This window comes from Scleropages formosus, chromosome 5 (assembly GCF_900964775.1).
Source record: "Scleropages formosus chromosome 5, fSclFor1.1, whole genome shotgun sequence".
Taxonomy (NCBI): Eukaryota; Metazoa; Chordata; class Actinopteri; order Osteoglossiformes; family Osteoglossidae; genus Scleropages; species Scleropages formosus.
This window is the reverse complement of record NC_041810.1, coordinates 27,894,598-28,138,390: the sequence shown is the minus strand read 5'-3', so window position 1 is coordinate 28,138,390 and position 243,793 is coordinate 27,894,598. Positions and strand designations below refer to the sequence as shown.

The window sequence follows — 243,793 nt, the reverse complement described above, 5'->3', positions numbered from 1 at the left end:
CTCCTATTCTGTCTGGGTGCTTTACTGCCACCTATTGGCTGGGTGGGTACATACAGGTTTCGTTCCCTCAGCCACACAAATTTAAAAAAAAAAAAAAAGCAATTGAAATTGAGAAAACGAGTAAATATGGGAATTTTTGAAGATCCGCATTGATCATTTGTAACTTAAGGTGCTACTGTATGCACCTTTGTATACAGCTGTCTCAATATGTATGCACTTCCAGCATTTCCATGCACCGGTCCTCCCCCAGACTCAGAACGGTGCTCTGACTCGTCAACAGGCTGGAAGTCCAGATGAAACCGGCGCATGGTGGTTTAATTCACAGCCACGTTCCTTTGGTGCCAAAAAAAGAGCAGAATGGCAGAAGCAAGGTCAAAATACCACATTAAATGGACAGCAGTGCCAAACTACCCTTGACCTTAATCTTTCTGCCTGCCTTACGTAACAGCAGCCTGTGGGGTCGCGGCCAGATGGAAATCCTTGCGTTTCTCAGAAGTGGCGCTATTCCTGTGCCTGGTGACCGGAGTCATGGAACTCAGCAAGAAGTCAGCGGGAACAAGTGTTTGATCTCTTTAAACCTGACACAAAAGAAACACAAGAACTCTTACTGGATTTTCTTCTATAAAATTCTATACAGAACAAAAAAAATCTTACTGGATTTTACTAGATGGGTCCTCCCTTGGACAAGTCTTCCAGCAGAAATGATTTGAGAGAGCAGATCTATTCAAAATGTTCTGGTTTACTTGGAGCAAAGGGGTGTGAAGGGAATGTTCTGGAACAGAGATGCCTAGTTGGCAGGTACTCCTCGGCATTGGCTTCCTTCACCTCAGGTTTCTTGATTTACTCCTGCTGCTCTACCACCTGGAAGACGGGAACTAGAGGGTCAGGCATCATCACGTGGACACGGGAGACTTATGAGTGACGCAAGTGCAGTGACATTCTGGCTATCGTGGAGATAAAGTGACAATCATATGAATGACACACACACACAAAATCAGTCCTGTGGAAAGGACAAACGACTGTCAATCATCCCGAAGCAACTCAAGGTAACTGTCAATCATGGTGACGGAATTTGCTTACACACCCATAACCGCGCAGCACACAGTGATGGCGAATCGAAGGAGAGCAACTTCTGCACGTACCGCGTTGCTGCCAATTTGCGTGACCCGTCTTGTGGTCTTCAGGGGCATAGACCCCAATCCCCCCCCCCCCCCCACCTTAGCATTATAGTGTCATTTAAAAACAATATGGAACAACAATAAGCAATTAGCCAAGTTAATGCTACTTTATACACTCATCTCTTAAGTAAAGGAGGAGTTCATCTTTCTGTGGAATCACACTTAAACTGCCATTGTAAACAGCCTGAATTAAGTCTTGGGGAAAAAAAAAAAAAGCAGTTGAAAATTTTTCTTAAAATTAGTGCAAAAATAAAAGGTTTTTGTGCACGATCTTAATGCCGACATATTTTGTTATAATAGTCAATTATTTATAGCCTTTCCTTCCTTACATTTTCATTTGTTCGCCATCTATGGTTACTTGTCCAGCATGAGGTGGTGGTCCACATTTTTCTACTTTAAACAGTTTCAACACCAAGGGCACCTTTTCTGTAATAGGTGTGGGGCACAGTGTGCGTTTCGTCTGGCTTTTAAACACTCCCTTTTGTTCACTTTCAACAGATTTTTGAATTTTTTTGTTACAGCTGCCATCTGTGGTCAGTGCCGTTTGTGAATGAAACAATCTACTGACTTTCTTTTATATTTATTATTTCTTGCATTTTCTACCAGTTACCCTCACCGCACTGTTTTGTACCAGTGTATAAAGCTCAAAAAACTGTTCAGAAAATATTTGCACTGGGACCGAATTACTGGCGTTCTTCACTTTTTCTACAGAGTGCAATAAAAGTTAACCTTGCACTGGGCAACAATGCCGTTATGCTGAATAATACCTTTTAAAAGAGGTATACATTTTCATGTCATTTTTTGAGGCTGAGTGTACTTTTTAATCATATGGTCAATGGTCTCATAACCTTGATCAATGAATTTCAATTTGTAATAAGCGGCCAATCTGGCTGCCGAGAAAACTGGGCAACTGCTTTGTGACTTTGTGAATATCACCCATGAAAACAGCTGTTCCTGTAAACACAGACTTGAGTGTCATTTCCCCTACACAAGACCAAAACATCCATAAAGAAAGACAGCTCATTCAGTGAATCAAATTATTGTACGAAGTTAATATTTACTCAGTTTTTGTTAAGACCACGATGTCACCAGGGGGGTTGAAAGGGTTTAGCTGTTCTTTAAGGTGAAGACTTTGGATATGGCAGAAGTTCAATGTGTCACAAACCGCTTCACCGAAAGCCTCCAGCAAACGAGGATTTATCACATTTTTCGCATGCGTTTTTTTTTTTTTTTTTTTTTTTAAATACTTAATATCTTGTAACATTGCTTGACATCTTTTCTCCACTAGTTAAAGCAGAGAGTCACAGAAACCTGTTGCAGTGAGACGCGTTGGGCACAGAGGGAATCAAATGCCTTTCGAGGAGAAACTGGACTTAAAGAGGGAAATAAAAACAGCATCATTCTCGTGGCACGGAAAATGTAAACATTTAAAGGTTGCACACTGTCCCACAAGAATGCAACTTATTCCAAAGGCTCAAATTTTATTGAACTCTTTACTAAAAAGTATTTACAGTATCAGCAATAGTTCATTGCTTGAAGAGTTTGATACATTTGTACATTACAATTCCACTTGTCAGGTTGGCTTACGGTGATGCGCCCTTGAGTTGCATACTGTGGAAATGTCTCAAAATGCAAAAAAGTGGAAAAACTACGGTGAGCGTGTTCAAATAGCCCAAGCGGTAATCGCCAAGGAATGATCTGTTAAAACACGGCACGCACGAGCACCAGACGCTTACCAGGCTAACGGTGTTACCGTGCGCTCGCGTGTGCGTGCATAGTTGGGGGGGGGCGTGCAGCAAGTGTGCCGCTCTGATGATGGCCTAAGGACTGCAGTGAACACCCAGCACACCCAAAGTCAGCTGCAAAGGACACACAGATGAAAAGCTTTTAGGTTAAATGCCCGTGTACTGAGCACGTGGTGAAAGAGGGCCACCTACGAGCTGTGTGCACGCTGACGTTACACCTCAACCGTACGTGCACAAACTCCAGATATGAACAAAACAGCAGCAAGAACTACCACATTCGGAGCGTTCAAGGCGATCCCTGGATGATGAAAATCTCAAACTTTCCATTTAAAAAATAAAGAAATTAAAAAAAAAGTAACCTGTATGTGGCGGTGTGACTAATGTAACTGCTAACGTAGCTGTACCAGCGAGGTTTGCTTTTCACCTGCTCTCCAAATCATGCTGTTTCATTTAAGTCAGTTGTAAAGTCAGACAGAAGACCCATGCAGAACTTTAAAGTAGCGGCTTTATTCTTTAAAAATTAAAATACTAAATATAACTATAATCTCTTCACTGCCACTACAGAGCAGTTTTACGGGGCTGTGGAACGTAGTTGAGATGAGCTGTGATTCAATCAGAGTGAAATGCAAATATCATGCTGTTCTTCTAGCAGTCACTGCCAAAACCTGGGAAAGCATCCCTTAAAGAGTAATATAAAAACATGAATAATTTATCTCACTGTACATTAGCGAGAGCTGCAGAAAAGAGAGTCATGGCAGAAACGTGGCATCATGCACCGGGGGTGTTGCTCTTGGCTCTTTGACACAAGGGAGGCTTTGCGAACAGCCCGGAGAAGCACCGCGAAGGAGAGAGGATCGCACGCCGCCTGAGATCAGGAGCAGCGGCGGCGGCGAGACCAGAAGAGACGGCAAGTCTAACATGCAAAATTCACCAACAGTCAACGAGTACAACACAGACACAGTGAGAAGAAGGGGGGGAAAAAAAAAAAAAAAAAAAACCTACATTTCTTTCACATTTACTAGCGTCCTGTGAAAGTTTACTGGATATTTTTTTAAGTGCAAAAAAAAAAAATAAAAAACAAAGGCATCGGGACCCACTGGGACAGAAACCAGAGGGACGGCGTTTCTGCTGAACCTGGTCTGTGAATGGGAGCCTGCAGGCTGTGCCTCTGCTCTGCCCCTTACTGGTCAGTCTTTGTACTGCAGCCAAGCGACACAACCGTCTCGGTGACACCTTTACTGCCGAGGGGAGGGAAAAAAAAAACTGCAGGGATGTCTCGGGCCGAATCCTCCGAATGTTCCAGCAGGCTGAACACACGTGTATCGGCTGCAGCAGATGAAGAAGGCTTTGCTCAGATTGGGCCACATCAGGGTAGTGCGTTCCGGGCCACGAACTTGAGGATGCCACCATGTTTGTAAAACACCATGTCCACTGCGTTCTCAAACGAGGCAATCACCTGGAAAGTCTTCCCAGTGCTTGTCTGAAATGGACACACGCAGACACGTGAAATGATGGCAACGCTGCTCTGTAAAGGTTTGAAAAACTTGGCGGATCAGGGAAAGCAAATGCTACCTTAACAGTGATCTCTTGTCCCGGTGACAGGTCCTTGGGAATGCACAGGGAGAACTTCTCTTTGCCACTGAGCTCCAGCGAGTCAGCACTCTGTCCAGGGAGGAACTGCAGGGGGGCAATCCCCATGGCAACCAGGTGGTTTTTATGCAACTTCTCAAAGCTCTCGGCGATGACGGCCCTCACACCCTGCAGTGTGGAGAAGAGCAGCAGAGGGTTTAAAGTCGGAAGACCGGGGCGGTCCGAGGAGGGTTCCAGAAAGCCTTGGGGAAGCAGGAAATGCCTGCACTCAACTACTGGACTCGGCATTGCGCGTGGTGGTCTCTCGGAAACACACTGCGGTGAGGGTAATGGCTGTCGTGGTCAGATGGCCCATTCCCTGCCAGCTGGAGCTCCTTTCGGCAAAGAGCCTACAGTCTCCCGTCGGACAATTCATCGCATGCGGACCTTCAGATGTCCCCATCAGCCTGTGACAGACATGCAGTTGCACAACCGACTGCATCGCAGCAGTGACAACACAGCGAGCCATGCTCTGGGAACTCACCAGCAGGTAGGGTCCCTTGGCTGCCCAGTCACGCGAGTTCCCAGATCCGTACTTCTTCCCTGCCAGGATGATGAGGGGGATTCCGTCTCTCTGGTAGCGCTCAGCGGCGTCAAAAACGTCCATCTGTATTGCGGATATCAGACAGCTCATATTTTACATCGTCACCGAAATAAAGCGCAGCTGGTCTGTCACACAGCCCACTTACAAACACTCAAAGACATACACATTCTGTAGCTTCTTTTTAACTGCATTTTCTTTACCTCTTCTCTAAAATATCTGTATCTCGAACCCTACAAAAAAGAACCCAAGGAGAGCAGGGCTACAAGACTGCCAACTCAACTCACTTCCACAGCCTTTACAGCTCACGCCTGCTTTCCCAGTAACAAGATTAGAAAGATCATACGTTTATGGCACGAATAGGTCCGCAATCGACACGGAGCTTGTGCAGAATGTATTTTTTTATCATCAGTCATTTTAAACTAGTTTTTATTTTAATGTATCCGGAATTTTTACAAAAGCAGCTCTTTCTGATTCTTAATTAGGAGTAAAACTGACTTTGGAGTTAGGAACAAAGTGAGATTAGACAACGTTGTGTGTCTAGTTGCGCGTGCTGCTGAACCCTTTGAAAAGGCGCTCACAATCTGTCCGGACGGAACGTGCAGGGTTTTGGGCCCAGCTTTGCCAACAAATCGGTTCTGGAGCTTGATGCTGGCAAAGGTCCCCCGGGTCATCACTGCATCGTTGCCCCTCCGGGCCCCGTAAGAGTTGAACTCCCGAGGAGTGAGGCTAAAACGGAACAGGAAAACACAGCAAAATCACCACAGATCTGTGTGTGTGGTGAAAAGACAGTGGCTGTGAGCTAAAAGCTCACACCACTCATGCCATCCACACATGGGCAACTGCAGAATTATTGGCACCCTTCATGGATAAACATTGTTAAAAGTGTATGGCTTATCAAATATGTTTAAGCCCAAAATACCACCCATTGAATGTGTTAATTTTATTTATTAATTTTTGCTCATTTTCATGAAAGGTGCCAACAGTTCCAGACTTAACTGCAATATACAATAAATATACATGTTAGTGGAAGCGAGGAGCTCCTTACCGCTTGCTCTGCAGGTACTTGGCAGCAGCGCTAACCCGGGCGATGCTCCCCGCTGGAGAGATGTGATCGGTGGTCACCATGTCCCCCAGGAAGAGCAAGGCGTGGGCGTTCTCCATGGGTTGTGGCTCACATAGCTCCTTGGTCTGTCAAGCAGAGCCGTAGCGTCGGCACACGCAGTGCACACACCGTGCTCCTCCTTCTACACACACGTACATGTCTTCATTTCATCCCTAAACATGCCTAGTCTAGGTACCACCTGGTGCGAGACAGCAGAGCTCAACTCACAAGCTTATTGAAGAACGGGGGACATCTGATGTAGGTCGACTTAGGATCCCAGGGAAACAGCTCAGCCTCTGATGCTTCCAGGTCTTTCCACAGCTTGTTCCCCCTCTGATAAAAGGACAACAGAGACATGTCGAAAGGAGAACTGCCACCCCCCCCTCCAAAGTGACACAGACAAGAACTGTAGGAGCTCTCTCCAAAGGGACTCACCTTCATCTTCTCTCGGAGCTCGCGGAAGATGGATGAGATGACCATGTTCTCCTCCGTGTGCTGGACTTCCTCTCTGCTGGGCCACACGTCTCGCAGGTACACCTCCTTGCCCTCTGGCGTCAAGCCTGGCAGTTCCAAACACAGAGGTGCTCACCAACATGGTACAGCAGGTGTCAGCAGCCATCCAACTGCACCACACTCCTCCTCCGAGCTCCAGATACCCCACTGATCCACCCCCACCCGATTGTAGAGAGATCACAACGACAGGCTTCGTACCCAGGGGCTCTGTCTCGAAGTCGATGCTCACGGTGCCAGCGATGGCGTAGGCCACCACCAAAGGTGGGGAGGCCAGGTAGTTGGCACGAACGCAGTCGCACAAGCGCCCCTCAAAGTGTCGGCTCCCTGAGAGCACTCCACACGCCACCAGGTCACCCTGCACACCCAGAGAGCAGATCAGCATCACCGGCACACGATCAATAAGGCTCCAATAATGCTAAGCTAATTTCGGTCAAGTGAGTCAATTCAGCGTAACAGACAGGAATCAGAAACCTGTTTAATAGCATTGACGACAGCTTCCGGTAGGGGGGAGGTGTTCCCCACACATGTGGCGCATCCGTAGCCGACGACCTCGAACCTGCAGAGCCCGTCAAGAACGTTAGCAACCAAATCTGCCCATGGAAACGCGTGTGGTTGTTTAAACACACGTTGTGACCGTGAGCCTCACCCGAGCTGGCTGAAGTACGGCAGCACTCCGCTTGCACTGAGATAGTGTGTCACCATTCCACTGCCGGGTGCCAGGCTGGTCTGGATGTAAGGCCTGACAGAGAGCCCTGCCCCCACTGCCTTCTTGGCCAGCAACCCTGTCGGAGGACATCCAGTAAGCGAGAGAGGCCACCACCGCGGCTTCGTCCACTTCGCTGCATGAGTAGATGACCCGTCGTCACCCCGAACCTGTGTGCTCACCTGCAGCCAGCATGACGGACGGGTTGCAATTGTTGGTGCAGCTGATGAGGGCGGCGAGCACGACGGAGCCATGCGTCAGCTGGTACTCCCTGCTCCCGTGCAAGAAGGGCATCAGCGTGGTCTGCTTCTCCACAGGGATGTGGAAGCCCTTGAAACCCACCTGCAAGGACAAGGCGGTGAGGCTTTAGAAAAGGTCCTGGCCCTGTCTGGCAGCACCAGCATGCAGGCAACTGAACCAGAAACCTTATGGTCGCAAGTCCATGTCTCATAACCTTGAGCAAATGACTTAACAGCTTAGTAAAAATATGAATGTGTGTCATTATAAGGTCAGTCAGTCACTTTGTGTGCAGCTTTATGACTGAAAATCATGCAAATAATTTTTGCAGCTGGCCAAGTAAATGCTGCCCCTCAGATTACCACAGTCTCCTTGTACTGAACATGAGGTGTTGAGTATTAAGAGGTTCGAACCTTCTCATTCAGGCAGTTCAGGAAGTCTTTCTTCATATTGCTGACCTCCACCCGGTCCTGGGACCTCTTGGGTCCACTCACATGGGGGACGATGGAGCTGAGGTCAATCTCTATCACCTAAAGGGAAAAGAAGAAAGGCATGGAACAGGTCTTTTGCACGTGTGTGTTACTCAGGCACAGTTCAGAAGGCATCACATCCCACACTGATGGACCACCGTGGGAGTGGAAATAAAACAGTGCCTCCATTTGTCCTTCAGCCACTGTGAAAACACATCCTCACCTCAGAGTAGTGAGGGTCTTCACCCAGGTCCTGATAGCTTCTGAACAACTTCACAGCTTTGAGGTAAGCTTCCACCAATTCAAGTTTCTCCTCACTAAAGTCTGGGAATAAAAACACACACCATGTGCCTCCTGTCATCTGTTAAATATACATGACCATATTAGCATATCCAACATAAGACAACGAGAGCTTCAGACATAGAACACAGGATCACTGTCAAAGCACAACTTGTTTCTCACACACCACCATGTTACTGGCTCACGTCCCTCAAGTAGCTGCCTATAGCAGTGTCATTCAAATAGAAAATACATAGACAATCATAGCAGATGGTGTTGGACTCATTTATGGAGCTGTCAGGAGATCAGGAGAGAAGTAGGTCTGAATCCATTTAAAGCTGAGAGGGATTCAGCTGCTCTGAGGGACAGAGGCTGTCTGTTTTGTCAGATTAGGGAGAAAAATCAAGATTGTTTTTTTTATTTTTTTAAATAGGGGCACAACATTAGAATACAAAAATCTCCTACCAAAGTAGTATAAGTCATTGAATGGTTCATTTACTGGTCCCCCTGTAATAAAAAATCCTTACTGGCTTGTTTAAAGTGCTTCAGCGTGACGTCATCAACAGGGAAGAAGCTGACTGTGGCGTTGTACTCGGGGCACATGTTGGCAATAGTGGTCCTGTCCGGAGCAGAGAGCTGCGAGACCCCCGGCCCGAAGAACTCCACAAATTTACCAGATATCCCGGCCTGGCGAAGGTGCTAGAAGAGGGGGAAAACGCGTCACCGAGATGGTTCTGCTTGCCGCGGCTTGGGGTGAGAAGATGTGAGTGGTGGTGCTCATCTACCTTTGTGATCCCAAGGACGATGTCTATGGATGTGGCAAGGACATTGACAGAGCCGAGCAGCTTGCAGCCCACCACCTTGGGTAGCGTCAGGGTCACAGGCTGGCCCAGCATGACGGCTTCCGACTCGATGCCTCCGACACCTGAAACGGGGAGAGCAGTGCGGCGTTTGACCTAATGTCACATAACACAGCTTGGAGGATATAGGTCAGCTCAATGGAGCCATTGAGAAAATGGCTTTTTGCTTCATGTTTAAGTTAAAAGAAGAGAATGTTCTGGAAGACATGATAAGAACAGTCTGTAAGAGGTCCCTGAAAAAGACATGACTGCTAGTAGGGCCTTTATCAAGGAGAAGGGTGACCTGCTGCACTTATCTGACTTCCTCCATGGTGATTCCACTGAGAAACAAATTTTTTGAACCTTGTGCCAGGCAGACTAGCTACTCTGTTACCAGACATCTGTTTGTGCTCATTTTGGTCTTTGGGCTTCAGGTAAGAAAAAAAGAGTCAACAATACAGATGCTCCACCATTTATTCACTTATTTGCTTCTTTTTTAAAAAAAAAAAAAAAACCACTCAGCTGTAAATTTAAAAATAAGATTTGATATCTTTTTCCCCTCAAACTAAAATTACTAAAAATATGTTTTACATATTTATTATGTCACTATCAATAAGACGTCTACAATGCAGACGTTCCTCAATTTATTCTACGGATTGATCCTGTAGAAATCTTTCATACAATAAAAATATTTTGCAAGACTGATATTTGTTAAATTTGAATGATCTAAACCAAATTCAACGACACATTCTCTCTGAACTCTTGAAGGGGCGACGCACTCCTCTTCGGTTTGGGTGCTCTTTACTGCCATCTATCAGCTGGAAACGTAAATCCAGATGGTGCTTGCTAAAGTACAGACAGAAATCTTATAAAACACACATTGTCTGAACCGCTTGTCCCATTCGGGGTCGCGGGGAGCCGGAGCCTAACCCAGCAACACAGGGCATAAGGCTGGAGGGGGAGAGGACACACCCAGGACAGGACGCCAGTCAGTCGCAAGGCACCCCAAGCGGGACTCAAACCCCAGACCCACTGGAGAGCAGGACCCGGTCCAACCCACTGCGCCACCGCACCCCCCACATTTTATAAAACACAAGTGTGGAAAATGCAAGCATTCTGGTGTTTATTTTGAGAGCATCTTTGAAGATTTGCACCTTAACTGTGCTTAATGGGAGGAGCTAATATCTTGTCATTCAAAGTAAAAACCAGACAGGACGCCACACACCATTTGGACGTGAGTCTTCCTAAAGGTATCGTGCAGAGGACGGAACTCACCCCAGCCCAGGATGCCCAGGCCATTGACCATGGTAGTGTGGGAGTCGGTACCCACCACGCTGTCAGGGTACACAAAGTCCTCGTGCTCCTGCACCGCCTGGCACAAGTACTCAAGGTTCACCTGGTGCACAGCGCTGATGTCTGGCGGCACCACGTTCACATTCTTGAAAGCTTGGGAACACCACTGCAAAATCGATAAATGAGTAACACCGTGAGGTCCGGTTCACAGACTCCTTTACAAACTTCCACGCAGCTTTGAAGCCAGCGTCACCACACGCTGCAAAACACACACCAATGCATCTTCTCCATGTACCTTGAAGAACTGAAGCCTCTCTCTATTTCTAATCAGCTCCTTCTCCTGATTCTTGAGGGCAATCTCAGGCCTATGGACGAAGAGAGAGAAACATATTAACCTGGACTGCCAGTGCCTGTGATGAGGGAGACGGGGCCATGGTGGACTGCTGGGTGGGGGGAATAAGGGGACACGTACTCAAACACAGGCTGGAGGTGGAAGGGACACAGGAGCGGGGTGTTCTCTATCTGGACAGCGGCAGCTGGTGCTGAGGTAGAGGGTGGGTCGTTACAGGCCCCTTTACTACAACTTCTCTGGGGGCCGCAGCCACGAGGTTTGGCTGGAGTTGACTTCACGGGGGTGGCCTGGCTGTCCCCTCCACCAGGGTTCGGGGCATTTTGAATGGCACTGCAGAGGTACAAAGACACGGAAAAAGGGGTTTAATGTCAATGAACAGTTCATTTGGACAATATTTTACCACCAGCAGACTGCAAAGCCACTAGGACATGGGAACGCCTGGGGAAGTAGCCAGGCTGTAATAATAATCCCAGTAACAGAAAAATGAAAAAGTAGCATGAAACATACTTAAACTTGCCTGACTAAGCAGAAATAATGCTGACCTTACACACAGGGCTGTTAAGGTATTGTGAAGAAAGGTTCTAAAACAAATGTTCGCCAACGAACGTTCCAGAATGCACAAATCACCATTTCCCGAAGTCGATCTGCAGCGCGTGGTCCACGATAAGGTCCGTAGGGCATTTGGGGTTCACTTGGCTGGGGTCACCTCCTTGCCTGGCCACGGCATCTCTCATGGCTGCCAGGTCCACCATAGCCGGGATGCCGCTGTGGAGAACACAAGGAACACAGCCTATAAAGCCAGGACAAACAGCGCAGGGAAGCCTTTGAGAACACACTAACGTCCACGTGATAAAAGCGTGTCTCGCTGCTGGGACACTCACGTAAAGTCCTGCAGCAGGAGCCGGGCAGGGGAGAAGGGCACCTCCGCTGAGCCCTGCTGCCGTCGCCAGTCCAGAATGGTTTCCACATCCTCCTTGCGCACGTAGAAATCATCACACTTCCGGATGGCAGCCTCCAGCAGGACACGGATGGACAGGGGCAGCTCATCTATACAGGTACGAATGGACAGGAAAGAAAGGTTGCAGTGAAACATCCAGCTACACAACCACAGGCACTAACTGAATGTAAAAAATTAGCCCCTTTGGGGTGAAAACTGAAACTGAGCACCGCATGGGTTCCACCTCCACTCACCGTATCTCGGGTCCTGAAGCTTCGCTGGACTGAAATACTTCCGGTCCTCGTGTTTCTCACTTTTCAGTGTGTCTATTAAGTTGCTGAAAGAATGTTCTGTGTAGAAAGACAAGTGGACAGATGACATTTCATACCTGTTGCCCCTCTGCAAATCCAAGACAGACACAACCAAACATTTTGATGAACAGATATTAAAACTTAGGCAACAGGACAGAGCAGCGCGTAAGAGAACACACATCACTCACGCAACCAAACACCACTACAGTACAGAACACAAAAAACAAGCGATATAAACTCTGGACCAGTTCAAAACAAGTTAATTTTTTTTACTTTAGATTTATGCAATGTTTCAGTCAGACTAAACATGCTGACCGTGAAACTGGTCACCGTGAAACTAGCTACTCCTCACTTTGTTAGACCGAGAATGATCAAATAATTGAGGAATCGATCAGAACTGATTGTTCTGCGCTTATTAGTTTCACAGTAAGAACAAAGGCAACATATTTATTAAAGCTTTCCCTTTCAAAGTGGGGCAGCAGCTCTTTTCCTCCACAGAAACAACCCAAGTTTGAAGGAAGCTGAGATGTGTATCCAGGGAGGAATTCCATCGATGCTTGAATACAGATAAGCTTTTCTGGAACTGCGGGCAAACGATAAAAAACACAAGTCTTCTGTTCTGGAATAAACCAGATCTGCAGGTTCTGCTCCTCGGAAGTGCAGGTATTCTCAAGGTGTCATGAAATGTGTGCACTGCTCCTAAGGCTACAGTATATATATGTGTGTGTGCGTGTGTAGACCACATTCTTCAAAGTGGCTGGTGGGGGGTCGAGCCGCCAAGCTTCATGTACAGCACACACCCAGCAGCCCATTGTCCCTCTGCTCAGGGGACTGCTTTGAAGGCTTGGTGGAAAGTGCTGTGCTACAGAGGCAAGCACGTGGCCTCTGATGTTTCCCACAGCTCGTTCCCACGGCGATGCCTTTCCAAGTCACGCCCCCACCGCACGGCTGCCTCCACCTTCAGCTGAAAAGGGAGCTCCTGGGGGGCTCGGAGGGATGAAGAGATGGAGAATACCGCTGTACCACAGGATGCCGAGCACCGGTCCGGTACGATGGTTGGCAATAAGAGAGACCTGAATGACCCCTTCCTGCAGTGCAGCCACTGCTGCACTGAACATGTCTATCTTTTACCGGGGTTTCTGTTTGCAGTGGCTCATGTCAACAACACGGAGGAATGGCAACGTTTAAAATCAACAGTAACCTAGCAACCACCCATCGCCAGTCCACGTGGAGATCAATGCAACTTTTTCATAGAACGATGCCAGAACTACCGGCTTTTTACTCCCAGAGCACCTTGACAGGTGGAAACTATGCAGCATTTGTAAGCAGTAAGTGGCGTACTCCTTTAGCACCTTTGACGAAAGGACCCTGAACTCTGTAAATGGGTATAAAGTTTGTAAACTGTAGATGTTGCCTAGAACAATAAATAATAAAAATGCTTTTTTCTTAAACAAAAAAAAAGCTCTTCCACTTCTCATTTTCCACCTCCTTGTCCTGCTGTTCAAGCGACAAGAAGCGATGGAACTATGCTATGGAACCCTGAACACACAATGTTGAATTCAATGTCCAGGAAAGTGTAGAGCTTGGAAAGACGGACAGCAAGGAGGATCAAATCAAAGGGTCACTGCTCCCATTAGATCCACTCCCTACTGGTGGGTCTCCAAGGAACCACGAACAAGGGCAGGCAGGTAAAGCAAACACACAGCAGGTACCATCAGCCAGGAGCAGAACCCATGGAGATGGAACTGGACTGGGTTTGGATTTGAAAGACTCAAAGCTGTTTGATCTACATACATTGCAGTTCTCCAGCACAGCATGGTCATGAATGCCAGATGTATGGAACCCAACAATCCAGTACCTCTACAACATCTCCTGCAAGCTCAAAAAGAAAGAACTTCACCGGGAAGCCACAACATCCTGAAAGCAGGAGAAGAAGGTATTCGGGAGCAGGACTTAGGAGGAGAAAAAAGACGAAGAGGACGTGGAGGGGACTGTCCTCAAAGTGGCAACAAGGAGACAAGAGGGACTAGCAGGAAGTAAGATGTTATCTGAAGAAAGAATGCAGGAGACGACGAGGCAGACGGGTCTACGGAGAAAACACAAGAACTTCCTATGTGACCTGGTCATTCAAGAACAAGTTTGTTCATCATCAAAAAAAAAAAAAAAGTAATGAAAATATATCAACGCGAGCTGGTCCGTGGTCATTCCTGCAGGACGGAGCAGCAGCAGATGGGTGGGACTCCACCCCAAAGTGAAGACCTTCGCAAGGCACAATTGTGTTTTCGTAGTAAAAAAAGCTCACCACGGTGGGGTTAGAACAAATGAAGTGGAAATCTGTGGTCAGAAGAGGAACATCGCTGTTCGCATGCGTTTGCAGTGTTCACCCCCAGCAGGTCATGTCTCGTCAGTGCTGCGCGGAGGGAGGGAACCATGAGGCTTATCTCCCAGATGGCTCTTCGTACGCCCAGCTGCAACTTGTTGATATCCATGAGCTAGGATCTGTGGGCGAGACCACTCGCACTGCGGGGAACTTTGGCGGTCAGTAAACCGCACCGACTGGACAGACGATACAAACTCCTGTAAAATATTTCTGAATCCCAACGGATATGATTTCGGCTCCTACCAAGGCTTGTTTACACTCTGTGGTCCCCAGAGAGAGGACAGTTACCGTTATAACTGTTTACACCACACATGGAGATTCCGTGTAACTAGCGTAACACCACACCCCCTTACCATGAATCAACACAGTAACACCAGTGCTACACTACATTATTACTGTAAAAGCTGTTACCCAGTGTGTTAGATTCACTTAACCGATTCTTTCGATCAAAGTGACAGAGCGTTAAGCTACTTACAGTGCTTAACCCATACAGCAGGGTCATTTTTACCGTGTCAATTTCGGGTAAGTGCTTTGATCAAGTGTACAACAGCAGGAGGTGAGATTCGAATCTGTGTCCTTGGAGGGCAAGACTGCTTCAAAATTAGCTCCACCACTAATACCTACACACCACACTGCTAGAGTGTCATAACAGCAACACCTGCAGTGCACTGCTGCAGTTAACCTTTGTAATTAAATCAGTGTATCATCATCATCATCATCATCACATAAAAAAGGATTACAGTGTTATTACCACTGCACACGTACATGATGGGTCATTTCTGTAACATCACACAGTCACTGTGACAGTGCGTTGCTGCATGATCATTTACTCTAAGTCTAACACCACTGACTGGTGTCACCAGCAGCATTACCCCAACAACATGATACACACACGGTGTCACTGCTGTGTAACAATACATGATCACACACCATACTACTCAATAATGATTACTGTAGGAGTAGTAATCAGAATAAAAGCAGTTAGCCCGTGTTTTTCGTGTACCGGCGTCACACACGATTACTCACAGTACAGTGAGTAACGCCTCAGTTTTCCGTGTCATGATGATGAGTGAGTGAAAGCAACTGTCGCCTCAACACAACGCAACACACGACGATGTCTGAAACCCTCAATCTCTGTTCTGCTGGGAGCAGCGCAGCTGTTCGTGTCGTCTGTGCTGCTTACAGCGAGCCAGACACAACAGCACGTATCCTTTCTGACGCGTTATCGAGGTGACTGGAAAGCGGAGAGAACAAGAAGAGCGAACCGAGCGCTGCGGCTAGCCAGTTTAGCTAGCACTGAGGCACGGAAAAGAGGGTTAAAATCACTAGTACAGCGGCACTGAATTGCGGATTTACATTCACGGATAGAAGCAAAACAAGCGGAACCATACATAGTGTTGGCAGAAGAGCGAAACAATGCTCCTTACTGGTGTCTTTGACATCAGTCAACACGACGTGCCTTACCTTTGGGATAAGAACCGAGCGCCATGATGGCTTCTGAAATTGACACGATCTCCACTGTGGACCATGGAAACTCCTCCCCGTGTGAGAACCAATCAGCGCTGAAAAGCCTCCCCGCGACTGGACCAATCATCTGTGAAGCCTCGCGCAGTGGGGACCAATCACGTCGCAGGACTTCATCAACTGAGCCGGCCCACCGACTATTGACCCCGTGCAGACCAGGACAGAAGCTTCGAGTTTCATGCGTAACTGATAATCATGAAATAAAAAATGGAATACAGTATCGATTTGATAACCTTCACTTTCTTCGAGCCGTTCCTCTTTTTGTCTTGCTATTTTGGTGTTGATTAAGGGAGCGCTTCCAGTGAACTGAAGCAGGAAAATCTTATCAGACATGTAAAAAAAATAAACATTTTGCGCTTGTTTACGTAAACAAGTCGCATTAAAGGTGTGTCTGACTACATAGTTGCTTAATGCAGTTTGTGTAAAATGAGCTTTTATGATTATGTTCTCTGAATGAGTTTAGCATCGTTAACCACTATGTGACTATACGTTGAGGGAAATATTACACACACACACACATTTTCAGAACCGCTTGTCCCATACAGGGTCACGGGGAACCGGAGCCTACCCGGCAACATAGGGCGTAAGGCTGGAGGGGGAGGGGACACACCCAGGACGGGACGCCAGTCCATCGCAAGGCACCCCATGCGGGACTCGAACCCCAGACCCACCGGAGAGCAGGACTGTGGTCCAACCCACTGCGCCACGGCACCCCCTCTGAGGGAAATATTAATAATTACAAATACAAAACTATACTTACATACATTACTATGTATACAGCATATACAGTATATAAAGTATACACAGATTAATATGTTAATATTATTTCAATTACGAAGTACTTAAGGACAAGAGTCATACATAAGTCAGTAATAAGATAATTACATATTCAGTACGAATTTAAGCACTGCATGTGCAACTATTAATCATGTTTTAAATAAAGTTTATCTGCTAGGAATATCTAGTGTTTGTGAGGATGTTAAGAGTGACACGAGAAAGGCCTCCTTCGCGCACGAGCTGCTCCAGCGTCATCTCGTGACGTCCCGCTGAGGTTACATAACCTTATTGTACAAAGAGAATAATTTATTCTTTGACCATCCGTTGAGCCTATTCGATGTTAATGGTTTCTGTGAACACGTGGTGCGATTAAAAAAAAATAAAAAAATACAGTTTCTTCATGGGTTGACCTTTGAACTCTGACCCCGGAAGTACAGATGGGCGTTCAATAGCCGGTGGTGTTGCGATATGACCCCGCGCGCACGGAGCACATCGGGCCGTTTCCGCTCGCAGCTTGTTCGTGTCCGGCTTCCAGTGAGACGTGCGTCCGAGGAGTGAGGCGGCGGCTCCGGCACGGATACGCGGGAATATGACTTTGCCGAAGGGGGCGAGTCGCTGGGTGTCCGGGTAGCAGGCGGAGGAACACGGTGAGTGACTCAGAGTGAAGGCGGACGTGGGGAAAACATTTGAAGAGCGTTAAACAACGTTACTACTAGACTCATACTGTGTGGGGAAAGCAACCCAGGAGTGTGGGAGACTGGAACAGCACTAGTCGTCTGGAACAATTTAATTGAATGGAAAAATAACTCTGGGGCGCTGAAAGGACACCGAAGCAGTGTAACTGACTGGATACTAGTACACTCCCACCCACAGTACTGTTACTGTAACTCCAGCCTCCGACTGCTCTTACTCCGGACACAGTCAGTCCCCCCCCCCCACAGTCGACACACACGTGGTCAACACACACACGGATGTGTGGTATCACCCTAAACACCAGGCAGTCAAATGGTTGATTAGATTGCAATGTTCTTATTTATTATTCATGTGACACTTAAAGTGACTTAGTGTTATCTAGCGAGAATTATTTACCCATTTGTACAACTGGGTAATTTTTACTGGAGTAATTTAGGGTGAGTACCTTGCTAAAGATAAAGGTACTGTAGACCTAGGTGAATTTCGAACCTGTGACCTTTGGGTCCAAACTAAAGGCAGCAGCTCTAACTGATACACTACCAGCTGTCCCATATACTGAGTGAATGATGATCAGCAGGACCAACAAGCTGCTGGATGAACCCTTTGTTCAGAAAACCACAGATTGGGGGGAAACTCATTTACACTTGCTTACATTTATTTATTTATTTAGCAGATGCTTTTCTCCAAAGTGACTTCCAATGAACTCTGTGTAGTGTTACTATCAGCCCACACACCTTATTCACCAAGGTAACTTACACTGCTAGATGCTCTACTTACACTGGGTCACTCATCCATACATCAGTGGAACACACACACACACTCTGTCACTCACACACTCTGGGTGAACCTGAACAGCATGCCTTTGGACTGTGGGAGGAAACCAGAGCACCTGGAGGAAACACACAGACACAGGGAGAACATGCGAACTCTGCACAGACTGAGCAGGGATCGAACCCACATCCTCTCGCACCACCAGGCGCTGTGAGACAGCAACGCTACTCACTGTGCCGCCCAATTAGCGGTAAAACAAACGGGTTTGACTGCATTCTGTTTAAGGGACGTTCATGACACGTTGAGTCGTGATCCTTGCTGGTTGCAAGAACAGAAGCAGTTTACCTTACACATGTGATGAGGACCTTTGAGCTCAGTAAATAGAGAAAACAGCTAAGGAGACACTGGAAGGTGTAGAAGAAGCGTGTGACCGAGATACTTTGAGGGTTAGAAAACCTGGGAGTTTCAAGGCATCCCTCACAGGTGTAAATGTGGTGAAAATATGACAGGAAGGACAGAATGTCATACACCATAGTGTTTGGGCAGGAGAGGTGACCAAAGAGGCTCAACGGGACATGAACGCGGTTTGCTGACGACGACACAAAAATGCCTTCAGATATTACAGAACAGCGAGTAAAACACAGCTCATTAAAACATCTCTGTTGTTGTCGTTATAGTTTCTTATTTCTGCATGTAGGGAATCCTGCTGTGCGCTGCAGCTGCTCCTCTACTCTGATGCCGGGTGCTTTGGGAAGAAAAGATGCAGCAGAAGCGGAACATACAGATCATCGAATGGGAGGACTTGGACAAGAGGAAGTTCTACTCCTTCGGAGTGTTCATGACCATGACCATCCGGGCCACGGTCTACCCGGCAACGCTCATTCGCACACGACTCCAGGTGCAGAAGGGCAAGTCGCTCTACAACGGCACGTTTGACGCTTTCTTTAAGATCCTGCGGGCCGAGGGCGTGCGTGGTCTCTACCGCGGCTTCATGGTCAACACGTTCACGCTCATCTCGGGCCAGGCCTACATCACCACCTACGAACTGGTGAGGAAGTACGTGTCCAGCTACTCGACCGACAACACGCTCAAGTCACTGGTGGCTGGTGGCTCTGCCTCCCTGGTGGCGCAGAGCATCACGGTCCCCATCGACGTCGTCTCCCAGCAGCTCATGATGCAGGGCCAGGGGGCGCACCTCACACGCTTCAAGGTCAAGCCCAAGATGGCCGTAGCAGCCGGCAAGCACAGGGTGACTTTCGGGCAAACAAGGGACATCATCGCCCAGATCTTTGCCGCTGACGGCTTCCGTGGCTTTTACAGAGGATACGTGGCGTCACTTCTCACCTACATCCCCAACAGCGCCGTCTGGTGGCCTTTCTATCACTTCTACGCAGGTAAAGCGGGGCGGGACGTCTGCCGTGCTGGATGCAGTAACCTGTCCGAGGACTGCGGGTGCGCTGTTTGCTCGGTACAGCGTTGCGAAACGTACGGTTGTTACGTTTCCCAACCCGAACGGAGCCCAGCGTGTCTCAACTTCTCCAGCTGCTTCGGAACCAACCTGCTGAAGTGCGAAAAGTTTACATTTATTCATTTAGCGGACGCTTTTCTCCAAAGCGACGTACATCTGAGAAAATAAAATTTGTGTATTAGGAGAAAGAAAGACATGGTTGCAGACATGTGATAAAGTAAACCTAGTTTGTTTCTTTCCACTTCATGCACCGATGTTCATTGCACGGGTCCGTGCATAAAGCTCAGTATAGACAAATCCTGATAAAACGCACAGCTACACAACAAGAATGCGCGTCGGGAAAAAGTGGTAGCAACAAAAAACTTAGCAGAAACATGACAAACTGCAGTGATGGACCTCCAACGCAAAATATAATACACATGCTAAAAGTTGCGAAGTTTTGAGACAACTGGCTTTGTCACGGTTACATTTCACTAGCTGCCCAGGTGTCATTTTTTTACTTTTCGTATTTATTACGCAGGCAGTTTTGTCTCGATCCTCATTGACTCTCGGCAGAGTGACGGCTGTGTCACTGGTGTCACTTTGGTGTTTCCAGCATCCTTTCGCTTTGTTTCTAATCTAAGCATCGGTGGTTGTGCTCCTACAGAGCAGCTCTCCAAACTGGCTCCCAGCGAGTGCCCCCACCTGCTCCTGCAGGCCGTGGCGGGCCCTCTGGCAGCTGCCACCGCTTCAACGGTGACCAATCCCATGGATGTGGTCAGGGCCAGAGTGCAGGTATGTACACACGTGGTGTTTCTAATTCCGTGATGTCCCAAAAACTGTGCCTTAACTACAACTCCACCAGTCAGCAGCCTTCTTCTGGGGTCAGGAATGAACTGTCTCTGCCAGGCGGAGAGAAATGTTTGGTAGCACAGTGGGCCACTCTGCTACCTTTGGATCCAACGGTTACAGCTTTGAATCCTGCCTCCTTCCCTAGTACCCTTGAGCAAGGTACTTAGTCTAAATTGCTCCAGTAGAATTACCCCACTGTCTCACTGGGTAAGTAATTGTATGTTGCTTTGGAGGAAAGTGTCAGATAAGTGAATAAATACAAATATTTGTGTGTCCACCAGGTGGAGGGGAGGAGCTCTGTCATCCAGACCTTCAAGCAGCTGCTAGCAGAAGAGGGCTTCCTGGGAATGACCAAAGGTCTGTCAGCCCGCATAATTTCCTCCACTCCCACGGCTATCGTCATCGTGGTGGGCTACGAGACGCTGAAGAAACTGAGCCTACGGCCGGAGCTTGTGGACTCCAGGCACTGGTAGAACGGGAACAGCACCTGCTGCCGTCGCCTGCCTGTCTGCTTCTGTTGCCCTTTCAAAACTGCGTTGCCTTGTGACATTTCAGAGTGACAGTGAAATGAGGTCTTTTATTTTTGTTGACCAGCTCTTTATCTGTTTTAAGATGTCTGTGGGGGTTTTTTTAATATAGTAAAGTCATACAGATGTATGACATTTTAAAGTAAGCAGTTGTGTGCATATGAAAAGGGGTAGATTAACATGTAAGATAGTGTGTAAAATTTATAAATTTAAAGGTTAATCTGCTAACAGTGTGTTTACGAGAAAAGGAGCTGTTATGTCTGGTGGAGTTGAACCACCGTTCTGTGCAGGGAGGCCAGAGGACTGAAGTTATTGGCTGAAAGTCCAGTCGCTGGCATCGGTGGTCCAGCCGTAAGATTTTGCGAGAAGTGGGCAGGGCCAAAGCAAAGATGAGCACTGTTTGAAATTTGAATGTGCAGAAGCACAGCAGTGTCAGCTAGGAGAGCACATGCCACACTTCCCAGCCTTCACGCCGAACCCTGGGGTACCGGGTACGACATTCATTTAATGGACCACCTCTCTGTAGAACTTTTTGACACATTCCTCCTGCTGATGCTCATGACTTTTAGATTTTTGTCCAATCCCGAAGAGACAATCATGGATGCCGAGTCAGTAGTTGGAAAGGCCGATGTTTTCGGATAGAAAAACGGCGCAAGTGTAAAATGTTGTAAATATTAAATGTTAAATATTATGTGTGGTGGATAAAGTCATGTTTGAGCAACTGCAGCTCACAGCAGTACAGGCTGTTGATCAGGTTCTTGGTGATTTATGCCAGTCTGTGCTAACAGAGTGGGAATGAAGCATACGGTGTGTGACAGGCGGGGAGCGCAAATAACATGTAAACTTGAGCAAAGTTCAACATCGCTGCTTTCTGGAAACGTAAGTCTTATGTTGCAGGAGATCTATGAAGATAATTTTGCAAGGATGGTTAATATAAAGAGCAAAAACTAAATGCGAGGAGATGCGTCTAATTGTCATTTGGCTAAAATTTGACTGGTTCTGTTATCTCTAATGTATAATTAATCTGAGCTGTTGGTATGAGGGACTCTACAACTTGAAAAGACCACCCCCCCCTTCCCTTCCTAGAACCCTGCTTGCCCCCCCAGGTGTTTGACACAGCCTTGGAAAACAACCGTCAACGTAAACCCATATCTTACCTCTCTGTGGACAGGTCTCACTGTTTTGTGATTCCAGAGCTTTCACTGGAGTGGAGTCTCACCGCTTCCCGTCTTCAGCTGGGGCAGATTGTGTTTTTCACTGTAGTAACACCCTTTACCCTGTAGGGGGTGCAATTACATTACATAGAGGTTTTTTTTTTTTTTTTTAAATAAAACACTCCTAGTGTCTTTGCCCTTGTCTCTCTGCTCAAGTGCTTTTACTTCACAGTAATGAAAGACTAACAGGCTCCTGTAGGTGTTCGGCTCACGTGTCCATGAAGTCTCTGAAATTGTGCTCATTCTTTCCTGACAGACTGAGCTTTTTTCCCCCATTTTAATAAAACTGCTTTTAAAAAAAAAAAAAAAAGAGCCTTGCATGTTGCTGTCCAAGTCTCCTATGCGCCTGCTCTGTTCAAAAAGTTGGAGTAAGGTCAGAACTTACGTTACCAGAGACTAGGTACTTTACCACAGCTATTATTGAGTTTCTCAGTTTTCCAATAAAAAGGAAGGGAGTTGAAGACATTTTCAAAGTTATAGTGGCCAGAGACCCCACCATTAACTTTTGTCCCCCCCAGAGAACAAAAAGCCATATGTTGAAGGTTTTTCATCTTCCCAGAAATACAACTAAAAATATCAAATGATTTATTTGATTTAATGTGATTATACAGAGTTTGAAGTCCTGATTTGGCACCAGTTTTCAGACAAGGTATGAAAAAGATCAGTTCGCTGGTGGCGTTCCAAGAGCAGTCCGGCAGATGATGTGCAGTTCAGACGATGGTGATGGTCTGGCGGTCCATGGACACGCTTTACTGCTGAGCTGTTGGCGAGAGCATGGGGCCCTGGGTGCGAGGTCACATAGGACAGTCGTAGATATGGATGGCGCGGTCGTCCCCTGCCGAGATGATCTTGGAGCCATTCCCATTGTACTTCACACTCCATACCTGGGGGAGGGCAGCATCGGGGGGTCAGGGCACTTAACTAGTAACCCACAGGCCAGCCAGGCGTGTCACGTTTGTTTCCGGTAACTGATGACGTGTTTGACGAGAACTATACACAGCAGCAGCAGCATTTCAATGCACTTTCATCAGTGCTTCTGTCACGCACCTCGCGAACTTGGCTGACAGCCAGGTTGTATGAAATGCCACACTTTCACCACGTTTCACAAATATTACATCATATTTTGAGCACTGAGCAACAAGCTCTCCACATACTCTAATGTTCAGTGTAGCCAGATTTCATTTTTCTGGTGGAGCTGTGAAGCCACTGTAACACTGGATATACACTGAAATTTCCCACATCTCTGGGGAATGCAAAGCAGAAATGGGGGAGTAAACACAAAAAAAACAACGCGTCTGGGTACGTGTGTGTTCCCCTCCTCCCTCACCTGGTCTTGATGGTCGAAGAACGTGTTCACGCAGGTCCTAGAGCTGACGTCCCACACCTTCACGCTCTTGTCTGAGGAACTGCAGGGAAAACAACTCCCGTCACCCTTCGTCACACGTCAACCAAGTCGCCACGCCTGTGACGGCCGATGGGTTCTGACAACATGCTGAGTGTAACGCTGCGATCTACAATGAACTGACAGGCCCAAATTACTTCTGCAGGGTTTGTTTACCCCAGTACAGACTTGTTGACAGAAACCACTTTTGCCAGGAGAAATTTCACAGGTCACTAAGTGACAGACACAACACTTAAATACCAAAAAGAAACACTTTTATCCAATAGTAATCTAGGAATAAAAAAAACATTTATATATTACACACACACACAGTATATCTTACTATAAAATATTCTAACTGTTCCAGGACAAAGGTGCAAAATATTAAATTTCTGTCAAGTTTTTGTGGATCAGGAATTGTGTAGAAAAACACAGCATTCAAACAGGGAATCAAAGTTAAATTTGTATTCATTGTCAATAACTGTGTGTCCCATGCAGGATCCTGACAGTCCAGAGCCTATCCTGGAAGTATAGGGCAAGAGGCAGGGTGAGATTACAATAGGAGGGAACCGTGTACATATTTACACACATTACAGGAAATACATTCATAATCACTGCACGGGCAGATGTGGAAAAAACTATATTTATGTGCGCACACCCAGCGGGGACTCAACCCAGAGGTCGGCTCAGGTCACACGGTTTTGCCTGGAGGAGACTCAGATGTGACAGGAGAATCAGGGGAATGAATCAGAGGGAGGAGATGCTGATTCACGCTGTGTGCCTCCCCACCCCCATCCTCCTCCAGCCATCTCCCTCTCATTTACAGCAGGCAATAAGCACACACATTGTGCATAAAGGGTTCCTCACCTGGACACAAAGTGCGTGTCGTCTGGAGAGAAAGCGACATTCAGCACCCAAGATCCATGGCCACTCAGCGTTCCGGCTAGGTTGGCGTGCTGCCTGCAATACATCATGCCAGAGGGTGTGTGTCTATGTCCTTCTGCTCCAGTAACCCTGTTAAACACACTGCCTTCCACTGTCTGCAAATGTAACAACTTTGGACTTTGAAAAACACTAAAGGCACAAACCCACTAAGGCTAAAAACAGTTGGATATTTATACAGGCAGATTAAAATCACCCTCCTGCTGCTGTACCCTTGATCAATGTACTTATCCTGCATGTATACAGTACAAAATACCAGGCTGTACACATGGGTAAATCATTTTAAGCAGTTTAACAGCCTTTAAGGGCTGCTGCTTCTGGACCCAAAGGTCACAGGTTTGAGTCTCATCTCCGGCTGTAGTACCCTTGAGCAAGGTACTTACCCTAAATTGCCCCAATAAAATTACCCAGCTGTATAGATGGGTAAATAATTGTAAGTAACGCTAAGTCGCTTTGGAGAAAAGCATCAGATAAATGTAAATATAGTTTAGTGTTTAAACCAACACTGTAAGTGACCTCAAAGAAAAGCAGATAATTAAGTAACGAAATATTAAGGAAAAACAAAGACTTTAATAAACTATCTATGGTACAGTAGAGATGCACTAAATCTCCGCATTCAAAGCCATGGTGTCAACCCTTCGGAATGAAATTCACAGGTCCGAGGACAGGGCCAGGGTCTGAGCAGTCTGATCCCACCAGGAAAACAATGTACTCACACATCATAGATCTTGATGTAGCCATCATCTGAGGCTGTCACCAGCAGCTGGGAGTCGGGTGAGAACGTCAAGGACCTGATGGGCATGGCGTGGCCTGCAGAGAATGGGGGGAGCACAAGGTGATCTGGGGTGAGGGGGAGGGTTATTTCAACATGCTGCGGGTCCCACACCATGCCGAGCGAGCGCTAAGCCGTGATGCCGAGACTTGTCTTTCCATCACTCAGACAGCGGAGGTAAAAATGATTGCTGAAACTCCAAACAACGAAAACGAGAGAGCGGTACAGTGGAGGGGGAAAAGGCTCTGCTGGGAGACGTTCACTTCCCTGGCCCAAATGAGTTAAGCAGAGGAAATGTCAACCAGACTCGCCCTTTGCTCTTCTCCCCAGGTCAGCCTGCTACAAGAGGCTCAGGTTGGCGGGTTACCAGGTTACCCTGCTGATGCTCTACTCACCTTCCAACGTGTGGAGAAGCTTTCCTGTCGCAATGTCGAAGATATTAATGATTCCATCAATGGCCCCACTGGCCAAGTACTTTCCATCGGGACTCTGGGAAAGAAGAGTTGCTGAAGAGCATGAGGGACCCAAAAAGGCCTAAGAACAGCATACTTTTACTACCATGGTACAAACCACACTCCTAACTGGAGCGCTTTTGAAAAGGAGCTCATGGAGTTTGTGGGAAATGGTGCAGTTCATGCCGATGGGAGCAATTATCAAAACAGGCTTTAAAAACCAGCATGTGCGCACAGTTGCTGTGAAACAGAGTTGCTGTTTTTCACGTCTGTTGCTTTTTACTTTCTTTAAACTTACAGATCACATTTGCTGCACCAGACAAATAAGTGACGAAAATGGTTTTAAGATAAACTTAAATGTTTGTATCTTTGAAAATCCAGAACTCGGCCATTTGTAAGATGAGGAACTTTTGTACTTCGGTCTACACCCTTCCCCTGTGCCACACTTCAGGCGTTTGAGTAGGGCAGGTAAGAGATATGCACATGTTTTGGAGATGCTTATGCTCTTTGCAAAACATCGCACGGCGGACAAAGATTCTTACATAGGCGATGCTCAGGATGAATTTTCCTCGTGTGTCCAGCGAGTATTCCTTCTTCCCACTCTCCACTCCAAAGATGTTGACCTTCCCCAGGTGACTTCCTGTCGCAATGTATCTGGAGTCTGGAGAAAAGGCTACGGTCCATGCGTCGACTGCCATGACAAGACAGTCTTGTTACCTCACAAACGTCCAGCGATTCATGAAAACACAGAGCAGCGAGCAGTGTGCCCAGCACATGAACAGTGTCGGGTGTCTCCCTGTTATGAACATCAGCTATCTGAGCTTGTTTCACAAGACTGAAAAGGGGTAAAGGAAACAAAAGGGGAAATGTTAGGTGGGTATACCTATTTCCTGTTAATCTGCAGACTCTCCGTTATTTACATTTACGTTTATTCATTTAGCAGATCATTTTCTCCAAAGCAACGTACATGACAGACACATGGAACCACTCAGGGTTGTCATCTACAGCCGATAGATTATCCACAATGCTTTCACGCAATACAAGTGGAAAACCAAGGTGAGGTAATCCTAAAAAACGCCAAAATGAGATACTATTATTAACACTTGGACAAGAAACTCCTCATACCAGGGCCAGCGTCCATAGACTTGACCTGCTTTCCGGTCTCCAGGTCCCACAGGCGAATGTGGGCATCCAGGGAGCTGGAGGCAGCGAGGGCACCGGTGTGGCTGATGTCCACTGACACCACCCCAAGCTGGTGACCTTCCAGGGTCCACTGCAGCTCCAGCTTCTCATCGGACCTGCAGGATGCGATATGAACCACATATTGCTCTGATCAGCTGCATCTAGGAGGGACAGGTGAGAAGAGGCGATTTACCTGTAGACCAACCTGTTATAGACACTAAACTCCAACATAAAGGAACAAACCAAAATTTCACATGAAGATGATGTTGGTGTGGCTGATTCAGAAGACAGGCCAGGGTGCATTGCGGACATACACCCAGTGCAGAGCCGATTACCATTTCCAGATTTTGACCATATCATCCAGGGAACCGGTGACAATAGTTTCAGAGTTGTCCTTCTCACTTTTGCCCCAGGCTGCAGTCCAGATGGCGTCATCATGAGCTGTGGGTCAGAGGAAATGAGCTTTCACAAACAGGGTCAAAGAAAAGACTCCGAGATGAACAGCTGCTGCTGCTGCTTTATATTTAGCAACTCGGGAGTTTCCGATTATCAATCTGCTCTGCTGCCAAAAGTAGCTGTCTGAATATTTGGATCTATATCCCAATGAGTTGTATTGTTATACTTCAGATCATATAGGAAAGGTGACAAAATATACAACATAAATGAGGACTGTACATTTTGGGAGGGGGGGGTCCACTTACCATGTTCTTGCTTGAAAAGTATACTGTACTGAAACATGAGACACAAAAAACAATATTATTATTAACCTTTCGCTTGTCCAAAGTGATACAGGGAAAAAAAAACTGCAGTTATTTACCCATTTACAAGATAAGGTAATTTTTACTGTACTAAATCAGGGTAAGTACTTTGATGTAGGATGCTACTGAAATAAAGGGGATTCGACCCTGGAACCTTCAGATTGTAAAACCACAGTCCTAACCACTACACCGCCTACTATCAGTTCCATAAGAAAACATCTACAAAAATCGCAACTTTGTATTTGTACATAAAATAAGCAACACTGTGAATATTCTAGAGGAAGGATGAGATTTTAGACAAAGTATTTTTATTAACACACCAGTTCATTCTCAAGCCTCAACAGATCATTGGTGTTTTAACCGCAATCAATGCAAAAATATACCATCAAAATATGATAATATCAGCAATGGATTATAATGTTACATTGCAGATGTGACCCTTTTCTTCAGATCCAAAATATGCAGAATTTTAATTAATGGGCCTTATGTTATTATGGCCCATTAATTAAAATCCTGCATATGGATCTGAAGGAAACCGCACAGGGAGAGGTAAGACTCAGCATGATGTAACTCTTAGACCACCTTACCTGAGTGCTCATTTTTCCCTACAGAGAACAGCTTCAAGTTAGTGAAAAAGGAGTTTCCTGTAACATTAAAAAAAAGTAATGTATTACATTAATATTTCAAACCATGGCATTACCATTACCGCACTGCACTGTTGTGTTGACGGCGCCAACGTACTCTGAGTATAGTCGCATTTACAGCAATTATACAGACCCAAGATTAAAAAAACTGCTTGTTTCCCAATGAGCGCCACTTTATCTTTACTTGTATTATTTAAGCAGATGAAGGAAAATTAATAAAATTCCTGCCATCATCCAGCTGCTGACTTAACCTGAAGGCTGAAGTGATCATGCAGTTTGTGGAGCACAGCTCATAAAGGAAAGCTCACTTCTAACCATCCCATAATTTCTATCAGACTCCAGTACATTAAACGATACCTGTTATAGGTAATTTACGCCGTTTTCTTCTTCCAAGTATTCCTGTAAAAGAGTTATTTCCTTAACAGTAAGACGCCATGACAACGCGCGAAAAGGACTATGGGAAGTCGATTTTTAATGACGTAAACGCGTTTCGGATTTCAATTGGTTAAGCCAATCGCTCTCTTTCCCGTTCGCCGGACAGGAACACTTATTTCAACACCAAAAAAAAAAAAAAGCATAATTACGTCAATAATTAAATTTCTAAACAAAAAAGCACACAACTTTAATTTTTATTCAAGGTTTACACGCATATTCCACGCAATATACAATTCAGCAGTGCATCTTTAATTGTTTTTATATGTTGTAAAGTCTTAACATTGCTCAGAAAACATTGGGTTTAACATTTTGACAATTTGTTTGTGAATAGGGGGGGTGCGGTGGCGCAGTGGGTTGGACCACAGTCCTGCTGTCCGGTGGGTCTGGGGTTCGAGTCCCGCTTGGGGTACCTTGCGACGGACTGGCGTCCCGTCCTGGGTGTGTCCCCTCCCCCTCCGGCCTTACGCCCTGTGTTGCCGGGTAGGCTCCGGTTCCCCGTGACCCCATATGGGACAAGCGGCTCTGAAGGTGTGTGTGTGTGTGTGTGTGTGTGTGTGTGTGTGTGTGTGTGTGTGTGTGAATACGATATTTGCCGAAAATTAGACAGCCGGCTAGGAACACAGCAAGCGGAAAATCGTCGCTTATAAAATGACGTAAGACATCGTGGATTTTCATTGGTCGGACAGACAGCTCTCAACGTCCCCAGTACTGTTATATTAATTCTTTTTTGCAGTACTGCTTACCAATATTATATATTGATTTAAGTTCTAGTCTTTGTATTTATTCAGATTTTTTTGTACTTTTTTAAAAATATTTTGCAATACTCTATATTCCGTGAATACACAGACTTATAGAAATTGAGTTCCATTACACTTCTATGACGACTGCAAAAGGTGAACCGAAAAGTGAACTGTGATATAATTACTTACAACTAATGGGCTATAACGGTCCTCAAGCACTGCTGAACCCTGTGAAACGACACAGCGAACGGTCAACGGCTCACATACTGTTCGCTCATTACGGCCTGCCAACAATCACACTGCGCCGGCTTACCAGAATCAGTGTTTTTAAAACACCGACGCGTATTCAGCTCATTGCGCATTAACGCACGCGTTCAGTGCATTACGGCCTATTACAGGTGGCTGACAGTTCGTCACGATGACATGGAAGGGAGTGGTTGGTGTCAGATGGACGGTAGTAGTGCGCGTGACACTCTACCCATCGACATGTCTGATGATGTGCGAATCTGTCCACTGGCCATGTTTTTCGTCTCTGTTGTGCACCGAGGAATTAGTTCAAGGGGGGAAAAGGCTCCTGCTGGCGAACAGAAAAAAATGGCAATGCCTAATTGCTCCATTCTCTTGATTCATCTTAAAGAGTCTTGGGAAGACCCTTGCAACACAAAACAATGGCCCTCCGTCTCACAACCTATTCTCTTTAATGGACTTCTGTTCTCATCTAGTGACAGATGGATCCATTGCTGGAGAGATGTGTCTATTACTGTGACCGAGTGCCGTTTTAACAGACCTGCCCTCGGGTCCGGGTTCTTATCTTCAGCGCAGGTTGTAGGCGGTTGATGCTGGCACTTATGAAAAGACAGGCTAATGCTGCACGGTGCTTTTGTACGCTGGCCATAAAAAAGCTCTAAAAGTAATCAAATGCATTTTGGTTTATTGATTTTTCCACAATTATTTTCTCTTCTAATTATAGTACAAAAGCACAGGGAGTTAGCTTCTATCTTCTTCAGATGTTGAAAAGTTTGTGGAGAGAAGACAAGTTAGAGGTGAACAACAGCGGAAACGCTGAACGGAGCCGGCGGCACCGATGACCCAAAATAGATGAGAGCCGAGAGCAGCAGCAGCACCGGCGCGCCTGGCGACGCGCAGAAGAGGCGCCCCGCAGCTCGTCGCCCCACCGTCAAACCCAGACACATCTTTGATGCTTCTCCAAACACTTCGATGCAGTTCCACCCCCCCCAGAGGGCGAAGTGGCTGAACAGTGCGAAAGCCAGTCGAGATGACAAAGCACAGTGGCGATGAGCTTTTTCACACTAAGCTGAAACCAAAAGAGGCGACTGCTGCAGCAGCAAAGAAATCCATGACTAAGGGAGGATGAGCAGTTCAGTCCCGACCATCGTTCCTGCAGAACAGTAGAGGACACACCCAAGGGTCTAGGGTCACATGCTCTCCATCTCTCCTGAGAGCCTGTAGGGTAGAACAGATGATGCCATGAAGCCGCCCTTTATTGTTTATTACTATTATTAATTCATTTATTAGTAACCGCTAGTACTCACTAATCTGGGTCCAAAGGCAGTACAGCTATTGACTTTAGACCCAAAGGTCGCAGGTTCGACTCCCACCTCAAGCTGTAGTACCCTTGAGCAAGGTACTTACCCTAAATTGCTCCCATAAAAATGCTGTATAAATAACTGTAAATACCTTAACATTGTAAGTCGCTTTTGAGAAATATGTCAGATAAATGAATAAATGTAAATTTATTGGACACTTTTCTCCAAATCAATTTACAAAGATTGGTTTCAACACTAAGCTACTCGGTTACTTACCCACTTACACAGAAGGGTAATTTTTACTCCATCAACACAGGGTAATTGCCTTGATCAAGGGTACCATAGCAGGAGGTGGGTGTCAAACCCACGCCCTTTGACTTGCAAAGTGAGAGCTCGATCCGCTACTCCGCCAGCTTCCCTTCCGAGTTTTGGCCAGCAGATCTGAGGCAAACCTGAGAAACTATACCCAGAAGAGGAGGAGATGTTCAAAACCAACAGAGCAAGAACAGAGCAAAAAAGAAAATCGAAGATGCGTGGTGAGGGCTCCGATTGAAACCGAGGGCAGCGGTTAAATAAGGTGGACCAACCGCAGTTCAAAAAACAAACAAAAGGAGTTTCATGTTAAGTTTTCTGCAGTTTACGGAGCGCTTTGCCAAGTCACTGCATGTAGGGAGATGAACAGAACCCACAGGGAGCTCCGTAACGGAGCCGCTCGGGGCGGGAGGAGGAAACCCAATGCCCTCTGCGGACTTGGATCCTTCAGGGATCCCCCTGAGCTTTCTGATCTTCTGTTTGTGTGTGTGTGCGCACACATGTGTGTAACCAGTCTTTTCTAAGGCACAGTTTAAGATGGATGCGCTCCATTACGTGTCATTGATTGGGTCGTAACCCGATCTCAAGGCAACGCACAAGACGGAAATGATTTCAGTTCCAGCAGAATATGCAGAGCAGAGCTCTTACAAAATGTTGGTGCACATTTCTAATAATCTATGATTTATGCATAGGACACATCATACCATGTATTCAGCCAAAACAGCACTTGAATGAATGAATGAATGATGGAATAGTGAAAATAAGGAAATTTATAAATATAAAAATGAAATGCATGGAAAATACTGTACATAAATGTAAATAAGGAATCAGCCCAAAGTCTAAACTCACAGTATAACCTGGGGGGGGGGGGGACATCAACATGTTGTATAAATTGAATTAAAACAGTCACTTTGAATAAAACCATCTGCCAGACAACATAGCAAATAATAAAAATAATAAGAATAACAGCAGCCTAAGGAAATGGTTTCCCTGCTCGGGTCGCGTGAGGACACACACGGTGCTTTCTGGAGCTCTGGACGCGTTTCGGTTCTCTGTGCCAAACTGAAAACTAGGCCAGCGCTTGGGTGCGAGGGACCTCTTCCCCCGCGGCTGGGAGACGCTGCCATTGACCGCGGCCCCACACCAGGCCGACGCACACGTCGAGTCCCTTTAAAGTCACCCGACACTTTTTACATCGTGGCACGGGGCGAATCAACACACGAAATTATTACTCTGCCGCCTGACGGCTGAACGCAGCCGTGATTATGGTCCGGTCCCGCATGCGGGGATCGGACCATAATGACCGCAAGGGTTTCCTCCTCCCCCTCAGCGCGGCCATCCACCCCCACAACCAAGGCATGGAGTGGAGAGAATGTGCAATCAGAGACGTGTCACACCTGGACATCGGTTCTGAGTTACCACACACACACACACACACACACACACACACACACACACACCACAGCAATTCCACTTCTTCACGACCACAATCTTGTTTCCTCATTACATTCTGAGCCTGGACACGCTTCTAAAAACACATGTGTGACAGCTCATCGTGTCCCACGTCAGTACAAGGACCCCGAACACGTCACGATCTGTTCCCCGTGTTGACGACGTGCAGAAAACACTCCTTCCCTCTCCTGTGCGTGACACTTCGTCACGCATTAGCCGACCCCCGCCCCGCACCCTTTCCAGCTACCCTCATTTGTCAAATAGCGAGAGGAAGAAAAAAAAAAAAAAAAAAAAAAAAATCCAAGCCTGTGGCTTAATGGGAGCGGTGGTGGGCAGCGGACATCCACGAGGGAACAGGCGGACCCCGTCGGGAGATTGGGGGGTGGGAAGCCGTGACCCCCGCCCCATCTGTGAGCGCATTCTCCTCCGCTGTCTGGGGGGGGGTGCTTCCTCAGGAGATTGATGAAGAAGCACCAGAAAGGGAACCAATTAGGCCGGAGGGGAAGCGAGCGAGCGGTACGGTGCGGGGGGGGGGGGGGGGGGGGGGGGGCACACAGAGGATGCGCTCAATGCCCCTTTAGATGGGTCCTCAGCTGTTTTTGCGCGGGGACAAATGAGCTTGTCGGGGTGGGCCGGGTGGGAGGAGGATGGCTACGTGCCGCCGTCTGGTTCTCATTCAGAGCCGGGACTGTTCCGCCACTCATGGTCTCTTCCAGCCGCTGCAGATGGGACACACGCTTCATGTGCACCGGGGGGTTCTGGCAAACCATCGCGCGGCAGCGTTCCCGTCAATGACCATTTTCTGGACGGAACGTCAGCCTTCGCCCGTAATGGGGGAACGGGAGTCACCGCGGTGAAGCACCTCTCCCTTTACCCCCTATTACGAGGGGGCCCGATTCCTTGGTGTCGCTCATTCACCGCTTTGTTCGGACCGCGTTTCTCAGTGACCTCGATCAGATGGATTCAACGCGACTTCAATGAGCACGGTTCCAGAAGAAAGGAAGAAAGAAAAAAAAAAAAAAAAAAAAAACAAACACTCAGTCTGTTGGGTTTCCTCCCACGGCACAACCTGGGTGTACCATAGCTGATCCCCCGGTGTGACGGGACAGGTTACATCCAGGGCACCGGGTGGCGTAGTGGTTAGAGCTGTCACCCTGCAATGAATGGACCCGGGTTTCAACCCCCCACTCCTGCTGAAGTACCCTCGATCGAGGTACTTACCCTGAGCAGATATTGCACGAATTACCCTGCTACACAAATGGGTGAAATAAGTAGCTTTGTGTCCAAAAATCTCTTGTTGTAAATTGGTGTGATGAAAAGTGTCAGATATTAATAAGTAAATAAATTAAATTTAAAAAAAAAAAAAAAAAAAACCGAGTCCTACAATAATAATCATAGGATTGCATGTAAAACTCAAGCCTGGTTAACTGAGCAGGACGATAGAGGATTAGGCAGAAAGTACCTGCAATAATCTGTATTCTTTTCAATACGCATTACTATAGATTCTTTTCTTCTTCATATAAATCAGCAATTTTGGGGAAGAATTCCTTGAATTCCACACCGATTCGTTATGTTATTTTGAAAAATGAAGAGCTTGCAGCGAGGTGCCGGGAAGGCCTTATTCATCTGATTAAGGGCAAAGGGCACGCGGGCGTCCCCCCCCGCGGGGAGGGGCGCTGAGCCGGAACCTCCCGCTTCGCCATCGTCCCGAGGGGAGGCGCCGGCTCTGATGAACGGCCCCTCCACCGTCAGAGCGGTTCCAGGATCGCGGGGCCGTCGTGCTTTCGTTCCCAGAGCAATCAGTCAGAAGCTCTGCCATCGCACCATTAATCAATGGATCGTTTTAAAGCAATCGCGGGTGCGAGAGCTGCGCTCCGAACACCAACCTGATCAATGGAGCTCTGAGAGCGATCAATAGGAGCTTGACACCGTTCATCATTACCATCCGCTGTGATTAGTATCGGTCGAAACAATATTACGTTATCGCACTCCAAATATAGTCACTGCTGTACTGCATATTTTTCAAAGCCCCTAAAATTAAAAAGTGATATCTCAGTGCTGTAAGAAACCACCAAATCTTCCGTTTTCTTGGTTTAAAAGGGAGGTTTTCGAAAGGAGCATCTCTCCCAATGACAAGAGCACTTTGCACGCAAATGAGGTCACACCAAGTAGGCAATCGGCCACAAATAGGAACTTGAAAGATGCGCGTCGGGAAAAAGTTGCATTATGATGAGCTCCGCCGCGTTTCAAAGAATCTGATTTTTTTTTGTTTTGTTTTGTTTTAAAAAGCACTATATAATTGGAACAAGCAAAGGCATCTGCCTGTCCATCTGTCCATTGTCAATAATCACTAGTCCAGCGTGGGGTGACAGTGATCAAGAACCAATCCTGGAACAATAGGGTGCGAGGGGGGTACGTACACACCCATACATGCGTGCGCGCACGCACGCACACACGCACACACACACACACACACACACACACACACACACACACACACACACCACTAGCAGTCAGTCTCCAAAACACCCGAAACCCATGCAGACTCTACGGATTTGAAGCCACACGTGAACCCAAAGCCCAGGAGCTGTGAGGCACCAGTGCTACCCGCTGAGCCACCCTCAGGCACGATCCATCTGCATTGTTGAAGACACACACTCAGCTCTCACGCTGCCCACGTCTTTTCCAGCCAGATCCTCATCGTGTTTGCGTGTGTATCTGCGGGTGTTTCGGTGCGTACCGACACACTCCCTGCCCAGCTCACGCACTCCGGTCCACTTGGTGGACAGCTGGCCACGAGTCCACGGACTAAAATGCTACCGCAGCCCAATTTAAAAAAATATTCCAATGACATCTAGTAGGTGGTGACGGAGGGAAGATGTGGTGGCGGGGGGTGGGGGGCAGGGAGGCTGGGAGGGACCGTGTTACTATAACCTGGGATAATGGGATTGACCTCCTGAGGGAGGGAAGTTTGGGATTTAGATGGAAGAGACACTTTCTGTTAGTAGGAGCACAGATAGAGGTGGAGGAATTGGGGGGGGGGGGCGGGGGAGGGTTCGTGATGTGTTGCTGGGGGAGAGCGAGCGAGCGAGCGAGAGAGAGAGGGAGCGAGCGAGAGAGAGAGAGGGAGAGAAAGACACGGAGCGCAGGAGAGCAGAGAGCCACACACCAGAGGCCACTGCACTCCACTCCACTGCACTCCACTCCACTCCACTCCACTCCCCACACACAGACACACACATACACACACACACACAGACACACACAGAGCGCCACACGATGCCCAACTTTGCCGGCACGTGGAAGATGAAGAGCAGCGAGAATTTCGACGAACTCCTCAAAGAGCTCGGTAAGCCCCCGCTTTTCTGCCCTCTCTCCCCCCAGGAGCGGCTGGGTGGCGGGCGTCTCGCTCCGCTCCCCACAACGGACCGCGCTCCCGCCCCGTCACACGCGGGCTGCTGGGGGGACACCGCCAAGATGGGTCCGGTCTAAGAGGAACGGCACGCTCGGGAGGGGCAGGTGGGTGCGGTCAGGTGAAGAGTAAAGCAGGGCACGCAGGAGGAGGGTCCGGACCCGGCTGGCAGGTGGACACACGGTGTCCTGCTCTCCTTTGTCTCGCCGTTGGACGCAGAGTCACCGGAACCCGAGGCTTCGGCGAATCGTTCGTTTGGGCCGCTGCCGTTTGTTGGGGCGATGGGTTCACTTGTTTGGGGCTTCTTGGGCGGTGGGATTCCATGGTTTTGATCATGGATCTGTGCGGTTGGGGGGGGTCTTTCACAGCTTGAAGACTAATGGAAGCCAGGTGTCTTCTGGGGGAAAACAGGGCAAAGCGGAAGTCCTGCAGCAGGAATCCCGGGATCACTGGGTGTCCTCGGTGTTGCAGCTTACGAGCACAACGGGGGTTCGAGGGCCACGTTCGAGGACGCAACACCTGAGCGTCTTCCTCTACCGTGTAGTCTCAGTGAGAAGCCAAGCTCTTTAACTGCTCTGCCACCTGCTGGCCTGGAGCAAAGGCTCCCTCGAGTAAGAGCTGCGGCCTCAGGAGTTCTGGGACTCCCACCGGCTTCCTGATTCGGGGCGGTTCAGGGGTGGTCCAGAATCGACCGCCTAACTGAAGGTGAGCAACTGTTTGCCCCCCCCAGCAGAAACCCCGGCCGCACCCCATCGCTGGACTAACACCGGGGTCTCGTGCACGGACAGGTGACTGCGCTACCTGAGAAATCCGTACAGACCTGGAGATGGACGGCAACGTTCCTCTCAGCCTTGACCACAGATGACCGCAACTGCACTGCTCACAGATTACTCCACCGCCACTTAGATCTCGTGTCTACCAAGGCGGGGGCAGCAGGTGGCGCAGCGGTCAGACACATTGGCTGTCAATCGCCGGACTTGGGCTCGAATCCCTCTCCTGCTGTAGTACCCTAGACCGAGGTTACTCTCCTTTAGTACGTACAGTCACAATTATCCTGCTATTTAAATGGTAAATCAGTGTAAATAGTCCAGTGTGTGTATGCCTTACCTTGGAGAAAAATTATTAAACGTAAATGCAAGGTTGCCACGGTGACTCCAGCACGCTACGCCATCGCGCCCCCCGCCAGCGGGGTGGGAAACGGCTTAAAGCTCCTTGTTCTCGACAGCGGTTCATCAATAACTCGTGAGAAGTGAAGACTGGTGCGTGAAATGATTTCACTGTGCATTTACCCGAAGTTGCTGGCTGGAGGACAAGGGACAGGGCGTGAGAGACAGGGTGACGTGAGAGCGTCAGCCTGGGCTGCTTCGAGCCATTCCATCGTGTCTCAGGAAGGACCCCCTCCCGCTAACCGCGGTGCTCTGCCATGCACTCAGGCGTGAACGCCATGCTGAGGAAGGTGGCCGTGGCGGCGGCCTCCAAGCCCCACGTGGAGATCCGTCAGGACGGCGAGCAGTTCTACATCAAGACGTCCACCACGGTGCGCACCACCGAGATCAACTTCTGCATCGGGGAGGAGTTCGACGAGGAGACCGTGGATGGCAGGAAGTGCAAGGTAAGACCGAAAGACAGCATGGTGCGTTCAGGGATGGGATTTACCTCTTTGCCCCTTTTAGGAGGGAACCGATCTCTTCCCAGGAGGACAGGACGGCCGCTGCCTAGAACTCCTGGAGCTATCGGCTCCTATGAGATAAGGACGTGTGCTACTGACACGCCCCACGCAGACATGAGCGACCGCTGCCATTACTCATGCAAAGCTTGAAATAGGTAGGACACAGATACAAAAAGCATCAATAGGAGCACGATAGCCCCCCCCCCCCCGCGCTCCCAGGGGTCCGGCAGCTTCCGTCCCTGAGAGAGCACGGTCGCAAGGCTCTGTGGTGCGGACAATGACCAGATGCAGGTCATCTGCCGCAGCAGGTGGTATGGAAGCTGGGCAGGGGCATAACTCTTGGCAACAAGAATCACGCAACAACCGTTGAGTCGGTTCCTGGGGGGGGTGCGTTTCCATGTTTGATCGCTGCGATTTAGCACCGTCTCTTGCCGCAGCTTGGAACAAAGCAGAACCACAGAAATAGCAAAAGTAACTTATTTTCCAAAAAAAAAATTAGGACTTTAATGACATTCAAAGTCAAAAATTCACAAGACCTGAACTTGACCAAAACAACATTTTTTTGCTACATAAACTTATGCGAATGAGAGAGACTGCATTTTCGATTTTATTTCGCGTTACAGCTGATGCACGAAAACGTCACGTCTTCTAATGCTCTGGCGTAGAGGACACACCGTGGACGCCGAGCTCGGCGCCAAGCCGACAGACGGCAGGGCTTCTCGAAAAACACCCTTTCGATGGCGTACGCTCGTACAGTAACTAATGCGTTTGGAAATATTTCCGACATCATAATTCGGTTCACCTATGAAGAGTCAGACGCACATTTTTTTTTTTTTTATAAAAAAGGAAAACAGCCACTTGGGGATGCCACCCCCCTTAAAGACCATAAAACAGATCCGAAAAGCTGCGACGGGGACTCGAACCAATAACCTTATGGGAAACACACAATCTATCCTCTGATTACAATTTTCAATGCGCACACATACTCTTCACGCCGCACGCTTGGTTTCTGATTTTTTTTTAAGGACCCACAAATCCATCAGCATAGCTCAAGTTCTCCGAAAGGCTCATATTTCCCAATTCTGGCCTGAATTGAGCACGGTACTGGGGTAAATCACAGGGACCCTACGAAAGGCATCTCTCCTTTCACTCCAGTCAGTCATCACACAATGAGAGCCAGCAGAGCAAACTTGTCACCCAGAAAGTGGAGCATTTTTTGCTCATAAATGAATGTCTATTTTTTTTCTTGACGTCAAAACTAACTCTTCAGCTGGATGGCAGTCGAGTCTGGATTCCCCCTCTCCCCTCCCCTTAATGCTTTAATTTGCAGACCTCCTGACAATAACCACATCTATTGAGAAAAGAAGCCCATTTATGGGCTGGATCTGCACACCTGAGCACTTCTTTCCATACCTGCTTCCAGCACAGTCTGAGCTCACCGCCATAACTCACGTCTCGGTATGTGCCAGAATCCTCTCGGCTGATTTACAGAGCGCTGGTACGAGTCTCGGAGGGATGCATTCCTTTCGCGTGGGTCCGATTCTGATGGAAACGTGAAACTCGGCTGCTTTTGCTCCGGCTCCGCGCTATCCTGGAGGAAAATGAAGGGACAACATCAATCGCACAAGGCAAAGCCTGAAGGTTCTCAGTGCTTTCCCCATTGCGGTTGAATCACCCCCCCCCCCCCCCCCCCCCCCCCGTCCCTCAGAACTGCTGAATCCTTTTCAACTTTCCAGGTCTCAAAACATCTCCTTTGGACTCGCTTCTCGGCTCATATCTGCTCCAAGAACTTTCGATACTTTGACTTTTAAGTAGTAGTCTGTCAGGTGTGTCATTTAGTGACAGCTGGTAGCTTAGTGGTTATAACTACCACCTTTGGACCCAAAGATCACAGATTTGAATCCCACCTCCAGCTGTAGTACCCTTAGAGCAAGGTACTTACTCTAAATTGCTCTAGTAAAATTACCCAGCTGTATGAATGGGTAAATAATTGTAGGTACTGTAGATCAACACTGTATGTCGCTTTGGAGAAAAGTGTCAGCTCAATAAATAAATGTGAACATAGATTATATATAGGGTTACTGACTGGGCTTGTCAGAATTAATAAAACATTTATAGGCGGAAGAAAAAGAAAAGAAAAATAAACAGTATCGGTCACGAGCGCTTAACTGGGCCCAAGTATCCTTGGCGCGTTTCCTCGGCTGAGGGACTCGTGCATCACAGCTCATTTTCTCACAAAGCCTCACCATCCAACCTGGAATATAAATCACAGCAGGGTCTCTTGTCTTCTAATGACATGGCAGCAGAACCTGTGATCCCAGTTCTGCTCCCCTCTGCCTGGAAATACATTTAAAAAAAAAAAAAATCAATGAAATCTGACCTAGTTTGAACACACAATGTATCCAGCAGTGACTGGGTCTGTAGCTGCCATCTACCTCACTAAAATGTGATGTATATGGTTGCTAAGGCTGGTATATAGAGTCTCTAAGGCTTGGAATCCATAGTTTCCAGGGCTGGTATTTGCAATCGCTTATGAGCACAATTAAACGTGTGGATTTTCACTGAAAGTTGAGACCTAAAACCAAAGAGTGAACCAGCCCTAAGGACTGTTCCCCATCCCAGCAGACCATCTCCATCCCCATCCACACACATTACCTCCACCCCTATTGACCATCTCCATGCCAGCACATTACCTCTACTCGTTGACCATCTGCATCCCTGTCCCAGCGCATTAACTTCAACTGTATTGATCATCTCTACCTCCATCCCAGGTTATTACCTCCACCTCTGTTGACCATCTCCACCCCTGTCCCAGAACATTAACTTCAGCCGTATTGACCATCTTTACCCGTGTAGACCATCACCATCCCAGCACATTACCTCCACCCGTCGATAATCTGCATCCCTGTCCCAGAACGTTAACTTCAAGTGTATTGATCATCTCCACCCCATTGACCATCTCCATCCTCATCCCAGCGCACCCAATCCTCCCTAGCCGCCTGCTGCCCAGCCCTACTGGCAGTGTGGCGAAGGGGATTATGTAGGGAGCAGACTGAGGCACAAAGATAGCAGCTTGTTAACACTGGCAAGAGGGTAAAAGCGCTCCTCAATGAGACGGACTGTGGAGAACAGGGTGGGGGAGGGGTGTCTCTCTTGCAAAGACTTTCCTGCAGAAGGAGGTAATAATAATCCGATACCGATTTGACTCGGGAACGCAAATGAGATTCATAGCGCAGTTGAATCCAACTTTTAGCCGGGAACCGATGCGTTCACTAATTGTAGAGACAAAGCAGGAGGCGAAGCGAGGAACACGTGAGCACCCTCGTGCTTTGTGTCTGCAGACGTACTCGGATTGAGATGACGGCCCTTTCATTTCAAGCCCGGTTGCTCCGCCAGCCTGGCGCATCGCGAAGCTTAAGGTTATCAGTGTTTCTCGAACACTCTGCATAGGAGACATTTTTACCTTTTAAAGGCTGTTAAAACCTCCAGCTGTAGTGTTTCAGAATAAGGTGCTTTAAAACGCATTCAAAATGTGAGATTTTCGGGCTGCCAACTTCTGGATGAGGAACGCCGACGTTTCTCTCGAGGAGAAAAACAGTCCCCCTCCTCTGTACCCAGGCTGCTGCTCTGCAGAGAGGAGACACTGACAAATTGGGACTTTTGCCTGGCCCGTTGCTATGGCGACAGACTTTAACATCACTCACCTGCTGCTAGGGGTTTTGGGAGGGGATGGGGCAGAAATACACTACTACAAAACCCTGCTGCCCCAACACCCACATCGAATCCAGAGACAACTGCAAGTTTTACTGTAAAGGCTGAATTAGGTTCCCCACCTTTACACGTGTACCTATCCTAGCATTTTCAATTTTTTTTAAGCCATCAACATTGACTTGTTTGCTGCGTCCAAAAAAGAAAAAAAAAAAAAAAGTGAGCCGACCAACCGCCCATATCACTTGCCTGTTACAAGAGATTGAGAAGTTTGCAGAATACAAAGTACGCACATGAACGAACACAATTGGCACTCTCTTCCTCTGTACGGTAACCACAGCAGCAACGGTAAACCGCACCTTCAGGGGCATATCCCAAAAACAGTCTGTAGGTTCAGAGCGACATCACCGTAAAGGAAACAAGAGAAGAAACGCAGCTACAAAGGCATTTAAACAACCACGTTTCAGACCAAATCATCTCTACCTACCAAACAGCCCATATTCCAGTATCTCCATTTCCAGAAAAAAAAAAAAAAAAAAAAAAGCAGTATTCTGCAATTACCCCATTTTAAGTAAAGTGATGAATGAGACGGTCATGTTTTCAACCAGAGAGAGAGGAGGCAGATGTTTTGGTCAATTGTCTGTTTAATGTATGGAAATTGGCATGACGACATAAAACAAACACCCAATGCTGGGAACGACTCCCACGAGCCCAGCCAGCTACGCAAAGGAAGGAGGGAAAAGCCACCTTTCACGTCAGCTCTGTATCAGGTGGAAGAAAAGCCTGAGAAAAGTCTCCGAACGTTGTTTGTTTGCTCTCGGCCCAAGTCTTTGAAAGACCGAATATTCCTGTAATGGCAAAATCACGATCGTCTCTACCTGGAGCGCTGAGAACTGTCACCTACTGGAGCGTATCCGAAATGTGAGTCATGGATGGGCAATTCTGAGCCACTTGACAGGACTGTAACCCTATAACTAATTCACGAAGAGAACAATCTTTACCGATAAATTAACGCGGCCGAAGACAGTTCAGTTTTTGGCGGTAAAATGTGACTTTTACACCGGCTGCATTAAAGCTGCAGAAGTTTCAATAGAAGATTTCCCAAGTACGGAACTTAACATCGAAGAGAAAAATGAATGTATGAAATAACTTTCAGAAGAGCCTTCGCTGTGTAGACAGACTCATTAAAACCATCATACCGTAGTCACATGAAGTAACATCTCAGGGCAAAGCAGTGACTGTGCGACTTAACGTCACCCTAAAATAAAAAAAAAAAAAAAATTTTCAGAAGAACTCGAGCACGCGAGTATACTCAAAGGTATTTCAGAAGGTCTTCCAAAAGGTCCTTAAGTTTCGAAGTTCTGCTCTTAATTTAGCCATAGACCTTCCCCAACCCCTTCGTACTCATTTTTCCGATTGTGAGAGAAATCGTTCTTGGGACGTTCAGCCCATTAATCCCCTGCACACACTCAAACTCTGTTCAACCAAATGGACTCAGAAAGGTTGACCTTTAAATGTGGAGAGGGTTTGGAGAATGGGTCTTCCTAGAACAAAAAAAAAAAAACAAACAAAACAAAAAAAAAAAAAAAAAAAAAAAGCTTTGAAACGCCAAGTTAATGAAGTGCTCTGGATTTGGAAAGGGGCCCTGAAGCCCTCCTTTAATTTATACAGGATTAAAAGACAGGAGCTTTCTCTCTGTTCAGTCTCTGGGACCCGGGGAAGGATTTGGGGAAGCGAAGGAGCAAAGAGGCCGTCTTTGGAGACCGATTCGTGGAGCGTACCATCAGAAGAGCGGGATAAACGGCTAATGCTCGACTGAGACACATTCATTAGACACGGCACTGGAGGTTCATGAGAAAAAGGGGAGTGGTTTATTTAAACAAAGAATGGCAGGCAAATAAATGTGTGGACACTATATGTGAGTGTATATAAGGCAACAGACTCCACATGCTGTTTAGAAACTGTTGGCAACAACCTTACCTCCATCACCGTTTTGTTCCACAGAGTCTGGCCACCTGGGAGTCTGAGAACAAGATGTACTGTAAGCAGACGTTGGTGGACGGGAATGGCCCCAAAACTTACTGGACGAGAGAACTGAAGGGTGATGAGCTCATCTTGGTAAGCAGTCCCCTCCCCAAAAAACACAAACATTAACATCTAAAAGTTCATGTCTCTCCTGAAGAGCGACGATGTTCCGTCAAGGACCGCCTCTTCCTCCACACCATCATCCCAAAACATCAGTAAAAATTAACCGACGCGGCAAAGGTTTGGTCACCAAGTCTCAGAAAGCGAAGCTACATGTCACGGGGAGGTATCAGAGGTCCAAGTTTGTTAACATGCACCAACATTTACAAGCATAGCCATCAGATATTTTCTCCACCATGGCCATGGAGTGCCTCTGCTACACATGGATTTATAGGCCAGATGGAAGGGCAGTAAAATGTGGACACCAGTTTATTACCGTTGAGGGCATCCTCCTCCATCATATTGGTAAGAGGAACAAAGCACTGGCAAGCCCGATCCTCAGGGTATTGTGAGCTGGAGGAGTCCTCTGAGAAATAGGAGGATATGGTTCCCATTTGACAGTTCAACAGACTGCACTAAAACAGAGTATATAGCAGTAGGGCTACCAAAGAGGCAGCAGAGGGGGGAAAACACAAAACTCCATACATAAATTTCTGGGGCAGCAGGGAGTATAGCGCTTTGAATGTCAACTTGCAATTGAAGGAGTCAGGTTCAAATCCCTTCTCTTGCTATATTGTCAAACCAAAGGCACATACCCTGAATTAACACAGTTTTAAAAAAAAAAATTACCCGGCTATATCAATGGGAAAATCATTGAGGTACTTAACATTGTAAGGTACCTTAAAAATAAATCGCATTTAATAATACAAGGTTGCAGGCAACCCTTGGGCTCTAACATTAATTGATTGATTAATAAATAATATCACAAACAGGTTTACAATAGATGAATTCTATCTACTGGTAATGTCTTCAGGACAAAAACAAAAATATTAGAAGTAACCATATAAACACCACAAAATTGTGCTTTTCTAGGTGTCGGTGATAAAACTTGGATACAACCCCGCCATTTAGCAAAGTCAAAATCATAGGCATAATATGACTGCTTTATTAATAACAGGAGAATTGGAAAACCAATCTGGAAGTGGTGCACTGGTACATCTGTATGAAGCATAGTGCTCACATTTGGATATTTGTTCACTTGCATCCATCATCATCTCAGCCATTTGCCTTTGTTGCTTGAGTTCAACAGCTGAAAGAATTTATTTTACGGACGAAGTAAAATAAACCAGTGCCAATGACATAGTTGCCCAAGAACGACAGAGAACCCCCAAGAAAGAAACACTTCTCCACATCCTCCTCTTGGGGGACCAATTAGATGAGACTTTGTTTGAGCGCAGATTTTACTGCTATGAGAAAATGTAAAATTTTTTTTAAAATACAAAAACCACTTTACTTGAGGGTTTCCACATTTGGTCTCATCACCTAGCCCACATCCGTGCCCCCGGGGACCAATAAAGCAATCAAACAGGATGCCTTTTTCGTCCAGATCTCCATCACTGGTCCTCACAGAATGCATCAAAAGCATTCTTCTTGCATTCATAACAAGCACTAAGAACCACATGGGCATTTTGGTCTCCTCTCCAACTTTGTGATTAAAGCAAAGCGGGGAGAGGACTGGACTGAGGACTTTCCTGATATGCCTTTGTGTTCAGTACCAGATGCTACGGCCTTCTGCTTGTGATGTGGTGCGCGAGATTCCGATCACATGCGACAGGAACAAACAGCAAACCCTTCCCAAGCTCATTTACATGTCTGTAGAAGTAAGAGAAGGCTAACGCTAGATTCCTCACAGACCTCTCTTTGGTCAGTGTTCACCCTTTGCCTCAGTGGACCACCGTGACTTTTGAATCTAGTTGTGACTTGTCTTACATTTTGTATAAACTCAGTACACCTTCTGCTGCCCCTGATGCTTCTCCTTTGCCTGATTCATGTGCCATATCCATCAAGTCCCCCCCTGGTTCCAACTGAAGCATTTGCCATAGTTAGAAATGTAAGTACCAGCAGGGAGTTTGGTTCCCAGACTAGGCTTGGTTCAGAGACCAGGTCTGGAGCCCTCCAGCAGAATGGGTCTGAGCCCAGCCCCAGGGTCCCTTAGGGTGGGTCCTTATTTGGTCAGATGCTCTTTGAGAGCAACTATAGACAATATCTGAGCAACAGTGGAGTTGAGCCCCAAGTAGCAGGAAATCTCTTGGTTGGGGATATGGACATGGGTGCCTTCCACTTCCCAGCCCGAGAGCACCCTCCCTCAGATCTGAATCTGGCAGACGAACCAAGTAGAACAGGGAGAGGAGCCTTAGTTAACCTTATAACATGCCAGGTCTGCTCTGTCATGGGAACAATTGTGTAGAGGCTTTGGTCTACCAAAAATGAACACTTGCACGACCTCTCAAAGAGGACACTACATGATGCTGAAATCACATATTCCAGCATCTATGGACAAGAGTAAAAAAGACTAAAGATCTCGTGAGGGATCCTCCCAGACACAAGGGCATGGAGGCTTTGAAGGACAGCCAGATAAGCTAAGTATGCAGGGACTACGGGGCAGCTGGCCAAAGCAAACAGTCCTCCAGTTCAGGATAGAAGCATAAGATAATTTGGAGGAAATGCAGATGGTCTGGGTCTACAACTGCATCATAGAAGACTAGAATCCAAAATATGCACGCTTTGGGCTTTTCTGGGTCTAATGTCACGTTTAATTTAGTTTCTGTCACCAGCGTTACGTACGTACGTACGTACACGAGATCTTGATAAAAACAGGTTCATGAACATAGTGGTCCAGGATGCAAATGCTGTCCTAACAGGTAAGAGGACAGGGACAGTTACACCACTGAAGTGACCTCTCATGAATTCTGCCCTTCTCCTCCAGACTTTTGGGGCCGACGATGTGGTGTGCACACGGATTTACGTGCGAGAGTGAAGAATCAGAGAGGGGCCTTGCCGAGGGCCCGGGATGAGATGTTCTGCTCACGTGTTGATGTCCCACCCACTTCTCTTCTTCCCACCCCACTATCCTATTCCTGCACCCTCTTTCAATCCAAGATGAGAAGCTTTGAAGGTGTCATGCAACAATCCCAGTTGTCCCCCCCCCAATGACCACACACTCCCACTCAGGCTGCTTCTGTGACTGTGATTCTCTGTGCAAATTTCCATCTAGATACCCTCACCATCCCACCACCTTCATGCACCCTCACAACACTCTCCCCTCTTTTTTGTATGTTAGATAGTTGTGGTGTGTCTGTGTTTCAAATAAACATGAATGAATCCAAAGAGCTGCAATGTCCTTATTCTCACTAAATTTCTGCGCTCCACACAAGTCGATGCCAAAGACACAAAGCCACCATGTTGCTTGTCGAACCGTGGGACCCTCGAGACTCAGCAACGGTCTTCTGGCGACACCCCGCTGCACCGCACGCTCGTCGTAAATCACGGCTGTCTGCTCCGATACAGACATCTGGCTGCGGCACGAAAAGGCGTATGCGTGTGTATGTGCGTGGGGGGACAGTTGACAAATCACCATGACAGTTAGTCAGTGAGGCAACAATGTGCCTGTCCCACCACGCATGATGGATGGGTTATAATGGCCTCCTGCCACCCCCCACGCTCTGCTTACCGCCGAGTTTCTCTAACGAGTCTCGCCATGTGCCGACAGCACCCCAATTCACTGCGGCGGCAACGGATTCCAGACACTCCCATGGGAAGCACTGGCGCACCCTCCCTCCCTTCTTCCCCTCTCCGCCCCTGCGGCATGGTGCTGAGCAGAGCCGGCTGGCGAGATAAGCAGCGTGGAGAAAGCCTTTAGCACATTTCTTAAAACTCACCTTCATTAACCCAGACATTATGTGCTCCCCGCTGCAGAACATGGTAATTCACAGTAATTTTTCTGTTTTCGTTTATAGCTCAGTCTTGATTTGCTGGGATAATGCATCAAAAAATATTTGTCACGTTAGAAATGCCAAACACCCCCTGGGCTTCTGTCATCAACAGCGCTCCTCAACATCAACAGTCAGCTGGACGACGGCAGCTTGCTTGGCTTTTCAGCGTGTAGGTTGGTTGCAGACCCTTCAAAAGGTGGTGAGATGAGAACAGAAGACGTGGCAAACCACAGGAAGAAAACACTTGACCCAACTATGTATGCAAAAGGGAGGTTCTTGCCCAGCTACCACGTGAGTCCCACAGACAGCAGGCTCCTCAGGTGCCCTGTACCGGGCTGGAGGACTATAGGAAAACAGAGGCTACTGGAGGTCTCTCTACCCACTAACTTTTCCATCTGTATGCAAATCTCCTTGCAGAATGTGGTCTCTATTCAAACTGGACCTTCCTCAAAAGTGACAACAGCAGCATAAGCAGTGAAAACGAAGAAGGCAACAGACATACGGGAAGAAGCAGCTCTTTCACTGCAACTGCCCTTCTGAGAGATGTTTGTGGCTGGTAGCAAACTGCTTCCCCCCCACCACCACCACCACCACGGTGGCTACTGGCTCCAGGTCAAAGTATCTCTGCCTTTCGATCCAATGCTGTAGCGAGAGATCCACTTCCCACTACTCCGGAGGGCCCTGCCATGTTTGCCTAGACCCTCAGAGGTTCACTCCCTCTCCTCAGCTGGCTGTCAGAGACCACCCCGAAACAGAGCTCCCGCTCATATTTTGCTCTAGAGAACACAATTCAAGTCTCCATGAAGTGCAAATGCTGCGTTTGGGGGCTTGGAGGGGCAACGGCACTATGATCAGCTGCCCCATTTCAGAGCTGGTGGCATGCCGACTGGCTGAATTGTGGACCTGAGACCCAAATTACAACTCGCTCAAACAAACGGGAAACAGCCTCTGTGTTAGGGACACGTGAACAGTGAAGGATGCAGAACCACAGTTGTAAAATGGCAAAGACCAAGCAAACAGCCAGTATGTTGGCACCTCTTCCAGGCATCTGGAACCGCTTTCCTGACGTTGACAGACTGGGGCCAGAAGAGCAGGGCCATCACCATTCTGCTGACTGACGAGTTGCAGTACACGCTCTCCACAATAGAAAAAGAGCCATATCTCAAATCAGAAGGTTCTGGTCATCTTTAAAAACGATGCAAGCCTAGGCACATCAGGACAAGGAAAACCCAAGATAGCTTTAAGGACAGCGCAGGACGCTGGACTACTCAATGCCCTTAAAAGCCTTAGTACTGTAATTTACGGACGCTTTTCTCACCAGATATTCAACCTTTTAGCGTCACATTATTATTAAGCTCTCAAACAAAGATTTGCTATTTTGACAGCAAAGAAGTGCTCACTGGAGCAGCTGCGTTTATCGGACACTTTCCAAGGACGCAAACTAAATGAAGGGAGCAGATCTGCAGCTCCAAATGTGAGAATCGGACATCTGGCAGCACCAATGAGAGGGGTCCCAAGGGGCGCAGCAACGCCTCCTTTCCTGGAACAAACTGCTTTATTTATTTTTTTCTAAAATCAGGGATGGTCCAGGCTTAAAACAACATCCTCAGAACTAGTGGATCTCAGTTAGCGGATGGTTTGGATGGGTCTTGCGCGGTACATGCAGGAACACCACTCTTCACAAATGAGGAGCTACATATTGATCTCACTTTAACTTCCTGGGGCTGCGATGCGGAAAACAGATGCGTCTGTGGCACCAGGAAGAGTACGAGCATGGCCAACACTCGCATCAGCAGCCAAGTCATGAGTCAGATTAAAAATATCATTGAAGAAACGTTTGGGGTCTCGTAGCCATGGCACCTTTTAGTGGAAATGGAAAGCGAAAGGGAGCGCATCTGAGGGCAAGACGTTCATTCTCCAACCGTTACTGCACGGTAACGAAGCACAAATCAATACCAGTGCTGTCTTTATGACATACAGCCTTAGGACACTCATTACCTGCTTCATTTCTAGGCATCACTGGTACTACTGTAATAACTATACCAGCCACTGACTTCCCCTTCCCTTAACTACTTAACAGCATTACTGGGGCATTTTAACTATAGAAAAATAACAGAAACTAGAAGAGCTACTTTGTGGATCTCAAGAATTTCTTCCCATTATCTGGGGTAGCAGGTGGTGCAGCGATTAGAACCATTACGTTACTTTATAGCTTTACTGCCTAAATTACTACAAGAACTGTATTAATGTGCAACTAACCTTTTTATTTATGTCACTGTTGTCTCCTGAACCCTTTTTCAGTGCTCTGTGAGAGAAGAGTGCTCTATAAATAAACTGAATTGCAATTCAAAGAAGGCACTTGTAACCAAAAATACCTTTTTAAAACCACCCTCCTGTTGTAACATCCTTGATCAAGGTACTTTTAGTGAAATTATACAGGAAAATTTACCCTGCTATTTAAATAGGTAATTATAAACATCTCAGTGTAGAAAGTAACTTGCGCTGGACAAAGGTGTCAGAGGGAAATTTTTTTTTTTTTTTTAAAAAGTTAGTTCTTAATTAGAGGGAAGTCCACAAGTTTTGCAGTGTCTTGGAAACACGGTCACACCATCACTAAACACACATGCCAGACCTCACAAGCCGCACCCAGACCACAACTGCTCCTTCCAGGAACACCCAGGGATGTGGGATAGACAGCGATGGATCCGAGTTATCTGGCATTTCCTCCTTCATGCGGTGAGAGACAGATTCAGAATAAACAAATTATTTAATGTAGACTAAATGCATTAATTAGAACTGCATATCAGTAAATCACGTTGCAGTTAAGCGATGCAAAGGAACGAAGAACACATTTCCCAGAACACGTTTCTTACCACTTTCTGCTATGTCAATGATGACAAGATGACCTTAGAACTTTACCACGTGCACCTCTGAGTTCACTGTTGACCTTTACAATGCGTTTGTGTCTTTGCTCACGTCACTTCTAATAACTGCCACCCAGTGTCGTGTAATACACGGTTAGGTTTGACCCCAATGGGACTGCGCACCCCAAACGTAATCATGCAGAAAGGCTCTGCTTGGCCAAGCTTTGTGAACGGCTTGTTAAGTGTGTCGGTGGCAGACGGTGTTCCGCCTGCCTCCCCCCGCTTGCCGTCAGTCCCGTTCCTCGTCAGATGCCTCCCCCGCCCTCTAAAAATGGGTCAGCACCCCTCACCTGTCTGCCCTTGTTGGAATCAAAGCAGCTTCACACTGGTCCTAGCAGGAACTGTTAGCTGCACAGAACCTTGACCGAGCAGTGAGTAAAGAGGAGGCTGTCGGCTGCTGTGCGTTGTAGGATCCTCTCAAGACTCACGTGGAAACCATTCAGTCCTCTTCGGAAGGCCACCTGATAGCTCCTGAGAATTTCCTACAAAAAACTTGAACGATACATGTCTGGCAACCTCGCTCTTTTCAAAGATTCAAACACTGCAGACTATCCGCACAAACTGCAGTGTTGGCGGCAGGCAGTGAGTCAGAGGACACAGAATTCCTCTCAAAGGAGAAAAGGAACTCGCCTTGGGTCTTCAGATGTGTTTTAGGAGTGTCAAATTAAATGTTTGTCAAAGTCGCCCATGTTTATTTTCATTATACACATCCAAACTTTCCCAACACCCGACCCGAGAAGGACCACGTCATGTGAGGTTTTCAGCCTACGTGTAACTCTGTTGAGCTGTTAAGAATTATGACCCGCAACAAGACCACTGCCTCCAAGTATTAGCACAGCTCTCCACTGCATACCTTACGTTGGTCAATCTTCTCCCACTGCCTTGAATCTTGCTGCAAATAGAACCACCACTCCCTCTGCTGGTAGGAAAGTCATTGCAAGCATGTCAAACAGCACAGCAAAGTATGACATGAGAAACAGTAACACTGTCCTTACCATTGTAATCCACACAGTCTGCCCGAGACAAAATGTTATCACTCTGAAGCAGAACATATCATGGGTTCTGTCCCAACAGGTTGTCCTCAGAGCGAAACATTTACTGCAAAAACCATACAGCGGGGGGCTGGCTCCAAAGAAATTTCAGAGAAGTTCGAAACCCAGGTGTCACTCAACCCTCCGTGCCCTACAGTGTATGGAAAGGACAGCGCCACACACTAGTCTATTCTACAGGAAGCTGCAATAACTTCTTGGCAGGGAACTGTTTCATAGGTCAGAATCACATTTTTCAGCACAGAGCCCTCAATTCCACCAGGATGCTGCTGAAAACAACTCAACATGAAACTTCAGTTTTAAGGCTCTTTTCAAGCCTGGTTCAAAAGTTATGGCACGTTCACCCAAATGTTGGCATTTATTTCATCTGGCACATTCCTTTAGTAGGGTTTTTTGGTATTGCTTTAGTAGTTTTAAAAAAAAATGAGACAAGGGTTATGCAAACTGGTTGTTGATAAAATGCCTGCTGACCACTTCAGCAGTCATACCACTGCGCTTTTAAACTAAGGTAATGGCAAAATGACTGTCACCGGAGAGGCTGCAAATCATCTGGTGCTTCTCCGTTTACAGTGGAAAGTCTTATGACATCAGCAGATGTGCAGTCGCCTGCCTTCTCCAAAATGTCAATGCGAAGTGTTTCGGTATTGTTTGCTTCCTCACCTGCGGCAGACACGGACACACACGAGACAGCACTTTCTGACCAGCCAAACACGTAGTCATCCTCGTAGCTACAAACATTTTTATTATTTTTAAATAAAGTTCAAATAAAGGGGCTATGATGATCCACAGAAAAGACATGCTTTGTGACCGTTTGCTTTAAAAACGCATATGTGTTCCTCCAGCAGAAATCTATCCAGGGTGAGACATGGGAAGGGGGAGAGGAAAAAAAAACACAAAACAAAAAAAAAAAAAAAAAAAAAAAAAAAAAAAACGAGGGTCACGAAGGACCACTGTCCTGGGCCTCGTCATGTTGGGATCTTAAACAGGCAGTGATAATACTGTGAAGAGATAAAAGCCAAATTTGAACTTCTTTAAGTTTTATGAAAACGTCCTATAAAATCTTCAATTTCAAAAAATCCTGGATAAATTTCTACTTCTCAAATCATCATTTTCACTATTAAAAAAAATACACAAAAGAAAGAAACTATCATAATTCCCTTTGGTAAAAACTGTAATAAACCGTCTTGCATTTTCTGTTTTTAATATATGTACTAACTTCTGAGCACCTCTCACTAAAGTCCACAGTAAGCTTGTAAAGAATGCTAGCACATCAACGCAGGTCTCTGCAATAAAAAAGGAAGGGCGCTATATACACAGTTTATTTACAAAGTAGGGGACGGGGGGCCGTTGCTGCCACTCCTGTTGGCTGTGTTGAAGCTGGTATTTCAATGAGTACTGTGCCACTGCACGGGGGCCACTTTGATAATACATATGAGCACATGTCAGAAATTGACATTCATGAGCTATACAACTTTACAGTCAGAGACCAGAAACCAACAAGTGGTCTGACTCAACTATAACTATTTTTAAATGTTTTTTTTTTGTTTTTTAAATTTTTACTGATATTTGTTTTTTGTTTTTTTTTTTTAATAATTGCTGCTACAAATGTGTCTTTCCTCCTTCCCTTGCATCCTGTGACACAGAAATGGACTTTAATTCTGCCCTTTGTTAAAACAGGTTAAAAAAAGGCCATTTTTCAGAGTGGTCACTTATGATCAGGCCGCTAACGCAGAAATCTCCTGGATCACAAAAAGCTCTTTTTCAGAACCTTTGCCAGTTGCAGGTGACTAAATTTAAAAACCTCAACCTTGTCCAAGGGCACCTTTTCCCAAAAAAATGTCAAACATTTCAAAAACAAATGATCTGACTTCAAAGGTGATCCGTCCATGATCTTATCAAGAAAAATGTGTGAACGATGTTGCTCGTTCACACCCTCAGCACCCCTGACCTGCTTCCCACATCTCAGACGCCCTTAGCTAATTGCCTAAAAGCGTGAGAGATCACCTTACACTTAGATTAGGGTGACACGGGGCGTCAGTCATCTGGTGTCTCCAGCGTCACCTGGAGCAGAAATGGGATAAGGGTTTGGGTGCTGGATTTTGTCAGTTCCCTCATTTTGGCACCAAGGCCCTGCAAACGCAGGAACAGCTAAAATGCTGTTAAAAACAGTACCACCAGCTGCAGTGGCACAGTACACAGACCAGCTTCCAACTGCCACATTACTCCTACTCAGTTGTTCATAAGCCCCCTGCCAAATCTAAAAACTTCCCCCAACCACCCAACCAAGGATGGTGGCAGGTCATGGCCCCTTGGATGCCACACCGTACTTGACGTGGTACTTGTTGATGCTCATGAAGTGGAGGATCTCGGACTCGCGGACCGTGGTACAGGGCAGCAGCCCTTCCCGGCCTTCTCCCATCAGCCACTGGTTGCAGTCGGCCGCCATGTCTGGCATCACGTGGGATCTCACCCAGTCGTCCACCCAGGCCTGGAAGCGCCGGTGCAGTCGTGTGCTAACCCTCTGGTGAGACTGTGTGCACAGACAGGGAGACTGTCAATCAGAGGAAAGTGCTCATTCTGAACTGACTGATAAGCGCAGATGGTTAGAGTTGAGTGTACCTGATGGGCTCGTAGCAGCGCGGTACGGCGGTACATGTAATCCTCAGACTTGAAGACGTAAACCATCTTGTAGGAGTTGAGCTTGAACATGCACTCCATCTTCACATTCTCTGCATTTTCTGCAGACTTCCTCCCTCCTTCTTTTGCTTCCTTCTCTTGTTGCTCCCGTCCTCTCTGGCACTTCCGTATCTGACGGAGATTCCTTGACATGGTGGAAAACATTGACATGAAGCAGCTAAGCCTACCTTCCCATCATTTCCATATCTCAAAGTGAAGGTGTTTAATGGCACTGTGAAGGACACCTCACCTTGGCAGGAACACGGGCTTCTCAGCCAAGTGTTCGCGTAGCTCGGGGGAGGTGGAGTCCGAGTTCAGGTACCTGCCCACGTAGTCTGACCAGCGCTGTAAGACAGTCGCCGAATCAGGCAGAGAAGCTCACACACACACCCAGACATGCATGCAGTTATCCCCAGTGTCACTCACCTCGGCCTCCACAGGCTCGTCCAAGTTCTCCTCCTCCGTGTCCAAGAGCTCCACAGTCACCTGCACCTGACCTCGGCTCTTCACGAACGTCAGCTGTATCAAGTACAAATTACAAAACTCCATTGTGACCCTCCACCAATTACAGCAAGACCAGTGTATCACCACTGACCACTGGACTGAAAAGCAAGACCACACACCCAAGGCAAGTTCCTTGGGCAACGCCAAGTTACCTTAAAGCAATTTTCATCGGACATGAGCTGCTCAGCCTTGCGCTGGTAGGCTGCCTCAGGACCAGCCCTAGAGGCTTGAGTGGAAAGAGTCCCTCCTGTAGCACCGTTGGAGCTCTCTGACAGGTACAGGTCGGTCACTTGAACACAGATCTCATCACTCACAATGTGCTGGAGCTGCAGAGACACATATAGGGGGGCAGTGAAGACCACACACAAACAAAAGGCCTGCAAAAGATCTGTGCACGTTCTGCTCAGTTTGTACAGAACAAATCCATAAAAACGGGGAAAGCTGGCTGGCAAACCTTGCTCCATAACCCAAAAAACAGTTTGAAGACAAGAGAAATAAAAGACTGGCGGATAAACGTGTGGCGACAGAACATGTCCAGCATGGTTACCCTTCCCATTGTAGACATCTAAAACTCCTGATTTCACCAGCAGAGGACAGTATTACTCCAACAACTGCTGATCAATAACTGCTCAGCCAGTGCAGGATCACTGGCCTGAAGCTTGTCCCAGAAGCATAAGGCATGAGGGAGAACTGCAATCCATCACCTGGAAATCTCACCCACACATACATGCGTGCACACACAACATGCAATTTAGTAACTGGATCACTAGAAACACATGTCTTTGGATTGCAGGAGGGAATCGATCACCTTGAGAAAACCCACAGGGACAAAGAACACACACCACAAATCAGAATGATATCAGATCTGGATTCAAACCCACAACCCAGGAAATGTGATGCACCATGACTACCTGCTGTGCCACAATAACTACCCATTAATAAAGTCAAAGTGACTCAGTTTTCTTCTTAATATTAGTCTGTTGTTGGGCTGGTGATTTAATGTTATCCTACTATTGCGTAACTGCATTGTTCAAATATTTATTTACAATTATTCATGTAGCTCACACTTCTCCTCAAGGCAGCTTACAGTGCCAGGCCACCTACAACTGTTTACAAAGTTGGGTAATTTTTAGTAGTCTAGGGACTTCTGGGGACAGCTAGTAGCATAGTACTTAGAGCTGCCCTTTGGACTCAAAGGTTGCAGGTTTGAATCCCACCTGCAGATGTAGTACCCTTGAGCAAGGTACTTACTCTAAATTGCTCCAGGAAAATTACCCAGCTGTATAAATGGGTAAATAACTAAGTAACTTACCACTGCAAGTCACTTTGGAGAAAAGCATCAGCTAAATTAATAAATATTGTCATATTATTTAGGTTGCCAGTTCGAATCTTGCCTACCATTGGATCCAAAGGCTACAGCTCTAACCACTGACAGAATCAGCTCCCCCCAGTTCACACAAAAAATAAAGCCTCCAGGAGGACATTAGAGACTTAGAGATTCAAACCCAGAGCCTCTCCATCAGGGGCTTGTACTTTACATCCTGTTTATCACACCACCCCCCACAGTCCACACGTGGCCACTGAAATCACAGACCTGCCGGACGATGCTCTGGATGAGCTTGTCCATGGTGAAGGCAATGTAGGCATGAATTGTGAACATCTCACGCAGGGAGTCCTCATACTGGGTGGCGTCCATGTTGCCGTCCAGCAGGTTTCGCACCATCTCCAAGAAGGCAGAGTAGTAGTCCTCCACCTCAATATCCACTACAGACAGGGACAAGAATGCATAATACAATCATACTTTCCAAAAACCGACAAATTTTGCTACACAGAAAGCAGCATGGAGACATTCTCCCCCTCACACACACACACACACACACACACTCTTCAGAACCACCAGTGTCTCCTCCCCTTAAGTTAGTACTCACAGGGCTCCTTCAGCCGCAGCTGCACGGCTGGGCTGTCGCTCTTGTCCCGCCGCAGGCCGAGCACTTCCTGCTCCCATTCGCGCTCCCGGCAATCTTCCTCAATCTGCCGCTCTGCCTGTGTGTAGATGCGCAGCAGTCGCGCACACAGGATCTGGTGCAGCCGCAGCAAGATGTACCAGTTGTTATTCACATAGAAAAGGTTGTAAACCTCGTCGGAGCCAAGCAGTTTCTGAGCCGCTGTGCCACTGAACAGAAGCTTAGGCTTAGCTGGGCTTGTGCCCCCTGCCCCAGCTTCGCCCCCGGCCAGCCCATTGGGCTTCTTGGCTCCACCCTCATCCATGTCTGCCTCATCGTCCTCGTCTTCTGGCTCCAGATCGGACAGCTCACCGCGCCGAGCAAAAAGCATATCTGGGAGGAAGTGGTGGACCACCTGCTTGATCTTGTACTTGTCCTCCTTTTGAATTCCCGCCTGCCGCTTCACATGGTGGATGATGAGGGCAGCGGCATCCTCCAGGATCTGACTGTCCTCATAGGGCAGGGTCAGGTGTGGCCCACTGGGAGGTGCTGCATTCTCCTCTGAAGCCTGCTCCTGCCGCTGAGCACAGAGGGGTGGAAACAGCTGACATTACCGGAACACGTGTCCACCCTCAGCCAAACACCTCACTACACGAGCAACCAAGTTTAGTGCTGCACAAGCTTGAACCCAAGGTCACCTGACCACAATGAATCAGGTGTGAACATTCTCAGAGTAAGTCAACACCAAATCCAACCTTAAACAAACACTCATGAAATCACACTCAAACTCTCCTGCAAGTCCCACAAGGCCTGTACTGAAGTCACCTCCACCCACCACAACATGACTTCCAGCTAAAGAAGTTTTAAGGGTCTACAGAGATAAACTTGAAACGTGCACTGAAGACGTCAGTCTGTAGGCCAACATTACACCTCCTGTCTATAATTCTAGTTAAATCCATAAGGTAAACACTTCTGACATTAATCAGTATGAAACTGGATTACTTGGCAAATTGCACCAAGTCTTTTCCTCCAGCCTGTTGTCAGGTTTAAATGCTGGAAGAAAGCGGTACTGCGGAATTTAACTTTAAAACTGGCGTGCGGGGGCTGAGCGCTTGGTGGCTCAGATCTTGATTTCAAATCCCCTCACCTCATCATAAATGGTCTCGATTTCGTTGAGCAGGTTCTTGGAGCGGAGCACTTTTGTGTCGTTCTGTTTGAAGTTGATGCCCTGGTGGTCCAGAGACTTTAGGTAGTACTTCTCATTCTGCTCCCGCCAGATCTTGTTGAAACCCCTTTGGGCTTCCCTCCATTCCTCCTCCTTGATCTTCAGCCTAGGCAGATAAAGGGCATCACATCACCACACAGCTCCTCAAGAACCTGTACAACTCCAACACCCTTCACACCCTCAAAAATGCTGATAAGAAGCCTGCAGGATCACCCACCTCTTGAGGACAATAGGAACAGAGACTGCTGGGTTCTTCTTGAGGCCATCAATGATGTCAGGGGCCTTGTCGCCATATATCCTGTGAATGGCCTTGCGGTGGATGACCTCAGAAGAGCCGCCTAGGCTGCTGTCCAGGCGGAACCTGGCCTGCTCCTCAGCTGACATGCGAGACAGCCGCTTCTGCACCGCCTCCAGAACGCGGATGGTGGCCAAATTGGTCTCCAGCACCACATCAAGCTGCAGAGGTGCATACAGTAAATCACTCGGGGGTGGGGGAAGAACCCTAACAGTACACTACTCCAATGTATGCAGAGCAAAAACTTAAGGAAGCACACCACAGGTGAAAGAGGTTCCTTACCTCAAAACGCTCGTCCTCGCATCTGTAGATGTGCTCTTCGTACTGTGTCTTCTTGGAGCTGACGAAGGTGGAGTCCTCCGACCAGGATGGGAATGACACCCAGGTATCATTGAGCACCTGACAGACATTGACACGTCTCTCAACTTTGACCTTACATGGCTGTTCAATATATTCAGTGAAGACCAACCTCACATACTTCCCAAAACAGAAAGTATTACACTCATACAGTTGAGAGAAAATGTCCATGTTTCAAGCAGACATGACAGGTTTCAGGTTACAGAATGTCCCATGTTCCTCAAACAAGTAAAATGAACATTTACAGGGAGCAATGAAAGCGTGTGACTTGGACTTAAAGCCCATACTTGAAGTGGTAGCTCCAACAAGGAATTCAAAACTGATATCAGCAATTATGTTTAAAAGTGACATCTACGAAATAAGATTTACATCAAAACATACACTTCTACATTTCCATGATTTAAATGAAGACACAATGTAGGGTTCCTCTTCAAAACATATTTTAGCCCTGTTCTGGAACAGAGCGCCAGTGCTGTGCAGTTGGTAAGGCTGGTGGAGAGGCAGCAGGAGGAAGCTCACCTCCTTGCACAGCGGTGTCCGGCCCGTGCACTTGGGCTGCTGGTAGCTCTTAGGCAGTGCTCTGTAGCTGGAGCCCAGGCGCTTGCAGGAGGCGTAGTCGATCTCCATGGCGATACCCTCTGTGGCCCGCTCCTTGGGGAAGCTCTCAATATGGGATGACTCTCGATAACCCAAGAAGTTCTTGAACCAGGTGAAGAGCTCAGGGAACTTCCTACAAACAGCATTCAAATGACACTTCTAGTGGAAATGACAATCAAAATCAATTTTTTTATATAACAAACACTGTTCTTCAAAGCACCTGAAATATTCAGACCCAAGGGTCTTGGACCTGCAACTCCCAAGTTACAAACCCAGCTCCATAAACACTACACCACTCCACCAACTCTGAGGAAAAACCACGAAATGTTGATCATACACAACTGCTTACATTACGTTTTATTAAAACTGGCTGCACTAATTCATTTGACTCACCCCAGGAAGGGCAACACGAGCTGCACCAACTCTGCACGGGAGATCACCTCCTCATTGAAGATAACCAGGCAGCGCAGGAAGTTCTCGTAGGCTTCTGAGCTGCGCAGGGCTTTGCGTACCTGTGGGCCACACAAGCAGTGTTTAATGGGCAATTTAGAGCATCTGCCCCCTCCCCATAGTGAGTTCTAACATATCTGCCTGATATAAGACTTAAAGGCACCTGATCATATTTTGTTAGGTGCCGCATGCAACTAATCACATGTTCAACAGATGAATGGACAAGTACAGAAAACCACACTACAGATAACTGCAATACAAGAAATAAACTGCATTAAATCAGACTGGCCAGCAAACTGATCTGTCCTACTTGGTTCTTCGGCCCACAATGTGGGCCAGTGCACATCAAAAACTGTAAACCTGAGGTTCTTTCAGTCACCACACTAGGAAACACCCATGGGAAGAGGTATGATCCAGCACTGCAGCTGCTCCCTCCTCACCTTCTCAAAGAAGAGAGACTCTGTACTGACACTGTGCTTGCTGGCTTCTGTTACGGACTGATCTTTCAGAAGCAGCAATTTGGGCTTCTTCTGTGAAAGAAGGAAGGGGAGAGATGGCAAGATGGACTGGAGTCACAAATTGCACTTGCCCTCACTTAAGAGGGTAAAGTACAAAAGGGGTCCAAGAATGAATAAACCCAGCATACCTCAGGAAGTGACAAGCAGCTTACCTTCACAGGTGGCGTGGACCCAGCTCCAGAGTGTCTGCGGATCTGGCAGCCGTTCTGATTAGGCCTCTGCTTGTTGTTAAGCATGGGCTTCTTGACCGTGCCACCGTGGTCGTTGCGCACGGACTCCACCTTCTCAGCCGTCGTCTTGCTCAGTAGCTGCGCATGTAATGGGGAGAGAGTGGCAAGCTTCAGCATGATACCATCAGCACCTACCCCTTCCCTCAGACTGTTACCAACCGCTAGGAGGAACACTAGTGCACCATGTTCCCCCAAGTCCCTCCATCTCTCAGTACCTCTGATCCAGTGCCGTTAAAAAGTTGAAACCAAGAGGACAGAACCGAGCACAACCATGCAATAAAACGGTTCAACTAAATGGTCTCCACACCTGCTGACATGGGAGCCATTCCTCCTAGTAGCAACCAACCAGGTCCCCTGCACTCACCACAGAGCTGTTGGCATCTGGCAAGAACTGGCCAAACTCTGACAGGAGGTCTTCCTGGTTCTTGAAAAGCCGAGCCACCTGGGCATACACTTCCTGCTCGGTCAGCGCCGGAGTGTAATTCCCACCGGCTTCCTTTGCATTTCGCTGCTCTTTCTACTCCACGGAGCCAATTTCGGCACAAGAGCATGACCACGCCCATATCAGACGCAGTCAGTGTGGACCAGCACAATAACCACCAACAAGAAAAAAACAAGGGTCAACATTTTACACACCAGCACTTACAGTATATTTTAATGCAGAACACCACCTTGAGAATACAGAACCACTGAGAAGCGTAAGTACACTTGCTGGACATGACTTTCCTTTCAGAAAGCGTTTGGTCAATAGACTGGAGCAGGAAGTCAGCCGTCACTCCGTAGCTTTTCTGCAACTCCCAGAGAAGCGGGACACTTTGACTCATCTTGCCAATTCATCCTATAAATATTGCCCAAGTGTACTTAAATTTTTCAATAGTACTGTTTACCACAATGATACTTTGATGTCACTTAGAAACTCTGTAATGGTACCAAGCACCAGTCATTTGCAAAACCAAAAACTAAATTTTCAACATTACGGAAACTAAACTCTGGTCCTAGACAGACTAACTCACACTACTTTCTTTAAACTGCCAACACTTCCCAAAAGTGAGAAGAGTATTTAAAACCTGTTAATTGAAACAGCTGGTCAACCTAAGCAGCTCCATCTCTGAGCCAGGAAAGGAAAACCAGTGAACACAGCCCTCAAAAGAAGAGAAAAAAAAGGACACATAAATGCTACCCAGTAAGTGGTGCTCAACCCAGTTCCCACCTGGTAAGTGTGCAAGATCTCCAAGAAGGCCTTGTAGATGTCAGGCTGGCCTTGGAAGCGGTTTTTGATCTTGTTCACATAGTTGATGGCATGATTGAACTCCACAGGCTGGTTGTTCTGTAGAGCAGGGGTGCTGCTTGCCGGAGTGTGGGGCTGCACTGGTGGGGAGCGTGGAGAGGCGTATGGAGGAATGGACGGGTTTGGCTGACTGCTCGATGTCAGAGACTGAGACTGTAGAGGCTGAGGAACGCAAACAAATGAGAAATATCCAAACATTTTTCCACGTCACTTCCAAGAAAAAGTCATTCTGCATGACAATTAGTAAATTTTCAGTTATATAGGACAATTCAAACTGAGAAACAAACAGGAAGAGCTTAAAACTCCCAGTCAGGACCTAGAACTTGGTCTCAGTGACCACCGAACACACCTTGCTGATTTTTGCAGAAGTGGGTGGGGTCGGCAGGGGCACAGCTGCAGTAGTGGGTGGAGTTGGCAGCTGAGACTGGAGCTGGGGGGGTGGGACCTGCGGGATATTCTGCACAGAGATGCCATGTGGTGTGATGTGGTGGATCTGCCCTGGTGTGGTGACGTTCACCAGGTCATTGGTCTGCACCTCAATCTTGTATCCAGGGGGCAGGAAGGTGTTGAATCCCATTATAAGATCGGGGTGGCCCTTGAAGAGCTGGGACACCCTGCTGATGACCCCAGGTGTGTCAATACTGGGGGAAACAGTGAGTAGAATGATGAAATGCTGCTAAGCCTCTCAGGATATAATTTTATTTCAGCATTCACAGTTCTTGTTAGATGAAGTACAAAACTAAACATCCAGACTAAACCTCACCTTTGAGACTTGAATTCTTTCATAATGTCCAGGAAATCATTATATACTTGAGGCTGACTTCCAAACTGCAGCTTTACCTGGTCCAGGTAAGACAGAGCATCCTCTACCTGCAGAGAAAGTGACATTATCCATGACCAATCTGTAATGTACTTTTGAAAATGCAGATAGCTGATTAATTGGGTGCTGAAAATTAGAACAAAAACCAAATGCTGCAGAAGTAAGAACCTCAGACATTTACTGAAGGAAATACATCCTGAAAATGTGCTGATGCTGAGCAAACTGGTCAAAGTTCAAAGCAATTAGCACTTGAGGAGTCAGTTTTTAGTCTTACTTTATAATAAGCTTTTATTTCACATTAAGTTCTAGGTAAGAGACTTTTGCAAATCTGATGTGTTCACAGATTTAAAAACATGAATACTAAGTTATTAGAAAGGAAGACTTAGAACATGACACCGGATGAACTGGTAGACTAAGACCAGCTGTAAGAAGGTGGTTAATGAGTATCAGGTGTCACTATCAGCAATGTCCTTGTACCATGGTTTCCCCTGGTATTTTAGAGGTCTGGTCAATTTCACTCTGCCAGCATTGCCATATTTTTAAATAACACTCAATCTGCTAACAAAAGAAAGAGGAAAAGAATTTCTTTGCACTTTGAATTTACTATTTAAACATAAATGTGCTGCTCAGAAAACAAGCTCACACCCTACTACCTGCAATGCTAAGCTGAGAAAGTCACTATCATCACAGCTTTAAAGATGAGTCATGACACAAACAATATGCTCCATTGCTCAGAGATGGTCCATGAACTACTTTACTACAGTACACTGATGCCCAGCATACCAATACCCTTAATTTGTGAGGGCCTGTTTGAATTAGATGTTGATCTGTGTCTTTAGCATCACAGTATTGCCAACTGTAACTTCCAGTGTAGCTACTACAACCCTAACCCTCTGTGATCCTGCTGACAGGAGAGATGAACCAGTCTATAACCTGTGTCATGCCCACTTTTTTCCCCACCTACTGGAGGGCTGGGCCAATGGTGCATTCTCAAAAGGTGACACTCACCTTGAGCCTCTGGAAATGCTGCTGGCCAGCCTGACCCTGTGCTGGGGTGGAGCCTGGGGTTGGATGAGGATGTGACTGCACCGCCTGCGCCTGTGCTGCTGGGCTGTGGTGGTGTGGCCCACTATGGGCAGTGGCGCTGGGGGCATGGCTGTGACTGCCTGAGCTCTGGGTTACCGTGGGAACCTGAGGAACAGAAGATGGACATAAGAGCCACTGCAGCCTATACACACAAAGAACACAACAATGTGCTATGTCTCATCATTTTCAGTACTTTTTAATCCAAAGAAGCTTGGAGTTGTATGAATTTGAACAGGTGGTGCTCAAAGGGTAGTACCCTTGCAGCGGCTGAAACCAGCTGCCCTGGAGGGTGGAAGTACCTGGTAGCCCTGGGGGACGGGATACTGGATGCCGGTGGCAGGCTGCATGGTGTCGGCCACAGCCTCGTATCCAGCGGGAGCTAGGACGCGGTGCTGGAAGGCTTCCGAACCGCCCGGGAGCCGACGCTGCTGAGTTGGGAAGACTGCTTCCTGTTCCTCCGCGCGGCGCTTCATTGTGGACTCATACTTGCCTGCGATGCAAGACCTGGACGCGTGGTACACACAGACACGCACATCCGTGAGCTCCGGCTGCTCTCTCTCAGCGATAAAATAAACTGTCGGTATGTGGCTGCAAACTCACAATGCAACGACATGGTTGTTTCACGTGGTCCAATCGACCCTGTCCAGATGAGCATATGGCTACTAGGTTTAGTTTATTATTGACTCATCCTTTTTCTCTCCTAAATTATGACCCATTCCATTTGCCCTCCCCAGGTTAGTTATGACCTGCCTCCTTTGCACCTTTCTGGTCAGTTAGGACCAGTTTCCTTTCCCCTCCCTGGGTTAATTCCAACCAACTCCCTTTGCCCCCCCGCTTAGCTATGATCCTCCCCATTTCACTCTCCCGGTTAATTAGTTGATTCCTTGATAGTGTGTTCCACTGATGTGTGGATGAGTGACCCATTGTAAGTAGTGTATCTAGCAGGGTAAGTCACCTTCGTGAATAAGGTGTGTGGGCTGATAACGCTACATAGAGCTCATTGGAAATCACCTGCCAAATCAATGTAAACGAAAATGTAGTTATGATCCGATCCCTTTCCCCTCCCCGCGTTAGTTACGATCCTCCCCCATTTCATTCCCCTGGTTAGTTACTATCCAGTCCCTTTCCCCTCCCCGGGTTAATTATGACCCATCCCTTTTTCATTCTTTAGGTTACTACCATACTCCTCTGCCTCCCAGATTAATTATGAACCACCCCAATTTCACTCTCCTGGTTAGTTATCATCCAATCCCTTTCCCCTCTCTGGGTAATTATGACCCACCCCCCTTTAATCCTCCAGGTTATGACCACCACCCTCTTCCCCTCCCCAGGTCAGTTATGATCCACCACTATTTCAGTGTTTCACTCATGGTCCATTTCCATTGCCCTGACTCAGTAAATTATGACCCATCCCCTTTCTGCTCCCAAAGTTACTTTATTATGATGAGTCCAATTTCCCTGTTTTGTTTCCCCCCCCCCCATTCCAGTAGTTATGATTTGTCTTCCTTACACCTGCCTTCGGAAAGAGCAAATCAATTTTCACTATCTATCCCCCGTTAATGGTAATGAATTTTTTTTTTTTTTTTAAATCAGTCCCCTTGTTACTGTTAGTTATAACGAATTCCTTTGTTAATAAGAGGCAATGCTGTCGTGAGTAATAACTACTAGTTCTCCAGTCCGAGTCTCGTTTCCCCCTCCCCCTGTTTTGCGGCCTGGTACAAACGGGAAGCCACGGTCTCGAGTAGCGGTCTAGCCGCACATGAGGAGGCTCTTTCCCTGCGCTGACTCAACGGGCAGGAAGAGGCAGTCGCAGAAACTGTGTTCGCGGTACCGTCGCATAAATTAATTGTGCTGAATGGTGCCGATAAGAGCGTACAGAGAAGTGAAGCTGGACCGGGTGTGCAGAAGAGCCAGATTTCGGGTTTCGGAGCAAAGTCGGCAGCGCTCGGACTCGGAGCCGGCGGACAGGCAGTGGCGGCCAACAGGCGGCAAAGCGGCGGCACATGTGCGGGCTTTCACCGCTGCACCGCCCGGAGGAGCCACCGCAAAGAAAGAGCAGCCTGAACAGAGCCGAGCCGCTTAACGGGCTTTATTATAAAACTATTATTACTATTTATTATTTTATTGAAAAACGAACTCACCTCCTGAAGTGTACCCTGAGATTACAACTCACTCACTGCTCCTCACGCTCTCCAACTTAAAACCCCAAGAATTTAAGAGGTCGCCTTAACGCAAAAGTCGACGCACATTAAAATATAACAGTACAGCTACTTAAAGGCTTAAAAATAATAACCACACCGCTGGTTGCTTCCAAAAAGAAATTACACTGAAAACAACCTCCATTCGTTTCTCCCGAGAGGCGTGGCTGACAGAGAGGCGGACTGATTATTCCCGCCCATTTTAAAAAACGATTCGTTGCCGCCAAGGAAAAATACTGCAGGGGGTGGACATACGTGCTTTCTATTGGCTATTCTTAAAGTCAATCAAAAATGCCCGAACCGAAAAAGGAGGTAAAGCGTCCGTCCGACATTCAGCTGTCGCGTAGCTGAACGTACGGCGCGGGGACGGCTTACCAGGTCCCTAGACAGGCAGTTACATATGTCCACAGTTCGCGGAGGAGCGGCTTCCAGCCTGAACAGTTTGTCATTATGACTCTCATTCATTAAACGATGTCGACAAATAAGTACCCCCCCAATCTTCCCCTTTTCCGTCGACAGGTCTCTGGCGTGGGGGAAGAAAAGGGGGACGCCTGGGAGACTTGCATGCGTGTAATGTTTACCGCAGCGCGAGCGACCCATCGGCTGACCTCGCGGGCGGTCTTCCGCACACGCCAGCACGTGCACCTGCAGCGAGGAAGATCTACTCGGTGTCTAACAAAGAAACGCAGTGAGCCACAGGCTACAACGCGAGCTGGTGCCTGTGTAAATGCGTCAAAATAAATAGTGGTAAACAAGGTAATTACTGTATAGTAGGCATATATAATAAGTACCCAGTGAAACTGATGTGTTACTGACGAAAGAGCAGTCAAGATGTGCTAATATATGTTATCTAGGGGTCAGAAGGCGCCGCGTTCAGCTCGAAGTCCCACTAAAGCCTTCGGTTCCGATCTGACGTCTGACATTAAAATTATCTTAAAAAATGACAATCCGATGTATTCCTGGCCAACTTCCTGAACTTAACGTAGTATATAACCCGCCTTCGACGGCGGTGCTTTTCGCCTCATGGGCGGGTCCTGCTCCTGCCTGAGCCAATCGTCGCACTAGATTCGCATTGGATACGCCCACCGGTCGTATCGTCGAGTGAAAATTTCGCCCACGAGAGGCGGAGTCAAGGTCTTGCCCGGGATTCCCTGCCTGATAGTGGGATGTTCGATTGGAGCTGTGAAGAAACCAAACCCTCGGCCGCACTATATCCGTGCGCGACGTTTCGTCCGTACGAGGCGTGGTGAATTGGGATTTGGCACGGGTTTAAAGCCCACCCCCGTTTCCCCTATGTTGTTTAGAAGAGAGAAACAGCGACGGTTTAGCAAAGAAGCGCTCATGCTTGGTGCGACGCGGGCGTGTGGGCCCACTCAGCTCGCGCGACGCTTCACGTCGAACTCTTTCTAAACCCGTCTAGTGCTGAGAGAGCGGGTGGGAGAACGAGTGCGATTCGGCGGTCATCCATTGTTGAACTTTTCCGCGGCGGGCGTCGGTTCAGTTCTCGAGTGTGTCCGCGTGCCGTCGCATCCGCAACCCCCCCCGCCGCCACGGCCCGTTTCCACGACGAAGTGGGAAAACCGTTGCGTCGCACGCGCACGTCCGCGTCATGTCGCACATCTGCCGACTGCCACTCGGGTGTCTCCAAACGCCGAAGTGGAACAAAAGAAGTGACGAAAAACATGCTGACGATCATCCATGTGCTGTCAGTTCGTGGGTCGCACACTGTCCCTTTCTACGGGGTAAAATTTCGCGTCCTTCGCCACGAATCCCCCCCCCCACTCCATTAGCCTAGGCAGCAGCGGTTAGCATGCTGCACAGCACAGATCCCCCAGATCTGCATTGCCTCCGCGGCGCCATACCCACACCGCACCAGAGAAGTGTTTAATTACATTATAAGAAAATACTATGTTGTCTTTTTTTTCCGAGGAGAAGCCCAAAATTGCACAGCACAGGCACGCGCCGTCAACCGACCCCTTCTTCATCCCAATCACCACTGCTGCTAAGACGCACACACACACACACTGGTCAATCTTAAACAAGACGCTTGAGAACGGACGCCCTGAACACATGCCCCACGCACACGCGTGACGATGCCGTCCTGCAGCCTGATGTGATTCAGGGTTCGTCGAGGTCTTACATACCGAGGAAAACGGGGATCCACTCTCAGGCTCCGTGTTTGGAACACAAGAGCCGGGAACGCCCCCCTCGCCTCCGATTGGCTCACCATTACTATGACGTCACTAATTTAAATAAGACCCGCCAAGTCTCCCAAGCCTGAGCAGATGAGGTAGAGAGCAGAAGCAAACAAAAATACTAGCCTGATGTTGTGAAGTGAAACTGAATTCCGAACGATGAACGAAAAGAAAAAGAATATGCTGCAGCGCAGCTTTCAGACTGACAAAATCTCTGTATCTGTGTGTACGAACGAAGGGGTGTTTCTTCCATCAATCCATGGGCTGGGATATATTTCACCAAGTGAAATAATTATAAACTCCCTTGTAAGGCTAATTTTCGTTCATATAACGTCTGGAATTACCTCTTCACTTGTTGTGCCTTCCTCGCTTTTGTCAGCATATACAGTTTATGGAGGTTCGCTTGGCAATGAAGGCATTTGTCTGTGCAACACCGCTGATGGCAAGAAATAAAAAATATGTTTGGTTCCTCCTGGATCAAACGTTTCTGATGAGAGCCAAGTTATTCCGAACTATATTCTCTGAACAAAGGGCAAAAATGCCAGGGTATTTTTCATTTTTGTAAGGCAGGACTTCGCAGAACTGCCACCAAAGAGACACTGGCTTTACATTAAAGCGGAAGCCAGGTCTTCAGGTAAAAAAACCTTACATTGCAAATTTTACATAAGATAAAGATGAAGTTAATAAATCTCAAGTCAAGATAGTTTTCTGTAGTTCCAAGGTTTAATTTCACTTCATTTATCTAAACGGTTGCAATTAAAATACTGCAAATATTTTTCAGACTGCAGGTGGTTTTTTGCTTGCATATAAACAAATGTATAACTCCCGGTGCCTATTAAATATACTATTGTGTTCACAACTGTTCAAAATTGCTAGAGAAATTCATAAAATGGTGTTTGTTGAAATTATCATAGTTATTACATAGTAATTACTGCTGCCTTTAACAGTTTATTCAGTAATATGAAAATAAAGTCAGGTATTTACAAACACTGATTCTCTTTACATTTTACCAGTTTGGATCGCTGAAGTATAACTCTCCAATCAGCTTGTTGGAATTATAAAATGTTTTGCAAATACCTCAGTTGGAACATGTTGGACCAGCAGATGGAGTTGTAGTTAAGTCCACGTCCATAAGTTAGCAGCTTTAAGTCACAGGGACTCCTCCTCATTCTGAACGATCCGCAAAACAAAGTCAATTTACATTTGAATAAGACTCTCAAGGGGGTTTGTCGTGGGAAGCGAAACGAAAAAGATACGCGTGACGATATCCCCGTTTCCTTGTGCTGAATACTGTAAAACACTGCATTGCTAGTGTTGCCATGGTGGGGGTAACTGTGCATCCTGAAGCAGCAAACAAATGGACACCAGAAAAGCAAACACATTAACGTGGTCCTCAACTGCAGCTCCCCACACCCATCCACCCCAACTTCCACTAGTGGAGTAGCACAAATCACTTTGCATCAAGGACCACACCAGCTGAGCTCTCCCCAAGATGGGCAAGGGGGTCCAATAACAGGACTAAACAGAAATCCACATCCTTGATAGATAACTTGTACCTTGAAAATGCTGCTTCCAAAAGCCTAAAAAGTCACAATTGTTCAGTTTATACTTGTGATTTCAATACTAGTCACGTAGATGAGTCGTGCGTAACAGAAAAGACCACTATGATAATATGAACCCAAAAAAGTCATAGAGACTAACCCCAAGCAAACTACTTGGACTAGAGGAAGCTGAAAGGGCCCTTTGACAATTTTCTTGCAGTAGGAAGGTAATTTGAACTATTTACCTCACGTTAATGCAGATGTTTCTCAGTTCTGGGTCCTACTTAAACTGAAACAACGATTTGCATTTTTCTTCCACCAGAATCCAATGAATAATGGTCAAACGAATGCGAAGGAGATAGAGATGACAACATCAGACAGAAAAAACAAGTCTGCGCTTTGAGAATAAATGGTTTATCACTGAAATATACAGACAAATTTGGGCATTTACATCATTGAAAGTGTTTCGTGAAGAACATTTGGCATTTAAAACATCACTTTAATAAAAAAAAAAAAAAAAAAAAAAAGCTTGTTTCACTTCATTTACATGGGAATTTGTTTGGAGATTACAGATTGCAGCTCAAAAAGGACACTGGCAAAATGAACTTGGCAATAAAACGTACAAAAGTAAACACTGAAAGGCAGAACAATACAACCAAACTTTTTTGTAATCATACAGAAACAAGATTATACAAAAATGTTAAAATATAAGTACTGTAGGTTAAAGATAAAGGCTGTGGAATAAATGTGAAAAGTTTTTTTCCCCATGAAATAATACAATTTCGGAGTGCGGGCAAAAAAAAAAAAAAAAAGCTGGACGAGGCATAATTTCTACAAGCAAATTCAATATGAATTTAGTATCACGTTTGTTCAGCGTTACAGATACAAAATGACACGACGTTACACGGCCGCTCAGCTCCAGTCCACAAGCTCCTTGGTCCGCTTTGCTCGGAATGGGACAAACCAACACTGGTTGTCAAGTCCATCTCCCTGAGGAGTCCTTTGAAACCACACATAAGTCCAAACTTCACGCTACATTAATATTGGCCTGGCAAGACAGTGGTTAGATATTTATTATTTCTATTGAGAAATATAATATGAAAATGATTACAACAAAAGAAGCATAAGAGAATGCTGCAGACGTCAGACAACGTGGAGCTGAGGGGGGAAGACCTCAAGACACCACAACCATGCCGAGACCAGAGACGTAGCAGCAGCATGTCAAAAACGGTTTAGGGGATAGGGAGGAGAAGTAACATTTTTCAGAGTCCCATGTAACACACCGTCACCTCCTACCCTTTGAATACAGAAACTGGGCAGAGCTTCTGCACTGTAGGGGATGCTGTTGCCATGGAAATTAACTACCTACATGATAACCCTATAATTCATATGATTTATAAAAATAAAAAAATTAAAAAAAAAAAAATTCATTCTCAATCTGTTTCTCCCAAAGGTATCCTTCATGTGAAGACAGCAAAGATGTACTCTTTACCATCAGTGCAGGACCTCAAACCAGGTGATAGCTGCTCCACGTTGCAGGAATGAAACAATGATTAACGGTGGGTTGCAAAAACACGTGAAAGGGTCCAGTTATAGGTGGCATCGTGATGCTGAACAATCTCCTGCAAAGCTTGCTACCACAGGCAAGAGTCCTACTACACGTGCTGCCTCTGGTCCCACAGGGAACCCACAATCATCTCCTCGTGGATCCCTTGCCGTCAGCATAAAAAAAGATTGTTGGAAGGCAGCTGATTAACAAAACACAGACGACCATCTCATCAATCAGCTGCTGCAAGTACCTCAATCGCTAAATATCCAATAATTTGATGTACGCTACAGCACACCATACAGCTCAGATGACAAATGATTAGAGAACGTTTTAATTTTAAAAAAAAAAAAAAAAAAAAAAAAAAAAAACACACACAATTGCAAACAACTTCCTAGTCCTCTTCCCAGATGTGAATGAAAGTGAAGGTCTGAGCACCTCTTTTCATTCAAGATGATCCCAAGTTACGATTGGGAAGAGGTTCCTCTGGGGGGGTGGGGTGGTAGGACGAGGACTGGGAGCAGAACCATCACTGACTGGCCGAGAGGAGACCCAGCCTCTGCGCCTGCTCCAGGATGGCCATGTAGCAGAAGTAATACTGCTCAGGGGTCTGGATGCTGAAGGCCCTCTGAGTGCGCATGCGGCGAACCGTCTGACATACGTTCAGCGTGCCCATGTCCTGCAGCTGGGACAGGCAGATGTCCAGGGCACACAGCGTTCCTGCAGCAGTCAGGGAAAGAGGACAGTGGGGGCATGTGGGTGATGCTGTCCACCTGGTAGGTGTGGTACAAAATGCTCAGCATGGAAACCAGGTACCGAAAGGCTGCATTTGGGGAGCCTCACCTGTCCTTCCGATTCCAGCACTGCAGTGCACGACCATGGGGGGTCCTCCTTGCTGGGACATCCACTGGGGCTTCATCGCCTTCACGGCTGCCTTTTGCTGCCTCTTCACGGCACCCAGGAAGTCAATAAGGGTGACGGCGGAGGTGGGCACACCGTAGTCCGGCCAGCTCAGGTACTGGAAGTGCGTCACCTGTCTCTGCTCACAGTTCTGGGCAGGGCGCAAATCCAAAAGACAAATCTGTCGACATTAATACATCCAGTAACCTCACGTTTAACACATTACAAAGAACAGCAACTCCTGTTACTTCCACTTCTGTAAACACAATATACAATTAAGCGCTTCTAGTGCAGGGTTCACTGTGGTCTGGAGCCTATCCTGGAGACACAGGGTACGAGGCATGGTCCTCTCTGGATGGGACAGCAGTCCACCACAAACAATCATACAAACTCATTCACTCACAATCACCACTCACTCACTTATACATCACTGTACACCTCCATGGAAAATGAGGGTCAGTATTTAAAAAAAAAAACTCCAAGTTGTACAATCAATGACATTTTATCCAATATAAAAGAAGACAGTTTTCCCCTGTTTAATAACATTTCCTCTCAGTAAGAGAAGGCAGCGATAGAGAAGAGGACAGGTGCCCATTCCAGAGAGGCCAGGGTGTTGGTACCTCCGTGTTGTGCAGCTCTAGTGTGGTTTGGTTGTAGTGGGGGTAGCGCTCCACCCGCTGGTTCACCACGGCAATGTGACCGTACACCTCCTGACCCCCTTGTTCCAGCGGCCAATACTGACCGCACTTGTGCCGGCCGCCCTCATCCGTCCTGTAGACACAGTGGACAAGGACGTCACCCTTACTGATGCATTTCGGGGAGCACAGAAACGCTCATACAGTTTGGGTCAAAAGCAGCACCTGCACTTTGTGGTCAGTAAGGAACCTGATTAAACAACAGAAGATAAAACACCCCAACGATACCTGGTCGTCATGACGATGACCAGCACGTTCTGCTCCCAAACCATCCTCCAGAAATGGTCGTATGTTTTCTCCAAGGGTCCTGCAGAGAGGAATGGTGGATACCACACAGAACGGTTACAACACCATCAGGACACGGTGATGCTCATCACCGAGTATACTGGGTTCCCATGTTCTCAAAGTACATTTTTTCAGCCAGCAACTCGTACCTTGAGTCCCAATGTAGGCCTTCTTTTGCTTGTAGCCATCCATGAAACTAGCGTTTATGTAGTCAGATATCTAGAGGAACACATAACATGCCGTTACAACCCAAAACGTATGCCTGCCTCACCCAAGGGTGGCTTCCTCTAATGCTTCTTGAACCCTCTTTTGTGACAAGCTGAGCCCGACATAGCCATGGGACAAACGGAAAGACGGCTGAGCAAACAAAGATCAAAGGCAGAAGGAAGAAATTTCCAGAAACACTCATTTCTGGGCTCAGTCCTAGTCCCTGAACGCCAAGGGTAAAAAGTGCCTCTCTAGCAACATTTGTGGCATCTGCTAAATCGATTCTGCAGTAGAGTCACGTGACTGGAAAACCGCAGTAAGAATCCAACAGGGTGATGCAGCACGGCCTCTTTAATCCCCATGAGCCCCACGATGCAAAGTTCGTCTTTAATACTATCTGATCTCCCGCAAACTCAAGAAGCGTTGCGTTGAGGAAATGACAGTGGATTGGCTTCACAAGCTGTTTCAGGGAGAAATGGGACGGTGTGCACCTCATTTCTCCTCAGTCGAAGGTGAACACGGGTCTGGTCCAGACACAGTACGTCGCCGTAGCGATTCCTCTCCTGGTTGACTGTAGTCCTGTGGAACAAATGGGCAGGAAACAGAGTGAGCTGGGGAGGAGATCCAGGAGAAGGATATTGATGGAAGTGGGTTTAGGAGGAGGAAGTTCATGGAAAGAAGCTGGTGTAGAAGGACAAAGGTGATTGGAACAAGCAGGTTAAGTAGGAGGAAGTGGTCAAGGAAGGTGTGGGGGGAACTCAGTTGGAGGAAGAAGTTGCCAGGAAGAAGTGGGGTAGCAAAAGGAAGTTTCCTGGAAGAACCTGGTGTAGGAGGAGGAAGTTTTTGTCAAGAAGCAGGAGAAGAAAGTTGATGGGAAGAAGCAGGTTTAAAAGAAGGAAGCTGATGGAAAGAAGTTGGAAGTTTCCAGCAAGAAGCAGGTGTAGGAAAGGGTACAACTTACAGAGCGCAATGAAAGGTTCCAGGAGGCGTCTCCCTGCGGATTTCGTCATACTCTTGGTGGATGCCAACTCGCTGGAGCCTGGCCATGTGGGCTACCAGCTCGGTCAGGGTTATGGCCTCGGGCCCAGGGGTGTGGATAGATCCGTCCCCAAGTGGCAACCCCACCAGCTCATCCACTGGGTCCACGCAGCCATTCTGCCCTGCCAGCAGCTGCCGGTTCAACCCACGGGCATCCAAGGGCAGCAAACCGCCCAGATGCTCAGGAAGACAGTCTCGAGGAAGGTGCTGCTTCAGCTCTGCCATCTTCACCATTTGAACCTGTAATCAGGTATGTCCAAGAGAAACATGCATATTAAAGGCTTTAACTCAAGGGCACAACAGCAAAGCTTCCCATGGGACAACAAGAAACTCGCACAAAAACAGAGCCACAAACCAGAAAACAGCAGTGATCAAGTACATAGGGATAATTTGTACACTGGCTGACATATGAAGTTTGTTCATAACTCATTCTGTTCATATCTCAAGTAATTTTTTTCTTCTAATTCACAACCAACAAAATGCTCATACTAGAGATGTCCCTTATTTACTTGCTGGTTTCATTCCATGAAAACCTTGGACATACCTATAATGAAAAAAATCTGCATGACATTTTACTGTAATATTTTTAACATTAAGCTATATTAAAATGACTTTAAAAAAAAAAGTCTCCAAACTCTTAACCTATGTTGATTGTTGACCAATTTATCCCATAGCATGTACGATATTCCTTGTCTTATTGATCACCAGCACTCAGGAACAGCAGACACGAGCTGTAGACACTGTGGAAGTGAGTTGAACTAAGGGGATTCCACACTCCAACTCTGCCTGGATGCTCTTTACTGTCATCTCTATACTCAAGATGTAAGCACAAGACATGCTTGTACCTCTATAAAGACAAGTTTTAGAAAACATTTAATTGAAAATGCAGTTAGATGATTTCAACTCAAGTGTGTGCAACACAAAGAGGTATGAATCCTGTATACTTACTGTAGCCTTGCAGTGCATGATCTAAGCGTGGTCCGAGCACGGGGTACAATCTTTGTGGAGCGTGAGATCACAAAGTCGCAAACACGCAGCGTGTGAAACAAAGGTGAAGGAGAGCTGGTGTCGGGGGATGTCTGTTTTACTTAGAGGTGTGACTTATTGAACACGGGTCAGGAGGGGAAAAGGCACCACACCCTTAATGAGTGCATCTGGCAGCCCTCTACAAGAAAAGGTCCCCCCCCCACACACACACACACAAAAGCTCTGAGCAGGAAGGATGTGAATGGTCAACAAACAGAGCTTGGGACCGTGTACCAGGCCGGGTTTATTAATGGGCAAATCCAGGAAATAGCCTAGGGGTGCTGAAATTTGGGAGTGCTAAGTTTTGTACTAAAACTGAAAAAACTGTAAACTTGGAAAACATGCATTAAAAAAAGTGCAATAATAAACAGTTACTACAACACTGAAGATCTATTGTATTATGCAATATTGTAAGATATTATTGTATTGCCTTATACATGACATAAACATGGTACGACTCAAGCCTCTGAAATACTGCAGCTTTGGAGGTGACATTTTCTATGAATCGTACTGTCGTCCTACGTACGAAACAGCGTATATCCATTTGTCCCTTTAACCAGCCTCCATTGCTCTGCTGAGGGTGGGCTCAAAAGCTGAGAGGCTCACACAAAGCACCAGAAGCCCCTAGCTACATGGGGGGTGCCTTTACTCATCTCAAGTGCATTGGGATGTGTGTTATCCTAAGGAACTGCAGCAGAAACAACAGGACCTGCTGCTGTACCCTTGAGAAATGTAATTTCTTTACAAGAAAAGCTTTGTAAAAATATTGAGAACATTTTAATCTGATTAAATTGTAGGAAACTGGGGAAGTTGGTAATGTAGTGGTTAGAGCGGTTGGACCCAAACATCACAGGTTTTAAACCCCCAGCAGGTACTGACCCTAAACTCCTCCATTAAAATTACCCAGCTGTACAAATGTGTAAACAGCTGTAAGTACATTAACATCATAAGTTACTTTGGAGAGAAGTCTCAGATAAATTACATTTATGGGGACAGCAAAGCGTAGCATAGCGGTTACAGTTACTGCCTTTGTATCCAAAGGTCGCAGGTTCGATCCGCACCTCCAGCCCTTGAGCAAGGTACTTACCCTAAATTGCTCCAGTAAAATTACCCAGGTATACACATGGGTAAATAATTGTAACCTCAACACTGGAAGTTGAGAAAAGCGTCAGCTAAACTAATAAATGTAATGTAAATATCTGATTATGCCAGTGTGTTTGTAAGCTTTACGTGTAAGAAGGTAACATTACAGGCATCCAAAGATGGGTGAAAATGTGACGTGCAGGCGAGACCCAAAAACACCTACCCTCTCCCGCAACTTCTCCTTCAGCAGCAGGCTCAGAAGGTTGTAGGGAACACGGAACCACACGGGAGCCCCCACGATGAACACCTTCTTCAGCCTGGCTGGGAAGGCCCCCTGGAGGACAGACAGGGTAAAACACCAAGTTAACCAATTGGTGGTTCCAAAGAGATGCAATGCATTGTGGGAATTGTGTACCCACTCTCAGTCTGCAACTCAAGTCTTAGTTGCATGTTACATATTTACATTCTCTTAATGTAACATAAAGCTTTGACTTTTTCAAGCCACACACTATTATGGCAAGTTCAAAATTATTCTCTTTCTACTTTCAACTTTTTTTCAATTTTATCAGGCTTCATTAAGGGTGATTGTGGGGTGACATTAGGATGAGTTTGGGGCAAATTTTAATTTTCTCCCATAAGAAATAATGGAATAATGTGTTATTCAGCCCATATCCAATCCGGACCAGATAATGGGATAAGTGCAGCTGCACTGAAAATTAAAATGGACTGGATGCAGGCTGACCTCAAGAAGTATCAACTTTAATTTTGCTGCTCAGAAATAAACTCTTATTTGTGCAGGTATTTAATAAAGGGCAATTTCTCTGCAGCAAATGCCAACACAGAGGGAGTTGTTCATTATTTCTGATGGGGCGTAAGATGTCTGACCTTGAGCAGATTGAGGATCTTCTTACTGAGGTCCAGCTCAAAGTTGGTGTAACTGGAGCCAGCCATGTCGTAGATGAAGACCAGGCCATTCCTTTGTGTCTCGTAGCTGGAGAAGATAGAAAAGGTGGTCAGGCAGGAGTGTCAATCAGAAAAAGCTTCATCATCACATTACATGTTTCAATCACACTGTGGATCACCTTCTCAAGGGTCTCACCTCTCCACAGCCTGGTCCAGCAAGTAGAAGAGTGCCTGCAGCACCACATGGTTACCCGTCTTGTTCGGGTGGTGCAGCTTGGCTGTGTAAAGAGCGATGGAGGCGCCGGCTGGGTCACGGGCATTCTGAAAGATGGCAAACCGGATGGTGGGTAAGGAAGATGGGTGGAGAGATAGCTCATTTACCCTTCACCATAATAATACTTCTTTCAAAGTAAATAATGAGCTCAGACTGACTACTCAAAACATGAATGGAAAACAACAGACCTCTGAATAATTTGCACAAAGCATAAATTCCTATTCTTGAACACTAAACAAAATCATGAGTCAAGAATCTCATCACCTTCTCCCCGCAGATGGAGAATTTCTGAGCTTTTCAGACTCCGGCTGCTGTATAGTTTTACTAACATTTTGCACAGCGGATGTAGCTCATGCCTCCAAGTTTCCTGCACATCTGCAGTTTCTGCAAAGCCGCTACTCCAGCAAAGTGCACTAGGGGGCAGCGCAGGCTCCACAGTTGACGGCTGAAGCAGCGTGCCATCGGGTGGTTGCCTTCAGTCCCAGGCTGAGCTCTAGGAAGAACTCTGGGAGGGGTCCAGCAGTCAGGTTTCGCAAAGGCCGCTGGCCACGACGGACCAATCGTACCATGGTAAAGCACTAATGGACCAGCCTTCATTTGAGGGCCGAGTCGTTGCCATGTACAGTAGTTACCACCAGATTGCACAAAACTAGCATCCTGTACTTAACAGAACACCTCCACCTGGGGTACGGGAAGTTCCGATCAAAAGCAAGAAAACACGGCAAAACATCAGCGGCCGCGGCTGTTAAACACGAGTGGAACGCAGTAACTTCAGAACATTCGTCATCAGTTTATATGAGTCTGGAACAGTTTACTCGGGTGGGAATACACAGACTGCTCTCCTCTCTTGACCCTTGGCTAAAAATACTGCCGAGCGGATGCAGGGCTGGCGGATGAGGCCATGTGAGACGGCTGTGTGGGGGGTGGGGGAAGGGGCGTGGGAAGTGTGTGTTGGGGGGGGGTGCCACAGTAAAGGATGTCAGCGAGACCAGACAGGAGCCGGACACCAGTGCAACCGATGGATTTATTACCACCCTGAAAGCAGGGCCTCCTCCCATCTGTCCGGTGCTGCGTGGGTTTGAAACAGCTCAGCATGATGGTCGGCGAGAACCACGACGGTCCCTGAAAGAACAGACCGACACCTCCCGAGCACAAGAGCCTAAAGATTCGCTGATTCCCGTTCCTGCCCTCGACAACAGCTGGCCAGGAGCGGAGAGCACCCACACAGATTGAGGCAACGCTCTTTTCCCATTTCACTTCTCAGCATCAAAGCCAATACGGTCATTGCTCTTTGACTGATCACCCATGTCCGCTTCCCTTAAGACAGTCGATCATACAGCCGTTTTGTGGCTCTTCTACAAACAGACCACACCCCTTTATTTGGCTCCACCCAGCTGTGACCCTGTCCACTGCTTAGGGCTCCACCCCATCCCATACTCACCAGCACGGTGAACTTCCCACTGAGCAGCTCCGACCGCAGTGGCTCTTCCTGTGGCTGCAGCTTGACGATGCCCTCTTTGAGACGTGTCTCCTGGAGAAATAAATATCCACACACAGAGTGATCGGCGTGGCTAAATAAAATACTGTCTGCGACTCAGCAGGTGGTGTAACGGTTAAAGGACATGACTTACAGCCTCAAAATTGACAGGCAGTTCAAGTGCCACTACACACTCCTGCTGCAGTACCCCTGAAGAAGGTACTTACCCTGAATTGCTCAAGGGTGAAACACCCAGGAAGAGAAATGGGTCAGAAACTGTAAATTACTTTGGATAAAGCATGAGCTAAGTTAGCGATGAATAATGGTGGTTTGAGTAGACGCAGAAGAAGAGCACAAGTAGCTTCCTTGAGGCCATTCGTTTGTTCACGGATGTGATGCGAAAAAGGCTACAGAAACAGAAGTAGAAGTTGAGGAAAAACAAGTCATTAAGATAAATGAGCTTTTTGCATTCTGGCAGAGCGTTAAGTGCTGCTTGTCAAGATGCCGGACGAGGGCTGTGGACAAAATTTACACCGACATGTTATTTTTCACTAAGGCATCATAATGCAGAGAGTACTCAGGTTAGAACAGAACAGCCTACAATGTATCATCATCATCATTAATAATAATTGTTTATTCACTTATCTTACTTGCAGTATTAAGTGTGTACACTAAACTCTACTTGGTAATTTAGCAACTTTCACACCTAGGTAATTTTTACTGCATCAGTCCAGGGTAAGTACGTTGAACCCCTGAAGGTCACTGCAGCAGGAGCAGGGATTCGAACCCACTTCTTTTGGTAACGAAGTGACAGCCATAACCACTATGCCACCTGCTGTTCAAAGGGTACAATGCGAGTTTGTCTGCGGTGTCACGAGACACATTGAGGCAAGTTATTACTGAAACTAAAAGTGTTGCAAGAGACTCTAGATGAAGGGGTCAGCTAATGAATGATGTAATGTCAGCTGCAGCACGGGGGGGGGGGGCGGCGGCTAAACACCAGGGTGCTCAGCTTTTTTTTTTTTCTTTTTTCTTTAAGCTGACGTCTTCATCTGCGCTATGGTACGTGTTCCCAGGCCAGCTGGAATAATCTGGAACTAGAACCGGATGCCATGCGGTTGACGAGAAAGAGGTCAGAGAGCGTGACCCCCTTTAATGTCCCACTGCCATATTAATGCAGCACATGCCATGGGGGGGTTATAGTTATGCTAATCCTGGCAGAAATATTTACTGAAAATGTCCATTTTATGCCTTTAAATACCCCAGTGGACATTCTATACTTCTCATGCCTTTTCTCATAGAACGAACGAACGCACACAGACACGCACTCCTACCCTGTAGCTGTGGAAGAGCTCAATCGCCCGGAGAACGTCAAACTTGCGAGCCATGAGGAACTTGACGGCCACGTTCCAGGACAGGGGCGACACTCCATGCTGCGTGGTCCACTTGTTGATCTCCTCCAGAAACTGCTTCGTGGCCTGAGGGCGACATGAGCACCACCTTTAAATGCCAACACACACCCTCATGCGGAGTGTCGGGCACACCAGCTGAAACTCACTGAAGGATCCTCCAGCTTTCACCCCTCAGCTGGTTATCAATCTGCCCTCTGGTTACCCTTCCGTCCCTTCTCCTCTCTCAGAGGAACACGTGCGTTTACTTGTAGTTCATTAACTCACACTTAAGTGACCTTTTCCCCCCCAGACCACACCTCCTGAGTCCACACTCTGCGGAAGTGCACCGTGCTTTTGCCACAATGCTGCGGCCAAGCCAGCCAAAACATCCACAGGCGGTTCCCATGGCGACATGTCCACAGGGTTTTGTAGCACTCGTCAACCGCGCCAGCCTTCTTCGCATGGAGGAACAGGGATTTCAGGGACATGCCATCTCATGGACCCCATTACATGTGGGTGCTGATCACGCGACAACTCGTGTGCGGCCTCCCCCCACCCACCCACCCATCCGTGGGGCGGAAACCTAAAACCTTGTGGTGGGATTGAGGACGCTGACCTCTCTTGCAACCCGTCTCTCTTCCGCTATCTTGACATGGCGACCCTGCCCTTGTTTTCAAGTTCCAATTCTGGAGCGATCCGTAAATCCCGAACACCTCTCCACAACAGCGACGGACCACAGACACAGAAACGAACAACTATCCCCTCTGCAGTTTACGAAAATGTCCCCGCAGCGTTCTTGCGACAAGAGGAACATGCAGGAAGCACAGAGAGGCCACAATCGCATCCCCCGCTTACTCCATTGGGAACAAGCTGTTTAGCAAACGCCTGCCCAGTTATTCCAGCTATTCCAACTAATAAAATGACTTGTGTATTTCTGACCACCACTGCATCATCAGTGTGACAAACTGTTTAGATGGGAAGTCAGCGCTTGTTTTTTGAACTGGTGCGTAAACCACTTTGCTATAGCTCTTCATGGCAGAGACTCCGCGCTTGAGTTCACCCGTCTTGAAGTGAATCGTAACCTACGACATCTCCAGATACCTCTTTAACCATGCGTTTATAAAATGTTTAAAAGTTAAAAGAAAAAATTATATATATGAAAGACACACGTGAAATACACAAACCATAGGAACTGAACAAGCTAATATTAAGAAGTGTTCTTAGAAACAGCTTTATCTGGCAGATCAACATGGAGTTACACACTAAGAATGGCAACATATAAATAGATGTTTTGGAATTTACTTATTTTATTAACGTCATTTTGAAATTATTAAAAAATAAAAAGCAGCACTGCTTCCAATCAACACTTGATGTCCATTTTCTAGAACCACAACCTCTGAGGTTTTCACGTTGCCTAGCAACCCTCCATCACGCCACTGCCACGATTCCTCCCACATTGTATAGCTAACCAATACACACAGGGTAATCCCCAATGACCACCACGGGGGGCAGTCCCCTTTTCCCCAAATAGAAAACAAAGGTTCATACCTAAAAACCTTCCTAAGCCACCCCCACATACCCCACCATTGAGCAAACAAACAACATGCGCATGAGGAGGGCTGTGAGGACCAACACAGCTAAGGGTACACGAAAGGCGGGAGGGCTGCGCCTCATTTCTCCTCCACTAGCTCGAACAGGAGGATGAGGAGCAGCACGCGAACAGCAGCCGGTCTAAAAGACGACATCGCGGAGGATGGGTCGCAAAATAGCACCGTCCTTTCAGCTCCTTGTCCGATGTCGATGAAGCTCCTTAAGTGCGGGGCTCGGGTCGGATCTCACTTCCTAGCCACTCTCGATCAGAAGTTAACAAGTAACCCAACATCGCAATTATACACAGCAGAACATGAAGAGAAACCTAAACAGCTCTCGTTGTATAAAGACCAAAAGGAAGGGGGGGGACTTTACATATTTTATCTTTCCAGGAGGAAAATGCACGAGGCTACAGCAACACATATGCAGCAAGCAGTGGCGGAACACCAGAATAACAGTAATAAATAGTTCAACAACAATAAATTTTTTTTAAAAAAAAAAAGTGGTAAAAAAAGTGAAAAGTAGTACCGTCCGCTCAGTAGCGCATTGACAATGAGAGGATTCAATACCAAGGCCACTGGCACATTGCAGGAATGGTTACAGGTGAGTCCTCAGCACAGCTCAAGTGGACCACTTTGTTCCCAAATGAGCTCCTCTGTTGAGCCAGGGAGGCATGGCAGAGCTTTAATATTCATTTATAAATATCTTTCGTTCTGCGCCACCTCCTGAGCCGGGTCACGACACCATTAGTGCTGCAAACAGGAATCGAGGACGGTCATTCTGTCACCTGCAAGTCCGAGGCTACTCCCGCACCAACCTGCGGTCTCCAGAAAAATTCACGGCAAACTAATATTTAGGACAGCCGCACAGGAACCCGACTACACCCCTGGTCCTCTTTAGGAGGTTTAAGGGGTCAAAGCCTGTGAACCTCACTGATCTCTTCCAGCGAACTGAGGAAACCGGAGCAAAATTAAGAGAGGAACCAAGACTTGTTTGCAGAACAAAGACGCCCGATTCTATTAACACGAGAGGAAGTAGAAACTTCTTCAGAAATTTGCGCATGCAGCGCGTTCCAGGCCAAACCGAACAACCTGAATGATTCACTACGAGGCGAAAAGAGAAGGAAGATCATATCTGTTTACTGTCAGTTCTCTTATCTGTTCAGCAATGGAGCCCATGTTGCACATTTAGGCCATAAAAGACACTGACTGCGATAACCACTTTGTTACCGGAACCATAAACTTACCGCCATTCATGCGTGTTCTTCAATGTACATGGGAACCGCTTCTGCAAACGACCAGCTGTAGCAAGCGGTAAAACCTGAAGGTATTTAGAACAGGAGCACCGGTTTGTCAATAAAGAGACGTGTTAAAACAGACCAAGAACTCTGAACTGGACAAGCTTCTCAGCGAATAGAAGTATGGATGGAGGGGTGCCTGGATACAAAGGTGGATTGAAGGATGGACAGATGGGCATAAGGAAGAATCAAAAGGTGGATGGATGGATGGATGGATGGATGGATGAACTGACAAGGAAGGACAGAAAGAAGGACAGAATAACTTCAGCATGTGGAGCAGAGAGATGAATGAAAGCCTCAGCTTCCTTCACATGGACTCAGGTATTTTCTCACACACCTGTCCTCCCAGGAGCTCCTGCTCAGCAGAGCAAATTCTCAGGTCACAGGCTGCCCGTCAAAGTAGCTAATCAAACTCTAGCTGATATAGGGACACAACTGAGGGTCCAGTCCACAAGGTTGTTTTTTTTTTTTTTTTATTAAAAAAAAGCCAATTTAGCATCTATTCCAGGAACTGTATTTCCAGGCAATAAAACAAAAAGCTCAATTCGGTGCCAAAAAAACTCACACTGTGTCAGAGATTGGGGGTGGTGATAGTCAAAATGCGCTACTGTGAATTTAATGCAGATTTCATGGTGGTTTGATTAAATCTGGGCCTCAGTCCAACTCTGGTTCGAGCACACAGGGACGAGACTCTGAAGCTCCACCTCCAACTCCTTCATTGTTTCCTAAAAGGTGAACTCATTCAATTAGTTTCGCATGAAGACACAGGAGTTATTTATCGTTCTGAGAAAAGCCCATTCCCTGAGATGGCCGGCTTCATCCACAAAACAAACAAGGTCTTGTACCTCCACTGAGGCCCTTTTGTGTCTCCTTCCTGGTCTTTCGTGCCTCTGATCTCCTTCTCCACTAAGTCCACTAAACAAGGGTCCTTTCTCAAGGAACAAGAGATCACTGCCTTCCGGCATGAGCTGCTGCCTCAAGTTAGTTTCTTCTTCTTCTTCGCAGGACAAGATACCAACGCTCCCAGACTGGGGCTGTGCCATAGGTCACAAAGGAATAGTGTCCAAACGGTGTCCACACCATCTTTGGTCATGGACAACACCATCTTTGGTCATGTTCCACAAGTATTCACCACCCTTTGACTGGAAGTCAACAAGATTCTAAACAGATGTTCAGCCGAAATGATGTGGAGATCAAGAACCATCTCAAAACTCTCCAAGGTACAGCCTGACTTACCAGATGCTTCTCTCCAAAGTAACACGAAACTCAAAGTTGGTTAAGAAAGCGTATCAACAATAGACAGAGCTTCAGACACAGCATTATTGAAGAACTGCTTGTCTGTCTGACACCGCCATGTTGCTAGTTCACAACCCTCAAGTGGTAGCCTATAGCAGTGACATTCAAATACAAATTATAGAAATGATAGCCGATGGTGCTGGACTCCTTTCTGGAGCCGTCAGGAGATCGGGGAGGAGCGGATCTCAAAGAGGTTGGGTTTGAGACCCTTCTTGGATGCTATTAAGGATTCATCAGCTCTAAACAGGAGTTTGTTCCACCACATCGGTGCTGAACCCAAGGATGTACAGACCTCATGCCTTACTTGACAGAAGCCAGTCACTCCATTCAAAGACATGAAAAGGTTGAGGTAGTTTTCATAGCTCATGGTAACCAAACAAGTAGTGAGTTAAGCAAACGTTTAGAACAATTTCGTACCGGTTCACAGTAATAAAACTACCTATTACCACTTAATTACTACCATTTGACACACAATCCAAACCCAGCCTAATATTTATAAACATTGTGCAGTTTTTTTTTTTTTTTTTTTTTACACTACACATCATACAGAAAATATTTTTTTCCCTCCAGATGTTTTTCATATTTTAATGTTTGTGGGTGACATACCAAAATATATATTGAATATTTTCAAATTTCTAATACAGTTGTCTTCTGCTTCAACCTGAAGGGGTGGAGATGGGACAGGAGAAGGCCTTATTCTGCTAGAAACATTAATTTCATCAGGTGCTGAACCACAGGGGACGTTTTATTTTTTACTTCACGAAGAATAGGCTTCAGATTTTTCTTTACAATTAAATTTCTAATATGTGGCAAAATTATTTTGGGGTCGTTTAAAAATATATTGTTCAGCCAGCGGGTGATGGTTATTTCAAATCTGAACGGAGACGTTCACAAGACAAATCCCGGATTGCGGTGTGCGACCGTGAGGCCGTACGACAGATCCAGCTAAGCTGATCCACAGACCAAGCAGAAAACTGACCCGTGTTGCCAAAAGGCCGTTAATCTCATTTTTTCACAAAACATCTGCTCTTCCAAGAATGAAATTTGTTGCAATCGTGCCATGTGTGTGTGTGTCATTATATCAGCGTGTCATCCGTATTCATCCTTATCAGGCTTTACCACTGAGAGCTCTTCTTGGAAGGCAAATCTTGGGGGGGGGAGAATAAGAAAGAAAAAGAAAAAAAAAACCCTATGTTTTAGAAAACTGCTTCAGACGAAGAGGAAAAACAAAACCTGAAAGCCTGCAAACGTGCGTTTACAGTCATTCAATGTTTTACAGATGAAAAGATTAACGATCAGCACGGAAATCAATGCAAGATAATGTTCTGGTGAGAAGCCCTTTTTTCCAGGTTTTCTCTCTTTTTTTCTTTTTCTTTTTTTCAGAAGAGCGCTGCTCTCAAGTAACCCTACAAAAAAATCGTGAGCCCTGTGGCCGTAGGCGTTTCTTGTAAAGCGAAATCGCCCAAAGGAGGGTGGGGGGAACACAAAAAAAAAAAAAAAAAAAAAAAAAAAACGATGTGGGTGTCAAGCGACTGCGATTAACACTTCATTTAAACGTCTTTTACAACGCTTGAGATGCAAACACAGGTACAACCTAGGAAACTACCTGATCCCGATTTGGAGAGCATGATGCTCCACTGTGTGACAACTTCTGCACCTGGGCCCACATTTACATTTTTCATTTTGATATGTTCTACTCTAAAGTACCGTACTACAATACTAAACTACATACACTGTTTTACTCATTTATAGAACTGATTAATTTTTATTGTATCAATTCACAGCGAGTACCTCAATTGAGGGTACTACAGCAGGAGGTGGGAGTCGAACCTGGGTCCTCTGAGAATAAGGCGACAGTTCTAACTGCTATGCCCTCTGCTGGCCATTTATTTGGTAATTAAAGCAAGGGGGGGGGGGAAGGACCCCTCACTTTAGGGCTTTGTAATGTTTCACGTCCATCTCACCATGTGTGAAATGACAGCTGCCGGCCTCAGTCTGAGCATCTAAATGATATTAAAATTCATATCTTCTTGTTGATAAATATTATATTGGTCTGCCGATTTCCATAAGGGAAGGAAAAAAGACTTTCTTGCCAATATCAGGTTCAACCCACTGAAAATGCATCTAACAGCTGCCTCAGCACAAGTCCCACTGTGTATGTGAGAGAGAGAGAGAGAGAGAGAGAGAGAGAGAGAGAGAGAGAGAGAGAGAGAGAGAGAGAGAGAGAGCGAGCGCTTAGTGATGGGGGGGGTCAGGTCTCCAACCTCCGGAGTCAGCCGAGCCGTGATCCAATTACCAGCAGACGCGCTTCCCTCTCGGGACCCTTAGGGCGGAAGCAAAGTACCCAGAGAGGGCTGCCATCCAGATGGGCCCACAAGAGGCGAGCGAGGCTCTGGGTCCTGATCGTTGACCGAGATTGGGGGTGGGGTGGCACAGTCGCCAGCTGTTGGGTGAACCCCCTCCCCACACACGTGTCACCCCTCTCGTGATGCAAGGTCAGTTTTTTGATGACCGAGGTAACGCAGGGCCACCGCAGGACAAGCACGTGGGGGGGAACAAGGCCTTATTCTGCTGAAGACATTAACCGCATCAGGCGCTCGGTTTTCCTCAACCTCCACTGTTTAATGCCTTCATTATGGCCACTTAACAACGGGCGGCGGATCAATCTGATAACATGCTGGGTTCCCCCCTCGCTCCTTTCCCTCCACATCATTCCCTCTTACAGGAATTTCAGCACAACCGCTTGCCTATTCCTGTCTACCGGTGGGTCACAATGGTGGTGTACCAACAGGAGGTTGCAGTTTCAAATCCTGCAAAGGACCGCATTTGCCTGGCAGTGTCCTGCTACATAAAGAGTAGCATTTTAAGTTGCTCCGAACAAAGAGGACACAAAGTTAAATACCGTAAGGTGTGGTACCTGTACCATGGTCCTCTACCAAAAGCCCAGCGCAAAGCCTAGGACACAACCAGAGGTGGACACAGTCCATAACCTTAGCCACACTGAGGTTTATTTTATTACACACTCGTAGAGAGGTGACAAATGTGGGACACTGGCTTCCAGGCAAGGAACTGGGGAACAACTACCATTTTACTGATTAATGCCATCTTTAAACCTCAGAAAACGGATGCAACACAACAGTGTTCCAGTAAAGTGATCTATGAGCTCAATAAATGATAAAGAGCAACAGTTTGGTGCTGCTGTTCAGTTAGTCCTCACAGATTAAATATGTTTTTGAATAACAGCCCACCAGCAAGCTCATGGTGGAAGATTGTTATTGGCTCCAACTCTGATGCTAGGTGAGTGGTGAGGTGGCGAACACCTCCGGACCTTAAGGCGCTACCACCAGACGCCCCCTCCCCTTGAAACTGAAACCAGTTGACAATATTTCAGAAAATGCACAGAAACATGTAGGTCTGACATGGGTCACGGAGACAGGATTCCCCCCCCGACCCCATCAAGTAAAAACATCTCTAAAAATGTGTGCAAGCAGTTTGTGGAACTCATCTGGTGTGTGTTTGAACAACTTCCCGCCCCTGACCCAATCCCAATGGCGGAATAATGTTGCACAACGTGGCACAGAATAACGATGTCCAGAAAACGAGGAACACGATGCATGACGGGTGTGGAATGGTGTTCAGGAGGTAAAGAGTGATGTCCAGACAGTAGAGAGCACTGTTTGAAGTTAGTGATGCTCAGAAGGGACAGTGACATGAGCAGACAATAGACTCTAGGGATTGGAAGGAAGAGAGTGATGATCAGAAAGTATAGGAATCATCAGAAGGAACAGGGTGATGATCAGAAGGAACAGACTGAATATGAAAAGGAATTGGGTGATGACCAAAATGTAGAGGAATCATCAGAAAGAACAGAGTGATGATCAGAACAGACCAATTGAATATGAAAAGGAAACAGAGTGATGATCAGAAGGAACAGATTGAATATGAAAAGGAACAGGGTCATGATCAAAAGGAACAGGGTCATGATCAGAACAGACAGAAAAACATGAAAAGGAACTGGGTGATGACCAATAGGTAGAGGAATCATCAGAAAGAACAGAGTGATGATCAGAACAGACCAATTGAATATGAAAAGGAAAGAGTGATGATCAGAAGGAACAGAATGAATACGAAAAGGAACAGGGTCACGATCAAAGGAGCCATCAGAAAGAAGAGTGATGATCAGAACAGACAGATGAGATGGAACATGAAAAGGAAACAGAAAGATGATCAGAAGGAACAGAAACTATCCGTGTTTGACGATGTATCAGGAAAGAAGAGCCGAAGCGAGCACACAGGACGGAAAGGACACAATGTATCGTTCTCTGTCGTTGCCCTTTCGACGTATCCGTTTTTTTTCTCCTCCCTACAGCCTCCGTTATTCAGAGCAGTTCCGTCGCAGCAACTGAAACCCAACTTTGGCGCAGACCACAGGCTGAGCTCAGAACGAACACCGAGCACCTCGCTGACACTCGGACTTATGTTTAGAAACAAAAGTATTTACAGGTGCGTTTGACTGATGGCGAAATTGTTGGTTTTTCTCCATTAACACGTCTCACACGCGACATCATGAATGATGAATTTAACGCACGGCTCGCTCGCTTCGGTTCGGTACCTGCTCCTCCTCGGCCGTCAGACAGGCAGCCATTCCCCGCCGGGGCTCCGGGACCGCAGACCCGTTATCCGAACTCCAACCTCCAACCCCCGGTCGGGATTCGAACTCGGTCTTCCGGCCGCTCCGCTCCGCGTCCGTTCGGTTTTCTCTGAGAAGAACAGCGCGTTACGGAACTGCACTGATGACTCAACAAACAAACACACAGAGCTACGGACTATCCGTACCTAACAGATTATCGCAGAATTTCGACACACACGATTGGGTATCGGATGGGGGGGGGGGGAAACACACCAAACACGGTACCTTCACACACTCCGTCGTCGGTGGAGATCGACCGGCATCACATCCACACCACGTCGGACTGTACTCTCTGCCAAAATTAATGGAAATAAAACATGCTGTTGGGCCTTGCGGGAGGTTAGTAAGCGCTACCAAGCGCGCGACTCCTGCGCGAGCCCTGCGCGTCCGTGTGAAAGACGAAGCTCCGCCTCCTCCATCCATTCACAAAAAACTGCTCATCGTCATCGCCGTCATCACGGAGGTCGCCGCCCCGGCCTCAGTGACGCCCCCTCACGGCTCTGCTCGGAAAGGTGACGGGCCCCGTTCCCACCACGCTCTTACCCCGTTTTCACCGTGCTCGTCACGCCCAGGTATTTTCTCCACACAATTTGGCTTCGTTTTTATTTCATTATTTATGTGTTTATTTTACAACCGCACCGTGTAACTGTGGTATAAACACACACCGCCTTGCTTTTCTCACCCACGCTTCGTTCCCCCCCCCCACTGTAAAATTATCACAGTTACATATATTAATAAGCGCTACCTGTCATCCCGTCACTTTATTAAACGGTCCACCTGCTCGTCCCTCAAAAGGTCACGATACCCCCTCATCTCCACTATTGGAGCTGCTCGTTTCCATGGCAACCGCGATCACTATAAGGTTCATTGGCAGGTCACCAGTGGGATCTTGCGGTGACAAAGAGCAGATCTGCTCCGAGTCTGATAATGTACAACATGTCCTCCTGTGAAAACGATACATTTTTTGACTACATGGACTTTTAATAGACTAGTGTTGATATTGCTTAAAGAAATTTTTGTTGTTCAATTATCCTTCATGAGTATAAGCTATGAAAAAATGAACAGGAAAAATGGGAGTAGTGAAAAATTTTAAAAATGAGGCAGTGGAACAGAGGAACTACATTTTGCACCGACTAATATGTACACACATCTGAAAATGTACTGCATTATACACAGTAATACTGAATACATCACAACATGGAAGATCTAATGTTTGCGTTCATGTGACATTTTTATCAGTTTTATTTGTTACTTATGTTCTGTAATTGTTGAAGTATTCTATTTATAGCGGTGGGTATCCTACGGTAGTGATAGTGGTAGCTTTCTAAAGGTTACAACAGTACAGCCCCTTGTTGAGTTCAGTTTCCACATATATTGTGGCCCTACACTTTGAATGAAAATGCCTAAAAGTGCAGTATAAATGCAGTGGTGGCCCGACAGTGCTGAGATCGTTGTTCTCTTCTGTTGGACCAGCTCTGAGACACTCAGTGGTGGAAACCGGCGAGGATCGCCCAGGGTATCAACCTTCACGACAAGACATCCTCTTGGAAAGTGTGAGCGCGAGTCTCCCATCAAGAACGGTGTGTGTGTGTGAGTGTGAGAGAGAACTTTTTTCAGTGTCATTGCCTAGTGAGGGGGCGCAGGAGAGGCAGCACCAAAAGGTTCATCAAGCCAAAAAAAGGAAGATCTGTATCATGGCTCAAGCCGAGGTGGTGGTAAATACAGGAAAAAGGCGGTGATGGCAGGTTTCTGGGAAGCAGCTTTACCTCATTAGGCTGTGTTTCCACGTTCGGCAGACTCCACCTGTGTGCCAGCAGAGCTATGGAATCACGGCCTTTGTTCTAGAACCATCTGAACACGGGTCACAATGGCACCGCTGCGTACCCCAACAGCTCGCAGGTATGCATTTTTCCAATGTGGAGAAATTAGGCCCCTCCTGTCATACAAAGTGATCACATACTGCTGGTACCAGATGATGCAGTGGTTAGCACGATCATCGTGTAGTCAAAGGATCTAAGTTTAAAGCCCGCTATTATACCCTTGATGATCCTACACTGAAGTGTCAAATTAATGAATGTAAATTTCAAGGTGACATGCTTCTTGTCTCTTGTAGGGGGGGGAAAAAAAAAAAAACTGCACATATGGCACTTCCAAAGTTAATCAACTCCTGGCTGCAGATCATAAGATGTTTAACCATCAACTATCTGTTCACCTGCACAAGACTAATTTGCCACAATGCCACAAACTGCCAGGTGCTTCTGTTTAACTGCATGAATTGTGAATTCGGCTGTATGCGAGGACCTGCCCTTCGCCGTCCCCGTTCGCACCAGCTGGGGCTCTGCGTAGACAGGTCGGCTCGGCACGGGGCGCTCCGGGAAGTGTGGTTTTGCACTAGCAGGTTCGCGCCGTTCCTGGAAAGCAGCCGTTGAGTCATCACGAGCCTCCTTCTCAGGCTCCGGCTGGGCCTGCTTCGTGCTGCGCTTCTCGGTCCGACGCCACCGCAAGAGAGAGAGAAAGAGAGAGAGAGCAGGTTGGGGACCAGGGCTTCCTGCCACAATCAGCCTCACATGCTCACCCCCTTTCTACCTTTCTGAAGAGAGCTGGGTTGTGAAAAAAATTATTTACTGGAAAGTGGGGCAAAATATGAACACATCACGTGGCTGCAGGTTCCATAGCTGGATAGGATGAAAGTTTTTCGGCAAGTTCGGGGCCACACACCCTGTGATGGTTCAGTAGTGGGAGCAGGTGCTGAGTCAGGAGACTGCTGTGGACAAGAAATTTTTTGAATGTAACCTTTGAAATAACAGGCGTAGCATTTCTATTGATTGATAAAAACAGCTTTCAAACGTTCCAGTAAAGGTGACTCAAAGCAGTGATATAATGGCGCCAGTTCAAACCAGTACTTACTGGAGTGCCAAATCTCCTTTCTCCGAGATGCAACGTTGTGGGTTCCCAGCCCACGGTGACACCATCCCTTCTGGGATCGCAGGTTCGGGAAGGAAGCCGCCCAGCACGGCTGCCAACCGGACCCAAAATAGGCTGCAGGAACGATACCCAGATGACCTGCAATGTGGTGTCCCAGTTCAGCTCGTCCCCAACAAAACTGGAGTGGGTATGATGATGTCAGGGTGGTGGCATTACTATGATCATGAACTTACGGAACAGAGTAAGGTATTTGTACAGCCATGGTGCCGCTCAGAAAGACACCGCTACCCACGGCAACAGCATGGATGATGGCCAGTGCATTTCCTGTTGAGGACTATCCCATGACACTGCCGTTCCTTCTGACATCGAATACATTAAAATGGCCAAATATAACAGGCATTAACCTCATTGGTCCAAAAATAAACTAAACGGAAACGAGTACACCTCAATTTGTCATCAATACAAACAATTTTGTAGCATGTTTGTCCTATGCCGGAGGCCCCAGTCCTGCTCACCATTTCTGCAGGAGACTGTCTCTGTGCTTGCCAGAACTAATTGTGGTCTAATTTCAGTAATTTACACATCTCCCCCAGTGCCGAGAGCCAGAACACGGCAGAGCTGTGAATCTCTGACTCAGACATCTGGACACCTTCAGGACAGAGCCAGCTGAAATACCAACTACTTATAAATTAACCACAGTGGGGTGGCACAGTGGATAGTGCTGGTGCCTCACAGCTCCGGGGCTGCGCGTTCAGGTGGTCACATGGGTTTCTTCCCACAGTCCAAAGACATGTTTCAGGTGTTGCCCGTTGTGTGTGTTGCTCTGTTGTGTGGATATGCACACACTTCTAAATAGGTAAGAGCAGAGTACCTAATACTGTACGTTACCTTGGACGAAAGTGTCGGCTAAATATAAAATAACCTTTCACACAGTTCAACAGCGCACAACAAAAATAACCAAAAAAAGGAAATTTATTAGCCTGCTGAACACAAACACTCAACTGAATATATTCAGATTATTTGTCTGATTACAAAGGATGGCAAAAAGATTGTGGAAAAACAGGTTTAACATGTTGCAGAGAAAAATTAGCTTCTGACTGGCTTGTAAAGGTCTAATTTGCGGTGCGACTGCTGCCCCCCAAGTTGATGGCAGCTGCATATCGACTCCCAACGGCTCAGCTCTTCCCTTTTCGACCCTCCATGATACTAACCACATCAACAAGAGCCATGAAAGAGTTCCACTCAAAGTTCCAACGTGAGGCACCAGAAGACTGGCTCATTCTCAACCAGCTGTGGTGTCACTGAAGCCAATACTGTAAACAAGGCAAAACAGGAAACTGGCTGCATAGAGTGAAGCGGCTGCCTGTGTACAGTTGCCATGGTGACAGAAGGGTGGGTGCCCCCACTCAGCTTTGCATGTGGGACTCGCTTGGGTCAAGATGAGCCTCTGGGGTGGACAAGTGCTCCAACTCATAGCGGCCATCCTGGCTGGCTGGACGCACCTCCGTGGAGATCTTCTTGTGCTCCAGGATCTGCTGCATCTGGTGGCCTGCGTAGGCAGGCTTGGCTGTCAGGGAGCACTCTGGCACCTCCATACCCAGGATGTCAGACACCATGTAAGGCCGCAACCAGCCCACCAGGGGTGTGGAGCCAGGAGTATAGTGGGTTTGCCGGTGGTAGAATAGGAGTCCGTCCACCTGGGGTTGAAAGAAGCAGATGGAAGACAGCACAACACAGAAGAGCCAAAATGCAGAGTTACAATGGTTCAGAACCTATCCTGGAACCACAGGGTGTGAGACAGGGCACAACCTGGATGAGACGCCAGTCTATCACAGGGGAATCGCATAGTTACAATGCACCTGAAACATGTTTTTGGACTGTGGGGGAAACCCACACCATGCCACACAAATCACAACCGGTAAATATTTAGAAAATATCCAGACAAGACGGGGTCTCCTCTTTCATGGAGGTGCACATCACTAAGGGCTGAATAGATAACGGAGCCCTAATGCTGTCGGTTGCTCACCTTGAAGCTGTACTCCGCGGAGAGGGCCTCTCGAATGGACTGTGGCGTGCAGTTGACACTCTGAAGGCTCATAAAGCGGAACTGTGGTGACAGACAAGCAGAGAACGAACATGATCACATTTACCGTAGCCACGCTGCACCATTCTCGCTACAGGAAGTAACACAATGGCAAATATTAGTAATAATAACTGCCACGTGTTACCGGTTGTGTTATTTCTTTACTGAACTAGTTTTTTTTTTCTTTTTCTTTTAAAAAAAAAAAAAAAAAAAAAAAAACCTAAATGCTGCAGGGCAAAGGGCAATGCAGAGGGAAAGTTTACAGGCAGAGTTCTGGTTCCTACCGGGTTACGCCTGGCGATCTCAGACAAACCGTCTGTCTCCTGGACTTTCGAATGCAGCCAGTAGAAGCGGAATTCTGTCTGCGGATGGGAAGGAAACAAAAGCACTAAACTTTTCACGCAGACAAAGAAATTGTGCCAAATTTCCCCAAGCTCTTTGCTGTAGAATGAGACTTTGTTGTAACTAAATTCAGAGGAATTTCAAACTTCCTTCCCTTGCAGAGTGCAAAAGCATTACTCACAGATGGGGAAAAAGGTGTGAAAATACAGTAGAAATACCAGAAGACAAATAAGAAAAGACATAAAAACAACTGTGCCCATCATCAGGATACAGAATTGCTCTAAACAGACATCATCTATGTCACACACCGTGTTCGTATTTCTACAGTCAATGTGCCTCAAAGCTGCTGGGCTTTGTGTACTGGACAGTGGTTCCAATCTGAATTATTCACTGCCTCATGCCCTGTGCTTCTGGAAGAGGTTTCCACTGTGTACATCCTTTGGACAAGCAGTTATTGGATAGATGGATCTATAAAACGGGTCATAAACCTGCTAATCCAGCAGTGCTCCATTAGCAAACTCCATTACCACTGGTACCTATAAAAAGCTCTCTTCCTCCTGAAGGCCACCAGTGGACAATTTGGAGACACTTAAAGGTCATAGGTGCACATCAGAGGAGAGCCACCAGTAAGAGACATAAAACTTTGGGAGAGGAACTGAAAGTGGACACTGTAAATTTGTTAATGAACACAGCATCCTGGAAAATGTACATGTTTTATGAAATAAGAAATAAAACTCATTTCAAAAGGTACGCAGTTCACAAGGATCAGCTCAATGCATATGTAACATGGATTCAAGGAGCTTCCCACGAATGACAGTGGGGTGGACGCATGACTTTTACAGGACAGTCGTAGACCGGGTGCCCCCTCCAACACATCACGTCCAAGATGTAGTATGTCCTGTCAAGTTCACTGTAGATGCAGTCTAGGATGGTGTAATCTGTGAGAGAGAGAGAACGAGAGACAGAGAGCAGCTTTCTGAGGACCTTCAGCTCATCCATAGTAACATTTACAGCATATGACAACAAGGGTTGTGAACCTGTGTTGAAACTGGCATGTTAACCATCAGCTCCATCATGAATAATTCACCAAAGCATTGTGGAAAGCTGGTGCTGTAACAATCTGAGGAGCAACATTTATAAGGAGGAACAGGATGGTTCAAGATGCAGGAGGTGCCCCAGTGCCCCCCGGGGCAACAGTTCCGCTATAAATATCCGGCAGTTAAAGTGAAAAATTGCAAGTTATGCAAGTCTCTTTAGATAAAAGGGTCTAGTGAGCAAGAGGATTATTAATAATTCAGACCTTTCCCTGTGGCAGAGTTGTGCTTGTTCCCTCCTGGTAGCAATGATGGGAAGCGATTCACGCAGTAACCGCTCTTTGTATATGCTGCCGTGGAGCCCTGCTCCCAGGAAGAGAAAACAAGAAGAGAAACATTGTAAAGAACACACACGCTGCAGTCCGTGCGACAATGCTCAGCTGTCATAACGGCACTAGCGCGTGTAAATTGATATAAACTGGAAATGATATTGCATCACTTGTCCGAGAAAAAGAAAAAAAACGAAAGCATGTGCTTCTCCAGAAAAACTGCTGAACTGCTGCCAGAACCTCTAAAACTTCAAAAACAAGTCAGGGCACAGAGGTAGTAACTGAACCACTTGCCTGGGAACCTGACTTAAAGAGCAAAACTTCACACTTCCACCACTACAAAAGACTAAAGGATCAATTGGCTGTCCTGTACCCCTATATCTGAAAGGCCAAAACCACTGAAGAGCCAGATTCATTCCCCCCAACTCTATATTTACATTTAGCTGACACTTTTTTCCCCAAAGCAACTTACAATTTTAATCTACCTACAATTATTCAGCCATTCATAAATCTGGGTAATTTTAGAGTAAGTACCTTGCTTGAGGGTACTAGAGCAGGAGGTGAGATTTGAACCAGCAACCTTTGGGTGCAAAGGCAGCAGTTCTAATTACTACGCTACAAACTGTCCCTCCAGCAGACATACATTTTTACGTGTACCTCCCAAACTGTAAACGCTACAACGTTGAGTCCTAATGCCTCTTGCACCTGACATTGAGCTTCTGAATGTTACCACATGTTTCAAAGGCCATTCATCGAATTATAAACACCCTCTGCTGTATCTTGTTTCTTTATGTTTTTATTTATGTTTCATCCTGAGCAGGCAGATTTTGTCTCCATGGCCCAGTTTCATTAAATCAAAAAAAAAAAAAAAAAAAAAAAAAAAAAAAATCATTAAATCATATGGCACTACTCACCCTGGAGGCAACAATGAGCGAGCGCTTCCCCACAGGACAGACCACCATAAGCCACGACCCATCCAAGTCAGAAGGAACGTCCACGAGCCACTCTGACAGCATGAGCTGAGGACGATGGCGGGAGATGGGGCACAAGGGATTAAACTCAGCTGGATACGCTAAGCCTGCTAGGTTTGACTGGAACAGTGGGTGGTGTAATGGTTAGCTACGTTCTCACCACATTTGACAGGCTTTTGTTTAAATTCTACTCCTGCTGTAGCACCAAAGATTAAGGTAGCTACTCCAAACTGATACAGTAAAAATTAGTCCATTGTATACAGTAAATGGGTAAACAGCTCACTGTACAAACCTCATACTGTAAACTGTTTCGGAGAAAAGTGTCACAATACAGGTTAATAATAGTAATACAATATTACAAGAAACAACAGATGAAATACACTGACAGTTTTGCTCATCAGTTATGACATCATACTGACAGGTGTGTGCTTTTGTAGATGCACACTTCATATTATAACCAATGCGCCCCCTTCTGGTCAGGGAGAAAAATACAACCACTTGTAGTAGTTAAAACTGACGAAAAGGTTTCAGGCAGCAGGACACTGTTGCACAGTGATGGCAACAAGCAGGCGGTCTCAGACTCTTACCTGGTTAGCATAGTGCTTTGGCAGTTTCCTTCTCTGTTCTATTTCCATCCCTTGGTCCTCTTCATCCTCCTTCCCCTGCTCCTCGTCACTGTCGGCTCCCGTCCAGTCTCCATCGGCTAGACGGCGTGCGTGGTTGACGTAGTTCAGTCTCTTTCTGTGGACCACACATTTGCACAGTAGTAGTTTAGAGGGAAATCGACAGCAGCCAGGCATTACCAGCGATCATGTCGAACAACTACAACAAATTCCTGCATGTCAATAAAATACACGATGATTGAAATGTTACGACATTACAACTTTACATTGCTTAGTATCATTCCAAAGTTTGACTACGCTTGCTATAAGATACTGGTTTTTACCACATTGACAATATTTTACATCCAGGTCATTAATTTGAGCTGTCTTTCACTTTCTTTATTGGCCTAATAGCTCATGCACAATTTTGAGGCACGTTTCACATGGTTATCTTGCTGAAGAAGGAAGGACTGAACCATCTGTAATCCTGATGCCTCTGAAGTATGCTGCAATATTGATGCTGATTGAGATCACTAAGAACTTGGTAAAAATGATCAACTGTGTGACCAACAAAGCAGTCCCATGCCATGACGCTGCCTCTTCCGTGCTGGACAGTGGAAATCTCACATAACTCATGCATTCATCCACTCTGTGTCTTACAAATACTTGGAAGTTAGACCCAAATATTTCACATTTGGACTCAGTGGTACATAAGACTAACCTCCACTCGTCAAAGACCAAGCCCGCATGTCTTTGGGAAAACCAGGCAGGTCTGGTTTCAAGCTGGTGCACGCAAACCTTTCAGTGGTACTGTTCGTGATATACAGCTCCAGCAAACACAACATCAGAACACCAGAGACTCTGCCCCTATGTTGTTGTGATGCAGTTCCATTCTGTACCGGGGTTGTTTTTTTTTTTTTTTTTTAAATATGCGTGTGTACACAGAGAACCGCCACACAGGAAGCTCTTAAAGCTGAGATAGCAGCTGGGGTTTTCTCAGCAATGATGGAGAAATGAAACCACTGTTCCCAAAACAAAACTGAAAACACAACAGGCGCACAAGTGGAGTTGCAGGCTCACGTTTTCTGCAGCTCAAGGAAACGGCGGCGTCTCTCGCCCTGCTCCAGGACGCTGTACTTGCTCTTGTACTGGGCGAGGCGAGGGTGGGGGGCTGACGTGCTGTTGGGCTCCTGCGAGACGGAGAAACTGGCGCCGAGGGCCTCGCTGAGGTCATCCATGGCAAACCTGGGTGCGGCACACAGCACGGACACCATGGGTGAAAGGAGGTATTTCGGATTCAAACCGGAAACTTCTACACAATAGGGGTTCTTAAGCCTTTCTAGGGAAACCCCTTTAGAATCTCATGAAAGCTAAGGACCCCCCCCCCAGAAAATGTCCAGAAACAAAATCAGAGAAAATCTTGTCATCAAAAATGTGATAACCTTCATACAATAATGCCACAGACAATAGTGACACACTAAAGATTTTAAACTTAGGATTATTTTCAAAAGAAACCCATACTTCACAGACCCCCCCCCAAAAAAAAGCTAAACTAAGGACCCACTTCTGTCCATCAGGACTCAGTGGGAACCTGAGAAAAGACTGACAAACACCTGGAAAAAAAAAAAAAAAAAAAAAAAAAAAATCATGCTGCAAATTAAATTTAAAGAAACCGTTAAAACGTTTAAATGATTATGTGCTGCAGTGCAGGAGGCACTTTCTTGACGTTCACTGACTCGTCACATTTGAGGAAGCAAGTTGAAATTCAGTTTCACAAGTGCAGCAAGTGTATCAGAGAAATTTAAGTCAAACAGCACTGTGGACCATATTAGGACGGTGTTGAATATTTTTTTTTTTTTTTTTTTTGTGGAGACACGAGTGACGAGTAAGTGAGTGAGTCGGATCGCCTCAGTTAAGTTTCTGAACACGAGACAAACGAAACTTAAGTTAAGCAAGTGGCCCCAACTAATTTATTAATACCATATAAAAAACCTTCACTGTTGAATGAAGCAGCCATTTATGACATTATATTTATTTAAAATTTACCCTGTATGAAGATGCGCAGCTAATGGGAAGAAACACACTGCAGTTCAGTTCTTAAGGTTCGTGGAGTCCTCCTGCACACTATTTCACTGGACGACCAATTTTTTTTCCTGCGTTCTTACGGCTGCACTACCGCGATAACAGGAGGGCTTGTAAATCGGTGGTTAATAAATGTTCACGGAGTTTTAAAGCAGCGTTATTTCACTGGCCGACTAATGTTTTTCCTGGGTTATTACCGCCTCCCTTCACTACGACAAGGTTTCGTTGATGTAATTGAAATGTTAAGATATGGTTATGCATATTTTTCGTTTATATACAGTTAAGTAAAAAATGTAACGGTTGAAATGTCTACATTGTTATTAAAAAATAATTTTAAAGCTAGATACCATTAGCCGCCATATTTCACTGGACGACAAATGTCTTTTCCTGGGTTATTACGTCTACGGTTCGCCGCGACGTGATAAAATGTATTTCTTGTCAGTAATAAGTACACGAGATGTTAAGGTTTGATATTTCGTGTTTAATGAATGTTAAAACAATTAGATGTTTACCCACTGTATATTTGTATAGATTTTCCTAGGGCCTCCATCTTTTATCTTCCCTTGATTCAATTAATTGAAGTAGTAGTGCGGACGTGGTGTTTTAAATAAACCACTGGGATTTGATCATTTGTGATTTTCCGTAGACGCCAATTAGGCTTATTCACTGTGGTGACACACTGCTGGATACACTACTTACACTGGGTCACTCATCCATACATCAGTGGAACACACACACGCTATGGGGGAACCTGAACAGCATGTCTTTGGATTGTGGGAGGAAACCAGAGCACCCGGAGGAAACCCACACAAACATGGGGAGAATATGTAAACTCCACACAGAGCGGGGATCGAACCCACACATCCTGTCGTACAAACATCTTCATCATCTTCCTCACCGCTTTACCGTCGTTTTCAACCTATCAGTATAAAAACTGTTAATGCGTTCGTTGTGTGGTTTGATTTTTTCTGTCTCGTTTTGCCCCCCCCAGTTTTCAGTCAGCAAGCAGTATGAGTACCTGTGTGGGCTGATAACACTACATAGATAGAGTTCATTGGAAGTTGCTGGAGAAAAGCGTCTGCTAAATAAATAAATGTAAATGTATAGGCTGATGTAAGCGGACTCCTTCCGTCTCAGTCTCACGCGTTGCTCAGATCGGCCTCTTGGGGGCGCTATGGGGGCAGTGCAGAGCTGCTCCATCTCCTCTTCAGAAAGGAGAGAAAGGCTTCAATAAGAAACTTTGCCCGATCGTCCTGCCTCACGTCACGGAAAGAGTTGGATTGTTGCGGAGCGCAGATCGGCTCTTCGGAAGCGCACTCCTGAGTCCTGTCCCGGGATCGATCGACCCGAAACCGGTCCCGCAAAAGTAATGTTTCCTCAAGATCCGGACCGAGCTCCACCTGCGATGGGCTGTTCTCTTTAAAACGGAGCAAGTTTTTTTTTTCGGGAGGGGGGGTCGTACATGAGGCCGTGAAGCATCTCCTCCTCCTTCTCCTCCTTGGAGCTCTTTGTGTTTTTTTGTGTTTGAGGAGATGTCGAGATGTTCCCGTCTTCTTCAGCGCGATGAAGGATCAGCGCTCGCGGGGGGTAAAATCTGGGATTAGAAATCAGATCACACTTTTAATGGGAACATCGTGCTGGGACAACAACAACAACAACGACAACAACAACAAACACCAGGAGCAACAAGACAGACATCATGATCACCACCAAGAGGCTATCCTCTGCTTGCTGAGGTCAAGTCTGGGATTTGATCTGGGATTTACTTCCTAATTCACTTTGGGATTTAATCTGGGATTCACTTTGGGGCATCACGTAGGTCCTTGGTGTTAAAACGGCTTCAGACCTTCTTATTTGAACATCAGAGATGATCTGAGATGATCTGAGGTAAGATCTACTAAAGCTTGAGAAGGACCAGGGGATGGCAGTGACCTGCACAGTAGTTTGCGGGCTATTGCAGACACTGTAACACTGAGACAGAGTAACACTGTAACACTGAAAAACTGAAACATTGTACCATTAACAGTGACACAGTGTAACAAACAGTGTAACAGTGTAGCACACATTGCCGTTTACCACCTGTTTATGATCCCTTCTCCAGAAGAGATATTTATTCTACTTTGTTAGAGTTATTATATTTGTGAAGCAGATTAATTCAATTGAGTAGTGAAGGTGCTCTACTGTCATTGTGTACGTCAGTGCAAACTTCCTCCTTGTCCTCGATGATCATTGTGCAACATTTATTTTTCTTGTCTGTTTTTGCCTCATCTCTTTAGGAGACAGTAAAACTTACAGGGCTATTTAGTAGCCAGTCAGCCGGTATCTAAAAAGCGAGTGCGTGGTCATTTAAATTTCCTGCAGGAAGTAAACAGACTTGTGTAACTGCCTCAGAAAAAACTTATGAAGCACATCAGCGGTGCACTAGAATAATAATTCTCTTATAACAAGGGAGCATTGGAAAAATAGGGTTAAAACTTTATTTTTTTACCATTCAAGAAGTATGGGATGCTCGTGTCGGACTGTTATTCGGAACTGTGACAACTGGAAGAATGAAACTATTGAACTGAAAGAGTGAATCTGCTATCAGCTACTAATCTGCTGTTATTAACGCTGCTAGGCTTTCTCACGTTTTGGGGCAACAGTGCAATGGTCTCCTGCTTGGGGTAAAAGGAAGTTTGAAATAAAAGTGCTTTGTGAGATCGCAAAGTGAGAAAGTCCTTCTTCAAAATGTCACTGCGAGCCAAAGCGCTGTACACATTCCAAAGCGAGAATAAGGAAGAGATCAACATCCAGGAGAATGAGGAACTGGTGATCTTCGACGAGAACTCCGTGGATGGCTGGCTGCAGGGGGAGAACAGTCGGGGGGAGCGGGGGCTCTTCCCGGCATCGTATGTGGAGATCATCCGACCACGGTCCAACTCGAACCTCACGGACTGCTCTCTGAGCCCGGCTGGATCTCCGGGCAACGATTCCCCCTACTTCCCCCCTGGAAGGAACACGTCCTTTCACATGCAGCAGAGCTATGACGACGACGACGACGATGACTGGGATGACTGGGATGACAGCTCAACGGTGGTAGAAGATGAGGACCCCCGGCGGAGCGTTGGCGCCAACGGTCACCCGCACCAGAGCCCCTACACCAATCCCAACGTCCACTACCGACCTAAGCCGCACATGGAGCGGCAGGACAGCATCTCCAGCTCCCGCAAGGGCAGCATGGTTGGCCGTAACCTCAACCGCTTCTCCAGCTTTGTCCGCTCGGGGGTGGAGGCCTTTGTGTTGGGTGATGTGCCCATGATGGCTAAGATAGCAGAGTCGTACACCATCGAGATGGGATCTAGGGGCCCTCAGTGGAAGGAGAACCCAAAGCCTTTCACATGCTCCATTGAGGACCCCACCAAGCAGACTAAGTTCAAGGGTATCAAGACCTACATCTCCTACCGGGTGACGCCAAGTCATATAGGCCGTCCTGTGTACCGCCGCTATAAGCACTTTGACTGGCTCTACAACAGGCTGCTGCACAAGTTTACCATCATCTCCGTGCCCCACTTGCCCGAGAAGCAGGCCACGGGCCGATTCGAGGAGGACTTCATCGAGAAGCGCAAGAGGCGGCTAATACTCTGGATGAACCACATGACGAGCCACCCGGTGCTCTCGCAGTATGAGGGCTTTGAGCACTTTCTCATGTGCGCTGACGACAAGCAGTGGAAGCTGGGCAAGCGGCGGGCGGAGAAGGACGAGATGGTGGGTGCCCACTTCATGCTCACCTTCCAGATCCCCAATGAGCACCAGGACCTGCAGGATGTGGAGGAGCGGGTGGACTCCTTCAAGGCCTTCGTCAAGAAGATGGACGACAGCGTGATGCAGCTCACCCACGTGGCCTCGGAGCTGGTGCGCAAGCACTTGGGCGGCTTCCGCAAGGAGTTCCAGAGGCTGGGGAACGCCTTCCAGTCCATCAGCCAGGCATTCACCCTGGATCCCCCATACAGTTCTGACGCCCTGAACAATGCCATCTCCCACACGGGTCGCACCTATGAGAACATCGGGGAGATGTTTGCAGAGCAGCCCAAATATGACCTGTTCCACATGCTAGACAAGCTCTCACTGTACCAGGGTCTGCTGTCCAACTTCCCAGACATCATCCACCTGCAGAAAGGTAAAGTATTTGTGTGAATTTGAATCTTCCAGGAATGTAAATGTCTACACTTTTGCCTATAAATCATGATAACTTATTCTGACTTGCATTTATGCAGCAGGAAATGTACAGTTGCATGTTTTCGTAGCGAATGCCGTGAGCATTTAAGATAAGGTTCCCTTAGGTTTTGAAAATGTCGGGGTTACGAACGGCAGTCATGCAAACAGAAAGTCCCCGGAGAACGAGCCCTACATGTGGCTTTTATGAAATGAACGTGAAAACATTTGTTTGTGTGTGAGCTGTGGAATCGAGCATGGAAGGAGTGTGTGCCAAAAAGCCACTGCGACCATCTAACGTTACTGTTTCCAGCTTGCAGCAACACAGTGCTGTCATTCAGCGCATTTTTTTTTTCAGCTCTGGAATACATTAAGAAAGGAGAAAATGCCTCTTGCAGGGATGATGATTGGTCTCATGGTAAATGTATTTTGTATTTTCAGCCCTTTGCGCCGAAAAAAAAAAACCCGGCGATTTTTTTCCATGCAAACGCACACATTCTGCGGATGATTCCACTACAGGATTTTTGATTTTCTGGCTGAGACAATTGTGGGGGAGCAGGAGCAAGAACTTTTCCCGCATGTTGCTGATCTATGTGGGCCACAGAAGAGGAAGCGACCCAACTCTCTGCTGACTGTGTAGAGTTTCCGGGTTCCTTTAAAGAGCTTCAGTGAGAGTTGGTCGGGACTGCAGGCAGGAATGAAAATTTCCGCTTATGCCCTTTGTTCCTGAAACATCGAGACGAGGGCGGCTGGCTGAAGGCCAGAGGAGGCATAGCCGCAGTGCTGTGGAGCCACGAGAGTAGAGACAGATTCCAGCTTGTCCTTTATCTTTATCATGGCTTTGTGGTTTTGTGTGTGTGTGTGTTTCCTCACTTGAGCTAAGGAACAGATGTACATGCTATTTTTAAGATCTCTGAGCGAAAAAATGTGGTGTTTTCCAAAGCCCTGTTAGATCTGACAGCTAAATGATTCGCTGACGAGTGAGAATGGTTGATGCATATCGAGGTAGATATCACAGTAAATGCCGCATGTGCCTCATGGTGATGTGATAAAGCAGGGTGCTGCAGCAAAAGGTGAAAGAACAATGCCACTAGTTCCTCTATTCCATATGCTCTCACAGGTGAATACGGTAAGCTGTCGCCATGGAGATGTGTATGCATTAACTAGGTACGCAGGTGCGGGCTCGGGTTCTGTGGGCTGATTGTCTGAAAATGGTCAGAGTACAGTTCCTCTGCGAAGTATAACTGCACCAGTGGACTCTCGGATCTGCAGCGTTTGGCAGATGTTCCTACTATATCATGCGTTTTGCTCAGCAGCTCTGATGGTTTGCAGAGTCGGCTCAAAGTCAGCTGTTGGCGAAACGCCCGAACGCTTTGACTCTGGAGGAGCAGCATCAACGAGACGGTGAAAATCTGCAGGAAACACTTAATGGGATGGGTCAGTGTCCAAGAAGACGTTTGATGCAGCGTCATGGAAATGTAGAAGATGTTTTAGGAGGCCAGATGCGACTCCATTCTACTGCCCCCAGGGTTACTGTCAGATTTAGCAGTGCTGCTCTCCACTCTTTGCATCCTGTTTGCGATAGAAATTTAGCACACCTACATTCAGGTATCTTGGGGAAAGGATCATATCTCCTATTAATGCAACACAGGTGTTAAAATGAAATTCCATTGAGTGGAAGGCAAAGTGTACAAGGAGAAATGACCAGCTGCCAGGTTTTGCTGACGGTTGCTGTGTATGAGATGCATCTTCTGTAGTCATGTTCATGATTCTCTCTGGATTAGCGTTGAGTCATTTCCGTAATCAGTTGGAAAACAAAGAGAGGGAGGGATGGCAACATCCCCACCAGAATCATGTGAGACAAGCCAGATGGCCCAGACATGTTTAGAGCATTCCAGAGACGCGTGGATCAGCTGTCGTAGCCCGTGCTTTGAAGGTTTGCTGAGTCATAAGAGTTCTGCTTGGCAGGTTTGGATGGCCCTGTAAAGTCCCTTGGTTGGGATGTAGCAGGTCGCCACAGTTAGATGACATGCCCACAGAGGAGGGCCTCCTGCCCTTGATCTTGTCAGCCTGCCAAGCCATCCGGCCATCTCTGAGTTTGGACTGAACTGTGTCTGCCTGCCTGTTTGTCCGCCTGCCATATTGTCAAAGTTAGGATTGATAATTGGACTGAGGAAGGAGATCCTTCCTTGTTTTTGTAAGAGTTGTAGGCGATGCCGGAGGCATTCGGCGTTAAGCAAACAGCTGGCTCGCCCAGTGATTACACTGCTGTGCTCTTGTAAAAGGGAGTGCTTTGATGCCCGATTCCTTCTTACTCACCTGAACACACCCAGGGGTAAGTGTACAAGAAGCTGATCTGGTAAACCTGTTAGGCAGGTACCTTTGCAGGATGTAGAAATGGGTCAAGTTGAATCGGTACCATTTTGAATCACGGTGATTCAGATCCCAGGTCATACTGCCTCGCCTTGTGCTGCTGCGGTTCCTTTCAACAGAGTTGTCCTGGTAGGACCTACTCTTTATGCAAACACTTGTATCCATGGATACTGGTGCTGAACACTGTCCAGGCCTTGTTGGGCACCTCTCTGTGTTGTGACACATGTAGAAGTGCTGTGATGTACATGTAGGGCACACAGAGATGGGAAAGGAAAGATGGTCTGTCTTGCTGGAGTTTGGCCAGGACCTCCTCTCTCACTGCTGCTTCCTTCCACATTCCTGATCTGAGCACTTGTAACAGCCAGGTTTGCCAAGAGCATTTTAGAATGAAGAAGGCAGGTCCAGGTGTCTCCTGTGACAAATCCCTGCTTGTGATTTGAGAGGTGTTCATACCTGACATAACCTGATGGTGATATAAAAAATCCAGAAGCTGCCCTGGTTTCATAACCCATATTATTTGTGTCTTATGTGTCTGGTGTAGATTAACTTGTATTCAGGTATATGATGACATTCTTGTCATTGAAGTGGATTGTGCACCTTGTGCCAGATATGGAATGACTTCAAGCATGAATGTGGAACACGTGAAGTGCTTAAAAGCTCATGAGCTGCTCAGTGAGGGAAAGTGAAACATCCTAGATGTTCACCAGGAAAATAATCCACAAGACCCTCTTCAGTTACAGTGACTCGTCAAAGAGTTGTGCAACCCAAGAAGGAATGTTCTGCCGGGTTCCTCTTGAAGCTGTGGAGTCAAATCAGAAGTGGAGGCATAAGCAAATTCTTGATAGTTTTGAGACCTCACAGATATTTAGAAGGGAAGATCTGAAGGTAACCTGTAGTGTTGATAGATATATATTGAATGAATGACCTCCATCCTGCTCTCAGCTGGATGAATGGAGATTGCATTTTGGCCAGTAACTTTGTTTTCGTTTCAAAATGGGGTTTGGAATGATATGTTATTAGTGGAGGGGGTGCGGTGGCGCAGTGGGTTGGGCCGCAGTCCTGCTGTCCGGTGGGTCTGGGGTTCGAGTCCCGCTTGGGGTACCTTGTGACGGACTGGCGTCCCGTCCTGGGTGTGTCCCCTCCCCCTCTGGCCTTACGCCCTGTGTTGCCGGGTAGGCTCCGGTTCCCCGTGACCCCGTCTGGGACAAGCAGTTCTGAAAATGTGTGTGTGTGTGTGTGTTATTAGTGGAAAATGCCATCAGAAGACATTATTTGGACTCAAGCGTTGAAAAGCATTTCCAGTAGAGCTCAGTAAGCCACAGTTGTGGGCGTGTCAACCTCTAGTTGATCTCCACAAAAGTTGAAATGTCAAGCCTGTCCTCATGTGACTCTGGACATGAATTCCCTGACATTTACTCACATTTGCCGTGTCCTCGGATGACCTGGTTGAGAGGCTTAATTGCAGGGATAGCAGAGGGGTAAAGGCAGAAGACTCAGGTACACGGAAAGGTGTGACATGGTTGGCCAGGCTGCCCACACCTTGTACTTCTGGAGAATGACATTCTTCGTACTCTTACTTTAAACCTCGTGTCCTGCAGAGACACTGGAAGATAACAGGCACATTATGGCCCCAATGGTTACTTTCAGTATCACTAATGGGAGATTTAGAGTAAGTTATATTTCAGCATGGACTTCTCCTCAATTGGCTGATCCTATAACCCACTAAATGAATAGATTGATATTAATCATTGATGGCTCGGGATGGTCTAGGAAGTGGTCTGGGGTATTGTCTAGGGGGCGGGTCGGCATTAACTACCTCTGCTTGTGATACCCGACTACTGGCCTGACTTGACTCGCAGGTGTGTTGTGAGCATGGCTGGGAACTCCTGCAAATGGTACATGAGAAAGACAGGTTTGGCCATCTCCATTGACACAATGACATGAATTGCCCAGAAATGTAACGGAAAATCAGGCTCAGGAAGACAGACGGGTATATGAGTGTCACGGTCAGCTCATGAGGCGGGAATTATGGAAACAATCATTCAGGTTTGCGCCAGAGGGGAATTTCATACTTGCGGCCAGTTGGGACATTTCAAGTTAGTATATTAAACTTTTGGGCGTCACAATGGCCCAGTGGAGAGTAGGGGTACCTCACAGCTGGGTTATGGGTTTGAACGTGTGTTCAGATCTTGCCCCATCTGTATGTAGTTCTCTCCCTGCATTTACATGGATGTCTCCGAGGTGCTCTGGTTTTCTCCCACAGTTCAAAGACGTCTTTCAAGCGAAACGCAAGATCTGGTGGCTCTAAATTGCCCATTGTGAGTGTGTGTGTGTGTGTGTGTGTTATGTTGCTGTGCTGTATAAATGGGTCAATGATTTTATGGAGTTCACTGCAGTGTATCTGGCATTGAATATCACCTTGAACAAAGGTGTCAGCTAAACACTAATTGATAGATAGACAGATAGATGGATACTTTATTGATCCCTGGGGAGAATAATAACATTTCAGCCAGTACCGGTCTGACCTCTGCTGTGAATATTCTGATCCAGAAAACAAAAGTTCTTGACTCAATTTGTCTGTCTTCTAAGTGGTGGTTGTTGTTATTAATGATATCAAACTCTATTTGATATTTCTCTTGCGACGTGTGCAGGGTATGCAGGCCGCTGCTGTTTTGAGCCTCATTTGTGGGGTTGTTAATCTTTTCAGTCATTTTTCATTTTCCTCTGACCCAAAGGGACCCATCTTGTCTTGTTAATGTATTTTATGCGGCTGCGCGCTTCTCTTACGGGTTTTCGACTAGCGGGTTCATCGGCCAAAAAATGAGCCGTCTGCGTTTTACGTGTCCTGTCGACACTTGCAAAGGAAATCCTCTTTTCTTGTTAAAAATATCAGTAGTTCAGACAGTTACAACATCTCAAAGACAGATTTCCAAGTAGCTAGTTGTCTTGTCGTAGCAAATCCCTTCTCATAGCAAGTGTTGTGGATAAGTTAGAAATGGTAAACAACTGCTGTGATTGTTAAGGAAGTCTCCAATTTACACGTATTCTGCCCTTTTGGACTGTGCATCATTTCACGTGGTGTTAAGTGAAAATCACCATTTTCTCTGCATGCTCAGGCGTAAAGAATAAAGGCGGCCCTCCCATTGCCCCGCCCACTGACTGTATTTGTGGGTGTGGCTACAGGTGCTGTCCATAGCAGCCATGCTAGTCGATTGGTCTTGCACCAGCCGTCAGGCTGATCTCTGCCGGTGTTGCTGTGTCGATTCACACTCCTCTTTAACTAATGATTTATACCTCATCGTATCTGTCATTCGGGTTGGTCCGACTTCTCTGCGTTCCTTTGAAGTTTGTCGCGCACGGCGGTTTCGTGGCTCTTCTCGCAGCAGGCCGAGGTTCACATCAGATTACGAAGCCTTCAGGAATCCGCTGGAGTGCCGCTAAGAGGGCAGAGTGCTGGGATCCTCGCCGGTTCCTCTCGATTGCCGTCTACCATCACTCTTCGGGTCACACTGGAGTTGAAATCGTGGCGTCACGTCAGGCATTGCGGTCGCCCGTGGGGATGGGTCAGAACCGTAGGCCCCGACCTCACGTTCAAGGAGTGCTAACTGTCAGTGAGATTCCCGGTGTAGATTTGGAGATGGGGGTCGTCTACATGCAGAGGCAATAAGTCGTTACAGACCATCTCTTCCATTCGCGGCGGAAACAAAGGCAAATTGAGAAAAAATGGAACTCGGTCGTTTGAAGTCGCAGACCGACTCATCACACCTCGCATGGTGTGGAGAAGAGCATGATGGAACATCACGATGGGGTTAAAACCCACGTCCAGAGCGAGCCGTGTTTGTTTCCTTAAGGAGAAGGGAAAGCAAGTGTGGCGGTGCGAATCGCTGCTGACAGAAGGCGGGGGACGGGGGGTCTGCGCCCGGCCACACGCTCGCTGCGGCTATTTCCAGTGCTTGGCACGAAGCTCCTGCTTCGCGTCGCTCTCAATCCACGCTTGTCCTCCGTTCGCAGAAAGCCGCATTGTTCCGCACGCCTCCTGTGGCACGGCCCGGATGCCCCTGTGGGAGAACGGGGATCTGGATCCCGTCTCAATTTGGGACGTCGAATCAGCTGGGGTCTGGTGCTAAATAAGCACCGAAATGGTGTTATTAGTGTGTTTCAATCAAGTTGGAGCCCCAACGTGGCCATGTCTAAAAATACACACGTAGGTGCTGAGGGGAGGAGGCGGGGCTTTTGTTAAATTGTCCAGCTTCAGCTATACTCCAGGACAGCAGGTGTCATAGTGGTTAGAGCTGTTACCTTTGGACCCAAAGGTTGCAGGTTTGAATCTCACCTTCAGCTGTATACCCTTGAGCAAGGTGTTTACCCTAAATGGCTCCAATAAAAACTACTCAGCTGTATAAATGGGTAAATAACTGTAAGTAGCTTAACATTGTAAGTCTCTTTGGAGAGAGGTGTCAACTCAATGAATAAATATAAATTGCCAGTCAAAGGCCCTGGTTTCGAATCCCACCTCCTGCTGTGATCAAGGTACTTATCCTGAACTCACACAGTAAAAGTGACCCGCTGAATAAATTGCTGTAAGTTACTTAGTGCTCTACCCCAACATGTTCAGTCACTTTGGAGAAAAGTGTCGGGTATATGAATAAGTATCTCTGTTGTGGTCTTTAGAAAGTATCACACCACTTTCACGCTGTCCCGACCACGGTGCACCCTCCCCCCACCCCGTTACTCTGTCGGTCTGTTGGATGATCACATCGATCCACAGCCTGAACTCAAACCCCTGACTCTATCTATCTATCTATCTATCTATCTATCTATCTATCTATCTATCTATCTATCTATCTATCTATCTATCTATCATTGTATTTGACAGCACAGGGTCACATGACCAATGTCTTACAAGGAATTGCATCGTGAGAGAATTCCTGCCCTCCAGCAGTGACCGTGTCTTCACCCAGCACACCCCCGCAACTCTAACGTGCTGTGCCCGTTGATTCCAGAACCTTCCCAAAACCTCTCCCACACAGGGGCTCACAATGATCACAGAAGAGCTCTAATTCAGACCCTCTCTTTACACCGTCTCATTTTTTTGAGAGCGGAGTTCTGCTTGGCCGGTCCCTAATGGGACCCATGTGCTCCGTGACAAGAACCCAGCCCGTGGCTTCCGGGGCCACAGGACATTTACCGCGGGACGACAGCTTTAGGACCCAGCCCATCACCTCCCTCAGAGATGTGTCTTTTCTATCCCCCAGAACCCGTATGTCTCGCGTGCGCCCACCAAGCCAGATCATTGCGTAAGGCCGACATTCCTGCCGAAATGGGCTTAGGCCCTTGGGACGGGGCGCGCTGGAAGCGCAGTGTGTTTTCTCTCCGCCTCACACTCTGCTCGCCTGTGTGATGTCTGTTGCGGAATTGTCTCTTCATGTGGAAAAGGCATTAAAGTAGGTCAGAGCCAGAGGCGACGGAGCGATGTGCTGCACCCGGTATGGTGCTCCGGAGCCCCGCTCTCTGCCCCGACCGCACGTCCCGGGAAGCAGCGCACAAAGCTTTCCGCATATCTTCCACTTTTTCTGAAATGCCCTGTATTTATTATTCAGTACTTTAACCAAGGTTTGTATTTTTAAAAGCACCTTTCAGGTATGTAATGAAATCCGTGTGCTCGTTTTCGTTTTCTGGGAGGCTGAAAGGGAAAGTGGAGCCGGTATTTTGAGGGACTCGGCCGCCTCCTGTAGTACCCTTGATCGAGGTATTTACACTGAATTAATGCCAACAAAATTTTCAATAAATGGGTATATGTCCCAAAAAAAAAATAGTTTTAGGTAAATATGTGGCTATATACTGTACGTATTAATGGCAATGACTATGTGGCTTAGTGTAAAAACCTAACATTCTGAGCTTGGACAAAAGGGTCAGATGGATGAATAAATAGGTTTTAGACATAAACACGGGTCTTAAAAAAACCACAAGTTGCATTCTTTTTGGATGACGTCTGTGCCCGTGCTTTATTTCACCAATGGTGAAACAAGGTAAATAATAAGTACCGAGTATGTGTCATAGTAATAACAGCACAGAAAAGTGGTGTAGACATAAGGCTCATTGTGCTCGCTGGGTCTTTGGGCCTGCAGGACAGCTGTTCTCACACACACACACACACACACACACACACACACACATATACATGCACAGAGAACTTTCATTCCTCATACTGCTTCTGCTTCATGCCCAGGCAGAAAACACCTCTACTCCAGCTCCAACCCCTTGGATACGGTTATTGCACGGTCAGGAACAGTCTTTCTCAGGCTGTAGATCACCTCCCTCTCCAAACACCTTCACTTAGCGACCCCCACCTCTGGCTGTAGTAGCCTTGAGCAAGATACTTACCCTAAGATTGCTCCAGTAAAATTAACCACCTGTATAAATGGGTAAAAAAATTGTAAGCCTGTGACTGTAATAATTAATGCCTTTAATGCTGTAAGTCAATAAATGTAAGGTATATTATACCATTATGCTCTGGAGGGATCTGCCCCAAGCAAGAGTCCCCTATTGATCCATGTCCTGCAAGCTCCTGACCACAGCAGTGCGGTATCTCCGAGTGTGGTGTCTTGGTGCCCTACCCAGTGTCATTCTTAAGGATGCCTTAAACATGGTTGTTGTTCACTGTGGTCTGTGATCACTTACTCAGTATCTTTCTGGGTGTCGAGGGGTCGTGAGCCTCTCTACTAATGACCATCTTTTTTTCATCCCATAAGGAGAGGGTTTAAAGCGCTCTGGCAAGACCATACGCGGAAGCTTCTGGAACCCAGCAGTCCTGCAGAAATTCAAAGGATACTGAAGTACTTCCAATGGACATAATCCGTTCTGTGTATTTTAAACTCGGTTGGTATCAGACCTTCCTCTGTGCCAGACGCTGCTATGAAGTTTAATTTTTTATGCATAAGGAGAACTTTTTACGCATTTCACACAGCGGGGTTTTTATCGGAGCAACTGAAGTAACGCTCTCAAACATTCACACAGAGTCACATTTGGAAATGGGAATGTAGATGAAAATTATGGCCCTGTGTTTCTTATCCCCGGACCTTCTTCTGAGATGACTGATGGGACTGAAGGGACAAATTCCAAGCATTCTTCATTCTTTACATATATGTATTGATCAGACATGTTTCTCCAAGGGGAACCATAACTCAGTAAATAAAAGTGCATCACTAACAAATTTAGGTGCAGACGCTGCGATCAAAGCTCAGCTTGTTTGCCATCATGGTGCTGGGCAGTGGGTAGTGTGGGGGTTACAGCTGTTACCCTGGAATCCAGAGGTGGTAGGTTCAAATCCCATCTCTACCTGTAGTATCCTTGAGGAAGGTGCTTACCCTAAATTGCTGCAGTAAAATCATGCAGCTGGGTGAATAATTCTCAGTTATTTTTGAGAAAATTGTCAGCTGCATGAATAGATGTAATACTGGTTCACATCCCTCTAGCAGTGTAGCTGCTTATAGAAGTGACGCTGAAATAGGAAATGCATACATAAATATAGCAGATGGTGTTGGGCTCATCTATGTTCCTGGAGATCAGGAGGGAAATGAGTCTGAAAGAGATGGGTTTGAGACCTGGATGCTGGAAGGGATTCAGGAGTTCTGAGGGACAGAGGAAGTTTATTCCACCATGTTGGTGTCAAAACAAGAACTGGTAGCCTTCAGTATTGGACTCCTTATGATTGAGGCCACCAAGCCAGATCTGGAGGAGTACAGTACTCTTGTTGGGCTGTAGTGAGTGATCAGGTTCCGTTGGGATTAGGATGCAGATCCTTTGACCGTCTTGTAGGTCGTTTCTAGAGCCTTGGTATGGGCGGGTAAAGGAAGTCATGGGAATGCTTTGGTGGGTCAAAAACAACCTGGGCTGTGGCATTCTGTAGTCTTACAATCAACCCAGAAATCGGGTACAGAAAAATAAAAACCCTGTGCTTGACAGCAATGTTTGAGATGATTGAAACTGCTCAGATTTGGAAGAAAACTGGGGAAACTCCTTTTTAAGAAACGCTGAATGGCTCGGTACGCTTCAGGAGCGGAGGCAAATCTCTCCGGCATTCCAGAGTGGAGCCAGCAAGCCGACAAAGTGGTGCCCTTCAGCTCGGCAAACAATCTGTTTGCGCAAGGTTGACGTCAGTCCCCGTTGCGTGCGTACGGTGGAGGAAAGTGCCGTGACCTGCGGTGGACCTATGACTGATTCTCAATCTTTCCTCTTTGAAGAAGAATCCCTCTTCCTCATAGCTGCTTGTTCCGACTGTATCTTTCAGGGTTTCTGAAGATGACTCTTTGCCGTAATGAGTTCGAGTGGCGGTGATGCGTCCTTGTACACATCTTCACGACATTGCTTGTTTGTGTGTCACCAGGTGCTTTTGCCAAGGTGAAGGAGAGCCAGCGGATGAGCGACGAGGGCAAGATGGACCAGGACGAGGCGGACGGCATCCGCAAGCGCTGCCGGACAGTGGGCTTCGCCTTGCAGGCTGAGATGAACCACTTCCACCGGCGACGTGAGGTGGACTTCAAGGAGATGATGCAGGCCTATCTGAGGCAGCAGATTGCCTTCTACCAGCGCGTGGGCCAACAGCTGGAGCGCACCCTGCACATGTACGACAACCTCCAGGGCTGAGGTCATTGAGGTCCTGCTCCCCTACTTACTTCCTACTGTGCTGCTAACCCCTCCCACTTTCTTCCTATCCCTGCCCACTTTTCTCTTGTTCCCTCCCAATTTCTCTTGTCTACTCTTACTTTTTCTTGCCGTATCACACGCTCCTGCTGTCCCCTCCCGCCATCCCTTCTCACTCCTCCCTTTCCGCACAAGCCTTGACCTCTGACTACTTCCCTTTCCCTATTTCCTCTTCTGCGCTTCCTCCTGCTTTTTCCCCCCACATTAACACTTTCCCTCAATTCTACCGTCCCTGTCCTCATCCCCCAGTCCAACATGGAGCTTTGACCAAAAACAGAACAAGTAGAACCCTCCTCTTTTTTTAATTTCTCTTTGGATTTCCAGAGTAAACGGGCACAGACTAGCACTGACAGGCCATGAGGGTGGTTTCTGGGGTCGAGAGCCCAATGTGAACTGCGCCGGTGACAGCTTGGCCAGCTGTGGTACCTTTTTGAATATTTCCAGTGCAGCAGAGTGGGAAATATCTACGCACTCTGGCTGCACTACTCTGTTCACTTCACTTCTCTGGATGTTCACCATGAAGACTTGGTTTTCTGCCATGAAGTTTGGTTACCGTGGAAACCCACAACACAGACATTTGCTATTTTATAATTTTTTAAATTGTGACTAAATTCCTCTTTATGTTAAAAAAAACATTTATTTATGTCTTGCTGAGCGTATGGCGTCAAGCTACAAGCATCAGGAGCGTTCGTAGTGGGGCAAGAGGACCACATGTGGTTTCTGTTCTGTTGGACTCAGAGCACCGGTTTGTGCGGAAGGATGGAGGAGGGCGTGGAGGTGGAAGCCACAGTACTGATCAGAGCCACTCCATCTATATCTCCCACAGTCCTACCGCAGTCCTCCTTGGATCCCATAGGGAAGAGATCCCAACACTTCTACCCCAACTTGCGAACCCTAACCTTAACCCGACTTTCTGCACCGGGGAGGAAACGCAACTCTTTGCTTATTTTACACCCCCTGCTGTCAGTTTTCTCTGTCGAGAGTGAGAAAATGAGAAACGCTGGTGAACGAGGCCCGAGAATGACTTGGAAACGTGTCAGCAAAGTCATGGACTTGTTGTTAGTAAGTGCCTGAAGGAACCCTAGTGTTTAACTTAGAGTTTTTGTTAGTTTTCAGTCCTTGTGCTTCTGGATGAGGTTGTGTGTGTGAGTTTTTACTGTTGGCCAGAAATGTTGATTTTTGTTGGTTTCCTGCTGCAGAGGCCTTATTGTTTAATTTGTTTTTCAATATCTTAACAGTGTTCTCTGCTTTACTCTCCACCCCCTGAAGGGACGTCCCGTGGGATGCCCTTTTGTCTCCGGCTGGGTTACGCCCTGCTGGGAATGCATCGATGACCAAAGCTGATACACACAATCTTATTCCATGTCGATTTAACTTGAGCAAATTTGTTCTACGCCATAGTCGGTCCTGGATTCGCAAAGCTGTTAGGGTTAGTGTGGATAGAGCCTGCTTTGCTTTTCAAGCGTAGTTACTGTAAAAAAAAAAAAACAAACAAAAAAAAAAAAACACATGGCCTTATTAATGAGAAATATATAAAAAACCAGGGATTTTACAACCTGAACGGCACAAAGCGGTAGGTGAACATTGTGGGTTCGGTGCTTTTAACAACGAATTAGCCGTTGAATGAATTCTGAAATAATTTATGGTTTCTTAAAAAGTTTTCTTGAAGAAATGCAAATTTGGGGATGTTTACTGTGTGACTAACTGTCTCTGAGCAAAGTTTGTTAATGTTTAGACCAAGAACTGCTGACTTGAGAACACCGAAAAGCTGTGGAATGAATCAAACACGCAATTTATAGTGATGATAATGCCACTGAAAAAGCTGTTATAGTGCTTTTATGCCGACATTATTTCCCTGGAATAGGTCACAGGTGAATTTAGGCCAGGGGCACAAGAATGTGGATCCTTGTCCTACCCAGAGTTTCATTTTGTTAACCACGGGTACGGGTTCGAGCCGGACGCGCTGTCAGTTACACCACGTGACTCTGCGGATGTTTTTTGTTTAATGTCACAGCCGGATGGTGACGTCATACTCTTGAGCTGCAGCGCAGCCGACGGGCGCGGCGGACACGGCGCTGTCAGCGCCACACCAAAGCTTCACCGTTTTGTATGTTTCGCTGTTGTCTTTTGTTTTTAAATTTTTCCAAAAAAAAAAAAAACAAACCAAATCTGTTTTGGCCTTCTACTGTAAATAAGAACGTGTTGTTTCACATTCCTCAGACTGAAATGATTTCTTTTTTCTTCCCCTTTATCCAATTAAATCGGCCACAACAAACCGGAGTTTTCTGTGACAGTGTTGTGGATGGTAGCGGAGGGCGGCGGGATGTTTTTGTTTGCCGACCTTCTCCCGAGGAGCACCACGTAGCCCGATGAGCATTTATTCTTGTCAGCAGAGGAGGGATGTGAATAAAGAGAAGGACAACACTTCTTTGTTTATCAATTTGGCATGGGGAGAAGGCATACAAGCCATATGGTCACTTTTCGCAGGACACCAAAAGCTCCTGGGTATCAATGTACAACAATCAAATGTGAAATTTAAATCCTTCTGTGTTTTTTTTGAGAGGCGGCTGTGTTTTATAATTCATGTCAAAGCTTGGTTCATATTTCCAAAGCCACTGTTCTTCCTTTAGTTGACAGGACTGTCACGTTTGCCGGGAAGAACAATACACAGTCATATTATGGACATATTTGAATGACCTGTCATGTTTTCCAAAGCAAGCGGCGTTGGCAGGGGATGAAATGCTTGGCTTGTTTGACTTCCCAGCCGAGGAGATCTGTCCTCGTATCGAGTGGCGTGTCAAAATACGCAGCCGAGTATTGCTGCTCCAAGATCAACTCCTTCGAATTTTTGAAGGTCGGGGCACGATGCGCTGCGCATACGCAAATGGGCCGCGCGTGTTTCGTTCAGGCCCTTCAGGCGATGGAAGGGTCTCGTCCAAATATTGTTTCAAGAGTTAAGTCTCAGGGTGAGGAAGTTTCAGAGTCAGTTTTGAAAGTATTTCATTCAAAACAACAGTCAGCAGAGCCAAGGGAACATCTTGGACGGCAGGAGCCGAGGCGCCGTCTTTAATGTTGTGGAGGAACGAGTTCCAAGCATTCTTATCCCGCACAAACCATCGAGATGTTTGGCCCAGCTGGACCAGAGCTCTCTGTGTCCAATTGGACTTGCCTTTTTTGTTCTTCCCTCCCACTCCAGCCACTTGTGTTTTCCTGGCCTGCTCATTACTTTTGACCCCACCCACTCCTTGCTCCGCCCCCTTTTTTGCCTTTCTGTGCTCAGCCCAGCAGTTGCATTCACACATAACACATTATCACTATCACTTTATATCAAAGGCATCTGTGAAATAAATAGTGCTAATAATAATATCAATAATAAATTATGTGATGAGGGCTGCAGTTATAGTACTATCCTCACCTTGCAGTCTGAAGGTTCTGGGTTTAAATCCCATTCTCACTATTTTACCCTTAAACATGGTACTTACCTTAAATTCATTGGGTAAAAATGATCGAATAGAGTAAATGAGTAAACCATTGTATCTTAGTACAAAAAACATTGTAAGGTGCTTTCAATGAAAGCGTCAGCTATATAAAGAATTATAACAGATAGAAAATGTATTAACTGGAAAGGAAACAGCACAAAACTACAGCAGGATACAAATACCAAGGTAATGGTAAAAGGCACTGGAATTTTACAGGTGCGACACCTACATGACACTGAAAAGCAGAGGCTGAAATGAGAAGTGGTTTGTACTGGTGCTTTACACCCAACGTTACAAATACAGAGCTTCTAATTTGCTTCTTAAGACATTCATGGCTTTGACCTTATTGACTTCATTCAGAGACGCCAAAGCAAATACCTTCAAGTGCTATTGCAAGGTGTAAACGATGGCCTGATAAAGCATCAGAGCCAGAAAATAAACACTATGAGAACGATGCCAGAACCACAGTAAACACCTGAGTGGCTCATTACGAGACACAACCAGCCGTTTCATGGACACACCGAACCACAAATATTCAGTCGGGATGGTAGGTGGCGCAGTGGTTAGAGCCACTGCCTTTTGCTTGAAAATCTTGAGTTTGGATCCCACTCTTGCTCTAGTACCCTTGATCAAGGCATTTTCCCTGAACTGGTAGTCAGAATTATCAAGCTGTACAAATGGGTGAATTATTGTACATTTTTCAGTGTACACACCTCCTATTTTAACATTTTAAAACACTTTTAGGCTAAGGCATCAAAAAGCAACGATAATAAAAAAATCCTTCAGGACCAGCGGGGGAAAGAGTCCTACTATGGTTGTGTTTTTTTATATACTGGTTATTTTCCGCATCACGCAGCAAGAAGTTTCTGTCTTGAGAATTAACCACCGATCAGAATTTTTAAGGATTTGACCCTCCACAGCAAAAGCGAAATTTTTCAAGCTCACGTCTGAACCGCCCTCCAGGACTGAGGGTATGATTTAAATCCCCTCGCATAATTTTGACTGCTATTTGTTAACAGCGGATATGGTTCTCGGAGTCTCTGGGCACCACTGGAGAGCGCCGACCGAGCTGGAAAATGATGTCAGCAGCAGCGTTCAGCTTGCCAGCATTAAAGTTCCTCTTATTCCATTATTGCACTTCCCTAGAAAAAAATCAAACGGAAATTCACAGAAAGAATGAGCACAACACACTAGTAGAAAGAGAAAGGAATCCTGTAAAAATACATTTCCATAGCTCCATAACGGAGAAGACACCTTGCGTTGCAATCAAAAGAACTTGAGGGCATTGGGTAAGAACACATTTTACCCATAAGGAGACCTTGTTCGTATTCCACCAAACCCTTCATACCCAAAACGATCAATCAAAGAGCTGACGTGATAAAAGAAACACACCATGAACGTGTTTCACGCACAACTCTGTGCCAAATTTAAATTTACAGCTCCGTTTTCCTACAAAATATCCCGTTAAGCCAGGAGGCAATGGAAACAGTACACCTTAACCTGCTCAATTTTTTTTTCCAAAGACTTTTGTAATGCCTGAATGAGGTAACTGAATGTTTTCTTTCTTATAAACTAGGTGCAAAGCAGAACTGTGTAACAGCAACATAGAGACAGAAAAAGATCAGTGAGAAAATGCAAATTCAGTTAAAGACATAATTGATCACAAGGGCAAAAAGTTACAGTATTTAGCAAGAGTGGTCATGAAAAACTGTTTAAGTTCCAAAGCAGTCTTTGGTTATTGCTAGAGGTTTAGGTTAGGACAGGTTTAGCAGTAAGGGTTAGGGAATGGGTTTGGGTTAGGTGTTGAGTTACTATTAGGGTTAGGTGGTACATGTTTGGGGTTAGGGCGGGAAATGGGTTAGGTGTTGGAGGGTACGGTTAGGGAATAGGGTTAGGAATAAGGTGTTAGGGTTAGGGACTGGATTAGAGTTAGAGGTTGGGGTTTGGTGTTAGGACTAAAGTGTTGGGATGAGGTGTTAAGGAAAGGATTAGGGTTGGGGTTACATGATAAGGTTGGGGGTTTGGTGTTAAGGGGTTGGGGTTACAGTGAAGGGTTAGGAGTAAGGTATTAGGGTTAAGGGTAAGGTTTTAGGGATTAGGTGTTAGGGAATGGATTAAGGTTAGAGGTTTGATGTTAAGGGGTTAGGAACTAGATGTTACGGAAAGGATTAGGGTTGGGGTTATGTGATAGGGGTTTGGTGTTAAGGGTTAGGAGTAAGGTGTTAGGGTTAAGGGTTAGGTGTTAGGTGTTAGGGAAAGGATCAGGATTAGGGGTTTGGGAATGTGTTGGAGTTAGGAATTTGGTGATAAGGAATGGATTAAGGTCAGTGTTAGGGTTAGGGTGGTTGGGTTAGGGAATGAGGTAACGGCACTTTTCTTTAGCGGAGGGAACTTTTTCGATGCTGTGAAATGCAGCCCTGAGCTGATGTCGTAAAACATACAGCAGACATTTGGATATGTTCTCCTGCCTGCCGGTCATCTTGCCTGCAGATGTCCCGCTTCGGCACGGTTAGCAGCGGCCCTGCAAGACATTAAGTGATTGTGCAGGGGGCTCCTCCTCAGGCCACCACCGCTCCACCTTGCCGGCCAAGTGGGAGCTCCAGGGACAGGGAGGAGTGGAGGAGAACTGTGTATCTGAAAGTCTGTCCTCAGTGCAAGTTCAGGAGTCTAAAAGTATTCTTGACCTTTCTGAGTTGTCAAAGAATGTCTTAAATTTACAGTTGCATCCATCCTGAAGTAATAAAATGAAACCAAAACTGAAATTTCACACGGGCTCTTCTGGGGGACAATATATTTAATCTAACGGGTTCAAGTATTTTACTGGAAGGCAGGAGGTACCCATCTGGAGTCATGTTTGTGTAACTGGGACACAGGTCAATGTCCACACGGCGGAACAAACTCCTGATTTCAGACAATCAGAAAGTGAAACAGGAACGTGAACCTGCAGAAAGTCAAGAGCTCCTCCGGGGACTTGATGGGTTTTTCACGTTTATTTCCTACCCGGGTCTTCGTGTCGGACGTGGCTTCTTGTCCTCCACTATTGTCCTCTCCAGCCCCCCCCCGTTAGCCTATCTGATTACATGTCCCAGTTGGTCAGCGTATCACATGAATACCAGCTCGACTCTTTAACAGTCCGCTGTATCACGAGAGACAGAAACAACCAGAAACACGTCCCCTTGCTGAACGGTGCAGCCCAGTTGTGCTGGTGTCAAGCTTCAAGCCCCAAGGGTCTATTTACTCTCTTTTTACACTGATGGTCTTGAGAACAGTGCCTGCTTCTAGTGTGAACTACTTGCTATTTAATAATTTATTCATTCGTCTGACACTTTTCTTCAAAGCAACTTACCACACTGGGTTTGCATTCTAAGCTACTTACACTCATTTACTCCTTCAAACTGAATTTTTACTGTATTATTTCACTGTGAGCTCTGAAATCTAAACCCTGGGCCCTTGAACACTGAAACTGACAGTTGTTGAACTGAACATGGTTAGAGTCATGGGGCAGTGACTCTATGATAACTGATAGTGTAGTGGTTACAGCTGCTACCTTTAGACTGGAAGGTTACAGGTTTGAATCCCACCTTCCCTTAAGTACACTTAAGTAAGGTACGTACCCTAAATTGCTCCAGTAAAATTACCCAACTGTATTAATTGGTGAAGAATTGTAAGTTGGGCTGAATAGGGTTGGTGTACTCTAAACTTGAAAGTGCTGTCAAGTGACAGGAAGAGTGTCAAATACATCCCTCTCTCAAGGTTTACAGCAGGAAAACCCTGGGAACACAGGGTGAAGGGTACAGCAACAGACCGTGGCACCGCTCAGTTCCCGGACTGTTCCGGCAGCGAGGAGCAGATGGTCCCTTCCTCTCACAGCTCGTTTCCCCAGAGCTCCCCAGTCACCGCTTCCTCCTAGCAACCTGGAAGGTAGTATTGTGCCTGGACACCTTCCTTGGCAGAACTTCTACTCAGCTTTGTCTCCTCCCTACGTGCCCTCTACAGGTCAGGTGGAGCACAGGGTCTTTATATTATACTGTATATCCAGCCATTTTTAATAATCTCTTGCAATGATCAGGGTCACGGTGGTCCAGAGCCTATCCCAGAAGCACTGGGTGCAAAGAATGGGATGCCATACACAGAGTCACTCACTCATCCATACTTCGGGCAGTTTAGTGTCTCCAATTCACGGAAAGCTGGAGCACCTGGAGGAAATCCATGCAGACATGGGGAGAACACACAAACCCCATCTCTATACACATACACACACACACACATCCCACTTTGCAAGGAAATATGAGGTCAATTCCTCAGATGTTTTGAACCTGTCTTACTTAATCCAAGGTATGAACCTTTTTTTAATTATCTGAAAAAGTCCTGAAGATTCTGATTTTGCGCACAGCCAGCATCATTAGGTTGTGTGTCATGGAAAATGCCACCGACTTAGTTTATGGAAAAAAAGGAAGTAAAAGAGCAGGGCAGAGAGTTTGTTTGGTTGTGCCTGAGAAAGGAGGTCCGATAAGAAACCTTCACGGCGGTTTATCTGCACCTTGGATCTCGAGCTCATGGAGCACAGAGGGAGGAGAGATGAGCTGTCAGAGGGTAAATTTTGGAACATTTACCAGCATCAACGTGGTTATTCGCGCTGGTGGGGGGGCAGTGTGGCATTTTGAGGGAAACAAGAACCCTGGAATTGAGCCATATCTCCGAAAGGAAGGAAAGGCGTCAGGGTCTATTGTGGGTGGGCCTGCTTTGGTGGATGCCTGCCCACGCCATGTATTCTGACCTGTTCCAGCATCACAGCGCCGACTCCAGGCTACTTGGATAAAACACACACATTCCAGTGGTTTAGGTTCTGCTGCCCCAGCGTCCAGATGGAAAGTCCCACCGATGACTGCGTGTTTATGGGTTCGATCAAACAGAAACCATGACCTACAGGGAAAATTTTCCCCAAAGCGGTCCCGTCCTCTGCAGGACCCACGTCGCCTGTTGTCCTCCGGGGTGCAGTGAACACGTGTCGTGTTTATGTGTTTTACACATTGACGGATCCCCCCCCCCCCGCCCAGGAAATGGCGTTTCTGGAAACTGAGGAGTGCGCAGGTTTAAAGCACTTCTATTTAACTCTGGGGTCAGAATGGACTGTGGAAACAGCTCCACAGCTCTCATGCTTCTCCTTTTCAGCAAACTGTCTCCAGACGTTGGTTAGTAGAGCAGAAATAACATCCTTTTACAATGAGATACGAAGCCAGCAACTCGGATATGGTAATTAAGAGAGACAGTAAATGGAAAGTAGTACACTTTATTGTGCACACTTTAGGTTAAGGTTAACCCTAACCCTAACCCTGGCCGGAAAGCCAGCCCTGCACACTGTATTCCGTGCTCTGAATTCTGAAGAAACGCAGAGTGGTGTAAATCTCACGCCTGGTATGAAAGGTTTATGGTGTGTCAGGATCGGTATGAATCAAGCCTGGACGCATCAAAAATCCGTGTCTCCGGCGCTCGTGAGCAACGCATGCGTGCAGGGCTCTCGCTCTTAGCGCATCGCCTCGCCTAATGAACCTAAAGCACAACACAGAGCAGTGTCTAGTCCCAGGTGCAACACTGCAGATTTAATCATTTTTCATTTTCTTAATTCATTCAGCTGGCGATTCTCCCCAGGGTGACTCGCAGTTTCTAGCTGCTTGCAGTGATTTACCAGTTTATACAATATCAGCTGAGGGTAAGAACCTTGATTAAGGCTTCTACAGCAGGAGGTGGGATTTAAACCTGACTCTTGGGTCCTGCTATTGGGACACAACAGCTCTAACCCTTATGCCATGTCTGAGATGAAATAGTGCTTTCCAGTATAATGCAATATTTCTTATATATGTATTGAAAACATTTTGATTGCTCTAGGATGTGTGAGTTTGATGCGATTATGTAACAGAACACACTATTTATTCATCGTGCACCCAGAAACTAAAGACTCAAGGTATGTGAATTCATAATCAGCACGTGGGTCTTTCCTCTTGGTGAGCCAAGACAGATGTTCTAACGCAAAAGTGTCTGCTAAGATACGACCCAAATTACATTTATTATGATACCATACTTGAGGTGCGGTGGCGCAGTGGGTTGGACCACAGTCCTGCTCTTCGGTGGGTCTGGGGTTCGAGTCCCGCTTGGGGTGCCTTGCGACGGACTGGCGTCCCGTCCTGGGTGCGTCCCCTCCCCCTCCGGCCTTACGCCCTGTGTTGCCGGGTAGGCTCCGGTTCTCTGTGACCCCATATGGGATGAGCGGTTCTGGGGGGGGGGGAAAGAAAAAAAATGATACCATACTTTTGATATTAAAAGTTTCTATGTCCCTTTATAGGTAGGCTGTGGAAGAAACACTGGATCTCCCAGGGCCCATAGAGTGCGACTCCCCTGTCTAATGTTATATAAATGGAAGGAAGTGACTTGCAACCACATGATGGAATTCAGTCCTTTGTGTGTTTGAAAATGGATGCTACCGATGAGGACATCTTTGGTGCTCCCTGGCAAGCCTCATCGCACAATGGCGGCGTGCTGACACAACCCCAGCAAATTATTTAATTCTCATCATTTGGCGGGGCTTCTCCTTCATACCATTCTGATGAGGTAAACCTCAGCTGCGGAGAGGGTTTTCGACCCTAAATTCAGGGAATAACTGTTATTATTCAATATCACATATTAGAATGGACCAGGCATGTATGGCTTCAAGATGGTATTAATCACAGTCCTTTAATTATAATTTCTTATAAGATTATAATTATAACATTAACTGACCCCAAGAGGTATTGATTTGCATAATCTCACATTCCTCAAAACCAAACTGTCAAAAAAAAAGCATAAATTGAGCGGTGTGTAGATCATCCCATGTAATCGGTCGCATTCCTAATATGCTGCAAGGCCTGGTGCAGATGTGCATTCCCTCAGAACCCCACTGTCAACTCATTTCTAGCCATCAAGACCTGAGCACCTTCGAAGTCCTAACACGTACTCATGTTCATGTGTCTTTTGTTTTTTGTGTGACATGGGGTTGTGTGCACGGTTGCTATGGTTACGTGACTGCTGGGGATAGGTATGAGGTTGCCGCACTGCACTGCTGCATGAAGGGAAGCCAAGGGCCATGTTGGGGATGGGGCGGGTGTTTAAAAAGATGGAAAAAGGAATGAAGGACAGGGCCATAAACCACAGTACTTAGATCGATCCAAATTCTTCTGTGGAAGTGAGATATTGAGCTTTGAGCATTTCATGGTGGCTACGTAGCCTTATTTCGAAACAACACAATGGAACAAGCTACTAAAAGAGTCAACAACTGCCTCCCAATCTTTTCCAACAAGACTACGTGAGACAAAACAGCGCTGTCCATAGCGAGCGCCTTCCGTCGCTGCTCATGGGTTTACCCTCGTTGTAACGCTCGCATCGTCCCGGGAGGAAAGTGCCGTTTCTACACGGCCGTTGAGCCACGTGGAAGACACATTGCTGCGGATGTGGACAGCGGGTCACGGGAAACCAGGCGTGCGACTATTAAAGGGCGGCAACTTCCACCTTTCTCCACACGTGCGTGAAATAACTGGGTGGAGGCTCGTAAGTTCGCTGGAGATTCTCTAACGTTTCACCCCATCAATTCAATAAACACCAAAAATGCAGCACAGCTCTGGCCTGCCTATGGGTTTACACCTCTTGCTTTTGTACCTCTTCTCTGTTTGCCGAATGAACTCCTGAATTAATAATTGTATGAGTAACATGCCCCCCGGGCCCAGATGCGGGTTGCTGTGTTGGGATGTGGGCAGATGAGCACAGGTTCATAACAGGACTGAAAACCTGGGCTCTTATCTCTCCTCCAATGCACCACAGCCCCCCAGGGATCTCTTTTTTAATGCAGTTATATTGATACAGATATACCCCGTGTCCAGTCCTTCTTCACAACATGCTGGTTTTCCACATTCGTTGTCTCTACTCATCATTTGCCACAAGGGTCTTGCCAGAGTGCATCGTACTATTGACGTGTCCTAATGGTACATCTGCGCTCACACCATCACTCAGGGCATTTTTGGTCTCTTTGGAGAGCCCGTAGTGCACGTCTCATGGATTTGGATGTCCATGACTCATTGTCTTTGGAGAGAAAGCCAGTGGTGCTGTTCATGATGAGATCTATGACCTGGTTAGATACAGGGTTGGGACGCCTTTGGGGTTTAGAGTCACTGTTCTACATTAATTATTAAAGCCAAAGAGAAAGGGAGGATGGCCTAATTGAGTTGCAGATGTCCGCCTCTCCGGCCACATCTTCATATAAGCAACCGACAACATGTGTGTCTCCAAGGACTCGTAAAGAAGAGAAATTGATATTACTGGCGGGGGGTGCGGTGGCACAGTGGGTTGGACCGCAGTCCTGCTCTCCAGTGGGTCTGAGGTTCGAATCCCGCTTGGGGTGCCTTGCGGCGGACTGGCGTCCCGTCCTGGGTGTGTCCCCTTCCCCCTCTGGCCTTACGCCCTGTGTTACCGGGTAGGCTCCGGTTCCCCGTGACCCCGTCTGGGACAAGCGGTTCTGAAAATGTGTGTGTGTGTGTGATATTACTGGCCTCATGTTTTTCTGTAACACCGCTGGCCTGAACTCAACCCGTAGAGGCACATCCATCTTTTGTGATCTCAGTTTCCTTGGCTCTTTGCACTGTTCTTCCATATCATTAATTTGCTCTGACCCCCCCGAACAAAAGCTTTGTTCCTTCAGCTCCTCCCACTAAACTTCCACACTAATATTCTCCACTGGCTCCTTCCCATGAAGTCTCCCGTAATCTTACTCCTTGATCCTTCACACAAACTTTCTCTGACGGCTCCAGCCATCAAGCTCTCGTAGTGACTTCATCACTCCCTGCACTCTCACATCAACTTTCTTTTGTGGCTCCTCCCCATGAAAATCACAAGTTCCCCTATTGGCTCCTCCCCTTGAGCATTCACACCAGTGGCTCCACCTCTGAAGGTCTCATACCAAGTTCTCCGCTGGTTCCTTCCCCTGAACTCTCATATGAACATGATCTACGGGCTCCTCCCTCTGAACGATCACACAAACATTGTCCATTGGCCCCTCCCCTCACAGACTTTCCCTATTAGCTCCTCCCCCTAAACTCTCACACTGACTTCTCCACTGGCTCCTCCCCCTAAACTCACACCAGCCTTCTGCTGGGACTCCTCCCTTTCAGCCCCCACATGAGGAATGTCCACAGGGCCCCAATCAGCTGTGAGAGCAGCAGCCCCGTCTGGCTCTCTTTCTGGACACAAAAACAAGCAGTTCTTTGGAACTTGGCGGGTGCATTCCTCACATTCCGAGTGGCCCTTCTAAACAATCGCCATCTTGGGAAAACCACACAGCGATCTCGAAAAACATTGTCAATGTCATTATTCTCCCCTCGGTGAGGCCGATGATCTTTCAGATAAACTGACAGTAATTACTCCTCTAATGTTTATTCTCTTTGACTCTGACACTGAAGAGCAGCTGTGTTCCCGTCTGCAACTCCTGTAAATGGGACTGAGCTTCACCCAACCCCAAAATGCAGCCTGCGCACAGTGCGTCCGGAGAACAATCTGTGGGACAACAGACTGGACCGAGAGGCTGGTGTCCAGTGTGATTCAGACGTTTATGGGCAGTTCACAGACCACAAAGCATTCCAGGTCATTGCAGTCATTTACCTTGTTTTCTTTCATTACTGATGTGGCTACAGTCAAAGGTAGAAGAGCGGTGGCTTGTCTGGATTTAAACATGCAGCCCTCCGTGACTCTACCGCATGCAACACCAAGAGCTTGTGAATCAAAGGGTGAGCACCCTGATACCCACAGGACCTAGAGGACCTAATTTTGCCCTACTCCCCAGCACTGAGCTCCTTTACTGCTGGCTGCTTGGGTGTCCAACTCACTACAGGCCAAAAATCTAAGTGGTGGAATGAGCTCCTCTGTCCCTCAGAGCTGCTGAATCCTTCCTACCAAGGAGGGTCTCAAACCCATTTCTTTCAGATCTGTTTCTCTTCTGACAGCTAGATAAACGAGTCCAACACTATGATTATCTATATACTTGTCATTTGAATTTCACCTCTACAGGCAGCTACGAGGGATGCGAACCAGCAACATAGTGGTTTCAGACAAGTTGCGTGTCGATGAACTTATGTCTTTGTTTAAAGATCTGCTTGTTGATGAACTTTTGTTTGCTCAAAGTTGCATGTCTCTTTAGAGACAAACTGCTAAATGAATAAAGTTAGATCAATGTAAATATGTATCAACTGCACGGAAACTAACTGCATGGAGATGCCCTTGAGATTCCCTGCACAAGGGATTTAAAATGGGACATCTCAGGAAGCGCTGAAGCAAGTTCAGATTCCTTTCCCCTGATTGCTTACTGCTATTTTGCATTCTTCTCCATAGTACAGTATGGGGGAATGAGGGAGACTGACTGAACCCAGGAGGAATGGCCTGGAGTGACCTGCAGGCAACAATCAGGAATTCCATCTGCAGGCAAATGCTGCACGTTGCATGTCACACCTCATACTTTCCCCATAATCACTTGGCTGCAGAGAGATCTTTTCTTTTTAATAGATGGGTCTTGGATGAAATCAAACCATAACTCTCCCTGGAAACAAAAATTGTGAAACTGAGGTTGCCGTGCCTTGGACACATGAGAAGACTGGGTTCTCTTGAAAACACTGATGGTTGGAAAAGACAGAGGAAGGATAAGAGGAGAAATCAGATGAAGGGACTCACAGTGACAATGGACTCACCCCTTTAAACCCTAAGGACACAAGTGAAGGAGAGGACATGGAGGGGCTCCATGCATGTGGTCAACTAGAGTTGACATCATGTCAACGGAATTTGACGATAACATGGTCGTCAACGTCATCGGTCTTCAGCTGATCCACCGAAATACCTCAGACCTGTCTGTTGGAGATCTGAACCACCATACCGAGAGTGACCCAAAGATTTGGCAAAAACTGTCCCTATAGTTGTAGGTGATAACAGTTTTGTATTATGGGCTTGTGTGGAAAAGCGCTTTCTGATTGCGCACCGTTTTTAGACCGTTTCTCACATTGACAAACAGGGGAAACAAATGCGAAAATACCTCATTTTCACCTTGAGGTGAATCATAAATAGCGTGTTCTTCACACACACTTCATAAAATAGCACTGGGTCAGTCTGGTCCTTAGAAATTCCACAGAAGTGCCAGAATGTATTTACTTTGAAAAATTAAGTATTTTTCTTTTCCCTCCCAAAATCCAGCAACTCAGTTTTGTCCACTTCAGAGGACACATTTTTAACTGTACATGCAAAAATTTTTAGTCCCAATACACCTTATGGTGGACATTGTGTCTTTTAAATGAAACCAGATGTTTGGGGGTGGTGGTTGCACAACTTCCTAGAAATTTTTTAAATATGTCCAGAAACCTTGCTGGCTCTCAGGTACCTTTTGAGTTCTCAGAATTTAGATCTATTAATGTTTTCTGAATGTATGCAAGAAGTCCTGCTCAATGCACTTGTATGCTTTCATTGCAGGAAAAGGCCTATAACTGCATCTTTTCTCTATCTGTGATAGAAAACTAGAGGAGTCATTATGTATTTTACATAGGCAGTTTCTAAACTGGAGCAAAAGTACAATGTGTGTGAGTTTAAAAGCCTTACAAGTTAAATTTGAATAAGAGCTGAGTGCATTGAGGGTCGGTGGATGATAAATATAAAATGCATGTGTTATTAAATATCATTATCGCATTTAGAGCAATGCGTTTCAGTTCACAAACCCCCGACAACGGCAATAGTGAAGCGTAACGGATGTAATAGTTATGAAAACATTCAATCTGTGCACCATCATACTTGCACTGTTGTGGGGTTGAGGAAAAAGCTGCGTGGTAAAATGTGGCTCATGGTTCCCGTTCTGGTCTGGTTCCAACGCTGTAGACTGGCTTTCCTGTCTGCGTGTTGAAAGCAGAGCTGGGTACTGACACATTCACACCTTTCAGGTCCGGTTGGGTGGAGCTCATTGCGGATATGAAAGGACAGCAGGGGGCGCAGTGGTTAGAAACATCAACTAGCACATTTATTCATTTAGCTGGTGCTTTTTCCTCCAACAAGACTCACGATCTTAAGACACCTACAATTATTGACCCATTTAGAGAACAGGGTAATTCGCTGGAGCAATTTAGGGTAAGTACCTTGTTCAAGGTGACTACAGCTGGAGGTGGGATTCAAACCTGTAACAAGCGGGTTCAAACTCAGCAACTAACCAGTAAGCTAGCAGCTGTCCCTGCTTAAAAGCTCCCGTTTTGAATCCCACTCCTGCTGCAGTACCCTTGAGTGAGGTACTTACCTTGAATTGTGGCAGTAAAAATTTCCATACTGTATGAATGCATAAATACTTGTCTGTAGCTTAGCGTATAAATTTCACAATGCAGGCACTTTAGAGAAAAGCCTTGGATAAAATGCATAATACAGTAGGGCGGCCAACAACAGCGGGAGCAAATCCAAGGGATTTACCACACTTCTGTCGCCAAGAAGCCCCCGTTAGTCCCACATCGCCATGGTGACAAGCCTCCCCGCCAGAGGATCTGCAGTGTGTAGAGGTGTGGCTGTGCCAACAAGGCCTCGATGTAAAGCTTTCTCATGGCGAGACAAAGCAGTTGGTGCTGAAATTACTGCGCTGGGTTTGAAAATCACCTTGCTTGCCAGCATATAAACTGTGGTCGTGTGAAATCCGGCAGCTGAATTCAGACAGACCAAGTTAATTGGAAAAGCATCGGTGAAGCCCGGCCTGAAGGACCTCGTGAAACCTTATTTTAAGCTTTTGTTCGTCCGACAGCATGCATCACGCTGCGTTTTCGTAGCTTTTTCACTGCGGGCCTTTATCCTTTTTAAAGGTACAGAGGAGCACGTTCTCTGCGCACGGGAGGCTTGATGCGGAAAAGATACACTTTGCTTTCCAGAGATGAACCTCTCCAACGGAACGCCTTCACGTTTATCATTTTCTGAAAACGCTACATCACATCATTTTTAATATTTATTTGCATAACAGCTGGGTAGTAGTTAGAGCTACTGCCTTTGGACCCAGAGGTCACGGGTTCGAACCCATCTAGAGAGCTGGGACATTTTTACAGTATCAATTCAGGGAAAGAACCTTGATAAGCTGTACTACAGCAGGAGGCAGGATTCAAACCCAAGCCCCTTTAACTGGCTTTTTTTCTAACAAAGTATTTAATAATTTGTTAATTATATTAATTTGTTAAATAAAAATGACAGTTCTCAGGAGGAAATACATTAGGATTTCTACAGGTGCAGACTGGGTCGCGGTGCCTTAGTGGTGGAGAACCTGATCACCATCTGTCACATGTTGTCCTGCTGACCGAACGGAACCTGAATTCGAAGATTTCATCGATCATGTGAGCAGACTGGGTGTTGAGTGTTGACCCCCCTGACCACTTTCCTTGGCCCCGCCCACCATCGCCCTTTTTCGGGATCACCTCCTGGTTGACAAGTCCTGCGGGAATCGAGAAGTGGGTGGACGAGAAAAGACCGCAACCTGGATGGGGGAAGCCATCATCTAGAAACTTCCATTTCCATCCTTCTTCATCTGACCCTTCAGAGGTTCACGACACACGTGGAGTGTGTTCCATCTGCTTTGCGTTGAACAGCCAAGTCTCTGGTGCTGTTTGTTTGGTCTCCCGCTTGTTTCGATATTTCGGGGTTATTGCTTCAGTGGCCGACCGCTGCCATCCACAGAGGGCTTTGCCTGGAGGGGGTTGTCTTTACCAAACGAGCAGAGAACACGCAATCCTGGCCCTTAATTACCTTTACCGTAGGAACCACTGTTGGAAATACTCTGGGAAATACTCCTGTTCTCAGCCAGTGGTTCTCAGCGGTGTGAGAAATCCTGTTTCACGGCATTCTGCAGGGTGGTATGTTACCATGTGCGCCGTTCCGCGACCCTGGAAATATCATCACTGCAATATTCTGTGTTATTACAGTTATTATGCAGATGTTTTTATCAGAAACATCCTACACCATATATGATGCAGTTCTACTTGTTATCCAAGGACATTGTTAGATGTAACATTGCCTCCATGATCTACAATATGAGCCCCTAGCAAAGCCTCCCTCCTAGCAGGCCCCTCGCAGTCGTTCCTGTGCGGCGCCCCCTAGTGTGCTCGGACGCAAACACTCGGCATTGGCAGAGGATGACAAGGTGGATCTTTATTATCAGTATTGTCTGTATTCAGATTTAGAGCTTTTGGCAGCTCTGCTATAAACGTTATTAACGGAATAATTTTCTTTGTGGAAGCCCAGCAGCATCCAGCATAAGATGAGTGAGCGAGACTTTGGCCACTAGTCCCGGAGGAGTTACCACTGACAGGTGAGTTAACGGTTGCAGGTGCGGTGTGTGTGTGTGTGTGTGTGTGTGTGTGTGTGTGTGTGTGTGTGTGTGTGTGTGTGTGTGTGTGGGAGGTGCGATAGGGTTGGATGGCAGGAGAGACGGACAGAACCAGCACACACTCAGACTATGTACTGGAACGCCACCCAAGGAGGTGTAAGGTGCTATTTTGCTGTCCAATACAGTCTCGCTCTTCATTCACATACCCTGATGCACCGTTATTGACCATAAAACCATCAGAGAGACTGTTAAGCACAATGTTAGCTGGAGCTCTTCGAAACATACTGGACAAAGGCATCGGTTTGAGACTCCAGCAGTGCAAGATATCCCATGGAGTTGGGTCATGCAGAGTGTTCAGACATCACTCTGTGAGACAAACACAAAGAGGCACTCATCCTTCCCAAATCCCCTCATAAAAAGCAGCCTGGCGTGGTTTCCTCACCATCGCAGGACAAAAGGCCAAGACAATCCCCACGTTTGTTTTTATGCACCACACATCAACCCGAATGTAGTCCAGATGAACATGAACCACAACATGACTCAATGACAGCACACACACTGTGCACCGGGAGGAATAAGTGAATGAAACACCACCGATACCCCGACGTCCCTCACCCTCATGTGTAAATGCACACCCAACGCTATGTGCTCAAAGGTCACTGCACTCTCTGCTTTGTCTCATTACACAGCATTTGTGACCAGATCCCTTCGGCTCTGGTTTCTGGATGAACAAAACAAACAGGCTACACTCTAAGCCCTGCATACAGAGCAGCCACAAGGCTCATTTTACCCTTTATTGGGGCTACCCTAACCTGAGATGAGTTGACCCTTGTGCACTAGAGTGGACATGTGTATTTTAACAGCTTCCCCTACCCCTAACCCCAACCCTCACCTTAAGCACTGACCCCAGTTTCCAACAACCCTACACCTAACCCTAACCGTAACCCAAACCCTTAAAACTGCATCAGTGACCACACGATTGTGTCTAATTTGCTCATCAGGTTCTCTTCTTCAACATGACATAGCAAAGCTAAATACAGGAGCTCCTACTTTGGAACATGACTGAAGGTTCCAGCTTCAAACCCAGAATAAGGACTCCACTGTTGTACCTTGGAACATGGTTTAACCAGTGTTTTGTCAGGAAACACACAACTCAAACTTCATGCTTAAAGCATTCCGCCACTCCAGGATTCTGACTTTTTAAGTGCTGTATATGGTTGGTCATATGAAGGCGGTCAGAAAGAATGCTAGTCGGTCTGCTCTCTTTGCAGCACGGTACACATAAAGGACACCACGGTGGCACCGGTCCACTTTGGTTGTTCAACGTTGGCCGGCTGTATCAGAATTTCTGTGATAGTCAGCCTTTTCACAAGCGGCCCCCGTTCTAGGATTATTGGCCCTCTGGAGAATGCATTTAGACTGTGTCCTTAGAAATCACAAACAGGCCCTCTTCCACATGTGTAATTAAACCCAAAGCCAAATTCTCTTCTTTGAACATGCTTATTGACATTCCAGACATACTAATTAACTTCTACATGCCTATTATATATTGAAAATAAAGCAAAAAATATTAATTGGAATAAGAGAATCCTTTTAAACCTACTGGAAGAAGGTCACACTATAAGACTGCAACGGTTTATTCCTGCAGACACACAAACTAGCCACACAGACACTTCTGAATGGACTGTTGTTCTCTTACTCCTTTACACTCGGTGGAAATTATCAAAAAACAGTGACTCCCGATGATTGAACATATTATTTCCTTTCCTACAGAAAGGAAGCGCGACCCTTTCGAGGACAAGCGGAAGAAAACCGACTGTGTGATTGACTGACTAAAGAAGACGTTTTTGAAAAGTTGGCTCAAAGAGGCTTGCTTCTCATGAGCAGTTCGGTTTGGAGAAAGAGACAGAGGTTCGCAGCCTTGGATGAGATAGAAAGGGAAACAGGACAGAATGTGCAGTGAAAGTGAGGAGATGTAGCGTGTAGGAAAGAATGACTGCAGATGGGAGAGTTGTTAAAAGCTGACGAAAGGCCCTGACTGCTCCTCCTCCGTTACAAAAATCCTGACTGCACAGAGATGCCCCCTGCTGCCGGAAGCCATCCATGAACCGGGACGTGTGCCTCAATGCACCAAGCACAGAAAATATATTTATTTAAAAGGGTAACGTGCTAAAAAAAGCGAAGAAATGCATAAATCCCGGAAAAAAAACGGCAAAGTCTCAAAGTTTGTGGTCAATTTCTTTATTTTATATATCTGGGCTTCTAATACATAGTTTGCTTCCTAAGCCATTAGACAGGTTACACAAGAAGATCCGAACAAGTGAAAAACCCAGCATCTCTGTGTAGCACTTTAAAAACAAAAAAACCAGCGACAGTGGAAAGCTGAAGACATGAGGCTAAGACTAAGCCCGAATTTTACTTGTGTGGGAGTAACACCTGGCGTGTGAGAGGTGCAGCGAAGGGATCTTAATGCTGGGAAGAGATGCTCCTCTTAAAGGCAACAGAAGTCATCCTACAGCTTCGGTATCTCCTCAAACACAAAGGCACATTTTGTACTGCGACACACGGCGAGGCTTCGGCCAACGCTGGCAGTGCTTAGGGATACGAAGCCATACGAGGCACTGAGTATTTCGTGGAAAAAAATCATTCAAAGACAAGCAAAAGGCATCTTGAGCTGTGTTAAGGTAAAGGAGGCGTACAATTCCTGAGATATCTCTTCACTCAAACAGCGTCTCGTAGCTGTTGGCAGCTCTGAGGACCAAACATTTCCTGAGATACCTCAAGTCAGAGCTCAGCCAGGGCCTGTGGATGTAGCTCAACCTGCTGCACTTTGGATTGATTGCAGAAATTGCAGAAATACTTATTTACAGGCAGTCAAATGTGCATTAATCGTTCAGGGGTGCTCTTTGTGGAAGCAACGGGGAATGGTTTTTTGGAAAATCTTGAATTTTCTGTGAAGCCAATCAGGGATGGTCTTTTTGGAGTCAATGAAGGATGACCTTCACGGAACCAATCAGAGATAGCCTTGAAGAACCAAACAGAAGTGGTTTTCTTGGAGCCAATGTGATGTGTCATTTGAGGAGCCAATCAGGGATGGCCTTTTTGGATGCTTAATATGACAGCATTCCTCATTTCCCCACTTCCTGTCCAGAGACCTACCAGAAATGCATTATCTGAACATGTTTCACAACAATGTTCCTATCTACAGATACACAATTCCGCTATAATTCAACAGCCTTGCTTTACTACATTAAAAAAAATTCATACCATCTATACAATGAATCATTTAAGCACCTGTCTGACTGGAAATGAATTACTGGGAAAAAAGGATGTAATTCTTTGTTAAAGTGACATTTTGGAATGTTAGTTTAAACCCACCAGCTGTGGGATAGTGAAGCAGGTTCTATAGTCCATACTGCATTTAGGCCACCTAGGAAAAGCTAAATTACACATCTGTCAAAGAAATAATGACTCTTACACCAAAGGACTCATGATGTATTTAAAAATGTCAGTTTAGCAACCCTTTATATATAGCTAACCTCAATCTTCCTCTGGTGGTCATGTAAGAATATGGTACTGGGTACTGAAAAAGCAACTTGTAAAGGAAAATGGGTGTTTTCAGCAATTGGTACTGTTGTGCTGTTGATTCACAACTCTGGGGTTTGGGTTAAAGTACATGATGTCAGCATCATGTTCTCTGTATTCTTGTGTCCTGTGGAACATCCTGTGAGTGCTCTGACCCTGATGAGTGTGAGCGTGTGCTTCTCTGAGTGTGTGTCCTGCAATGGACTAGAGTTCTATCCAGGGTGTAGCCAACGTTGTGCCCTGTGCATCCTAGGAATGGATCTGAATGACTGGGACCCCTCGCGGACAGGCAGTCGCTGAAAGTGGATCGCTAACAGTGTTAGCTTGATGATGATGTAGTTATCAAACAGGCTTCACACTTGCATACGTCAGGAGCTCTGGTCGTATTACAGGAATGGAAGGTCCATTTGAAGGATTCGTCTCTTTGGAGACCATGGGGAGCCACGCTGATTCACGAGCTAAATCTAAGGTTGAATCATGCAGTTGTCTTCCCGAATAACCTACAAAACCCACAACTTTTTTGTGTGTCTAGCATAGCTTTTAAAATTTCACCTAATAAAAACGGCAATGGCAGTGTGTCCCTCAGTAGCTCTAAAAAGAGAATTCATCCCATTTTGAAAAGAGCTGCATAAACACAGTGGATCAGTCCAACAACCAGTATCGTGTTCCTAAAAATACTTCCTCTTCCCTTCATTTCCCCTTTCTTGGTGCTTATGAAGAATTACTAAGTAAAGAAATCTTGGCAGCGGTCACACAGAAGATCATTCACGACAAAATCGGAAATTCTCCTCTTGAGATGGCGTGAGCTGCCGAGTGCAGATCAGTCCGGCATCCGTCTCGACATGGCAGAAAAACAACTCTTTATGGCCTTCATGGCATCTTGATTACAGGGCTGGAAAAAAGGACCGTCCGCTGCTGAGAGTGACATCACTCTGGTCTGTCCGCCGATGGAACGGATCGACCGCAGCCCCTGGTGAGTCACTTCCTGCCTGCGGTTACACAGATCCACACCGCGGAGGGGAGTTCAGTGCCGTCAGCCAGTCCAGTGAATCTACGGGGCGGTCCAGGTGTAAACGACTCACCTGCAGCGCGCCGTCTACAGGATGCGGACATCAAAAACCGAGACCACCAAAACAAATAAAAAATACATTTATAGAAAAATAAACAAAAACCACTCAAAAAGGGCAGTTTGTCATTTCTTTCATAAAGCAAAGTTCAAAAAGTAAATGCAAGTCATTTACTATGTACACATCAGTCCTTTTTTTGATTAAGAGTAATGATCGAAACAGAAGAATAGTCATTTGCTTGCTCAGAAGGCAACATTTTAGCATTATTATTTAGCCAATTAACTTTAGATGATAGAGCATAATGGAACGTTTTGACATTTTCATCTTGCTGTTTACACCCTCAAAGAGCTTCTGTCCCGTGTATGTAAAAATGCTGAAGGTCCAGCAAAGGCGTACCACAATAAATAAACTGAGAAAAGAAGTTTTGCTTTCAAAAACGATGGATTGTTTTGGACAAAAAAAAGTCAGTGTTTGAGAACCTGAGGAAGGTGTTCTCTCCGAGAAGCACCTAGGATAGACTTATTTTGATTGGATTCCTAATACTAATGGAGTAAAAGGTTTTTTTTTAACACTGAAAGAAGTTTTCAACATTTGAAATAGGAGAAGTTCTACATCTCTCTTCTCAACCCGTCATAAATTCTCATACCCAGTACTGGTTCTTTTTCAGGGCCGGGCCTGTGGTCCGACAGTGCTGTAGCAGCTCCGGGTCAGGCTCCTTGGAGTCCACGTTAGACATGGGGATGGTGTTGGCAGCATCGGTCTTTCGGAACGTCTCCTGGTTGGGCTCCCCATTTTTGGGCTTGGCAGAGACATTCTGGACGTCATGTTTTCCTGTCTTGTTCCGCCGCACCAGGTAGTAGGCCAGCATGCCCGCCAGAAGCAGGAGTAGGAGGATGACCAGGATGGGAATGAGAATGGACCACAGGTTGTTCCGACGTGACACTAAGGGCTTCCTGCTGTCAGGGGATCGTGTGGGGGGCTTTAAAGCGTCGGTTCCGTATCCTCGGTGCTTTGGGTCAGATGAGGAGTCCTCGCCCGGGGTTTTCTTGCTGGAGTCGGAGGGAACTTTAAGGAGAATGCCTCCGTAGGCTGCAGAGGCGTTGTAAGGCGATGTCCTGAATGCCAGCGTTCCTTCTGCTGGAGGAACCCCATGTGCGGAGAGAAGGAATTGTACCTTATTATCTCGAATTTGATCTCCGGCCCTGGTGTCGTTCAGAATCTCCAGAGCCACCCGTCCTTCTTCTATGTCTCGCTGTGTGAAGGTGCTCACTTGCTGGCCATCTGCTCCAGCCCCGACTCTCACAAACCTGGTCCCTCGTGGCTGCTGGGTAATGGTGAATGACGGCGTAGCCCTGGTCTTGTTCGCTAATGCAGAAGCATCCAGGATGTTAGTGTCTACCAGAACGGTTGTGGCCCTTGGTAGAACCGGGTTGTTAGGGAGTTTCACCAAGGGCTTTGTGGTTATGTTCAGCACGGTGGACACATTAGCTGCTCTGCTTCGAGCCAGTAATGCCACACTGTCCCTTGGAGATGTGGACTTGATGAAGCGGACACTCACCCTGCCTTCCTTGATTTGTTTTTGTGTGAAGGCAGACGTGGGTTGCCTGTCCACCATCACGGCAGCATACTTGGGAATGTTTGTGATCTTGTAGAGCACCTCTTCTTCACTCTGCCTTCCTGTGGTGGCCTTCAGCATTAACTCTGTGATTGGTGTTTCATCATCCCCTTGCCTCACTTGGATCTCCTCAGCTCTGGCCAGTATCAGGGTTCGGGCCAGGATGCCAATGTGGAGTGTGTGGGTCTCGGTGCTATGTGTTCCATCAGAGACTTTGAACTCCATGAACCCATCGGCCAGGCTGTCGTCGCTGATGAACTTCACCCGTCCAACATTGACATCCTCTTGGGTGAATCTGCTGATCTCCTTGCCGGAGTCGGTGTTGACTAGTCGACCATTGGTGGGACCCTTCACTACCACGAAGAAGACCTCATTAGGTGTGTTGTCCTCATCGATGGTGTTGAGGTACTTCTTGGTGAGGGCTGTGCTAGATCCCTGGAGAACCTCCAGGAGTTGGTCCAAGGTCACCAGTTCTGGAGGACTGAGATCTTCGTGCTTAGCAGTGATGTTGAAAGTCTCCTCTATGGTTATCCCTGATGGAGCCTGCATGCCTTGTCTGCGGGGGTTGAGCCGCACACTGAAGGAGAAGTCATCAGAGGTGCCATCCATACCTTTATGGAGGTACTCTAAGTCTTTTTTCTCCACGTCTTCCTGCAGGAAGAACGGGGCTTCCTGGGTCAGGTCCCGTCCTCCCAGGACGAGGGTCCCATGAGTGGGGAACTTCTTCACCTCGTACACAATTTCTAGGGCATCTCTCTCGGATTCTGGAACACTTGCCAGTAGGTTGGATGCGTCCAACTTTGAGCTGTCAATGACCTCCTGTTGACCTCGTACAACACTGAGACCTGCGGTAACAGAGAACATGGGTTATCCTTACACGTCGTTTTTAATTGTTGTCATTTATTCGGATCACATGTAGCCATTGAAAGCAATAGCTGTTAAAGAATTGCAGAGATTGGAAGTATTATGTAGAGAACAAGTACAAACTTCTCAGAAAGACCTGCCAGATCAGTATGGCTTATTTAACCAGAATGTGCTCTTGCTGACTTATAGACCCTGCACAGTATTAAATGACTGCACTCAGAAGGACAATTTGTCCTGTAAACCGATGACAGTGACTTCTTTGTTTGTGAATGTCTTGTTTTACTTGCCCCCTGTGATGAAGACAAGCAAAGCAAATTCATTAGACCAACACCACATCTGTCAAAGAAGGACAGCAGACAAAACATCAGTGATTCTGGCACAGGTCCAGGCTCCTGACTCTGATGTTCACAACCAGCTCCAGTTCCTGGCAGGGCTCTGATTGCGTGCAGAAAACATGTCCACTGTGCCGAAGAGACGCAGGTCATGCACAAGGGGTACACACGATGCTTCTAAGAGGTGGTTTAATAGGTTAATCTTGATTTTCACAAAGTACTCTGTATACTGTGTGTTGTGTATAAAGACCAAACCAAGCCATCAATCAAAAGCAGCCTAGTCCAGAACATCTGAGCTTGCTTAGATAAAGTAGCAGATTCACTGGCTCCACAGCCTATGAACAGATTTCCGGTGGATATTCTGTTCTGAACTCCAAAGTTACCTTTGCCGCTATAAGTCACCATCAATTAAAGGTTAATTATACAGACATCCCTTGATTTATTCGTTGCTTAAGTTCTGTAAAAATCCTGGCTAAAATTATAAAAATAAACACTTTATACCACTTTTTATTATAATATACAGTATTAACTTCATGCTACATCAAAATTTGAAGTAAAAAAAAATTTTAAAGTTCACTCACTTTTGAGACTAAACCTCTTCTCAACACCTGTAAACACTGGAAGTGAGTTTGACTGAGCAGGTCAAAAACTTGCGCTCGGTTTTAATGCTTTTTATCGCCGCCTATCGGCTTGGAGCATAAGCACAGGTAATGTATGCTCTGCTACACAACAAAATTTCTAGAAAATCGCCAATTCGTAGCTGAACCGTTCACAAGATGAAGAACCAGTGTGTCCATTAAACGTCTTGTTGAGTGTCGCACTTCAGTATAATTAAATTTCGATGTGGTCGCTGCCTTTGTGCATTTCAGTCAAAATTGAACATGAAGCACCATGATCATATTTCATATAAATTAATTTCATGTTATGATTGTTGGTTCCAGACCCATATTCCAGTCCATACCTGCATTTCTCCAGAGTTGTGATGCACCGCTGTGGGTCCCTGCATTGTAGGACACTGTGATGGGTACGGTGTGCTCTAGCTCTGGTGCTGGGTGCGAGGACAGCAGAAGCTTCATGGAGTCTTGGACCTCCCAGAAGGGTTGGGTGGGCATCTTGTGCTCATAGAAGACAAATCCAGACTCCAGCTGATGGGACAAGGGTATAACAGGAGCTTCAACTCAGCGACACGGTACACATGCGTGAATGGTGTGCACAAAAATTCACCGTGGGACTCTAATCTCTAATTCCTAAACATAATAAACATCTCTCCAGAAAAAAAATCACTTTGAAAATGTGCTGCCTGCTTAGATTACGCGGGAGCGGGGGCCGTGGTGGCGCAGCAGGTTGGACCGGGTCCTGCTCTCCAGTGGGTCTGGGGCTCGAGTCCCACTTGGGGTGTCTTGCAATGGACTGGCGTCCCATCCTGGATGTGTCCCAGGATGTACTTTTGCTGAGATGTACGTTGCTTTGGACAAAAGCATCTGCTAAGTGAATAAATGTAAATGTAATGTAAACGTCCCCTCCCCCTCCAGCCTTGCACCCTGTATTGCCGGGTTAGGCTCTGGCTCCCCGAGACCCCATATGGGGCGAGAGGTTCAGATGATGTGTGTGCTTAGATTATAGCAATATTTTATTGAAAAAATGTTTGACAGGCTTAAATAAAGTTAAATAATATTAAAGTAATAACAGCTGGCTTTGTTTGGATTCTGAGTGTGATGATAATAATTGTGTGATGAATTCATGCTGAAACCCTGCAGAAGCTCTTCCTAATCGCTGCTTTGGGGGACACAGGACACTGAGCTCTTTAACCTTCCCTGTCCTGGTACCTGTTCCCACATCTCTCTGGTCTTTTGTACCATATAAAGTTGCATCGGAGGGGTGGGATGTCAGGTTCTAGCGTTGCAGCCATGCAGATCAGGGCATGAAATATGCAACGGCACCAGAGTCCGTTCGTTTAGACAGGTGTATCGGAGCACAATTACCACCCCCCAGGCCTCCTGCTGACTGATACATTCAGATATACCTCTCAAAACAAGCATATTTATCATGTGGAATTTTTAATTCTAATACGGACCTCAGACTGCGTGAAACTGGAGACCTCTTCGGAACGGTTCCGGCGAGCAGTGGAGACGACCCGGCCCAGATGTGGTCGCTCCACAACCCTGTAGGTGATCTCGTCCCCGTCCTCATTGATCACGGCTTTGAGAACCTCACTTGTGATCGCTTGCCTTGTTCCTTGGAGCACAAAACACACACATTCTGTATGAGGGACTGTTCTCTGTTCCCTTATTGTCTGCTGTCCATGTTCGGCTTTGCCTGTGTTTGCTATTTGTAGGCCATGTTTACTTTCGTGGCATGTTTGTTATGTTTGAGCTGCAAAAGTACTGATATGTGTTTTTCACTGCTAAGCTAATAAAATTAATATAATCAGTAAAACTATTAAAAGGATAAAGTCAATCAAATGAAGGAGAATGTCACTTCTGCTTGTAAACATTGAGATCTGACCCTCTAGGGCTACAGCTTCATCACCACAGTGTTTGACCAGACTGATGGGTACCTGGGTACACAATGAGCTCCCCTTCTGTTTCCACGGAGATTTTGAGCTCGCGGGCCGTTACAATAAAGCTGTACAATGGTGAGGTGTGCTCTCCGTCTGTCACCGTGAAGCCAAATTCTCCAGACTGAGACCCTGGAAGGACATCAATGCAGTATTTATGTGTGACATCACTTCCACCTCTGGACCAATGGGATTTGGAGACACATATTTCTTTTGTTGACAACACAATCCAAAGCACATGCTGCGAAATACATGTAAAATCAATACTGTAACTGCAACATTTATAACACCATTAAAACAGTAATTATAATATTTATAGCACCTCTTTAAGAGGTGATTAACTAATGTACAGCTGTTTTACATAAAAGGAATCCACAACCCTGAAGGTGGTGCAAGTTAAATGATGTGTTCAATTAATATATGCAAATAGATATATAATTTTACAAATTTATACTGTGCACTGGCAATAACAGAAACACTAATCCTTAATTTCGTTGCATTTATTATTACCAGTGATATTTGCCCCAATTCCAAGGACAAAGTATGAGAACAGATTAAATTTAAAACAGCAGCTTTGAGACATATACTTTTTGTTAATACAGTATATCTTTCCTGAAAACCATACTTTTTTAGATCTAGCAAAAACAAATATTTGTACTTTTCTAAAGACAAACGTCATTAACACGGAGGTCCCCTGTTTATTTCTTTTTCTGGATCACCTTTAACCGGTGTGCCTTAGGAGTTAACCAGGATCATGAGTCTCATGAGTTTGTGGTCACAGTGGAAAGCTATGAGGTGGTTAAGGCACTAGGCAGGGGAGCAAGTGGTTGCGGGTCTGTATTCCCGGCAGGGGAATCATTTAGTAACCCTGGGCGAGGAAATATACCCGGTTTGCTTAGTAAACATCAAGTTGTATGAATGGGGAAAAAAATTCAAGTGTTAGTAATTCCACTTTGCAAAAAAACTGAAAATGAATGCAAAAATGTGGGCGCTGCCAAGCTGTGGAATGTGAGCTGAGTGGAACTGCAGAGGTCATCATATATATTAGCAGAGTTGATGGTTACGGTACTTGGGGGAATAAACTCTGGGTCCATGAAGTTGGGGCTCAGTGATGCAAGGTGTGTGATTATACAATTTGTTAAATATAATTTATTATTGCTCTATTACCTCTCCTCCCCTCTTTGTCACTGATCCTTGGCTGTTTCCCCATCTGATGACAGCAACCAACTCAGCTGAGAGCGTTATGATGAGTGTCAGAATAGCCGTACCTTTGTGAATAAAGATGACCTCGCCGTTGTTAAGGTTGGCTTGAGTGAAGCTGTGGATGCTCTCGTCGGGCGACGCTTTCAGGGCCACGATGCCATTGGATGGAACTTCTATGGAATAAATCAGCTCTTCCGGAGGGGTGTCCTGGTCTTCAGTGGTCAACATATTGGCTGTGATTTCAGCTTCTTCTCCCACAAGTAGCTGCAGTGAACCCAACAAGTAACACACATTAATTCTTTATAAATGACCAATTTTAACAATAAATAGCAATGTAAGTCTATCAGTGGGTGACTATTACAGACTCCTTCAAGGCATGGAGGTCTTCACCATGAAAGAATGGACAATGCTGCATGATATGACTTGTGTCCCAGGATTAAATTTGACTTAGTTCAGTTTTTACTGTACAGGTTCAGGGTAAGGACCTTGCTCAAAGCTCTATAACAAGAGGAGGGTTTAAACATTGAAGCTTGATATATATGAAAAGGAACAGCAGATATTTTTTAACAGTTTTTCCTCCTTTTGAGTATGTATCAGCATTGTTGTTACAAATGCTCCTGGTTCCATGTCTCTCTCTGTTGCTGTTTTTTGGATTTAACTGTAAACTCAGAAAGCAGCCCATTCTTTTTTACTATAAGACAAACATCATTGTCAGCCTTTGTTGTATGCACATAAGAGCAGAGCGTTCTGCTGCCGTCTAGTGGCGACGTTAAGAACAGCACCATTGTGTCTCACCCCTCTACCACTAGAGGGCGACAAATCCTTTATAATCCTCTGTAAAGTTTCGCGCGAAAACGTGTGCCACGTTTCCGGCACAACTTCAGTATGTGTTACATAACATTAGGTGTTTTTTCCCCACAACAGTTAGTTGAAAATCTGTACCATTCCCCACTTTCACATATGTCAATTTTTTCAAAGCAGTAAAGTGGGAGCGATGGACATTCCAAACATACCAATCCAAAACTGCAAATTTAACCTGATCCTGTTTATTTTTCTTACTTACACAATATTAGCTTGACCAAAGAAACTAAATGCCAAAGAATAATATGAGCAAATGGCAATAAGACAGAGAGAATATCCCTGCCATCTCCAGGTTCATTTTACCTGAACTTGTAGATTATTTAACACAACAGGAAATCTAACTTCAGGAGCTGAGGAATTTTGGGGGGGCAGGGCCACAGTTTGGTGGGCATAAGAAATAAAAGACCCCATTCAGTGAGAAATGGGCTAATGGAAGCCAGCTGGAGTAGGGCTCAAGGTGGTCCAGCACCAGTTGCTGCCATGTTAGCCGTCCCACCCAACCGCTTTGCAGGCACACTGTGCAGAAGCGGCGAAGGCTCCGGTATTTCCACAGGAGGAGCGAGCCCCTGGTTACCAGAGACGTGTCATTATATCACAATTTGTGGGAACGACATAACAGTTACGATTGGTCGGCTCCTTGGCTGCCCCAGAAGCTGAATTTCAGCCACGGACGAGAGGTTTCCAAAAATACACGTTACCAGGGTGACGGAGAACCACAGACTAGCATGAAACGTTGAATATGTACTTGGTTTCCACATGATTATGGTGGACTGTTTCCCATTGCTGAGCCTCAGAAAGTACTAGAACTCTGTGGGCTCCGGTTTGTCCAGGGAGGGCACTCACCTCAAGGCCTGTGTTGCGCATCATTATGGGGGGCTCGTCGTTGATGGGCAGCACGGTGATGGACACGGTGATCGGCTGGCTACTTCTGCTCAGTTCGCTCACAAACGCCATGAGGGTGAAGCTGTCATTGGTGGTCTCGCTGCTGTCGTGCAGGTAGTAGACAAGGCCCTGCTTCACCTGGTGCGTGAGGGAGATACGTTGGTACGAGGACACATGATCACATCTGAAAAACACACGCTCCATGAACATTACGTAAATACGCACAGATGTCCTTTGGACCGGGTCTGATCCCCACACACTCGCCGCCAAGCTGTGTTTCAAATTTAGTTTCCACTGTATGGAGGAGGGTGAGCTGCACAACACTTTGCATTTCTTCTACAAACAACAATCTGTGAAAAAGTGTATGCTAAACTAAATTCAGTAACTTGGATGCAGTGTTAATATTTTCTCAAAATTAATATATGAGTTTCGATAACTGCTTGTCCTGAGCAGGAGCCCGTCCTATTAGTCCATTGAACGGTAGCCACACACATGGGGAAAGGACAGCTTAGCATCACTAATCCACCTCAACTGGATGTCTTTGGACTGCAAGAGGAAACCAGAGGACCCAGTGCAGGGATGGCACCCACGTTCATGAAAACACTCAACAGAGGAACATGAAAACCTTTCAAGGTGTCTTGTCATGATTGGACATGTTAAATATACTTAAATTATATTTATTATATTTATATATTATATAATTGTAAGTCTCTCCAAGGTGACTTACAATTTTGAGCATTACGTCGCTTGCACTGATTTACGCATCTGTATGGTTGGGTAATTTTTACTGTCTCACTTCCAGGTAGGAACCTTGATCAAGGCTACAACAGCAGGAACTGGGATATGAACCAATACTGCCTAGGTTTGTGCTGCAAGACGCGTACCTTGTTAAAATGGAAGGAGCTGGGGGGCCTTGACTCAAAAGGCCTTTCACTCCAACATGTCACTGTACTCAATATACTGTACATATTGTGTCCCATTCTCCCTGGGGCCTTGGCTAAGCTATTTGAATAGCATGTTGGAACTTCCTGGTGCTTTGATGGTTGTCCTAATAAGAACCACTTCAAGTTCCACATTTTACACATTTTTAGATATACCATACACCAGGGGTCTTACCCCATGCCCTTCATCACAAAGGTCAGGCCCTTTTCCTCCATATTTTATTGGCACCGTGTGGTTTCAGTTTTTCAGCTCTCTTTTTGGCAGCTGGTAACATAGAAGTTAGAGCTGCTGCCTTTGGACCCAAACATCTCAGGTTCAAGTCCCACCTCTAGCTGTAGTACCCTTGAGCAAGGTCCATGACCAAAATTGCTCCAGTAAAATTGCCCAGCTGTATAAATGGGTAAATAATTACAGGCAGATTAACATTTGTTTGTCGCTTTGGAGACAAGCTTCGGCTAAACGAAAAAATGTAAAATGGGCCGTTAAGTTTGTTCTGTGATAAATTGTCTGTGAAAATCTGCTTTTCTACAGTAAATGTAGCCACTTGGCTATCTGATGTAACCAAGTCACTGGGATCCTGAAAGGGACCGGCACACGAACTGCCAGTATAGGGCCTTGGAGCCTTGATTGTGGTGTGCTGTTGCGTACAGCTAGCTGCCACCCCCGAGAAAAAGGGAAACGCCCACACAAAAAAAAACACTGGAACCACAAAAAGTCTGTCCCCTGTGACATTATTTACTATGAGAAAATGGTTGCCCCCAGGACAGCAACTCCTTATTTTCAAGAGCCGTGAAAAGAATGGCTCATTCCACTAGACTAGGCAGAGATCCCGCCTGATCCCACTGACACATATATGTATTTAAGGACAACTGTGCTTCGCTTTGACCTTCCCGACCAGAGAGCAGAACTCACTGAGACAATCTCTGGGTTACCACTTCGAGCTAGCGCGGCTAATATGTTAGCATTCACAGGATTCACTGTCATGTAATGTTAGAACTGGACCTTGACTGCAACGCAATAATGTTCAAAATGGGCCATGATTACGTTCTGGATGATTTCCAGCCTTTCCCTCCCAAAAAATGGACTCATGGATATTTATATCTCCTGGCTCTCATACGAGAATTCAACAGTTGTGCCTTTATGCTAATACAACGCACTGGAAATGAATGGGGGATGTGTGTACACGTGTGGCCACAGCAATATAACAGGCCAGTTTCATTTGGCTCTGAGCAGTATAGTATTAGCGTCACATTTTCCACATGGCTCGGAAAGCAGGAACATGGGGAGCAGATGACGAACTAGCTCCGCTATGTTTTGCTGTACATCCTAGGTATATGGCAGTTTCCAATAACAACCTTGGTTTTGTTCTCTTTTCTTCGATGCGAAGGCCCTCGCATGGAGTAGCCCGCCAAGATATTTCCAATTTACTTTCTTCCATAATTTTTCACTGCACTTAACTGAATATTTTCCACTTCAAGTTCCCTGAACTCTGTTAACAGGAAGTTGGTGGACATTGTGAATACCTGTTACTGAAAGGGCACGGAGCAAGTCTAAATACAATGCAACCTAGAAGGGTCAAAGTTATTTTTTGATGGTGATTTAAAAATCATACTTCAAATAAATGGCATAAGCTTGTTTTGGTGTCTTGGTGTCTTGAAACCACACAGCAAAGAAATTTAAAATCTGTCAATGTTCCAACACCCGCTGAAGGCCCAAAATTTCAGTTCTTCAGTACTTCTTAGTTATATTGACTTCAAAACATTTGTTACTGTTTAGTGCTGTTTGTTTGTTCTCCACAAAGCACCAGTTGCACTGTTGCACCAAAGTTCCTAAATTGCAATGTGTTTCTCTTTACTTATGAAGTAGATTGAGAACATACGTAAACTGAAGCCATTTCCAAGGTGCTAGGCAGACAAAACTGTTTTTCAAAGAGAAGAGACCTGCTTTTTAACTGTACTGATGCTTTTATGGTGGTCCTGATGAAATCTATCCTAACTCCAGGCAGAAACTCTTTCATGTTGCTGAAGGCTAGACAGAAGTCGTGTTTGGTGCCACTTTCAGTACCTGTTATTGGTGGAGAAAAAGGACTCACCTCATCCCAGGTGAAGGATCTCAGGTCGTCACCATCATCGATCAACTGGATGTTCCCATGGCTGGGGGGCTGCTGCATGGTGAAGTCCACATTGGAGTAGCTGTAGAATGGGTGCGTGATGTTCAGGATGTCACTGTTGATTGCTACACTGCCACCCTCGCTAATGGTGAAGTTCATTGCCTTCACAGGGATTTGTCGTGGGACAATATCCACTTCAATCTGCAGATCCTCCAACGAAGTGAAGCCATTGCTGACATCTACAGTAAAGGTATCACGGCCCTCCTGTGCCATGGAGACATAGACGACCCGGTTCTGGTTAATGTCCTCCTGGGAGAAGGAATCCACATAGTCCAGGGTGGGGGTGGCAGTGCTGTCAGTGGGGTGGGACGACATGACCACATGTCCCCGGAGGGGCGGGTCCCTGATGGTGAACACCATCTCTGAAGGCAGGATGTCTGGCTGCTCCACCTGTAAGAACACAGGAAATCAGGTGTAGACTCTGATGAAAACATATTTGTTACCAAAATAATACACACATTTATCTACTACATTTACATTTGTTTATTTAGCAGACACTTTTCTCCAAAGCAACTTCCAATGAACTTTATGTAGTGTTATCTGCCCACACACCTTATTCACTATGGTGACTTACACCGCTGGATACACTACTTACACTGGGTCACTCATCCATACATCAGTGGAACACACTCCCTGTCTGTCACTCACACACTATGGGGAACCTGAACAGCATGTCTTTGGACTATGGGAAGAAACCGGAGGACTCGGAGGAAACCGACGCAGACACGGGGAGAACATGCAAATTCCACACAGGCTGAGTGGAGATCAAACCCATGTCCTCTCGCACCACCCAGGTGCTGTGAGACAGCAACGCTACTTGCTGTGCCACTGTGCTGCCCCCATACTATAATACATATTCTAAAAATGAAGACCATACAAATGAACTTCTACAATGTGCTTGTTCAAAAGATTTAAATTTGGCAGTTTGACACTGGAGTGTTTACTACAGATTTTCGGATTAAAGCTTTGGCAAAATGCAACAGCGTTATTGAAACCGAATGGAATGAGAATACAGAACTTAATATTTAGCAATATACTTATGAAAGAATATGATGTGCGTGGGAAAGATCCATCTCTGGTCCTAAGGGCATGCTTATCAAGTTTATGATTGACTTGTGGTGTCTTCCATATTTTACAGACGTTTAAAACATCAAATACATAACACTAAAGAAGGTAATGAGAGAGGCAATTATGCTTGAAATTTCATATGCAGGTAGTTATGCTAAACTGACTCTGGCTAAATTGCAAAAAACACTATTTTGGCTGCATCGTCGTATCTAAAGCTGAACGATAGAAGCTGGTTTTACACACTTGTTGGTCTTCTGAGTAAACATACCTTTAGATGTTCTTGAGTTATTTCAGTGTGTTCTCCCTCATAGGAAATGATGACCTCATTGTTGATAACCTCTGGTTCTGATAGGTAACCTTGCTTGAATATTTTGATCCTGAATGTAGCGTCTACAAAAAGACCTTTGGATGACACGCGAAAACTGAAAGAGTCTTTGGAACTCATACTCTGATCATCATGCTGGTATGACACAACACCCTTCCTTAGGTCTTCCTGAGTGAACATGGGGGACTCGATTCCACTGACTATAATTCTTCCATTGCTTGGCGGTGATGTAACTTCATATATGATTTCATTGAGATCTCTGATATCCACGTTGGACTCTGCGCTCAGCAAACTTGTGTTGAGGGTCTTAGTACTGCCATGGTCAATAACCACCATTGAGTTGTTCACCACACGAAGGTACGGCTCACTGGCTTGAACCTGAAGCAGTGCTGTGGTCTTGTGTACACCATCAGATACCTGAAGCTGGAACCGCTCACGATCTGCACCATGGTGCACGAACAGGACCTTCTTGTCCCTCAGGTCGGCCTGAGTGAACCGGAAAAGTGGATGGGAGCTGTCCTCAGCTGAGACGATATTCCCTGAGAGGATTCCCAGGCGCATGTACACCAACTGTGTGTCGTTGAAATCAGAGTCATCATCATGGAACAGGATGTCATCTGTGGTAAGAAGACGCTGTCCATTCCGGACCACATTGAAGGTCTTATCCACCACTTGAAGAGGGATGTGGTCGTTTCTTCTTTGTACTGATATTCTGAAATCCCCAGCAAACACCTCCTGGCCTTGGTCTTTTGTAGTGGCCCCACCCTTGGCTTGATCAAAAACAAGGAAAGTAAAATAATCCTTGCTGGTCTTTGATCCATCGTGCTTGTAGATCAGTTTGTCCCAAAGCAAGTCCTCATTGCTGAACAATTTAATAGCCCCCTCAAATCTTGGTTGACCAGGTGGGGACTCTCTTATTAGACGGCCATGTTGGGGTTCTTTAGTAATCTTGTACACAAAATCAGTTGAGTTTTGAATTTGAACCCAGAGTTGTTCCTTATTCAGTATGCTCTCCCCACCCTCAAGCACAGTGAGGCCTTCATTGGTGATGACAGGAACATCTGGATCAGACAGGATCTTTATGGGGTAGGTGTACACAGGTGAGTACTGCTTGTCAGCAAAAACTCTGAACTGAAACTTGTCCTCCATATTCACGTTTCTGCGAGTTCTTACCTTGTAATTCAGGTAAGAATGGTGAAGGTCCTGTTGTGTGAAACTATCTCCTTCAGCCAGATCTTTGTCCAGGAGCTGCAGTATTCCCAGGTTTGGGGCCTTCACAAGGACATACCTTACAGAATCTGCCTGCACATTTTTTCCTTTAACAGCAGCCTCAAGCTCTGTCTCTGTTATAGCCTTTAGTGTCCCTTCTTTCATTTCTAATGGAACCATTTTGGCCATTCGTACCATGGATGGTGTAATCTTAACTAGAAAAGTGTTGTTTTGCAGAACAAATTGTCCAAGGTGCACATCAAATTCAATTCGCTCAATAACTATGTCTTCATGATCACTTGGATCTGTGCTGATGTACCTGAGATGGCCCTGCTCCAGATCAGACTGATGGAATGACATCACCTCCTTCATTCTACCCTCACTTGTCAATATCTGCAGTTCTCCAAATCTCAGGGCCCGGGTTAAGATGTACACAACTTCTCCATATTTCGGAGTAGATGCCACTGCTAGCTGCTGGATCCCGATAGTAGAGTTACTCCCTTGATTCATTAGGATGCCTGTATTAGTGACTATACTCAGGCTTGGCTGAGTCACCGCTAAGCTAATGGTGGTTGCTGGACTAACCGAGTGTCCATCGGACACCTGTAGTGTCAAGCCAGCGGTCCTTCCGCTTTTGTGGATGTAGTAAATATCTCCATCTTTCAGTTGTCTACAGGTGAATTTATCAATGCTTCTACCTGGATGCTTTGCATTCTCCAAGTAGCCTTCTTCAAGGGTGGCCTCAGATGTTACCATGACTACCAGATCGTCGCATCTTGTGTCTGAATCCACAATTTTTATGAGCTGAGGACTGAGACGAGTCCTTCCATGTTGTGTAATGGGGAAGTCTCCTCCGCTAAGTTGGGGTATATCATTAACTGGTATGATCTCAACTGGAAGGATGTACTGCTGGGGGTTTTTTAAGCATTCTGGAAGCTGACTGTAACTGTGCATGACAACCTCCAACTGTATCTGATCTCTGTACCTTTCATTGCCATCATGGATATACATTATCTTTTTATTAATTATGTCGAGAAGTGTGAACTTTTTGGTTTTCCTGCTGTTGATATTCATGTCCACTGATCCATACAAAGGGTCTTTTTGAAGAGTGAAGATAATCTGTGACTGCCTGATACCAGCCTTGTTCAAATCAATTGTAGGGTGAAGGTTGCTGATGTCCAGAAAAGCCTCCCCACCTTCAGGGACAAGCAGTGGAGTGATGTCAAGCAGCTTTGTAATGTTACGAAACATCTCTGGTGTGTCATTGGTTGGATAACAATGCCTTTCAACAGGCTTGATGTCGGCATGTGTAATTATAACTGGAGAAGCAGTTGTAACCTTCTCAACATCTTCACCATAGGTAGAATAGTCATACTCTTCCCCTTCGCAGCTAACATGAACATCTTTGGTGACTAAAGCATCTCGTAGGCTCCTGTCCCTCTGGTTAACTTTTATCTCGCCCAAACAGCCAATAAAGGACTCTGAAGTAATTTCTTCTTCCATTCGGAGCAATGGTCCACTGTTTCTAAGCATTTCCTTCATCTTCCCTGCTATACCTCCCACATACAAGTTTCCAGTGAGGTCCAAACTTGCAGACTCACTCAGAGGAACCGACGATGCCTGACTGTCCACGTTCATCACAAACATGCCTTGATCAAGCTGTATTTTTACACGATGCCACTGGTCATCATCTAGTTGGACTCCAACATTGTCCAACCCAACAATTCCATTTCCAAGGTCAACAAGCCCTTTTAGATAGCCACCTGCCAAACCAAGCGCTATGAAATCTTCCTTATGTCCAGCGTGGAAAACCAGGAGTGCATCCTCGATAGTTGTCTTTATGAGGAACTCTAAAGTTCGGGTGTCAGCCAGTTCCCATGTTGGAAATGAGATGAATGAATCAGGACTTATGAAACTAATAGTTTCACCACCTCCAGCCTCAAATTCACTGCTACACAAGTCCTTGGTGTCCACGCATTCAGACGGCTCAGACCTCAAGATGTCAAAGTTATGGGACTCAAACTTCACATTGCTCATGCAGCCTCGTAACGGTGGGATTGATTGATCCAGGTAATTTGTTTGCAGACCACCTGTGCCTCCAAGAAAAACCCCAAGGTCGATGTTAAGGTCTTCCTGGTGTTGTGGGAGAGGGAGTGAACTGCTGTAGAGGTTGTCAATCAACATTGTGAGGCTGGAGTCCTGACGGGTGACTGCCACCGTGTGCTCCAGCAGGTTGTTCAGCTGAAGACCAAGAGGCGATGGGAGCACCTGCTCACCAGAGCCCAGGTTGAGTCGCACCTGTGAAAACAACATATGGCTGTTTTTGCATCACCATTTAATGTATGCTATTCCTACAGTTCCTGCATCCATCTTCTGGAACTGTGCCATGTGAGAAGCAAGCATTTAAATATTTATTCCTACCACAAAAATTACTTGTTTTGTTTACCATACAGAATTTATGCAAGGTTTGTGACAGCACATTTGATGCTAATTCAGTTTTGCATGAAATCTGTTAGCTATTTCATTACAGAATTAAAATGTTGAGAACCTCATTTTGCATTGACAGGCATTAAATATAATGTGGCGCTGGTGTTTAAAATGCTTTCTTAGCACCATTTTGCTGAAACTTTCATTGTAATGCTTCTGTAATTAGCATTCCTCTGCCTTTATGTATAAAAAAATGCAGTGGAAAAGAAATACAAATAACAGCTGTAAGCATAGCCCTTTGGCTTAATCTGACTGTATCACGTGCTGCTCATCACCCTGAAATATGTGGTGTTATTTTGAAGGTCACTTATCCCCCTGGATAGTCTAATAAAGTCAGGCAACCTCAGCTGGAGTGCACCCAAATTTTTATGGTGATAAGCAGCTTAAAACACATTAACGCCGCTTGAGTCAACTAACATCACAGTATCGCAACATTTATATTTATATTTAAGAGGAACTGCAGTGCTCTATTGAAAGTAGAGTAGCCTGCAATGTGTGGGGAAGAGCAGCTCCAGCCCATAGGGCATGGAAAGCAGACAGGAGGATGGAGATCATAACTAATGCTGAAAAAACTATACGTAATCACTCTATAAATCATATATTCCACCCAGTGCATGAAAATGATTGATGGACTGAGTAGGTGGAAAATCCTATGACAAACAGAGAATTATTGGAGCCAACCTTAACTAAAAACATCCAGATGTAGATATACTGAAAAATGTAAATACTGATTTGAACAACTAAAAAAGCTACAGACCAGGAAACAATGTTTATGAACAAACGGAAGTAGAAAAGTGTTGGTTGATGGCACTTTACATTCAAATGCTTGGTAGTTGGGGGGTGCGGTGGCGCAGTGGGCTTGGCTGGGGCCTGCTCTGTGGTGTGTCTGGGGTTCAAGCAAGCCCTGCTTTGGGTGCCTTGTGGCAGGCTGGTGTCCTGTCCTGGGTGTGTCCCCTCCCCCTTCAGCCTTGCACCCTGTGTTGCTGGGTTAGGCTCCTGCTCTTCACAACCCTGCTTGGGACAAGTGTGTGTGTGAGTGTGTGAGAGCGCTTGATAGTTAAAACCCTGGATGAACCCTAGTAATGATTTCATAATCAGTGTAACCTGAGTGTTTGTGACCCTTACCCGTAGTTGCCCATCAAGAAGCTCAAGGGAAAGGTAGTCCTGGACTCCAGCAGCCAGGAGAAGGAGCCCACTGCGGCGGCTTGTCTTGAACTGCAGTGACAGGTGGAATGAGGTGACATCTTGGATGGCATGGATGGTGCAGAAACTATCTCCAAAGTACGACTCTGTGAGGATGGGGCAGAAATAAGGATTTAGGGCAGCAGGCACCTGAACATTTAAGGATACAAACAAGAAACTCAAAGGTGTAAGTGCCAGACACCGTCCATCCATCCACCATCGAAAACTGCTTTTCCAGTGTGAAGTTGTATTGGTCTGAAGTCTATCCTTGAGGCACAGGGCATAAGGCAAGGCACACCCTGGACGGGAAACCAGTCCATCATAGGGCAATCATACATTCATCCACTAACACATACACATGCTAACTGAAGTTTAGCATCATCAGCTCACCTGACCAACATGTCTTTGGACTTCGTGAGGAATCCGGAGCATGCACCGGAAACCCAGATGAACACGGAAAGAACATGCAAAATCCACACAAACTGAGCTGCATTTTAACCCACATCTATAGCCCATGAGCTGTGAGGCAGCAGTGCCGCTAAAAGGATAACCTGAGCACTGTACAACATTAAGTCTGTCCCCAAACAGTCCTGACTATGTATGGAACTACCAGTTTCAACCAGCAAAACCTGAGCCTGAGGGCCTTTGTTGGGTTCCCAGATATCTCTGGACTTTTACACAAAGATCTTTCAGATTTTGACTCTGCTCTGAATTCCCAGGAACTTGTCTCTTGTCTGTACATTACAACATTGGACACCGCTCTGCCAAACTGAAAGAAAGTTCTCAGGAGGTCAGCAGCCTCTTGCTCCGATTACCCCCAAATTGCACTCCTTCTTGATGGGCGTGTCCCAAGGCCTCCTGTCTAGCAACTGGCTGCTCATGGAGTGAGAGGTCAGCATGGAATATCCTTACAAAAGACTTGGGAAAGGAAGACGAGTGAGATGTGTGGTCATGTGGATCTATAGGTCATTGTGAGAATTTTTTTTCTGGGTCACAGTGGTGGGCTGAGGGGTGGCCTTTAGTCCAATGGACCAAAATAAATAACAAAACAGTTAGCTTCCATAGTTCAAGATGAAAGGCATCACTGCCTTGGCTATCAAATTCAAACCAATACATGCAATGACAATATAATAAGCCTCCACATTGTAACCGCATGGCACATATCCAGCAGAAGTAGCTAACTGTAGTCTGAGGAGAGGAATATATTTGCAGGATAATGTACTGTAATAAAGCAGACTGCTTTGTCTGTCTCAACAGCAGCAATAGGCTAAAGGGAGTTGCCAAAATGGAGCTCAAAGATGAGCAGAAAGCAAGAATTTGTCCTGTGCTTCATTAGCCTGGAAAATTAGCTGCTGCGGCTAAAAGCTAAAAATACAGAGCTTCTTTCAGCACGAAGCCACAGTGCCGGCAGTAGCACTTCGGCTCGATTTCTTTCCCCCTGTGGCGTGTTGATCGCCTCCCCCGAACCACGCCAATCATGCCACGAGGCAGTCAGCCGGAGCAGCCATGTGTGAACCAAGATGTGTATGACTAAGAGTCTCCAGTGTGAGCCAAATGTGTGAAGGGGCTCTGAGTCAATCTCTGAGCATCGTCGGCTGCTTGGACGTCCAATCCGTGTAGGACACCCAACTTTGAAAGGTAATACGGCGGAAAACTGCTCTTAAGAATATATTTTCACAGAATTCGCTCGTGATATTTCAACTAGTAAAAGTACAAAGTCACAACTGTGGCAGCCCTTGGAGAGTTTAAGGTAAACAAACTGCAAGAAAGTTAAAAGCACAGAAAGTAAGAAAAGGCACCAAAGACTACATTTTGCCCTGAGGAAAATCATTCTGCATGAGTTTATCTGACAGAAACCGACAGAAGGGAAGGTAACATTTTTGTTAAGGGCAGAGTTAAGGAGCACATGTTTACGGTACCTGTTTTATACACATGTATTTTTTACCTTTGTGCCGCTTGGCAAAAGCAAAATGCATGGGCTCACAGGGAGAACAGTAAAACAGAAATTCATAGTTCACTCCAAAACAGCTTTTTAGAATTTACGTGTTAAACTAAGTTAGCAGAAGAAATCTGGATCAGCCTTTTTGTGATCCCAAAGTGGCTCTTCAACTGGGAAATGAAACAACGGAGTAGTGTCTTGGGCCAGAACATTGTGGTTTCAGCTTTCTGGATTTGTCGCTTATCAGACATATTCTAGGTTCTGTGATTCATGCAGAAACACCTGGCTCGTAACACGTATTAGGCACAACAGCAACATTTTGCAGAATTTTGTGTGATTCCCTCCACGAGGAGGTTTAAAATGGGCTATGCATGTCAAGGGGCCCTGCTCAGTGACGCCAAACTGTCCGACATTATCGTTCTTCTTCATGGATGTTTGAACGTCTGGTCTAACATCGTCTCCTAACACACTGAAGTTCCTGAGTTTTGAACCTCTGCTCTTGAACACAAAACTGCATTCAGATTAAATGGACTGTGAAAGCTACTCTAAATTGGAAAAGGCCAACATTAGTACGAATATTTATGTCCCCAGTGCAAATCGCTGAGCGCGAGCATGTTTGATTCATTGCCAAAGTACCCCAGATGTATTCTGGTTCGCTAAAATCCCATAATGTTTGTGTGCACACTTAGCATGGAATTCCACAGCCTGGAATTACACCTCTCTGGACACCAGGGTTTGGATCAGGAAGCGGCGCCACGCCCAGGGAAACACTGACTTATTGTGGGCCCCGCATAACCTGGGTTCTCTCCAGTGCAGATGGCTAGCAGTCAATGTATTTATAGTGCTCGCTCCATCCCTCACTCTCTCTGGTGTAAGAATCAACTTCCCCTAATTTCTCAGAGGAGACGTTCCCAGTCTATCATATGCACAGCAATCCCTGACCTCCAGACACAGTCCAGCCCTACATTAATCTTTAGTGACTGTGCTAGCAGAAGATTGTGTATTACTACAATGACACTACTAGACTAATGCATTTACCCAAAGTGACTTACGATTAGGTGTTTCACTGGACAAATTCAAGGTCAAGTGCCTGGCTCAAGGGTTCTACAGCAGGGCCCTCTGCCTATGGGAGATGTTTTCCACAGGAGCTAACTGTACATGTCCATGAATGCAGTCATTTCCTGATAAGACCAGATGTGCTATCCACAGTGTTTTGGTCTCCTCGATCATCGATCATTACTGTCCATATTGCTTTTTAATGACGAGGACTCCCCTGCCAAAAGGCCGATGATTTGCATCCCAGAAAAGCTCCGGAGCTCTTCTGGAATTGCTTTGGTAAAAACAGGTGAAGTGTAACGCAATGAGTTGTGTGAGTAGCTTTTGGGGAAAAGCATTTGTTCAAGCTCTGCAAGTAACTGTAACTTTAGGGTTGGTCAGTTGGTAGTGAGCCCCTTTGATGTGTGTGGTCACCGTGGTCATCAGACAGGGTGCTGACTGCATGCTCAGGGTCAGCGCTTTTCCAGGCAGAGGTTTGCTACCCAGCAGACAATGCTGCCATGGCAACAGGAGGGCTAACCTCCAGTTTGCAAAACAGACCGCCTACGTGCATTTCAGTGGCAGGAGCCTTGTGGTCGAGCGTGGGGAAATGCTGGTTTGGTTGAGAGGGAGGTGGCGCACTGCTGTCAGGTGGTGACACTGAGACAAGAGTCCGGTGAGGCTGAGCGGATTGCACATAATATTCACTATGAAATAACAATAAAGCACACAGTTTTCAGAAACGGTATGTTTTTTTATTAACGATGGCACGGAAACAGTTGGTTTTTGGTTGTTTGCACACCGTTTTAGGGCTGTGTGCCCAGCGTTTAATTATGCGTATTATCAGAGATTATTTTAATTTGCTAATAAAAAAAAAATTTTTAGATAACACAACAAATAATTTTTCTAGCAGAAGAAAGATGAGAACAGTGGTTGTTCACACATGTACAGAGGAAAATTTAGGTTCTGAAATCCTTTTCTTCCTCCTCTAAACAAAGCCTGTGAAGGCGGTCATGGCTAGTATCCGGATGCATATCGGTTTGTTATGACTGCTGCTGGGAAACGGCCTGACCGGAGCACCAACAACAGACCCTAGAGCTGTGGGAAGTGATGTGCTTTTGTGTGCCTGGACTGTAGATGGTCACCTGAACACACACACACACACACACACACACACATAGACACAGAGCTGGAAGTGCCAGAAATATGTCTGTAAAAACCCTGCACCCTAACGGACGCCCTGAATCCATTCCGCAGCGCTGTATCTGGACAACATGAATGCAAAGAGAACATGGTTTCATCTCCCTTAACATCTTCTTCCTCTGATTTTCTCTGAGGTTTTTCCAAAGTCTAAGGAAGGAATGGAATAAAAAAATAACTATGGCCTTGGTAGAAACCCTCCAGCATGTGTCTTTCACAGATGGGGAATACATCACTATCCTACTGGTGCTTCAGAGCGTTGGGCTACTACAGAGGTCTGAGCCTCTTGGTGAAAAGGATTGTTTTCCATTTCAGTGGCGAAACATAACTAGCCCTGCTTGCTTATAGGTTCACATTGTGCTGAAGAAATGGGAAAAAAATAGGCAGGTTCATATCTGAAGTAATGGGTCATTGCTCAGTGGCCGATTGTGGAAAGGAAAGGTCTTGCAGTTGTCTTCTGTTGGCTGGCCAGTGTTTACAGAATGGGGCTCCCTGAAGGTCACAACAGCTTGAAGTGGAAGCACTCAGTATGCTAACACTACAGCCATACCTAAATCACACAACCTGTCTGAGCACCTCATCATTCAGTTGAAAACACTATATACCCTTCCATAGAGTGCTATCTGCAGTGATCATTGTTGTGGGAAGACTAAACTCTTCACTGATCCACCCTTTAGTACAGAAGGGTAATTTTTACTGCATCATTTCAGTGTAAGTGCTACAATTATGAGTACAACGGGAATAAGGATTTGAACCTGGGTCATGTGACTGCTGGATAACATCTCTAACCACTACACCACCTTCTGCCCCAGAGGACTGAAATTCATCAAATACAGCAAGGCATCACCCAACTTTGCACCCAAACCACAAACTGGTGTCAACTGGTACAATTACTCAAGTCCCATATAATGTATGTGTTCAGAACATGCACTGTTGTAGCCATTTCTCAAAAGAAAGCAGCATGCTGTGTGTTAAATTTGTTCAAAGGATTTAGAGAGTCAATGGCTGCATGGTAACCATAAATCACATGTGTGAATATAATCTTACGAAAACAAAACCCCTTCTTCTCCCTCATGTCTTGCATGGGAATGGGAAGACACCCCCCTTGAAGGACTTTGATCCATTTTGATGTGGTGAGCTTGAGCACTAATTTGGGCTGGGTAGCGCAACCTGAAATGACAATATTAATTGACAGAACAAAATGTACTGGAGGAATGAAGTCAGTCTCCTAGCGGTGCCCGAAGGAAAACAGCACACTCAACGGTGGCATTGTGCAGGCGGATGGGGGCCTGACCGTTTATGGGCAGGCGGTACAAAGGGCTCCTCTGTGTCCCTCCTCGGCTGAGTCCTGTGTAAATATTCCCCATCACATCAGAGGAGGCCGCCCTGCCCTCAGTTGCAGACGCCCCACTGTGAAACAACCCATCAGTGTTAAGGCCTGGTTTTTTTCCCCCCTCTGATATTTTAGTGCGTGGTGTTTTGGCTGTGAGGTTAATGAAATCACACCACGTAAACCTCACCCCGCTGATAAAAAGTGGGGCCCTGAAGATGCGGTTATGAAATTCCACAGGCACTCGGAAGCTGGTAGCGTTGATTTGTGACCACGGTGGTCTTTGTAACCCTGCTGCTGGGCCCAGGCCAGATCACTGAAACTCTGACTCCATACCAGAGGAGGTGGTTTTTCTGATTTTGCGATAACTTGCAAAACCTCAAGCACCAAACCAGGGCAAGATGGTCAAAAAAATTGTGGTCACTTCAAGCAGATCTGTATAACTCTAATGGACTTGACCAATAGGGGTTGCACCTTGACGCTACAACATGAACAGGGTGGAATGGAATAAAAATTACCCTCTTTTACCACCCTGGCTGAGGGAAACACATAAACACGTTAGGCATTAGCTACTTCATTAATCAGTATAATTGAGTCGAAGCTCAGTTAACATGGGCTGTTCCTTGAGTGAACACAAAAGCGCCTGTTATAAAGACTGCAGTTTCCAGATCAGTTAGAGCAGCAGTCTCAGGCTATGGACACTTGGACATCGATCTTCTTGTGAGCAGAATGCTGGAGCCCCCAGTTGAGGATGTTCACAATGCAAATCTTTCACTGGGTCTTGGACAACCCCTGGGGAGTTCCTCTGCAAGGGATTTTGGCTCTACACCCTTACACTCCCCCTGCCCAGGGCCTGGAGAGTGTCTGAATGGGTTTAGGGTAGGAATACGTCATTAATCAACCTCCAGCAATTTTGACCGATGCTCCTTGACTTCCCATAGTCGTCAGGAGTTTACCAACCTGGTTCATCAGGCTACAGGTCTAAAGCGCTAAGGTTCCTGCACCACCCACTCTCTTGTCTGGTTTTTCATGATTCATGTTTCAGCTACTGGATCAGAATGATCCCTCCTTGCACATGACTGAGCCCCCCCAACCACCATCTAGCCTTCCCACCCTGCATTCCCGCCGGACAGGCTACCGTTTTGCTGCCCCACCCTACCCTTTTTGCCCCTTCCTTTGGGACAAGTTGCACAAACAAGCCGAAAATAAACTGTAAAGGAGAAAACCATGGAAAAAATTTTTTAAAAAAAGCTGCACAGCTAACCGAAAGCAGTGTGACGCCTAGTCTCTCCCTCGTTTGTTCATTTTCTTCGCAGAATAACGCCTTCCTTTCAGGCCACAAATGAGTGGGTTTCAGACGCATGATTTCCATTAGAGGTCAGTGCTGCCGAGCACGGGAGCAGGTCTCCACCTGGAATTTCAACCAAAACCTTGTTTGTCCAGCTCCTTGGGTGGTATGTTGTAATATAAAACAGATCTCAATCCAAATCCGTTCTATTACTTTGTGATCCTGAGCCGCTCTAGCCGAGGTTTGCATGCGCTCACGGAGCAGTCATGCTAATGGATTAAGCATGTTGTTTCCTTGGAGGCTCCTTGATCATTATTCATGCATGGTGACGGCACTGGCCCAAGGAGGCACATGGTGACTGTGGCATGTGACCCATAGCCTACAGAAAGTCCACATCCCTTCTCTGTACAATCACCTCCCCCACCCATCTCCCTGTCAAATGGTAATAAAGTGTCCCCTTCCTCCACATACAGAAATGATCATCTGCGAAACTGCGCTAGCGACTGCTGTATATGAAAGAAAATATAAGTGTTTCGAGCCACTATGGATCTAATACTACACAATTAACTATACAACTTTGTAACTGTACAACAGGGGCATGTTTAATTCTGAAGTGGCTTTGCTCTTTATATTTTAGAAAGGAGCAAATATTAAACTGATTTATTTAGTTTTCTCTTGGCTGGAGAGAATGGATAACATCTGCAAAATTTACAGTGCAATCAGTTGTGGAAATCACCCTTGATTAATCCTCCAAAAGCTGAATGACCCACAGAACCGGCATTTTTTAAACTTATTTACTCAGCTGGCATCATGGCCAAGTTTGATTTTACCTGGAATGAGTAGCTCCTTGAAGGACAGCGCAACAGTGAGATACAAGATAGGAACTAATAACCGTCAGATGTAAAAGCAGCAACCGTCAGACTTCATGCAAAAGGAGGTTCACCATCAGACCTTGCTCAGACACAGACGCAGTGAGAAACTGGATTAGAACCAACAGTCTTCCAATCCTGCTGAGTGATGCAACAGTAGTTTGAACCTGAATAAAATACAACAACCCTCAGAGACAGATTCCACTGCTCTAACTGTGACAAAACGTGATCTTCTGTGAGTCAGCTGAACAGCAAGGACATAGAACTGACTGAACAACAGGAGGTGATTTCTCTCTATTGGAGCTCATGATCCTGCAGAGTGTCATAGAGATTGCAGTCATCACTGTAGATCTCCAAAGCTGTATATCTATCACTGCAGGCCTCCAAAGATCTGCATCCATTACTGCAGATTTTCAAAGGTCAACAACAATAGCTGCAGGTCTCCAAAGTTCTGTATACATTGCTTCAGATCTCCAAAGTTCTCCTCCCTTTGGTACAGATCTCCAGAATTCTCTACCCATTGTTCGTCAGTTCCCCTTCCATCAGTGCAGACCCCCAAAATTCTCTGTCCACTACTACAGCACTGCACCTGTCCCCTCTTCTTTACAGTACAAAGCATGAAATTTGCCAGACTTAAAAAAAATCCCTGATACTTCCAAGTGGAAAGTATGCTGATGTCAGCAAGGAACTTGTTTACGAAAAGGAACAAAATGAACAACAATCATGCTGCCCTCAGACAAAAATCTCACTCAGAGTAGTAAAACGCATCCATAAATTTAGTTTTTACAAAATGTAAACCTTCCTGTGGCTTCATTTGCAGTTTTGCATGTGTCCTTTAGGTGTGTTGAAGAGAAATTCAGGCGAATGGTACTGATGTATCTGTTGGGCCGTCATGGACGAGTCCTTGGCAGAGCACACCGGTGCGGAAGATGGTAAGGGGTTGTAGGAAATGAACCTCTGCACTTGAGCCTCCTTTGATGGCGGGTCTGCAACCTTGGTAACACAGCTCAGGACTGATTACGGCACTCCACTGCCTCGATTCTCTCTTAAGAAGAAGCAAACAGGCTCAAGAACACTTGCCACTTGTTCTTTTACAGAACTCTCACAAATGAACTCTGTGTGCTTAGACATTATCATTACCATCCCAGATTGGATATTTGAAAAGACAGCACTGTCTGCCAGAGCCATTAAAGACTGTGCGTTTGAACCAGTTAATGCGCTATTCATATTTATATGCAAAAGCAAACACTCGGTGTCTGTGCAAACAGGAGGGGAAAGTTTTTATTCTCACATTATGGCAGCAGTCGGCCTTGTGGAGATGGTATGCTAACACATTCATCCCTGTCAATCAATGAAGAGTAAAGAAACCGACGACAGAGCGCTTATGACACTGGAAAACTCCCTCGAGGGCAGGAAACCAAGTACAGTCATTTTCGCGTTTTTGTTTATAAGGAAGAATTCATATCGTCGTGAGATTTGTGGTGCATTAGTCAGTGGCTGAGTAAGAGTGACTATTTCGAGGTACTTGGACACCAGCAGCTTCCTCAGGAAATGTGCTTCCCCATGATGCTTTTGGAGACAAGCTGTCATTTTTAGGAGAAGCAAATGTACAGTCTGTGTTTCGTGAAATTCAATGGGCGAAAAAAATTCTGAATAATTTCCCAGGGATTTCAGAGTAAACATTTAATAGCTATTGAGTAATTGTTTTTACTGAGCTTTGCGTTAACCTTTGTATTTATTCTCGATTTACTCGCCCAAAGGGTGCACGATCAGTGCCCTTCAGCACCTTGGTCACAAGTTTAGCTATTTGACTGCAGAGCCTCGCAGCTTGTACCACGATATACCGATTTGTAGTTTTCCCCCGCACCTCAAAAGTTTCATTTCTCACAGAGCCAAACCCAAACTGATCCCACATGAATCTAGAGTAGAGGCTCCTGAGATATTTTACTCCTGCAGCAACCCTCCTGTGTCCCGCTCCTCCCTGGGAGATGCCAAAGCCCGTGGCTATCAATCGTCTATTCTTGGAGATCAGTCAGATCATCCCCCCCAGTGCCCCCAGGAGGGCAGCTGTTCCCCTACATTGAACTATTATCTTCACTGCAGACCATCACCCTCCATCCACCCTGCTCATGATGCCCCGAGGACTGGTAGGCTGGGTACCTACCAAGCCACACCCACCTGCTGCAACCAATGAGGTGGGTCCATGTAGGATTCTTCACATGTATCTACTAAGGAAAAAATTTTTTTCTTTTAGATATTGTTTTTTGTTTAGCTGAAATTTACTAGTTGGGCATCTTTTCCCCGTTTTTTTAGAGTGTGGTAATTAAAGGCTATAAAGCCGGTTTCCAACTGACTACGCCTCGTCGCTCCTGAGTTTGTGTGTCTCCTCCCGTCTGTCCCCACCGTGTTTGGAAGAGCCACGAGAGTCACTCCCAGCGCCGTGGCGTCTCAGCACGTCGAGTTTGATGAATCACATTTGGGGAAACGGTCGCACGTGATGCTGCTGCTCATTTAGAGTATACACACGAAAGGGGTTTTACAGCACGAGTCGGGCGGAGTGCATCTTGATGGAAGCGTTCCTACTGTCAAACAAACATCTGTCGAAACAGAGACACCAACCTGAAGTCTGCTGACTATTTCTCTAATGATCCCAACACTGATCCATGGATCCCAAAAGGGCTGTTTTCTTCACACTCTGGGGGGGTCCATGAGCTATGAAGACTCCACAGCACGTCCTATGCTGATCTCGGGTACAAAAATGCATTTCTGAAAAATGATATGTCAGCGTGGTTAGCCACTGCATTTGCAGGATGTTCGGCCTTGCAAAACATTTTGACCTTTTCTTCATAGAACAACACCCCAGACCATAACACTGAGCCCTTTATTTGTTTTTTTTTTTTTTTTTTTTTTTTACTGTTTCTGGCTGTAAAGCAATTTTTTTTTTACCCTTTTCTTACTAATTAAATTTCACATAAAATATGGAATCTGTATAGGAACAAAGATAAAACTAAAAACAAGCCCCATAGAATGCAAATAAAATTGTTTACAGATGTTCCCAGAGATGCAGCCCTGGAATGCAGTTATGCTGTGTGTGACTGCACATGCGACACGTGATCCACACATGAACATTTTCATAGCCAGGGAGCAGATAAATGAGAAACAGGGAGTCGGTTGGGGGCGCGGGGTGGGAGGGTCTGTGGGTTTCCATTATGTCCCTACACACAATTTTATAACTGGACAGAAAACATCACCTGGCTCCCAGCTGATAAGTCTTGCAATCACTGATATCCAAATGGTGAATGTTTCACATGTGTTTGGGACGCAAGGGTCCACAATCTAAATTGAACAGGAATTTGTGGGAACTTAATTTTGATTTTTGGTCATTTTAAATTAGTTTGTGGCACAAAATTATTAAAAATATTAAAATAAAAAGTATAGAATGGTAAGGGGGGCGCGTGGCGCAGTGGGTTTGTCCTGTGCCTGCCCTCTGGTGGGTGTGAGATTCGAGTCCCATTGGGGTGCCTTGCAATGGACTGGCGTCCTGTCCTGGGTGTGTCCCCTCCCCCTCCAGCCTTGCGCCCGGTGTTGCCAGGTTAGGCTCCGGCTCTCTGTGACTCTTCTCAGGACTAGCGGTTTCAGTCAATGCGTCTGTGTGTAGTATAGTATTTTCTAATCTATTACAACTATATCTCAGATTTTTTTCCTCACAAACTAAAGTGCATAAATTTAGGGATATCTGCATTATTAAGCTTTTAACATGTAGTTTAATAGTAAATGTGACTTTGGCGTTACAAGGTTTTCGGACCCTGATAAGAACGGCTTTTACACTTGATGGCACTGGTTTTATGTTGGTGATCAATGTGAACATGATCAGAACTGATCTGGGATGGTACTGTGAGCAGGGAATCAAAGTGTCACTGACGAATACATTGGGGTACAGTTTCTACGTTATGTGTGTGTTTGGGAGAGGTGTGTGCGTGTACACAAGGGAAAGAAGAAAAAACAGTCGGGGGTGTGAATGTTTGACCTGGTGAGTGATGCAGCGAGCAGCCAGGCCCAGTGTAAACTATCAGGGGCCTCTTCCCTTTTGCCCTTAAATGTAATGAGACCTTGCAGATAGAAAAGGACAAACACTTGAACCATCTGTGTTTGCTTTATAAGGCCGGAACCAGTGCTTGGCGCAGCAGTGTTCTAACCGTTCATGTGCGTGTACCAATTCACCTTCAAAACCGAAAACCAAACGCACACACACACACACAGGGTAACCTGTAGGTTGCTGGTTCTTGACCCATAAAGCACCCTGCTGTAGGACCTTTAAGAAAGCTGTTTAACCTGAACTGCTTCTGGAAAATATCCAGGTGCCAAAACATGTGTCACTTGCGATGAAGGGAACTGGTGACCTGCAGGCGAACAGCCTGTATGTATGTTGTATAAAAAGAGTGCAGCGGTTTATTGGGCTCAGACTCCCTGCAGCGCTGAGCAAAAGGTGAAAACATCTTGAAAATGTAATTTCAGTGGAAAACTACACAAGGAATCAATTCTGCAAGCACCCTTAACATCATTCCAAAAGGAGGGAAATTAAAAAAGGGCGGAGCCTCGGCTTCACAGCTCCAGAAGCACGTAACGTTGTTTGTACACCGGTAACAATGTGCCGATTCAGCCAAAGGAGGCGCCAGCCCTTGGGTGAGGACTGTCTGGTGGGTTTTACTTGGAAGTACTGCTAACCAGGCTTCAAGGCCTCACATGCTCAGCTCTGGTTCAACTAACCGCGGTACTAAAACTGACCATGAGGCCGACACCTCGCTTACATACACTACTGCACACACCACACCTAGACTTAAGAGCAGACCTGTTTACAAAAGAACGAACATGACTGAATCAAATATATGTAGACACTGAAACTGGGTGGTTTATGTCACTGCATCTCTCAGGATCATCCCTCGTCATTACTGTTTTATTCATTGTTGCAATTCACCAATACCGTAGGCAATCTCTCCTAATCCACAATAATGACGAGCAAAATAAGTTCAACCATGTTTTAATCAGCCATATTTAACAGACTGATTGTCACAAGAGTGGAGGACTTTGATTTCCAGTTCCAGATTTACCAGACTGCCATGATGCAATGTTGCCAACTTTCCCACTGCCCTCCGTAGTTTATGATATTCAGATGTATTATTTATTGACCATTATTTAGCTGACTCCTTCGTCTAAGGCAACTTAGTATGTTAGGGGTTACTGAGTTAGTTACACTGATTTATACATCTTGGTAATTTTTACTGTTTCAGTTAAGGGTAAGAATCTTGACAAAGGGTATTGTGGCAGGAGATGGGATTTCAGTGGCAATTCGGTCCATATCCCTCGATGCCTTCTTGGTGGTTCAAGGGTCCCTACAGACTGAAGCACTGCAATGTAATCATAACAAATCCTTTCTTTCATTTGCTGGTGTCTTTGCACCAACTGAAGGTCAGATCAACATAGGGGCTGTGTAAGGGCTTGAGTTGCACAGGGGCCCAGCTGCTGTCCCTTAGAGAGGTGTAGTCAGTTTGAATTTGTGGAAGAAACAACACTTAAACATTTGTCTGCCAGTGCACTGCAGCCCACCAAGGTTGAAATAACAGACCGAACCTGAGACAACCCAGACGAGTCACTCGGGTGTTTTGGAGACACTGCCCTGCTCCTGCTGATGCACCCTTGATATTGCTGTGTACTTTGCATTGAATCACCCGGCCGCACAGATTGGTAAATTACAGCAAGAAGTTTGGTGCACTCTGTGTCGCCTTTGGCAAAGGCCTTGGCTAAATAAAGACTAAAACTAACACTGACGTAATGATCACAGCCACTGTGTAGGAGCTATCTTCAGAAGACAACGGAGAGGGTAAAGAAAATAAGCCTTGAAAGAGTCCACACATTGATTCTTCAGTGCGACTTTCTCCTCACAATGACTCACAGTGTGTGATAAGGAAATATGAGGCGGTCCACAGAAAAAAAACAAATTAATAATGACAATCTGATCATATTTATAGCTAAATAGAAGTGATTGTTACAAGTAAACAAGGTTCTCACATGGCATGGTTTAATGGACCACTGTGATCTGCCAAAGAGATCCGTTTAACTGCCAGAAAGACTGCTTTGAATGTCTGGGGATCATAAACAGAAACTGGCCCTTGAGAAAAATGTGCTGGTGCATCATTTTGCTTTTCCTGAATGTGTTTACTCTTCCGTGCTGCATTTTGGAAGTGAAAAGTCACACACGACTTATGGAGGGAAATCTACTGGGAGCAGACCATGTATGGTAAAAAACAGACGCACTTATGTGGAATATAAGAGAAGGACAATCGCTGATTTGTGGGAAACCGAATTTCATCTATGAAATTATTAAATATGAGACTTTATGAGCCTGATTATGAGTTGTAAATAAGTGAGTCTGTGACAAGGGTTAGTTGTGTTTGGCCTAAGTATAGAAACGGATTTCCAGGCCCTTGAACTTGCATGTGGAGTAAGGTCATTAAAGGTTCCAAAGAGTCAGGACAATGTATTCCCAAGCATTAAAAACACCATTATGAGCATTTAAATACTGGTGTGCTCATCGCCTTGGAGACCAGACAGAAGCGGCCCCATTTCTACACACACACTTGGACTGAGACACACTCATTTCTCTTTTCTCCTCAATGGAAATTTGAGCGTCCACTTTGAATTGATGGGTTCTGCTAGGAAGCTGCAACCAGCGGAGGAGCCACGATGGGGTTTAATGACATGCACGCATGGGGGAGGGAAGTTGAGTGAAATGCAAGTGAGCGTGCATCTCCTGAACCCATCAATCTTCTCTAATGGCATACAGAGAAGGACGCCGAGACGGAGGTGTGGGCAGCGCTTGTGTCTCCGGACCGCACAGCCCTGCACGGGCCACCCTGAATACAACTGCTCTTCCCGTATGCTCCATGGCTCACCCTGGACATCCTGGCGATGCTCCTATTTAGTCACGAGTTGGTGGCAAGTCTTTTAAAAAATCTGCATGGCCCCATGAACGCCGAGATCAAACGTGCTGTGTTGACAGAAAGGTAGCACGCCTGAGTGTGTGTTTGCATTTGTGTGAGAGACTATGCATGATTCGCAACTCTTCTGCAGATCTTTGCAAGGAAATTATTCCTACAAGGACTGTAAACACTGAAGGTATGAGAATGCTGCCATAAACATATCAAAAATTGTGCAATATGTTTTTGAGTCGTGCTGGGGTGTGGAAGTCAGTGCGTGACGTTCTGACAGTAATGTGGATGCAGAGATAGGTGTGAATGTTTTGCACTTTGGGGGTTGAGGGACATGCGGTACAGCGTGGAACCAGCGAGGGGCAGCAGCCAAATGTCATCCCTAGTGTCTGTTACTCCTCTCCCACACAGCCGTCACGCAACAAATACACTGTGAGCCCCCAACACCCCCTCACTGTAACTGAATCCACAATGGAGTCCTTAAGCTAACTGAAGTGCTGGGGCCAATGCAAACATAAGCTGTGACTCTGATGGGGTGGGTTGTGTGTGTGGGGGGGGGGGGGAGGGGGGCGAAGTGATGGGAGGTGCCTGCGGTATGCTTAGCGATGCTGCCGTTTTACAGCATCCAGCCAAGTGTCACGTGCTAGGGTTCCAGGTAGTTTCCACGACGACACTTGGGGCGGTGCCCCCAGGCTTCTGTGGTGCCGAGCGAACAGGCGGGGTTGGGGTGGAGCGGTAGCATAGGGTGCTGGGTGGCACCACGTCAAGAAAGACATTTTTTAGGGAGCAGCTATAAAACGAGCCTTTGTGCCAAAAATAAATAAATAAATTAATTAAACTAAAAAATCTGTTTCCGTTGCCGAACCGACATTGCGCTTCTGGGCCAAACCGGCATTAGTGTATCTGGAAAGTACGAGTCAAGAGCCAGACGTAGAAGAGAGGCGGTTTTATAAATGAAATTAGACATAGCAGATGAGGGATCTTTCCAGAAGGCAGCCTTCTATGTTTCTCAAGCGTGTTCCTGGCTGCGTGACAGGGGCGTTGTCCCAGTCCCAGCTCCAACGGCAGCGCTGCCCCACTCTCCTGCCTCTCATCAAAAAAGTTCTCCTCGAAGCAGGGTTTATTTTTAACAGCTTAGTCACACAAGCGTTAAGAAACGCGGCCCAGAACATTCCGCAGTAGCCAAATGCTCACGGACGAGGGTACAAGGAAAGCAAACCGCTTGTCACATGTGCACAGCCCCTCTGGTCTGTGATGTAAACGGCCTCACACCACATGTGTTTGGTATTTAGAGCAGAAGGCAAAACAAATGTGGCTTACGGACTGAACAAGACAGCGATGGGAATTGTACTTGTAGCTGTTGTCACTGACGTCATGTGCAGTAGCTCATTACTGACCCACAGCACCGCACTGTACCCTAGTATTCATCAGGGAGTTATTTATGGCAATGCATACAGGGTAAAAAAAAGGGCAAGCGTCCATGGGAATGACCCTGGCGCTGACCTGGAAACAGCGAATGACCCTGGGGTCAATTCTGTCTGCTGCAGCAACGGTGGACGGCTAAGTCTATTTGAACCGGTGCCTCTGAACCATCTAAGAAGAGAAAGATTAGCTTCAGAATCAAAAAATCCAAGATCAATTAAAGCACAAGAGCTTATTTTAAAAGGAAATTTAGCATTTGCATTCTTGGATTAGCTATAAAGATTCTTATTTCTACACAGATGGTACTAAACAAAATGCACATAGTATGAGCAGCTGATGAATTTTTCATAAATACCAGTTGTGACCTAAAGGTTTTGTTTTCAAGATAAACATTTCCAGATGATTCTTTTTTTGTGGCCTTGTTTATTTTTGTGCGACTGTAGATGGAAAGAGTCATGAACATAGAGTGTTCAGCATCGCTTCCACGCCAGTAGTCTGTCCCACGCTATGTACAGCCCTCTGGAATTCATTACCGCGGTTCTCATGATGATATGAGGTGTCGTTGAGCCATATCATAAACAGGTGAGGTCAATAGCATTAAATAGACATTTCTGCTGCCATGATTAGCAAGGTCCTTCATTAATGTGGTCCAGGAGCATCATGTGTGATTAAGTCTGTGTATGTGTATACCATACTGAACAGGAGACTATTTTAGAGTGTATCTGGTCTGTGGCTGTAAGCAGTAATCAGTCTTGAACAAGGTAGGGTATTGCTCTAAACTGGGCCATGTGAGAGAAGCCACTTCTTTGAATTCTGTCAAGAGCACATGGACAAATAAGAGCAGGACTTGTAACAGTGTGAGAAGTACATGATGAATATTTCACAAACGCGAAGTGCATTTGTACAGCGTTGCTGATAACTCAATGCAGCTGGAAACTGTACGTGAAGCTAAATGCTAATTGTGCCAACAGAGTGTGCAGATGCATGAAGTACACACAGAACAGCTCTAGCTAGTTGTTCTCCACAGCATCACCGCGGAAGGATGTCACCCTCGAGAGGCCAAAATGTCAAACATAACATGAATCTGAAAGTCTGAGTGTTGCTTCCTTAGCAATCTCAAAATTCAGTCTGTATTTTAGACAATAACACCTCAGTCAGCTTGCCAGTGACCTCAAACCTTTAAATCTCGGTGGAAAATGAGCACAAGACGACACGGGAATGATTCTGATTTAGTGAAACAGTCATATGATTTGTCCAGTGGAGTACAATTTGATCTCTTGACATGAGAGCACCGATGACACACACAGAAAAAAAAAAAAACTGGATCGACTACACAGCGTTGCAGCAACAAGGCTACTTCCTGTTAATAATAACCAATGACTTCCTGTTATTATTAGCAGAGACTTCATTACTGCCCTCTTTATTTTGTCTTAAAACAAGGGTTCGCGCTAGCTACCACAGTACTTGGGAATCTGCAGGCTTCATACCGGTGAAGCTCCACCTCAGAGTTCTATAGGGGATCTCTAATCTATCACGGCTCGGTGGGTGGGATAGGTGTGCTGCATCTTAGGCAGAGGTCACGACTGAGACTCAAACAAGAGCCCCATTAAAAACATTTCAAACATATAGAGATGCAATGTGACCAGCTGGTGAACAGCTGCAGGGGTGTTAACCTTGCAAAACTGTGAATGTATCATAGAGTTGTACAGCTCATCTGGGTCTTGGAGGGAGTGTATGTGAAAGTGTGTGTATGTGTGTGGGCTGGAGAGAAGCAGGTGACTGCAGTGCAGTTTCTTCCTCTGGGTTACAACTTCACACCCTCCTTTCTGTGGCCACAGACTCACGGTGGAGATGAGAAAGAGAACCCATCATATAACATACATGCATCATCATCACCCCGCAGGCTGCTGATCTCCCTGTTGCTGCCCATGGCCTGTGATGCTCAATGAATAGTTTGGATTAGTTAAGTTCAAAAGAAACACTGGCAGAAGCTAGCTGTACCAGGTATGTGTCTCACCTCTTGCAATTGTGGATCTGCAGAACACTGGGTATTACAGAATCTCCCTCTGGCAACAGGGATGCAACAGGTACCATCGCATGAGCACTTGCGTGAAGGACTACCACGAATACATAGGACAAAAGCCTGAAGGTTAAACACAGTGAATAATGCACAAAACCATCGCCGTGACAACAGTGGACCATTTTCCATAGTTCAATAGCAGTGTCCAGTTTGGGATTTAAAGGGGATTATCTAATCACTGCGATGCCATCATTGTCATGGCTGAGGAGAATTAAATGATTAAGTTCTTCAGAAAGGACCAGCTGTGCCATTTTACAAGCAGAGCCATTAAATTGTGTAACCAATCCATAACTTCTTCCAGTGGCTCAACTCAGCATTCCTTCAGAAAATCTGATGATGTCCAGCAAACACTCCAGGAAGGTAGACTTATCACACTGAAGCTCCAGTCTATATGAGGCAGGTCTCACCCTGGTGTGACCAGACACCGCGGTGTCTCTCCTGTAGTTATTTAAAACCTTGGCAATCTGTGAATGACAGCATGCCGGCGACCACAGACTGAGGAATCCGTGTGAACAATCCCACCAACCCAGTCTCCACGACAAGGACCCCACTCTGTGGTAGAGCTATATTTACCCACAGCATCTATTCGAGTCTGTCAGCTGCCAGAGCTTCAGAGACTCTCATCCGTCTGGTAATGTCCAACTCACGTCTGATGAAGCGCTTGCGAATCCAGACCTGATTGAAACTCCCAACGGACAAAAGCTGGCTTTGACACGAGTCGAAGTCGTCTAAGAGCTCCAGATCCTTGTGGAATATGGGCTGCCTCTTCCCTCCCCTGTGAGTTCAAACCATTGTCCATGAACGACTGAAGTGGCATTCACACGCACACAGGGGAGGATCTGGGGTCGGAAAGCGGTTTTAAAACAGAACCAGTTGTGATCAGGCCCAGCAGGCCTCTTTCTTGAGTTTACCCCTAGGCTAGCGCAGCGCCGCTATGACTCCTGCTGTGCTCCTTGTTTCAAAAACCACGTTTGTCATGATCACAGTGGAACCCTTAGATCATAACCGCTGATCAAATAGATGGTTATCTAGTTGCATTAATGTTCAGCCTCCGTTTGCAATTGCCTTTGACGTTGAAAATGCTTTTGCGGTGGGCCCTTGTTAGCGTCTAGCTAGGTCCCAGAACAAAAAGTCCTTTTTTATTCAGCATGACTTTGATTATTATGTTATATAACATAAATAACTTTCTACTTAGTTGACTTTTTTCAGATTTTTCTGTGTAATTTGTATTTAGTTGTATTTACGGCTAATATGCTTATTCGACTAATTTAGGTAATGTGTTAATAGTCAACTAACGTACACCCTTAATACGTTTTAGCTAAAATGGAATACAACCACATGTACGACTAAAGCACATGTTAGCAAATGGAGGAGTCTGCTGCTCGTTCTGTAGACATGAGGCTCACGGAAAGGCCCGGAACGTTAACTCTTCCTTTTCCCAGGCATTCCAGATGTGATGGTGCAATGTCCGTGCTGGGGAGAGAGGAGGCGCGGACGCCTCGCTCTCCTGTTGTTTTTGGAGAGATGAGCGCAGTAACCTCGTTGATGGTCTATGTTTGCGGAGGGCGAAATGGTTTTCTGGGTGTCTGACGATTCCTCTGATTCGGCAACCAGACAGCCCCCCCCCCCCAGCCACCACCGCCCCACCGCCCCACCCTGGTTCCACTGCGAAGCTGCAGCGAGTGCTTGCAATACCTCATATTGTATGGGTTATGAACCCAGCACGGAATATCCAACATGGAACACTGAACACGAACTACTGCAGACGGAGACAATAAAAAACCAAACAGGATCGCTCCACCAACCAGGACCACTCTGTGCTAGCTCGGTTTTTTCCTGCCATGTTATATTTATGACGTCTACATGAAAGTCTTTTCTGGCACTGGCGGGGTTTGCTCACGAGCCATCACTGTGCATTTCTTCCAGAAAATGTGAACACTACTTTTTTTATTAGCTTCTCAGAATTTGGTCTTCCTACCTCTCAGACAGCACTCTGGCATCAAAAGACGGTTAATCAATTGTAATTATTCACACAGCCAAACTGGTGTCCACAGGGCTTTTTGAACAGTCTAGTCACAGAATATGAAGAGGATTGACTGAAACACGTTTTCTCCCTTTTTGTTTTGAGTTTTATAATTCAGTTTCTCTAGGAAACTGAAGAAATTCTGTGATTAAATACATGAAATGCAAAAAAGAATAATGAAGCAATGTACAGTACCACGTTTTTTAAAATTATGCCTGCTATGATAACGATCAAACCCACTGTCCACCTTTTTCCCCTCTATGTACAGAAGACAAGTTATGTCTATATTAGGAGGTGCAGCACAACAGGCTTTTGATTCCAGTTTGTAATTTTAACAGAGCCAGACTCCAGATGTGACTCAGAGAGCCCAAACCCTGGCTGAGCACTTTTCATAAATCAGTCATGAGTCAGCAACCATAAGCTGTCATTTATCAACTCTCGTTTTTCTATTTTGGTGTCATAAGGCACACCGCATTTTCAAACGGGAAATATGTTCAACTTTTCATTGCAAAGTCCTGTTTCATTAAAAGTGTTTTGTTAGAAAATGTGATCCGTTGCATACGAAAGCTTCAGAAATGGGTTTTTCAGAAGCATATTATTAAATCTGTGTTTGTACTTCCACAAATGTTTATGTGACATGTTGCTTGTTGCCATGGGCAACAGCTCCGGCTTACAGACTCAGCTGAACCACAGCAACAAAAACCACTATCAGGACCAGTGTCACAGCTACTGTGCTGCTCCCATCTCTACTGAAGCAACCACTGCGAATAAGACCAGACAGAAAGACACAAAACCACAAAGGTTTGTGGAGTAGATATGGGCGTAACCAAGACCGGAACACAATGCCATCTCCTCTGGACCATCTACTTGAGCCCCATAGACCCAAAGTGTCTGGGTCTCTACTACCTCCAAGCACTTTTCTTTGGCTCTTCCAGCTGGAGACCCTTTGGCTCACGCCCCAGGCCAGTGACATGATCAAATGAGTCTGGGGTACATTCCCAGGGAGATGGTTCTCAAACCATTATGGTTTCATTCCTGTGGTTGTTTGGAACAGTCATTGCTGTGCAAGGCAGAGAAAAGAAAACAGATCAGCAACGAGCAGATGCTGCTGTGGGCATTGCTGGCACTGTGATATTTTGTCTTTAAATTCTACTTGCGGGACCAACAAATGAGGGAGCAACTACTCATGACTTCAAAGTGCTGTGTGAGGTCCTCAATTTTGCCGATTGAAAGCGTCTCACCAATGAAGTAAGGTCAATTTTTGCTTTAGCCTGTGGACTGGAAGCTCTCAAGAGGTTGGACAGAGGTGTCTGGGAAGAGAGGAATTGACAGCAGTGTCATTGCAGTTCCAGCTACCTCCCCATTTGCTTTTGGACCCCTTTCAAGCATAAGGACACAAGGTGAGGACAGAAGATTAAGGCACTTCAAGATTCTCTTCCAAGAATCAACATCAACTCAATGGCACTTAACATCGAGAAGATCTTGCTACTCAGTGGAGGACAAGGAACTGTCACCAGTAGGACGAGGAACTGAGCCATCAAAGCCAGTGGTGCTGTGAATGGCCGAGCAACCGGAGAAGCTCATTTGACTAGTTCTGCTTTCAAAGAAGGAAATGGACCTGTGAGGAGCCCCTTCGAGTGAGTGGACTCAGAGCACAGAGGCCATCATGGAAAAGAAGGGCTGAATGATTGCAGGCAGCCCTGGTTGCTGCCTTGATTCTAATGGTATTGGGACACTGAAAGAGCTTTGGTTAATGAAACACAGCTGTGTCTCCCAGGGCAGACTGTAAATCTACCTCCGAAACAGAGTGCATGGTCTCCCACCTTCCCCTCTGGCTTCAGCCATCCAACTGATCCATAAATAAAGTAGAATTTCTATAGAATGTGTTCTCTCCCCGTCTGAGAAACAGGCAAGCTTTACAGAGAATTCCTGTGCTCATCACTGCTGTCTGCATCCCTGTTCATGATTTTCTGTCTTCTTGTGCGGTACAAAATATCAGCATTGCTTGTGGTCAACAGAGCAGGGCTGGTCTGAAGTAACAGTCAGTGCAGAGGCAGCTCCGATCAGTAGGGGGCTCCACCGGGATGAACCACAAAAAGCACGATGACCATCTTGATCTGAACTTTGAAGAGTTACTCATTGTATTATTTGCACCTTTATCAGCTCCAGTGTCGTAAAGATTGAAAAATCATCACACAAACAACTGCAGCATGTATACTGGATTAGAGCAAACAATAACCATAATTAGAAGGGAGAAGCAATAGTTGAGTAAGGAGAAGTGGGGGGGAATGACCTCATCCATCTTCCCAAGCTAAAAGTATGTTTGTTAATCTTGAATGCAAACAGAACGAGCAGTTTCGGGTGAAGACAGAGGAATATTTTGACAGCTCAGAAGCAGACAGGTCCTGCCACAGCCACTTCCGGAAGGCTCTGACAGAAGCGGTGGTTGTTTATGGTGCTGCCATGACAACGCAGGGCCCTGCATTGCAAGCTGAGCTCCAAATATGTCTCGTGATGCTACTTTTTCCATGATGGTGAGAAAATGTGATGTCTTTCTGGTGCAATGACATTACTCTCAGCTGGGGGAGGGTCAGTGACCCTCACACCACCACACTTATGGGGACTATCACATTACCCTAACCTCAGATTGTCCACATACAGCTGTTTTTACTTTGATTCCATAATACAGTCACCTTACAAAGCATTTTGGAAGCCTGACAATCTGCAGAACCTAATAGTTTGCATCCTTGGAGAGTGAACCATTCCAAGTGAGCAGAAGATCAGTTATACAGATCTAGTCTTCAGCTCTTTCCAGAAAGGCCTGGGTGCCCCTCAGTGGTTTAATCATGTGTCCACCCCAGTCCAGGATCAATTGCCACGCCTTGTCAAACACTCAAGAAACGTTAAACCCTGATCATGGTCTACAGCTGATGGAATTATGAGCATATTTATAACTATGTGATAAATCCTCATCTCAGATACATAAAACTTCTTCAGACCCGATGTTGTCACGGCAGCGGCACAAAGAACTCGTGAGGACAAAGCGGGTGCATCTAACTTCACATGTTGACTTTTGTTGTTGATGGACGACAAATTTTTAAAATGTCCAAAACGATTGTTACTGGTATACTCTATGTACCATGGACCTGTGGCAAGCTCTGCACGAGATCAAGTGTGTGGTCACTTGTGGCTGACAATTGAGAAACCAAACAAGATTCCTGAAGGAATTAAAATCAGGCGTAACTTTATTTCAACACTGCTCACCCTGCGTCTACAGCTGCTGCTGTAGCTAATTTTGAAAATATGAATTTTATGATCAATTTTCATATTGTGGTTAAATTCTGTGTATGCTTGTTTCATAAGCAGCACAAGCAATAAATCACGTTGCGGGAAATCAGTACTGCAGTTCGAGAAGGTTAATTAACATTGTCGGGTTTTTTTCTATGGAGTGGAGGGTAGAAGGTCTGCATGATGTGGAGATCCTGGTGAGCAGGCATATTCCAGGTTTTCAAATTTCATTTACAGTACTTTATGCTCACTCCGAGTCCTGGATTAGACAATCAGCTTTGGTCGCATACCACAGAAATAACCTGGAGATCTGACCGTCACTGTGGACGCTGCTCTCGTGACTGCGGATTCGATCGGAAGCCTTTGGAAAAGGAAACCTGGAAAAACTCCCATTTTTGGTGACTGCATGGGTGCCGCTTTCCGGGGGCTTCACGCGCTTTCCAAAACTCTGCTTCTGATCTCCCTCTGTTTCCAGGACAAAAAATCACAGTGGCTGTTCCCCTCTCCGCCCTCCCGGTCTCGCTGTGCCAAAGAAACCCCCACGCGGGCCGGATCTCCCGGAGTGGACCGCAGCCGGAGGACACTGCGGCGCTCTGTGCACCACCCCCGCCCTCCGCTCAAGCCCCTTCCTGCTTGCGGTGGCCAAGCCGCCAGCCCCCCCCATTGCAGTGAATGAGCCTTTCATGGCTCACTGTGGAGTTCCTCACACATGGGCTGTTCTCGAACCCCAAAATGCACCCCCACCGGTGCATGCCCCCAATACCATCTCCCCCTTCCGACCAGGTCCACCTGTCACCTGAGGTCACAGTGCACAACTCAGGTTGTCTCCGGGCAATGTGACCCAGCTGTCGGAGCGATCCCGACCACCAGAAGGTCTGGAATCCCCATGGAGAAGAGTGCTCCAGTAGTGGTACGACTCATCTTAAAGACAACCAACCAGTACGGTCCGCTGGAGTACACACTCCCGAGATGGACACACTCACATTCCTCCCCCCATAATAAAAAATAGATAGAGGAATGCCCCCGGACAGGGGCACACTAATAGCTCTCACCCCATCGAGCTATTCCAGGCTACTTACCTCCATCGCCAGGGTGGGGCAGAAGGAGTAGGGGCAAGAAGACACACGCGAGTAGAGGCAGGGTTCTCATGCTGGCCACTTTAGTCCAGTCCTCAGTCCCCATTCAAACGACTGCCTTCCAGTTGGGATCTGGGAGCCGCTGCAGCTGGTTTTCATGAAAGGGGGCTGGAGGAGGGAAGCGGGAGTGGTCGCCCCACCCCCCACGCCCCTCAGTCCTCCCCTCTTACACTCACAGCAGCGAGACTCCCTCCGAGGGGAAGTTAAAATAAAAAAAAATCCAAGCGCTAACAGGCTTCTTCATCTACGTCTCTCAAATTACAGTCCCAGACAGTTTTAACGTCGCGCGTCTCTCTCTGTTCCCCCTGCAGTCGGAGCGCCGGCCTCTTAGAGGGCTGAAATTAAATGTGGAATAAACGTGACACCCCTCTTTCACGATGGTGTCACATTTAAGGCAATTTTCATAATGCTTGCTCTCGGATCGTTTCCAGACCGATCACTGTATGTCACCTTTTGGTGAAAGTTAGGTACAGACCTGTTGGCCACAGCGAAATTTCTACATGTATTTATGTTACATCTACTCATTTAGCGTTGCTTTTCACCAAACCAATTTACAATTATTTATCCATTTATACCCCAGGGTGCCATTTTTAGCGTAAGGGTGCTATAGCTAGAGGTGGGATTCAAACCTGCAACTTTTCGAATCAAAAGGCAGAAGCTGGTACCACTCCACTACCAAAATGCAATTATGTTTGCTTGTTACATTTTAAGAGCAATTTACACCGTTAAGGTACAATGGTTTACCCATTTAGAGAGCTGGGAAATTTTTACAATATCAGTTCAGGGAAAGTACCTTGATCAGCTGAACTACAGCAGGAGGTAGGGTTCGAATCCAAGTCCTTCAAGAGGAAGACTGCAGTTCTAACTGCTATGCTACCTGTTGCCCTCTTTTGTATTGCAAAATGCATGCTGCTCAAAGCTGAACATAACATTTTTAAACTGAATTGGCACCACAGATAAAACCTTCTGTAACACAACGAACTTATAACTGTAAAATGAGGAACGACCTTCCCTCCCAGGGTTTCATAAGAAACTTGGCTGTTTATTTTTATTAATAGGCTTTGAGAACTGATTTAAAGTAGGGGGAAGAGAAGATTTCACAAAATGACACGGCCTTGTCGTACTGGAAAGAAGCTTTAAATAAATAGGCGTGAAATGGGACAAAACATAGGAAATTCTACAGTGAAACCACAAGTATGAGTAACACAGATTTGTGTATCCTTTGGTGATGGACATTGATTTGTGGACCAAGTTTTAATGGCTACAATGTAGATTTGGGATTTGTGTTAAAAGGTTCAGCAAATGCCTAGAAGATACTTGTAACCTGAAGATTATTGGTTCCAGTCCAGGGGGACCCTGCTTAATCAATGGTAGCTGCATCCTGCTTTCAGATATTGGAATCACAGCTGATCTAGTCCAGCATTACATTTATTCATGTAGCTCAAGGGTTTTCAAATAGGGGTCCGTGAAAAACTTGACAGAAAAAATATTTTACAATGAGATTATTTACGTAATTTATTTTTTAACCTAAAGATGTTAACCAAATCTACGTATAATTTTGTAATTTAGAAGAGTGGTTCCTTGCAGCGTGTTTATCCCAAAATGCTTTGTGTTCTTTACGTTTTGCAGTTTTGTGCACATGGCGCGTGCTAAGAAGCCGCACACGACTGGCGAAGCATTTTTATTACCAGTTACTAAAAAGGCTGTCAGGGAATTATTTGGAGAGGAAGCGGCATGAAAAGTAGATTGTGTACTTTTGTTGGACAATAACACAGCGAGCAGACGCATAGGTGACATGGCCAATGATGTTGCTTTGCAGCTTTTACAAGTGCAAGCGAGTGAATATTTTAATATATTTAAATATTCAGTATTTTAAAATTGAATATTGCAGTTGGATCAAAGTACTGATGTTGCAAATCAAGAACAGCTGATGGTCCATATTCGTTTTTTCAGTAAGGACAAATTTATAGAGGAGCTTTTTTTGTAGACCCCTTGAAGGCAGAATCACAGGGCAGGACATATGTAATACACACACACACATTTTCTGAACCGCTTGTCCCATACGGGGTCGCGGGGAACCGGAGCCTACCCGGCAACACAGGGCGTAGGGCCAGAGGGGGAGGGGACACACCCAGGACGGGATGCCAGTCCGTCGCAAGGCACCCCAAGCAGGACTCGAACCCCAGACCCACCGGAGAGCAGGACCCGATCCAACCCACTGCGCCACCGCGCCCCCCTGACATATGTAATATGATGGATGAATTCATGACGGTGAATTCAATAGACTGGTCTCGGTGTGTTGGAGTGTACGGTACTGACAGTGTTGCCGTTATGACCTTATGGTAAGCGCAGCGGTGTTGCGGCTCTGATTAAAGAGAAAGCCCCCAACGCTGTTGCCACACACTGTATGCTTCACCATGAGGCTCTTGTGGGCAAACACACTGATGATGATTTGCGTCACGTGCTGAGGGATGTAGTTAAAACTGAACTCTATAAAATCACACCCCTTGAGACACAGACTATTGGGTTTACTCTGCAAAGAAATGGGTGCTGATTCGAGGGCTCGCTGCTCCACTCAGAGGAACGCTGGCTTTCCCGGGGGGGGTGCTGTGTTAAGTTGTGTGTATGCGCTGTGTAAAGAGCTCAGAGAGTTTCTCTCGTGAAAAGTCAGAGCTTGCCAGCTGTTTTGAAGATGACTCATAGACACTGAAGTTGTCACACATGGCAGATTTTTTCCAGCATCTCAATGTCCTCAATGAGAGCATGCAAGGGCACAGTGTTCAAATAGCCAATGCACAAGATAAGGTGGGCACATTCACGCAAAAATTATCTCTGCATGTGGGAAAGCAAACTGAAAGCAGGAGTCACAGAAATGCTTCCTCTCTATAACCAGGAGTGCATATCCTGCACTGCTGACAACATCACGCCCATAATCCAGTCTCACCTGTCACATCTTCAGGGCTATTTTAAACAATATGTCCCTGATTTAGGGGGCGCGGTGGGTTGGACCACAGTCCTGCTCTCCGGTGGGTCTGGGGTTCAAGTCCCGCTTGGGGTACTTTGCGACGGATTGGCGTCCTGTCCTGGGTGTGTCCCCTCCCCCTCCAGCCTTACGCCCTGTGTTACTGGGTAGGCTCCGGTTCCCCGTGACCCCGTGTGGGATGAGCGGTTCTGAAAATATGTGTGTGTGTGTGTGTGTCCCTGATTTGAACAACACCCACCTGGACTTTGTTAGAAATCCTTTTGCATCACAGGTTGGCACTCTGGATCTGGATCTAGCCGCCCAAGAGCAACTGACTGATTTGACAAATGAGGGGGAGATGAAAACAAAGTTCCCCGGCCTTCCTCTGTCAGAGGTTTGGATGTCTGTGAGAAAGGACTACTCTGTTTTGTCTGAGAAGGCAATGAAGTATCTTTTACCTTTTGCCACAACCTACTTGTGCGAAGCTGGATTTTCAGCACTGAAAGCTCCTCTGGAGGTCCAAAGTGACATGCGCCTGCATGACTCTCACTAAAATGAAACCACACTTTGACAAACTGTGTCCAATCCACCAAGCTCATCTGTCCCATTACGACTTGTTGAATCAGTGAATGTGGTGTTTGGTTTGATTCACGTTTTGTAATGCAAATGCTGCCCTTCAGGTTTAACTTTTCATCTACCAGTGCCTTTATACTGTGAAAAAGGTACCCTGTTCAGTTAATGTAAAAATTTTCCAATTTTTCATAAATATAAAAGACTACAGAAGCTACAGAAAATTGTTAATTGTGAGATTTTCGGCTATAGTGTTGCCTAATAATAAAAGAAAATTGCTACCGAAACTGCATTTTAGATGTACATTTATTATAATATGAATTGCAATATGTCTACGTTATATAAAAGTCTTTACAGATCAAAATATATAGTTGCCTTTGTACTTTAGACAAGGGGGTCCCCTGCATGGAATCCTCATATTTGGGTGTCCTTAGGATTAAAAATCCTGCTGCTTTCTTCCAAAGTAACTTACAATGTTAAGGTTGCAATTATTTACCCATCTACACAGCAGGAGCCTGAGTAATACCTCTCTCAAGAGTACTACAGCCAGAGGTGGGTTTGAACCTGCAACCTTTGGATCCAAAGGTAGCAGCTGTAAGCACTAGGGTACCAGCTACATAAGGATCTACCTGCAGTGATTCCCACAGATGATGTAATGTAGGTCTGTAGAGCTGTTAAGAGATCTAGACAGAGGTTTATCTGAAAGAGACTGTTTCAAGCCCTTCTTGAATACTGGGAAAGATTCTGCAGCTCTGAGGGACAGAAGGAGCTCATTACACTGCATGGGAGACAAAACCAAGAACCTCCAGACTTTGGATTTTGGATCTCTTGTGTGTAGGACCACAAGGTGACCAGAGGTTGAGGTGCCCAGCGCTCTTGCTGTTGGGTAGGTATCAGGGTTCGGATCCTTTGACTATCTTCTAGATCATAGCCAGAATACTGAACTTGATACCAACAGCTATAAGAAGCCAATGGAGGGGAGACACATGGGAACTCATTGGCAGGTCCAATATGACTCGTACCACCATGCCAGTACTGACTGTTAGCATTGGTTGCTAGCGCTGACCATGCTTCTGCAGCACCAACATCTTGCAGAGCTCACGTCTCTTTCCACAGCCATCTGCTTTCTTGTTCTGGCAGCTGCAGACTGCAGCGCATTGTAGCGTACCTTGGGGACGGCGCAGCTCTGATGTGTGTCCCCTTAACCGCTTTCTCCGCTACTGTGAAACGATAGCACAACACAACTGCCAGGTTTTAAATAAGCTGTGTACATTGTAGCATAAACATTTGTCAAGAACAAACTCTCTGGGTAAAAAGTGAGTAATTTGCCCAAACCAGTTCCACTGTGAACTACGGAGAGTTGAGCTGCGCGGCGCGTCTGCAGCCGAAACACTCCCAGTGTGCTTTTCCAAAACTTGCCTTTTCAGATTAATAGCAGTTAGCGGGGAGGATATCAGATCCAACAAAAGGAACTGTGTGAGATGAGGACGCAGTACATGAGCTTTACACTTAACAGAGGCTGTTCAACAACACAAACGAAGGGCAACATGTGACCACTGTACACAAGGTTGCCCCCAACCATCATTTGACACCGTCATGCATCAACCTGCCTGAAAATGTGGCAAAAATGAATTAGGAGCTGAGGATGAAGTGGAACGCTCTTTTTTTTTTGGAGCTATTAAATTACTTGCACCGCTTGTTTTGGGGCAGCTGTTAGCATGATGGTTAGAGCTGCTGCCTTTGGACTCAAAAGTTGCAAGCTTGAATCCCCCCTTGAATTGTAGTACCCCGGAGCAAGGTACTTACCCTGAATTGCTCCAGTAAAATTACCTGGCTGAGCACATTATTCTAGGTGTCTTAACAGGATACGGTGCTTTGGAGAAAAGCATCAGCTAAATGCGTGACTATAAATGCTCCACAATTTCAGAGTGTGATCATTAGCACAACGAGGCCCAGCTCCTAGCGTTAGCTGCCTGTGGTCCGCACCGCTTTCCCGGAGAACTTCTCGAATCCACTCTCTTTCCACTGCTAATAAGCAGGAACACCTTGTTTTTTTGCTCTCTACCACCGCTGCCGCCGCCACTCTTGGACAGCTCCTGCGCAGACGTACGGAAAGCTCTGGAAATGACTAACCGCAGCCCGTGCCCTCCTCACTGTTGCCTTTTCATCGTCAGCACTTCAGCTGACTTCGGACTAAGGACGTTAAAATCGCGTTATTTATTCTGCGCTGAGAACAAGCGACTGGGTAAAAATGACACCACCGCAGAACAAAGGTGCCAGTGTGTAACAGACTTCATTCCGCCTATAAGGGTCAGTTTGCGTTGGGTGGAAAGTGTGAAGTGGAAAAAAAATGTTAATGCTGTTCGAACTTTGTGTGGAAATTTAGCGTGTGGCTCTGCCTCCTGCCGCCGGCACCCGCAGAAGAGAGAGCGTGAGGAGACATAACAGATGGAAACGGCCGTCCAAACGTGCGGGAAGCAGAAGGTCACGGGGACTGCGGTTTTATGTCATCGACAGACTCTTTCCGCCAGTAAAAACGGGCCTGAATTCCACTTCATATTTCAACTAATCCTTGCTGTTTAAATCTTTGCCTACGAATAACATTTAACATGAGAAGCTGCTGCGTATCTGCGGCGTTTATTGCAGCCGCTTTGCTGTGGATGTATAATTTTAGCTCAGATTACAGGACAAAGAAATCAGGCACCAGGGACCTAGAGTCTGCAATAAGTGAGGTCTGTAAAGTTCAAAAAGAAGTTGGTAAATACTTGCAGATGGCTGGGTGCTTCCCTCGGGAGAAGATGCATTGTTACGCCGCCCTTTTATCGCTTGTCTTTCGGAAACGGGAACGAGCCCTCCGACAGTCATTAGGAGCACCGGGTGTCGCCGGAGCGCCCGGTTTCCAGCCGTTCCAAAAACGGCAGACCCGGTGCTTGCTATAATAAATGTAAAATGAACGGATCAGCTGCTGACACGAGCTCTGAGGAAAATAAAAATAGTTTGGGAAAGGATGGCGGGAGTAAAAAGTTGCGCGCAGATGCTTCTTTTTTCACGAGTATCTTAAGCCTTTCGGTTTTTTCCGCTCTGAAAAGGAGCCGAGCATCTTGAGGTACTTCAGCCAAAACTCCAGTGTAGCGGCTATCATTTCCTACTTAATTTGCTATTAAGTGTCCTCGCTCGCCGAAGTGCTTCACTTTAGGCACTTGAGCACATCTTTCATCGTTTCTGAGGTGTCCCGACGTCGGCCTCTTTATCGTGTTCTGGCGATGAATAAAAATGCGCACATTTCCGCTGGGATCAGTCACTGTAGTTCATGTGTAACAAGGTGACGTTCGGTATGAAGTACTCCGTTCCAGCTCTCTTCTTTAAAAAAAAAAAAATTAAAAAAAATTATGAAGCGCACCAGGCCAAAGCAACGCTTTTTTTTTTTTTGTTTTAATAACAATGCTGTTTCATTTTTGGTGCCTATGTATGCACGTTTGGAAGCTTTTTATATTTATTAATAGGAATTATTTTAATTTGCTAATTATTTTAAAACAAATTTTTAAATTAATTTTATGAACAGCACTGGGTCACAGAAAAACAGAGACAGCACATCAAGGTGTTTCAAAAATGTACACCTTTTTGAAACCAGCAGAAGGTTACCATATTTCACAGGTATGATCATATAACACCACCTAAGCAGTTCCTGAGGGTTTCCAGATTCTCCAGAATTCCTTTAAACTGTCATGTGGATGAAATATTAATGTTTCTAACCACTTCAGTTACCCAATAATTTGCATAGTGAAGTTCTGGTGAAGGCCTAAACAGAAAAATACATTTCTTTGTCAGGTATGTAAAGAATAATCAATAATCAGAGTAACCATTTCATAACTTCATCACAAAAGGAGTTTGCGCAGTGGTTTAACAATAAAACACACACACACCCAGTTTGAAACCGCTTGTCCCAAGCGGAGTCATGGCAAGCCAGAGCCTAACCCAGCAAAACCGGGTGTAAAGCTGGACGGACACACACACACACAAACACACACACACACACACACACACACACACACACACACACACACACACACCCAGGACGGGGACACCAGTCCATCACAAGGCACCCCAAGCAGGACTCAAACCCCAGAGCCACCAGAGAGCAGGCACAGGCCAAACTTGCTGCGCCACCATGCCCCCACAACAAGAAAACAGTGGGACACAAATCACACCTTTCATATTTATTAAATTTTTAAATTTATTCATTCATTCAGCTGACACTTTCCTCCAAAGAAACTTACAATTATTTACCAATTTATACAGTTGGGTTATTTTGCTGGAGCAATTTAGGGCAGGTACCTTGTTCAAGGGCATTACAGTTGGAGGTGGGATTCAAACCAGCAACTGTTGGGTCCAAGGGAAATAGCTGTGAGTAGTTGAATGAACCACAGTCCAGTACTTTAGGTTTTTACTGATTGTGGTTGGACGCAAATAAAAACGGAAGCAGAATTATGAGTTTGCTTTCGATATGCCACTGTGTGTATCCGACGCTGTCAATGCCTCAGATTCAGCACCTCTGGTTTGTTTTCTGCAGATGCACCAGAGTTCTTGGGTACCGTAGTTACTACTCCAGCGGGAATAATAATGAACAGTTTGTGGCGCGATGCAAACGCGCACTCCCCCCTCAGGAATAACAAGCTTAATTGAAGGCGAACAGGAGCGCTCCTGCGCACCACATCTCTTCCGCCTCCTGATAAAAGTGAAGCACCCAGAGAGCATTTGGGGCCCGAGTGTTTTTTCACCCTGCTGTGGGACGAATGAATGACAAATGGTTGGATTTGCTACCGTTTCGGCATCCAGGCTGGAGACAGGGTTTGTTTGTTGCTTCTCCGGCATCACCCAAATCACAAAGTGAACAGCCTGGGAGGGGGGTGGGGGAATGCAGAAGACGCTGCACTGACACCCTTTAAAGATACAACAAGCTCACAGTGGTAAACTGGAGCAACGCAGATGGGAACATGGAGATGTGTTTGTGGGGCTTTTTTTCTCGTTTGTCTACATGTGCCTATTGGAGCCCCCCCCCCGGCTAGACTGTGGATTCCCCTTGTTGATCCACCCTATCGAGAACGAACCATGTGACTGGTGGAGTTTGAACCCCTCACGTAGCCTTGAGCCCCTGACACCAACCCCTAGCCCATCATGTATGTCTGGACCAGAAAGGGGTGGGGCATTTCAGAGGCTTCAAACCCCTGCTAGCAATCCTACCCAGTTCCAGGATGTTATTAGTGGAAGATTATAAGGAAAACGGGAAAAACGGGAAAACAGTGATGGAGTCTAGAGCTCTCAGTCATGTCATGATGGCAAGATCCTTTACTGCATAGCGCTATAGAACTCTGGGTCCACATATTGCATTCAGGAGGCTGGCAACTCCTGGTCAAGTGGTCCCGATGAGGTCAGCTTCAAAAACAACCCGACAGGTTTGTTAAAAGAGAATGTGCCATCATGGTGAAGAGCGCACGAGGCTCGGATGGAAAAATCTTGACCGCACATGCGCGAGCAACTCGTGGACCGTCACCATGGCTCGTAAAATCGCCCACTGAAACGTGTAAAGAAGCACCGCCGTCCTTGTTAGCGCTGTCCTGTTCAAGATTAGACGCACGAGGTTCTGCTCTGTACATCCCGGGTGCTAGAAGGCAGGGCGCGGCTCGGCTCGGAGGTGCAGCTAGGCTGTGATGAGTCACGCTGTTAAGTGTGGTTTTCTTGTTTCCCCTATGAATAACTGTCTGGAATCTGTCCCACTCCCTGGAGGATGTGGTCCTCAAAAGCACTATTCACCCAGTGGTGTGTGCTTGCCGGTCCAGGGTTGTTCGGACCATGAAGGAGAAGGATCATGACTCACATACATACTGCTGCCCTCTAGTGACAGAGGACCAACAGTGTAAATGCTTTTCTGACATGGATCATGGTAAATTCGTGTTTTATCGTTTTGAATGAAAGCCTCCTTCAGGTATTCCACAACATGTATAAAATATAACAATGAATGGGAAAGTAATAATAGAATTTAAAATCCTTATTAACGATATCTTAAAACTCAGACTGGTTTGTGTTTTCAACTTGAATTTGACTTCTCCTATACAGTCAACGTCCGGTTGCAAAACTGCCCCTAGAGGTTGTCCCTGTTCGGCAGTTAGGGTTAGAGAAACGGACGAGCTTAATAAACAGGCAGGCGGGGGAAATATAAAAAAAACGTACAAGTTCAAGGATTCCTTCCATGAACAGGCTGCTCTCAGGAGAGAAGCCGTGCAAGGCTTGAGAAAGAGTGGGGTGACGAGTGGGTGCTTGGGAACGGGTCGGACAGGATGTCTCTCACAGACAAACGTGGAGGGATTACTCAGCGAGAGAGAGAGAGAGAGAGAGAGAGAGAGAGAGAGCGAGCTTTGATGAGTTATGGAATATACCCATTCCGCTTCTGAGAATTTCACTTTATGAGGAGTTTCATTTAATACCTCTACTTTGGCTTTCAAGGCATTCGTATTTCTGAAGGCCAGATTTGGATTTCACACGCCTGCCGACAGCTGAGCGGCGTGAGAGCAGAGCCATCTTTTCCTCAGTTACAGTTTCACTCGTGCCGCATTAAGTTCTCAACCCCCATTGGCCCTTGATTGCCAGTGTCACCTGCTCTAATCACGGCCCCCAATCGATAATCATGCTCTCTAACTGCAAATCATGGCTCTCAATCACTAATCATGGCCCCCAATTACTAATCACAACCCCTAATCGGTACTCACGGCCGCCCCTTTGGACCGTCCAGATGATAACCTGTTCAGCGATTCTAAATCCATTGTCATAGTTTTCGTTGATTTCTTTTGTCTTTAACGCAAAAAGAAACAAAGAAGTAAAGGCTGAATTAAAACCGCATCACTGAATCTGATCTGACTGTAAGTGTGTGTTAAGCTCACAGTGCAACACAGCTACGAAAGAGCTGAACAAGCCATACGGTGTTACAGAGTAATTAATGAAGGGAAGAGGCCTTGTTATGCCATCTTCCGGTTACTAACGTTTGCTCCTGCCGGCCAGGGTCACAGTGTCTGTTTTAATGGGATTCTGCAGTGTTTTAGCATAAAATCAATCTTGCCTGTTTGTGTCAATTATGGGGCTCAGGAAGGCCAGAGTATTTTTCACCCTTAAACTAATGGTAAATACTCCTTCGATTTGGGAAAATTCACCTTATACAGGGTTTTTCAGGAAAGGACTGCCTTCTTATTTCCGTACATTTGAAGCTGGATCACTTCAAATTCTACACCACCCTCCGACAGATTGCAGAACTGCACCTTTTCCAAGGTCCTGCATACGTATAAGAACCCTGCTGAACGCGGTCGGTAATTAAGTCGCCGTCTGGATGGATTTCCAGGTGCCGGAAACAGGCTGTTCTCGACACATCCGTCCAGACGGGCTGCACGCGGAGATAAGCTTTGTGGCGCACAGTATCAGCTGCTCTCTCTATCGCCGAGACTTTCTTCCAGTTGCTGAGCAGCAAGGAGAGCTTGTATGGACTCACCTCCTTATCGGCTGGAAGAAAGAGGGATCAGTGGAACGGTGGTTCTGACCCGGCCCATCTGGTAGAAACGGGGATCAGGATCAGCCACACTGTAGTTCTGACCCAACCCATCTGGTTGATACTGGGATCAGAATCAGTGGTATTGTAGTGCTTGGCGGGCAATTTGACTTTCTCTTTCCTTCCGCTCAAGCGGCCGGTGTGGAGTTCTGCGACTCGACCGGGTTGTAAGCCGACATCTCTCTGCCCCACCCCGTCTGCAGATCTCGAAGGTCACCCGAAGAAGAGTCACCTCTGCTTGCGTAGGGGTGCGAGTGACAGGCAGGGAGATGGAGGGCGGTGCCAATCAACGATTACCTCCGTAATCCATCTCTGGGCTCTAAGGTCTGCGAAGTAGGACTCGAAAGATGTGTGGGGAAGAACCAAGAGGTGCAGAGCGATCATTATTCCTCCAAAGTGGAGATCAGAACGCCCCCGTTCCTGCTCCCTTTTGTTTCAGATTGTCTCTGTATTCACCACTGTTACCGTTTCGTGGTCTGTGGAAAAATCACGACGGTGATTGGCTGTTTCCCTGGAAGCACACGAATACCTGCCTTCATACAGTTAATATTAAAAAGAATAAGACCATCCTGTGAGATCTGCAGCAAACTTATCCGTGTGTGGAGAGGAAAAACTAAGAAGGAGCTTACCTCAAATAAGGCTTAATATAACATACATCTTTAAATCCACACACCCAAACACGAGTGTGTTTGTAAAACACTTTGCTGATGTCTTTTATTACGGGAATGACATCACCGTGATGATGCAAACAGGAAATCTGACCATTTAATTTTGAGCATCACTTCCACGCTTCTACCAAAACCCTGTGTTTGACTGGGCCTTCAACCACACGCTGAAACCCATGCGTTTATTATTTTCGCTATCATCGTGTGCTGCTTCTCCTCCACATACGCAACGTTGCCAGGAGGAGATGTCTCGTCACGCGGAGTCTCGGTTGGCCAGATGAGGGCAGCAGAGAGTCGTTGCTCGGACGGTCGCTTCACCGCGGCCTCGCCCTCCTCAGCCCGTGGGGGGGCCTGATGCTCGGCGCCGAGGATGTGGGCCTCCTGACACACTCCGGGCACGCGCCTCATTTGCAATCAGGGCGCGAGGAGCTGAAGCACCTGCCTGACAGCGGCGCCTTGACTCGCTTCCTCTACAGGTTTTTCACCCTCCGAATGACACTCCTGCCAATCTCATCTCATCCCTCTTGCAGTAATGATAATTGTTCTAATCTCTCGACAGCGTTATGTTTTTTGGGGTTATTTCATTTGCATAGAAATAAACTGCCAGGCCCCGGCGCCTGTCTGGTCTGTCGCACAAAGTCATTAGAATCGCACCGATTGGATCGGCGCCGTCAGCAGACAACCAGGCAGCAGGCACGAGGCCTCGCTGTGAGCTCGGATGCTTGTCTTCGGGTTTCCACCCTACGTGCTCCGCTTTCCTTGACCCAGTTATCAACGGGTGCAGAAACATGCGCGTAAACCAATGTCATGTAACTGGGGTAAAATTATACAGATTATATATAGCACAAAAATTTCTGCCTATATCTATATAGCAGAATATCACAATGACAGAAATCACTTTTATTAGTATTTCATTTGACTGTTTCTCCAAAGCAGCTGATGACAGGTTTTTACCCTAAACTACTTGTTTTTTTCTGTATCTATTGCACCTTGATCAAAGGTACTACAGCAGGAATGGAATTTGATGTCAGGCAGCAGCTTTAAGCACTAGACCACCTGCTGACGCCAGCGTCCCCCAACTTTATCCCAGGGGGTCGGGTAAGCGGCGATACCGTCGCCAAGTCCTCATTTCCACACACGTTATTCCGCGTACAGCGTGATGTATTGTGATGATTCAGTTCATCCCTGAACATGGGTGCTGAAGACAACTTGGTGCACACACACTTATACGCTGCGGAGCTCTCGGGGACGGTCTCACATTTCAAGGCGTGCGTGCAGAGAAGGATTAGTGCCTTGGGTGATGAAGCGGTTTCGGTCGTTCATCTTTCAGTAGGTCCCACAGTCAGGCTGCGGCTCCGCGCTCCGTCTGACAGGATCTCTGGCCTCGCGCCATCGCCGCCGTCCGCCAGGAATCCGCCGTGCCACAGGAATGCAGATGCGAGTGCCCCCTCACCTCGGCTGCCTTTGAAACATCCACTCAGCCTCCGTGCTCACGTCCCTGGCCCCGTCTGGAGCGGAAGCGAGGAGATGAGCTTGAGCTTCTGTCCGCGTGGACAAGTCTCATCTGTGGCTTGGCTGCATTTCGCCCTCTTCGCTCTCTCCCTAAACTCGCAGGCTGTCCCGCGGAGCGAAAACACGGGACATGCGCTGACTTCACGAGCTCGGTGCGCTGAAACAGTGGCTCGTCACACTGTTGCGAGCGTGCGCCTTTTTGATGGAGTAAAACACCACGCAGTACCCAACACGGCACCTTCGTCGCACCATATTCCATCTGTAGATTTCCGTTTTGTGTCATTTTTTGGTGTTTTGTTTACTTCCGCTGGTTAGAAACCGCTCCATGTTTTCTTTTGCCATTGCCGTGTGCAGTAATATAAACCATGGGGCATCGTTTGAAAATGGAAATGTCCTAAGGAGTGCGTATGTATGTATTTTATTAGTTCCAGGTGGGCTGGGATGGGGAAGGGGGGTTGCTTGAAGGATATAATTATATGCTTTGTTCATTGTTCACTGAAAACTGCGTATATGGGAAATAAAAAAATTAATGGCAGAAGTCCTTTACAGTAAAAATGACCACATGGTGGTGCTACTTTTTCCATTACTTTTTGGTCATCTATGAAAACTACACAGAGGGACGTTTAGTTATTTACATATCAATTTTATTAACTTAGGTTCAGATAATAAACTGCCTTTCAGGGTTGCAGTTTAGCCACTGCTGCGCTAACCATTTTTTGCTTTGATGCATTTTGGATTTTGAATTACAGACAGACTGTGTGCAGGTTAAAGCTTGTGGACCAGGATAAGAAAACTTTTCCAGCAGCTGTAAGCCTGTAGTGGGTGCCAGATCTGGGGTTGCCCCAAAAGATGCCCACGACTCCTCCGGTATCACACTGATCAGATATCATATCTGCCTTGCAGAGCTACTGATCCTTTCCAAATGTGCTACTACAGAGGGTGATTATGCCACCCTTCCAGACCCACTGAGACTCTCATCATGCAATTACAATGAGGAAAACAACATTTATGTGACTTGACCTCACAAAAAAAAAGAATTATTTAGCAAACAAAAGAAGAAAAAAATCGGAAACAGAACACTCTGCAAACCTTTCATTAAATGAGGAACAATGATTGAAGTATCGGTATGCTACCTGCATAGGGTTGGGAGTGAAGAAACTCTTTATCTCAGTGCAAAGGAACTGAAAATTTCGGATCAATAGTTCCTGCAGACTCTTAATCACTGGAGATCCAGCTAGACACAAAACCCTAAGGAAAAACCACAACCCTGCTTGCAGTCTTGAACCCGAAGCATCGGCTGACCTTATGGAGAAGAACCACCTTGAAGCCTGTGGTCTTGCTTCCCCAATGTCTGCGGTTAGGCTGGGCAGCTTGGAACAACCTCACTTTGGGCCAAACATCCAAAGCATATCTAGAAAAATATCCCAATAAGAGTAAAAGTTTAGAACTAGTTCTTTTGCTGCTGCTGGCTTCACCACTATGTGGAGGAAACAAAAAAAAAAAATTCCAAGCGAAGCACTGGGGACCACATTCTACTTCTGGTAGACGACTGGGGACTTGCTCTGCTTTCATTCATCTGCAGAGGGTGAAATGGTCGTATGAGTAACGTAACATTAGATTTACATCAACATACAATAGGGTTGTCGACTGAAACAATGTAAATGCTACAGGAGCAGAGATTCACACCTGGGTCCTTTCACTGCAAGGCGATGGCTCTAACCACTGCGCCACCTACTGCTCCACTTACAGGTAAAGAAATATAATCGAAAAGAAATCAAGGATGGTTTTGTTATCTGAGTTGAGAGCCGAGTCAAAGTTGCTTGTTCTCACCTTCGCTGCAAAATAGCACTTAAGCAGCCCAGGTCAGTTGAGCATACTTTGCTCAGATGACAGATGGGAAGAAGTGATGCTACAGAATGAACAACAAAAATTGCTCCATTTGCTTTTAGTAGTACTTCTGTTATGAAATCTCTTGAAGAACTTTCAAAATAAATCAGCAACATATAGTACATTCATGTAGGAACATTATTAATTTCTATTTCTTGTCTAGATGTGCCACTGAAACTTCCCAGAATACATCTGGGCCTTGAAAACACTCTACGGGCTCTCATGCCTGTTTTGTGCGAGAGGTTTACTGATGTATATATACTGCCATGAGCTGTGCAGGCATGGGCTCCGATGATAGAATGGAACCCCAATATTAAATATGTCCTTGTAAAAGTGGTTAATGTCTTTCCTTGGTGGGTGGCAGACCTGCTCTGATGAATGTAAGGGCTACCTTCTGCATTGGTAATCAAAGCCTTTGTGAGAGGAGGAAAGGCTTGGCGGTCAGACGTGGGAGGTGGACTAATTTCAAGGGGGCAGAGGGCACTGCCCAGAACAGAAACAGGTCGAGGTCTCCTTGGCAACTGACTGACGGAGGAAGGCGCAAGAACCAATTAAGATCTCCATGCCAGCCAGAACTGGTGGAGATCCCCGCTTAATTAGGAATGACGCCCCTACTTGGGGGGGTCTTTAAAAGTCAAAGTTGAATATTGTTTTTCCTCCCAGCATCCCTGGCAGCAAGCAACCATCTACACCTGGTAAAATACTCTGTGTCAGAACTAACCTTATTCATGAATGTTTGAATATGAAGAATGTCAGCAAACCTGGAGAAAATGGTGTACCCCATATGTGCGAAAGGGACAGCCAAGGCCAGCTGCAGACTTCAGGTGGGTCCACCCAGGTGGTGCGAATGTAGCAGGATGGGATCGGCAAAAGGAAAAAAATGATTGACTGCATGCTGGGAAAATGATCTTAGGCCCAGCTGCTGGAGCCTTAAATATCCTCTGGACAGTTGTGTAAATATTATTGGGAAGATTTTGTTCCTCTGCAAATTTTGATCTCCCACAGGTAGTATGTCTAGTGAGATGTGCTTCTAATTTGTCCAAAGTTCACTACAAAAATCAGCCTAAACCAGGATGAATGTCAGAAGGCAAAAATTGAGTACACTGAATAACAATGACATTACATACAAAATAATTTTTACAATAATGATTTTATAAAGTCACCATGAGTGTCCATGAACTGGCTAAAGGAAGACAACGATTATGTCATATTTTAATAAATGGGGAGTTAGACATAAGTAAATTAATAAATAAAAACCAAAGCTTTTGCATAATGGATACAAAAACAGAGTACCCAGGGCAAGACAGCAGAGTGTCAAAACGTAACTGAGAGCGTAGGGTACATAGTTCCCACAATGCAGTGGGTTTCAGTCTTGCTCACGCAGCTGCTTGACACATTTCTCATATGTGGTCTTTATTTATTGTGCTGAACCAAATGCCACAGAACATCAAAATCCAGACTCAACAGTAAGCGGTATTAATTGCATAACCAGATAAAAGAAAATCTGGATATTAGGTATCCATATAATGAAGGTATACAGGTGGTCCCTGATTTACGATTTTTTCAACTTTACGATGGTGAGCTGGCGATAGGCATTCAGTAGAAACCGTACTTCGAATTTTGAATTTTTCCCAGGCAAACAATATGCGGACCGATACTCTCACGATGCTGGGCAGTGGCAGGAATCTGCATCTAACAGTCTGTCACGCAGAGATGTGTATTAGGTGTATTAAATGCATTTTCAGCTTACAATATTTTTGACTTATGATGGGTTTCGCAGAACGTAACCCCATCGTAAATCAGGGCACCTGTATGTGAAAGATGGTGATACCTTTAGAAACTGAGTTTTTACCTTCCATTTACATTTGTTACATTTCAGCACCCACATGGTGTCATTTATAGGGTCTGCTGTGCTTGTAGCTTCTAATAAATCCCAACACGGTTAGGAAAATATAACAGACTAACACACACGGGTAATGGAGCAGTTACGGTGTGCATCTGAACCAAAGCGCACGCGCAACATGGAGTGATGTTCTTCATAATACCCTCTGCTTGCTGGGGACACTGCAGTTTCTGGAACTGTCCATTTCCAGGCCATTTGTCACGTCTGAGAGAACATGACTCAGTGCCAAAAACACACTTCAGTGCTCATAGCCAAACCGGTAAGCCAACATATTAGACATGGAACCAAACCAAAAGCTTTGGGGGGTGGGGGTGGGGGTTTCAGGATGATTCTATGAGACAAAAACTACTTTTGAAGATGCATAAACTACTCAGCTTTCTTACATTTATCATACCTTTATCCAGGGTGACCTGCAGTGTTAGATACACTGCACTAAACTCCCTACAGTTATTCACCCATCTATACACATGCTACAGGTTTTAGAATTACTACGTCACAACAAACCCCATGTCTTTGAACTGTGGGAGGAAACCAGAGCAGCTGGAGGAAACCCACGCGAACATGGGGACAACATGCAAACCCCACACAGGCTAAGCCGGGATCCAAACCCCCATCTGAACGCATGACGTAGGAGCTGCAAGGCACAGCACTGCCCACTATGCCACCTTTAGAATATTGGAAATATTCTTATTTTAACATTTTCACCCAGAGAGACAGGTTTACTAAGGCACTGATTTACCTCCCATTCTGTAACAATGTCTCTTTTCATCAAAAGGAGCCTCAAACCCACGATGTACTAATGACTTCAAGGGAGCACCTCCGGCTCAGAGACAGAAGAGCCTTGCAGGAGGACGGGATTTTCCAGTAAATAATGGAACCGGATATGTGAGCACTACAAGGCAAATCAAAGTTAATAGATATAGTAAAAATTAATATTGCCATATGCCATCTCCTTACGGAGCTGAGGAACAGTTTCACTGCTGCAGGGGGAGTGCGGAGGAGGTCAGCAGACATCTAACGTCACATTAAACTAAGAGTGATAACCCTGCAGTTGGAGCAGATGCTAGGTGGCTTTCGTGTGACCGAGCCAGTTTGCGATGTTTCTGTCAGAGCCGAACATCACCTCCGCCAGCGCTAACACCGACCGCTGTCCTCTAAAATCAACGCGGCACCTTATTTCCTCTAAGAGGGACCTTAATGGTGGGATGTGAGCTCATCGATGGTTTCCGATTCCGGCCTCTGATTAGATGTTTGATTAACTCCTCACCCCACCCTACTGCAGGACTGCATCACCTTGTGTTCATTATGCTCCTATAAATATATCTTCAAGGGCACCGTCTCTCTCTCCGGCAACGACCCAGTTGCACGAGACCTTGCGGGATTTAGCTCCGCAGCAGGTGGTGTAGTGCTTAGAGGCGTTGTCTAGCAGTCAAAGGATCTGGGTTCAAATCCCTATTCCAGGTGCAGTACCCTGATCTAGCTACTTTCCCTGAATTGATACAGTAAAAATACCCTGCTGTATAAATGAGTAAATAAGTAAAACTGATTGTCTAACCCTGTAATACACATTGGGCAGCCAAAAGTACTCTGTTACCTCACCTGCAGGACGAGGGCAGGTGAATGCAGTGACCCTAACTCATATCCAAAGAAATCGCCCCTTAGCGGTCTGCAGAACGAACCTGCTCCATAGAACTTCGGAGATCAATTTCTCCAGAATTTTCCGCCGATGTGGCGCGTCGTACTGACAGAGACGCAACGCCCTCAGCCCCTCCGGGCAACTTTTATCCCACATCCCCGGGGAGACGTCTTTGAGTTTGAAATGTGTCGCACCCAGTTGAGTCGAAACATCGCTCATCCTGCGTAACGATTCATTTCACATCCATCAGAATGCTCCCATCAACAGCATCCTATTTCAGCACACTTCACTCTCAACCCTCAGAATATTAGCATATAAATATTTGAATAATGTATAATGTTACAGCTAAGGGCGTTTTGTTTTTTGGGGGTTTTTTTGTCCCCCCCCAGAAGATGGGTATCCGTGACTGTGGCGACTCCGTCACCCGAAGAGCCTGGGCGGAGGAGGAGCAGACAGGGAAGCAGTAACTGTACAAGATGTCAAAGTGAGCCGGCGAGAGCGAGCCGACCGAGGAAGGTGATCCGAGGACGGCGGGAAGATGCCGCCGCATCTCCGCCAAACTTTCCGCCATTCGGCAGCCGTTGACGCTGAGCGCTCTGGGCACCCTGAGTCCACTGCAAGCAGATCTGCTTTCCTCTCAGGCTGTACCCCAGACAGCTTCCTTCCACCAAAGGACAATGCCTCCTTCTGTTTGAAGTTCCACACAGAGACGAGACACAAACACCAGGAAGCGGGCGTCAGCTTTGAAAGCACCCTCTTCTGATAGACAGCCGGCAACTGTTCCTCTGAACTTGTAAATTAAACATAATCCGTGTCTGTGTTTTAATAAAACAAAATAATAAATTATAGTAGAATAAAGCTGGCAGAAATATTGATGTTTTGCTGGAGAACCGCAGCACTCCCCCTAGAGGATGGAGTCTGACACTGCACAGTTTTTTGGTCTTTTCAGTGTTCAGCAGGCCCTGTGCAAATGCTTTTTGCCCCAAATGTTATTCAATATATGGTGTGAATTAACATTAATAAGCATGTCTGCCACAGTACAGATAGTCTCCATGGGCATGCACGTGGACACGCACGCACACGCGCGCACACACATTCGCATACACCTCTTCTCCATGTTTATCGTGTCTCTGGCTTCCCTAGGTGATATTCCACATGTTTTACAGTTCAGTCGTGCTGCACTAAATGCCGTGCAAATGCCAGTCAGATAAGGGTTCCACACTGACACTAAACCGGCGTGGCTGCTGAGGACCGTTTACAGCCGGTTTGTGCTGCTGCGGTCGTGTGTTCTGCATGCGCGCCCTCCGTACCACCCGCCCCCCCACACATACCCATCTGCACAGGGAATGAGGGCTTCTAATAACCCTTGTCTGCATGGGCGAACATTGCCACTTTATGAGATGATGACACACTGGGTCGGGACACCGCAAAGTGGCAGGGGGACCTTTCTCCTAAGCAGCTTACAATATTAAACCACCTATAATGATTTACCCATTCATACAGCTGGATAACGTGGGATTCGAACGTGGATCCTTCGAGTACAAGGCGGCAGCTCTAACCACTACGTCACCTGCGCCCTCTGTCAACACCCTGCTGCCTCCGCCTACACAAAATATTGACTTTCAGGGGTTTCTTTTTCAAGCCCATCAGCCATCCGCAGGAAAACTGTCAACCTCCCGGACTGCACCGAGTGGGTCCTTGGCACGTTTTGCAGGCTCTATTCCGGCGGAGGGACCGAGCTTAGGCTCTGAAATCATTACAGCTGCATCCAGCGGCTGACAGACCCCAAGGAAATGGATGGAGCGCAGCGGCCTGACAGCCGGGCCCCGGTTAATCAATCCTCCGAGTGGATTTGTGCATCATTTTAATAACGCTGCCTGTTCTCTAGCGAACGTGGCGCCTCGGAGCAAAATGCAGAAAAGCGCTGCGCCAGTATAGCGCTGTGCTTTATTACTGCGCCTGCAGGCAATTAGGAATATTTATTGTCTTATTTATTTGCATATTTCCCCATGCAATGGGCAAAATAGGAAAAAAAGGAATCCGGATTTTTAAATAAAGCCCACAGCCGTTGCGGGGTGAGGGCATTTGCTTACACGGGTGATCCATTATGTTTAAAAAGTGCTCAACATAAAGCAGTTTTATGATATGTTACATCTGGGCCAATGGGCCTTATCTCACACGGAAAGCAATTTCATCTCAATAGTTTAATAGCTTGCAGGAGCCATCGGCAAAACTGACAAGGAATGGATCTGATGGCCAGGAGTGAAAAACAGTAGTCTTAAATTCCGTGTTAGACAATTTTAAAAGACAGTGGTTCTTGGATGAAAGATGAACACAAACGTATGAGTGCGGCACCTCATCCGCTCGAGATAAAAGTTAATCAAGTTGAAATGGACCACCCAGCTTTGTCAACATCCAGCTGTGCCGCCGCTCTTTTAACAACATCACTACAATTACTCGAAGATTTTAATTGCATTGCAGTCAGCGCACAAACCTATACGTGGAGTAAAATCGTAAATATTTATAAAGGTTCTTGGACAGATGTGTGTGGAAGAACAGAAGTACAGAGTCTTTTGTTATATACTGCACACTAGGGGTGTTACAATGTTGTTGGAACCAAAAAGTCCAGCACTGAAATATTAAACACACACAGACACACCTAAACACACTCATTGTATATACTCTATAGACCTCTACAATCCCCTATGTAAATATGACCACATAAATGCATAACTTCAACTCATCTGCCCATTAACATTTTAACCGGACCGGCATTATTATTTTGTGCTGCTCCATTCCAACTCAAAAAAAGAAATGTTATTCAAATAGAATTTCACTCTTCATTTTGAATACGGTTTATTATTATACCGTACTTGGTGCCTTGATATATTATTCATTATTGTCATGGGCGCTGTAAGTCACTCTGCATTAGGGTGTCTGCTAAGGGTCTTGATAGTAATAATAATGCTAATTTGCTTTGCTTCACTGGTGTAAATGTTGCCTTTAAGCCGTTCTCTTCTTCTGAGCCTGATGAAAGCCTAATCCCCGGGCCCGCCTCTAACAAACTCCGCCGCCTGCCAAGCGCTCAAGCATACCGTCTTGTTTCAGCAGGGATGGTGTGGAAATGGCTTGTTAAGTGCTTAATTAATACCTTCAAGGGTCACTGTGAACCCGGGACCGAAACTATACTGCATTAGTCAGGTGTGAGGAACCTTCCAAGGTTTCCATAGAAACGTGGGGTGGGGGGGGGGTTAGTTTGGTTGCGGGTTTGAGCGTGAAAATGAACTGGCCAAACTCGACGGAAGTTCAACAAAAGGTTCTTGCAGAGCTCTGCACGAAACGTACGGCTCCTACAAGAGAGCGGTTTTAGAGAACGCCATGTCTGGTGACAGAAACACGTCAAGGTCAAACCAAAGCCATTTCAAGTGAAATGTAATTTTCCCATTCATTTAAACCGTGAATGCAACGTTTCCTGTTGCATCAGAACCAAAGAGATTTCGGAAGGGCTAATCTGGAAACAAAACATGAGTTTAAATTATTTGAACACGCTCACTTTCACCGTTCATCCTTCTCTATGTGGGGAAGACGATAAATTTGATTAATTCCCAATGCGATTTCAACACGAGCTCGTCCTTGCTCTTCGGAAGATGCCTCCATCAGGGAGGAGGCACAGGAGGGCTTGTACTAGTGTGTTTACAATAATAGCCACAGAAATGCAGTGCTTGATGCCTTTTCCTTTGGCTGCATGAATGCTGCAAGGCGTGACTGCTTGGCTGTTACACCCCGATACTCTGCATAGGCAAAGCAGGAGCCATCGCTGCAGATACCGCACGGCTCAAATTTCCGATTGTTGGCTAGAACACGGCAGCACAGACAAGCCTTTCAGTTGGCTGGAATGTTCTGGAAATACTCGTAAGGGAACATGACACAAAAATTGCCTTGAGCTGCAGCAACATGTCGGTCATTCAACAAAAAATCTTCCAAAGTGCAAAACCAAGTGGTTACAATTTTCCAAGTTGACCAAAGTGCTGGGTCATAATTAAAGTTGTAATGTCCTTGACCTCTGACCCACACTTTCAGAACTGCTTGTCCCATACAGGGTCCCAGGGAACCGGAGCCTACCCGGTAACACAGGGCGTAAGGCCGGAGGGGGAAGGGGACACACCCAGGATGGGACGCCAGTCTGCTGCAAGGCACCCCAAGCGGGACTCGAACCCCAGACCCACCAGAGAGCAGGACCTGGTCCAACCCACTGTGCCACTGCACCACTGCACCCCCCTGACCTCTGACCCACAGAATGGAATTTTGTTCTAACCAGTAAAAATGTACAAACAGCTCAAAATATTACAAATAAAAAAAAATAACTGACAAAATGACGAAAAAAAATTATGAATCGGATAGTACTCAGAAGTGAATGAATGTCACTTGTTGTCCAATCACGTCTCAGTGTAAGCCTGTCATTGCCCAGTCATTGTCTTTGTTACATGAACTTGAGTCACATGCCTCTGTGTATATGTTCTATCAATGTCCACACACAATAAAGACGGCTTGTGGCCAAAATTAATCAGTGTTGCATTTTTAAAGTAAAGTAACATCGGATGGCTGGCAGTGTAGTGGTTAGCACTGCTGCCCTTGAACCTGAAACTTGCAGGTTTGAATCTTACTTCTGGCTCTAGTACCCTTTGTGGTGCTTCCCCTAAATTGCTTCAGTACAATTACCCAGTAGTATAAACAGATAAATAACTATAAAGTAGCTTAACATTGTAAGTTGCTTTGGAGAGAAGCATCAGCTAAATGAGTAAATACAAACATTGGTAGTACTGTCTACTTTACATTGATCCCCAATAGAACTTTATTTGATGTGTTCTAATAGGATTCAGGACCCATCGTCCTATAATACATTTTTTTTGATGATTGCAGTGAGCACGTATCATGTCCTTTGTTCTAAATAAAGCTAAAAACAATAAAACATATAATGATGTACCAACCATGTGTGGTTTCTAAAGCCTAATTAAATTATTTATTAGTTATTAAACTGGGTAATAACTTTAGAAATATTTTGAGGACATGCTGCAGGATCTGAGACTTCCTTGTTTCACGGAATCTATTACAGTCATTTCAGAGCTGGTACGAAAAATTCGATGCATGTAACTCACTCTGGAGAGGAGCAGGAGATGTTAAAATGCAGTGTGTGATGAGCTGAGATTGATCTTCATCCAAAGCAGTCATTAGGCAAGAAAGGGGTATCTTAAATGAACACCATCTCAGTAAGAAGCACTGGGGTCAGTAACAACTCACAACAGCAAATTTGCTTGCTTTTTCCTTCGCCGCTTTGAAGTTCCAGATCAAGTGTGTCACTCTAAGATCTTACACTGATGGGATCTCGTGACCAAAGACAGCTCTCTTTCCTCTTGTTTGGTGTGGAAGTCTGTTTTTCCCTGCAGAGTTCATGGCATTATTTCTCTCCACATTATGGGCTAGATGGAGGTTGGGGGGGGGGGGGGGGGGCGAGCGCTCGTCGTTCGCTTTTACTGCACATTGGCAACACTCATTACGGCTGAAGTGGTTATGGGACATACTGAATGTCCTTGGCTTTGACACTGCAAAGATGGCTAAGGAGGAGAGATGTGGTCCCAAACAGCTTGGCTCAACTTGACCGTTTCGCTTTGAGGAAGCAGGCCAACCCTGAATCCAGTAAAATTCAGCCATGTCGCAGTAGCAATTATTACATAAACTGACCCGGTGAAATCTAAATTAACTTGCAGTACATGGCTTATAAACTGATTTATCTGTAACGTAACATCTTGAGTATTTATTTCAGGATCTTGAGCTAAATACTATCCTCATAGAGTACACCAGAGGCTTTTCCTAAGAGTTCAAGTCCACCTTCTGAACTGGTAGATGGAACTCTTAAGCTAAAAGAGAAGACTGGTAGATGTTGATTTTAATTATTTTGTAAAAGTTTGAAATTTTTGACGGAAATGATTTGTTACCAGTTGACGGAACATCATCATAGCAGAAAAACTATATCAGGAAGTTGGATGAAAGTGTCAACCTGACAGATGGATGGTTGAATAGTTTGCTATGGACCTTGACTTTTTGCTATTTACTTTTTTGTGTTTCAGGATGTGTTGAACCCATCCGGTGTGACTGAAGCTCCACTGCGCAAGGTCCTTACCTCATAGACACCATCCAGATTCATGTGTTGGTTGACTGAACCTAGTCTGGAGTACCATGCTTCCAGAAATTCTTGTTTGGATGAACCTGAATTTTCACGTTGTCCCAATCAGAGGTATGTCCAGTATTATCTTCATGCACTGAAGTGAGCAACAGTGGATCATGGCTCCTAACCCTCAGCTGACTTTCATGTGATGTCAATATGAAAGGAAAGAATGGGTTTGGAGGAACAGGCTGAGGGGAAGCTGGCTAGCATGCGTGGCTAGCACATCTGCCAAGACACATCCTGTGATGCGACTCCTCTGACAGACAGCTAAGACTATGCTAAAACAAATCCGCTAAGATACACTAACACACAGGACTGACAGCTCTGATACACAGCTAGGGATAACTTCTGCATTACTTCCTGTGATTTGACAATGCTAGCACTTAGCAGTGATGCTAACTGCCACGGCACTTCCTGCAACTTTATACCACAAATACTGTTTCTGACCTTGACTCATAGCTGAGAGGTTTTTTCAGTTACGAAGTGATTTATATGAAGCTTAATAAAACTTATCTTTGTGTGCAACCCCAGAATTATGAAAGCTCATTAAACTCACAAAAGCACAAATGACTTGTCGAAGCGCTTAGTCTTACTGTATTAATTTCAAATTTATTCTATTTACTGAGCTTTATTTAAAATGCAAAGACGTTGAATAATAATATTCTAATCTAAGACAAAATATCAGAAATGCTTAATATTTAAGACAGCGAGATGTAATGGAGTGCGCTTGGCTCCGGGATATGGATATAATTGCAAAATCGGGTTTAATGGCACACAAGTTATTTACTAAGTCAGTCAGTCCCATGTCGCTCCAAGTGCCGAGTTATTAAAACCTGTGCTATAACTAATACCAGGGATATGTTATGTGACATTTATGAAATTTCATCAAGAGCAAGAGATTGTGCGATATTACTCTCGTCATGGGCCAAACTCAGCACTGCTTGCAATGTCTCTTCAATTCGACTTGTTTCTCCAGAATACCATACACTCAAATACAACTACAGCAACATGCATGTCTCGGAGTACCACAGGATCCCTTCCGACTTCCTTGAAAAATGTTTGTCCTTTCAGGGACCAGATTCAAAGACTAGGTTTGACTTGAATGGTGTGCTAATGATTAATCATAACGTAGTGCCACCTGCCATTAACCCGACTATGAGGGCGGTGTCCTGGGTTCTGTTCTAAAACATCAAATGTTGTAACCCAACACGCAGATAACTGTGTAACAGAACAAAAATCCCATTTTAATTTTCCCAGACTTTGTAAATGGAGAACACCACAGAAGTATTCACCCTTCAGGACTGTGTTGTTCAATACACACACATTTTCAGAACCACTTGTCCCATATGGGGTCATGGGGAACTGGAGCCTAACCCAGCAACTCAGGGCATAAGGCTGGAGGGGGAGGGGACACACCCAGGACAAGACACCAGTCCATCGCAAGGCACCCCAAGCAGGGCTCAAACCCCAGACCCACTGGAGAGCAGGACCCAGTCCAACCCACTGCGCCACCACACCCCATCATTGTTCAATACACACACACACACACACACACACACACACACACACATTTTCAGAACCGCTTGTCCCTTACGGGGTCACGGGGAACCGGAGCCTACCCGGCAACACAGGGCGTAAGGCCGGAGGGGGAAGGGGACACACCCAGGACGGGACGCCAGTCCGTCACAAGGCACCCCAAGCGGGACTCGAACCCCAGACCCACCGGAGAGTAGGACTGCGGTCCAACCCACTGCGCCACCGCACCCCCTATTGTTCAATACATTTACATTAATTTATTTAGCAGACACTTTTCTCCAAAAAAGTTCCAATGAACTCTATGTAGTGTTATAAGCCCACATTCTTTATTCACCAAAGTGACTTACACTGCTAGATACACTACTTACACTGGGTCACTCATCCATACATCAGTGGAAAACAAACACACACAGTGGCTGAACAGCATGTCTTTGGAGTGTGGGAGGAAATCAGTTTACACTTAATGCAGTACTAACAACATCACATATAGGTTGTAACTGTCCTGGTATGTGTTAGCCCAGCTTCAAACAAACTATGTGTTGAAATTGTGGAACTTTATTTAAACCGTCAAAAAAAACAAAAAACAAAAAAACAAACCGGTACCACTACACGGTTACAATAACATGCCCCCAACTGCTGGGAATTAAGACAGAAGTGAGGAGTGAATGTGAAATATGAAAGTGAATGACCAAAATTCAGTGTAGTAATTTTTTGGGTGTGGAACAAAACTCCTAGTTGAGTAGACACTTACGTTTTCATACAGCTGTTTGTTTGAGTTGTTACTATGGCAACATACAGTAAGGAAGAAATGCTACAGAAAAACTCGTTACCCTTCTGTAAAGGCGGGCAAACAAGAACCAGATGATTCTCTTATCATCAGAGGTAATCAATGCCCTGTCATCGTCCGTGGCCCTGATAAATCGCCCAGGCCCTCAGCTATTGACTCCCATTTCCCTGTGTTGGGCACAAAGACTGTGATGTATAACCACGCCAGGCCTGTGGGACAGACCTCAATGAGGTTGTTTGCTCTGCCAGCTCTTGTGCTGTGTGGCACTGGGCTGGAGCCACGGACCCAGTTCTGCTGGATCCTGGTCAACGGCCTGGAGCAGATCATCCATGAGCAGGAGGTCAACGAGAGCCTTTTAACCATTTCTGAACGTAATCCGTTCTTATTTGCTGAGTTTTAATCTAAAGCAGGATCCAGATTTGTCATGCAGTCAGATTTTTGAGCCAGGTGAGAATTAACTCTAGAAATGTCTGCTTTTGACCAACAATTGGCCGATACATTCTCCCTATGTGATTTGAAACAATCACGATTTCTATGCAACAAGCTGTAATCACGTGGTTGAAAACAAAGACAAGACAAATGTCTCCATGAATACAAAGGAGCATGGGATTTTGAGACCCACTCAAATTCACTGTAGAAAATATTCATTAACTTTCCCATACTTTGGATGATTACGATAAAAAGTTACCCAGCTGTATAAACAGCTAAATCAGTGTAAGTAACTTAATACGGAAAGTCAATTTGGAGGAAAGCAACAGCTAAGCCTTAGAGGTGCTGAATGTTTCTCAATGTGTTCTGATCTAATTTGTAAATTTTGGTTTATTTGTTATTTATTATGTGGTTCAGCATAACTATGCACCTTGTTACCTGTTATGTGTTAAGATGTTATTTGTGTGAATTTCCCTGCTGGGATTAATAAAGTACCACCCTATCCTATCCCGTTCTATCCTATCCTATCCTATCCTATCCAAAATAAAGTAAATAAAAAATAAAATGTTATAAAACTGAGGGTCCAGATTCTTTAATTTTATTTTTTAATATTTTTGTTAAATTATATGATTTATATATTTAGTTTTATTTTCAAATTTTTACTCTTTTTCTTAGATTTTCAGAAACCAGTGACACAAATCTACAGGAAATTTTTCTCAAACTCTGGACCTACAGAAAGCTCCTGTTGCAAGTAAAATAATTACAGAGTGTAAACAACAGTATAACAGCACTGGCTCTTACATGGACGAAAAAGCAAGACTTCTTCGTGGTGACATGGTGTTGACATGACAGAGACAGACAGTCTCAGAAGAGACACGGCACAGTTAGACAGGACTCGAAGGGTCTGGTTCAGATTCGTTCTGACCAGACGTCGGGAGTGCCCAACAGCAAACACACGACCGAACACACGCCGACCGCAATCGCCAGGGATGGGGCAGAGCGACGGCGACGAGAAAAAGGAGGGAAGCTTGTCCACAGGCCATGTTTCGACAGACGCATTTCTTTCTCCGCTGTTGTGCTCAACTCCTTCTCGAAGGAATGTATTGGGTTCCCTTCATGTAGAGGGCCACCGGAGAGCTACCGTGACAAAACTGGAAATGACCTTTCGCTTGTTGTGACTTTATCAAAAAACGTGATTTACGGTGGGGGCGCAGTGGGTTGGACCGGGTCTTGCTCTCTGGTGGGTCTGGGGTTCGAGTCCCGCTTGGGGTGCCTTGCGGAGGACTGGAGTCCCGTCCTGGGTGTGTCCCCTCCCCCTCCGGCCTTACGCCCTGTGTTACCGGGTGGGCTCCGGTTCCCTGTGACCCCGTATGGGACAAGCGGTACAGAAAATGTGTGTGTGATGAACACTATTTTCAGACTTTTACATTTAATCGTTTTGCTGACATTTTTCTCCAAAGCAGCTTACAATGTGAAACTACTGACACTAATTTACCCACTTCTGTGGGAGGGCAATTTCTCCTGGGACTACAGCAGTGGGTGAGATTTGAACATAGGACCTTCAGACTCAAAAGCAACAACTCTAACATCAGCTGTAACGAGAGCAATTTCTTAGTGTCTCTATATATAACAATACTGTGCCAGATGAATAACACAGCTGCAGGTTACAATGATTGTCTCTCTTGTGTACTACGCTCCAGCACAAATTATATTCATTTTTTACTGGAGGTAGGTTAGACATGAGTCATGCCACAAAAAGTTTCCAGAGTTAAATAACACATGTTAAATGGCCTGTGATGGATTTACTTCCTATCCAGGGTGTACCCTCCTAGCTGAGCACCAGGATAGGCTCCGCATCACCACGACCCTAACAAAGCTAAGTAGTTAATGTAAGTGAGTGGTGATTAAATGGGTGATTTATGCTTTTTCTTACATTTATTTATTTAGCAGATGCTTTTCTCTAAAGTGACTTCCAATGAACTCTATGTAGCATTACCAGCCCACACACCTTATTCACCAAGGTGACCTCAAGTTTCAAGTTTATTGTCATAGATACAAGTACCATGTACATGTATCATGAAAATCTTCCTGAATGCTTCTCCACAGACTATGGGCAAAGAAAATAGAAATACTGCACAAACAAAACAATGACAGTAACAGTGAGTAGTGTAACAGCAATAGCAATAAATAATGGTAACAGTAGTAAACAATAATGCCAGCTGACAGTCAGAGAACTCAGAAGGAGAGAATGAGAATGCTTGAAGTGACAGTGTAATTTACCAATGCGCTTGGGTGGAGCAGTCCAACTCTAGTTACTAAAGGTAGCACATTGGTTAGTGTTGTATAGTCTTATAGCAGTGGGGTAAAAGCTGTTCCCGTACCTAGCTGTGCGGGTTCGAATAGACCTATGGCAGGGAAGAGAAAAGTGCCCGTGCGGGGTGACTATGGTCTCTCATGATGGGCATCGTCTTTCTGCGGCAGCGTGTGGTGTAGGTGTCCTCGACTGCTGGTAGCTGTGTGCCGATGATCTCCCGAGCTGTTTTGACCACCCTCTGCAGAGCTTTCTCGTCCTGTATGGAGCAGCTGCCACACCAGGACGTAATACACCCTGTGAGGACGGACTCCGCAGCACACCTGTAGAAAGTGGTGAGGACTGTAGTGGACTTCCTGGCTTTCTTCAGACGCCTGAGGAAGTGGAGGCGTCGATGGGCCTTTTTGACGGTCGATGCTGTGCGCTCAGTCCATGTGAGTTTGGCAGTGAGGGTGACCCAGAGGAATTTGAAGCTGTTGACCCTCTCTACCATGTCCCCTCCTACGTAGATGGGTGCCTGAACCGTATCCTGTTTCCTGAAGTCAATCACCAGCTCCTTAGTTTTACTGACATTTAGAGACAGGTTGTTGCCCTGGCATCACTCTGCCAGAAGCCTCACCTCCTCTCTGTAGGCCATCTCATCGTTGTTGGTGATCAGACCCACAATGGTGGTATCGTCAGCAAACTTTATGATGGGATGATGGTGTTAAATGCCAAGCTATAGTCCACAAATAGCCTTGCATAGCAGTTTTTATTGTCCAGGTGAGCCAGAATGGTGTGAAGGGTGTGTGATATTATGTCTTCAGTGGATCTGTTGTGGCGGTAGGCAAACTGCAGTGGGTCCAGAGTGTCTGGGATGGTGTCCTTAACGTGTCCCAGCACCAGCCTCTCAAAGCATTTCGTTGCAATGGGAGTCAGTGCCACTGGGCGATAGTCATTAAGGCAGCTCACTTTGTTTTTCTTAGGAACGGGGATGATGGTGGTGTTTTTGAAACAATATGTCCGCGAAGACAGTAACCAGTCCGGACCAGCAACTTGCGGATGTTGACTCTGCTAAAAGTTTTTCTCACCTGTGTGCCACAGAGACGGTGAGACCGGCGCTATCATGTATTGTGGGGATGCGCAGCGGGGGGTCTTTGTTCTCGAACTTGAAGTGGCCATAAAACGCATTCAGTTCGTCAGGGAGAGATGCAACGGCACCTCTCAATGACCGCCTCTGTGGTTTATAATCTGTTAAAGTTTGGATTCTCTCCCACAGCCTACGTGCATCTTGAGTGCAGTTAAACTCTGATTCCACCTTCCTACTATATTCCCATTTTGCACTGGTGATGGCTTTGCGGAGCTCATGCTTGCTCTTCTTGTACGCATCTGTGTCTCTGGACTGAAACGCACAAGTTTGCGCACGGATCTTATTTCAGAGTTCACTCACCCATACATCAGTGGAACACACTCTCTTTACCACTCACACATTATGAATTAATTTTTCCATAATCCCATATTCTTCATATTACACACACATCATCTGAAACCGCTTGTCCCATGCAGGGTTGCAGGGAGTCGGTGCCAAACCTGGAAACACAGGGCAAGGGGCTGGGCATCCAGGACAGGACACCAGTCCGGTGCAAGGCACCCCAAGTGGGACTCGAACCCCAGACCTACCAGAGAGTAGGACCTGGTCCAACCTGCTGTGCCACCACACCCCTTTCTTAATGTTAGTTATTTCTTAATATTAGTTATTGTGAAGTTAAGTTTTGCCAGTTTTTTTAGGCTAAAGAGTGTCTCTCTTGGTTCACTTCCTCACTTTTGGTGCCGGTTCTGTGAGTAAGTGATGCTATAGCTAATACCCCTTTGCATATTCCTTTACACAACGTCTGTATTCAGCGCAGCAGTTGGTGCTATTTACTGAACACTGAGCTCTACATTTTCCAGCAGGTGTGATGCACAACTCCAAGAGAAAACGCTGCAATCTCTCAGAGGAAAAAAGCGGTCTGCCGATAGCTGTGTCAACAGCCATTTGGGCGACGTGTTAATACAGCAGCAGAGAGATTAGTTAAGGGGATGGGGAAGAGCTGCGCGGTCGGGTCCCATCGAGGAAACACGGCAACTGGGAACCTATCACGCCCTCTCCAGTGAAATTACAATGTGAATTTGAGACACGCATTCGGCACTACAACTTGTATTTCAATTTTTCACAAGGACAGTATTTCAGATGTGTATCGAAATGAAAAATGCTTTTATGTATGAAGTGTGGACTGTTGTACTCGGTTGGTTGCAGCTGCAACCCTCACCAGGGTAAGAGGTTTGAAAATGGATATATGGATGGGTTTCCTGTTGCGAATATTTTGTGCTTGTGCACGTTATATTTTTCACGCAGGTTTGCGAGAACATACACTTGAACGAATATGGGATTATGGAAAAATTAATTCATTTTTGGCATCCTAGAATGTGATGTCCGGCTGATTGGCGAGCTTCACGTTTCTGGTGCGAACATGCTGACGACGTTCTTTCGATTGCTGACAAACTGTTTTCTTGGCTATCAGCTGAACATCGAACCCCCCTTCCGAGCTGCCACCCTTCTCTATTTATTGAATTTATTTATTGGATTTATTGCATTTACACAACACATAAACACTGGCTCCTCATGCTGTGAACACTTGGGCTCTGAATTTTCCCATTTATTTTATTTTATTTTATTTTATTGGATTTCTTCCCTGTACTGCTTTCAAAAACAGAATCAAAAATCAGTGCAAAGCTTTTTTTAAAATTGCTGAAAACAAAACTATGCAATAACTTCGGGCCGCTTTCAAATTTCTTTAACATCTACGCAATCAAGAAAAGTCTAATAAAACAGATGTACTTATTTATTTACGGATAAGGTTCGGTAAAAAAGTTCTACGACCCAACTGCGATAAGTAAAAATAATAATAATAAAAAACTTTCTGTTTTAACATCTTTGGCATTTTACTCCCAACTTACAGCTCTGTATGCAGAAATGCAGGTTACTTTTATTCTACAACACACAATAATAAAATCATTAAATAAATAAATGATTTTAAAATAGTTTTCAAAAAGATATTACACTGCGATGTAATGGAGTTTTCCTCATATTTCCTGGAGAAGCTGCAGTTTCTGGTGCTGGATGGAGGGAAGAACAGTTTTATTTATTAAGAATGATTCAATATATTACCGTCTTTATTCTTGCTTTGTCTGAGGTTTTTTTACAGAACCCTAACCTTTTAATAAACTGGGGAGCAAATGTAATATTCAACTTTTGATTGTGTCCAGTGTACAAAAAAAACTGACGTTTTCCATACTTTTGTATTTAATACTCAGAACATGCAGAAACCCAGTATGTAGCTAAAGCAATGACCCCCCTCACCTCCCCATCCCTCCATTTCTATCTGGAAAATGTTGCTCCTGCTGGGATAGAGCTGATCCCTAGTTAAAAATCCCATAACACAGCGCCAAAGGGTTTAGGTCCAGGTTCTGGCCCGGAATTGGAATGGATCGGTTCACTTGGAAAGCATTCACCTCGGGCGAGAGGGAGTTCAGAGCGAGTTCACGAGCACAAGACGTGTTTCTTAGCCTCAGAAAGAGAAGTCAAGTTCTGCTAATGAGTCTCAAGGACCAGCTCGGCAGATGATACCCAGTACCAGTAACTTGTTCAAGGTCTCGAGTGACTTACTGGATGTGCTGCAGAAGCATAAAGTTAACAAACACATTCTGCCATGATGCATGTGTGAGGGACACTGGACGTGAGCTGTGCTACGGATCATCAATTCGTCTCATCCGGACAGGAAAAAGAAAAAAATCGGGATTCGAAACAGTGCAAAAGCATCTGAGCAAAGTGCTGATTTGCAGTCCGGAGGTTTATTTGATGAATCAGAAAAGCGAAAGCTGAAACGATACAGGAAGGAACTCGCAGTCAGCAAGTACATATACCGTGATTTATGTACCAAAACGGACGTAACATGGGTTGTGTTTCCATCTGTCAGAAACATTTGTGCCGTCTTACTTGTGAAAGGCTGATTCCATACTTATATCTTTTATTTAACAGATGCTTCTGCCCAAAAGTGATGTACAATGATTATTATTCATAGTATCTGGCTGACACCTTTATCCAAGGTGACTTACAGTCATTCACCCATCTATATACAGCAGAGCAACGTAACGCACGCTCAGAGTAATTGAGAGTCGCCAATCCAGGAGAAGCACGTTTTTAGACTGTGCTAGGAAACCAGAGCAACAGGCAGAAACCCACCCAAACACAGGAGAACATGCATCTCCACACAGACTGACCTGGATCTGAACCCACGTCAAAGTGTATAGCTTTGACACACCACTTCCACTCCTACCTGGGGACTGGAGCGGTGAACCTCCAACCTCAGACTTCAGTATGTGGTACGTGGTATTTGGCAGAACATGTCATAATTACCACAATATTTCTACACTTGATGGATATTGGCACCGTGTTCAGGCCAATCCTCCGGCAGCAGTAACTATGGGTTTATCACGCTGCTGTCAAGCATCGCAATCCCAGAATCCTTTGCACCAATATGACTCCTCACTGCTGCCACTGTTGCTGAACCCATGCTTTCAGACAGACTCGGGCTGACGGTTCGAGGGGCTGATTTTGCCGGCGCCGCAGACACATCATGGGTGCTGACAAGAGGAGTGGCGCAAACAGGGCTCCTATAAATAAAATTTAATCCCACTCTCTGCTGGTCGGAACAGTAATGGCTCCAGTGGCTCTGTGAAGGTGCCCAACCGTCACACGAGCATCTCCTAGACCATCTCTGTCACTGTGCCCCCCCGAAACCTCTTCTTGGACCTGTACCCCTGACTCTTTCACTAGGATTGATGCATATTGACCCCCTGGAGTCCTCAGCAGCGGGAATCAGACATCTGTATGTATGTTTGCTTGTTGTGATCACTCAAGCAGAAGGCTAGACATCCCAAATTATGACAATACATAGCAATAATAAACACTCCTGTATCGCGGCAGCCCTCTTGTTTCGAAGTTCCTGCCATGCAAACAATGTGAAATATGCCATGGAAACAACGGGAATAATTTTATTCATGTTTGCTTTTCTATTGTATTGAGGCGAGAGAGAGGTGTGTGGCAGAGCAGTCGACGTGCGAGAAATCGGCTGTGAAAGGCGAGTCTTGTCACACGCTGCCAGAAATGGGGTCATTTTCCTCACGCAGCAGCAGCATCTGCCTCTGTGGTGCACATACACCCGCCTGCCAATGCTCTCTTTCAACATGCGCTCACACTTCCTACAATTAGGGCACCTGTGCTATTTATTTATTTCTTTATTTCTTTATTTATTTCCCCAAAGAAATGCTGCTATGTTTGGGAACTGTTATTATGCGGGAAAGAATGAACAGGTAGTCATGCTGAAACTGATGCTGGGTAAATAATGGGCATTATTTCCAATAGGAATGAGAACTCTGGCTGCTTGGAGTTTCATGAACTTCAACTCAAACCAGTCTGTTTTTTTTTTTTTTTTAAATTAAAAAAAATAGAAGGAAAAAATAAATGAAAAAAGCTCTTCTGTAGAAAGGTGAACGTCTTGTGTTGTGGTATTCTTCCTGACCTGGTATATGCAATACACTCACACACACACACACACACACACACACACACACACACACAACATGGATGGTACGCGGCAGCAGCACATGGACACCATGGGGCTGTGGATGGCGGTGAGCATATGCAGTCAACCTTGAAAGCAGCAGGATAGATCTCGCCAGCAAAATGCAGCTGGCAGAGCGGGAAAAATATTTATACGACTTCAGCACATGAACCAACAGATCAACACACACACAATCTCACACAGGCGCACTCTTCGCATACACACGTATACATCCTCTTGGCCTAAACACAGTAACTGACTTCTGGCGCAGCAGATATAGATAGATAGTGTGTTAATATACAGTAAACATGTTGGAGCACCTTAGGAGAAGGACTTTGCTTAAGGTGGGGTTCAAACCTGCAACCTTAGGGTCCAAAGGCAGTAGCTGTAACAACTACACGTTCAGGTGTGCCCACATGGACATTTTGGACTTGTGTGGGTCTACTCCGGCTGAGCTCATCGTATGTCCACCCTGTGACATCAGAAAGCCGCACTGGGGAGGAAGGAGCCCCATTATGTCATGACGAGAAACCAGTCAGGGTCTCCTTGTAGCACCTTCTGCAGGTCCACGTGCTCCATGCTGTCTCCTTGCAAGGAATCTGCCTTTCGCTATGACCTTTCCCTATAAAACAGCATGACTCAATCTTATGCACATGCCCCATGATGCCACACTACACATCTCCTGCTCTGTAATCTGTTTCATGGAGATGTTGGAATTCCCACCATGCCATCATCCCATCATAGACACACAGTACGGTCACAGGCGTCCATGTTTGGTCCCTGTTTGAGGCCCCGTTGATCCTCTCCGGCTGTTCCAGCTCGCTCCCCTACACCCTGACCTTTATACAAGCTGTAAATGTCGCTATTTCTTCCTTCCCCCTGTGGGCAAAGCGCAGAAGAACCCCAATAATCCTCTCTTATCTAGATCCGGTTTGATTCCTGTTCCTCTCAGGACATCAGAGCCGGCTGGGAAAAGCAGACTCTACTTGCCCTTGTGTGATCGACTATCTGAGGCTGGAAATAAAGTAAATGCCAGGCACGGTGTAGTCACGCCCCCCTCCAACCCTACCGTGGACATGTTGGGACTCGAGGCTCTTTGGAAAAGTTTACAAAGGAGGCGGAAGGCACATCGACCGTGCCATGCTTGGCAAGGAAGTCTGGGGAGGGCGAATTTTTGGGTCACTTTGTCTTGGAGTGCTTTCCGACAATCCCTTCCAGGGAAAGGTGTGTAGGAGACCTGACACTAACACACTTCTCGAAAAAGCGTGAGAGCTGAACTGGTAAGTCGAGAAATTTCCATCTGTAAGCATAAATCTCCGTGGCCCGACAAAGTGGTCCGGGCTGATTCTCGATGAGGACAATGACCTGCTCCTGGGCTGCATGTGTGATGCCAGGCTATCCAAGTCAAAGATGATTATAAAAAAAAACATGAAAAAGGCCAATATTTTCCAAGAAGGATTTCCAAATCAGTGGCAGGCGGCGTTCCCATCAGCGGAGGTTGCGCATCAGCATGTCCAGCACAGGCTGTCTTCCTGAGCCATCTCACCCAAGGCTCTTTCTTGGCAAACCAGGGTAGCTTTTTGTGATGACCAGCATCTCTGGCAAGCAATGCTCGGGAGGATGGAAGGGGAGCTGGAGAAACATGGCGAATCAACCCGCTTTGGGTGCTGGATCTGAGACGAGATCGCAGTAGCGCGGCGGTATCAGCTCCTGGCTCCAGTCGCAAAGCCCAGGTGCAGGAGTGCTGGGGGGGAGGGGAACCTTCTCCTGTCTACCAGCAGAGGGCACCTCCAGCACGGGCATTTTGGAGTGGTTCTCCGGCACCCCAGTTCAGCTGTGGAAACGCAGCATCCCCCACCTTGTCTCACTGCATCAAAAGAGAACTCTTACGCCTCACCTGCTCTTTGAAAATGTCCCAGGGTTCGGCTTCAAGAGGACAAACATCACAAGGGGCCGCAGGTCAGGCTGCGAATCCTGCTACAAAATGAACAAACACGTGCGAAACACCTGACGTCTTAGATGTTTTATCAACATGTATGTGCAAAATATATTGCGCAATTTCCTGGGAGATGAATAAAGTTTCTATGTACCAGCCGTGGATCGCTGACCCCTAACCCTAACCCTGTTTTCCCCGATCAAAGCGTTTTCAAGTAACGTCACAACGGATGTGACAGGGGATAATTTACACGAATCATTGTTTACAAAAGAAAAAATGACATTTCCTCCAAGCCCAAATGATGATGATTATAGTTACTAAGTCTAAAAAAAAACAGACCAAGAAAATAAATGGATGTGTTTCCTGTGCACCGCTTCAACAAACAGCCCCAGGAAACGGGGCATCTTCCCAAACCGGGTTCGGGCCCCAGCGAAGCGGGACGGCGATATGGACCTTTTAGGGGCAATTAGTCCAGAGTCAGAACTCCTCTTTGATGTTCAGTCCGTTTTGCCGAGAGCGGCTCAGAACAGAGAAACCACGCTACTCCCATCCGAGAGCGAAGGACCCGCAGATCCTCATTAGGTCTGTCAGCGAGTCAGAGCCGACCGCGAAGCCCATAAATGATTCAGAGCTCAACCCTTCATCGAATCCCATATTACCATTTTACCATAATATTGACGACACAGTCCAATCTCTTCCTCTGGTTTGAGTTGGATAGTGCAATAAGGCTGATGGAGGCTCTGAATTTACATAGCAGATGATTACAGGTGGTCCTCGAGTTACGACAGATGCAGCTTTCGACAACCTGGACTTACAACGGCCATCCCTTTACCCTTATAATATAATACAATATAATACAATATAATATAATACAATATAATGTCATTATTATCATTATTATAGTTAACATTTTATATGATTAAATTTTTATTTTATATGTATTATTTTTGAGTCCTGATGTTTGATTGTTCTGTCTAAGACTGGCTGCTCTGACTGCTGTACAATAACGTCAACTGATTGTGTTTACTTTTTATTTGAAGTAGCTAGCAAGCGAAAAAGTGAGCGTTCTGGGGGTGCCGAGAGAAAAGGTAGAAGAGAGCAGATTTGGAAATGAAAGCGAAAATAATAGCATTGCATGAAAATATATTGTTATAATACTGTATTGTATTCGTCGTATTATTATTCAATATTTCTGTCCACTGTCCATCTGGTGGATAAGCTTGAAAATAAAACATCATGAAAGTATCAGAAAAAAAAACGCAGAGTCCAAATCCTGGTAATAACATGGTTATAACGAATACACCTTCATTGCGGAGCTGAGTAGAGTGCTGACTCAGAGCGCTCCAGGGCTGTCAGAATGGCGTGATGCTAATGGCGTGGCTTCACGGTAATGTTCGCTCTGTACCAGGGGGGGCTGTGTGATGAGTCCACATTTAGACCGGGGCCCAGTTACGGAACAACTCCGCAAGGGCCGCAGAATGGGCCGGTCAAACAGGGACACTCTGCCTCAGAGGAAGGTGGAGTAATAACATATGGCTGCCCATAGGGGGCGTAGTGTTAGAAAGGGCGCACAAGTAAATTGAGATCCTTCCCTGCCATACCAGATTAAAGCAGTAACAGTAAGCAGACTCATGTCAGCTCAGAAGGGAGCCTTGGTGTAAATAACTGACCCGTGCAGCAGTTGCTCATTGGTTCGGGACCCAATTCGAAGACATCCTAAGCCTCAGTGCAGCGGCGGGCATAAGTCAACCAGGGTCTATGCAGATTATGAAAAAGGTGAACTACAATAAAACTCTGCCACGGTCTTCCTACCGTGGTACATAATTGCGCCCATGTTCACGTATCATGGACAAAACCACGTGGAGGCTTTGGGTTAAAGTCAAGCTGAACACCAATGAATGATGAAATCAGAATTTTTTAAATCATCATACTTTAATATTCAGCTGCCATGAATAAAATCAGTTCTGATTTATGCGATCTGGATGTTTTGACGTTCTCTAGGAACATTCTGGATGTCCTCACAACTGTGAATGAGGAGCTTCTCCCTCAGAGAAGGAAAGTCAAGACCAACATCAACCCTTTAGGGCACACACTGGGGCAGCTGGCAGCATAGTGGTTATAGCTGATCTCTTTGGACCTGAAGGTCACAGGTTTAAATTCCCCTACGACTGTATGTCCCTTGAGCAAAGTACTTACCCTAAATTGTTCCAGAGAAATCACCCCCTTAAACTGGTAATTTTGCCAATTTGGAGAAATGCATAAACTAAAGAGACGATAGTGTGTAGAACTGCCACCTTTGGAATTGAAGGTGCTAGGTTCAAATCCCACCTTTTGCTGTAGGACCCTTGATCAAGGTACTTACCTTGAACCAGCAAAGTAAAAATTACCCCGCTGCATAAATGGGTAAATTACTGCCAGACACTTAAGAGTGTAAGTAAGTTTGGAGGGAAGCATTACATAGATTAATAAATGCAGGTAAACACTGCAAAGAGTAACAGGAGAGATGAGAATTGGCAGCGGGGCTCCAAATATGCAACCTGGCACAGCGTTGACACTCGTTTGGCACGGGCCACCCCAATGTGCCCTGAGGGAGCGCTCGCACCTGCTCCTGCAGTATCTTCTGATAAAGACGGCTGCCGCTGTCCCTCCCAGTGGACGGAGAGCCGCTTCCGCTGCCTTGACGACGGAACGGGAGCAAAGAGGAGGAGGGAATAAATAAGGAAAAAGAGGAGAGGGAACAGGAGGTGTGAACCACCCGCTGCACGTCAACTCATCTCTGCGGGAAACAGGTGCTTTTGGGAGACTCTTTGCTGGGGGCCATCTGAGCCGGAGTCCCTCGACGCTTGTGAAGTGGCTGGAGGATCGTTATTCAGACAATGAAATAAAAAATAAAACCTTGCTTCTGCAATATCCGAGAGCTCGCGGGGACGGAGAACAAAGACGGCCCGCAATATTACTGCTTCCGAGGACTACAGTTCCTCGTATTTACCGCAAGTAACCATGGCAGATTTCAGTAATGCAAACATTTGTTTCGTGTTGGCAGCAGGTGGCGTAGTAGTTAACGCTGCCAACTCTACAGCTGAGGTACCAGCACCCTTAAGCAAGGATCTGATCCTAGACCAAGCTCAACGCTGCAAGTAATTTTGGTGAAAAGCATCAGCTTAATAAACAAATATATGCCTCAGTCACTAGTGTTCTGTATATTTCACATGGCTGCAATCATGTTGAGAAAAGCGAACAATTGCAAGCTCTAGTCTTCAGCGCCATGTGTACCGTCCTGTAGCTATGTACATGGTACATCATTCATTTTCGCTACCTGCTATGTGCTTTTTCCAACTGATTAAAGAAATTAAGGCAGGGTAAAAAAAAAAGGTTTGATGGATGTGCGGTTGGAGGGAAATATTTCAGCATGATTTCCACTCTTCCAGCATTCGTGTGGGTGAGCACGATGCTGATGTCGGGACACAAGAAACATTACGAAACAAATCATTTCCGAGCAAGACGCGCAGACGTCCGTGTGACTCGGGAGATATAATGAAGTGGCGCTCAGCCAGGACGGCATTCGGTCGCGTCTCCTCCGGTCGAGTCGTCGGGGGGGAACGTGGAGCGCTGCGCTAGGCAGGGCAGCCACCAGGGGGCCTTGCGGCACTGCAGGAGATGGGCCACCTTTGCGCCACCTGAAGAAATGGAGGCGTTAAGAAAATGTTAACCCCCACGGTCTGCTCTGTAAATGTGTGCCACTGTAATGGCCATTGAAAGCACAGTCTGGAATTTTCTTCTCTGCAGGTCATTTGGAGATTTGAAAATGCATTTTAAAGACCACACAAAACTGCGGAAGGTTTCCTGGGCCCCCCGTCAACCCTGTGTGGGGTCGGGCACTGGAGCTCCCATCCCCCCAGTTTTCCCGAAACCTGTGGACCCACCTGGGTTTGACCTCCCATAATCCTCCGCTCGCCATGATTGTGACACTGTGGGTGGCGCTCAACACCAAGATTTTCCATCAGGAAAGAGACTGAACACTGAAGGACAGGATGGCGTTGCCATCTCACTTATGGACGTGTTGGACTAAAATACCTCACTCTGTGCTCCAGTCCTGCACATTTAACCTGAAGTGCCTCGAGGGCCAGCAGGCGGTGCAATGGTTAGAACTGCTGTGTTGCCCTCGAAGGACTTGGGTTTGAATCCCACCTGCTGCTACAGAACCCTTGATCAAGGTACTTACACTGAATTTACAGTGTAAAAACTGCCCAGCAGTAGAAATGTGTAAATCACAGCTTGACTTAATAAGTTGCATTGGATAAATGAATGCAAATAGATAGGATAGATTGGATAAATGCAAATAGATGTAAAATGAAACCGCTGGCGTAGGAGCTCTTGGCAAAATAAGTAGCTTAACAGCTCAAGTAGTTACCACTTGCGTGTTGGTTCAAAGCTCAGGAGCGGAGCTGCTAGTAAGGAAGGAAAGACATCAGTAAACAGACGTCATTATGGAAGAACTGTCAAAAATTGTCACCTAGGCATCCCATTGAAAGCAATTTCGGCAGGTTAAGCATGTGGAATTATTGCCAAGAGCAGAGGTGCCGGTTGGGCTGCTATTCTACCCCTGCGCTGGGTTCTTCGTCAGAGTTGCATCAGTGAAAATGTCCAGGTGTGTAAGGGAGCGCGGCATGGAGCTGCACATGGCTGAAGTGCGCTGGGCTGACAGCTGGAGCAAACAAAGCAATAATAAATAAAAGAAGTTGCCGGGTCCACGGCTTGGTGCTTCTGATCATGTTATATCCTCAGGCGTGGAGCAAGTCCTGCGGCGGCAGGGCTGTGTGTTTATACCGCTCCGCTGACCTCGCTGCCCCTTTCTGTTCGGGGACGACCTCGGCACCGGCCCCTAATTCCCCAGGTCGCCCCACCGGCTCTCGAACCAACACCGCCGAGACCAAACCTCCTAAACGGAAGGTCGAAAAACGACGCATGGGCCATTGCAGCTTTTTGCTTAACAACCCTTCTTCCGCACGGCGGTGCGTGGTAAACGGCGCGGTTGTTGGGGGCCGTTTCCTCCGGGCGAAAAACCCAAACATCCGAGGTGCTTCCTCGTGTTGGAGAGCCGATCTCTGTTCTTCCGCCACGAGTCAGAGGGCTTCACAACAGGCAAGACCACCAATTACACCACTTCCACCAGGTGGGAAACATCCGCAGTGATCTGTGTCCAAAACCCCTTCTGTTCCGCTAGCTGACGACTCCACTTCTGTTTAAAGGCATTTCTTCTGGGCTCGTCCATCGCTACAGGTCGCCCAGTGATGACCATCCCATCGACCTTATTATATTACTCTCGAGTCCCAATATTTGGGTGTAACGTCTAACCCCGACTGCTCCATCTGCTGTACGAAAACATCGGCTGGCACAGCTCAAGCAAAGCACCATATTTCGTACTGACTCAGCGTGTCTATCAGCTTTATTTGCAAAAAATGTTCCTTTTTTTTTAAATTTATGCAACATTTCACTTGGGATTTCATTCAGGCCACTTTTTTCACGACGGCTTGCAAGTGAAATGTGGGTGGTGGAGAAAAAAAGTGAAAGAAAACAGTTTTAGAAATGAAAATGAAAGTGTATGTGTGCTATCTGATCCTGTACTGTATATTTTAATTATTCTATATTAGTATAATTTTAACATGATTAATGTATGAAAATAGTGAAAAACTTTGTTGTCGAACAGACTTTGTGCACAGCGCAGCACTCATAGATGTTAAAATACCCTTGTATATCTTTTACATTGTACAGCATGAGTGGATTTTCGAGTTACGGTGTAGCTGAGCTGCGACGAGACCGCTGGAACAAAACTCCACCGTAAGTCGAGGACCACCAGCGATGCGCTGAATCCACTTCACCTACATTGTCATTATTCACTTTATTCGATTTCTGCAGCTCCCAGAGGTTGAACCAGTATACAAATACAGAGAAACAGTGAAATATAACATAACATACAGTGCGGTAAACCACAGTAGCAGCGGTAAACCACACTAGTAGCAGTAAATAGAAGTGGAGGAAACCGTGTTCTTAAAGCACCTGTTATGGCTCTCTAACTGCATATTTGATCAGCATCACGTCTTAACCAAGGCCACTATGAGAGGCTAAGAAATGACCACTATCGGCAAAACGAGGTAATAGAACCAAGTAAGGTAAATTACCCTGTGCAACACTATAGTGAAAATAATAGGGAAACAGGCCGCATTTTTGTTATCCTTTAGTTACAAGTGCAATGCACTAACCGCTCTGCCATATCTCCACAATGCCAGGACGTACAGAGAGGGTAAAATGTAGTATGAAACATATTGTTCTCACTTTGCAGCGAGGTACATTTGGTAGTCAGAAGAAGTCTCCCATTTCAGACGGTTAAATGAGTTCAGAAGGGAGATAATTTCCCCCTGTTTTCCACTTAGCGATGCTTCCCCTGCCTGAGCTGATCTATAAAACGTATTTGCCTATCGGACAATTTTATCTAAAGAAACTTCTGTGGCTCGCAATTTCACACTTCGCCCATTTGTGGGGCTAGATATTTACTGAAGCGATTGGGGTTAAGTATCTTCCCCAAGGGTGCGACTACATGGAATTTTAAGTCGGAAGTCACTTTTAAACACACCACCTGCTCCCGACGCTGCCTTTAATTTCATCGAAGGCGTCGTTCTCTCAGTTATATGGTGCAGAATGGAATGTAAAAGCTCAGCTGGCAGCTCCAGGATGCTTTTTTGGAGGCCTTTAACAAGATGTGAGTCTATCTAGTTAGGAAGACAGCTGTACCACGGTATGGGCCACATTTTTTTTTTTTTTTTTTTTGCAGAAGGATGTTCGCCTTTTCGCTCTCACTGCCTTACTTCTCGGAGCTGAGACCTTGAAAAAAATGGGTCGAGACATTTACATTTATTCATTCAGCAGACACTTTTCTCCGACGTGATGTACGTCTCAGGGAACAATATGAAAAGTACAGTTAATTTGTCACATTCTACTGTATAAACTGGTACACATCACAATAGTGGCTGCATAGAGACTTTTCCGTTATCAAACAAATTATTTAAAAAACATATTAAACATAAACACTTATTTATGAAGCACTTATGAGATTAGAGGAGAAGTGAGTCCAGAAGAGGTGAGTTTTGAGACCCTTCTTAAATGTAGAGAGAGATTCAGCAGTCCTGAGTGACAGAGGAAGGTCATTCTGGCACATCAGATCCGAAAACCTTCGTGCTTTCAATTTTGGACCTCCTGTGTGTGGCACCACCAAGAGGGCAAAGGCGGAGGAGTATAGCAGTCTGGTTGGTGTGGACAAACTTGTATAGTAGAGATGGAAACAAAGGTGAAAGTTCGTTGGAGAGGGTTATGAAGGGCATCCAGTCGGCAGGAAACCACACAGCAACACCTGCCCACATCCAGCACCTTCCTGCTTCAGTTTACAACTTTTTTACTGAATAAAATATCTAGGTAAAGATTTCGACCTGTCCCAAGAAATTTGTTCCTTAAAATTCCAGAGAAGGGCTCTTAGTTTGAACCCTTGAGCAGGGTGTAACAGTGATACGCTACTGTATCGGTAAATTCCCAAACTAACTTTACAAATAAAAGTAAAATGAACGGACACGTAAACTCTTTTGAAAATAACGCTGAGTTACGCAAATAAAAAATGTAAATTATTAAAAACACAGAGCAGTCATTGGACTCTTTACATAAACGTCCGCCGTCTAAAACAAAGTGGTTACATGTCATAAGTGGTGCAACACTTGTGAAAATGAGCCTCATATTTCCATGAATTCCTTAATCTGAAAGGACTTTTTTTTTTTCTTGAAATGAAGGACATCATCAATCCTGAAGACAAGGCACTTTTCTCTCCGCTTCAACTTGCACAAAGGGAGAGGACCTCAAGGTTTGTGAAGTCATTCTGGAAAGATCAAAAATCAATGCATCAAAATCAATGAAGTGCAGAGAGAAGAGAAACGCTTTTATCTCCGATATTGGGTGGGAAAAATGGTCTTGAGTGGAAAAAAAAATCTGGAGCACAAAACTGAACAAAATACAAAAACAGTCAACACAGGAATGATCAAACTTCAATATTTGCTGTTTATAGTTGGTGTTACAAAATAGCGGGTTAAAATGCTCATGGCGAGTTCTTAGATGAACAATTCATATCCAAAATTTCTCTATATGTACAGTATGTATATTTATTTATAACATCACTACACTGAGATTAATATTTGAATAATATTACGCAGCATATTTGGTAATTGCTTTTGTGCTATTATATGGAGTTATGATGATCAAAGCTGGTAGCTTAGCAAGGCTGGAGGTTATAAAATTCATAGCATCATATTATGTCTCCTCTTTTGGAGGCTTTACGCTGTACTTAATTTTACCATATTTTCAGGAGAAACTCAAATTGCAACAAAAGGTATCAGAAAGGGCTTGGCAAGAGAGTTGAGGCTCAACAGTACATCTTAAAAAAAGACCCCAGGAAAAGAAAACAGGAATAACTGAGACAGACATCATGAGACGGCTCATAAAATTGCCATGACATGTTTATTAAATCGACGTGGTTTGCATGAACGCGATCAGACAAGAACGTCCCTTCCTTTACCGTGTAGGTCTGTCATGAGGAATTACCGCCAGATTGTCGTGTAAGTCTGTATAACGACTTTATCTGATCAACTCCAGATTGTTAAGTGTCACTTTCTGTGCCATGCCGTGAACACCACATGCTTCATGGGAGATTGTTGTAGATTTTACACACTTTTCAGGTCCAACGATGGCACTTTGGTTCCACGGGAGTGCACCGATGTAACTGTGAAAGAGAAAGACTATGCCACATGCACTGACTCCTGCATCCCGTCACTCGTTCTCCCTGTGCTGACATCTGGTCCCCTGTTAGACTTTTCACACAGGGTACCAGGTGTTGCAAATTTTCACAGATACAAACATCTCAAATATATCTTTTAACCACATATTCTTTGTTTACCTTTATGTGTAAAATTTCTGTTTGTGCCAGAGAGTGGAAAACATGTTTACCTGTTGATCCAGTAGATGGCAGTAGAGAGCAGAGAGAATTGAATTCTCATAAGTTGGCTCATTCTAGTGTTCACAGCTCCTGTCTGGTATCTCCGTGCACTGGTGATCAATAATAAGCTGAAGAATGTTACATGTATATATAGGATGAGTCTGTGAGCAGCTGGCATTGAAGAGGAGTTTGTGGAAACAACAAATTTTTATTATTTATTATTTTATTAGTATTAATGTATTAAGGGGGCACGGTGGCGCAGTGGGTTGGACCAGGTCCTGCTCTCCGGTGGGTCTGGGGTTCGGGTCCCGCTTGGGGTGCCTTGCGAGGGACAGGCGTCCCGTCCTGGGTGTGTCCCCTCCCCCTCCGGCCTTACACCCTGTGTTGCCGGGTAGGCTCCGGTTCCCCGCGACCCCGTCTGGGACAAGCGGTTCAGAAAATGTGTGTGTGTGTAAATGTATCAGAATTCAAATGCAGCTGTGATGCAACTCAATATTAAAAAATAAATTAAGAACATTTTAAAAAATCATAGTGCATACATAGCGTTTTTTACCTACCTCTGTGCAAGATTTGTACAGAACCGAACCTGTGAATAAACTGAGGGGCATCTGCATTCTTTAGACTTTACTGACTCTGACTCGGTGGTAAAGTGACTTCGGAGTTACGAACAAATCGATTTACAGACAAACTTCCGGTTCCAAGTGTGTTTGTAAACTGCAGAGCTGGTGTACAAACTGGCAACGTCAAAAACCAGTTCCAGATTTAAGATGTCTGGGATCCTCCTCCATTTGTTTTGGAGCAGAACAGTCCCTCATCTCCCCTCAGGAAAAAGTCATTTTACTATAAGAGCGTGGAGGGCTGTGGAAGATGGGATTTTCACTAGTCTGCTTCTGACAAACTCAGTTGAATTAGTCATTTACATTACACATCTAGTCCAGGGAGATTCCCCTCGGTGTTTTTTCATCTTAGGATCCCACGTACTGCTGGCTTTCGGCTCTGATGCATATGTGGCCTGGATTTTTTTATTTATTATTTTCTCCCTGAGAATTGAGGCTAAATACTTTGCTGAAGGGCACAACAGCAGACTCCATGACAAACAGTGTACCAATAAACTCCCCGGTCCGATGTGCGACAACTTCAAAATTTATTCCGTCTTGAAGCATTTAAAATGCAGCGGAGCGCGATTAAAAGCTTTGGTTTTTCTGGTGCCCTATAAATTATTGAAGTCGATCTGTCAACATGAAATATTTATGCACATACAACTCATTGAAACACACACACATCAGTCATTTAAGTACTAATAGTTAAGATTTTGGAATCACAAAGTGTGTTGTAAATTTTATAAGGAAAGGGGCCATTTCCAATTTAACTGGTTTGCCCGCTTCTGTTCCTTCATTAAAAATCATATATCAATATTATATCACGTTGTTAAATTTTTTTTTTTTTAAATATTTAGTTCGCCACCGTTTAGTTTACATCTCAGATCTCAAGTCGGCAAACAGATAGTTGCTGAGTCACGTTTGTTTAGTATTTAAGTCCTTATACATGTGTAATGTGTTTCAGAGGGGAGGTCTTAGTGTTTCATATTTCGATGTTCCTGTCAGAAATCCGAGAAGTATGTGGTAAATACACAACAAGAACACGGCCTGCTGTAGTTTAATCCCTTACTCTTGCTTATTGAAGGGCCTTATCAGTTCAGGCTGCGGAGGATTTACTAAATCCATAACACGGAATTGCATTTTCATCTTTTGAGCCAAGATTTAGTGTTACAGCGTGTCGCTGAAAGTGTTTGTGTGTCGTGCTCCCCATGGGGCCCGTTTGGCCCCGGTTTGGCTGAACTCGACGACGGCGACCCGCTCGCCAGAGCGATGGGGCTCCTCCGTGACGCTCTCACTCCATTACTCTCTTCACCTGCTGCTTATTTTGGAATGAGAAGAAAAACCAAATTATAAATGAAGCACTTCCGGACGACAGCTGCAGCTGTTTGCCAAATTAAATCGCTCGCAAAATATTTTCAACCTTTGTCTGACACCATAACTCAATTAGATTTGCAGTGATTTATACGTTCATATAGTAGGGCAATTTTTATCGAATAAACTCAGGGTAAGTACTTAGATCAAGGGTACTACAGAAGGAGTGAGATTCAAACCCATGTCCTTTGATTGCAAGGCTGCACCGCCTGCTGCATTAATCTATGTATGTATGTATGTATGTAGGTATGTATGCATCTGCCTATCTATGAATAGTATAGCGTTCATATAAGAATGTTTCATTCACAATTTATGTAATCTACTGTTTGACATGGAGCATGTCCATGTCACACAATATGGAAAAGGCCATCTTCATGTGGATTATACTGAATTATTTTCAGACCATACAGTCCTTTAGAAGGTTATCTTGGAGCTGGGGGGGGGGCGGTGTTATGTGATGCGTCCAGCTCTATAGCCCCCAGGATGCCGGTTTTCACTGATATATCAAAAGTTTGCGAAGCATTGGTAGTCACTTGTGCTGGTGAAAAAAAATAACATCACTGGTCTTTTTATCCTTCGAGGACCAAGAGGCCTTAAGGTATATACAGTAATCCACATTCTTCTAGCTTTTATAGGTATGAAGGCCTGAAGAAAAGCTACAAAAGCTATTATGCTTGGAGGACTTGAAAGCTTCATAAAGCTCTTTCCAACCTTTCTCAATGCTATTGGAGATGTCATGTCTGGACACTGGTGCCCTGAGACAAGGAGACGGGCTCTCAGTGGCTCTTTCTAGCTGAGGCCATCTCCACTGGCCCACGCACCTCAGGGAGTGGCTCATCTTCAAGCCATCAACAGCTCCTTCACGAACCAGGGGGTGAACTAACATTAGGTTGACAGCTCAGTTTATCCCATTCCATATTGCTTTCACCTGATGCCAGCTCTGCTGCTCAGACTCCTTCCCAGGCCTCCTGTGTCAGTCATGCTTACGGAAGCAAGGAAGAAGCATCGGCCCCCTTAATTGCCCGGAATTTCCGCTGAAGTCGCGGCAGAGACTTTCCTCTCATGCGCTTATTGTCATTATTGAAACAAAGCAATGGTTTAAAGATGTGGAGAGAGAGATGGATGGAGAGCGAGAAAATAATCACTTTCAATGTTTTAAGAAGCCAGCGGATTAAGTTTCACAAAAGGGAATATCGAATCCCGTTCAAAAGCGAAATTGTATTGTGCAAATAGAATATGGAATGAAATGGACTTTATTAAGTTTTTTATTTAAAATAATAAAATAAATTGCATCAACTGTAACAAAATAAATGGGGCCCTGTTATCTGCTGGAGCCACTACTGGGATGCAAAGTGCTTTAAATGGAGTAGAAATGATTCATACTTATTTTAATTAAGGAATTTTTAACATAATTCCGAGAGTCTACCCGGGAGATAAAGAGGACATATAGATTTCTAAAGGTTTCCATTGTGCCGTCTTAAAATGTTTTCTTTGGTTCCATCTAACAAAAAGGATCCAGACCGCATAATAAAAAGACAGCATGTAAATGATGCTATATTTTCACAGGGGAAGTTATCCCTCCATAGTGTCCTGAAGAGACAGAGATCGACGATTAGAAATTAGCTCCAAGAAGAATGATGACTGGTCCACCATCATGCTCTCATCATGGTGCTTCGGTCTGGAAGTGAAGCTGACCCCCCCCCCCGGATGGCGCCGCTGTTGTCTCGTCTTGATTAACAGGATGAGGCAGCAGTATTTTATGTGTCTCGGAGGCTTATCTGCGGAAAACGAGATGCGTCTCCATGTTTACTGGAAGCCAGGGGTTTGAGCTCTCTGTCGTTGCTTGTTTCAAGGGTTACTGTCATTTCCGATAAGAACCTGAAATCTTGGGCTTGAAACACTTCAGGAAATCAAGCACAGCAGCTGTACACTTTTCCACACCAGGAAGGCACATCACATTTTGTATATATACATATGTGTATGTTTATGATTGTATAGCAAGTACATTCAAGAAATTTGCAAAACTTATAAGTCTACAGCTTAGAATATTCATAGAGTGCTATTCAAGAGTCAAAGACAGTGGACATCTTAAGATGGTTTGAGACAAAGACCTGTAAGTGTGAAGGGTGAGGGTCAAATCTGCAAATAATCCCCATTATTTCACTCCTAAGATAAAATGAGTACAGTCAGTTTATCCAGTACCACTGTATTAACCAGTATACATGACAAATAAATGAGAAAAAATAGCCCATGCCAGGAACTCAATCATCATTAACACAAGAAACATTAACACAAGACACCACAACACTTGATAACACAATTAATGCAACACCTCTACATTATGCAGCAAGAACTGATGGGAAGGTTCTCCTCGCCTAACCACTAGAGTGGTTTCAGGTTCTTAAATACAGTTGGTTTATTAGAATGGAAAACACACACACTGTCTGAAACCACTTGTCCCATGCGGGGTCGCAGGGAGCCGGAGCTTAACCCGGCAACACAGGGCGTAAGGCTGGAAGAGGAGGGGACGTACCCAGGACAGGACGCCAGTCCGTCGCAAGGCACCCAAAACAGGACTTGGACCCTAGACTCACCAGAGAGCAGGACCTGGTCAAACCCACTGCGCCACTGCACCCCCCTTACAATTGAAAACCACATACCGAATAAACATGGCTCGTACTATCAGATGAACAAAGCCATGGTACCTGGTAAAACAGTGTAATTTGTTACATGAAGGGGTAACTAGCAGGGTCTTCATCCTTTGGGCAAGTATTACAGCACCAAGTACTAAAGGTACTAAACGTGACAGTAAAAGAGCTAAAGCTGCAATCCGGTTTGTCAAAATCAGATAGAATGTTCCACAAAATATTTTGGCGGATTGTGGGAGACTGTTGAGCCACCCCTGATGTAATAAACGAGTCCAGTCCAACACAAGCCGATCTACTGCAAACTGCGCTAGTTCTTGTTCCTTGTTCTACTGTTTAAGCCACGCCCCCTCGGGTATTAAATGTTGGCTTTTCACTGTGTACTCAGTTTGGGACGCAGCCCTAGTATTTGGGCGATTAATTTTGCCCCGTCTTTCAGCATTAGTGCGACAGGACAGGTGCTGCCGCGAGCGCGGGGGAAACTCTCTGCTAGCAGGCCTAAGCTAATCTGATTTAGTTCCACTTGCCCAGATTTAGCCCGTGGAGAACGGACATTAGGCCGTCGCGTCGCCATCTGTGTGTTCAGGTGCCAGCACTAGTCAGCCTTCGTCCGCCGCGCTCTGCGGAACTCAAACTGTTTGCGGATGGAAGGGCCTCAGGGTAAGACAGCACCTCCCTCATCTGCGCAACCCTGCCGCTGATGAACCTAAACAGAGAAGAATCCTGAGTGCCGGAAAGCAAAACACGGCACTCCTGGGGAGATGGGTGTGGATACAAGCAGGTTGTTATACCATCAAGACTGACTGAATCGCAAAGTAGAGCAGCTCCTCCTCTCCCTTCGTATTTCGGCAGACATTGCTGTAAGGGCTCTTTATAGGCACAGATTGCATTATCATTCTCCTTCCTGTCTCCTTCCTTCTGTTTCTAAGTATATTAAAAACCTAACAGCCCGGAAAACTTGCGTCATGGAGTGGGAACTCTCATTCTGCAGTCTTGATGTGTGATGTCTGCACAATGGGTGGGAGGTTTGAATGGTCATAAAGTAGGGTCTTCTAGCTTCCTTATTATTCCTCTACTATTACCATGACATGTCTACTTCTACTCTTCTGGTCATCCTGTTGATGAACAGACCATCATCATCGGATCCAGATTTCTAGGACCTGGTGTCAGGATGAGTAGTAAGTTTCAACCCAGTTGCAGATCACATCCTGGGTACATTCAGTCTTAAGGTCTTTTCTCTTGATCTCAATGATCTATATAGACCCATGATGATCACATTAAGTTACACTTCACTTTTGTTAACTGGTCATCCTTGTCAGGGTTACAGCAGTGTGGAGCCTATCCCAGACTCAAAAGACTCTAGGTTGGGGGAGGTACACCCTACAAGGGACACCAGTCCATTGCTGGGTAACCACAATGCACACAAAATATTGGCGCTTTTGGGACTGCGGGATGAAGCCAGAGCAGTCAAAGGAGACCTGCAGAGACACGTGAGAACATGCAAACTCCACACAGACTTTATTTGAAGCCTCATTCAAACCTGCACCTGAGAGCTGAGAAACAGCAATGCTACCTGCTGTGCCACCCTGCTGCCTTGGACTGAACTTGATGGGCATATTTCCCCCGAAAAGATCAAGGACAGTATGAAGTAATGTAACACTAATAGGCTGAATTACACACCCTAACATCCACCATAGGACACATTCTTAACGGTTACATGAAGCTTTAAAAAACATAAGAATGACTAATGGAATTTAGGACTCTCTGTTTGCTCCAGTTGCTCTGGGTTAAAAATGAGCAGTTAATAAAAAAGAAAGTCAGGAGAGTCTCCCACAGGCCCAACTTCAGCCCTCAAAGCTCACCCGTTTGGAGAGGAACAGGGCTATGTGTCTGGAGCCTGCTATTGTGCTGCTGGTTCGTCTCAGGGCTTTTAAAAGGATCGAAAATGGCGATTAAACACCTATGGAGATAAATGGTCCCATTAACTCAGGTAGCCTGAGGAGGATGTGAGTAACCACCTCGTTCAAAGTTTTACAAGTGGATCTGAGTCGAAGCCAACGGCTGACCTCCCTTCAAACTCCACGGGGGTACACATATCACACATTGGGATATGGCCAGTGATGACTGCGATGATGATTATGGCGATAACTGATCATCAAAGACAGGAGCTGGAGTTTCTCCTCAACGGCGCACTCAGCAAAAACATACCGGTGAACCAACAACATTCCACACAGTGTCTAATTAAAATGCGAGGTGCCTAATTAAGATGTGAGGCGCACTAATTGTACATAAAAAGATGCATTTTTTACATTAGGCATAGAGAGAAAAACCTATTTAAACGATTTTTTTTTTTCTCTCCACATTGGAAACAAACAAACTTTGAAACAGAATAGAAGTATATTTAATCACATTGCCAAAGCATTATCTAAAGCGAGAAAATCCCAAATCAAATACTAGGGGAAATTAAATGAGTATGAAGTTAAATAACAATAACACAGATGGTGAAAACAAATGAAAGTAATTATTTGCCGGACTCGCGGGGCACTGAGTAATAACCCTCTGATCGCAGCAAATACACTCTGTTAAAACATGGATCATTTTCTGTCCTGGAGATGGGTTTTTATGTTTGCTTATTCTGCATTTGACATACACTTAATGCTCCCCTGGCCCTTGATGCCCTCCCACCCCCCCTCCAGAGCACTCACTGCAGGAAAAACACTGTATTTCTATTCATACCAATGCCTAGTTCTCATCAATCAGTAACGGAAGTGTTCACTTCATGAGGACTGTTTGCACGTGATGGGGACACAGGAATGCTCCAGAAAACGGCTGGCCTCATAGACAACAGTGCACGACATCCACATGCAAATCAGTTCTCCTAAATGGGACTAGAGCCACAGCCCTTCTCCTCTCCCTCCAAATCTCCTGATGAGGAATTTTGCTTTCATTCATTTGAGACACTCTAAACTAACCCCAATGTGCCATAACACATCCCAGCCTGTCCTTGGACTAGTGCTTACTAGTTTGTTATTCTTGGCAAAGAAGTTGACATCATGATGACGGTGGTAGATAGTACTTCACATGCTTAGGAATACTGTGCAAATGCAACAATAAAGCATGTATTCTGGCTCAAAATCAGTAAATATGATGAGAAAGGCAGTATGATCTAGAGGAAGGGGGATATCTTCAAGGGAGTCTGTTTTTCTTATAAATTTTCATACAATTTCTCCAGCTCATCTTTCTTGATGCCAATGTTTCTATATAGGCCGAGAAGCAGAAATTCAGAGTTTTTGTAATTTCTCTAATTCCCCAACCGCAGGAGACGGATCGACTCAAGGAATAACGATTACGGAGGGAAATAAAGAATAAAGCATGGCAACAGATCACAGCCGAGCGAGGCGTAAAAGACCAAAATTTATCAGATGCTGAAAAAAGGGCTTTGAAAGGAAATGTCAGGTAAGATTGTCAGAATTAGATGAGTACCTTACAACTGCCTTCTGAGCATTAAGTTAGTCCTGACAGAGCAGTACTTCTAAAGACACTTAAATAAAGCAGCTCGACACCAATTTTTCAAAATGAGAGCTTGTTTAGTGCCTTCTCCAAGAGCTGATAGAGACAGACAAAAAGCCTCGCTTTCTGCAGAACGCCTTAAAAATGTTATTTGTACTCTAGCCTACATAACTGAAAAGAGAGAACCTCTTTCTCCGTTAGTCTCGTTTGAATAGATGGTGTATTTACGACACACAGACAGCGACAAATGGGGAGAGTGTTGGTAGACCTAAAGATGGGTGCACATTCACAGAAACCGAGAAATAACGGGAAATGTGAATTATAGATGCATAGGCACGGCAAAGGGAGGCTGTGCCCCCTGGATGTTCATCCAAACCTCAGTTCCTCCCTAGTTTTTGAATATAACTTCCTTAAATACTAATATTTTGGTGCCCCAATACCTGACACGTACTTACTTTCATCCCCACATGTGCTTTGGATACATGAGATTGCATTAGTGCCAGGGGGTGCGGTGGCGCAGTGGGTTGGGCCGCAGTCCTGCTTTCCGGTGGGTCTGGGGTTCGAGTCCTGCTTGGGGTGCCTTGTGATGGACTGGTGTCCTGTCCTGGGTGTGTCCCCTCCCGCTCTGGCCTTACGCCCTGTGTTACCAGGTAGGCTCCGGTTCCCCGCGACCCCGTATGGGACAAGCGGTTCTGAAAATGTGTGTGTGTGTGTGTGTGTGTGTGTGTGTGAGATTGAATTAGTGAGCATTTGATCAAGGTTAGCTTAACAACAATAGAGTAGCTAGGCTAGTTAGCGTAGAATCACACTGACTCTACTGATGTTACAGCTAAAATTTCTTCTAAGCAGATGAATGTGGCCTGATTTAATTCTACAGTTATTCCTTTGCTTAAAGTACAAAGATGAGACTGTGCAGCCACGGAAACCAAGGATGATATTATATTACTGCCCAAACAGGCCACAGAACACACAGACAACTCTACACAAGGCCACCATTTCAATTATCACCTTTGAAAAGCCAAAACATTCAGCATGAAATCATTGGAGTGAGTTTGCAATGACATTCAAGTGATCTCACACTTAGGAATGAATGAAAGAAATATAGCCATTTTCCCCATTCACCTTCAGCATTCGCTAGTGTGAAATGAAGAAATGTTGACAGTCCGCTTTTTTATTTTTTACAAAAAAATGTATGCATTATTACAATGAAAAGAACAATTTTCCATAGAAATGAGCACGATGAGATCTTGTGCTAGAATTCATGTTCCTCATGCCAGTGTAAGTAGGGCATTTACTTGCTAACAGAGGGGAAGCTTTGTACTGAACCGTCCCATTAGGATCGCCATGTCTTTGGTTTTTTTCCCCGGTCAGCGTCTTTCTGAGCACTGACCTGAAAATAGCTCCTCCATGGAAGGACTTGGGTTTGCTGGAGTCCCAGAGCTGGACCTGTGTGCTCAGCAGAAGTAGTGTGGAGAGACCTGGGCCAGCCCCGGGGAGCGGGTGTAGACCCCAGCGGCTCAATGGACCGCTGCAGACCCTGGAGAACAGGTCCGTCTGCAACCGCTGGATAAGCTACTGAGCACAAGTGTGAAGTCGAAGGAAACACACAGTGGAATTAGTTAATTAACACGCCTGAATCCGGTTTGTACACAAGCAGTTACTACCCTTTCAAGAAACAGTTCATTTTTAGTTCTGCAGTAAAGGATTTACATTCTTGGCCCCTGTTAATGAAGTACACTTCGGAGGAGTATGTTAAAAGTGTACATTTAGTTTGGTACTGATCAAAATATTTTTTTACTTGCTCCTTGACTTACCAACATGAGTGGGACCAAAGCCTTTTTGTTTTGTTTGTAGAGTCACTTTTACTACAAAATAACAAACAGCAAAAGTTTACTATTACAGAACTACCAACATTTATTTATTCTGTATTCTGTTCTCAAGATTCTGTACAAATATTGGATTATAGCTATAATAAATAAAAATACTCAGAGAAATATTTGTATTTACTTCAAGCTGCACACACACATTTTCTGAACCGCTCGTCCCATACAGGGTCACGGGGAACCAGAGCCTACCCAGCAGCACAGGGCCGGGGACACACCCAGGACAAGACACCAGTCCACCGTAAGGCACCCCAAGCAGGACTCAAACCCCAGACCCACTGGAGAGCAGGACCCGGTCCAACCCACTGCACCACCACGCCCCCCACTTCAAGCTACACACACACACACACACACACACACACACACACACACACACACACACACACACACACACACACACACACACACAAACTTTCTGAACCGCTTGTCCCATTCGGGGTCACAGGGAGCCAGAGCCTAAGCTGGCAACACAGGGCATAAGGCTGGAGGGGGAGGGGACACACACCCAGGACGGGACGCCAGTCCGTCGCAAGGCACCCCATGCGGGACTCGAACCCCAGACCCACTGGAGAGCAGGACCCAGTCCAACCCCTGCGCTTCTGCAAGCTACATATACACACACACATTTTCAGAACCGCTTGTCCCATACGGGGTCACGGGGAACCGGAGCCTACCTGGCAACACAGGGCGTAAGGCTGGAGGGGGAGGGGACACACCCAGGACGGGACGCCAGTCCGCCGCAAGGCACCCCAAGTGGGACTCGAACCCCAGACCCACTGGAGAGTAGGACCTGGTCCAACCCACTGCGCCACCGCGCCCCCCTTAAGCTACATATAAATAATAAAAAAAATTACTGGAAAAAAATAGTCTCCACGAACTTTTGTTCAATCCAGGATTGTTTCATCTCATAAACATGTGCAACATTGCTCATTTTGTTATTGGTCACCAGCACTCAAGACCACCAGACGCAAACTGCAAACCCTACGAAAGTGAGCTGGACTAAAGCAATCCCATGCTATTACTTTGTTTTTGTGCTCTTTACTGCTATCTGTTTACTGGATACCTAAACACAGGCAAACATTCCAAAAAATAGACAAGTAAAGAAAATTTACTTGGAAAATATATCTTTAAAAATAGTAACTTGACTTTTTACATCATCATTGATAGGTAGATGTGTGTCTCCTGTGTGGAGCCAACAAACCTTGTGCTCCACCGCCCGCATGGACAAGCATGAAAGAGCGGACGGGTTTGAATCGGGGGAGGGATATGGTGTGACTGGTAAATGACACTGAAGTCGGTCCCCTGGGGGGTGCACTCATTCAGATCAGCTCAGTTATTCAACCTGCACTGACTGTGTAATGAGGCCGGAGCTGCTGCTGGCAGCACTGAAAGGTGGACAGCTGTGCCACAGGGCAGGGAGGGGGGCATGGAAGGAGGTGGAGGTGGGATTGTGGTGAGAAAATATAACAAAACATTTTACCTATACCATTTTCCCCTGAACGTGTATGACGGTAATTAATGCACATGTTTAACACTTTGGGGGAATAAAAGGTGAAACAAGTGATGAGAAAACTATATCATATTCCTGATCAATCAATAGTTGACCATGAAAATAAACAAAGAACCATTTTTTGCGTTTATGGGGAACTGGAGTTTTCCACAAAAATCTGAAAATGAATCCAGTCACCCATTGGGAGGAACACATGTAGCTGAATGGAAACCGCTCCATTGGGGTAAATGAATGCATAAATTGGAGACCAAAGTGAATGAAGACATGCAGATCATCTTGCATGCAAGCTTTGTGCCGGGGGCATGTCGGAGGACTTTGAAGTGCTCAGAAGGCGGATGTCATGACAAGGGCAGTAGACTGAGCAGATTGCTGGAGTTTAGCTGCAGCGAGGTGTGGTACATCACGTTGTGTCCCTTATAGAACTTCAAAAGAAAAGGAATAAGGCGTGGTGTGATTTAAAGGTTAAGATTTGAGGTTTATCATTGTTTCACTGTACAGCAGAAATTAAATGTGGTTTCTGCATGTTCGTGTGTAACTTAAGTCAGCCTAGTGCCACATCACACAGCAATCATTTACAAGTACATTTACATTTACATTTATTCATTTAGCAGACGCTTTTGTCCAAAGCAACGTACATCTCAGCAAAAGTACAATTTATGCATTACATTGAGAGAAGGAGACATAGCTACAGACATGAAAGTCTCAAGCAAACCTAGTTTGTTCCCTACAACTTGCTGCACCAGTGTTCATCGTTCAAGTAGGTGCATAAGACACAGGATAGACAAATCCTGATACACACACCATTTATTTATTTTTATTAACTATTATACTATTATAAGATGCACAAATGAGCAGTACAATACCAGAGTAATGGCTGAAAAAAGGTTGTATCTGGGGATGCTTCTGGAGTTACGATGAGTGAACAGTTAGACCATAGATGATCTGAAGAGATCTTGGGCGAAGTGGATCTGGAAAAGTTGGGTTTTCAGACCCTTCTTGAAAACAGACAGAGTTTCCGCAGTTCTGAGTGACAGGGGAAAGTCATTCCACTATAACGGACCCAGAACCGAGAACCTCCGAGCTTTGCCTTTCGTGCGCGGGACCACCAAGCGAGCAGAAGTAGATGAGTTAAGGGGCCTGGCTGGCGTGTACCGGTTGATCAAGTCCTGTAAATAGCCGGGAGCAGTTCTATTGATACATTTGTACACAGTAACCAGGGTTTTGAATTTAATACGGGCAGCTACAGGAAGCCAGTGCAGAGAGATGAGTAGAGGAGATACATGGGAGCACTTTGGCAAATCAAACACAACTCGTGCAAGCTGCAGAGGTTTGATGGCGTTAGCAGGAAGGCCACACAGAAGAGAGTTGCAGTAGTCCAGACGGGAAGTCACCATGGCCTGGACAAATAGTTGGGCGGAGTCAGTAGCGAGGTAGGGATGGATCCTATGAATATTATGCAGGGTGTATCTGCAGGACTGGGTTGTGGCTTCAATATGTTGAGAGAATGACAGACTCGCATCAATCGTTACTCCCAGACTCTTAGCAAAGGAGTTGGCAAAATGAGTGAGTTGTCCAGTTTGATCGATAGATCATGACAGGAGGACAGGACAGCTGGGAGGTGAAGAATCTCTGTTTTGGAGAGGTTGTGTTGGAGGTGGTGATCATACATCCATGAAGAGATGTCTGACAAGCAGGCAGCAATGCGTGATGAGATATCTGACGCACCAGGTGGAAAGGAAAGGAAGAGCTGGGTATCATCAGCATAGCAGTGGTATTTGAATCCATGGGAGGCTATGACCGGACTGAGGGAAGAGGTGTAGATGGAGAAAAGAAAAGGACCCAATACCGAGCCCTGCGGAACACCGGTTGAGAGAGGCAGAGGAGAAGAACGAGAGCTCCGCCAGACCACTTGATAGGATCTGTCAGAGAGGATCTGTCAGAGAGGTAGGACTCAAATTACACATACAGAATACAAATATATGGTCATTATAACGACATGATAGGGGGGCGCAGTGGGTTGGACTGGGTCCTGCTGTCCGGTGGGTCTGGGGTTCGAGTCCTGCTTGGGGTGCCTTGCGACGGACTGGCGTCCTGTCCTGGGTGTGTCCCCTCACCCTCTGGCCTTACGCCCTGAGTTGCTGGGTAGGCTCCGGTCCCCGTGACCCCATATGGGACAAGCGGTTCCGAAAATGTGTGTGTGTGTGTGTGTGTGTGTGTGTGTGTGTGTGTGTGTGTGTGTGTATAATGACATGGTAATAGTACAAGACCACAACAGCCACTGATCATTGAGGCAGCAGTAAAAAACTCCGGTATATAGTGTGAGGTGCTTGGGATATGGTGCTAATGTGGTGGATGATTGATATCTATTAAAAAACTATGGAAAGTATCTGTGAGGTTAGGGTTTGAGCATAAAGAGTCAAGTGTAAACAAAGTAATGCTGTTTACAAAGATAGGAAATCTGGAAGAGCAGGGTCCTCTTACCAAATCAGGAGTAACACAAAGGGATGAGGAAGAAGAACTCCATCCATCCATCCATCCATCCATCCATCCATCCATCACAACAGCTTGTCCATTGCAGGGCTTCGGTGGCTTTCACCCTATCTTAGAACACCTGATATGGGTATACACATCGCACTAGGAGCAATTTAGAGTCACCAGTTCTCTGGAACTGCATGTCTTTAGACTAGGAGCACCAGAACATACAAACTCCACACAGACTGAATCACATTAAAACCCTTGTTGGAACCCACAACCCAGGACTTGTGAGGTCCCAGTGCTACCCCTGTGCCACCTCTGTGCCACCATATTGCACCTTGATCTAATCATATTTTTGCTATTTTTGAAGACAACACAAAGTATATTTTTCCAGCTATTAATGAATTGTCTTTGGCAAAAGGCACATGCAAGTTCTTATTTGAAGGTACAGCAGTGGTGCCCATGAGGATCCAGATGTGTCTGTTTGCTGATCCTTGCACTTTCTGTCTATTTGATTTAGTTTTTTAAGCTATGCTGCATCACAGGCAGGGTTTCTCTTTAATGGTTTGGTTGCTGTCTGCCGAGCACACGATAAAAGCAGAACTGGCTGGGCAACGTGAGCCTAATGGACACATTAACAGACACACAGAAACAGGTGTTTCCCCTGAGCGGAGGACACTTATTAAAAGCAAGCTCAAAATTCAGGGCATGTCCTGCGAAGCCGGACACGGGACCTGGTGCTTGCGAGAGTCTCTCTGTATGACTGCAAGCGATGATGATGCACCGTGTCATCATGGGAAATTAACCTGCTTTGACCTAAATGTGGCTCATTCAGTGATGGAGTATGAATGCATGTCCACTGTTCTAACTGGAAGACAGACACATGTCAAAGAGTAAGGACACCGCAATCCCCATGTGCCAAAAGGGGAAAGGGCATTTTTCTTTAATAATTAACAAAGACATTTTTTACATTATTTTACAGAAGTGCATGCTAATACATCTCCAAGATCTTTCAGGTTTCAACCTGACGACCTTCTGATGTACACTGATGATCCATCTAAGATCAGTGTTAATTAGGTTCAGCTGAATTTTTCATGGAATTTTGCTTGCAATTCGGTGTTTATGACTGATAAGAGCATAAAATTAAAGCTACATGTCTAAAGTTGAATAGCTTTTTTTGTGCACCATAAAATACATTGTCAAAGTAAATTATTCATTTTTTAAATAGCTCTTTTGCAGCCCATAGCAGTAATTAGTTACAGCTTTCTAAATTGTGATTAAAAATCAAGTTTTACAATGTGCTATAAATAAAAGAAAGCAGGTTAGGAAACCGGTTTTATTTCATTGTTTAAAATGACCAAGGCACCTTGGACTAAAATCACTTTAGATACAGAACACATGGATGGCAGAGGGTCCATGTGGATTTCATGACTGAAAAAAAAAAATTAGTCGATGACTGTGAAGGACATTTTGCTTGTTTGTCTTAGAGGCTTTTATTTCATTTCTGACTTGTTTACTCCTGAGCTAAAGATCAATAATGTTAATAGGTCTGAATTTCCATTTCCCTTTTGAAGGAATCCTGATGTGGTGTAAATCACAGCCTTTTTACGGGAGCCATGCAGCCACCGTAACTCCAGAAACCTCTATCTGAACTAAACGCAATTTTCTTTGTTGTCTGGACATCTTGGTTCTGATTCTTGCCCAGAATGAGCCCGAGAGCAGACAGGTCCAACCCAAGCGAACACATCAGCACCCGCTCAGAACCCTGTAGAGCATGCAATTCACAGCAGTGCAATTTTGGTACCACATCACTGCGTCACTCAAGGCCATTTGATCCCCCCCATGTGGTGAACCCCCATGATGGCGATGAGAAACTACATACAGTAAATCGGTAAGACATTAGCTGGCAGAACAGCTGGATCTCAGCAAGCTTAAAATCCCTATTAAGGGCATAAATAACACTGGCAGCCCCCCACCCTCCGCCTTCTGGCGCCCACCCAGCGGAGATGGCGATGGTTCTCCGACTTGAGCCTTGGCACACGTATGGAAGTTAAGTGCTTGTGTTCTTCACCACGGGACCACAAATGGAGACTTTGTTCCAAATTGAGAACACGCAGGACGCTACCAGTAAATAATGTAAGGTTCTTGTCATCCTGGCATCTTGCATAATTGATAGTTCTGCAATCATTAATGGGACATTAGGAATTATTCTGAATTATTTAATGGCAAGCGGCATAAGTGTGTAACAAGCGTGAGTACGTATCCAAACAATGGGCCTTGACCGATTGTACTTGTTTCACTTGACATGTTACCATGTACTTTACCACATGGGATCCTCAAAGTAGTTATCACATGAGTAATGCTCCGACAAGCAACGTGATGAAATATTTATCATTTAATTCATAGCTGCCACCATATTCAATTACGATGTTTCTCAATGTAGCATATTGGTAATTGTAAACAGCATTTATTGCAGCAACAAAGTCAGCAATCCTTTCAGTGCAACACGAGACTGGTGTGTGCGTGAACTCGGTGTATAAATGACAGCACTCTGTCCATCACTAGATTGACACGTCATCCCTGGAGCATGCATGTCTCCTGTTCAACTGTCCACATCGCGATTCCATTGAAGCTGTGCCTTCCCATTGGTGCTCGACCGCGACCGGAGAACGACTAATTAAACAGGGATTAATTAATCAAGGTGCTCGTGCAGCAAGAAGATCTGCAATGACACTCTGTAATTATATTAACGGCAGCAGTGGCAGCGATAAAAGAGAAACTGAGGTCAAAATATAAGCTCATTAGCGAACGAAATTAGCAAGAAAAAATGGCAGATGCCATGAGGAAGAAATGGAGGCTGTTATCAGCGATTCACGGCATTTTGACTCTGATTCCACTCTGGAAAACTTTTTAGGCCGTTTAATTATCGCCATCAGTCTGCAGGCGGGATGCAGGCCGAGATGTCTTTGAGCGCAATTCGACTCTTCTTTCCCAATGGCAGATTATACATAATTCTGTGTGAAGATGACCGAGAGGCTCAGTAATAGCCTTAAATGACACAGCGACAGTGTGCCTTCGGAAATGCTCCTTCCAGGCCTAGTGACGCGCTTGAATCAGCGGACAATTTGAGAAAAAACGTGAGTCGCCAAAAACCCAAGTCTGCGTTAGATCCCAGGCTAATGGAAAAATCGCGCCGTGAATCATGTAATCCACATTAACTCAGAATTTCTGTTTCGTTTAGCACTGTTTAATTTAATTAATATAAAGCCATAATGTGGATTTTCGAACCAATATTTCATGGCAATAAAACAGAAGACGTGATTAAATGCAGAAAAGAAGGTTTTGAAGTGATAAGGCGTGTGAAATAGCTACTGTCGGCAGGTCGGTTTGAACTGGAGTTCGCTGACCAGACTTCCATCAACAACCCTGCACCCCCATTCCGATGCTGGGTACCCTTTGA

General features: G+C 45.9%; 9 protein-coding genes across 18 annotated transcripts; 3 read left to right on the top strand and 6 right to left on the bottom strand.

The window, feature by feature from the left end:
• Positions 1 to 3,446: 3,446 nt before the first annotated feature.
• ireb2 (iron-responsive element binding protein 2) lies at positions 3,447 to 16,181 on the bottom strand. The gene is made up of 22 exons (XM_018765701.2): positions 15,977 to 16,181; positions 12,076 to 12,171; positions 11,766 to 11,931; positions 11,512 to 11,649; positions 11,005 to 11,214; positions 10,828 to 10,897; positions 10,515 to 10,698; positions 9,186 to 9,325; positions 8,928 to 9,099; positions 8,345 to 8,445; positions 8,065 to 8,181; positions 7,597 to 7,756; positions 7,358 to 7,493; positions 7,183 to 7,267; positions 6,910 to 7,066; positions 6,634 to 6,758; positions 6,427 to 6,531; positions 6,142 to 6,284; positions 5,675 to 5,822; positions 5,037 to 5,159; positions 4,496 to 4,681; positions 3,447 to 4,403 (listed from the first exon to the last, which is right to left on the bottom strand). The coding sequence occupies exons 1-22, from the start codon at positions 16,104 to 16,106 to the stop codon at positions 4,290 to 4,292; spliced, it is 3,006 nt and encodes a 1,001-aa protein (XP_018621217.1). The 5' UTR covers positions 16,107 to 16,181; the 3' UTR covers positions 3,447 to 4,289.
• Positions 16,182 to 17,262: 1,081 nt separating this feature from the next.
• Positions 17,263 to 22,845, top strand: slc25a44a (solute carrier family 25 member 44a). Of its 2 annotated transcripts, none has more exons than XM_018765773.2 (4): positions 17,263 to 17,460; positions 18,975 to 19,671; positions 20,392 to 20,519; positions 20,858 to 22,845. In XM_018765773.2, exons 2-4 carry the CDS (start codon positions 19,038 to 19,040, stop codon positions 21,047 to 21,049), a joined length of 954 nt encoding a protein of 317 aa, XP_018621289.1. In that variant the 5' UTR covers positions 17,263 to 17,460; positions 18,975 to 19,037; the 3' UTR covers positions 21,050 to 22,845. The 2 variants fall into 2 exon arrangements, with proteins under 2 accessions (XP_018621289.1, XP_018621290.1); XM_018765774.2 differs by having other exon boundaries at positions 18,955 to 19,671.
• Positions 22,846 to 22,885: 40 nt separating this feature from the next.
• On the bottom strand, positions 22,886 to 28,904 carry skic8 (SKI8 subunit of superkiller complex). Of its 2 annotated transcripts, XM_018765775.1 has the most exons (11): positions 28,806 to 28,904; positions 28,392 to 28,448; positions 27,748 to 27,775; positions 27,382 to 27,487; positions 26,990 to 27,162; positions 26,407 to 26,555; positions 25,808 to 25,901; positions 25,357 to 25,450; positions 24,566 to 24,658; positions 23,645 to 23,723; positions 22,886 to 23,201 (listed from the first exon to the last, which is right to left on the bottom strand). In XM_018765775.1, the coding sequence occupies exons 2-11, from the start codon at positions 28,401 to 28,403 to the stop codon at positions 23,112 to 23,114; spliced, it is 918 nt and encodes a 305-aa protein (XP_018621291.1). In that variant the 5' UTR covers positions 28,404 to 28,448; positions 28,806 to 28,904; the 3' UTR covers positions 22,886 to 23,111. The 2 variants fall into 2 exon arrangements, with proteins under 2 accessions (XP_018621291.1, XP_018621292.1); XM_018765776.1 differs by lacking the exon at positions 28,806 to 28,904 and having other exon boundaries at positions 27,748 to 27,770; positions 28,392 to 28,440.
• Positions 28,905 to 36,141: 7,237 nt separating this feature from the next.
• Positions 36,142 to 47,066, top strand: crabp1a (cellular retinoic acid binding protein 1a). Its single transcript, XM_018765355.2, has 4 exons — positions 36,142 to 36,283; positions 37,780 to 37,958; positions 43,728 to 43,841; positions 46,675 to 47,066. The coding sequence occupies exons 1-4, from the start codon at positions 36,214 to 36,216 to the stop codon at positions 46,723 to 46,725; spliced, it is 414 nt and encodes a 137-aa protein (XP_018620871.1). The 5' UTR covers positions 36,142 to 36,213; the 3' UTR covers positions 46,726 to 47,066.
• A 5,316-nt stretch (positions 47,067 to 52,382) lies between these two features.
• sin3aa (SIN3 transcription regulator family member Aa) lies at positions 52,383 to 68,025 on the bottom strand. 4 transcript variants are annotated; one of them, XM_018765826.2, is made up of 22 exons: positions 67,985 to 68,025; positions 63,942 to 64,146; positions 63,565 to 63,747; positions 62,500 to 62,606; positions 62,086 to 62,377; positions 61,659 to 61,898; positions 60,813 to 60,965; positions 60,371 to 60,526; positions 60,141 to 60,230; positions 59,644 to 59,762; positions 59,173 to 59,383; positions 58,579 to 58,695; positions 58,219 to 58,457; positions 57,924 to 58,107; positions 56,970 to 57,356; positions 56,762 to 56,876; positions 56,428 to 56,597; positions 54,986 to 55,159; positions 54,756 to 54,848; positions 54,580 to 54,674; positions 54,273 to 54,474; positions 52,383 to 54,183 (listed from the first exon to the last, which is right to left on the bottom strand). In XM_018765826.2, exons 2-22 carry the CDS (start codon positions 64,113 to 64,115, stop codon positions 53,953 to 53,955), a joined length of 3,732 nt encoding a protein of 1,243 aa, XP_018621342.1. In that variant the 5' UTR covers positions 64,116 to 64,146; positions 67,985 to 68,025; the 3' UTR covers positions 52,383 to 53,952. The 4 variants fall into 4 exon arrangements, with proteins under 4 accessions (XP_018621342.1, XP_018621339.1, XP_018621340.1 ...); XM_018765823.2 differs by having other exon boundaries at positions 56,762 to 57,356; XM_018765824.2 differs by lacking the exon at positions 67,985 to 68,025 and adding an exon at positions 65,784 to 66,003 and having other exon boundaries at positions 56,762 to 57,356.
• A 3,452-nt stretch (positions 68,026 to 71,477) lies between these two features.
• Positions 71,478 to 91,145, bottom strand: ptpn9a (protein tyrosine phosphatase non-receptor type 9a). Of its 2 annotated transcripts, XM_018765582.2 has the most exons (15): positions 91,041 to 91,145; positions 89,500 to 89,566; positions 89,197 to 89,344; positions 80,345 to 80,488; positions 78,975 to 79,064; positions 77,456 to 77,580; positions 77,242 to 77,347; positions 76,580 to 76,690; positions 74,171 to 74,487; positions 73,701 to 73,788; positions 73,152 to 73,221; positions 72,946 to 73,024; positions 72,643 to 72,793; positions 71,966 to 72,173; positions 71,478 to 71,842 (listed from the first exon to the last, which is right to left on the bottom strand). In XM_018765582.2, exons 3-15 carry the CDS (start codon positions 89,227 to 89,229, stop codon positions 71,652 to 71,654), a joined length of 1,713 nt encoding a protein of 570 aa, XP_018621098.1. In that variant the 5' UTR covers positions 89,230 to 89,344; positions 89,500 to 89,566; positions 91,041 to 91,145; the 3' UTR covers positions 71,478 to 71,651. The 2 variants fall into 2 exon arrangements, with proteins under 2 accessions (XP_018621098.1, XP_018621099.1); XM_018765583.2 differs by lacking the exon at positions 91,041 to 91,145 and having other exon boundaries at positions 89,197 to 89,342; positions 89,500 to 89,852.
• A 462-nt stretch (positions 91,146 to 91,607) lies between these two features.
• Positions 91,608 to 99,731, bottom strand: snupn (snurportin 1). Of its 3 annotated transcripts, none has more exons than XM_018765584.1 (11): positions 99,607 to 99,731; positions 98,641 to 98,805; positions 97,546 to 97,699; positions 96,902 to 97,006; positions 95,925 to 96,021; positions 95,465 to 95,562; positions 94,567 to 94,644; positions 94,226 to 94,306; positions 93,702 to 93,896; positions 92,182 to 92,337; positions 91,608 to 92,038 (listed from the first exon to the last, which is right to left on the bottom strand). In XM_018765584.1, exons 2-11 carry the CDS (start codon positions 98,796 to 98,798, stop codon positions 91,892 to 91,894), a joined length of 1,269 nt encoding a protein of 422 aa, XP_018621100.1. In that variant the 5' UTR covers positions 98,799 to 98,805; positions 99,607 to 99,731; the 3' UTR covers positions 91,608 to 91,891. The 3 variants fall into 3 exon arrangements, with proteins under 3 accessions (XP_018621100.1, XP_018621102.1, XP_018621103.1); XM_018765586.1 differs by having other exon boundaries at positions 91,608 to 92,035; XM_018765587.2 differs by lacking the exons at positions 91,608 to 92,038; positions 92,182 to 92,337 and having other exon boundaries at positions 93,183 to 93,896.
• Positions 99,732 to 101,051: 1,320 nt separating this feature from the next.
• snx33 (sorting nexin 33) lies at positions 101,052 to 117,659 on the top strand. 2 transcript variants are annotated; one of them, XM_018765676.2, is made up of 3 exons: positions 101,052 to 101,529; positions 102,260 to 103,798; positions 114,593 to 117,659. In XM_018765676.2, exons 2-3 carry the CDS (start codon positions 102,370 to 102,372, stop codon positions 114,850 to 114,852), a joined length of 1,689 nt encoding a protein of 562 aa, XP_018621192.1. In that variant the 5' UTR covers positions 101,052 to 101,529; positions 102,260 to 102,369; the 3' UTR covers positions 114,853 to 117,659. The 2 variants fall into 2 exon arrangements, with proteins under 2 accessions (XP_018621192.1, XP_018621191.1); XM_018765675.2 differs by having other exon boundaries at positions 101,052 to 103,798.
• Positions 117,660 to 137,693: 20,034 nt separating this feature from the next.
• Positions 137,694 to 179,791, bottom strand: cspg4 (chondroitin sulfate proteoglycan 4). Its single transcript, XM_018765696.2, has 10 exons — positions 179,666 to 179,791; positions 155,070 to 155,233; positions 150,192 to 153,755; positions 148,778 to 149,245; positions 145,705 to 145,881; positions 144,066 to 144,264; positions 142,798 to 142,929; positions 142,315 to 142,475; positions 141,202 to 141,385; positions 137,694 to 139,889 (listed from the first exon to the last, which is right to left on the bottom strand). The coding sequence occupies exons 1-10, from the start codon at positions 179,766 to 179,768 to the stop codon at positions 138,070 to 138,072; spliced, it is 6,972 nt and encodes a 2,323-aa protein (XP_018621212.2). The 5' UTR covers positions 179,769 to 179,791; the 3' UTR covers positions 137,694 to 138,069.
• Positions 179,792 to 243,793: the final 64,002 nt, after the last annotated feature.

Bases quoted from the DNA above. Each gene is read 5' to 3' on its own strand.
- ireb2 (XM_018765701.2), bottom strand. From the start codon at position 16,106: ATGATTGGTCCAGTCGCGGGGAGGCTTTTCAGCGCTGATTGGTTCTCA. The intron at 11,932-12,075 runs GTGAGTGGAGGT...GTACCTGTATAG, and splicing joins GCTTCAGGACCCGAGATACG to ATGAGCTGCCCCTGTCCATC. The intron at 7,067-7,182 runs GTTTCTGATTCC...CTGGGTGTGCAG, and splicing joins TCGTCAATGCTATTAAACAG to GGTGACCTGGTGGCGTGTGG.
- cspg4 (XM_018765696.2), bottom strand. From the start codon at position 179,768: ATGGGGACTGAGGACTGGACTAAAGTGGCCAGCATGAGAACCCTGCCT. The intron at 155,234-179,665 runs GTAAGTAGCCTG...CCATCCTCACAG, and splicing joins GCCCCACCCTGGCGATGGAG to AGTCGTACTTTGGAGATAGT. The intron at 144,265-145,704 runs GTGAGTGCCCTC...GGTTCACTGCAG, and splicing joins TGCGCAACACAGGCCTTGAG to CTACTTGTGGGAGAAGAAGC.
- snx33 (XM_018765676.2), top strand. From the start codon at position 102,370: ATGTCACTGCGAGCCAAAGCGCTGTACACATTCCAAAGCGAGAATAAG. The intron at 103,799-114,592 runs GTAAAGTATTTG...GTGTGTCACCAG, and splicing joins CATCATCCACCTGCAGAAAG to GTGCTTTTGCCAAGGTGAAG.
- skic8 (XM_018765775.1), bottom strand. The intron at 25,451-25,807 runs GTGAGTAGAGCA...CATTCTCTGCAG, and splicing joins GCTTCTCCACACGTTGGAAG to GCCACGCCATGCCCATCAGG. The intron at 23,202-23,644 runs GTGAGGGAGGAG...GCCCTCCCCCAG, and splicing joins TCTTCGACCATCAAGACCAG to GTATGGAGTGTGAAGTACAA.
- crabp1a (XM_018765355.2), top strand. From the start codon at position 36,214: ATGCCCAACTTTGCCGGCACGTGGAAGATGAAGAGCAGCGAGAATTTC. The intron at 37,959-43,727 runs GTAAGACCGAAA...TTTGTTCCACAG, and splicing joins TGGATGGCAGGAAGTGCAAG to AGTCTGGCCACCTGGGAGTC. The intron at 43,842-46,674 runs GTAAGCAGTCCC...CTTCTCCTCCAG, and splicing joins AGGGTGATGAGCTCATCTTG to ACTTTTGGGGCCGACGATGT.
- snupn (XM_018765584.1), bottom strand. From the start codon at position 98,798: ATGGATGACCTCAGCGAGGCCCTCGGCGCCAGTTTCTCCGTCTCGCAG. The intron at 96,022-96,901 runs GTGAGTAGTGCC...TCCTGGGAGCAG, and splicing joins CGCTCATTGTTGCCTCCAGG to GGCTCCACGGCAGCATATAC. The intron at 93,897-94,225 runs GTGAGCAACCGA...TTTCAACCCCAG, and splicing joins CCGCGGAGTACAGCTTCAAG to GTGGACGGACTCCTATTCTA.
- slc25a44a (XM_018765773.2), top strand. From the start codon at position 19,038: ATGCAGCAGAAGCGGAACATACAGATCATCGAATGGGAGGACTTGGAC. The intron at 19,672-20,391 runs GTAAAGCGGGGC...GTGCTCCTACAG, and splicing joins TTTCTATCACTTCTACGCAG to AGCAGCTCTCCAAACTGGCT. The intron at 20,520-20,857 runs GTATGTACACAC...TGTGTCCACCAG, and splicing joins TGGTCAGGGCCAGAGTGCAG to GTGGAGGGGAGGAGCTCTGT.
- ptpn9a (XM_018765582.2), bottom strand. From the start codon at position 89,229: ATGGCTGCCTGTCTGACGGCCGAGGAGGAGCAG. The intron at 77,581-78,974 runs GTGAGTATGGGA...GCCATCTTTCAG, and splicing joins GTGGGAAGTTCACCGTGCTG to AATGCCCGTGACCCAGCCGG. The intron at 73,025-73,151 runs GTACGAGTTGCT...TCCTCTCTGCAG, and splicing joins GGCCTACATTGGGACTCAAG to GACCCTTGGAGAAAACATAC.
- sin3aa (XM_018765823.2), bottom strand. From the start codon at position 64,115: ATGAAGCGCCGCGCGGAGGAACAGGAAGCAGTCTTCCCAACTCAGCAG. The intron at 54,849-54,985 runs GTAACTTGGCGT...TACTTGATACAG, and splicing joins CCGATGAAAATTGCTTTAAG to CTGACGTTCGTGAAGAGCCG. The intron at 54,184-54,272 runs GTACACTCAACT...CTGTGCACACAG, and splicing joins CGCTGCTACGAGCCCATCAG to TCTCACCAGAGGGTTAGCAC.